Here is a 288,358-nt window from a genome sequence, read left to right as displayed (position 1 = left end):
GGAGGACGTGAAGCAGGGAAGCATTTGTATAGGGCAATAAGGAAGGGGGAAAAAAGAATAAAATAAAATAAATAAAATAAAATAAAATAAAATAAAATAAAATAAAATAAAATAAAATAAAATAAAATAGAAAGAAAAGAGAAAAAGAGAAAAAGAGAAAAAAAAAATACTAACTATAATTAAGTGATTGGTTTTGTAAAAGTATTTGGTCTTGTACTCTGAGGTATAATAAATATTGTCCAAAAGACCAAATGTGCAATCCTGTAAGAGAGACTCAAAACACTACAAACAAATCCTCCAGCCAGCTGAGAACGTTCAGCCTACCATAATTTAGTGTTTGTCACTAATAACTGACATGCTTTACTGACATATTTCTTTTTCAATCATGTATATGAAATTTTAATCAAATTTATCTTAGCACACTAAAAGCATGATCATTTGCTCAAAAGTTTAATTGGGGATGAATGAATATATTGAGAAATTACTATTCTCAATGCTGAAAGACAACTTTAGGCTTTCAGAAATGTATTTTCTCTAACATTTACAGTTTTCCATCATCTTCATGTAGGGCTGTGTCATGGAAACTCTTTTCCTGGCACAAATTTGGGCTATAAATCTAGGTCTCCAATATCACGTTCCAGAGAAAATAAAAAGAAATAAAATTTTTGTTGAGTCAACCTCTTTTTTTTTCTGGTTAGTCAACATTGGATTTTTTATTTAGTGGACTAGTTCCATTGATTGGTGACTGCAAGTCTAGTACAAAGTCAGGAACAGCCACACTGGGTCAGATCAAAAGTTGGCCTAATGCAATATTCACTCTTCAGTTCTGAAATTAATACCTCGGAAAGAGTACAAGAAAAGGGCAGGCTATTTCCAAAATATATTTTTTATTGCCACACTTTGTTGCTCAAAGACCAGCTGAGCCAGAGGTGACAGTCCTTGGCAGGTTATCATTCCTATGAACTGGTCCAGTCTGCTTTTCAGTGGATTTTTTTTCAGCTGCTGCAAATTTCTAGCAGCTACAGCTTCCTGAGGCAAGGACTTGCATGGAATTTACATGTGTGCTCTGTGTCATCCCACATCTTTTTCCTACTTCTGAATGTACCACATGCTGGTTTCATGCAATATGCCCCAGGCTGAAAAGCTCCTCTCTGCATAGTGATGTTTTGCCTGGAAGCTGCTCCATGCTACTGAGTATTCTTGCCACCCCCCCTCTCACTTTATGCAACTTTACCAATTTTTTCACCAATTTTGCCCATTTTTAGGATAGCAAAACCAGAAGATAAGGCTGAAAAATTCTTTTCCTTTCCTAGTAATTTGATTTACTTTCACAAGCCCTGAGCTGACCTGCTCATAGGGCTGACTGTTGTGACTCTGAGATTTCATTTGCACTTGATAATAGTCTACCCAGACTTCCTCACCCTGTGTACAAAGTCATGATTGTTGGCTTTCTCTACATGTCCAGCACTCAATTTATGTCTTCATTTTTACCTGTTATTTTATTGCTTGGTTCTTTAGTCTCAAAGAGTGCACCTGTATTGGTGGTATAGCAGCAGGAGAGTGCTTTTGAAGCAAAGATCCTAGTCCTCTCCACTTATGATACATTAGTACATTCTGAAGATGATCTGAAAACCTACAGACTGAACTCCTTTCAGATACAATTAAACCAAAAGATAAGCTGCAGAGGTACAACTTGAGCTCCCTGTCTGCAGACACTCAGTCTGTAGAAGCAGGCTGGAACTGGTCCAAATTAAATTAAAAAAATAAATAAAAAAGACCCAAACAAATCAGTCCTGAAATGTGGATTATATATGGTCTTCAGCAGCAATCTGTTCCTGTTAATCCTCATTTCTTCCTAGTTTTGTCATGGTTCCAGGTCCTCTTGTAGCTGCCCTTATTTTTGGTATCCAGAGCAATGTAGTGTTATCTACAAGCTTTGTTACCATATTGGTTATGCCCTTCAACTTCATTAATAAAATTGTTCAACATCTGGGATCATCGTTGATGACCTCACTTAATTGTTGAACAATTGGTATACACCTTCTATTTCCTTTCTTGAAATCAAGCTTGAATCCTTTTGAGATGTTTGGATTTTTGGAGATGTGATCCATGTTAGATGTTGCTGAATCCCTGAGTATATGAGCCATATTTACCTTACCTAGATGCATAATTCCTTCAAGTTCTGCAAGTGTAATGCTGATGTATGACATCACCTTTACAGAAACTACATGAACTCTTAATTTTTATCCATCTGCTCACTAAGTCAATTCCTTATCACCATCTTTACCCTTGTGTATCTTTCAGACATAAGGCTCTTTTCCATAGTTTCCAACATCCCTTTCTTACACCCTTTAAAAATACTTTCACAGTTCAGTCCTCTCACACCAGAGTGATCTTTAACAAAGACTTAGATGCTGCAATGAATAGTTACACTACTTTAGCTTTCATTGCCTTTTGAACTCTTGATTGAGTACTACCTTCCAGTTACTGACTTGCTGCCTCTTTACTCCATAATGCCTTTTACTGGCATGTCATTTGGAGACAGATCCTTTGAGTCCTTGAAATTTCCATCATGAGAGCTTTCTGAAATTGCTCCACACTGAGTGTAGATTAATTAAATGTATAATAATAGATGAATAAAATGTATATTACTTTTTCTGCTCTTCTGAACATTCATTTTACACTGTACTTGCCTGCTGGCCTGTCATCAAGCATTAGTTTTATTTTCTAATGTTTCCAGTTCTCTGGCAATTTAGAGTAAGCAATTTTGATTCAGTTATCAAAGCAAATGGCAGAACCCTTTCAGTTGGTAATTTCTGGGAGATGTCTTCAGCTAGTTGGGTATGATCCTCAGCTTCATCCATCCGGCACAGGGAAGCAAAGAATATTTGATAGAAAAGTGTGAATTTGTTCCACATGTCCTATTGCATGGCAGCATTCATCTTCTGCTTCACATTAGACCAGTTTGGAGGTTGTTATAGTTTGTGGTAGACATCAGTGGTCCTCACAAGCCTTTGAAGCAGCTTTAACTACACCATACACAGGGAAATGGGTCTGGTCTTTCCTTTAAGCAGGTCATTAACTTGCAGTAGGAAAGAGGGTTTCAAAGAACAAATCTACTTCTTCTTTATGACAAATATTTTGTAGAGGGGGGTTAAGAAATTAGTCCAGCATCGCTGAGTAGGGCTGCATTTTCATTGTGGTTCTTCAGGTATGTATCATTGCTTATCAGCTCTCTTCTATTACTGTGAGTGATACTTTGAGTCTTCCTCAAAAAATAACAAAAAAAACCCCCAACAACCTTCCAAAACAAAAACACTTTGACTGTTTCCTGTGAATTCTGTGAATTTGAATACATCTGAAGAAGTATGCTTAGTGTCTGCTTTATATTAATCTTTCTCAATGAAAGTGAAGTTGCAAAAAATAAGGAAGGGAAGTTTGGGAGAATGCTATATCCTTGAAAATTGGCATGATCAGTGCCTGATCTTTGACATTTGATTTAGTGGAAAGAAAAACAGGGACTGGTCTTGAATGAATGAAATGTTGAGGAATCATGAACAAGCTGGTTATATAGTTAATATAAATTGTCTCACTAACCTTGTGGTGACAGTAGTGATTACAATATAAACCTTTTTTAACTTGCAGGACTGTCACACTGCTCAGTATTCTGTTTTTCCATTTCAATAGACAAAGTTTTACTCATTGGTGCATTTGATTGGGGATCTGAAGAAACCAATTTTCTGCTCTTTTTGAGAGGGAAACTAATCTTGCTGGACTTCTATTTAAGAACTCTTGACAATGCCTACATTTTATTTTAGGAAATTGTTTTCATTACTTCAGTCTGCTCAACCAAAAACCTCCAAGCTTTTTATTCATATTTATATATCTGTGTGTTCAGAGACACAGGGTGGGATAAATACATAAATTGATGGTGTGCAATGATTTACGATTAACCTTTTTCTGTTTTGGTGTCTAGGTTCATAGAATCATAGAATCATAGAATTGGCTGGGTTGGAAGGGACCTCAGAGATCATCGAGTCCAACCCTTGAACCACCGTTGCGGTTGCTAGACCATGGCACTGAGTGCCACATCCAGTCTTTTTTTAAATATCTCCAGGGACGGAGAATCCACCACTTCCCTGGGCAGCCCATTCCAATGACGGATCACTCTTTCCGTAAAGAAATTCTTTCTAATATCTAACCTAAACTTCCCCTGGCACAACTTAAGTCCATGCCCTCTTGTCTTGTTGAAAGTTGTTTGGTAAAAGAGCCCAACCCCCACCTGGCTACACCCTCCTTTCAGGTAGTTGTAGAGAGCGATGAGGTCTCCCCTGAGCCGCCTCTTCTTTAGGCTGAACAACCCCAGTTCTCTCAGCCTCTCCTCGTAGGGTCTATGCTCGAGTCCCTTCACCAGCCTGGTTGCCCTCCTTTGGACCTGCTCCAGAACCTCGATATCCTTCCTGAACTGGGGGGCCCAGAACTGGACACAGTACTCAAGGTGTGGCCTCACGAGGGCTGAGTACAGGGGCAGAATCACTTCCCTGGACCTGCTGGCAATGCTGTTCCGGATACAGGCCAGGATGCCATTGGCTTTCTTGGCCACCTGGGCACACTGCTGGCTCATGTTCAGCTTCTTGTCGATCCAGACTCCCAGGTCCTTTTCTGCCTGGCTGCTCTCCAGCCACTCTGTCCCCAGCCTGTAGTGCTGCATGGGGTTGTTGTGGCCAAAGTGCAGGACCCGGCACTTGGCCGTGTTAAACCTCATCCCGTTGGAATCAGCCCAACTCTCCAGTCTGTCCAGGTCCCTCTGCAGAGCCCTCCTGCCTTCTAGTTGATCAACACTCCCCCCCAGCTTAGTGTCGTCTGCGAATTTGCTGATGATGGACTCAATCCCCTCATCTAAATCATCAATGAAGATGTTGAACAGAACTGGGCCCAACACTGATCCCTGGGGGACACCACTAGTGACCGGCCGCCAACTGGATGCAGCCCCGTTCAGCACCACTCTCTGGGCCCGGCCCTCCAGCCAGTTCCTAACCCAGCACAGGGTGCTCCTGTCCAAGCTGCGGGCTGACAGTTTTTTCAGGAGGATGCTATGGGAGACGGTGTCAAAGGCTTTGCTGAAGTCTAGGTAGACCACATCCACAGCCCTCCCCTCATCCACCAGTCGGGTCACCTGATCATAAAAGGAGATCAGGTTGGTCAGGCATGACCTGCCCTTCCTAAAACCGTGCTGGCTGGGTCTGATCCCTTGCCCATCCTGCAGGTGCTGTGTGATTGCACTGAGGATGATCTGTTCCATGACCCTGCCAGGCACTGAGGTCAGGCTGACGGGCCTGTAGTTTCCTGGGTCCTCTTTCCGGCCCTTTTTGTGGATTGGCGTGACATTCGCCAATTTCCAATCATCTGGGATGTCCCCAGTGAGCCAGGACTGTTGGTAGATGATAGCGAGAGGCTTGGCGAGCTCTTCTGCCAGCTCCTTCATTACCCTTGGGTGGACACTTAGGATAGAAGTAGCCACAATTAAGGAGTGAAAAAGAAAGGAAAATAAAGTGCCTTAGACATTCTTCTATCATACAGGAGTCTGAAAACTCTTCCCTCTTCCATGAAACTTCTAATCACTCAAAGCCATAACTAACCTCATAAATATATCAGGATCTGAGATGCAGTGCTCCTTGGTGCCTGCTCTGTTAAACTCTTTTAACAAATGTGAAATCCACTTTGAGATTAAAGACAAACGTTCTAATCTAGACAATCCCTCAGGATACTTATAGGAAAATAAACTTAGTATTGTTATTGTATTGAATAACAGCCTCTCCTTTTTTCAAATGACAAACGTGTTTCACAACCGCAATCTTCTTTGCATTTGTTTTTTCTGCAAAGACTAATAAGAAATTGAATCCTTGTTGTCAGGCATATTAATGACACATTTTGCTTCATTCCTGAGCTCCATGGCTTTTTTGTTTAGTACAGTTACAGAATTAACATTCTTCTGTTCCATATTTATAAATCTTAAATATTATTAACTTGGGATCACAGAATTAAGTGCTAAGCCTGACTACTCTGTCGTAGCGAGGATGGAATAAGCATTTATGCATTTAGTTTACAAGATAACATCTGGGATAGCAAGTGCCAAACAGCCAGCCAGTCTGCAATTTGAGTGCCAGAAGATGACTTTTAAACCCAAGTCTGTGCTGCAAAGACAGTGCTGCAATACTTGGACAGAATTCAGAGGCTGTGAGCTGCAGGACCACAGCCATGCACTTAGCAGCCATCAGGCATACTGCCCCTCTCATCTCTCTTGCCATACAAACAGGGTTAGGCACCTCTTATTCTCCATTCTCTTCTTGGAGATATTAATAGAGCAATTGAGATGAACAGGACTCCAATGAGTATCTGACCTCTTCAAGTCACTATCACACTAGGGATGTTGATGAGAGAGACCTTGTCTTGCTTTCCTCTTGCTTGCTCTAGAGGTGGCTCTAGCTCAGAATAGATCAGGGAAACACTCTTTGTGTCTGCTCTTCTCCCCTCTCAGTTCACCACAGGGTGTTCAGGCGTAGACTTTGAGGCAAGATTTGTCCACTGCTTTAGTCATTCCTGGAACAGAAGTCTAAGAGCAGCCTAGAGACAAGCACACTTCAGAATCCATTTGTAGACTGGTGGTTACTTTTCACTGTCAGCATTCACCCTGTACTTGGCACTGGGGAGACCACACATCAAACATTGTGTTCAGTTTTGGCTGTCTCATCAAAAGAAAGACATTGAGGTGCTGAAATATGTCCAATGAAGGGCAACAAAGCTGCTAAAGGGTCTGGAGACCAAGTCCTATGAGAAGCAGCTGAGGAAACTGTGACTGATTACTCTGAAGAAGAGGAGGCTGAGCAAGGACCTTATTGCTCTCCACAGCCACCTGAAAGGAGGTTGTAATGAGGTGGAAGTTGATCTCTTCTTCCAAAGCAAGCAACAGACAAGAGGAAACAGCCTGAAGTTATACCAGGGGAGGTTTAGATCAAATATTAGGAAAAATTTCTCTACTGAAAGGGTTGTCAAGCAGTGGGACAGGCTGCCCATGAAAGTGGTGGAGTCACCATTCCTGGAGGTATTTAAAAGATGTGTAGGTGCTTAGAGACATTGTTTACTGGTGGACTTGGCAGTGCTGGGTTAATGGTTGGACTTGATGATCCTAAAGGTCTTTTCCAACCAAAATGATTCCTTCATTCTATTCAGGACCCCATAGTGCCTTCTCAGCCAGCAGCTATTAAAACACAAGTGCTCTTCACTGGACACTGTCCTGAGATTAAGTATCTGTGGGTTTTTTTCTGTTCCTTTAAGAAGTCTTTGGGAGTGTTACTCAACCTGAAAGCAGCTGATGCTGTTTTTCTCTGGAAATGAGCCTGTAATGACAGAGAGTCTGGCACTGCCCAAAGCATTAAAGCAGAGAAAGGCTAAGAACCAGAAAACTGGTAAAGCATCAGATGTCAAATCAAGATTTTGGAGGTACAAAAGACTCTAAGTAAGTTCATATGTGGGTTTTTTTAGACATTAGCAACCTACCTTTCTCTCCCAGAAAGCTTTATCTTAAGCCCCTGGGTTCCCTTGGCACACCACTTGATGTTTCTGTGTTCAGACTGAGTGTAAATTTTCTATTTTTAGCAACTTTAAAAGCATCTGAATGTGTCCTATCTGACACAGAGCAGCATACATCATTTAAGTATATTTATGTTACTACTAAAAAGGAATGTATATAGTCAAATAACACATCCACATGATCTGCTGATGAGCAGTCTGCTAATGGTTGTGAGTATATCAAGTACTGAAAAGTGGGTAAGAATTGAAGCAACAGTAAATTAAAAGAGAATTTAAAAGTCAGGCAAGGAGCTAGTTAGAAGCCTGCAGAAATAGAGACAATGTAATCCCAGACCCTCCATATGGGACAGTTTCGGCCATATCACAACTCTGTCAATACTAATATAAAACTTATATATTTAAAAAAAAACTGAAAGAATATTTTCTTGCCTCATTTTTTACCTCTCACCTGTTGTATCATTTTTCTCCCTTACCTAGTTAAACTTCATAAAACCACTGCTTTCTGTTTCTTCTGATCATCGGGACCAGAATTCTCGAGTTCATACTGCTCATTCTTCAAGCTCTCTGTTCTGGCAGAGAGTATTAGTGTAGTTCATATAACCACAGTGCTGGGAAATATTTTTGGGAAGTAAAAGAGAAGTTTTAGTTGTATTAAACCATTATAACATTGCCTTCACACTGCATCTCTGGGTAAAAATAATACATTTCTAACAATGCTGCATGGAATTTCAGCTGGAGTGGACAGAATGTACATCCTGTTAGACCTAAATTTTATCTGGCTGTAGTCAACCAAAAGCAGATGCAAGTTTAGCCATATAAGTGGAATATAAATAATACATGCAGCCACTTTGCTGGGACAATCTTTAACAAAAACACTACTTTTCTATTCAGTTTGCAGATTGTTATGTTGTTCTAATGGACTGTTGGCAAATGGTAAGACTCTTTTAATGAGGGTTTCTGATTGACATCAGATTTCATTAGAGGCATTTTTATTGAAGGGAAGGGTTGCAGGTTGGTCATGGTTCATTCTACCTGCCTCTCTCACCCAGCAACAACCAGAAAATGTCCAGTAATTTTCTAGTTTATGCTCCTTTTAACGTTTTAATAGTTCAGATTGGTAAAGTGCAAGTTAATCATGTTTATGCATTAATAAAAGGTACATAAGGCGTTTCAGTTATTCAGTTGAATGAAATGATTTCAGAGATGTGATAATAACCTTAAGTGATGTTTTGAATACACTTCATATAAATTAGATCCATTAAATGGGACAAAAGTGATGTTTTGTGGGCATCCACTACTAATTGGCATGTTTGCTGGTTCCTGCAGCCACTTTGAGCACATGTTGGTAGTTCTTCATTTCCTTTTCCATATCATGTGCCTTGTAAACCCAATAGCACATCCACCCCAATTTTTGCTTCACAGGCCAAAATCTCTATATATTTTTGAAAAATGTGTTTTCAAAAACTTCAGGATCATTCAGCTGCCTTCTGAAGATGGTAGTTTTATTGTGTTGGATTTCCAGCCAGGTGTCCAGAGATGAGGGGTCTTAAGGAGGGCAACTAAGTTGGTGAAGGGACTTAAGCAAATATCCTATGAAGAGAAGCTGAGGGAGCTGGGGGTGTTCAGCCTGGAGAAGAGGAGGCTCAGAGGAGACCTCATCACTCTCTACAACTCCCTGAAAGGAGGGGGTAGGCAGGGGGGGTTGGTCTCTTTTCCCAGGCAACTCTCAGCAAGACAAGAGGGCACGGTCTCAAGTTGTGCCAGGGGAGGTTTAGGTTGGATATTAGAAAGAATTTCCTTATGGAGAGGGTGATCAGACATTGGAATGGGCTGCCCAGGGAAGTAGTGGATTCTCCATCCCTGGAGATATTTAAAAAGAGAGTGGATGTGGCACTCAGTGCCATGGTCTGGGAACCACAGTGGTGGTGGTTCAAGGGTTGGACTTGATGATCTCTGAGGTCCTTTCCAACCTTTCTGTGATTCTATGATTCTATGATTCTTTCATTGCATTTCCTACTTGCTCCATCTCTATGTAGAGCAGTTTTCAGGCTCATCTTAGGTGGTGGGGACAATAAGTCTGAATAGAGGGATTTTCTGCCCTCTTGGCATTCCTCTGCTTGTACAGTAGAGAAAGAATACATTAACCTGTCTTCTGGATCAGAATGACACATGCTGAACAGTGGACCACTCACTCAAGAGCTGTGCCCAGAAATAGGCAGAAGAAAATAGAAAAAGGAAAGGACAATCTCAGAGGAAGAGCTGTTTAATTCTAAGGTGCATTTTGAAAAGTGTCTTTGTGGAAAATTAAGGGCAAGATTAGTTCAAATAATATAAACTGGTCTTTATCTGACATAACAGTCTTCTTCCTCCAAATTCGTGCTAAACCTATACAAAAATAAACCTAAAAAAAACCCCTAAAAATAAACCTAAAAAAATAAATTATAAACTGTGTAACTCTTCTTCATTATCTTCCTTGATAAATTATGATAGCATTAAGTAAATATTTATCCATTAGATGCCATTTGGCTTTTTCCCCTACTTGTGGCTTTGAGGACGCAGCAAAGAGACTCAAAGCTGTGTTTGGTTCTCCCATGTTTTCCACTTTTGTCTATGTAAATATGCAGTTGAAATTTCCTGCTGTGTATTTCTGAACTTGGCAGTGAACAGGCAGTTTAGGATCCAGTCTATGCATCTTACCAGAGGATAAAGGAAATGAGGAACAAGAGCAGCCTATAACTACAGTATAGATGTGGTTACACAGCAGAACAGGATACTGCACTTTGCAAGTCAGATTTTCTGCACTTCTCCCATAAGTAAGCCTGAGGGGAAGGGGAGACATATCTACTGACCAAACATCTTAATATGCTGCAAGTTGAGATGGTCATTAAAGGCTCCACCATCTGTTTTGAGAGGTGAGAAATGCTTTGTCTCCCATTGATTAAGTTCTTTCGTGCAGAACTCCTTGCAGAATTGAACACAGAAAGAAAAACATTCTGTTTGGCATGTACATCATTAGTGTGTTCATTATTGTAGGCAGGAAAAAAAAATGCACTTTCCTGCATTTTATAAGCTTCAGGCATAGAAGGACTAAATATGTACTTGAAAAAAAGCATACAAAAGACCAGAATTCTGGGGTTAAATGTGAAAAAAAATATATTCCCTTTTGTCGACTGAAACAAAGCTTGCATGCATAGTCATTGTTTTCTCTAATTCTAGACTGGCAGCAGCTTTGTACTATTTTAGCCTTCACCCTCAACAATATATATTGTTCTGTAAAAGGTATTTTCTCTCTCTAGTGAGAACTCTTTGTTCCCGAACAAAACCCTGAAAAGGTCACATTGGAAATTTGAGTTCCAGGTAATTCAAACACAAGCCAAAGTTAAAAAATGATGTGTCTGCAGCTTGCCAAGTGCTATTAAAATCGACAGTGTTAGTTTAGATTCAAGTTGAATAGACTGCTATCCATTGGGAAATTATGCTTTCCTGAGAAACATGTATGGATTTTCTTCTTCCTGTATACCTTTCCAATAAATATTATGATAGCAAGGTTCCGTTTCCCATGAATTCTTTATTTAGGTTAAGCATTATGTGTGAACTCTGAATTCATGGTTTAATCCCTATCAAAGTAGTTGGTTTCTTAGTTTATCTGGTAGAGAATTATATTAAAACACACCAGACTTACATGATGGTCCTAATAAATGTGGTTATGTGGTAAGGAATAAAAATGAAAATATCTGAAATTTCAGTGGAAGAAGAATTTGGATTTTACTGGTCAGATCCCTGGTGGTCTCTGGCACTGTGCATATAGACCAACCTCTGAACACAGGAAAAGCTTTCTCTTATTCTGTTTTTCTTATTCACTTCCATTATACATATAATACCTGATACAAACATAAATCGTCAGTAACTTCATCTAAATCAGAAGAGTTTGTAGGTAAAAATAGGGTGGGATTAAAATGTTGGCCCCTCATGCTTCATAGAAGATACCCAGACTAAGAAGCAATGCTCTCTGTTTGCTATGTTACTTACTAATGCCCCAAATCTACTTTATTTTCATCTACCTTTGGGAATACAGAGCTCCCTCCATTTCTAGGTACAGGTGAATTAGCTGAATCTGTTTATCCTTTGCAAGAGTCATCCTCTTGTTCTTTGCTGAGTTTCTGTAGTTTTATAGTTCAGTTTTGTAGTTTAATGAGTGTGATTAATTCAATCCTAAGAGTCTTTGAGCAACACACCTCTCTCTGCTTTTTGGGATATGTGGGTGCATAACATTTTTCAGGCTGTGGTCCATCCTGGTCTTTGGATGCTTGTTGTCCATCCTGCAGTCCTACAGTCATCTGTTTCTGGACAAAGTGTAAGCTAATAGCACTGATAATAATATAAATTCATATAAAGATAAGTCAACTGATGGGGGTTCTTCGGGGTTTGGTCCACGTGGACTGGGAACAAAATGCTGGAGGTGCAGAAGGGTTTCCCGTGCCTCGTGCCATATGTCTGGACAGTTTGGCATTCAGTGCATGAATGAAATTCTTTTTTGTGTGTATTTTGCACTAAATATGAAAGGTAAATGTGAAAATTATTTAAATGAATAGAATAGAATAGAATAGAATAGAATAGAATAGAATAGAATAGAATAGAAAGATGTGTGTTGCTAAGCATCACTTAAAAAGCCATTTTCTGAAAAATGTAGGTAAATACAGGGCTGTTTGACTCAGAAGATCTAATCCCAGAACATATTCAATGTGCTAACTTCAAATAAAAATAAAACTGAAGGGGGGTTTGCCCACCTTGTATTTTATTTGTCTTAGTGCAGCAGAGTCAATATGGCTAAACGTGAGCTCTCAGTTCTGCTTCACCTGTCAATAGAAAAGTTCTGCACGTTCTGTTTACAAAGCCCAAATCACCCATGTTGTATGCCAGTACACTGGCAGGGTGTAGGACAGAGGTAGGGTGAAGGACAGGAAGCTGGAAGGGACAAGAGTGGGCAAATAGGATTCACACAAGTGGTGTTCAGTCTCAGAACCAGACAGAAGTTTATCAGTCAATTCAGAAAACATCATTTTGATGAACTGGAAATATTACACCTGGGATGTGTGTGTTTTGATTGTCTTTAAGAATAAGGGAAGGTGACAATCTCATTCCAAATGAGAATATTAGTTTTGTCTTGGACTGTGGCTTGGGTGCTATGGGCTACAGAAGGATTTCCACATTTCCTGTCCAAGAATTGCATAATCAAGGAACACAGAAATAAAGCATAAATTGCAACTCCATTACAAAGTCATAAAGGAAAATCAAACTTCAGCTTGTTCCAAAGCTTTTGAGCTCAGCCTTGACCATAAGTATAATTTGAAACCAAGAGTATGTTTACAGGAGTAAATATGCATTACCTACTATGAGTATGTCTGGGGAGCAACAATGAAAACCATCCAACAAACAAAGCATTTTAATGGTCCCATTGTCTTGGATTTGTCTGGAAGTTGAATAACAAAGATGCAAACTTTGTATGCTGACTGTGAAGCAACCTGTCCCCTAGAAATGGGAAAGAGAGGAAGGTTTTTTCTGGTATTTCATAAGCTGCTAAACTGTTATATTCAGCTGAAGTCCACACAAAATAATTGTATTAATACTATTTAAATAATGTTTTCTTGCTATCAGGTAAACAAAAGAATATCCAGCATCCATCCCAAGCAACTGAAGATGATTTGCTGGGGCAGGGAAAGAGGGGGGGAGTCCATTTTCAAGATGGAACTGCAGAAGTTCCTGGATTGTCCTGGGATGTTGCCCTAACAAAAATATGGTATATGATACCCCTAGTACCACTAGCATAAAAAGTTTTTAACCCAGCCAGTTAACGGGGGTGAATAAAGGCATTTCTCAAGAGGAAGAAAGATCAATAGAAAAATTAAAGAGACTTCTCAACTGCAGCTCATTGGCAGGAAAAAACAATTGCTCCAGAATCTGCATATAAAAGTATTGAACCAGCCTTAATGGTGAAATATGATTTTATTAATTTAAACTCCCTGTCAAAATCCATTGAAAAATTGCCAGAGTGCTGAGAGAGGGGTTTACATCTCTTGTTGTCAAGGCCACTTTATAGCTAGAACATCCCTGTGGGCATCCTGGAATGCATCAGCACAGCCCCAGGCCTGAGTGACATCCATTGCACCTCCCAGATCCTCTGAAATCCCTAAAGAAGTAAAGTGGCAATTTTTGGCCTTTTGGATTGTTTGGCAAGTGAGTGGCTGAAATGGATCTCAATCACCTCAGCTCAGCCTTCAGGTTTCTTTGGGTATATATATATATATATAGCAGCTCTTTTACAGAGACAATACATGCCATAAGCTCATTGAGGGCAAAAACCTCTCTGTCATTTCTACAGGGCAGCAGACCTCATGTTGCCATCTGTCCCCTGTGGCCTCAAAGCATCAGATTTGACTGCTCATCTAAATGCAAGATGAGCTAAGCTATTTTATATGGATCCCTTTCCCAACCTGTGTTGCCTTTTTTATTCTGTATATCAAGTTTTTCATGAAAATGCACCTGTCATCATGTGTTGGTGCTTCTTACATTTGCCAGGATGTTTTGCAGCACATCCCAAAACTTTTTTAGTTTTAGAATCATAGAAAGGTTGGAAAGGACCTCTGAGATCATCAAGTCCAACCCTTGATCCACTACCACTGTGGTTACCAGCCCATGGCACTGAGTGCCACATCCAGTCTCTTTTTAAATATCTCCAGGGATGGAGAATCCACTACTTCCCTGGGCAGCCCATTCCAATGTCTGATCACCCTCTCAGTAAAGAAATTCTTTCTAATATCCAACCTAAACCTCCCCTGGCACAACTTAAGACCATGCCCTCTTGTCTTGCTGAGAGTTGCCTGGGAAAAGAGAAACCCCCGCCCCTGGCTACCCCCTCCTTTCAGGGAGTTGTAGAGAGTGATGAGGTCTCCCCTGAGCCTCCTCTTTTCCAGGCTGAACAGCCCCAGCTCCCTCAGCCCTTCTTAACAGGACTTGTGCTGGATCGCTTCACAGCCTCGTTGCTCTTCTCTGGACCTGCTCCAGCTCCTCAGTCTCCTTCCTGAACTGAGAGGCCCAGAACTGGACACAGTACTCCAGGTGTGGCCTCACCAGGGCTGAGTACAGGGGAAGAATCCCTTCCCTGGACCTGCTGGCCACACTGTTCCTGATACAGGCCAGGATGCCATTGGCCTTCTTGGCTACCTGGGCACACTGCTGGTTTAAGGCATAAGTAAAGATTGTGACTGAAAACCATGATGCAAAGTGGCTTTCTTCATGATTCAAAGTGTGCTGCAAGCTGGCTGGCAAGATCCCAGCACCAAGAAGTTTGGTAAGGATTCAGGCTGCTTACGTAGCTTCTCCCAGAAATGCTCCTCTCAATAACAAACAGATTGAAGTAGTGAAGTTTTTCCACTTACCTATTACTATGTTACTGCATCAGAGGAAGAAGTGAAGTGGGGCTCCAATGCAGTGCTAACAGCATTTAAGTAGTTTTTTTAGCAAGAATTTACTGTTGGAAAGTGGATGCCCTGTGTATAGGTACAGAGGCAGAAAGAAGAGTGACTCCTTTGCAGAGGAGGAGCAGTTCTTTGCTGGACACAGCTGTGTCCTGTGACCTCTGTGTCCCATCCTGCACTATGCTGGAGCTGGGTCATGTTGGGATTTTGTGTGGACAGGTTAGTTACTTCAGCCTTGTGCTCCACCAGGGTGGAAAGATGAGAGGATGAAGGGCACCAGCAGAGCACTCAGTGCTCATCCCACACTTTGTACTGAGAGCTCCAGCACAGCAACCAAGGGGTTACACCCAATTTCTTTAGGAACTGCAGCCACTGCTCAAGTAACAACCTACCTTTTGCTGTCAGCTGGGCTATGGAAATTCCTTTTCTCACCTTTTAAATCTTGCCTCCGTCCTTTTCAATTACTGTTTTGAAGAACTGGGATCCTCTTCAATTGCTGGAGCCTGACCAGGAATTTATTAGCAAAAGGGCAAATACGGAACACAACGCTCTGATGGATTTTATGTTTTAGCTGTTTTTCAGAAGGAACCTGTAAACCAGATAGATTTAGTCTGCAAACAAAGAAACTGTAAAGCAGTCACAGATGGTTTATTTTAAGCACAGTGTAAATAAGAGTATTCATGAAACTTTTGTAGATTTTGTCTGCTATGTGTCTTTTTTTTCATGCAATGTTGTAGGAAAAAACCCGAATAAAGTCCTTCCATCATCAATCAAAATATAGTATTTTGCCATACTTTCATGGTGGAAGAAAGAAATTCTAAGTGTATCTCTAACATTCCCTATATGTCCATCAATATACAATTCCTGGTAGCCTGTAAAAATTAATGTTGACTTTTACATCACCAGTGATTAGTTAGATTAGTCTCAAAAAACCTGAAGAAACTGTTAAGCAATCACAGATGTTTTATTTTAAGCACAGTGTAAATAAGAATATTTATGAAACTTTTGTGGATTTTGTCTATTTGCTTTTTTTTCTGCAATGCTGTAGAAAAAAACCCAAATAAAGTCCTTTCATCATCAATCAAAATATAGTATTTTGCCATACTTTCATGGTGGAAGAAAGAAATTCTAAGTTTATCTCAAACATTCCCTATATGTCCATCAATATACGATTCCTGGTAGCCTGTAAAAATAAATGTTGACTTTTACATCACCAGTGATTAGTTAGATTAGTCTCAAAAAAAATTAGTCTTGCCCACAGACTCACATCACACGTGTAATGACTGTAGTCACGTTTGCAGGGATAACAAAATATCCTTCTTTTTCTCTTATGAGCATCTTTTATGGAAGTACATAATGATTGCATAGCCATATATTAGCACAACGAAGCTTTATGGTACTCAGTAAGATTTATTTTCTCCCCCAGGGACTACCATTTTGAAGGATTTCAGCTTTTATTACAGATTTTACAGATTCTCACTGAGTCTTTTGTAGTTAAGACACTGACCGTGGTTAGATTAGAAATTTGACATCTGCAAATTTGTAACAATAATTTATCCACGTGTAACAGCATATTAATTCCTTGAAGTTACTGCTTCAAATTCTGCTTGTCCTGCTCAGAAGTACAAGCAGTTTCTAAGTGAATGCAAGTTAAATACTTCTCTCAGAATGAAAAAAATAATAAACTGGAGAAAGCTATTTTCTACAATCTGATGGAGATGTCTTTAGAAAATAGAGACCCTTAGTGCTCCCCACCAGTTGCTGGGAACATAATTGTGTTTAGTACCTGATTCATCTTTTCCAGCTGAACAGCAGTTTAGCTGTGGACTGAAATGATAGATAGCATGTGAAAAAATCTAGACCATCCCCAGCTCACTGGTCTTGTCTGAGCAAGGATTTCTGCCATAAAAAAGAACTTTAAAAAAATATATAGTAAGTATACTGAAGTAAAAGCAAAAGTCAGTCATACCAGCACTTTCCTGATGTGTTCGTGTTGGGGGCAAGTCATACACATTATTCAGGTTGTACTTCATGGCAGCTGATTGCAGAGGAGCTGAAGGAGAAGCCATGAAAGTAGTGCAGAGACTGCACTGTAGCATTGTACAGTGTCCTCTGCAATGATAAGGTTCAGGGAAAAGTACAATGCACTAAATGGTAAATGAAAAAATATGCTTCAGAAGTCTGGCTTCAAGTGGCCCACCTGTAAGTTATCTTAGCAGATAACAGTGACTGAGTGAAAAAACAAAAGTCCTTTAAACACAAGGTGAAGTGAAATACTGAGAATACTTAGACTCTTGAGTGTCCTTGGAAGTTTAATGAAATTGAGATACTGCATAAAAAAAGAAAATAGTATTTATCTGCAAACCTTTGTTTCATCTTTTAACTTTTCTATAATACCCTTGTGTTTTGTTTTACATTTTTCTTTGTTTTTTTTCTTTGGAGGGGGTATAGGCAGCTTAGTTGGCATTGAGTACTGTAAAGACAGTGTTGCTTTAAAGATGTTACATGAGAGCATCTCAAGATCCCCCATCTTTTCTAATACAGTTGTGGTGGCGATCCAATCACTCCATTAGGAAGCTGTGGTGAAAAAAAGAAAGTATTTCTCAACATTTCACTCTCTGGCTTACACAAACCTTTTCATGCTATACAGAAAATAGCAGAAAGTTCAAAAGATTATGTTTAGGAGCAAAAATGAGAAAAAACACAGTAGAAAAAGAAATTATAATTATAAAAATTATAGGTGTATACTAAGAGTAATTGCACTGGAAATTTCTTGGGCATATTCCCATGCTTCATCTCTTATTTTTAGCATTGAGTTAATGCTGGCTTTTTATATTTATATCCCCTTTGTTTCTTCCCTTCTTTCTTCTCCACTGCAGGTCCCCCCCCTAAGAAGCAGAAAAAACTATAAATGCTGTAATGATGCCCTTGTGCTACTAAACCACTTTCAGTGCACCTTTAAAGCTGTTCCTAAACACCTCACCCTTTCTAAATCACTTTAACAGTACATTCTTATCTGTGTATCTGTCAAAGTAGGTAGCCATGGAAGCTTATCTGTGCATGTTCAATATCCTAAATCTGTCTGAGATAAGGACAACAAGGAAAAAGGAGTAGAAAATTGTAAGGTGTATGAAAATGTTAAAAATCCTGAGACAAACTTAATTCTGTGTAAAACCGTTTAATTTTAGTGAATTTGGGCTCTCTTTGAGTGACAGCTGTGTTTCATTTTGCCCACCTTTACACCCCTCCAATGCAGATGTCTGCCATGGAAATCGTAAAATTGGCTGGGTTGGAAGGGACCTCAGATATCATCAAGTCCAACCCTTGATCCACTACCGCTGCAGTTACCAGACCATGGCACTGAGTGCCACATCCAGTCTCTTTTTAAATATCTCCAGGGATGGAGAATCCACTACTTCCCTGGGCAGCCCATTCCAATGCCTGATCACCCTCTCCGTAAAGAAATTCTTTCTAATATCCAACCTAAACCTCCCCTGGCACAACTTGAGACCGTGCCCTCTTGTCTTACTGAGAGTTGCCTCGGAAAAGATTCCAACCCCCCCCTGGCTACCCCCTCCTTTCAAGGAGTTGTAGAGAGTGATGAGGTCTCCTCTGACATGCTTGCCTGAAGTTGTCTGAGTAGCTAGAGGAGAGAAATGGACACATCTGAAATAGGTCAGATGAACTGATTGCCAAAACTCACTTATTTCTCTTTTGTGTCTTGAAAAAAATCCTCAGACAAGTATCTGAAATAAAAGTATCTGCTTTGCAAATGTCCAGTGCTCAGTAACACCATCCACTCTCACACTGTCTCAGAGATATCGATTAGCAAAGCACATTAAGCAATAGGAGAGGTGTTAAGTGTTGTTAAGATACTAATTTCTTCCTTTACAAAAAAAATTTTTTTTTAAAAAATCAGTCTCAGATCAGGCAGGCAGAAAAAGCGTGAAACAAAGGCAAGATTTTATCTGTCTTCTGCAGATGGGAAATAGAGGCATGGTTAACAGAGGTTAAACCAGTTTCAGTCTTCTGGAAATTAACCACCCCTGAGGTTAACAGGAGGGCTGAAATGCTGAAATTCCTGGCATTTGTCTCTCCCAGTTGAGCTTTACCTAATACATTGACCTATTTTTAGTGTCCACTCTGGGATTTTGGTGTTTTTCACAATATATTTTGCTATTTTGGAGTACAGGACATTTTTATAGCATTTAGTATGTTCCAAACACAATGGATTGTCATTTCTAGCTGCAGCTGTGCTCCTGCCATGTCACCCCCAACTCAGAAGGAAGTAATCTGATTTCTGTAGCTCATCCAACACCCCAGAGATAGTTTATAGCAGCCAAATGTAGAAACTGTCTCTCCCCACTGAAATCCCACTGCCTTTACATCCAGTTTTTTGGTTGTAGTTCCACCACCTTTTCCCAAAATACCTTTGGCCTTCTGCAACTAAATAGCTGTGAGAAAATAGTCTTCTCCACTTCCCAGCTTTAACCTGGGCAATAAAATCAACCTGTACTGAACTGCTGAATAAAGCAGACATTAACATATAATCCCATGCATAATCTGAATGGTAATTGTGAAGGATCTAATAAAAAATGCCTACATTAGGGTGTTTCTTACCTCCTGGGATCTTGACTTCGCACTCCTTTCTTGCATCTTCTTTTAAAATAAAAACTAAGAAAAACTATTTAATGCACTGTAATTAATGTAATGTAATGTAATTTAATGCTCACGGGTTAACCATGGGTTGAAATGTCTGAATTCACAGTTCATACCTCTCCCTTTTGAGTTAGTGGAGCAACTGATGGTAATAATAAGCTGTCTGCCCTCTGTGGCCACCAGACACTAAAGGAGGACTAAAACAGTAGTTTTCCTTGTGAATTTCAGGGTTATTTGGTAAAAGCAGAAGAATGTGGGAACTCAAGTTCTTCAGGATCAGTTCCAGGCCCTGAAGAGGGACATGTAACCATTACTTTCAGACTCCTTTGATTTTTGTACCCTCCAACCTGGTGGTTATCCTGCCACTCATTTTTTCATTTGTCTTGTCTGCACCTGGCCTCTTCTGACATCTTCTGTTCACTTTAGTCCTTTTTCCATCTACTATTTACTTCTTTACACACAAGCAGGATGAGTAGGTTTATTGTACCCTGTTTGAGTCATCTGTAGCAAAGACATTGACATTTAAGCCATCCTTTCAGGTTTTCCTCTGTGTCCTCTAAAGAGAAAAACACTTTTCTATGGACAACTCATCCCATCATAAAATACACAACTGAGACCAGATAAATCTAAAATATGCATCTAAGATCAGATAGCCCTCAAGAAGAACCTCTTTTCTTTTTTCCATTAGCTGTAAAGGGTCTGTTCCAACTCTGCATGTCTCCTTTTTTAGGAAGCAGTAACTCAGCCACCAGTCCTGTCTAGAGCTTTCTTCTCTTCTACAGCAACTGGATATTAGTGCAGGGAAAAGAGTGGGCATGAAGTAAAATCTTCCTGTAGAGTTAGAGGTAGTGCCCATGATCAATAGGAGCAGATCTGGTACCAGGGCAGTATAATAAGTGGTGATAAAACTAGAGGACTGGAACTTCATGGACTGGGGCACACTCAGGTATTGACATCATGGAGAATTTGGTGCTGCTAGAAGCCTGAACACATGAATATGTGTGAATTCTTGTCTCGTGGGCTCGTGCCCCACGTTGGGCACCAATAAATCTGTCCCAGTTTAACACTGGCCCGGCAATTAAACCGAATAACAGACGCTCTCTATTAATCTCTCTCTCCTCCTTGATAAAGAAAGGAGAGAGAATAAGGGAGGGAGACTTATGGGTTGGAAACTAAACTACACAACTTTAATGAAACAGTAATGATAAATAGGAAAAAAATTACTAAGTGTATACAAATATACAGGAAAATGGAAACCACATTCTTCCCCCCCCAGTAACTCTCACGTCACCACCGAGGCTGGAGGGCAGCCCTGGGAAAGTCCAGGCTGGACTCCTGGAGTCAGCAGCAGTCGGGAACTGGAGGCAGGAACACACAGATATGGGCTGGCACGGATCAGGACCACAGGCAGACGAACGGACGGAATCCTTCCAGGATGCCAGGTGAAGGAAGTGAAGCAGGAAAGGCAGGAAGGGCAGGCAGCCAGAAGCTGGAAGCAGGAAATCATGGCTTGGCCCTCATGATCCCTCAAATTTATACTAAGTATGACGTATATGGGATGGAATACTCTGTTTGGTCAATTCTGGCATCTATCTTGTCCATTCCTCCCCAAAGGAGGGCTGCAGGTGGGATCTCTTTATCCTCTTGGATGGTAAAATGTTCTCATCAGAGCTGAGCAGTGTCCTTGGCTTTGCATCCCAGTCTCTGGCTGTAACTATAAACATTGAGTGTTATCAATCCTAGAAGCACACACTGTCTGAGAAACTTGCTGTTAATTTCAGCAAGTGCAGCTACTTACAAGAGACTTAGCTAAAAGCAAAAGTACAAGACAGAAAATCACCTTTATCCTGGCCCAAACCAGGACAATTCTTTGCCCAGGCCATGCAAAGAACAATTCACAAACCCCAGATCTATGCAAACAAATCCTTATAGATTCTCATAAACATAGCAGATGCAGCCTTGCTAAACTCTGCTCAAGATACAAGGTTTTTTGGATACAGATCACAAGACTCAAGTTTTTCTGGAGACAGTGGAACATTTTAACAAAATCAAATGTACAGAAAAAATACCTTTGTCAATTTTGCTCTCAGAAACAACTTGGTTGTTTAGATGACACAATGGCACAAGTTGTCTTTAATTTTTGATCTTCTGGGAGCAGGGTGATAGAGTGTAGATGAGGGAGAGCAGACTGAGGCAGACCCCTCAGACAGAAAACTTGAGCTTTTGTAGGTGGAGAAGTTCTGAACTACAATTACAGTTCTACAGAAGTATTCAAACTTCAATGCACATGTCACTAGAGTGGGTTATGTAGAATATTAATATTATGTTTTGCTGAAATTCAAGATGTAAGAAAAAAATCTGTATTTTCCAATGGGATTGCTTTTATCAGCTTAACCAGACCACTGTCATAACTTACTGTCTCAGTTTTCTTTACATCTTGATGTATTGGAACTTGTTTCTAAGGGGAGGCAAGAGGAAATGTCAGACTTTTCAACCAGCTTCCATTTTCAATCCAGCCTTATTTGCTCTTACAATAGCAAACCTTTTGGGAGTCTCTCTGCATGACATGGGCTATAAAAGGTACCAATAACAACAGGAGTTCCTGCTGTGAAAGGGAACTGTAATTGCAATTGCCTAGGATCTGGAGATTCATTATGGAGAAGGTGAATGTTCTGCAGTCTGCTTCTTTTTGGTATATTCTGTCTCAGCCTTAACAATTCACCAATTTTAGAATGAGTTTTCATTTTATATATTTGCTTATTTACTTACTTTAAATAATTGAGTAAAACCAGTGTACCTCCACAAGTAGCAGAATATTAGGAGTGGAAAAAATGCTACTCACAAATAATTGAAGAAATTATAATAATAGAAGAGTAAATGTTCTACATACATCTTCATGTTAGTCTCTGATTTAAAGCCTGATGACCACACACTTGAGCTGCATTCCCAGCAAGTACTGAGGAGACATATTTCTCCTTGTGTACATGAAATAAGTTGTGTTTGTATAGCTGTAAGTCAGTTCTGGCTTTGCAGTGTAGCTTGGTGCTCATAATAGAGGAATAAATATTAGTTTTATGCTAGATAATTTTAACAGCATTTGGGAAATAGTCCATAATAAAACATGAACATATTTAAAAATATAGGCAGGTATTTGCTTTACTTGCAAGTATATATTTCACCTCTGTACACAGTGACAGCTTGCTGAGGAAAAGCATGTTTGCAACATAACTTTCTTGCAATCATTAATTCCTTTCTACTTTTCAAATTACTGCAAAGTAACCTTGCTAGAAAAAATGACTCGGTCTCATTGGTTTTGGCACTGTGCCCTATTAAGATATTTTAAGTTGTTTATTCTCACTTTGCAGTTTGTCTGAATATATGAACACCAAACCTAGCTGCCCAAAGCACTACTCCCTCCCTTTTGCAGATGTTTGACTTCCTTATCTCAATATTGGTGCTAATGAGAGCTGCAAGTAATGAGAACCTCTTTTAAGGTAATGCAACCACATTATCAGCCTACAAATTTAAAACAATTATTCTCACTAATTAATGCATCTGTGAATATCCCCCACCAAATCACACATTAATGATACAAGAACTATGTTAGATGAATTAATTTAAAAAACAAAACAAAACAGAGTAACTAGAAATAATCATAGTCTCAGAAGGCTGTAAAAAGTGCCTGTAAGACTGTTCAGATGTAGACCTCTAATTCCATGCATTGAATGCAATACTTCATATGTTTGTACTACTTGTTGGAATGAAATGAGCCCTTTCTGTTGCAAGGATTAAATAAAGCTCGATACAGCCTAGAGATAAAATGTGACATTTAAATTCTCTCATTTGATAAAATGTGACATTTAAATTCTCTTATTTTCCATACATTCAAAAAGACCTATTCTCAAAGTTGTTTCTCCTAATGCTCGGAAAAATTGTTAGAGAAGTAATTTTTGTGATAACAAAAATCCCAGAAGGCTGTTGGAGCTCCTGAATATCTGGGCATTTTTGTTTATTGCAGTATATCTGTGGTCCAATTTATTCCAGCCTTGATACTGGTTAAAAAACCACTCCCAACAGTCCTGAACACACCACCTAATGCAGTCCAGCCTCACCTGAAAAATTAATCCTTCATGTGACCCTGAAAAGCAGTCAGCCACAGCCATCATCTTTGGAGCTTGGCTTTCCCAAAGGACATGACCACCTGCCCTTCCAATATATTCCTTGGGTACCCTGTTTCAGTATGGAGAGACAGTTCTTACTCTTTAGGGCATCAATTAAATATTCCATTACCATCAGAGAATCCACTTGGAGACACCTTTCATGCAAGGTGTTTTCCTTTAACCACATGTATCTGTCTTTTCAACCACCAGAGCTGTCCCACAATCCCAGAAAACTCTTTTTTATCTGTCTATCCATCTGTCCTTCCATCCATCTGCACTGTAGAGTCAAACAGACAGACAGATATTAAAGACTGCAGGTGTCTGGTGGGGGTTGTGGGTCCTCCAAGCTGCTAGAAGCCTCTCTGGTGTCACAATTTCCTCTTGATGACAACCAGTCTGGCATATGCCCATCCATCTACTTAAATCCAAACACAGCTGCACCTGGATTCTCTCTCCATAGCTGCAGGCTGTCTCCATCACAACAGAATTACTTTTTTTTTTTTTTTTTTAAAGCTATCTTTACAAAAGGCACCAGTGCTGAGGCCCTGCAGACAGATGAGCTCTCACAGGTCTAATCTGCAGCAGTTTAAGGCCTTGCAATATTGAATTATTGCTTGGTAATTCAATAATAATTCTCTTAGATCACCACCAAGACTACCAGAAGAAGGATTATGTGCTGATTTCCCCCAACACAGAGGTTGGTATTTTAGCTTGTACCAACAGAGAAGGTGGTTGTGTGATACTTTGGGTAGGGTGTAAATGCTGTATAGGCACATGGCCCCTCTACAGAGCCAGGCAGGAAAAAAGGACACTTAACAGCAGTAATATATGGAATTGATCTACCTTTTGCATGAAGGGACTGGAGGGTTAGGAATCTATTTGGGATATACATGCCAACTGGTAAAATATCATACCTTATGTCTTTTCCCAGCTTCTGTAGGGTCACATCCACTCCACTTCAGTCTCTACAGTAAGTTCAGGCTTTTAAGTTTTACTAAGTGCAAAGGACAAGTACAACACCAGGAGAGGAAACTTGATTCTCTTTCCTTTCCTGCAATAGCAATTAAGGTATTTGTAACATTTATAAGATTGTCACCTATGCAAGTGTGCTGAAGACAGAAAGTCTTCAAAGCTGTTGAAGAGATTACAGGTTTTGACACCGTCAGGCTAACAGAAATATAAATCACAGAATCACAGAAGGTTAGGGGTTGGAAGGGATCTCAAAAGATCACTGAGTCCAACCCCCTGCCAGAGCAGGATCTCCTGGTACAGGTGACACAGGAAGATGCCCAGGCAGGTTTTGAATATCTCCAAAGGTGATTTCACAACCTCACCGTGCAGCTGTTCCAGGGTTCTGTCACCCACGCAGTGAAAAATATTTTCCTTATGTTTGCATGGAATCTCCTATGCTCCTCTTTGCACCCCTTACCCCTTGTCCTATCACTGGACATCACTGAGCAGAGCCTGGCTCCATCCTCCTGGCACTCCCCCTTTACATATTTATTAACATTCAGGAGGTCACCCCTCAGTCTCCCCTTCTCCAATAGTGGCCTGATTTTGTTTGCCAGTCCTTTGATACGAGTGAGGATAAAGGTAGAGGGATGTTTTACCTCCATCCCATTCTGATTACTCAGAGATGGGAATTAATCCTCTCAGCATTTTTTTTAGTGGTTTTTTTTTTTGCACCTAACATAAGATCATTCATCTAAAGCCACCAGTCAACAGGAGGGATGAGCCTAAACATAGACTTTAAGGTGTGCCTTTCAGAGAACTAAAAATGTCTCAAAACTGAGTTTGTCACAGGAAATCAAGAAATGCATAGACTGAGATGCTGAGGGTCATTTTTTTCTGGTGTCATGACTCCAAAGCAGTTTTACAACCTCTGCATTCCTAAAGGACTGTATGCTAAAAACTGTGCTAAAACATGCTTTAAATGTCTTTTGGATAAGAGGAATTATCCTTTGGAAAGCATGACATATAAAAAGATCTATAAATATTGCTTAAGAAGAAGGTGGCTAGGTCAAACTCTTTGTTTATTTTTAACTGACTTTTCATTCAGAATACCCCAAGTGATTCAACTGTGCAGATCTATGGATTTATCACTTGCCAAGTTTTGTAATTCTAAAAATCAAAGCCCTTTCTTTGAAGACTTCTAACGAGCATAGAAAATGTCCTTTACACTGTTAAGCCATAAAAATGACTCAGATTTAAGTTGTGTTGAAAATACATTTGTGGCAAAAAATACTCCCAGGCTGAAGTTTTCTTGGGCAAATGAAGTCTACAGTGAGAGCAGGGAAAATCCTGGCATCATCTTTGCCTGCCTACATGTTCATGGGTGTTGTAGTGATGTTCAATATTTCACTGTGTTCAGAATTGATGTATTTGCTTTGTAGATTCATCATTTTATGAGAGTTTTAAAAATTCTTCATTATATTCACTTTATGCTTCCCCAAATCCATTTTTTTTTATTGACAGTGCAAATAATATCTAGTCATTGGAAGCAGACAATAAAACTTGCATGCACAGGGCAGTTTACTTACTGTTTATGCTAAGAGAATGTATGATTGTTTATATAGTGGATTTTTCATCTTGCAGTCTTCATGTAGTATTTCACTGAGTGCTTCTTATCTGGACCCTGGGGTACTCTATAATTCTCAAATCTAAGAGTAGAGGCATGTCAAACATAAAATAGGAAATGTGGAAAGTGAGGTTTTGAGGAGTATTTTGGGTGATTTTGAAAAATATATCACAGCTAATAACATGAAATGCTCCTCTAGGGTAAAAAAAAATAAAAAAATTGGGAGTGAAAAGTTAAAATATTCTTTAAAAGAGGTTTTAGCAGGATTGAAGTCAGTAATATGTCTGTGAATAATGAGGGAGTTACATTTGGGGAAAGGATGTTAAGGAAGTTGTGTTTCAGTGGGAATGGATGGAGAGAGATGACAGAATTCAGACTGAATAATGGAAATCAGAATATAAGGTTTGCAGTAGCTGTGTGGGAGAAGAATCTCTTCCTCTCAGTCTTATCCTCTGAGTAAGGATAGAAAGGGAGCAGAGGGTGTGCAGCAGAAAAATGGAAGGGGAGGTTATCAAGTGCACATGCAGAGCTTTTCAATCCCTTACTTGTCATTCAGCTCTGAGTAGGACTTTAGAGCTGTAGGGATGATGGGATGTGAGCTTCAGGATGAATTTTGAGGAACCAAATTTCCCTTTCTATGGTTAGATTTTTATTCATATACTACTTAAGGGAAATGATGTGGCAGTGATATCTGGGAGGTTGTCTCTGTGCAGTTGTGAGAATGTTCTTTTTTTTACAGAGCTTTGAAAAGGAAAAACCTATACTTTAAACTTTGTACTCAATGATTTTGTCAACCTGATACAATTGAAAGACACTAGAAAAGAGTGTCATGAAAGCCAACCAGTCTTTTCTTACTTTATGGTATCTTTTGGGTAGAAGAGACATCAGAGGGCATGTTTTACCTTTGAATATGATCTTTTCATGTTATTCCCTCCATGCCTACCTTCCCTACATCCTCATGCTGAACACTACTGGCCCCAGTATCAAACCCCTGGGGTACTTCAAAAGTGACCAGACACCAGCTGGACTTTCTGCCACTGATCAAAACCCTCTAGGTGCAGACCTTCAGTGGGTTTTCAGTTCACCAAACCCTCCCAAACTCTGTTCTAAGCACCCTTGGAAATGTGGTGCAAAGTTGTTCACAGTGGCTCAAGTTTTCCCCCTCATATGCGATGGTATCCAAAATCACAAAGAAGTTGGTCTGTTTTACCTCAGAAATTGTCCAAGGTCAGGTAAGAAATTCTTGTAGAGCTACAAAACAGAACTAGATTTTCAATATTTTAGATATTAAATTAATATCTATTACCTTAACTGGCCAGAATTATAATGCAGACCTGTATCTGCACAGTCAGAGTTTCTTTTTTCCAACTGTATTTTAAATACGTGTATATTTTTTGCTGTGTTTTTTTGGTTTCTCTGTTTGTTTTTAAATAATCCTTTATATTTTTCCACTGTGGGTAACTGAAAAGGAGAGGAAATGTAATGCATGAGAATATCCTGCCTTTGGACAGCTGCCTCATCACAAGTGTGTTTCCATCCAAACCACCCCTTATAATTGAAACAGAAATAAACAAACGTGAGGAAAATCAGCTTGCCTCTTGCAGATCATTCTTAATGCTTTTGTTAAAAGCCTTGCCTGAGGAGAACTTGGCTGAAACAGCTGGAGCACAACCTGACTAAGAAGAAGTGGTGGGAGATACTTGGTGTAGAAGTGGGCACAGCTCCACGGGTAGTGCAGCTGAACAAGTTCATGCCCAACAAAGGCACAGTGGTTGGTTGCATTTCCCAGCTTCTGCATATATGTATAACTGCACAGTCCTCTGAATACAGGAATGGTCATTTGTATTTTAGATTGCTTTCCAAGTGGTGAATTTTTTCTTCTCTAGACTTGATTGATGCAATCCTTTCCAATAGTGCTAATTTTCTTTCCGATGTAACTCCCAAGTATGTGACATGATTTGACCTTGGAGACACCATGAAAACTCTGCTTGCCTTTGGAGTCAGGATTCTCTAAATAAGATTCAAGAAGTCCCCTTAGATACTGTTTATTATTCTTTGCTTGGGACTCAGTTCTGATATCCCAGAGGACTCAAAGAATTATTGAGGTTTTTTATTAATACATTAAAAAGGAGAGGGAGAACCCTGAAAATTTCACATTGATTTAATATGTGTATGTATATACCTATGTGTGCATATATCTTTAGTGTTTGCTTTTAAGAGAGTTTATTTATCCCCCACCCCCCCTCTCATGCCTAAGAAATGGAGCCTTCTCCCCACCTTGTGCCAATGCAGTAGCTGCAGTCACCCCCTCCATGATGGTGCAGGAGTGAGTGAACTGACCACGTCCCTGATGGATGAGGTTGGAGCACTAAAGAGGAAAGGTACATTTTGAAACAGTATTGCCATAAATGACTTTCCTAAGAGGTCCACTGAGTGCTGCTGTCAGGTATTAGTTGAGCCATTTTACTTTTACAGGTCACCTTAGCATTTTCAGGTGAACAACCTGATGTTGAATGCTTCTGTCATGACTGATGCCCTCTATACTGCAGCTGGCACAGCCAATGGTTACAGTAGGGACAGCAAAGGACCTGTGTTTTCCACATCTCTCAGCTAAAGAAGATTCCAGCTTTTTAAGCAGTGAGTTCTTACAGGTTTCCTAACAGGAGATTCTTGGAAGCGGCAAGCTTTAAAGAAAATAAATGAGAACTATAGTGTTATTCTTTTAGTCTGCAATCGTCTGAAATTGTTGTCAATAGAAATAGTTGCATACATTTGTCTTCATTATTCATTTCAAGGTGTTGCTTTTTGATGCAGCCAGCCCTAGCACTTCACAGGCACTTTAATTTTCCAATTATTGTACCTGTGGCTCAGAACAGATACTGATTAGTTTCACATTTTGCTCTGTGGGCAGCTTAATGTTCTTGTCACCTTACATTGAGTTTTAAATGGGCAGAGTGTAAGAGAATGTCAGATGTGCTCCCAAGTCTTCTGGGTCAGGCTCAGCAAGTTATGATGTTTCCAGGTACTATACTGATAGGTTTCTGAAAGATGGATGAAAGAACAAGGCACAGTTTTAGGAACCTATCACAAAAGTAACGATTCCTCTTGTAAAACTAGTGTGAGTGATTAGTGTTACATCCTTTTTCACACAAATTTTTAGCTAGAGATGAAGATGGTGCTTCTGACTGCTCTAACAGCAGCACAAAAGGAAGTCATAATAGCAGCAAGGGAAGAGCAATGCCTTTCAATATTTGCACACAATTGCAAGCCCTTTTTAAACTGCAGTAGTAAAAGCAAAGGAAAAAATAAATTTTGAAAAGCCCTAAACACAAAGAATAATTTTATAACAAACAGACATGTTGCCTGTCTCATCTTTATCAATTGTGTACCAGCTCTGACTCATCTGTGCATGCTTTTTTCTTTCTGAATATTGCCACGGAAGAAATCCCCTTCAAAACACAAAACCATGCTGAACATCTGCTGTCTAGGTATTCATTAGTTCTGTCTGCTCTGCTTTTTGGCTAATTGCCTGGGGGTGAAGTTGAATCATTTATGGGGACTTAACCTGGTGCCAGTTACAGTAGTAAAGATCGTGTAACATTTTGATAAAGCCCAGGAAATATCAACCATATAGCCTCCAAAACATAAAGTTTATTTACTGGTTTCTCACGCACTTTGTTTGCCTACAATATTGCCTGCACAACTGATAACAGAAAATGTATTTAATAACTACTCAGTGTTAATATGCTGTAGGATGCATGACTGACTAATTTAATTTATCTCTGATTAAGCCTATTATGTTTGAGATCACTTTACAAAAGAGACTTTTTTTTTTTTTCCAGCTGTAAGCTTATTTGAATTGTAATATAAGTTAATAATGTGTGAAATAAGTACTGGTGCCTGCTTCTAAACGTTCATTTTACCAAATGACTTTCTGAGTTAGTACGTAGACAGCTCATCCATTGCAATGTAGTTAGTATGTTGTTTGGATGTTAGATTGAGCAGGGAAAGGGGCAGAGAGATGCCAAGGTGATAAACTGCTGCTGTTTCTGCTGAAAAGGAGTACAAGTATCACCCAGTCAGGCTTGGCACATTCTCTGTATATTGACAGCATCATCTGAGAAGAAACTCTTGTGATGTTCTTCAACTTGAAATATTTGCTTCCTATGAAGTGCAAAGGGGAATATGAATATTCCCTATTCTATCACTAGAGACTGGAAAATATACAGAGGAATAGGTGAAAAAAGAAGTTGTGAGAAAGGCCACCCTGAGTATGTTTAAATGGGAAAATAGCCATTTGGGTGGAATTCTAGATTTTTCTCAGACTGAGGTTGGAGCTCGAAAAGAATTGGGAGAAAATAACCAAAAGAAAACCCAATTAAAACTTGGGAAAGGGGGGAGAGAAGGGAAAGGGAAAGGGAAAGGGAAAGGGAAAGGGAAAGGGAAAGGGAAAGGGAAAGGGAAAGGGAAGGGAAAGGGAAAGGGAAGGGAAAGGGAAAGGAAAAGGGAAGGGAAAGGGAAAAGGAAAGGGAAAGGGAAAGGGAAAGGGAAAGGGAAAAGGAAAAGGGAAGGGAAAGGGAAAAGGAAAGGAAAAGAAAAACGAAAGGGAATGGGAAAAAGGAAGGGAAGGGAAATAATTTAACTTTGTCAAGGGAGGGTAAAGTTTTTTCTCTAGGGGAAAAGGAAGACTTTCATGCCCACTTTTTCCTGTGGTCTAATTGTTAGAATAGTCAGGCCCCTGATGGAGAAGGAAGCAAAGCTTTCTGTGCATAATACAGGGCTGTTGATCACTGGCAAATCAGACTTTACAATGTCTATGTTTTAGCTACTTGTTTCTTTGAAAGGCTGCAAAATGCTATCACTTGTTCCTGTAGAAAAATGGTCTGTGTTTATGTATTGTTGCTTTTATGAAATGATTATACATACTCTTGCTCTAATACATGTTTATTTTGAATCTGCTGAGAAAATCCAGGTGGAGGAATTCTTCCACCAGTAGTCTTCAACCTTTTAATAAACAAGTGTGATAGTCTGGGGTTTTGTCTAGGAGATTATTTATGAGCAAAGACACCTAAATTATGTGTACTTTGCATTTAAATATATGCAACTCCAATCACAATAAAAGGAAGTCAGTACTTATCTCCGCCAGATTAGCTTATCTCTTCAAATTAGAAAACATATAGGATATTGTACTTACTGTGTCAGCCTGAACTGTCAAAACAATGTCAATTGCCTAGTGAGAAAAGTCTGCTCCCCATGATTATTTGAATGTCATTCTGTTCCACCCTCCAAACATTTCTGGCATGTGATAACATGTGGAATGTCAAGCACCGCTGTTCACATTTTGTCATGCTACCTGATACAGATCTGTTATCAGCAAGCTGAGCTGCTCTGATTTCAAGGTCTCTCTTCATAGCATGTCAAATACTAGCTTAGGGGGCAGGACTTTAGTAGGTCCAATGACTGTCAGGATGTATATACAAATGGAAATGAATTAATGATGGCTGTGCTGTTTAGAGAAAGTTAGCAGTGGTATGCAATTGTCAAAAAGTGGTGTTTCTACAAGAAATTCTTATATGGTAGCTTCAGAATTGGTACAGTAGTACTGGTGTCACTATGAATTTTCCTCTTGGAAGTATATGAAAAGGTAGCCTCTCTCCCTGAATAGAATCATAGAATGGTTTGGGTTAGAAGGGACCTTAAAGGTCATCTAGTTCTAACACCCCTTCATGGGCAGGGACACCTCCCACCAAACCAGGTTGCTCCAAGCCCCATCCAACCTGGCCTTGAACACTTCCAGGGATGAGGCATCCACAAGTCCTTTGTGCCAGTGTCTCACCATCCCCACAATAAAGAATTTTTTCATAGTATCCAATCTGAATCCACCCTCTTCAAGTTTTAAACAATTACCCCTTGGCCTGTCACTGTATACCCTCACAAAACATCCCTCCCAGCTCTCTACAACTCCCTGAAAGGAGGTTATAACCAGGTGAGGGTTGGTCTCTTTTGCCAGATGACTTTCAACAAGACAAGAGGGCATGGTCTTAAGTTGCGTCAGGGGAGGTTTAGGTTGGATATGGAATGGGCTGCCCAGGGAAGTAGTGGATTCTCCATCCCTGGAGATATTTAAAAAGAGACTGGATGTGGCACTCAGTGCCATGGCCTGGTAACCACAGCAGTAGTGGATCAAGGGTTGGACTTGATGATCTCTGAGGTCCCTTCCAACCCAGCCAATTCTATGATTCTATGATTCTTGCAGGCTCCTTCAGCTACTGGAAAGCTGCTCTAAGGTCTCCCCAGAGCTTTCTCTTCTCAAGGCTGAACAACCCCAACTCTCAGCCTGTCTTCATAGGAGAGATGTTTGAGCCCTCTGACCATCTTCATGGCCCTTCATGTGCACGCCAGCACGGAATCTAAAACAGCCTTCTAAAACTCTTGCTAGAGGGTTCTAGGTCATGCTATAGCTCATGCCTGGAGAGAAGGTGTTACTGGAGAGGACTTTCTACTTTGAGACTTTCATTTTCACTGGCCTAACAAAGCTCGTGTTTGCCTTGGGTGGGAAGGCCTCCACTATATCCTCTACCTCTTGCCTGAGCATCTCTGGGTAGGGATGCCATTTATCTTATGTTCTTCCACTAGGACCAATAATATAATGTTTTTTCTCAAAATTAAAAAATAACACATTTTTTCTAAAATACGTCATTAAGAGTAGCACTTTGAGCTTCTTCACCTGACAGAGAGACCAACTGTAATACAATTTACAGGCCATCCAATGCTGAAAATTGTTCCTATTTCTATAAATTTTTTGGTGTTAGTGACAGGCAGGTAGGATCTGATGCTTTGTATTTCCTTTCTGCAAGGGGTCGAGTTTTGAAGAATAATTAAAGAAAAAATTGTAAACCATTATATTATAAATAACTTAAATTCTCAGTGACTATGACAGTTATGGGGCAGATGGTTCCAAGTGTATGAATTATGAATATATTCTTCTATTTTCCTCCAGAGTAATTTTTCTGTTCAATTTATTCTCATGCAAGGCTTTTGAACTTCTCCAGAGCCCAGTTCTACACGGAAATCATCGGTGGGTCAGGAAATTGTTGTGCTTTACAGAGGATCAAGAGAAAACTAAGACAGCCTTCTTCCTGTCCTCTTTCATCTCTCCTTTTCCCCCAATACCTAAATTGAGATTGATCATTTAGCAGAAAAAAAATACCTCCAGGAGCAGCCAAGCGGAACTCAATAGACTTGTAAAAGCTGCTTAGCTGCTGTATCTGACTCAACTTACTCTTAAGCAAAGATTAGTGAGGATAACTTAGAGGATAACTTACATACAAGCCTGTAAATCTGCTTAGTGGTCTGTGACTCTTATGGGCAAATAATGCTTCCTAAACACAGGCTCTGAGCATGTCAAGGGTCACCCTTCTGAATGATACTTATAAATAGAAGCCAGATGATTTCAGCTGGGAAAGAAAATAATCTAAAAACTTGGAAGCAAATAGATGATTCAGTTGTGTTATAGTCTGTTTTAATCTAGAGATAGGTTGCAAAAGTTCATTATCATTATGAGTACAACTGCATAAAGTATTTGTTGCTACGAAGCCACCCTTCTTGAAACAGTGATTGTTTCACCTTTTGCTGCAAGAATTCACCAAATAATGACATTATAGACCCAAATATCCCCTTAAAACATTTTGAAAACTCTCACTTTTTGTTTGCTCTTATTACTTTGATGATTTTTGTAGCTTATTACATAAATAAAAGGAATCCATGCGGAAACATGCAAAATATTGATTTTCTCTCCTACACCTTAAAACTCTGGACTTGATGAAGAACCAAGACGGAATAAAATCCAGCATATTTTCTTCCATGCATTTGTTTAAATTTTACTTGTTGATCTGGAAAAAAAAAAAGGCAAACCAAAGGTGTATAAAGATCCAATGCATATAGAATTGTTTTTAAACTAGTGTTCTAGAAGACATCCTAATACATCAAATGGGATTTTTTTTCCATGTTATTATTCAGTTATATTTCTCTGTTGTTTTAGTCTACTTAAATCTAAATTAAAAGGGTACTGTAATGGTGGGGAAGGGGGAAACAAAAAGCAAATAATAAGGATAAGGGGGTGGCTTTAAAATTATTTTAAGACATCTGATGGTTGCGTTCTCCCTTTTTTTTCAAACTGGTCCATGTTCCAGGGTGTTTTGTGCTTTCACCAAATCCATTAGGAATTTTCTGTGGTTATATTCAGGAAATTCCTGTCATCAGTGAAGCTTTTTTGTGCAAGATTACCAATAGCCTTTTGGCATGAAACCTGAAAGCAAGCACTTCGGACTTTCGTTTGGGATTCATTAAGGGCTGATAGGCCTGTCAAGACCTCAGTCATCCTCGTCATCTTTTACAAAAACTGATATAATTTTCATAGAATAGGCTGGAAGCAGCCCCATTCAGCACCACTCTCTGGGCCCGGCCCTCCAGCCAATTCTTAACCCAGTGCAGAGTACGCTTGTCCAAGCTGTGGGCAGCCAGCTTTCTCAGGAGGATGCTGTGGGAGACGGTGTCGAAGGCCTTGCTGAAGTCCAGATAGACCACATCCACAGCCTTCCCCTCATCCACCAGGCGATGCTTCCACTGCTCCAGAATTTCTCTGGTAGTCTAAGAGTAATTAAAAATCAATGTTAATGGTTCAAACCCTCCAAAGACATCTTTTTATTAAAAACTGCTGATGCAGCAGCTGGTTAATAAGCGTCCACGCCACAGACAGCAAAGAAAGTATTTATGATAGGTGAGCATGAAATAAACCATCAAAGATTCTAAGTAAACTACAACCATGTGTAATGGCAGGGGAAGGTTGAGGAGGATGATGATGAAGGGATTTCAGGCAACTCCTAAGAATGCCATGGACCCAGCTTCTCTGTAGAGACATTTCAGGTTCACTTATCAAATGGTAACACAGACTGGGAAAGCTCAGTCTAAGGAAAGACTGTGTAGGACAATGAAAAAGGAAATACAGACCATCAGAACAACACTTGAAAATTGAAATGGACCAGCACAAAACTAGAATAAAGAAGTTTATTTGGCAGAGAGACACATTTGATGTGGAAGGGTAAACTTCAGAGGAGCTTCTTCTCATCCACTAAGGCAAAATCACTCTATTTATTGAGCACTTTTGGCTTTCCTGCATCTTTATTGGCACTTCTATCATTTCTGTCCAGCAAAGACCCAGTGTCATTGCTGACATTCCTCTTCAACTTGGCATGTTTGGAAAGTTGCTACTGCCCTTTGCTCTACATAATATTGATTTTTTTTCCCCTTCTATCTTCTTTGCCCCTAATCATGTAATGTATATTAATTGTGATCCATTTATCTTGATGTAGATCATTTTTATGGCTATCTTTACTTCAGTAATCCAGTGTGATGATTCAGGAAAGCACTAATTTTTTCTGATTGCTAATGGTTTTTTTAGTCTCTGGTAAAATGTTCTTAAGCAGGTCCCAGCTTTCAACTTTCTCCCAAATAAACTGTTTCTCCCAGCTGAATTTCCTCCTAATTGTTCAATGGACTGAAAAATAAACCCTCTTAAGGCAGCAGGTATACTTGCTTTGTGTTACTCTGTAAATAAGAAACAATGAGCAATTGTTGTCATTCATAAAGAAGCAACTGTCTATTTTTAGTTTTGTGGTAATTTTTGTGTAATATTTCAAGATTAGGTACAATATAAAATTCCTGCAAGCTAAATGCAATTCTTTCTAAGTTAAAAAAAAAAAAAAAAGAAAAAAAAAAAGAAAAAAAAAAAAAAAAGTCATTATGTAGAATTTCGGGGTTTTTTTTTATTTCTTTATTTCAAGGCAGAACAAAACCTCCAGTGTATGCTGTTGAAACTGAAGTCCCTGCTGGTAATTCAGATTTCTCTCCTGCACAATATAAACAGATGCTTAAGGAATGCCTTGTCAGCATTTTCTTCAGTGCTTTTGTGGTCTGGAACAGACATCATCCTGTTGATCTTGCACAGCTTTACTTCCAAAATGACCCAGGCTCTTGCATCCTCCCTCTGTCACACGAGGATGGGCTGTGGGAAAACTTGTCTATCTGTGTCCAGCAAACACTTCTCCACCCCAAGGGAAGCTGCAGCTTGGCTTTGTTGCTCAATCAGCCTGGGGAAATCAGATTTCACTGGACTGTGGTTAGTGTGTAAAACTTCTAAATCCAGGTAATAGATACATTTGGTATTTTTCAGTCCATCCTTCCATAAAATGTTAACCTGATAAAGTGCTGGCCTTTACCAAGGGAAAAAAGAAATTGGTATAGAGCTCCATCCCACATTGCAGCTGATCCACTCCCAGTTCAGCTGGAACTGGTCAAACAGGGTTAAAATGACTGCTGATCACTCCTGAAGAGTTGTTTCTTCTCCTTGCATCAATAAAATAAAAGCAAGGCTCCAAGTTACTCAGGCAGGGCTTGCTTTTTGTGAAACCTGGCATTAACATTTCCTGCCTATGGTGAGTTTAAAAATTCTATGATCTGAGTTTATTGCTTTTCACTTGGATTTCACACTAGGCCCAAATGCCTTTTAATGTCATTACAAGACAGTAAAGGACCCTCAGTACAATCCTCCAGATCCCAAAGCAGAGAAAGCTATTAGGTATGTTATTATTTTAATCTGTTCTGATGTTCCTGAAATGCTGTGTCTGTAATGCCTTTTGTATTAATCATAATAAATATTTTATCCTTTCTGGAGAGGGCATGCTGACGTAATGTCTCACTGAAAGAGGCAACTTGTCTCAGCTACTTTATCATACTTGATAGACTTAAAATGACTATCAAGAAGTTCCAGAAGAGATGTTGTGCAGACACAAAGTAGAAAAAAAAATTATAAAACCCCAAATTAAAGCCACATACAGCTATTTGCTTGCTTCTTCTTTTCTAATTTATAGAATACAGCTTGTACCACAGCCATACAAACTCTGCAGGTACAGAATTCCCTATTACAAAGTGGTGGGGCAGGGGTGGAGGAAAAAGCAAGAGACAAAAACTCTGATACAGGTTTCCAAACCAGGCACTTTTTTACTTCATTTTTGTTTCTATACTGCTTTGTAAAGCAACCTTAACAGGTCTAAGCCACTAGCTCCATGCCTCTGCCTGAATAAAAGGCACACACATGCTAGAGAGGTTGAAGCATTGGCCTGAGGAATGTGAACAATTCTGTATCATCTTTTTCACTGTGAGAGTGACAGAGCACTGGAAAGGCTGCCCAGAGTGTGTTCTTGTGTGACCTACACTAGGTGATGCTGCTCTGGCACGGAGGTTGGACTTGATGATCTCTTTAGGTCCCTTCCAAACCCTAACATCCTGTGATTCTCTGTGTGTGATCTGGTGATGAGGGTGATCTTTGAGTTTCCACATGTAACCAAGTGTATTTCAGAAGACTTTATCTCAGGTTTTGTCAATGTGCTCACGTTGCAATGAAGAAAACTACCTCTCAAACTCTGCTATGATGAAGCATCTTTTCAGTAGTAGGCATCCTGTAGGGCAATGCATGACATTTATCTATTACCCTCCCAGATATCCAGATCAAGTTTCCCTGCCTGTGTTCAAAACTTCTCAAAGACTTTAGAGTAGCCTTCAATATTGACAGCTAAGGCTCTTCCAGGCATTACCCTTCTGTAAAATTACTGAGTGCTTCCCATTTAGAGAAGTGCCCAGAATATGTGTCCTGACTCCCCTTTCAGCATCTCCTCAAAGCCAGGCAGACAGACTGGCATGAACACCTCAATAATTAATGGCTGTTTATCCAGGTGCTAACAATGCTGTCTGGTTTGGGCTTTTTGCAGCCTGCAAAGAGTGTTTCTTGGCTTACTTCTTGGCGGAGACTGGAGTGTGGTCAGAACAAGACAGCCAGAGAAGTCCATACTTCAGCTCGCCAAATAGATTAAAACAAAATGGTGCTATTCCTCCTGACAGCCAAAAGCCACTCCCATCCCCAGTGCTTGCTTCTTGTTATTAGCTGGCATTTGAAGGAGAAAAGGAAGAGGGGAGCTAAGCATTTGGGGAGAGATTGCTGAATGCACAACAGACAAACCCTAACAGAGCTCTGGGGTAGGTGGGTGCAGATTTAAAGGGGGGATGCTGGTTGTGAGAGCATTTTGTATGTCTGGATGGGTTTGTGGGCTGGCTCCATTTGTGAAGGGGAGCCTTGGCTGTTATCCTTCCATCTTTCTGTCTTATTTTAGCTTCACATTACTCAATGTCTGATTATGTTGGACAATATTCACTGTTGCTTTTGAGAACACTTTGGACAGCAGTGAAAAAATGCCAAGGACTATGTCCATATCATTCAATCACTGCTTAGGGAACCTGTGTGAGTGAGCCAAGGCAGGCATTGCATGGTTTGCAGAAGAAGAGATGCCAGACTCTAGACAATAAATAAATAAATAAATATATTCACCTCCCTTCTTTAAACTGGAAGAGGGTTGATATATGTTAGATGTTAGGAAGAAATTCTTCACTTTGAGGGTGGTGAGACATTGGCAAAGGTTGCCCAGGGAAGTTGTGGATGCCCCCACCCCTAGAAGTATTCAAGGCCAGGTTGGATGGGGCATTGAGCAACCTGGTCTGGTGGGAGGTGTCCCTGGGGGTTGAAACTAGATGATCTTTAAGGTCTCTTTCAACCCAAACCATTCTATGATTTTTTCCACCCTGGCTGCCTGTCAAACAGATTAACGGAGAATCCTCAAATGACAGCCCTGAGTTTGAAAAATTAAAAAAAAAAAAAGAGAAAAAACCCCCTACTTTGTTGCTATAGTCAGATGGAGGCTACATAAGTGTCAAATTTGCAGACAGCTTAACAAATGTTAAGATAGGTCCCACTAGCAGAGCTCATGTATCACACCTTGACAAGAACTCTTCTGGCTGGTGGTGATGGCTGCAGGGTGGGAATTTTGCAGGTCCTGTGAGTTTTGGCATCATGTGTTGGAGCTGAGAGCATTGCTGGGCATTCTGTTAATCAAAGCAGGATTGCTGTCCATGTTTTCTTTTCAAGTTTATCCAGCCTGTTTTACAGCCATGATAACAGGATTGCAAAATGAATCCTTTTAAGACACCAGGTGTCTTTGTTTTGGTGTTGCTCTGATTGTGAATAAGAAACATAATGAGCAAATGACGTTATTCATAAAGAAACAACTGCCAATTTTTAGGTATAACATCAGTTATTCATGCTTACTATCTGAAATTGTGAGGTGCAGTTTGGAGAAGTATGGCTGGTTGAATTTTTGAGTTGTTTTGTATAGTAAATTAAACTAGACAGAGTATTTGGCAACTAAGGAAATATTTATATTTCATTTCTCTGTGATGTTTTCAGTGGCCCCAAAATTTTGTGAGTATCCCAGATTCATACAGTATCTTCAGTGCTGCATATCATCTTTTTTATTGTAGGCCTATCTCGAAAAAGTATCTGAATTAACAAAAGCAGAGGTGATTCAGGAATACTGATGATTTCACTGAGGTTAATATTAGCTTATAATAAAACCTGTTCTTTAGGGATTCACTTACTTAGGGCGATAGTGCTCACATATAGCAGATGATATTAAACCCTTTAAAAATGTTTTTGTAAGTATCTAAAATTACTGTGGCATTTATGGTATTCCCTTTCCCTAGATAAGGGAATAAAGCAGTTACTTAAATTACCTTCAAAGCAAAGCTATAAAGATTTCCATACAGGATTTACGTTGGGGGAAAAGAAAAAAAAATAATGAAAAAAACAACCAAAAAGCAAACAAAATAAAGAGTCAAAGCAGAAAGTGTCATTTCAGGTAGCATGACTATATTTTAATATCTGCAGTGCCCAGAGCTATGTCACTTGCGAAGTCCTGGAAGCTGAATGTGGGGAACATTCTGCCTTTTCTCCATCTCTTGCCTCTCTGCCCATCTGAAGAAGTGTGCAGGGGACAGGTGTGCCTGTCATGTGCCCAGCACTACGAGGAATCAGGGCAAGGTTTCCTGGTCCTGTAGAATGAGCTCAGTGGTAGCAGGGTGGGCTCCAGATTGGAGAAGGAGGGAGGAGGGGTTTGAGGGGACAGCAGGCTTCCAAGAGATGCCTTAGACTGATGAGAGGTCAGACCCAGGCTGAGAAAGAATGGATGAGGAAAGGAATAAGGAGCTTTGTAGAGACAGTGGGTTTGGGTGGTAAGTGCAGGAGGCTGTGAAAGCTCCTACTGAGCACTTGAGTCTTTCCTTTTCTATTTCTCCTAGAAAAAACCCTTTCCTTCTGCGTACTCCTCTCTTTGGGATATCAGTCTCTGAGCTCATGTCTCCTGGGGCTCACAGACCTGTTTGTCACCATCCTTCATCTTATTTTCAGTCTAGCTCATAAAAGGCAATCAGTCCTCCCCAGTCATCTCCAAGGATGACTCTTCATCTCCTCAGTTGACCCAAGGAGGTATAAGAAAAGATTTAGAAAAAGGAAACACAGAGGGACCTCCTAGAGGAGGATCTTCTTCAGGACTGGGCATGAAGATGTTGGCTACTGAAGGGCAAGAAGAGGTCTGCCCTTCTTCACCAGGTTTACAGCACGAAAGACAAGGATGAGACTGCTCAGGTTTGAGTGGCCCATTCCCATCTTTTCAGGTTTTCTCACTCTTATCAGGCACTGATAAAGCAGGCAGGTACCATCTCTGGCAATATCTAGCTCTCTGCACTTGGAGCTTTTCATTAATGACACTGTGTGGATTGCAGAAATAAGTTTGGTTCACAATACACCCATTGCCTCTATTCTTGGTCTTTCAATCTTTTTTTTTTTTTTTTTTTTTTCTGTTAGCTTCATGGAGTTCTGAGGGGTTTTTTAAAAATGAAAGAAATCAAGCATATCTCTGGTTCTTAACTCAGCAGTTTAACAAAAGTATTGCAAAAGAACCGGAATAGATACTGAGTAGAAATGTGCGTTGTGGTAACTATTCCAAGTAAAGCTACATTTTTGTGACAACTCCTTTGAATTACGTCCATGTATAAGAGAGCTACTCTGACAGCAGCTCTTTTTTAGAGGGAAGCAATTTCCCTCATATATGCCTTGTCAGCTGCTAACTGTGGGTGTGTAAATATAGCTGAAGTTTGGAAATAGTGCCAAACCAGCAGAGGTTTGGGCAGTTATTATTTATGGCTGAATGGATGAGATTTACCAAGCTCAGTTTGATGGTAAACGTTGCAGGGCAGGTACATTACCCAAGGTTGTGTTTGTGGAGCATTTTGGCAGTTTTATATTGATTTCTGTAATGCAGTTGTTCTTGAAACAGCTCTGTAAGTGGTGAATAAAGCATGTAATTAATATAATAACCATAAAAACATTCAGAAACACCTCACTTCAATTCTACTCTGGTCTCACTGGCCCTTTCTCCCCCCTTTGCTTTTTATGGTTGTGTCCTCTCTTTCACATCATTCTTGCATCTCATTTGGGAATTCTCTTCCTCCCACTCCATCTTTCAGCTGAACTCCCACAGGACATGGGCTTCTCCCTCCATACCTCCAGCATGGGTGACCTCATTTGTTTGGAGAGCCTCACTTCTATTCTCTACACTTTTAACTCACACATTTATTTCTTTTTGCTTGTTTTTATCTTATGTCATCCAGTGCTATGGTTCTGTTTCACATTTTCTCTCTGGTCAGTAATCTTCCTGAGCATAGTCCCTGCTTTGACTTGGCATGCTCTTGGTCTTTCAGCTTGTAATTTCTATCTGCACAAAGGGCAGGGGTTCTGCTACAGGCCAGTTCTGAGGCCACCTTTCCCATAAAGCCAGTTGTGTCAAAAAAAGTTCATGGAGCCCTAACTAAGAAAGGTCTTAAGAGCTTTCAAAGGATATGTCTATGGATATGTCTTTCATTGCAAGTCCATCAAGGATGCAGGTACTATAGTTACATTTCTTCCTATTTGACTGGAAGATCTCTTCCTCAGAAATCACATTAAGATTTTTCTTTCTTGCTTCCATGATCTTATCTCCCTTTAGATCTTGACGTTTATGAGGTCTTCTCATCCACATGATCCAGGAAAAAAACCCACAATGCATCTTTTCCATTGTAGTTTCCATGTCTCATGTGCTAGACCCTCTACTTCGTAAAATTCAGATATACCCATTTTTTACCCCTCTTTGTACCTAAATGTATCAAAAACATAGAAGAACCCCCACCTTTTTTGCAGGAGACCCTCAAATCATTAGTTGAATTTTCATTCCATCACAGTATGGATGTTAGAAGGTTTTATAGGTAAAAAGAAAGAAAGAAAAGAAAAAGAAGTAAAAGGAAAGAAAGAAAAGAAAAAGAAGGAAAAGAAAAGAAGGAAGGAAAACAGTAAGAAGGTTTTATAGGAAAAAGACATGGAGAAATCAGCAAAAGGGAACTCCCTGCTTGTTTTAGTCACGTCTAATATGATCTGTAGGGCAGAGGATTGATGTTATTTGTGCTGTGTCTTTGCTGCATACAGCAGCAAGATTATATTGGAGCTTCAAGTTAGTAATTTAGGTTGAGTTGTCTGAAAGCTGGAATCTTGTATGTGCTCACATTTTTTGCAGATGTCTGTCACATAGCAAATATTTCTGGCTGACTGCTCTCAAAACACTGGGGGAAAAAAGAAAAAGAACCTTGGAATAGGGAAATACTAATGACTTAGAGCCACTTCATATCTAATAGCTAGTGAGTGCACTTCTGGCTTCAAGGGAATGGAAACAACAAAACATGGAGTTTGCTTGGTGATGGGAGAAATGAAAGAAGGAATTCTGAAGAAATGCTTGCAAATTCTCTATTTGGTGGTTGAATTTTTAAAAACCAACCAAATCACTATGTGATGATAGCAGAATTGATCTCATTATTCTGACTCAAAGCATATATTGCATTGGACAAAAATAAGAAATTATTCAGAAAATACACTGTAATATTCTCTGCTGGGTTTCAGTGTCTCCAGGGACTTTTATTTTATGACTTGATCAGCTTGTCTTAAAGCCACAGAATATGTGAATCCCAATTTCACCCTCCTATTAGTTCATGCTTCTGTTGGGAAAGTGACTCAATTTCTGGATCTGATGTGTATATATACAGTTTCCTGATTTTCCTCAAGGGAAATCAGGAAATGTCCAAAGAATAAAGGTTCACAGAGATATATATGAATTCCAGTGCTGAAAGGGGAAAGTTAAGATGTATCTAAATCTTCAAGATTTAATAAGAATTCAGTAATCAGTGTTTTGCCAGCAGTGTGGCAGTGTGCACTCTCACACCAACTATTTGTACTCAGTGAACTTTGGTCACTGAGTGTAGTAACCAGGAAAGAACAACAGACTTAAATTAAAGCTGAAGATTTTCCCTCCTGCTGTAGAACAGACAGGTGTAATGTACTTTTTAATTTTAAACCAGATTATGTATCAGGACATTAAGATACTTCTCTCTGAAGTCATCAGTGTATAACTTTTGATATAGTAAAAGCTGAGATGTTTAAGTTCCAGTGATGAATTTTGATGAAAAATCTTTAAATAGAAAACAGATATACCCAAATCAAACAATTCTGTGATATAAATAATCTTTCCCCTCCTTCTGCCTTTCTTATTCATTTAAGTACACATGTAAAATCAGGAATTGATCAAAAGTCCTTTGAAACAGATTATAATCTGTCAGATGGTTTAACTGGGGTTTGGACATCACCAGTATGTTTTGTTTTTATAATAAATACTTTGGAAGTTTCTTGAGTGCTGAGGGAGCACTTGATAAACAAGAAAAAACTTAGCTCAGTCTGTTCAGCCTTAGGGAAATAATTCTGAGGGAAGATCTAAATGTTTTCTTCAGCCATCTAATGGGGACATAAGGAAGAGGAAGCCACACATTTCTTAAAATGGGAGAATGATGGGTAAGGGAATGGACAGAGGTTGCAACATGGGAAACCCCTGCTGGATATTAGGGGGGAAAATTGCATTAATGTGGGGAAGTGTTGCACAAGGAGTCTGTGAACTCTCCATCCTCAGTGGAATTTGAACAGGACAGTCTTGAACAACCAGCTCTAAGCTGGGCCATGTTTAGAGCAAGGGATTGTACCACATTAGTGCCAAAGGTGCCATCCAGTCTGTTGGTGTGTGCTTCTGTAAATTCTGTTCTTTTTATGTAGTTTGTTGTTTTCATCTAACTCTAAGATAAAGTTGAAAGATTCTGTGTGGTTTCAGAAACTACTGGATTTGCTATCATTGGCTTACACAAAGAAAGGAGTCCATGAACAGCAAAATCATGTACTATTCTCTGAAGTGTACACTTTATACATTTGGTTTATAATACTGGGTAGAAAATATATGCTTAGAGCTCATTGCTTTTATGAGCTGAGATATCTGTATCCATGAATAATATATATTTGTGGTGGGTTGTTTTTTTTTAATAGACAAAGCAAATAAAAGCATTCTATAATTGCTTGGGATATTAAAATATGCCTGGTGAAAATAAGCTAATAAATGTTATTATTGCCAGAGATAGATCTGCTTTTCCATACAAATATTAGCATCTCTTCATGGCTGTTCTATTAAACTTTACCTTAGTGGAACTATGTCTTTTTCACAGCATCCTTTTGCAATACCTTAGTCACAGAAGATTTTCTTTGGCAATTTATTAAAATCAAGATTTCCTAACTCTTCTGTCAAAAGCTGAAAATTAAAATTGATGCAGTTTGGAACATAACAATGTTTTAAGCAATTTTCCAGCGATGTATCCCTGATTTGCTTTTGCAAATTAGGAAGTTATGAATTTCTATTTGAAATATATTTAAAAGTTTAGTGAATGTGAAAACTTTTTAAAACATCAGCACATATCTGATGAGCTGAAAGTCTTTCTGCAGTTCAGCAAAATGTTTAATGTTATTGGCCTGATCTAGGTTTGTTAAAGAAACAAGAATTTCTCATAGCACAGGAGAATAATTTCTTACCCCAAACACAATATGTTTTATAGCATGCCACAACAAAGGGTAGAATATAAATATGAAGTAAGCACATATGGAATATGAGCACAAGCTTTCATAAGACAGTTTTATTTTAACTCCAGCCAGCAGCTCAGCCCCACACAGGCGCTCGCTCAATCCCCACCACTGGGACAGGGAAGAGAATCAGAAGGGTAAAAGTGAGAAAACTCATGGGCTGAGTTAAAGACACTTTAAAAGGTAAAGCAAAAGATGTGCACCCAAGCAAAGAAGGAAAAAAAAGAAATAAAAAAAATTAAAGAATTCTTTCAGTGCTTCCCATCAGCAGGCAAGTAGTTATAGAATCATAGAATCAGCTGGGTTGGAAGGGACCTCAGAGATCATCAAGTCCAACCCTTGATCCACTACTTCTGCAGTTACCAGACCATGGCACTGAGTGCCACATCCAGTCTCTTTTTAAATATCTCCAGGGATGGAGAATCCACTACTTCCCTGGGCAGCCCATTCCAATGTCTGATCACCCTCTCCGTAAAGAAATTCTTTCTATTATCCAACCTAAACCTCCCCTGGCACAACTTAAGACCATGCCCTCCTCTCCAGGAAAGCAGAACTCTGTCATGCATAGTGATTACTTGAAAAGACAAAGACCATCACTCCAGACATTCCCCTCCCTTCTCCCAGCTTTATATGCTGAGCATGACATCATACACTCCAGAATATCCCCTTGGTCAGCCAGGGCCAGCTGTCCTGAGTTTGTCCCCTGAGGTCTGAACCCCTTATGCACCTCCAGCCCCCTTGATGCTGTGCAACCACTGCTCAGCAATACATAAAACATCCCTATGTTTTTGACACGTTTTTGAGCACAAATCCAAAGCGTAGCCCCATACAAGCTGCCATGAAGAAAATCAGCTCCATCCCAGAAAAAAAACAGCACAAGGAACTTTGATAGATATGTTCTATGTCTGGAAATAGGACACACACGTCTGATCAAGGGAAAAAAAGAAAAACTGACTTCCTTAATTCTGTAGATTCAAATGCAACCATGAGAGACACTCCAGCAATGCTGCTGTTAGATACAAAATAACATGGAAATTGAATGATGGTCAAGAACATTAAAGTGCAAAAGAAGGTAATTTTTTTTTCAAAGGATAGTTGAATATGAATAAATCTTGTGCTCTCCTCTGGAGAACAGTAGAGAAAGCAGCACAGTACTAGAATAGTTTAACATTAATACCGTATGTGGCTATTTCTGCCTATCACATCACGCTGAGATAATTGTTGGAATGTATGTATTTATAACTACAGTTGGGGTTTTTTTCTACTTGGAACAGGTCTTAGACAGTTCTGCCTTCCTGGGGAGAAGGAAAAAAGAATCCTGTGAACACTGATATTTTTTGTGAGAAACATGTACAGTAAAGGCCAAATGGATTTCATCAGTATTATTTACTTAGCCAGCAGGGCTGTTTATCAGTACCATATACAGATCACTCTGAGCTCATAAAAGATAATTAAATAATTGTGACCAGACTAGCAAAGTTTCACTCTTACTTTCTTTGTGAACACTGGCTTTCTTGGCTACTGAATAAAGCTTTTCATGAATAAAGCTCTGGCTTCAGAAACCAAAATGTTTTCTACAGTTTAACTTTAAGCAGCCAAGAGTGTAATTTTGGAGAGACTGGAACAATTTGTCTTCTTCCATGAAGCCTTTCTGAAGGCTTTTCATTAAAAAAACGTTGATGTTTTACACACACAGTTAACTCTTGGACAAGGACTGCTTTAAATCATATTTCATTTTCAATAGCTTTTCCTCTGCCTCCTTGTTGAGTAAAAATAGGTAGCATTAATTCTGTTGTTTCGAAATGTCTAATATCCATACTCTTTAATCCCTATGTAAACAAAGTTACAATATTCTCAAGATCTTGCAGGTTATGAAAGATGAAGATTGGTCCTAATTCATCATCAGGACATAAGGAATTTCTGAAAGCAGTGGATTTAGGTGCATTTAGAAAGGTTTTCCCCCCATATTATTAAAATAGCAAACTTCAGAAGAGATGCTGTCATACACGCAAGACCTACGTGTGTTTAAATAATGCTTATATAATTATATGCCTTCCAAAAAGGCTAGGATTATCCAAAAGTGGGAAGAATCTTCACGTGTGAAGTACAGATGAAAAAACGTACCTAGGAGACAAAAAAAAAAAGGTCTAAGGTAGCACACAGGATAAGAGAGCACAGGTGCCCCTCAGCCAGCAGTGGAAGTCTTACTGTGTGGCTGGGAAATTGCTGCTGCCCAGGGTTGAGTAAGCAGTGGGCAACACAGAGCTGAGCCTTACAGGAATGGATGAAGTGCATTCAGACACAAAATTAGGATAAATATCTTACTTCTACTCATGGCTTCCTTGCCAGGCTATCCTCCTTTCCCTTTTCTTTCCACTGTTTTACAAGCACTGGCTGCTTTTCAGAGTAAGGAGGGAGGTTCAGCTATAGGTTTTTCCCCCCTTTATTCTATTTGCTTACTCTGTAGATCTGATAATCATCTTCCTATTGTCTGGACATTGTGTTTCTGTACAGTTAAATTGTGTCCACAGCCTGTTTGCTATCTGTCTTGCCAGAGGACAGTGTCCTAAGCACAAGCCTCCACAGCATGATTGTGCTTTGGGAATACCCTTCCACAACTAAATGTATAGAATATATGCCTTCTGTCATATACCATGGGATTCTCTCTGGGATCCAAAGCCATGGCTTTCAGGAGGAACATAGGCAGTGCTTCTTCATTCTGAGGCCACAATTTTACAGGGGCAAGAGGCCACTGTGGCATTAGGAGCCCTTGGAACTCCTTGACTTGTTAAAGATGGATGCTTTGTGATGAGAAATTATGCTGCCAGACAGGAAATTAGTGATTGATGTAAGATGGAGGGTAGTAGATTGTAATCATGCTAGCAAGATACAAGGTGATACTTTGAGTGTAATTTTAACAGTATTTAATTAAGTGGATTAACCACCACTATCCTAACTAAGCACATATAGAGGAATTGCAGAATACAAGCTCTCATTATTGCTAAGCTGCCTGTGCTGTCAGTGACTGACTTGGAGATGGGGGGATTGATTTGGAGTTGGTCTAAAACTGCTTGATTTACAAACTGAATTTTAAATCTTTTCCCATTGTTCCCCTTCAGTACAGGCAGGGGAAGGCAACTCTTCTGTTCAGTGCTGCATGGTTCCCTGTATAAGGAGAAGATGACATGTTTTATCCAATCACTGTGATATCACTGTGTCATTTCTCTCTGTGCGTAACAATTAAAGCAAAGTGAATCATTTACTTGACAAATTCAGTCTCTTGTTGTTCCTATGGAAGTATTATTATCTCTAGTTAAGTTTTTGTTTGAATTACCCTATAGCAGGTTCGTCTCATCACCTCAGTGGCTGACAAGCTGTAATTAGGTATCCTTGTGCATGGTGCTAGCAAAAGAAAGTGCAGAGAGCCAATTCCTTCTCTGGTTTGTTTGATTACCTTTGTGTGCTGGCTCCAAAGGATTTTGGGAGCCCAGCCTCCCTTGCTTTGTAAAGCTGCATAAATCCCGTATCAATTATACCTCCTATTCTGGAAGCAAATCATGGAGTGTACAGGCTTTGAATTTGCTTTGCATGACTATTTGTAGAAAGCAAACATAAAAGGAGCTTGTGTTCAGCCACAATAAATTTATTGTTAATTTGATGTGAATATTTATAACTTTCTTTTTGCTATTTGCCTGACACTACTAGCAATTAATTTGGTATTCAGTTAATTCTGCTCATTCTATGCCTGGTCAGAATTTTCCGTCCCTGTGTTTCCAATACATTTTCTACACACTACTTTGTTCTTAATGCCTTTATAGCTTGTTTATTGGAAACAGGTTTTAAATTATTTTTCAGCGGTGTTGGAGACCTGATTTAATGAGCAATTGTTAGATATACCAGGGAGACACATTCACCTGATTAATGTGATAGTTAACTGAGCAACAAAATTGCCTCGTGAAGAAACAGCTGTACACAGAGTTGAAGCAGTAAGAAAGTTTGAGGGAATGTGAGGAAAATATCTGAAGAACGAAAATTAAAAATTGGGCACTGAGCAAGCTGAAGGTTAAGTATAAATATACAGGGCCAGTGGGTTGGTTGGTCTGTTAGTTATGTGCATGTGCTCACACACAAGTCTGTATTTATTAGCAGACAGTTTATCCAGGCTTGACTGAAAGATACAGCATTGCAGTGACAGGATATTCAAGGACTGTAGAATAAAATTAGGGGGATGGGTGCTTCATGGGGAGATGTAACTGTGTCGCAGCCAGCGCTTCAATTGCATGGAGTGTTGGTGTCCAGCTTCAGTGCTAATATGTGCTTTTGGAAACAGATCCACCCTTTGGGAAACACTCAGAGAGTGGAAGGGAGGAGAGAAGTTTGACACTCTTTACTTGGCAGAGCTCACACTGAGATACTTATTGTATTACTGACTTGCTCCTATCAGCAGCACTTATGTTCTCAGTTTGCAGGCTTGTGGTCAGCTTAAAGCACCAGACTAGCATGATCACCTCAGAATTTTAGCACAAAATACTTGCACTCATTCATTTGGATGGCATCTTCCCTCCTCTTTACAGGCAGTGTTTGCAAAGGGAGATGTCACAGCAGGGAGGGGGCAGAAATTCATGACGAGATCGCTGGGTTTCATTCCTGTAGGGGATTGTGACATCCACAGGGAGAAGAACTAAAACATTAGTGGAGATATGGTGTACTGAGGCCAAAAAGTAGCAAAGCAGCAGACACAGCTAGAAGAGGAGAGATGAAATGTGAATATTAGAGGAAACATAACTCAGCTGGTTTCCCTCATGTAGTTTGCAGCTTTGCTTGTATGATAGATATCTCCTCACAAGACTGAAAATACAGAATGTTTCAAAGTCATAGCGTGGTGTAAACTATCCCAGTTACAAACTTAATGGACCCCTTATACATCAACACAAGCCCCCCGCTTTCAAGTCTTGGCTGGTGAGTTTTTGTGTTTCTGCTCACTTACACATCAATGAGGGCAGGCGCTTTTCTTTCCAAAAGGAAAGGTGAGCCAGGATTTTGTATGGGAAGTTACATTCTTGCTCACATTCTTTTATCCAGATGAAATCTGTACAAAGAACTCAACATGGGAAAGCCAAGTGGCTTTCTGTGCCATGCAATCACTCTGGGAGTAGAAGGGAGAAAACTGATAAGATAATTTGCCAAGATCAAAACTAGGTGCACCTGGGCTACACAAATTACTGTGACTCTAAGAGATTTTGAAGAAAATAGAGAAAAATGAGAAAGCAATTTAATTACACCTATTTGGAAGAGCAAAATGCTCTTGTGGGTGATGAGCACCCTGTACCACCTTCACTGGTTCAGCTCATCCCCATCATGACAAGTGACTTGGACAACTCTTTGCAAAGTGTTTCTAATTCCTTGCCTGGCTAACATGATGGACATACAAATTACTTTAATTATGCTTTGAATGCTTATTTCAAAGCCAGGAGGGATGCTGGTCTGATGGTTAGTGAATCAGACTAGAATTTAGCAGACCTGGAGTAATTTCAAACTCCTGTCATAGCCGTGTTTCAGCAGGTCTTTAGCAGGTAACTTTTTGTGTGTGTGTGTGTCTGCACCTCATTTTCTTGTCTGCAAAAAGGAAATAATGATCTTTATGTTGTACCTGTGCCATTCTGCCTTACAGATACAGCTGGTAGGATTTCTGGGGCTGTATATGTGCCTTGGCTGGAAGGGAAAGTTTCAAATGATGTGTGGGTTTGGGTTTTACTTACCTTTTGTTGTCTTTTGTATAGCACCTTTCTTAGACTTATTTTGTGGAAGACCCGGGGTGCTGGAGTCAGCTGGGTGGTTGTGCAGGACAGCTCTATTTCAGATTGCTTTGTGACAAACCTAAGACAGCCCCCCCTTCAATAGACTGCCCGAGCACATGCTTAATCCCTGCCTATGCAACAAAAGCCTTAGACATAAACATGTTCCAAAGTGTTTTGCTATAGATGGGTGAGCTCCAAAATGTACTGCTTTGCTTGCTAGATAAGGTTTGGTATTTCTCTCTGAAAGAGCTCCTAGGACAGACACACTGGCACTGCCTGCGATTTTAGGTAAGAGACTTGACACTTTACTATCTATGTGGCAGACAAAGTAGATAAAAAGAGAAAATATATTTCTAAATTGCTTCTTGACATGTAAATGCAGTGTTATAATTTGCACATGTATTATAGATTAATTCTATCAAGCTAAATTATCTGATGGCAACCTCTAAGGCTAATCTTGTGTCCTTTATTTTTCAAAACCAGCAACAACCATCTGCTGAATGATATACTGAATTCTTGAGTCCAAGTTTTGTTTTCCTTATATACAATTTTAAAAGCATATCAAGATAAGAGAGCTGAAGTGGTATAAGTTATATGTGCCAATGCAGAGAGTTCTCGTTTTTTTCTAAGAAAACCCTCAAATGATTTAAGAAACTGCTGATGTAAAAAACAGCAAATAATATATTACATTATCATCTTTGAAAACTTTGTGAGTTTGATGTAATTTAACAGCCAACCAACAACTTGCCATAAACCTAAGTGCTGTGCAGCTGATAAGTAGTGACAGAAAAAGTGGGTGATCCAAAGTACAGACAGTCAAAGCATCCCATCCTGCATGTATCAACACCTGTATAAATCACATATAAAACTATCAAGCCTGGGCCTTTTAAAGTGTCTGAGACAGAATAATGTATGAAGCAAACGCAGAAGCCAAAGTCTGCAAAAGAAATTCCTGTATAACAACATGTATATGCACTTGTGTATGTCTATGTATACATACATATATGTACTTAAACACTGTGTGGTATTCAGACCTGATACAGAAGTGTGAATGGCTAAAGTGCCTACACTGACCTTCTGAAAAGATCCTGGCCAGAATTGTGGAGCCCTCTTCCCTCACCTCTCTTCTCAGACTTACCAGTCACGTTTGCAAAACTCAGCCCTTTACTAGCAGCATGCTGAAAGGAAAATTTGGCAGGCTTTCCCTGTAGCTGGGGCCCTTTCCATAATTTACTTGGTACAGATATAGTCCTCAGCAGCTCCTGAAAGAGATTCAAATCCCTCCTTTCCATCTTCAACTCTTGTATTTTTTCCAGGTGAACACTTTGCAACCCCACAAAAGTGGGTAGATATTTGTGAAAAAAAAAAAAATAAAATAAAAAAAAAAAATATATATATATATATATATATATATTTCGCCCCCCCCCCCCCAGGACCTATGTATTACCATTTCTGGTAGCAGACATGTAATAAAAACACAGTTGCCAAATGCATCTGCCTCTTTCTTTTAATATGGGAAAGCATTTTGTTGAGATGGGAAAACCAAATGAATAGAATCCGCCAGTCCCAGACACCTCCTGTCTGCAAGCATCCCCACCCTGGGGATTTGGGCAGTGTTACTGACTCAGGGGAACAGGTTTAGAGGAGCCCTTTGTTGAAATATTGGCAGCACATCACTGGACTTGCTGCTGCCGCAGATGGAGCGCTTTGCCGAGCAGATGGATTCTCAGCTTTCTGAAAGAAAGGGAAGGTACTTGATGTACCATGGTGGGAAAGGAGGGGGGATATTCCAGGCATATGGAAAGGCAGGAAAGAAGGCACGTTCAGCGCTTTTTTGGTGTACTTTTGGAGCCCAGCAATCTATCTCTGGGAAACTTATTGGGAAAGTGTAAGCACAACACTCTGTGAGAGGGTGAAGGGGCTGGAACAGACATGGAGAAAGTAATTTACACAGAAGTAATATAAATGGAGAGTCTAGAAAAGTCTGTTCTCCTGAGCATAGAACTCAGTATCAGGGATGGGGAAGTGCTCCTACCCAGTCTCAGCAGTGCACTCTATTAAGGCACAGGACTAGTGCCTAAACAGCACAACTGAAACAGAGGACTGGTTAATATTTTAAGGTCTGTTGTGTTGTGAAAGAGGCCAGAGATAAGTGTTACCTGTCACTGTGAAGCCAGGAATCCCCATTTTCCCATAGTGTATGCATCGGTTTTGAACTGTGGTGGCACAGTTTGAACAGTAACATTGTTCAGACACTTTATTGCCTCTTTCCTTGAGCTCTTCTTCCTCCCCTCCTTGCTTCACCAGCTTGTTCATACCTCACTTCCATTTTAATTGGTAGAGCAGGATCAGTTCTGTGCAGCAGCCAAAAGCCTGCAATCCTGACTCAGAATGGTGTTATTGACCTTATAGCAACCATCCAATATCTGAAGGAGGCCTAGAAAAAAATTGGGATAGGGCTTTTTACATGGGTGTGTAGTGAGAGGAAAAGGGGAAATGGTTTAAAACTTGAAGAGGGGAGATTTAGATTGGACATGAGGAAGAAATCTTTTCCTGTGAGGGTGGTGAGACACTGGAACAGGTTGCAAAGTGAAGTTTTGGATGCCTCTTCCTTGGAAGTGTTCAAGGCCAGGTTGGATGGGGCCTTGAGAAACCTGGTCTGGTGGAAGGTGTCCCTGCCCATGCAGTGAGGTTGGAACCAGGTGATCTTTAAGGCCCCTTCCGCCCCAAACCATTCTATGATTTTATGATCTGCTCCAGTATTTACTGCTAAAATCTCCCTGCAGTTGCCAAGTGGAGTGTGATAAGGAAGCAGCGTGAACTGAAAGGTGTGATGGTATTTTGATGTGTGTTATCTCACTACAACTTTTCCGTCACTTCACACACACACACACACACACACACACACACACTGGCAGGAGAAATTGTAATTTATTCCAGTACGGTTTAGGATATGATGACATTGAACTTCAAACTTTACTTTTACTTCTTAGCTTAATTGGACAAGTTCAACAGTTCTTGTATGCAGATGTTAAAGCTGTTTAGCAATAGTAAGGATGCCAAAGACCTTGGGAATCTAGATTTTCTGAGAAAGAAGTGAATGTGATAAAGGGCAAAAATGTCAAGGGCAAAAATGAACTTCTTTCAAAGTGTGATTCGATGCTGAAAGCAACTATGCAAAAATATGATTTTCTTAAATCAGCTCTGGTGCTATGGTGCTTGTTCATATTCAGGCTTTTGTCTGCAGCAACAGAAAAATCTTTTTCCTGGAAAGTAAAGCAAACTGGATTATGTGCCCACTTGTGCATTAACTGTGCTCCATTTTGCAGGACCTAATTCTCAGGGAGGCTCTGAGATAAAAGAAACAAGGAATCCCATCATTGAATTTTAGTATGAACATTTTTCAGATCATTGTGCCTGGATCTCTGCCAAGTTTCAGCCCTGTAATAAATTAATTCTAACTCACACAAAAAGAAAAAAAAAACCCAGCCAACAACAACTTCTACAAAACAAAAACACTGGGCAATTTTTATGGGGAAACAAGTGGGCACGAATAATTTATTGGAAAAGTAATTATCTCTAAAAAGAGTGGGCTCTTCTAGTTGGAAGTGATGACAGTTTTTAGCCTTACTACAGACAGTATCGGAGGAACACCAGCATTTTGCTTCACCAACTTAGTTAAGTAGAATATGATGTTGCTTCCTCTTGTTTCTTCTTTCCACTTATGTCATGGTTTAGGCACAGACAGTACCAACCCGGCCACTGCTTGCTCAACCTCAACCCCCACTGTGGGTCAGGGAGGAGAAAATCCACCCAAAGGCTCCTTAATAGAGACAAGAACAGGGAGGATTGCATTCCCCAGTTATAGAGACAGGCAAAAAACAGACAGGTTCAATTTAGGAAGAAAAAACTCATTTAATCTACCAGGAGAAAGAGAAAACATGGGCAGATCTTAATACCTTCCCCCCCACCCCTCCCTTCTCCCCAGTCCCGGGTCGCTTCGCTGCCGCCTCCCCCTCAGGGCACAGGGGAGGGGCAGGGGGGGGTTTAGGGTCAGTTCCCCACACGGTGTTTCTGCCGCTCCTTCCTCCTCAGGGGGAGGACTCCTCACATTCCTCCCCTGCTCCAACGCGGGGTCCCTCTCATGGCAGAGAGTCCTTCAGGAACCCCTCCGCCATGAGTCCCTCCCACAGGTGCAGTCCCTCAGGCACAGACTGCTCCAGCCCGGGCTGCACACAGAGTCACGGCTGCTGCAGGAACAGTCACCTCCTCTGGCACGGGCTCCTACATGGCTGCAGATCTACATGTGACCCTCTCTGCCATCCTGCACAGGCTGCAGCTCCACGTCTGCCCACCTGAGACACTTCAGGGCTGCAAATCAACGTTTATGCCTCCATGGTCCTTCAAGGACTGCCCCACCGTGCTACTCCAATAGCCTGACATCTCACCACAGGCTGTGGGTAACTATATTTTTGCAGTTCCATTTCCCCTTTCTTGAATATGTGACTCACAGAGGCACATCCAGCTTCCCATATCCACTCAGCCTTGGGCAGATGTGGGGCAGTGGGGCAGGGGTTGGAACTGGGGGAGCTTCCACCCCTGTGCCCCCCCCCAACCTTCCAAAACACCCCTTCCCTAACCCAGGACACCCCAGTACTGCAATTGAGCCTAATTCCCTCTCTCCATGTAATGCAAAATGTAATCTGGCTGCCACAGGACCTGTGAAATTCATGGAGGTGATGAGCTAGGGCCTGCTTTCTGCATTGTATGCCTGGCTTTATTGAATCTCTAGTCCCCCTCAGATAATAAATGTTTCATATGTTGGACAGGTGAAAGGTTTCATTCAGTTGCAGATCTGCTTCCAAGGCAACAGATTCCTGTCACTTGAACAATTTAAAAATATTTTAAAACAAAGCTTGTTTTCTGGTTTTCTCCATGATTTTATGTGTAAAGCATTACCTGTCTCCCTCCTGTCCTTTCTACAAGCAGATACAGAAAAGCTGATAGCATTAGCAAGTAATTCTAAACAATTTATAACCTGAATGTATTTTCTTTCCCAGTCGAGATGGGATGAAAAATGCCATTTCATTTTACAAGCATAAAATAAATACCTAGAGATATGAAATTGCCTGGCTTCGCATCTATAAATACTCCCTATGTGGAAAATGTATACAAACACAGTACTACATTATGCTTTACAGTACGTTTCTCTGTTATGGTGAGTTTCCTCAATACCACTGTCCACTTATTCTGTTACAGAGTTGGAGGCGATTCTGTTTAGTTTTGTTTTGGGTTTTTTTGGGGGGGAAGTACAACAGGTCTGTCTTTGAGGAAAATTACCAAGAAGATTATAAATAAAACGTCTTCAGCCATGTCTAATCTCTGCCAATGGCAGTGCTTGTGACAGATCTTCTGGAAAATTTCTGGATTCTTTATATCTTGCAGCTGAACGAGGTCTTCTGAAGTGTAGATTTGCTTGTTCTTCCTCTGCACATTTCCAGTCATAATGGGCAGCTGCTCTCTCTCCTTCTTTCGAGCCCTCCCCACATCTGGACTTTCTGACTGGTGCTGTACTCCATGCCCAGGTCCAGGCCAATGTCTACATCCACAGCTAATGACACCAGCAAGCCCTTCCTTTCCCGCCTGTTGCATCAACTGTGATGAAAGAAGGAATCTTCTGGAGTGGTGGGGAAATTTTAGTAGGTAGACACCAAGTAGAGATTTTCTGCCATCACATATTAGTCTCAGAGACACTTTTACCTGCATCTGACCTTCTGCACCTTGATGCAATTATGGCAGAATAGGGGCTTTTGTCCAGAAGGCACGCTGTTGTTTCAGGAAATTAGGTGGAGAACACATCTTGTGCTGACATTGACTGGTTTTAGATATTCCTATGATCATCTGTGCAATGACGGCTTATCTAATTTCTCAGCCCTTTCTTTCTACTTACTGTACAGGTGCTTTTCTGTGGTGCTCTATTTGGGAACCAGGAGGAAATTCTAGATCAGTTCAGAAAGACTGACATATAACATGCACCACAGCTGTTTTACATTTAAGGGGGAGATCGGATGTGGGTACAGCTTCTGATAGGTGTCTTTGTGCCTGGTAGTTCCAATGCCTAAGCCCCCTACTAGAAAGAAATCAACTGTATCTGACCTTTCAGCCCTCTCAGTTCTGTTTCCAGGCTTATAGATTTTAGCCAGCAGGTCTCTGGTTAACCCCTCCTCGCTGTTGTTTGTTTCCTGCCACTCCACAGACACACCACTGAGCGTTAAGTGTGTGAACTCAAAGACGCTCCCTCTCTCCTGTACAGTCTTAATAGCAAACAGGCACGAGCCAGGCTTCTCCAGGCTGGATTATTTCTACCTAAGAAATACAGGCTTCAGGAATATGCCCTTTTTCTCACCCTGTTCAGGCTGCATTAAAAGCATCCGCTTCAAGGAACTACAACTGTGTTTATTCGAGTGTAGAATTTGGAAGTAGTGCCGGGATCCCTGCCACAGCGCGCCTGAACCGTGAAACCCAGGTCAGTTCCATTTTTTGGTTTTCATGTACTGGCACAGCACTGCAGTGGTTTGAGCTTCCAGGTCTCTGTGGGAGTAATACGTATTTTAACATGCAGAAAACATCATATTTGCTTTCATAACCTTACCCCTTGGTTTTGGGGCGATTTTTTTTTTTTTTATTTTTGTACTACTAAAACAAAATGTCAGGGTGACATGTCAGTAGACACAATGCGTTCAATAGGGATCATGCTGGCAAGCTTGAAAACTAAATGCTGGCTTTTAAACAGGTAAGAACAGCTCTCAGGTTTTCCTTCCTGCCCACCGTGCTATCCCTGGACCTGAGGGGACAGCTGTGCTTGATCTGCCTTTTGGTTCTGTCACTGTGACTGCTAGCACTTGCACTATATAACATTCTCTTGGGCTATGGCAGGATAACAAGTTTCAATCACTGCTCACTGAGGCTGACCTTGTGACTCAAAGACCCCTTAGTTTTGTCAGCGAATCAACCCCTTCTCTGTCTTCCAGACTTCTGTGGTATTAGGGATTTTATGGCTTTGTCATATTGCTTGAGAAAGAGGTGCTGGGTCAGCTATTGCACTGTCTGCAACTGATGGGTGATGTTCTTAGGGTTGCCTGGGGTACCTTCTAAGGAGGCTATATTTGTTAGTAAGTCTACTCTAGATCTCCAGATTTCACCCAAACTGAGTTTGCTTTTTTTGAATTTTCATGTGCATGTTCTTTCACTGCAAGGTGAATTTGCATAGTGACAATCAAAGGCAGCAAGATTGGCTACCTGCAATGTTAGTTACCCAAAAATGTATATTGGATTACTCTATTTGAAGGTGCAGGATTCTTTGCTTATTGGGAAAATAATAAGGCAGCAGTGCTTTGTGCAAAGAAATTTGTCTGTGTTCAACTGTGGTGTGGTTCTGGCTTCCCTTTAATTTCTCTTCCCTGGTTGTATGCTTTGATGTAGTTAGAGTGCTCTTGGAGTAAGTGTGCCTCTCAGTGAAGGTTATGCTGCTGTCATTTTTTCTTTTTATGTTTCCTATGATGGGTGAAGAATAATTTGGAATACACTCAAACATGGTCTTTTTATCACCCAGAAATCTGAAGTTAAAACCTTTTTCCTCTTCAACACCAAATATGAGTCCAGAGAGAAAATACCATCTCGAGCCCCAAGTCCTCTTTCACTCTTCTGTGGTAAATTGAGTTACTCTGCTTCTAAGCACATTTCCCTTCTTTCAGCTTTTCTTTCTTTGTGCATTTTAGGGTAAATCTGCAACAGCTGAACTGAATAGAGTCAGGGTAATGCTCTGTGATCTTCCTGCAGCAGAAAAATTTGCATGAAAAGATAAATACTTTTTTTAGGTATTTATATTTACCAAAGACAATGGGGAGATAAGTTTTGAGTGACTGAAAAGTTCGTAACTGCACCATTAATGTTTAATTACTGTTGGCAGCCAAGAAGTGGCTTTCTGGATTAACCAAGCACTCTGCTTCAGGGTTGTGCATAGGTGGCAGAATGTGATAAAGCTGGTGAAACCTCACCTCTGGGAACATGTAATGGGATCTTTCCTGTGATATGCAAATTACACTGCCAAGTCACTGTATAAACAATTCATGGGAGAAGTGGTGAGAGGTGGTTAAATAGCTGGATCACATAGCAAAGATGAAATCCATCACCAGGATGGAAAAAATGCAGCAAAAGAGTGGTTTTGCCTTTAAATATAAATAAACAATTGGAAAATTTTTGCCCAAAGCATCTACTTGCACTAGAGAATAAATAGCATATGATTTATCACAACTGTTGGTGTTCTGAGTAAATGAGCATTTAGGAAACTGGTGTGCATAGAATCTGTGAAAAACAAGACTTTTTCTAGTACAAGTAGTCTAGCCAATGATGCTATTTTTGTTGTTGTTAATTTTCAGGCAGAAGGCATGCATGCACTGCTTACTTTTCAGTGATAAACCCAATCCTTCCATTTCTATTCTAAGCATGAGCAGTGATCTCAGGCAGCCCAGTAAAAAACATATTTCAGGGTCACATGCAGCCATAGATCAATGAGTGTGAGCAAACCTTATTGACACCAGCAGAAGCTGAGCTTGTGGTTTCAGTCTGGGTTTCCACTTTTTCTGCTTCATACTGTATGAGAAAAGGATTCCAGCTAATAGCACTCCTCCAATAAATCAAAGATTACTCTTTCACAAATGGCATTGAAGCCCTCATTGACATTGTGTCCAACTGCATTTTTTTTTCCACAGAGGTCAGTCCCTGTAGCTCTTGATTTCCCTCAGCCCTTTCCTCTCTCTGCTGCTCATTTTGTATCTACTGTGGCTCAGCTGAAGCCAACTGAGAAGCCCCTGGTCACATTCAGTGGGAGCTGGATCATGCACTAGCATCCTAAGGGGCCAACAGTAAAAAATTCAAGAAGACAGCAGGGAATATTAAAGCATCATGAGGCACAGGAATATTTTTGGCCTGTGACTTTCTTTTCTCTTGCTATGTAATAGGAATGGTACTCTAGAGAGAGTTGTACAGTAATAGTAAACAGATCCTGCATTCAACAAATGTATCAATTTCTGTTCTATGTTTAATCACCCATGAAGCTATGTCAGATGCTTTTCCACCAGGAACAATATCTCCTAATTAACTGTAATTAAGGTATATTATAGAAACAGGATGTGAAACTAGATGGATCTGTCTCTTGATATTTCAAATTTGGATATTTTTTCTGCCAAATCTCTTAATATACTTCAATTAATGATAACAGAGGCCAGGCCATTCTCAGTGATGGATCTGCACACATCTATCTTAGTATGGGGGAGATGAGATGGAATATGAATCTTTCCACTGTTAAAGCCCCCTTAGAAGCATGCATAGACTCAAATTAAGGCGAATTTACTGGCCCAGATGCTGATACCAGGAAGCCAAATGGCAAACCTTGATTGCCTTATGCTGGTAAGTGCAAAAACTGTGCGGGCGATTACACAAAAATCTGGTACCTTATCTGTACGTTCTTCAGAGGATCTGTTGCCAGATCACATGGCATCTCTTTTTGTTCACTGAGAAACCATGCATGCTGTCCATGCAGTATTCAAACAATCAAATTTTTAAGTGGAGTGCCCAATGAAGGGGGTCAGTTATCATCTAGAAAATTGTTGCTTCTTCTCTGAGCTGTGGTGAGCATCAAGGCTTCACCAACTGATAAGCATTTGGAGATCTAATCAATAGTTAAGTTTAAGCTTAAGTATAATCTTTGTATGGGTAGCTTACCAATTAGGACTTTGTAAACTGGTCCTGAATGAAAGGGAATTGCCAACTTAAAAGAGAAAAGTTCTTGGCTCAGGTGTTTCTGACCATGTAATTAAACTGAGTATGCTGCTCCCTTGCCCCTAACCACCATTGTCCTAAACAATATTAACAACATGAAAATTCTACCAAGGCCGAAATCTTGTTTGTAACCCGAAATACAGACTAACACAACCATGTGCTACAACTCCATCTGGTGACTCCTCCCAAACTTGATGATGCTTCACTGGGTGCAAGAGATTCTCTTCACAGTGTCACCAACCCATGGGACTTGGGGAGGAGTTCTCTGTTTCAAAGATGAGAGCAGATGAAGCAGGGTTTCTGCAGTGTTTACTACAGGGTATAGATATTTGCCTGAAGTAATCTATTGCATGTCATAAAGCATATGGAATTAGAAGGTCTTGTGTACAACACTGAGAAAAAAAGATGAAAAGCATATATCCCATACTTTTCCACTGAGCTGCTCTATTATGACCAGAATTTAAGTGATCTACTGCATCTGTGGTTGAACAACATAATCATAATCCTGGGATTTTATCTTTTTCTTTTCTTTCTTTCTTTCTTTCTTTCTTTCTTTCTTTCTTTCTTTCTTTCTTTCTTTCTTTCTTTCTTTCTTTCTTTCTTTCTTTCTTTCTTTCTTTCTCTCTCTCTCTCTCTCTCTCTCTCTCTCTTTCTCTTTCTCTCTTTCTCTCTCTCTTTCTTTCTCTTTCTTTCTCTCTTTCTTTCTTTCTTTCTTTCTTTCTCTCTTTCTTTCTTTCTCTCCTTCTTTCTTTCTCTCTTTCTTTTCTTTCGTTCTTCTTTCTTTCTTTTTTAAATTTTTTTTTGGCTACCTCAGGTCTCTGTAACTTACTAAAGAAAATATTTCATAGATTTGTTTAAATCCTATTCCCAAGCACAATTTTGTTCCCGGGTAAATCAGTTATCTGATTTAGAAACTACGTGATTACAAACTTTCAGTGTTCTTTTAAGATACCAGTAAACAAGTTTTTTAAAGTCTCAAGTTTTGTTTGCATCTTATGTGCCCATACTCGTTTGATCACACATGGGAAATATTTTTTACACTGCTGCTGTGCACGACTAAGAAAGGAGCTGCAGACAGAACAAGATGAGACACAGGCTGTAATTTACACCTGACAGTGTGTGAATTTCATTGTGAGTCCTTCTAAAGGAAATTTCCTATTTTCTCCACATTCAGATAGACAGTGATTCCATCAGAAATTATGATCGTTGACTTTTTTACTTTGTTCTACTCTGCTTTGGTTTTGATTTTTAATAAGAAAAAAAATATTCTCTGACCTAATGCAATTCTGAGTAACCTACAGGTCCAGGTCATGGTTCTGTGATGCTGCACATAACCAATAAGCAAAGAACAGCCTGACTAGACAAAATAATTAAGGTGTGGGATAAAGAACATATTATCATACCATTTCATGGGTGAGGGCTCAAGGCACAGGCAGTGTAAATTATTTGCCCAAGATCTATTGCAGATTTATATGAGGAACAGGAATCTCCTAGATCCCTGTAGAGCTGCTTTTCCATTTCTTGAGAACTTAACAGCCCTTATTTGTTTTAGATGGACTGCAATTTTGAATAGTTTGGAAGACATTTGGAGACAGAGGAGGCCTATTAGTCTTTACTACAGAAAGAAATATTAGCAGGCAATTAAAAGAATAATAAATGGGACCCATTCAAACTACTCCACTTGCTGTTGCTCTGAACTTCAAGTGAGAAGGTACACAGAGGTCATATAATCTGGTCACTTTGTATCACAGGCCACTAGTGTCACCCAGGCACTCCTAAAGTAAACCACATATTTTAAACAAAAAGACATCAATCTCACAATATGCTTTCTATTCAGACTGTAAATTCGAAGGACAGGGCTTTGTTCTCTACATGCATCTGCTTTGCATCTGCAGTGGTATCATCTGAATAAACAAGGGCAGTTCATACTCTTGTCAGTTCAATCATCACAATAATTTTGATTAATTTCATACCTTGAACCTTATAAGAAGAAATAAACCATTAACAGTATGAGCAGAGGTGGTGCCAAAGAGTCATGGACACTGACCCCAGCACCTCGTTCTCCTTCCTGTGTGCCAGAAGAACTTGGTGCTGCTGTAGGGAGGATATCAAGGGACATTGGGGCAAGCTGGACCATAAGAGGTTCCACATAAATATAAGAAAAAGCTTTTCCACCGTGACAGTGACAGAACACTGGAACAGGCTGCTCAGTGAAGTTATGGAGTCTCCTTCTCTGTAGACATTCAAACCCCATCTGGACATGTTCCTGTGAAACCTACCATAGGTGATCCTGCCCTGACAGAGGGGTTGGACTTGGTGATCTTTTGAGATCCCTTCCAATTCCTAACGTTCTGTGAAATTCAGAGGGAAACTGCTCCATCCCAGTGCCCTTTACACAGGCTGTGTCCTCTGCACGTTCAGGAGGTGAAGTCAAGATTTAGTCCCAGGAGAGCATGGTACAGAAATTTGCTGAATGGCAATAAACAAGTCAAAAGCCATCAGTTACCATATTCATAGCTACGGGCCAAATGCTTTATTCATAATGTTGCAGTGAAAGTATTAACATTGCATTTGTTTAAAAAGTAACTAGTAAGCCATTTGTGCCCCTTATAATACACATGTGAAGCTGGTTTACACTGGTTACATTCTGCTTTATATTTTCCAGAAGGCAAATTTGCAAGGATTTTTACTGCAGTACCAACTGCTATTTATGAATATAAGTAACTAATTTACTAAAGTTTCACATATTGACTTCATGGCTTCCACTTCACTGTTAAAGGGTCTGCAAATCTTGACTTTAAGTTGGTTCTGATGGTATCTTGAAGCCTGAAAAATACTGTATTACAGTAAAGTAAATTCAATATTCTTATTATTGCCCTTGGTCTTAGAAAATATTTATATAGTGCAATAAATTTACAGTGTACCATACCAACTCAGATAAAGGCAAGTTCTCTGCCCAGAAAAGCTTTTAATCCAAATTAAGACAAATGAACCTACAATACTTTGGAAGAGGATGGGTGAAAAAATTATTAACTGCATGAAAGGGGTGGGGAGTCTGCATGGGGAGAGAGGGGAATGGTATCATCATCAGTGTTCTTAATTTTACATTACAGTTGCATCTTAAAAGTCTCAAAAGGGAGGAAAGCCTGGATGCAGAAGGCTGGCAGGGGGGTGGCCTTGCTCCTGGATCTCAGAACTTTGCTGCCTCACTGACATCCCTGCCTGGGGGCTTCTGGCTAAAGCCAGCATTAGTCCAATTACAGCCCAGGGAGCATTGGGTCCCTAGTAGGTTTTAGCCCTGCCTGAGGAGAAATAGACATGATTTTCTGCTCTGAAGAATTATAATTGAAACTGGAAAAAGCAAATCCACATACAAGATACCATTCCAGGAAAAGGGGAATGGAGGGGTTGTTGGCTGGGTAAAGGTACAACAGAATGACTTGGAGGGAGGCCTCTTAGCATCATTATATTCACTGTAATCTACAACTCAAGCTTCCTCTACCCTGATCCCTGACAGAGGGAGAATTCTCAAAATAATCCATGTTGCCTGGCCATAGCTGATGCACAGTAGCTGCTGTTCTGATCTGACCTCATGTTAAATATGGGATTCCTTCTCCCTGAACAGAAGAAAGAGAAGGTGCCTAAGTGTCCTGTGAAGAAGACCACACCCACAGTGCATGTTATATTCCTAAATTTTCAACCCTACTGTAACTTGTTAGCGATCCCATATGCAAATGCTCAGAAAATGGACAGCATTCCTGTCTCTTTTTAGCAACTTAATTCAGCCTCTGCTGAAAACTAAATGGGTATGAGGGAGCACAAAGAGCCTGGAAGCTCTTCTCTGTCCTGTGGAAGGTGGGAAATCTTTGTTACTCTCATTTAGTCACAGCAAACAACCTGAAAAAAAAGGGAGAGGACACTCTCTGTAACCATCCTCACCTCCTAATAAAAATAAGACACTGCCCCTAAGCATGACATGAAGGATAAAGAAAGCCAGTGGCAGCCTGAGTAAGGCTGATGGGTGGAAAGAGGAGACTGTAGTAGCTGAGAGATGTGTGTGGTCCACACTGATCTTTTCAAATGGGAGCTGAAAGACCTAGGAAGATAAAGAAGTGGGGCTGAGGAAATACATTTGGAAGTAAGTAGAAAAGGTCCAGGATTAATTCTCTCTCCAGAGAACAGGAAGATGTAGGGCATTGCAGTTGTAGGAAATGTGTTTGAGTGGGCAGCTCCTGTTGTCAGACACTAATAGTCATATGTTGGCATATTCACTGGGGATGGGCAGGAAAAAAAATTTAGAAAGCAAAGCATCTGTCTTGCTAAATATCCCCATGTATCTATATTTGGGGATGTTCTTGTGACTTATTGCAAACCAACTCATGATTTTTGTTCTCCTGAGGTTTGCTGTGCTGGAGTTATCAGGCAGGCAAAGGGCAAGAGTGGGAGCCAAGTCTCTCGGTAATGAGTGGTTTTGGGGGGATTAATCCAGTACGCAGGAAGCTGAGCAGTGCTTGGGCTCCCAAGCTTAGCCCTGCTTATTTCATCCCATGAGTGTCTGACAAATCTGATGTCCATATCCAAAATTACAGTGTAGACTTTGAGCCAGAGCAATGAGCTGTGTGCCTCCAAGGTGTGTTTCACTGCTTAGTGAGCTACGTGTCTGAAGCAGGATGCTGGAAGTAGTTTGTTCCCTCCTTTGGTGATGAGGGCAGCAGAAAAACTCAGGCAGAGATATCTGTATTAGCTGGAGTTAGGTGAGATGAATATCTCCCTCCTCTATAAAGAATCAGGGTATAGCAGACAATACTGTCTTGGCTGTGAAGAGATACTTGGATGAGGAAATGGCCCATGGCAGACTGAAAAATGTGCCTTCATTGTAAGGTGAAGCATGGAGGCAATGGATGGAAGCGAAAACAAAAAAATACGAAGAAAGTCAAGAATGAGCACTGTGGGTTAAATGGAGGAGAACAGGAGGCATACTAAGAGGAATCGAAGGAATACAAGATAAATGAGACCAGAGAGCACACTACCAATTCAAAGCTTGTAGCTGGTGAAAAGATCCTGAGTGTGATGTGCTAGGAGGAGATGGCAGCTTTTGGAGTGAGGACAGATGTAAGTTGATAGGAGAGATACCGAGAATTTAAGCAGAATTTAACACCAGAAAACTTAAATTAAAACAAACAACACAAGCCTAAGCCTCTTTTGCAGAGTTTGACTTAGCAGCCATCACTGAGGGAATACTTGATGGGGCTGCATAAAATTTTGATCAATATGTTTTTAGATAGCTTCACTACTCTGCCAAAAAAATGTTCTGCAGATCGTCCAGGACACTTAACCAAAGTCTATAGCCAAGGACACTTGGAGGTCACCTCTTGTCACAATTGGTCCAATGATAAAACTATATTTTAAAAAAATGGAATTGTTTTGACTGACAATGATTTTTTCCCCCCCATTAATCTCTGTCTGAAAAGACAGGCTGCTTTAATTCCAGGCATTCAATTATACAGGCTTCAGAGGAAAAGAAAAATGATAATGAATGCATTTTAGGAACTTCTAAAAAGTTACTTAAAATAGATGTTCCATACATAGTGTTGCCATGTGAAACTCAGCTCTGTCCTGGTCTTCTGGGGCTGGAAGAGAGCAGGCTGTGTTCATTTGGAAATTCAGTAACAATCCTCCCCTGCCTCTGGTGGGCTGTATGATACTGTCCCTGGAGCTCTGCCACAGACAGGCCTTACCTGCCAAGCTGTTCATTTTCTTCAGGAGGTGACATGGGAGTGGTTTCACTTCAGGTTTGCCAGAAAGCTAAAATGCTCTTTCTGAAATAGTGACCCAGCTTGCTTTGGTCTTTTTTGGTTTGGGGTTTTTCGGCCTGTTTTAAATTCTATGTTTTTCTCTTCTTCCTTAAAAGAACCCAACCAAACAACCTTTTGTACTGCAGCTTCTTGAAGTAGCTCTAGTAAACATGAGGTAAGGACATTGTATAATAGAGTGGAAGGAGGTATGTGATAAGTGTAGATATATATATATTTTTATAGATGTTTCCTCAAGGCCAGATAGATAAGAAGTACCAAGTACAGCTCACTTATAATGACTGGTCCAGGAACTTTAGGTGACTTTAGGGCACCGAGAAGCCATTCCAGCATTTTAGTATTCAGCCTACCAGTGAAGATGCTGAAGTGTGATTGATCAAGATCTGCTTTGGGTGGTTTTTATGTTGTCTGAAATACAATAATGTTGAATATCATGTTTCTTAGAGCAGTGGTTGTCCTTCCGCAGAGAACAGTGTGATACAAGGCCTACTATTAAAATACTGCTGTAAGCAATCAAAAGATTTCAAAATAATTTTATTGTTGTTGAATACAATTCTTACGTATAACAACATAAATTCTTAAAATGTGTAAGTTTGAATAAAGGGTTGGTCTAACTTAGTCAGAAAGCCACTGCCCTTTTAAATGAGAAGCAAGTGATTCAGAGTTGCAAGTTGTCTCGACAGGATGAAAAATGGAGACACAATCATCAATTCACAGCAGCGTTTTGTGTTCAAGGCATAATCAGAGCAGTTTTTATCAAGGCTTTGCTGCATTGCTAGCTTGCACAGTTCTTTTTGTTGTTTGGGTTGTTTTTTTTCCCTCTACCACATGATTTTGGAACAGCATATGCTTTTTCAATCACTAAGCTGGACTTCTATAATGCTTTGCTTAATGTGCCTCCAGATTCTGTTATTTATAGACTTCAGCATATTCAGGCTGCAGCTGCTAAAACACACACAAAAGAAAAAGCATTTGTAACCTGTTAAGGCTTTGCTCTGAGATGTCAGTGAAGTTCAGGATTTAGCATGAAATATTACTGAGAGACCTTTCAAGGAGCATCGCAAGAGAACACCTGTTTATCTTGAAGACCTTTGGTTTTGGTTTGGATTTTGTTCTTTTTTTTCAGTGTTGAAATCTTGCACTGTTCTGCTTTCAGAGAGAAATCTGGCCTTTGAGTGCACCATGTGCTATCTTGAAGAAGTGCTGTGGCAAAGGATTTAAGTAATACAGCATCTCAAATGAGCAGTTCTTCCAGAAAATGTGTTTTGTCCAAATTGGATGTTTTAAATTTAGAAGAAAGCCATAAATATATTATGAGTTTTCATAGAATCATAGAATGGTTTGGGTTGGAAGGGACCTTAAAGATCATATATTTCCAACCCCCCTGCATGAGCAGGGACACCTCCCACTAGATCAAGTTGCTCAAGGCCTTATCCAGCCTGGCCTTGAACACTTACAGGGGATCTAGATCTTCTCTAAGTTGTCTTAGTTCTGTAAGTATGGCCATAATTTACTTGTTAACTTTTTTTTCAGTGAAAGTTGTTGGAAAAGATCCTTTGTAACTTTGTAAAGACATATGTATTCAGTGTACATAGTGAAATCTTAATGCTGTTGCCTATGTTTTTATATGGTGCCAACGTGGTTTTCTATAATGAGCAAAAGTGTTACAATTCATTCATAATGTAAAGTCAGAAGAATTATGTGAGTGAACTCGTGAACAGAGCTCCCATTTGGGCTCTAAGGCTCATGCCCTGTTTGTCTTCACTGGTTTGGTTCTAATGAAGCTCTTAAAGGAAGGGCCAGTTCCTGCAAAGCCAATCTTTGCTTTCAAAAGCCTACTGTAAAAGGGAGATGTGACAGACAAAACCAGGTAAACAGGGTAACTCTCTGGAGACCTTGGAAAACAACTGGTTTCTCTTCAGTAGAGATGTAGGGGAATGAAACATACATTAGATGCCTAAGTTAGGGTCGTATCCCAGAAAATAAGACACTTCTTCAAAAATGCTCTGGTACCTCTTGTACTTTTTAAATTGAATAGGTAAATGTTTGGGGTTTTTTGCAAGCTGCTGTAAGAAATGTCTGTTTTCCTTCAGTTACTTTCGACTTTCAGAATTCAGGTGAGGTTTTGTATGTGTTAACATACCATTAACCATGCAAAAATATGAGACAGTACTTCTTCTCAAAACACTGACCATGCGATATTATTAATAAAAGCCATCTTCTAAGTCACATTGGAGATGTTCTTTTATTTCACGTGCTCCAGGTAGGCTGATATGGCACAAAAATATCATGTTCCAATGAATATGTTCATTGGAATGTTCCTATTCCCAGCTTTTTTCTTCATCCTAAGTAAGATCAGGAAAAAAATGGATCGTGACTGACAGCAGATCCCTGTCTATCTTTTCTTTCTTTTTCTTCCTTCTTTACTGGATGTCCTGTCTGCAGCTGGAGAAATAAAAAAAAGCTGGAAAGAACCAGTCCAAGACACTTGATATATTTGATACTGACAGATGGAGCTGGCCTGGTAAATGACCTGTGCTTTGGCAGGTCAGGTGGAGTGTGACCAACCCAGTGACCGCTGTCCTATGAATCATGGAGAACAGTAACAAACACTTTGCACATGCTGTTCTTGTGAGAATTGGAAAGTTTGTCTTGATGTAACCAATCACAAGATATTACATCTCTCCTGCCCATCTGTGTTGTCTCGAGAACCAGCACCAATAACATTTAATGTCTTTGTGACTAGCAGTCCCAGGTTTCAAAAGGTTGATGGCCTCAGTCTTTTCCTTGAAGGATTTAGTGGTCAGTAAAATTAGACAGAGAGGTGAAAGGCCTGCAGGTCACCCCTCAGGTCAGTTTGACAGCTGGGCAGAGAATGTCCTTCTTCCATCCTGGGGCTGGCTGCTGACCCAGGCACTCCACAGAGCTTCGTTACAGTGGTGCATTTAATCAGCTTCACTCCGCCTTGTAATTCACTGTCTGTGGTGTTATGGATATCTAAAGGGTAGGTTTTTAACTTAGCAATCTGCTCAGTTATCAAATTAGGTTTACATTGTGTTAATTTCTTTTGTCTCGTGGCATTCATTGCCTGTGATAATTGATGCACAATATATAATCAGCTTCTGTATTCATTTGGGTAACTGCATTTAATTGCCTGGTATAAAATACGCGTACTAAGTACAATCTGCTGTGACTGCTATGACTGAGAAGTGCTCATTGGTATGGACTTGAAGGTGCTTTATCTTCCTGACAACCTGTCTGAGGAAAGTCTAAATGTTTCCCACAATCCACTATCCAAGGACTGGTACTTGAAGTGCTTCTATAAGAGGAGAGACCACAAAAAGCATCCTGTGGAATCTCTTTACAAATTGTTGGGCAGTAAAAATTTGTTAATCATAGAATCATAGAATTGGCTGGGTTGGAAGGGACCTCAGAGATCATCGAGTCCAACCCTTGATCCACTACTGCTGCAGTTACCAGACCATGGCACTGAGTGCCACATCCAGTCTCTTTTTAAATATCTCCAGGGATGGAGAATCCACTACTTCCCTGGGCAGCCCATTCCAATGTCTGATCACCCTCTCGGTAAAGAAATTCTTTCTAATATCCAACCTAAACTTCCCCTGGCACAACTTAAGACCATGCCCTCTTGTCTTGTTGAAAGTCGTCTGGGAAAAAAGACCAACCCCCCCCTTGGCTACCCCCTCCTTTCAGGGAGTTGTAGAGAGTGATGAGGTCTCCTCTGAGCCTCCTCTTCTCCAGGCTGAACAGCCCCAGCTCCCTCAGCCTCTCCTCATAGGGTCTGTGCTCGAGTCCCTTCACCATCCTGGTTGCCCTCCTTTGGACCTGCTCCAGGACCTCAATCTCCTTCCTGAACTGAGGGGCCCAGAACTGGACACAGGACTCCAGGTGTGGCCTCACCAGGGCTGAGTACAGGGGAAGAATCCCTTTCTTGGACCTGCTGGCCACACTCTTCCTGATACAGGCCAGGATGCCATTGGCCTTCTTGGCCACCTGGGCACACTGCTGGCTCATGTTCAGCTTCCTGTCAATCCAGACCCTCTCAAAGAAGCTCTCAAATAAGAAAGTTTGTGCTAATATCCCTGCCCCTCCCAAATCTTGAGGACCAGCACCAGACTAGAAGACTTTACACAGGATTTTACACATTTTCTTCTGTAAATCAGGATTAGAGCTTTCTTTGGTTCACAAGTTACTCCCCTGGAGTAAAGCTACTCTCAGGCACAAACACTGATAAACACAGCTTTCTTTTACATCTATCTTCAGGTCATTAGTGCCCAGAGAACTACTAATGAATTAAAAATCAGGAATGTTTTCTAAAGGTGTGATGTCAGGAAAAGCAGTGTTGGTTAATGTCTGCTCAGGATGCACAGAATTCCTGCATAAACTTCCACTTCCTTGCCTGTTTAACCAGTATCACGGTGATTTCTTTTATTTCTAAGAAAGCAAAGATCTTTACTAGTAGATGCATTTCTCATCAGGCACATCACTTTGATTTTTATATGATGTAGTGAGTGGGTTCATGTGCTTCCCCAGCTTGTTTTGTTTCCAGTATAATGAAGGGTACAATAGTGGAGTGTCTGAGCTGTACAAAGAAAGACTGAAATTTGCCCAAAGCGGCTTTTACTTTAAGCATTAATGAAACCTTCTCCCAGCCACATTTTTTAAAATTTTTAAACCAAAGCTAATGGTTGAATTTAAATCAGGTGTGAAATACCTGTGGGATTATTTTAGCCATATGATGTTACTCTGTGTTAATGTAGCTGGTGAGTAGTCAGTACAAGGGATATTTGCAATTAGTATTTTTCTTTTTAAGAGAGCTAGTTTCTGCAGGCTGTGACCTTCAGGATGTAGCATTAGTTCTGCCTACAGCTTGCTGCAAATTATTCAGTGTTCATAGGTGCATTTATGGTTGTTACTCAGCTCTCTTCCACTGAAAAAATACCCTGCAGCAGTTCTTGGTTAGATAGGACTAGTTCTACTTTAGTCTCCTTTGTGTTCTTTTTTTTTTTTGTTGTTTTCCCCCTGGTTCAGCCTTCACTGGTTCTGCTGAGAAAACTGGAGACCTGGTGGCCAGAGAGAAAGCCAAGCTGCCCAGAGCCAGCTTGGGATATGAGATTATTATTTTGGGCAAAGACTTTCACGAGTCACAGAGCTGGTGGCATAGTCTGCTATGGAGCTGCGCTGATTAACCCACTGATTCTGTGTGATTTCATATTCACTGTGTTATGTTCTTCTTCCTCTGCAAGGACCTTCACGAATTTTTCTTCCTTATTCATGAAAGTATAGCAGAATTTTGAAATATGTTGACAACCTGGCAGAATGCAAACAGCAAAGAAGTTTCGCATTAATTCCCAGCTGTCTGAGCTACATTTGTTTAGCCCAGAGTCTCATTCCCCACAGAAAAATCTGGTACAGATGAGTATGGGTTTTGAGGGGGAGAGAGTGCAGATTTCAACAGCAGACCTCATTATATCACCCAGCACACACTTCACAAGGGACTAAAACAGGGGGAGAGGGGCTGGCAAAGAGACTGACACCCATTTTCTGCCCCTTATCCCAGTAATCCAGGCCTTTGCAAGTCATAATCCAAAACTGTTGGGCAGCACCTCCTTCCTTGCCATTAGTCAGGGTGATGCATTATGAACACAAACAATTTTGGCACCCAGCAAGGTATGAAGAGGAATTTCATCAATATCAGCTGTAGATACACCTTCCTATATCAAGGCAACAAAGCTTCTGGTCTTGAATTGAAGCAGTCTCATCTGGGCTATTCAGCATATATTTGTAAATCAGGGAGTGATTCATAAAGAGCAAGAGGGACTGTACTCTGTGAGAAATAACTTGTTGACAAGCCAGCTCTAACCTTGAAACAGACATTTGTCATCAGAAGTTTATAGCCTGAGTGGAAAGAACCAGGCACATGTTTAAGAAACTGGCCAGGAGACACCCTTTTTTAAAGAACTTGTCATAAATATCAGGAGGCTTGCCTGTTGTTTGTCACATTCCCTGCAGGGGACTTTAGTTCAATGTTTTTTTGGTGTTGATAGATGTTATTTAAAAGGTAATTTTATCATAAAACTGTTATGTATAATGAATACATATATGTATATTATATGTATATTATACATATGTATAATGAATAGTGGAGATCAAACAAGGATCAGAATTTCAAACGAGTGGTTATTTGAAAATTTTAACATACTAAAAAATGTACAGGATAGCCTGCATTTTTGTGCAAGATCTTGACTCTTTATTCACTTTTACAGCTATCAAAAGTTATCTGTACAATACCAGGGAAATACTATATAAAACTTTCTAGCATGTACTTTTTGCACATCATATGAAAAAAGAAAAGTGTGGGAGGTACCAAGCTAAAATATAGTGTAATCACATTGTGCCTTTTCTAAAGATGAATTTTTAGGGTTTGCATGTTGGAAACCTCTTAGTAAATGTCTTTCAAGTACTTTTTTTCAGGCAGCACAAATCTCCTGGGGCTGAAGTCACCAACATGCACCTGCACAGTATTAATGACACCCCCAAGCACTTGAAAGCACTTGATCTGTTGTTGGCCACTAGTACCAGAGACTATGGGGTCTGCTGGCCACCCTGAAAAATCACACAGTCCCCCTTTGCCCTTGGTCTTAAAGCCTAAGATGGGCACATATCTGTGCTCATCTTCACGCCAGTGCTTTCTCTCTGTTCTTGGAGCTCACAGCCCTCGGTCACAGTGCTCAGCATCCTTTCCCATCATTGATGCACTGACATGGTCAGCTTCACACATAACAACAGCAAGAAGTTACCCTTATGTAAAATTCACAGTCTGACAGATACCTGATGAAAACAATGTGGTTTAGCTAGAAGCAGATACTCTATCTTTCCTTCTAACTAACCTTTGGGAGTCAAAGGTACAGCATTGGTTAAGGCACAGGCATCATCCTCAGCTTTTTAGGTCTTCTTAGTTTTCCACATCTCTGCAGGCTCCATTCTGTAAGTCATTGCAGAGTATTTTTTTTCTCCCTTTTCATCTCAGAACAGGAGACCTTTTCCCTGCAACTTGCAACATCAGTTAATTGTTAACAGATTAAAAAAAAAAAAAAGGAAAAAAGAAAAAAAAAATCATATTCATCTTTTAATATGTTCTTTGAGCTGGTGCCTTCATGCTGAGGAGGCTGTGTAGCTACTGATAAGACCTAATTTGTGAAGTGCTTTTCAGTGGTCTGACAGGTTCATACGTGGCACTGTTTGTTCAGCAGGCAGGGACAGCATCCCCTGAAACGCCTCCACAGCAGCCACTGAGGCTGGGGCTGGTGATCCAGTGGGAGTGGGCAGGAGCTTCCAGTGTGTTCCCAAAGCACTCTGTTGTTTTGCAAGGATGTTCTGACTGCATCACTTGATAGCTGATTTCATCTTTTCTCTTTCAGAGCCTAATGAGCTGTGTGGGGGCCCTGCATTCGGTGACAGCCCATCTCAAGATGCTGCTAATACAGTAGTTAATTATTCCTAGCTGAAGGAAGTCTAACAGGAGCAAAAGGAACTGGGGAAAAGCAATGGCTGCTGGTAAATGTCTCAGCTCTGCAGAGGTCATAAGAAAATAGCTGGAAAAAGCTGATTTCAGCTTTGACTGGGGAAGCGGGAAGCACAAATGTGTGATGGCATCTTGTGTTTGGAGAATGAGAAATGTACCACCCCTAGCTATCTAAACCAACCTTCCTTCCACAACACAGGGAAATCCATAGCTGGGCTCATCTTATTTTGACATATTTGTGATAATTCTCCTTCATTTTTTAGAATAAAACATTGTGTTTACTATAGCAAACTGATTTGGTTTGACATCTTTTTAGTTAGGGGCTGATTTATTTTTAAATCTTTTACCAAAAAAATTACACCTCGTGGACAAGAAGTCTTTCACTAGAGGGTGTTAGGTTCTCAAGGCTTTCTGACAAGTTATCAGACATATATATAGTTAAATTATATCAGATCATCACAGGACAATTCATTCAGGTAGGAGAGGGCTCAGGAGGTCTCCAATACAACCTCCTGCTCAAAGCAAGGACAGCCACAGGCTCAGATGAGTTCCTCAGGGCTTTATGAAGTGGAGATTTGAAACCTGCCAAGGATGGTGACTCCACAGCCTGGTCCACTGCTTCCCTGTCCTCATAGTGGAAGAATTTTCCATATAACCTGAAACAAGAGCCTGAACCACTCTTGTTTCATTTTATGCCTGTTCAGTGTTTCCAATGTCTGTGTTCTGCTACGGAATACCAGACACTGTTACCAGTGGCCTAAATGTTGAATCATAATTAAGAAAACAAGCAAACCCAGAATAAGCAGTGGTTATGATATCTCATTGTCACTGAAGGTGTTGGTTAAAACTTGTGGCATGCTGACTTTTCTGCTTACTGTGTTTTTCTTTTCTTGCAGCAGCTGATGGTTTAGGAAGTATAGCTATAGATACAACACAACTCAACATGTCAGTCACTGATCCAACAGCTTGGGCTACAGCTATGAATAACCTGGGGATGGTTCCAGTAGGATTGGCTGGACAACAACTTGTGACAGGTAAGATTTTCTTGTTTTTTTAATATCTCTTGTACCATCCATGCACTCTTTAGGTCCTTTTTAAAATATATGGAGTGATTTCTGTGGAAATTATATTTTTATATTCTTAAAACATCACCCATGATTAATATTGCATACTGTTTCTGAGTCTCTTCTTGTAGGAGTTATAAATTCCATATTATATCTTAACCTTGTGGAAAAACAAAGATCTTTGGGGAAATTAATCAACTAAACCATCAATCCTTATGCTGGGCCTAGACCACGAGGCAGGTCATGTAAGAGAAACACTTGTTTCCATTTCTCTGTTCAAGCAGGATGTCTTGAGGTTATTCTAAGAAATACCCTGGGCTGGAACCTCTTGACCAGAGGAGATTTTGAAGTTTTGTTAATTGGGCAGAAAATCGTGAACCCCATTCAATTCATATGGTCAGGAGATATTAGTGAAGTGAAACTTTCCTATCAGGTGTGTACTTATTTACTTTCTGTCTGACTCCATAAATTAAATTTCAAGAGTTTGTTGCTGTCTGATTTTTTTTATTTCACTTCCCAAATGCAGTTTAGGGAGCATTGCAGGGGATCACTTATTCTAATAATAAGAAAAATAGTATTTTGAAATGTTTCATACACAAGCCTGGCCGTTCCAAACGTCACTGTCAACACCAGGGGCCTGATTAGTTGGGATTAATAAAACTTCACTGCTCCTGAGAGGTAGAGAATAATTTTATTTATATGGCTTTGTGCCCCATAGACACAGTCCATGTTCCAGGTGTATGACAGATCCCCTCTGGAAGCCACCTTGCCACTTCGGCTTAAGAAAAGCTGTGCAACACCTGGAGCAGAGCAGCATCCTGCCACGTCTGCTCCTGTCCTTGTAGACATGGATGTGATGAGCCAGGTCATGATGTAAATCACTCTGCCTGCCTCACCAGGGATTCATGATGCTTAATTTTGGCGAAATATGTCCCCTTCTGAGACTGGGAAATGAGTGGAGCTGTGCCAGTTCACAGCTGACAATCTGGCTCTGAATTACCTGTTTTACAGGCGGGTAAACTAAGCTGCAAGAAAGCTGATTTGTAATGAATCAGTCTCAAACAGAGAGTTTAGCTCATGGAGGCTGTGAACTGATACTCAATCCCTGGTTTTAACCCCATGCTTCTGATTAAATGAAACAAGCAAAGCCATCCACTCCTGGGGACCCAGTTCTCTCCAGTGTTTTTATCAATGACCTGGATGCAGGAGTTGATTCCACACTAAGTTTGCTGATGATACTATATTAGGAGAAGCCATTGATTCCATCAAGGGTAGAGAGGCATAGAGTAGAGATCTGGATCAGAACAGAATGGGATAGACTATTTTAGTTGGAAGGGACCCAGTTCTCTCCATTCCTGGGGACCCAGTTCTCTCCAGTGTTTTTATCAATGACCTGGACGCAGGAGTTGATTCCACACTAAATTTGCTGATGATACCAAATTAGCAGAATCCATTGATTCCATCAAGGGTAGAGAGGCATAGAGGAGAGATCTGGATCAGAACAGAATGGGATAGACTATTTTAGTAGGAAGGGACCCATGAAGATCACCTAGTCCAACTGCCTGAGCAATTCAGGGCTGACTGAAACTTAAAGCATTTTAAGGATGTTGTCCAAATGATTCATAAACACTGACAGGCATGGGGCATAGACCACTTCTCTAGGAAGCCTGTTCCACTGTTTGACCATCCTATCAGTAAAGAAATGCTTCCTAATTTCCAGTCTAAATCTTCCCTGGTGAAGCTTTGATTCATTGCCACATGTCTGATTGCTGGATCCCAGGAAGAAAAGCTTAGCAACTCCCTTTTCTCTCACTTTGCCTTCTCAGGAAGCTGTAGAGAACCATGATGTTGCCCTTTTCTTCAAACTAGACAAGGCAAGAGTCCTGAATCTCTCTTTAGAGGACATCCTCTCCAGGCTTTTCACTAGCAGACAGTGCTCAAGGTGAGGCCACACCAGTGCTGAAAACACTGGGACAATCACCTCTTTTGACCAGTTGGTTATACCCTGTTTTACTGACCAGTCGCCAATCAGATGATGTTTAACTAGAACAAATGACAGATTCTGCACATGAGATCCTGGATGTACATGTGGACTGGGTGACAAGAAGCAGAAGTGCAGAGCTACAGAAAGGAATCTAGGGGTTTGTTTTTTTCTGATGGGAAGCTCAGAAGAAGTCAGAAATGAGCCCTGGTTGCCAAAAGGGCCAGCCTGGAGTGCATTAAGCACAATGTGTCTAACTGGTCAAAAGAAGTGATTGTCCTCTTATAGTCAACATCGTTGAGGCCTGACCTGGAGTACTGTGTGTAATTTTGGGCTCCACAATGTAAGAAAGATATAAAGATATTAGAATGTGTCCAAAATGATGCAACACAGATAGTGAAAGGACTAGAGAGAGAAGCTTAAGAGGAGCAGTTGAAAATATTAGGTTGATTCAACTCAGAGGAGATCTCATTGCTGTCTACAACTTCCTCATCAACAGGAGCGGAGAGGGTGATGCTGATCTTCTTGATGTCCAGTGATAGGATGCAAGGGAATGGCTTAAATTTGTGTCAGGGGATATTCAGATTGGTTATTAGGAAAAAGTTCTCCACTGTGAGAGTGGTCAAGCACTGGAATAAGCTCCCTAAGGAAGCAGTCATAGCCCCAGGCCTGCTGGTATTGAAGAAGCATTTGGACAACACTCTTTGATTTATGGTTTAGCTTTTAGGTTTCCCTGTGTGAAGGCAGTAGTTGGACTCGATGATTGTCATGGGTCCCTTCCAACTATATGGATTCTATATGCTGGTGGGAAAACAGCTTTTTCTGTACCCTGGTGAGGCTTTGCCTGAAAGTGCTGCCCTCAGCTTGCACATGGTTACTTCCAAGCTTGAAAATATTCACATGTCAAAACCAGCTTCTGCTGCTTTCATTTATATGCATCTTGGTTGCATATCCCATGGATGTTTGCCCACTTTTTTGTCTTCCCCTGTTCCTCTGTCTCTCCCAGTTTAGGTGTAAATTGTGTCCTCAGATGTGTTATGCACTCCCTACATGACAGCCTCATCTCCTATGCAATGCTCTTCCCCACAAGGGAGGATCTCCAAGACTTTATTTCATTGCCAGCTCCTTAGTGTGATTTCCATAATTATGTGTATCACGTATTGTAGGAGTGTTGTACAGGTCAGTTGGTATTTGTTCAGCATTTTCAATGTATGAAAAGTGCCATACGTAATAAATATTAATTACTGAAGTGCTGCCTGATTTCTCTGTGGGTGCAGAATAACTTCTTTTCTTTCCTTTTGCTTTCCTTTGTTGGAGGCTCCTGTGCATTTTCAAATAGGTGCTTTGACACATCATAATATTTCCTTATGATTTGTTAAGTTTTTGACACATTTTCTTCATGGCAAATCTATAATGGCAAAGGTGTGATTTACCATGGAAAGACTTATAGATGTATTTGCTGTAATACAGTTACTGTACCTGCATTCAGTGAGTTTTCATCACCACGTTCCACCAAATACCTCGCTAGTCCTTAGCTCTTTCAATATTTTTTCCTTTTTTTAGCTATTAATCCTAGTAATGAACTCAGCTCTGTCAGCAGCTTCATACTGCTTTTGGTACTGTCATCTGTGACGTTCTTCTTCTGAGATGAAAATGACACATCCATGTCACAGTGCTCTTTTTGTTTGTCTTTTGTTTGTTTGTGATCTCTCCTGGATATCTCTCCATAACCTGCTATAATCTGAAGGGTACTCATCTGTATCCTGACATGTCCCTTCCTGCTCTGATCATTCCATTCCCATGGAATTTACAAATCCTTTCCCAACTGGTTCCTAATGCCTAAATTGCAGGGCTGTTTTGTTGTTCCCTTAGGTATGAAGCCCATATGGTCTACTAAGTCTTTTTAAAGGTTTTTGATGGGGATTTTTTCCCAACTCTTGTTAACTTTGCTGCTGTGTAACCTGCTGGGATGCCTGTCTCCTAACAGTTATGCTCTCTACTTTGCAATCTGTGAAGCTCTTGCCTGGCCTGAGAGTTTCTTAAAATGACAACTAAAGCTTCTGCAACATCTGGCCAATACTCTTCTCACAGCCAGGGACGTAGGCTGTCTTGTCTTGGTTTCTAATCAATTTTAAGCACTGCTAACCTTTTAATACCAGTTTAGATGATATCTGTGCTCTATTTAATCCCTTATCTCTCAGTACTGTAAAATTGGATTTTTGATCTGGGCAATTGTCAGAGCCTCTTTTGTAAATATGGTTACTTGCTAATAGTTGTATATCTCTGTTTCTACATATATTCTGCATACAGTTAATCAGAAAGCTTACCTTTTTCATAATATTTGGCTACTGCATTACATATACATTAATATATTAATTTCTACGTTATATATATATATACATAATTTATACAATAAACTGTAGTTTAATAATGCATTAGTTAAAGTGTTAAAGATTGATGAAAAGCACTTTCATTTTAAACATTTCCTTTCAGCAGGTTGCAATTTTTTTTCAAAAAAATTGCCTTTTGGGCTGAAATTTCTCTTAGTCCAGAGGAGAAAAGAATCTGGAAAGGCTGGAGAAAATCTTTTAAAAAGCTTTTAAATTATCCAGGCATTAACATTGATGTTTTCTATGCTTTGAGAAAAATGGTCAGGTGAGAGGGGAAAGATAATTTGTACCCCACCTTCCTGAGATTTTGTGCTCTCAGTAACTGAGTCAAGAGCATCTTTCAAGTACATTCAGATCTACTGTTTTGTTGCATTTTAAGACAAGCAGAAAAACTCAGAGATCTCAGGTCAAATGAGGACTTCTTTTATTTTGCTTTTGGGTTGGTACTTTTTAAAGGCAACTTTGGCACTGCTGAACTTAGTGTTCTTATGTATTCATCTGTTTCAGCAAATGGCCTCAGGACACCTGTTTTCTAAAGGAGGATATCCTGCCAGGAAAATTATTTACTTCTCTGGTTCAGTTTGGTTTTCCTTTCACTAATGGACCATTGCCCTGGAAAACATGAAGCAATTTTGAGATGCTTTCCTCCAGAATAATTTAGATGACCTAAACTTTCCTTAGTCAAAAATGGTATATGTCAAAATGTTCCCAGTACAAACGAACAGGAAGAGTGGTACATAAGTGGTAATTCTTTTAGACTTAGTTAAGCTCATGTCCTGTGCCACATATTTGTACTCTGACAAGGAGAAATAACAAACGACAAGGGCAGACACACAAGATAAAGTTATAAAAATTCCTAGAAAGCATGACTATGGCTCAAAACTCTCTTCTACTTATTAGCAAGATAATTATTAAGGTGTGCTTCTCCACCTGATTTCAAACAACATGCCTCATTGAGATATTAAAGTTTTTCATGGCTTCCAGTCTTGTTTTTGCTGAAGTTAGACTTTGACCAACTGTACAAAATCCTACTGAAATCATAAACTAGGAAGCTTTGAAGCCTAAGATCTTGCTTACAAAAAAGTATAAAAAGAACATAAACAATTTTTTTTGGCCTCAGGCATGTACTTTTTAGGCACTGGAGGTTGTGAAATATTAGGCACTTACATCAACCTTTCTGTTTTTCCATTTGTCTTTGCTTTCTACACACACTTATCTTTTGACCTGATTTTGGTGGAACATGGGAGCTGTCAGTTCCAATCAGGTCACCTCACTCAGGATTGTGCCTTTGACAGTGTTCAGTATCAGATACTTCACAGGGAGAAATGCAGAAGGCAAATCAGCACTGAAGTGCTTCTCCCTCTGATGGGCTCTCCTCTTGATCATTAATATAAAGAACAGGGTTCCTCAAACTGGAGGTGATGTTTCCAAATCAATTCACAACTCAGCAAAACTTCACATTTGGAAGCAGCAAGTTCAATAATAAGTCGCAGCAATCCTGAAACTGCAGCCCCAGACTTACTCCTTGATAAGAGAAAAACTTGACAAATTTGGATCTAGAGACTCCTAAATCCCAAGACACGAGGTTGAATATCCCTCCCAGAATTTTATTTGCTCAAGACCTCCAAGTCTTTGGAGATGTAATATGTGTTTCTCTTCAGAATGAAGATCATAACTAAAGACACTCACTATATTCAGATTTCAATTAATCTCAAGCATGATGACTAAGGAATAGCATGATGACTTTTACTTCACCTACTCAATCTAGTGCTTCAAGAGGTCCCTGATTTCTCTGGAAAAAGGACTGGAAAAGTCCTTTAAGCTTCACTGTCTTTCTACCAAGAAATAGATGAGGCATGCTCAGTGAATTAGTGTTGACTGCAGATCCTAATATATTGACTAAATTGTAAACATATCCCTCATTGTTCTGTTTGTCTACTATTTTTGGAACATTAATGAAGAAGAATCAAATAAAGTAGGAAATCAAGGTATATTTGATTATGTTCAGCAGTTCTCCAAAGAAAGACTGTACATTAAGCAGTGTGCACTGCTGTACAGTAAGACTTTAAGAAGTCAGGTAGCCAGGAGACTGCCAACTCTCATATGTATGTTTTTCCTTCTGCTTTTCCTTCATCCCTTAGTGACAACTTGGAGCCACTGATAACCACCTGGCAGTCTCATTTTTTTTTACACATGCCATCCTGTTACCTATTAAAGCTCCTTCTTCCTACACTTCATTGCTTAGCCACTGAACCAATGTGCCAATGAGCATATAACTCAAGTCATCCAAGAGATGCCTAACAAATCACAGCTTCCTTTTCTGCAACTAATACTGAGCTCCTGTGAGTGAGCCCACTGTGCTATGACCTTTTTTATTTTTTTTTTTAAGGAAAAAAAAATGCTTGAGCACCTCTAATTTGTGACTGAAGTTTCACATGCTCCAGGTGTAAGCTTTGAAGCTCACAGGCAGCTGGCAATGATGCTCCATGCACTCTTGTTCCCCTGCCCCTATAAGTTGCAGACCTCAAGTAGTTGCTGGCAGAGACCAGCAGGCTGGTGGCCCAGTAGCATGCAGTGTATTTACCCTTGCTTTGAATGCTCCATTGGCTTAACATCTGGCAGTAAAATAATCTATAAAAGCCTCAATAAAACCTACAGACTTTTCCATAGGTTTTTCAAACCCCCCAAGGTTAGAAGTGATCTTCAGAAGACATCTTATGTTTTCCCAGAGCTTATGTTTTCCCAGCTTGTTATGCATTGGGTTTTGTTAACAAGCCAGCCTGTGAAGAAAGAGAAAAGCAGTAAGGTATACTCTGAAAAAATAATGTAACTTTACTGATTTTAATTCTTGTTCCTTCCTACTTTATTTCTATAGTCTTCACTACAGAAACGTTGCCTTTCAGTCAAGAGAAAAGATTTACCATTTACATTATCTGAATGACCGATCAGAATAATTAAAGAGGTGTGAAACATACTCTAAAGGATTATAGTCGTGCTTGTACCCAGATAAAACTATGTATTCCTATTATTAAGACACTGGAGAGCAGCAAGAGTGAAAGAGAGTAGGTACTGTGGGAATCCCAATATGTAGAGCCACTGGGAAGATCTCTAAGGAACTATTATATATTAGTGTAACAAGTAGATTTTTTTCATTGACCTGAAAAGCTCTTGCAGAGTTAATCACACTTTCTACCATGTGAGTGTTACTCAAGAAGGCTTCACACCAGGGGACATTAAAGTGCTGGGAACAAATGCAGTCAGGTTACAACAAAAAAAGGAGAGAGAGATTCCAGGGCCAGAGGAAATGTGAAAGAAATTCTAAGAGCCTTTGACACACTGTTCAGGGTTAAGTGTCTCTCTCTTTGGTCATTCAAGTGCCTCCTCTATATTAGACCTTAATTGAGGCCAAGGATGAAGATAATCATCAAAATCTGCCCAGTGCTTAAAGATAAATAGTTCTTTCTAACATGATATGAGGGGCTGAATGTCCCAACTGAACACAGTGAGCAGGGGCACATAAAGGGAGTTCCTAAGTACAAAACTTGTGTTGTATGTGGGGTGAGGGCTTTTTTCTGGAATATCACATATCTCTGTTGTTATACTTTTGAATAAGACTGTTAACAGTTTGAGAAAACAGACTTACTGCTATTTGGCAAAATACTTCTTAACTCTCTCAAAATACTGGAATAAAGTTAGAATGCAAGCCATATTGTTTGGATGTTTTGGCATTTTGGTTTGTTTGTTGTTTTTGTTTGGTTGATTTTTTAATGCCTCTCTGTTGGTAACTATACCACCAAAAATCCATGTGCAGTGTTTTTAAGTGAAGTTACAGAGAAGTAATATAAGGAAATTTATTAACTTTGAAAAAGTCTTCTCCACCTTTTATCTCATTTTGGAAAACCTCCATTACCACTATTTTCCATGTGTTTATTTATTCTAGACAAGAAAGCCCATGAGTAATTTTGAGCATCCCACTGCATAAAGCAAGCCAAGAGGCTGTTGGGAACCATGTGCTACTGGCTGTTTGTTGACTGAGCAGTTTATCTGCAGCTCTTTCTGTTAGCACATCACTCCTCATCCAAGGATCTAAGGTTCCTTGGCTGACATGGGGAATGCAGTGTAACCCCTAAGTGCTGTATAGCTTGTTCATGGCAAAATTGAATGAGAACCCAACAGAAAGACCAAACTGACCATTTTGACTAATCAAAAGTAAGGTCTGAATACCAGGTTATTATTTCTGTGGGTCAAAAAAAAAGAAAAGGTTGGTAATGGCAGACTTTTTGAAGGTGAGTTGCTGAGCACATGGTGCCTGGGTGGCAAGGTAAAGGAAATGTTGCCTGAAGCCAAAGCTGTAAGCAGGTTGTGTGGATGGTCTGCAGGAGGTGGACCCAGCAGTCCTGAGAGGACTTTTAACTCTATCTGTGCTGAGTCCTCTCTGGAGAGCTCAGTGATCAGGATGGCACAGATGGCACCATCTGTGGGAGTCTCAGAAAGACTTGTTGGAAGGGGAAGACTTGAATATGAATGAATCCCCAGGCAGCCACCCGAAATGGAGGGCTATAAAGCTTGTGTTCTTCCCTGGTCAAGCTCTCTCTTTGCTAGTTTATTGCTTAGAGCTTGGCCCCTGGAGAGCAAGCAAGTGAAGCTTGCTGTCTATATTTTACTTTGGAAAGAAGGGCTTAAGCATGGCTTTCTTTCCCTTCTGCCACCTGTCCTTCAAATGATCTTTGCTAATGCATGAGAATTAAGTCTTCCAAAGAGCATAAAGACACACGTCCACTTTGCTGCAGGAGTCTGCAAAGCATCAGCAGAGGTGATCAGTGTGGAAACTTGTCTTTTGATGGCCCTCACTAAACAAGAAATTCAGCAAGACCTTCAGCAAGCCTAATCCTTGGTCATGCAAGGGAGTTTGCAACATAATACTTGGAAAATATGGACTTCATTCAGAGGAACAGTGGATTTACCACACCTTCTTCTGCTTTGGTGGTGACAAATGATGTGCATGACATCACCAGCTCTGAGTAATGTCTCTGTAATGGGAAGCAGCTGGTCACTGGAGTACTTCTGTTAGTGGACGTGGAGGTTAAAGATAATTAAACTTAATGCATACAATATGCTCTAATACACTGCAAAATATATTTAGATTGCATTCTGCCCAAGTATTAAAGATAATATGTTAGTGTGGCTTCAGAGATTTAATAGGTCTAGTGGTGCAGCAAGGACAACTTTATCTGCCTTTCCTATATGTGCACACTTCTGATTTTTTTTCTTAAAAATCATTCTCTTCCCTCTAGCTGATTTTTCTTCATAAATAATCTCCTCTTCCTGGCCACAATGCCTACGTTATTTAGTAATTATTAGTTATTTCTATTCAGGAAAGGCTTAGAGATAGAGAGCTTCAGTAAGTTAAACACTGCCTGAGCGCTTAGGAGTCAATCCCAGCCCAAATTGCACATGGGCTGTTTCTTCTCTCTTAGATAAACCAGGTAAGTAAGGGACAGCATGGAAACAATGGGATAATACTGATTGGCATGAAAAGCAGCAGTGATTGCAGAGCTGCCTGCCCATTGTGAAGCCTTTTTAATAGATATCTTGGCACAGCAATAATATGGTGGTAAGTGAAAAAGCAGTTTAACTATTTTCATCTGATATCCTGAGCAGCGAAAAACAGGCAAAGTACAGCAGCTGTTAGAAACAGGCAGACAATTCCTACCTGCTCTTTGACTACATTGCTGTGATTTTTACAGAATTGGCAAAAAAGGGAAGTGAGAGAATAGGAAAGAGCTTTGCTAGCATTTAGAGGAGAGAGCACCATTGAAGGAGGTGCAGATGTGCTTATTGTCCCCTTTTTTGTAAAGATCTGGCAGCAGGAGCTGTATTTCAGAAGAGAGGTGTCTGGATTGCAGTGGATGGAGAGGGCAGGTTATGTGTGTCTCTGACTCTTTTTCTTCTCTCTGATAAAATCTTATTTCAAATGGTCCGTTTCACTAGAAGTAAATGTGGAAAATTATAACCAATTGCAGTATTTGAGGTTCTACCCTTTTTGAGCTGCACCTGTCAAAACTATTTAAACTTTCTATTGGAAACCCTCCGCTTTGGGACTTGATCTGTACTTGGAATTGCATGACTGAGCCCTTTCCAAGAATAATCACTGAAACTTTCTTTTCTGGGGCCTTTTGATAAAAATTTTGGCACTTCAAGCTTGCTTTGTAGAAGAGTTTTTAAGACATTACAGAACGCTCCACAAACTTATCTGCTAGAATAAGCAGTACCATAAATAAATTAAATAATACTTAAAAATAACAACAAATGCTCCAAAATCAAGAGGAGAGGAAACAGAAAAGTGACTAGATTTTATTGTCTTTTAATTCCCTGATATTTAGTGTGTTTATATCCAAACACAGTGCTGCTGTCCTTTAATGTAATGAATGTCATAGAGTGCTTTTTTCTTTACTGATCTTTTAATACTTTTCTAACCCCCTAGGGACTTACAAAAGGATCATGGGTTGTAAGAGGAGGGAGCTCAGATACTGCACCTGGATTTCAGGGCTGTGTGCAGGCAGCAGAGAACAGGACTCTGCAGCTGAGCAGCTCTGAGAGTAGCTGATTTAGTAACTTGCTTATTATAAATGTTGCAGAGTCCCTTTATGTTATTAACCAGAATTCAGCATATGAAAAAAATCTCAAGTGCAAGTTCATTATTGCTATTCACCGGCCTGTGTAAAGTAAAATATCTTTTCCAGTTTTTCCTGCATATGTTGCCTTTTAACTTTGTGTCCTTTTGTTCTGGTCTGCCTAATTACCTCAAGCAGATAACCAAGCTTGAGTTCATAATAAACCACAGCCAGTTCAGGCTTGTCATAACTGATTTATCGACTCCCAAGCAAGACTAAGGACTTGCAGCCTCAAGACTAAGATCATCCCTGGCTGCAATTCCACGTGTTAATTCTGAGCTTTAAAATCAAAATGTGTCTTGGAACATGTGTCCTAAGCTTTGCTTTCAAAAAGAGCAAACAGCCTGCATTTCTGGTGCTTTGGGTTGTTGTTGTCTAAGTGGAATTTAGGATGGATTTAAGGTAAAAAAACCCAAAACATCCATTTCTTGGATGAGATGCATGAGTCTTGCATGTAATCATTGTGACAAAGATTGTCCTCATAGAATCATAGAATTATGGAATTGGCTGGGTTGGAAGGGACCTCAGAGATCATCAAGTCCAACCCTTGATCCACTACCGCTGCAGTTACCAGACCATGGCACTGAGTGCCACATCCAGTCTCTTTTTAAATATCTCCAGGGATGGAGAATCCACTATTTCCCTGGGCAGCCCATTCCAATGTCTGATCACCCTCTCCATAAAGAAATTCTTTCTAATATCCAACCTAAACCTCCCCTGGCACAACTTAAGACCATGCCCTCTTGCCTTGCTGAGAGTTGCCTGGGAAAAGGGACCAACCTCCACCTGGCTACTCCCTCCTTTCAGGGAGTTGTAGAGAGTGATGAGGTCTCCCCTGAGCATCCTCTTCTCCAGGCTGAACACCCCCAGTTCCCTCAGCCTCCCCTCATAGGGTCTGTGCTCGAGTCCCTTCACCAGCCTGGTTGCCCTCCTTTGGACCTGCTCCAGCACCTCAAACTCCTTCCTGAACTGAGGGGCCCAGAACTGGACACAGCAAGGGGGCTATTTTACATGAATGTAAGCTTCTAGTAGTGGGCCTCAAGAGGGAACATTTCCATAAAGGATCCCAGCATATATTTCCCAGTAGCAAACTGCTTCAGCACGGCCTGATGAGGTGGCCTGTGCCTCCTCATGTGCACACACCTCAGAATTATGAAGGTGCAGTGCTAAGAAAACAAATTGATGGGAGCTAATGAGATTCATATGCACCATTTGGTGTCCCATAGGGACTGCATCACTTCCAGTGTTTTACCACAGCAGTTGAGCTCACTGGGGACACAAGAGCTAACCATCCTGCCAGCTATTCATCCAGGGATTTGAGGCTCTGAGTTCTCAGTGGAGAACTTCTTTACCACAGCTCCTTAAGCAGACACTTGTGTTCCTACCTCCCTGCCTCTCCTTTCCCCTCATCTCTGGTTTTCCATCAACAGAGTGTCAGTGTAGATTTGAATGCAATCTCTGTAATGCAACAGATACCTAGTTATGGGCATTTAGGTCTCTCAGCTACCTCAGGCAGTTAACAGAGGGATCCCAGTATTCTAAAGCTCATGTAACATAATCACACATCTGTATCTTCTAGTCACTGTTACTGTACTCTGCAGTTCTCCCTTCTGATTGCTAACTGGCATCAAGTTGTGGATCTAGTGATATTTTCCCCCTTTTCTTCTTAGAATTCAAAGGCAGTTTGGGTTTTTACACATTCCTAGGTCATTCACCACATCCTAGCTTAATTATTTCACATTTTCTGAAGCAGCATGGCATCTGGCCTCTGTGGGCCACATTGCATGAAAACCATATCTCACTAGACTTGATTACATGACCTGTTATTTCTTGTGCTTCCACGGTTTATTTAATTTGTAGCCTTAAAATACTGTATTTAATACTTCATCCACATATATGTACATAGTAAGCATGAGCTAAAGAAGTCCTCTGAGGACTTTTTTATTGTTCACCATGCTTTTATGATAGAAAGACGACAACCTGTCATAGTTTTCTTTTATGGCTGTGTTATAGATTGAAAAAGTCAGGGGAGTCCGTGTTACTTAATGGCTACAAATAAATAGTGTTTACAGGTTTGCAAGTACTGCCTGCTCTGCAAGTTCATTTGGGGATTGAAAGGATAACAAACCTGGTTTTGCTCTGGCATCAGTAAAATCCAGTAGTAAAACGTTGCTGGCCAAATATTGTGGTTGGAGACTCGATTGTCCCCCCTGGAGTTCCAGAGATGTACATAAGAGGAGAGTGATCCCCAGGTCAGGCAGAGAGAGCCCTCCCATCAATCATACAGACCAGAGTGGGACCCAATTTTCCTTTTCCACTTGTACAAGTAAACAGAGCCACCAGGAGCAAGAGGTTGTAATTTTTTTTCCTTGTGTTCAGAAAATAAAGAAAAATGAATACGATCCCAAAAGACCAGGCTTCTTCTGTCTCTTAGATAAGAAAACCCAGAAAACAAACAAAAAAAAGAAGTCTTTTCCATCACATATGATTACCCCCTATCTGATGGCCTGACCTGCTCACTGCCTGTGCTACCCTGACCTAGGGGACTGTGTGCTGGTAACAGATCAAGCTTTGGGAATGCAAAAGGGAGGAGAAGAGTCAGGGTCACAGCAGGTTCCTCCAACATCTGCGTGCTCACAGAGTAAGAAGGCAAGAGACATACAGCAAGGCTGGGTGGCTGTGCACGTGAGGCAAGATTTGTGGGTAAAAGTTACATTGGTTCTTGGACCAACTCCTGTAGCTGGAAAAAATTGCATCAGTCCTCCGACTGTCTGAGGAGTGAAAACTTTAATTATCTTAGACAGTAAAAAAGGTGAATTCAAAGGATTGAGTAGTTTTGCAGTACATTACAATTTTCCTTCCTTTATTATCTCTTCATCTGCCACAGGCTTGCCTATATATTCCTTTACAGAATAACCACCATGTCACCACTTCCCTTTTATTATTCCCCTCTCTTTTGCAGGTACCAACCAGCTTCTTTGTCTACCTGGCTTGAAATCTCTAATTAAACTCAAAGGATGTGCTCCCTACCTGTAGTAATCTTGAAAGTTCACTGCTTCTATCTCTGACCTGAGCATGGGCTTCTCTATTTTTTCTTGTAAACCTTGTCTTGCTTGTGACTTTAGACCATTACAGCTACAGCAATACTATTACAAATGTGTGACATTATTTTTAAAGTAGCCCTTCAGATCCAAACCCACAGGATAATGGTTGCTTTATGATTGTAAGTAAAAGATCTCCCGTGTAAAAGGGGCAGTCTTCTTCTAAGGGCAAAACAACAATTTGAACTATCTTTCATAAACATAAAAGTTTTTTACTTCTTTATTGGTGTTCTGTGCCTCTTAAACATTAATCTCTCCTATGGAAACTTGTAAAATACTATTGGAAATTGAAACAAATATGCTGCTTCCATACTTATTTTTCTTATCATTTATTACCACAGTGTCTTTTAAAAAACCTCCAATTTCTCTTCCTGTGCTCCCTATCTCCTAAATCCCTTTTGCCTCATTTCCAATGGGCTACCATTCCATTTCAGTCTGACACATTTTTTCATCTTATCTTTTTTGCAACAATTTTCTAGTCAATGGCTTTTGTGAAATTTTCATGTGATGAAACTCCTCAATGTTTTAAGCAGGTCTGAACATCCCATCCTTGTCTGTAAATACCTTGGCTCTTGCTTGTACAAATAGCCACTCAGGAATGTAACAGGTTTTTTTCTAATGTGACTTATGCAAAACAAGACTGTTCTAAGTCAATTCACAGGAAGTTTTCCACCAAGGCTGAGTTTGAAATTTAATTCCTTTTTGTTGTTGTTGACTTTATGTGATACTCCAGTGATTTCCCAGTAGTTACTTTAGGGAATTATGCATAAGGTTCTACCTCCCTGTTACTGGATGTGCAGCAGGAGTGTGATGACAGTAGGTTTCTGTCTGGAAAGAGATAGGAATCTCTTTTGGGGGTTGCAGAGATTACTGTGGGTGGGCTGAATAACTCTGTATAATCTTCCACCTTTTCCACGAGGCATATGAGGAGGTGAAAAGGCTCCTGACTGAGGTACCTTGGTTTGATGTTTTGGTGTGGGTGATATGAATCTCTCTGAATCCATAGTGAGGTCCTGGCTTGGTGTTATCTTCATTTCAGCTACAAGTGAATTTCTGCAATAAAGCTGCTGCTTTGTTTCTCAGTGAACAAAGAAATTCCTCACAAAAAACCCTCATCATTCCCTAATATTAAATTAGACCTGGGATGAAAGTAGGCTTTTGCTTCAGAACTAGAATTGAATTACAGAAAGAGGCCTTGGATTGTGTCATCTCAGAGTTGTCATGTTGTTGTAAAACAGGGGAAGAAGGAGAGAAAAATTCAATTTTCCTGTGCTCAGCCTTGCTTTTAGATTGTATCAGCCTTTGAATTAGGAATGTTGGTGTGGCATCCAGTCCTTTACAAGTTGCTGTGCTCATGGGAAAGTGCAGAAACTGCTAAGAAACCAACGGAGGAGGGCAGAGGATGGGTGAATTCCTTTCTTCCAGGAATTTCTACTGGACTTCAGTAACAAAGCCAGAAGGAAAAGGTACCTGGGTGTGGGAGAAAGATCCAGTGAATCCAGTGGCTGCTGAGAAGTTGTCATAGAAGCTCTTGAGCCTGCTTTGAAGGGCTGAGATGCAGCCTTGAGTTTGCTCAGGCAGCTTGTAGGGAAAGCAACTTTTGGGTTCCGAACCCAGCATTTTGTGTATTTTGTTAATTAAGAAGTTGCAAATGATTGCACATTACATGCTGGCAGAGCTGTAAAATGAATGTTCTGTGTGCATGGGTAAGCTGAACGTCACTTCAGACATGCACTCCAATGCCATTTCTCCACTAATTACATTTACAGTTTAGAGCTGTCTGTAGCAGGAAGAGCCTTTCTTGCTTCTGAGGCTCAATGAGCTGCTGGCCTCTCCATGCCTCACACCAGAGTGAGCTTCTTTCTGGGGGTGTGTGTCCCACCTTTATTGGCCCCCTGGTAATAGGGGGCCTGCCCTAACCAGGCACAGGTGGACTCACACCCACTCTTTGGCAACTCGAGGCACCTGGTTTATCTTGTTTCTCTACAGCTGTCTGTAAGTAGAAGAGCACACTATGCTGATATTTACTGGCAGAAAAAACTTTTCAAACCACCTTTCCAGCCAGATGTTCATAAACAAGCATTTGACAGTTGTTCCATAAATCAAGTCAGGCATTTCAGCATTGTTCTCTTAGGTGACTCTTGTGTTTAAGCCTGTTTAGCTAAACACACACATTTGCTTAAGAGGAACTGTAAAAAATAACATCTGGAGATCTTTTCACTGAAAGAAAATGCCAAAGGGTCTTACACAAGGATCAAGTATATTTTATAAACCGTGGCTGAGTTTTTGGAATTCAAGCTGAATAAATGTGCTTTCAGCTTTTGAGAGGATCAGGGGACAGTATTATTTAAATGCTCTTTTTACTTGTGCGGCACTCTGCAGGGAATGTGCTCTCACCCAAGATTTCTTATATTTCTCATTCCATAATGAGTTTCTGTTTTCATCCTTGTCACCTGGGACCGTGGCACAGTCCTGTCAGTAGCAGTGGAGTCACACTGATGTGAAACCGGATAAAAAGCTCAGTCCAAAATATTTATTTTAGAATATTCTACTCTGCAGTAGACTGTGTTCAAAGAAGTATGTCAAAGAAGGAGTTGCTGGTAGTTTTACATTTTAATCTCTGCTTGTATCAGTCTTCTGTCTTTTATCCTTCCTTTTTGCCTTTTCAAGATATGAGATTATTTTTTTCAGTCCTGAAGAGGCATTTTCTTTTTTTGCCCCTACTCTTTTTCTTAGAAAATCATTCTAATAAGCTGTGGTTTGCTCATGTTTAAATTCAGTGTTACCCTGCATTTTAGCTTTGCTGAGTATCAGTTTGGTTGCTTTGCTTTTTCATATTCAGTTCACAACATGAAGGCGAATTCTGATGAAATTGAACAAACCCTCAGGAAAAAGATTCAGACAAGTGCATTCAGATTTATAAAGTGGCAGATAAAGTGGGAAAGGTTTTGCATTTATCCTGCTATGTTGGGTGTTTTTTTGATGAATGGGCTATATCTCATCTGTGATTCAGAATGACATCGATTCGTGTTCTGAGGGGTACCTTGACCATGGCTGTTCATGATAACATAAAACCTATAATCTGAAAATGCTGGAGAAGTTGAGTGCAAAATAATACACATGAAATCCCAGCCTAGGACCATAGTTATTTTCTGATTTAGTTCTCAGGAACACAAGCTGCTTCATAATGTGAGACTGGCATTTAATCTGAGAAACCTGACTGTTTTGACAATTACACAAGGCGGTGTGGAGCTGTTTAATGCTTAAGTAACAACAAAACATAAAGATGCTGGCCATAATTCTATCTGAAGTAGTATACTTTCCTGTGAAGCTTGAACAAGTACATTCTTGATTTAAATATCTGGAACTACAGTACATGGTATGAAACATAAATTCTCTCAGTGCTGGAACCCAGAGACCAAAGGAGCCAGTTGGAGACCTCTTTGAACTGCAAATTTATCATTTGAGTTTAAAGTATGTATGCTAGACTTAAAAAGGACCTTTCCCAACCTGGTCCATGTGTCCCATCTCAGCAGTGCAAAGAAGCAATAAAGCTGCTTAGAATGTGAAAGGCTGAAAATTCACTGGCATGGTAAAAGGAGTTTGGGAGGCAGCATTATGCAGCCCAGGGCAGCAGGGCACCTTAGCTGCCTTCAGTAAGTATTGCAGCCCCACAAAACTCCAAACTGTCCTGAGACCACTTCAGCACAAATCGAAGGACAAAGAAGTCACTGGCAATCCCAGGTGCTAAAAGCCTTTTCTCTAAGCTCCTCTGAATACAGCAGTAGTACAGCTGAGAACATGACCTGCAGAGCTCACCAGTTCAGTTGGTCTATAAAAAAAACAAAAAAGCAAAACAATAAGAAGACCCAAATGCACTGACTCAGGTGAATTCATCCAGCCCAGCTGCATGGGCCTCATCTCAATAATACACCCTGCTAACCTACCTGATGGCACTGTCAGAAACCAGCCCTCCTTCTGTCCTGTCCCACCAGCAGCCTCCCAAGTGCTCTTTCCTGGACCCACCACTGAGAGCTAAGCTGTCCTTGGTGGAGAGAGCAAAGGAGGGGAGGTGATATGATCAGCTCTGACCTTCTCTCTCTTTGACCCTGGGGTACCTGGAAGAAGCTGCCATCAGCTGCCTGTTCCTCACTTACTGCTTGAAAAACTGCTCTCTGCCTGTTTGGTGAAACTGGTGTTGAGCAGTAAGGTAGAAGCTGGTTCAGGGTGGAATGGGTATACCCTGGTCAGGATGTATCCTACTGCAGATTATAGCCTGAAAATTCTGCTTCCCTTCAAAGTTCCTGCAGAGTGGAGATGTTTCTAATGAAAGGGCCAGTGAGCAAAAAGGACCAAAATTTCAGAACTTTGCAAACCTCTCCCTAGGATCAGTGTGAATGATATTTTTTTCCCCTTAAATGAGGAGACAGAGAAGAATAACAAAACTTGTGAAAAAAATTTGATTGCTGGCTCTTGTTGCTCTCCGTGTTCAGTTGCTGAAAGAATCACAGGCAGAACATATGGGACAAGACCCAATTAGCTGCTCCAGACCTGACAGGCTTTTAGAGGAATCAAGCTGCTCAGACAATGTTCTGATTTAACCACTCTGATCTCAGCAAGTGTCACAAGGTTAGATTTGTCCTCGCTGGCTAAGCTGGAAACTTTGCAGACTTGAAGGTAAAAAGAGCACAAAAGTAGAAAGCAACTTTAGGTTTCAGGTTTTCAAAAGATGGAACAAAGTATTTCAAATGTTGACAATAGCTGAGCTCTTTCTGCTTTAACTCTTCCTTGGTTGCAGAGCTGAGGTGCAAACATAACCCAGCACATATGTGGAAGATGTAATCCTTTGTGATTTCAGTTATTAAAGCCAAGAATAGATCTATTTTTCAGCATTTGAGTGAATATAATTTTATCCAAAGGCATAATTTGCCTGAATTTTCAAGTAGTTTAAAGAGAATGGCAAATCCTACTGCTACAATGCAAAGGCTTTTCACCTCCGAAACATTACATCCTTTCTCCAAAGTCTGGAGGGGCTACAACAGACAAGACAAAACAGCATATTTTTTTTAACATGAAATAAAAAAATAATTAAAAAAAAAAAAGTACTTTTCTCTGTATCCATTTGTGCAGCAGTTGAATTGTTCTGACTAAAATTTTCCAGGGTATTTCAGCCTCAGGCAGATTTTTGACGTGTAAAATTTCAGTCCAAACTGTTAATGATTGGCAAAGCTAAAAGCAACTGACAACAGGGTGTTGTAATAGGAAGTGTCAGACAATATTAATAATAGATGACCTTAGCATCCCTGCCTCCTGTTTTGAGCCATGATTTTCCTCTCATTTTGAACACTTCTGTTGTCTAAGGTCTACAATGTACTTCTCTGTGTATTTTTGCCTGCATTTCTTTATTTATATTTTAATTCTGATGTGGTCTTCCTTCACTTAAATTTTACATAACGGAGAGTCCATGGGAATAATTGCTTGTTTCAAGTAAGAAGTGTTCTTCATTTGCAACCTCTTTAGGAATTTGATTCATTTCACTAAATGCTTCCTGGGTTTTCTACCTGTGGAGCAGAGTCCACAGAACCTGTCCACCTACCATCTCTGTAGAATCCATGAGCTTTGTGCACAGCTGCCTCTTCTCCCCAGCAAGCAATCTGAGGCTTTTTCAGAAGTAGTTCCTATCAGCTACTTTATATTACTTTTCTGTAATCATACTTATTTTCCTATATTTGCTGTGCTTTAGTGTTGCTTGGGAAGGATGGGGTGAGTCTCCCCCAGACCACGGGAGAGACTTTCTTATCTAAGAAGCCTGCAATATTTTTCCCATATTTTTTTCTCTTGTGCCTCATCCAGGCTAATCTTTAATTGGCTTCCCTGGCCCCTTTGATGCAGTGCCACACTATCAGATCTTTCCTGCATGAGCCATTCAACCCCTCTTCAGCAAAGAGCCTCATCTGGGATTTGTTAGCACTGACATCCTTGTGCCCAGCTGCCCTCCTTGTGTTTCATTCTTCTAAAACACTTCTTGACATGTATATTTTTTTCCAGGCAAATAATTACATGCCTTTTGTGGGTTTTGCTATATCACTATTCACTCTCTTTTCAATACAATTACCAACATGTAACTTCCAATCACATCACTCATCTGAGATGAAAAGTGCTTGTTTCTTCCTATTCTTGATTTTCCTTTCTCTTTGGCCATCTTCTGATCGGTATCAGTCATGACAAGACTTTGCCTCTCACTTTATGTGTGCTCAACCTCTTGTGAAGGACTTAAGCAAAGACTTTTTCTGCAACAAAAGGGTTTCCAGAAACTGGAACAGGCTGAGTGGGGAAATAAGTGGTGGAGTTACCATCCCTGAAGTTATTTATAAGACCTGTAGATGTGGTGCTTAGGTACATGGCTTAGTGGTGAAATTGGCAGTGCTAGGTTAAAGGTTGGACTTGATGATCTTAAAAATCTTTTCCAATCTAAACAATTCTATGCTTCTACTATTTTCTGAGCATTCATCAGTTATGCTGCATTTCTTGTACATTGAATGCCTGATATCACTGCATTTGGGGGGGAGTGTTGATCAACTGGAAGGCAGGGGGGCTCTGCACAGGGACCTGGACAGACTGGAGAGTTGGGCTGATTCCAATGGGATGAGGTTTAACACGGCCAAGTGCCAGGTCCTGCACTTTGGCCACAACAACCCCATGCAGCGCTACAGGCTGGGGACAGAGTGGCTGGAGAGCAGCCAGGCAGAAAGGGACCTGGGAGTCTGCATCGACAAGAAACTGAACATGAGCCAGCAGTGTGCCCAGGTGGCCAAGAAGGCCAATGGCATCCTGGCCTGTATCAGGAACAGCGTGGCCAGCAGGTCCAAGGAAATGATGCTGCCCCTGTACTCAGCCCTGGTGAGGCCACACCTTGAGTACTGTGTCCAGTTCTGGGCCCCCCAGTTCAGGAAGGATATCGAGGTCCTGGAGCAGGTCCAGAGGAGGGCAACCAGGCTGGTGAAGGGACTCGAGCACAGACCCTATGAGGAGAGGCTGAGAGAGCCGGGGCTGTTCAGCCTGGAGAAGAGGAGGCTCAGGGGAGACCTCATCACTCTCTACAACTCCCTGAAAGGAGGGGGTAGCCAGGGGGGGGTTGGTCTCTTTTCCCAGGCAACTCTCAGCAAGACAAGAGGGCATGGTCTCAAGTTGTGCCAGGGGAAGTTTAGGTTGGACATTAGAAAGAATTTCTTTACCGAGAGGGTGATCAGACATTGGAATGGGCTGCCCAGGGAAGTAGTGGATTCTCCATCCCTGGAGATATTTAAAAAGAGACTGGATGTGGCACTCAGTGCCATGGTCTGGTAACTGCAGCTGTAGTGGATCAAGGGTTGGACTTGATGTTCTCTGAGGTCCCTTCCAACCCAGTCAATTCTATGATTCTATGATTCTATGATTCTATCTTTTCCCTCAATACATTTGAATGCTGCAAGTTTTGTGTCTTATTTTTACGTTGCTCCACTACTGGAGATTGTAGTTTGACATCTTTTAAGAAATACTTGACAAAACCTCTGAAGGAAGTTTAGGTTGAGGTTTCTTTTTCATATTGAAAAAAGATGCTAAAATATATTAAGAAAAATACTATTCCCCATCCTTGAGCTGAGGAGCAACACTGACAATTCTCATCCTGAAACATATTTTTATGGTTGACGTACAAAGCTCTGGAAAAAATTAAAAAAAGTTTATTATAAAACTACTGTTAGAACCCTAGCTTTGTAAAAGTACATGAAGAAGCAAAAAACCAAAAAAATTAATGTGGATAACAGCTCTTAGCACTTAAATAAATGTTAGAGAAATACATTTTCTCTAAAAATGGGATAAAGAATCATCATTATTTGAAATAAAGTCTGTCTACATAATTTTGTTTTATCTTACATTTGAAAAAAAATTGATACTTCCTAAAATAATGAATGTCTCTTCTATTCTTGGTGTGTGTAAACCTGCATTTTTCTTGAGAGTATTGTCAAAGAGAGTCATATATAGAGGGTTCTGATAATAAATTGCAAGTACAAAAAAAGGCTAATTTCATTTCTGAATGGTGGGGTTGGTTTTGTGTGTGTGAAATTGCTATGCCTTTAGTTCACTGCTCTGAAATATTAGCAGATGAACCCTTGGTGCAGGCTGCCAGAAATTAGAGGTGAAATTTTCTATCAGCAAGGATTTTATGTTTTGTTCACAACCACTAATATAACCTAAATTAGAAGTGTTATGCACAGGAGATACAAAGCCTGGAACCTTCCTTTGTTGGGATACAAGTTGAACTAATTTTGTGCATGCAGTGTCTCATTCTGCTCCCTGAAGTATGCTGTTAATTTATAAAAACTCCTGATTTCTTTTCAGAAAAGGCCTTTTCCCTGCTAAACCAGATTATGAAATATGAAACTGTAAGCATGTTGTCAAGATTCCTTCTTTCTAAGGAAAAATATAACGTTCTTTTTTTCATTGCTGGAAGACGGCCAAGAGTAATGCCTGTATTTTAAGCATTTTTGAGGTACAGAGATGCAAACATTCTTGGAGAAATCCCATCTTCCTCCTGTAAGCATTTCTCACCTTTTTAGTCCCTTTTTTTTTTTTTTTTTTTTGGTGAGGTGATGAAAGGTTTGTGTTTGTTAGGAAATAGAAGTTGTGTCACAATAAACTCCTTGAGAAGACACTCATACAAATGTTCTGAGATTTTTTTCCCCCCCGTTGATTTGGAAGTTTCTTTTTTACTCTTTCTTCCTCCCTGGAAGACTTCAGGCACTGCTGTGATGGAGGTAGCTAATGACTGGCCAGAGATCCCCAGCTGTTTCATATTTGGCACGGTGTTCCCCACATGCTCAGCATTGGTTTATTATTAGTTGAGGCATGAATTTCCCCTTGCTGTGAGAGACAGGAGAGATGGAAGGAATCACTGGGGGCCCAAAGCATTAACCCAGTTCTCTGCACTGCCCTGCACAATTCCCAAAGTAACTTAAAAGAACCTCAGGATGATTTTAACCCATCCCAGCTGGCTGCCCCTGGGCTATTTGCCAAAATCAAGGATTATTAGTCTGCACCGTTCCATTGATAATGGCTCTGGTAGTGAGGCCCTGGGGAGGGAGGGTGTCCTGCAGAGCAGCTGCCTACTCTGTCACCTCTAGCTGCTGATGACCTTCCTTGTACTAGAGATATGCCCAGATGGTAGAGATAAGGGATTTCTGCTCTGTGGGAGATGCAAAAGGAATGGAGATGAGCTGAAAAAGCTACTCGTAATGTTATAATTATCATACTTGAGCTGGAAAACTTCATGGTTGTGAGCCAAGGATGCAGAAATGTCTGTCTAAGTTTGCTGGGAGGCTAAAATAACAGCTTTCTGACATATGGACTATCCTTATTTACCTTAGCGGGATGCACACTCTCCTGAAGCTGTATTAATGTCAAGCCTCTTCTAAATTGGTCAGTGGAATAATTAGTGGATGCAAATAGCATGTTGAAGAAGGGGAATTGTTTTACTATGGAGTCAGGGCTATCCCATTTGGGAGTTCTCTATTAGCCATGAAGAGTGCTCCAGTTGCCACTGCTGCTGGCCGTTTGACCACTGAATCTGGCTGCCTAAAGCAGGCACTTCAGAGAGCTGAGAAGGCCCTTGTGCTTGGGTCATCAAGATCTTGTTAGAAACCATCAAATTCATAGATGGAAAGGGAATTTAAAACATTATCCTGAATTGCAGCAGATGCATAAGGAAGTTTTCAAACCCTGTAAAACTTCAAAAGGGGAGAGGTAGTTGAAGGAAATTTTAGCTCATGATGAGATATTTGAAAAACTGTAATTACACAGCTTACCCAAAGTATTGCATTCCTGAACTTCCCAGCTGCAGGTGGAGACAGGGCTGACATGTGGAAGTTTATAGCTTATGTTTATTTAATCTTTTCTTTATTTAATCTGTTTAAGATTGAGAGGTCAAATCACAGTTGATAATGGAAAGGTTAAAAAAAAAAAAATCTCCTGTTTCATAAGCAACTTGCACTGTTTTTCTATATCACATTTTATTACTTTCCCTTCTGGCAAATGTCTGGCCACAAACTGAGTGTCACAGGTTATCCAAAGCTGAAGGAAAGTTGGTTGCCAGAGCCACAGTGCTCAAGCAGATCCTTAATTCCATGGGTTTTTTTGACACTCTCCATCTTGATGTAGAAAGAATCATATATCGGATGGTACTTTCCATTCTCTTAGTTTATGCATCTGTCATCCCATACTCCTTAATGCAAACGCCTGCTCTTTAAATCACTCATGTCTGATTTGACATGCTTTGTCATCTACGTGCAAGCCCTCCAGTCACCAGAGCTCACCACCCTCTGCACCCCTATGTGGCTACAGAGTCCTCAGCCTGTACCTAGCTGAACTTCCCTCCTGAACTTCCAAATCTTTCTCGTTTATATGGAGATATGATTCCCATGGAGTCCTCAGCTTATACCTAGCTGAACTTCCCTTCTGAACTTCCAAATCTGGTTTATATGGAGATATGATTCCTATGGCCTGAGCCTGGTATTAGCTGAGATCTCTGCCTCTGTAAAGCAGCTTAGTGCTTTCTCATGGTCATGAAGAGCTGTATTTGAAAACCACTGTGTATTTGCAATGACTGCTAAGCACATAGGAATATTTTCAGTTTGCCAAGGTGCTAGATGGCATGAAAAGCCAAACTGTAACAAAATAGCTTCGTCATAGTGCATTGGAGTTTAATTAAGACAGCTCTTTTTATTGACACTCAGGAGCATTACTTCCTGCTATCAACTCGTGGCTTCTGCTTTATGTTGCATATTATTTCTCAAGATAGGATTCCTGGTTAATTCTTAACCAATAAACAGTTTATTAATTCACCAAGTACCACTTTATTACTTACTCAACAGTTAGTTAATCAAATTCAATTCCAACTGGTATTCTGCCCATGCACAGAGCATTCAAATATTGTCCTACAACTTTCTACCGTAAACTATATGGAGGTCAAACCATTCAGGTAGAGGATAATACAAAATATGAAGCTTTCTTACTTCATTAATTTATAGCCAGCAAATTGTTACTGCATCTAATAGACTTACCCTCCTTTCAGTACACTTTGGATTAAAGACACAGTGGTTTCTGTAATTTGAACCCTGCTATTTAGGTTATTTAAAATACAATTTAAAAATTATAATAAAAAACAAAACAAAAAACCAAGCCAACCTAAGAAAATAGTACCAGAAACAAACGTCTAACATTGCATTAAGACATTAAGTCTCTCTTCTGCCTGCTTGCTCTCTTTTAAAGGAGAAGCATATATGTAGAATAACTTGGTTAAAAGTCTGAAATACCATCACTAAAGATTTTCCAGCTGCTTTCACAGGACAGCTTTATGTCACCTGCAGTAAGTACACCAAGAGAAACACATCCCATGCAATAAAACTCCTTGGTGTTTTCATCCAAAAATAAACCTGAAGGAGACACAGAATTTCCTCTGTCTTAGGTATCCCCAGAGCTGCAGATTGGGAGACCATTAAATGGAGGTTTTGTTTCAGGATTGCCCTGTTCTGGTACTAAGCAAAATCAGGGATTAGCTGTTAGAGGCAGGTTTCTGGGCTAGAAAAAAATCATTAAGTCTGACAGAGCTCAGCTTTTCTGGTGATTGTGCAAGAACTTGCTTATGCAGGTGATCTGCCTTTCTGGACTGTACAGCTTCTTTCTGGTTTCAGCAAGGCTGCTGTGACTCCTGTGACCCAGGAAAGGCAAGGAGAGTGTTTGTATGCATTCCACAGATTCAAAGATCCACACAATAATGCCAGTTTAATAGCCAGAACCTCTTTCACGAGTCATGAGAAAAACGAGTCTCTTCTAGTTCCATTTGGGAAATATCCACTGGAATGTCAGAATTTCATTTCCCCCCCTCTTTTCTCTGAAGTCACATTAATATCCAGAAGATGGTATTTTACCATTTTTACACATTGGAGGCTTTTTATGTGTCATCTATTACATCTATTTCAGCGTTATCCTAGCTGGGGAATTGACATTTTTCCTATTTCTCCAATTTATTTTCAGTATCCATTTACATCTACTTAAGGGCTTACATTTTCCAATAATATTTTTTTTCTTCTTTTTGTACCATACAGGTGCCTCTCAAATTTCTGGAATATACCACTTTCCTAGACAGCAAGCAAAGATAAATCTATTATCACTTCCTGGGCCCTATGACCATGTTTTATTTATTACTCATCTCTCATAGCTTTGAGGTGAAAGGTGATCTCAATTTCCAGTAACACAGCAAAGTTTTACTTCAGCAAGAGGCTCACTGAGCAAACAGATTGAGCAGCTTCCAGTGGAGGGAGCTGAAAGAAACTTCTGCATGTGGCTAAGGAAGCTTTACTGTACTCAGCGCTGGTGAGACCACACCTGGAGTACTGTGTCCAGTTCTGGGCCCCTCAGTTTAGGAAGGATATCGAGGTCATGGAGCAGGTCCAAAGGAGGGCAACCAGGCTGGTGAAGAGACTCGAGCACAGATCCTATGAGGAGAGGCTGAGGGAGCTGGGGGTGTTCAGCCTGGAGAAGAGGAGGCTCAGGGGAGACCTCATCACTCTCTGCAACTCCCTGAAAGGAGGGGGTAGCCAGGGGGGGGGTTGGTCTCTTTTCCCAGGTAACTCTCAGCAAGACAAGAGGGCACGGTCTTAAGTTGTGCTGGGAGAGGTTTAGGTTGGATATTAGAAAGAATTTCTTTACTGAGAGGGTGATCAGACATTGGAATGGGCTGCCCAGGGAAGTAGTGGATTCTCCATCCCTGGAGATATTTAAAAAGAGACTGGATGTGGCACTCAGTGCCATGGTCTGGTAACTGCAGCGGTAGTGGATCAAGGGTTGGATTTGATGATCTCTGAGGTCCCTTCCAACCCAGCCAGTTCTATGATTTTATGATTCTATGAATACCCCACTGTGATGAGGTCGGATGCCAGAACGGATCACAGAAGTGCAAAACTGGAGAGGGTTATCCCAAGCAGCTTATAGTGAACTCACGGAGACTTTCCAGAGTCAGAACATGCAGCTACACACATTTTATATTTTATAAGCAATGTATTACCCTGCATATTGGCCAGCCCCATATTTTTACCAAGGGGCATTGGTGCTCTTAACTGGGGATCAGGTGGCAGAGCGCAGAATTCACAGCTTTATTATTTTCCTCACACTGAACTTGTGACTAACCCCATAGGAGGAAGTGATTTATTGATGAGGAGATGGAAGAAGCCCATTGTTCCTGCTGCCTGGAGCAGTTCTTTAGGCAGCAGGGGCTTTGGGAAGGTCAGAACTTTGGACATCATAAGGTGCTATAAACTCATGAATCCTTAAAAATGCTGGCACTGGTCAAAACATCCTGTGGATAGAGCATGGACCCATGCCACAGAGGTGCCAGACAACACTGTTTTCTGTTCATCTTTACCTCTTTTTCATCTCCTTTCCTGCATTTCTTTTGATTTTTCTTTACCTTTTCCATTCTTTTTTATTTTTTCTGCTTCACTTTTTTTTTTTCCCTCTTCTCTTTTTACCTCCACAAGTTTCCACTACGATGGCAATGGGGTTTCACACATGGAAGAACAGCTCATTGTGGATGGAGACTTAGATTAGTCAGTTTTTCTGATTCTAGCTTCTTACACATGCAGCTGTCAGCTGTTTGAGAAACTGACAAACCATCACCAGGCTCCCTCAACAGCAAGTTCTGAGATTTCCATCTCATTCTCAGGCATGCCTGTCAGGTGCTTCTTTGCAGAGCTCTACTAAGGGGAAACTAAATAGATTCACTGTGGGCAGGTAGTTTCCAAGACACTTTGGAGGTCAAAATGGCATTGATGGCTATCCATGAGCAGAAAGAGCAATAGGAATAACATTACAGTGACAATGTAGGTTTCTTTACACAATAGCTTTGAAGTTGCACCTTAGGAGGAGAGTGGCACCTGTTTTTGTAACACTTTCTTGTATTATTATTATTATTATTTGCTATTCTCCCCTCTTATTTGCATTGCATTAGAAGATTTAAACATGTCTAGGGTCCTGTTGTGCCAAATGCTGAGGCAATGAAGGATGAACCAGGAGTGACTCACCTCATGATTTGCTTGTAAAGAGAGGAGGTGGTTTTCTTTCATTTAATCTTTGTCATGTATATTGCTCTAAATATAATCTTTACCATATGATTTTTGTGCACAGGGATCAAAAAGAGGCCAGATTTGCTTTTAGTGTTTTCAGCTACAGCACAGCTGGCTCTGAGGAACAGCATCTAAAGTTTTGGGATTGTCTGCTGTAAACTGCTCCTCTGTGCAGACATGGAGCTTTCTTGAAAAAAGCCAAAGAACAACAGCACAGCCCTCAAGCTTTGTCAGTGATATATGTCTCTTAAGAAATTTTCAAGTGGCAAGTGTTTTGATGATGCTACAAGGGCTTTGTTTATGGAGTGGGTTTGGCAGACATTGTAGAGTTCATATAAATTATTTTGTTGATTATTAATGAGAAACATTCATTTAGATTTCGCCTCACCCTGCTTTTTTTTTTCTTTTTTTTTTTTTTTTTTTTTTTTTGGCAAAACACCCTTTGAGATTTGTTTTTTGCTACAGTCCAGGCTCAGTTATACAGAATACACCCCTTGCTAAGTAGTGTTAAGATGATCTCCAGACCAACTGAGAAATCTGGATAACAAGGGAGTGGTTTCCTGCCCTTCCTGCACTCACTCCTTTCCACTCTCCCAAATATACACAAACTCAAATGCACACACACACAAATACATACACATGCATGTATGTACAGTCATCCTGCTCCTATAGGGCTCCTGTGCCCACATGGTGCTTTGACAATTGAGTTCATGCAGAGCTCAGTTAAGGACACCTGCTCATGTCTGCAATATTTAGTTCTTAAAAAATTCTGGGCTAGATGAACACTTAAAAAGACATCTCTGCCCTTGAAGTTACCTTCTCATGATTTTAAAAGGGTCCACAGTCAGGGGTTCCATATCCATATTCCTTTGTAGCAGCTCTGCAGGGATGCCAAAAAGATGGCAAAATCTAAATGCAGAAATAAAATCTGTCATCTTGTGGATAAGGTGAATAAGGAACAGCTATTCACAATTCCTCAGAGTGAAAGCACCAGAAGGTATGCCTGGAACTGCCAAGTACCTTGTTTTGGCAAAGCAAAGGATGCAAGTTTCCCCACTTTGTTACTACCTTAATAGCAGCACACTGATAGATGGAGATATAAACAGGTTCCTAAGGATTCAAAGTATAAAATAGATGCACAGCAAGATTTATTGGAAAATGTATAAATCAAGGCCTGTGGAATAGATGCCTGCTAGAAAGGATTGTTCAGATGTGATCTTTGCCACTGGCAATATGTAAGCACTCGAGATATACGTGCTAAATATACTCAGCTCTTTACCTGCCTGTTCCTTGTTCTGATTCCCTGGATATCAGCTATTGCCCACAGTCAGGTGGTCCTTGCTCTAAGGTAGGATGATTGTAGTTATGCTGGTGAAACAGAAGAGAGATCAGACTTTTTTCCCCTGCCTTTTTTTTTATTGGAATGTATCTGGAAGTTTAGCAGACAATCTATTTTAGAAACAGAGAAGTGTAAAAGTTCAGTGACATCTAAACTGGATAAGGAAATGTACTGGAAGATGCCAGTGTCTGCCCCACTGCTGCATTCCAAGGCCTGGCTCTTTATGGCTGGTGCTCCACAACGGGGTTCCTCCAGCTGGATCAGCACCAAATTAAATAGGTGAATCTCCTTGGGACATCAGTGATCTGGTACCCTAGCACCACTCCCACTTTTTTCTACCCTTTTTCCATGTGAGGAAGGCTTGCTACATTGACAAAGGCCCAATAGTACCGACCAAGTGAGTCACTTCCACCAAAAGCTTCCTGAAGCCCAGAGGATGGTAAGAATTGAATAACCAGGGGCAAGTCATCCAGCTTTGAACTCTAGGTAGTGGCTAAATATCCATGCTTAAATGCTGGTACAGAAAAAATGGAGGCTGACATGGGGATAAATACACTGGCAGGCCGTAGAGTTTTGAGGGAGAATTTTAGATAAAAATAAGTTTTAGAATAACATTTTTTTGTTGTTGTTAATTCTAATAAGATTTTCCATTTCAGAGGAAAAAAAAGTACTCTTTCTTTACTACTGCCAAGTAATACATATGCATATACACATACATATGTATGTATATATATATTTATTTTAAAGGCGGCAGATGCTATATTAGATTTGCCCTTTTTCAGAACTTAAGTCTGAGCTTCTAGAAATCAACTCTATGTTCAGTCTCAAAATACTCATCAATGCTGCTTCTGAAGTACAGAATCAAATTTCTAATCTCTGGAAGCTTTTTTCTCCACAGAAACCAAATTTTAACAAGCATCTTTCTACATTTATTACCAGCTGTTTCCTGGACTGTCCTAATCCTTTCAGTTCATGTTGGCAGGAATCTTCATTGCTGAAACCAGATCTTTTTTTTTTTTTCAGCCCTAGCAAAAAATAGACTGCTTTTCTTACATATAAAATTATCACTCCTGGGCCATGGGGACCCTTTCTAAGATTTTAGTTTGTTTTTCTTAGCCATTTTGCACTCAGATCATTGTTTTCATCACTCACCATCTCTGTGTGTGTGTCCAACCATCACTTCTGAGCACCACAGCCACCAGCAGGCTCCTGGTTGTTCGTGGTGGAAACCTTCAGTGAGTACAAGTAGGGACACCCAAACAAGTCCATGTTTGCACACACGGGTTTTCCTATGTGTCCAACAGAAACACAGTTTGGCAGCTGTCATAAAACACCACAGAAAAAACTGGCAGTTCCAGGCAAAACAAATGACACATCCGAGCGCTAATGCTGAGAATCATATAGGGGATTGTGCTCCTAAAAATGAATACCAAGCAGAAGTTTGTGGTAAGGGCTGTTGGAAATAGGGTGGTAACTTAGTATTGGTGGTGGAGTACAGTTCCCACAGGCAGAGCTGGCAGGAGCATGCAGAGCAATAAAGAGGGCAACCATTGCCAAAGGGGGAAAAGAGGATGATTCTCCAAGATTGTTAGGCTATTTTTATGGATGACAAAGTTGCACTCCCAAAATGCAGACAAATAGAAGCAATTGTATGGCACAGCACTCTGTGCTGTGTTAGAATATTGCTATCTTTAAAGGGGTTTTATTGTTCTTCTATTTTTTCCAGACCCAAAGATTTCTTGTGAAAATTTCCTTTTCATCTTCCTACATGAAAGAAAAAGCTTTAAAAACTACTCCAAGTGTTCAAGAAGTTTTTTCTTCTTGCCTCTCTGACTGACAGTTTAAGATATTTATTCTTCAGAGGTTTACATTGCTCTCCATCATGCCAATTTCTTGTTAGATGAAACACGAATTAACTCATTTTGCCAAACTTAGGCGGAATGTGGACCTGAAAATATTGATGTTCAGTGCTTTTCCTTTCTTGTACACATGTGTGAATATTCAAGCCTTAGGTACAGTATTCCCACTCTGAAAAACGTGCTTTTCCATTCCTTAATTTCCTTATAATCTCTGATTACTTTCCATTGTAATATTTTCATTTAGCATTTATTTAGTAACATTTTTCAAACATAAACTTTCTTATGTCAAAGTGTTTTTTAGAGAATCATAGAATTGTTTAGGTTGGAAAAGACCTTTAAGATCATCAGGTCCAACCATAACTTAGTACTGCCAAGTCCACCAGTAAGCCACGTCCCTAAGCACCACATCTACACATCTTTTATATACCTCCAGGCATGATGACTCCATCACTTCCCTGGGCAGCCCATTCCAGTGTCTGACAACCCTTTCAGGGAAGAAATTTTTCCTCATAGCAGATCTAAACATCACTAGGCACAACTTGAGGCCATTTGCTCTCCTAACACTTGTTACTTGGGAGAAAAGACCAAACCTCACCTTGATACAACCCCCTTTCAGGATGCTGTAGAGAACTACAGGGTCTCCCTTCAGCCTGCTTTTCTCCAGATTAAACAACCCCAGTTCTCTCAGACTTGTGCTTTAGACCCTTCACCAACTTTGTTGCCCTTCTCTGGACTCAGTCCAAGCAGCTCAATGTCCTTGTAGTGAGGGGCCCAGAACTGAACACAGTACTCAAGGTGCACGCTCACCAGGGCTGAGTACAGGGGCACCATCACTTCCCTTCTCCTGCTGGCCACACTGTTCCTGTTACAGGCCAGGATGCTGTTTGCCTTCTTGGCCACCTGGGCACACTGCTGGCTCATGTTCAGCTGGCTGCCAGACAACACCCCCAGGTCCTTTTCTTCTGTGCATCTTTCCAGCCACTCCTCTCCAGGCCTGTAGTGGCTCACGGGTTTGTGATCCAAGTGAAGACTCAGCACTTGGCCTTCTTGAATTTCATACTACTGACCTCAGCCTGTTGATCCTGCCTGTCCAGGTCTCCCTGTAGAGCAGGCAGATCAACACTCCCTCCCAACTTAGCATCATCTGCAGACTTACTGAGGGTGCATTTGATCACCTCATGCAGACCAATGACAAAGATATGCAAGGGAACTGGCCCTGACATTGAGCCTGGAGAGCACTGCTTGTCACTGGTCCCCAGCCAGTTTTTACCTGGAGAAAAATGCACTCATCAGCACCATGAGCAGCCAGGTTCTCCATCACAATGCTGTTGGAAAGGATGTTAAAGGCTTTTTTATAGTATAGGTAGACAACATCTACATCCTTTCCCTCATACGTGAAGTGGATGGAGATACAAGGAGATCAAGTTAGTCAAGCAGTTCCAAGATATCATAAATCCTTACCTAGCTGCATAAATGTATGTATCCTTTAAAAATAATGCTTTGATCATTGAAAGCATAAAGTATTACTCGTTTGACTCTTCAAATATGTAGTTTGTAAATTTAATGTATCTATCTGTGTTTAATGTAGCATGTTCATGTCTACAATACCTTAATAATCCTATATCCAAATGTATCTGTTAAAAATGTACATGGTCAGGGTTGGTTCTCATCACTTTTAATCCTGCATAACTTTGATTCTGAAGACCAGCAAATTCACCAGTAAGCTCAAAGGAAGTTATCTCGAGCTCCAACTCTGATGTCCTGGTCCTGCTCCAAATAGGCATTATGCCAGGATGTGGAGCAGACTGCAGTGGTGGTGATGATGGATGATTGTCTACTGTCTCTAGACAAGAGCTATATATCCAGCTTCTATTATTGCACCACTTGGTAGCACTAATATAGTTAAACTTGGGATTTTTCTGGATCCTATCACAGATGTGGCAAATTTATTGACTTTCCTTTCCAGTGACTTTATCAGTTCCTTTTTCTCTGCACCTCAGAGTCCAGACCTGTATTTCCTATGGACATCCCATCTGGAGACTCTCTTTATTGGCCATAAACAATGTGCAGGAATCAGCTTCTCTGTAGGTGCAAGTACCACCAGGGCTCTGAACAGGATCCCCACTGTTCAGATACCCAGGTGAATTTCCCATCACTGCAATAGTAATAGGTTTTAGTGTTCAGAGAATTATTTTCATTCCTGGGGTGCTCTATAAATGATACTCTTGAATCCTCTCCATGTTCATGTAAAGCATGAAAAAATTTCACTCTCAGTTTCACACTCTGGGAAACTGCAGCAGCTTATTCAAAAGGACAGAGAATGCAAACCAAATCCTAGTTAAAAACCACCCATGCCTTTAGTAATCTTTACACTGAGCTTAGTGGGGTTTGGATTAGTTCCTGCAAGATAGGGAATAAGGGTTCAAGAATTATTGATTCAGTCCTCTTCAATATACCTCAAGTACAGTCACCTTCTAGAGACACAGACCCAGAGCACCTAGAAGGACATTTGGGGAGTGTTGGCCCCAAGGACTCTGATCCTTCTGTTGTTGATTGATTCCAGTTGTAAAAGAAACTGATGACAAAACCATGTACTTATTTAACACAGGCAAAGTTACTTTCAAAGTCACATTTCTGTGAAAGTGAGAGGCGTAAGTGGCAAATAATTTTCTTCCATTTAAATTACAAATCTGCTTTGAATGACATGCAGCCTGAAAGCTCTTCCTCTCAGCTCCCTTTAGGCCATGTTAGCAGCATTTGTAGATGTGAATTTCTTGGTGTTGTCTCCTGTACATTTGTTTTCCTCTGTCCTTTCAACACTACCAAAGGAATATTCAGAAAACTGTACTTTACTGAAACCTGTCTTTCCACTGAGTGAGAGCATGTATCTGTGGTTTGAGCAGTTTGCTGCTCTTGTATAGAAGCTGGAACATATCTAGTAGCTGTCTTAAAGAAAAAACTGCAAAAGTTAAATATAAATTGTGGTAGCAGTCACCAGATGATGATATTTTTCCTTGGCTGTCATCTAGGACCCGAAAGGTGCACACAAAACAGGGAGAACTTGGTGTTCAGTCCATCTTCTTTTATGTTTCCATCTGCTTCATCCTTGCCTCAGAATGTTGTGGGTCTACTACAGATGCTGGATTTAATAATAAAAAAAATATCATACCTGGCTAGGACTGTAGCTGACCCTACAGTTGTCTAGATGTGGATGAGACTTCTCCCTTGGCATCATTCCAGTCCCATTTTTCCCTTTGCATGCTGCAGAGCTCTGCAGGGCCCTTAAGCAGCGAGTAGGAACGATGGACTTCCAATTGCAGCAGGAGATTGCTGCACAGGGTGGCCTGCAGTGGCTGCCAGAAGTCTGATATAAAAATGGGATTTAGCAAATTAGCATAGCTTAAGGACTTCTTCGAATTGTACGTTGCCCTTTTACCTCTGACTTTATCTCCTAGCATTCACTAGCCATGAATATTTTAATACAGCCACCACTGCATCCCTTGGAAGAAACGGCAGACTCTGAGTCTCAAAGCTTCATCTGAAAAACGATGCATAGACATCAATATTGAATAAAAGCTTCAGAGCCAGAGCAAGTCCTTTTTCATAAGCCCACTTATTAAAAAAAATAAAAAGAAAAAGTAATGTAATATAATGAGTTTTCATTAATACTAGTCTTCAATAAGCCTACAGCAAATCCTTAACTTGCTGTGTGCTTGCTACGCTTGTTGAACAGAGCTGCCTGAAGGTGATGAAGGCTCAGAGGCAGAGCATGGAGAGCAGGGAGCATGCAGCAGAGACAGATATGAGCTCTATTGGAGAAGAGGTTCTCCATCCTCATTTGCCTTTCCCAGAGAAGATGGTTATGGATGTTTCAGAGGAATCATAATACTAATTTTCAGCCTCTGCAGAGTGCTTTACACCTGCAAAGGGCTATGAAAACCTGAGCTAATCTTCACTAGTAGGTGGGTGCTCTGGTACCTGTTTTGCAGAGGTGGAAATTAAAATATAGATAGGTTAGTGGGCTGAGCCAGGGTCACATAGCTTCTCAGCAGCAGATTTGGGATGAGGAAACAGGCCTCTGTGGCCACATTCCATTGATCATGCTGTCATGTAGCAACTGTAGCTCAAATTTCCAATATATATATATAATATATGTAGGTAGGTAGGTAGAAAGATTTATAAAAATCTTTCAGAAGTAATTTTCCTCTTTGCTTCTTCCAAACAAACTCCTGAGCTACCAAACCCTGTGTATCATTAAATACAGTTGATAGCCAGAAAATTCAGCAGCAAACCTGTAGAACAGCAAATTCCTCTTCTAATAACTAATGATGCCAAATAGCAGCAGTGTTACAGTGACAAAGAGAATGATCTCTCGAAGTATTTTATTAATTATGCTTCAAGAAACCCACAGCAAACAAACAAAAAGAAACCCAAAGCGAATATCAGGAGTTGGCTCTTGGTTCATCTGAAACATCTCCTTATTACAATTCTTGGTGTGACATGAAATCCTCCAGCTTTAAATAATGTGTATGGAAGTTTTGGCAAAGAGATCAGGAAGGAGAAAGGGTAACATTCACCAAATATGCATTTTACTTCATAGGGCTATAGTGATATATTTTAATAATACATCTGTGGAAGAGAATCTTACTAATCCGATTATATAACAGGGCAAGAAGGAATTAATTCTGAGGTTCAAAACCACCCCCTTCTATGCAGCTGAAATTTTATATTCCAGGGTAAGATGGTTAGAAGTCTTGGTTCACTACACTTCTATAAAACAGCCAAAAATGGATCTTTTCCTGTGGTGTTTGTAAATCAAGGTCACTTATGTGAGAAGGCAATGTTGTGATAAATCTGTCTGACAATTAGATGGAGAGGGCATATCGATGTTAAATTATATTCGTTGTACACTCTGGTCAGAAGGCAATGTAAACACCACAGTAGCATTATGAAACAGAAAATTGCATTCCAGATAATGACAGATATTCATGGTGCATGATTTTACACTTTAATGTGCTTTCTTTTACTCATTCATATTGATATTTTAAATTATGTAACATTCCTTTCTTGATGCAGTTTATTTTTTTCCCTGAAAATGCACCTTCCTCTCCCACTCCTTCTCTTCTCTCTTTTTCTCTGCCTTTTTCCTTTTCTATTTTCCCTTTCCTCTCTCCTTTTTTTAACAGTGATACTGTGATACTTGAAGAAAAAAAAAAAAAAAGCCTAAAGCAAAACCATCTCTGCGAGAAAATAGTTAACAAGTGGTTTCAAGATTTTAAAGTCAGGATTCTATGTGCTATATTTACAGATTCAATCTGTGTACCAGGCTTTGATCCAAGCCTTAGCATGATGACTGGAATCACTCCGATTAACCCAATGATACCAGGCATGGGGCTAGTGCCACCACCACCACCAACAGATGTGCCTGTAGTCAAAGAAATAATTCACTGCAAAAGCTGCACGCTCTTCCCTCCAAACCCAAGTAAGTGGATCTGATGAAAGAGTGTTATTTTCCTGTATATACTGCATGGAAGAAGAAAAAAAAGTTTTTAAATAGAGGGTAGGGAAGTACGGATTTTCTTTCTAAGGTCTACCCTGCATATGAAGTATTGTATGGTATCAGAGCATACTTAAGTTACCTCTGTAAGGTCATGTACTCAATTTTTTTACAAAGCAGAATAATCATTGTTTAAACAAAGCTATTAGAGTCTTAAAATCTACATTTCTCATAGTAGAAATCTGTCTTTAGATCACAAGGTCACAAAATATAACAAAATATTGTGCTGATGATCTCTCTGCTCCCCTTCAAATGCCCACAGATAGATGGGACCAGTCTGGGTTTGTGTCCCTGAACACAGCACCTAGAACCCAAATGTCAACCAGCTCTGGTCCTTACCTGGGGGAGATAGAGGGGAAAGGGGACTATAGCTCCTCTCTTGTCCTTTGGGATGTGTGTGAGGGGAGCAGCATGAGATGTTTCTCCTCGTTGAAAGCTGGGGCCAGAATTCCTTTTGCCACTTCTGGGTCTTTGTGCAAATGGAAAACACTTCCCACTGAGCCACCAGGTCAGGGACAAAGCCTGATTTTGTGCATGTTAGGCCCAGGAGTTTATTTTCAGAGCTATCAGACCAGTGGTTTTCGCTATTATTATGGAGACAAAAGAGAAAATTAAGCAAGTGGTTTGGTTCTCTGCATGTGCTCAGTACCCAGATCATGGTTTAATAAAACTGTCTGTTCATGTGAATATGTATATATATATATATATGTATTTATATTTGTAAATTTCAATATTTTAACCCCATTTACTGTATTAAAGGGACAAAAAATGAAGTTGCATGAATCAGATTCCTTCTTAGATAACTATTTCTAGAAGAATGCTCTGATAATTTATATACAAACAATGTGAGGTGTTATGGCAGGGTATATTTTTCTATGCAGCCTTCAAAAATTTAATAATTTTCATGATTCAAGGGTATATATATTCTATATATACATTAAAAGATAACATTTCTAGCCACTCCACTTCAAGAACACTTGTAAACAGGGAGGTTATCCTTCCCATGTGCTGGCGTCTGCTCCATTATCTGGCAACAAGACAAAACAGATAACTGGTAGAGCATTTTCATCATGCTGTCACTTTATTATGTTTCTCACTTTGTTTTTCTGTGCTCTTGTACTCGGAGGGAGGAATTACATTATGCTAAGACCAGGAGAAGGTGTCCCTCCAGCCCAAGTGCCCAGAGTGTACACAGCGTGGGCTGGCTTCCAGAGGGCCCACACACTTGGGTAGTGTGGCACGTGATGAGTATGCGCCAGATCTGGTGATGTTCAGGCTTTGAATGTACTATACCAGAGTTTGAGATCTTGGTGCTCAGGATCCAATCAGTTGCAGGAGCTCCCCTGCTTTAAAATAGAGTGTTTTCTGTTTTTTATGTGACTGTGCAGTGTAAAGGAAGATCTTTTTAGACCTTACTGTCTGTCCTGGAGAACAGCCTGCAGTGGCAGGAATTTATCTCTGAACCTCCACTTAAAACCTGGAAAGGTTTACATTGAAGTAATCAATTTTGGACAATCTCTGCAACATTCAATTATTTTGCTTCTCTCTCTCTCCTCCCTCCATGCTCTATATAAATGTTGCTGCCCAGAACTGATCAGGGGAATGAACACAGCCAATGGATCAAAAGACAAATCTTGTATTCCAACATCTTTTCTGTTTTGACTTAGATCTTCCACCACCATCAACAAGAGAGAGACCTCCTGGGTGTAAAACAGTGTTTGTTGGAGGATTACCAGAAAATGCAACGGAGGAAATTATTCAGGAAGTCTTTGAGCAGTGTGGAGATATAACAGCAATTCGGAAAAGCAAGAAGAATTTTTGTCACATTCGTTTTGCAGAGGAGTTCATGGTTGATAAAGCCATTTACCTTTCTGGTACTTCACGTTCTTTAATGGATTTTCCTTGCTTCTCATTTGTATTTTGTGATGCTAATGTTTACTTTTTTTTTTTACCTTTTATCTCAGCAAGTCTTCCTTAAGCTTAGTGACTGCAGCCTGGAGTGGCAAGGGGCAATTTTGTATTTATCTGTGTCTGCCAAGACTTGTGCATGGGTTTGTATGTTACTTACCCAGGAGCGATTTCCTGCTATCCCACAACAATGCAGCAGATTCTGAAATTCACTACAGAACAATCCTATTTTCAATTTGTACAGGTTTATATAGTTTAGCTCACAGGTTGTGGAAAGAGGAAGGCACTAGGCCAGGAACACTGCTGTTTTCCAGTGCCAATTTCTCTGATGGGCATGCAGTTTCACTGGCATATTTTTATAGATTTGCAGTGCAGTCTGAGTAAAGTCTGCCTTTATGCATGCATGTATTCAGCTGCTGTATGGGTTTGATTCTCAGCCCCATCTGTACTCTATGTCTGTTTCCTTCTAAGACAACAGCAACCTGGTCTAGTGGGAGATGTCCCTGCCCATGCAGGGGACTTGGAACTAGGTGATCTTTAAGGTCCCTTCCAACCTAAACCACTCTATGATTCTATTATTCTGTGATTCTATGAACTACTGCCCCAGAAACTCAGGTGTAACATTTCAGAATCTCTTATTTTCTAACAAAGGAGCAGTGGGGGAAAAAAAGAGGGAAATAACAAAACAAAACAACCCACACCAACCAAAAAAACCTCTAAGTTACAAGTCCCAGACAAAAAAGAAAAAATGAAAGAAGAAAAAAAAGGAAAAAACGAAGAAAATAAAAAAATAAAGAAAAAAGATGGGAAACAATTCTGTTGTCACATACCAGGCTTCAGTGGCTGTCAGTGCCCTTTTAAGGTCACAGGCTCCTTCATATGAGGATTGGCTTCCTAACTGAGCCCTTCTTCACCTTTCTGAGCTGAACCCCATGCGCTCTGTGTATTTGTCCCCACAGGGTGGTTCATCTCTTTTTCTGGGGAGCCCCACAAACATTGCATTTCCCCACAAGTGTAGGGTTACTCTTCCCAGTCCCTATCTTTCTTCTTTGATAATTTATTCACTTATTACTTCCAGAAAGCTGTGGTTCATTGGGACAGATTACAGACATAACAGTAGGAAGAAGCAGGAGACATTTTCCAGCTTTAAACTTATGTCTAGAGGGCCCCTTCTCCACAAGAGACAGAGCAAGAGGGGAAAATCACATTAAGTAGGACCTGGTGTAACTATATATGATAAAAAAACCAGTGGGGAGAGAGCAAAGAAAAGCTCAGAAGTGTACAGGCTGACACCCTGGGGCAGAGACCCAGAGTCCCTCTAGCTCAGTTTCCTGCTTTTCAGCAGTTGACTGCACCTTTTGCTCCACTCCAAGTCAAGTTTTATTTTAATTTGATGTGCCTTATGTCCCAGAGGACCAGATTTGGTGATTAGAGGCAGAAAATTCCCTGTGCTGCCATGTCCTTGTTTCTAATATACTAAAGCAAGCATTCAGAATAATGGAAACAAGCAGAGATGGAATTGGCAGATTCCCTTCCTCATCCTGAATTTTCTGATGGTTTATTTCCAGGTTTCTGATCCATCCTTCCTTCTTCCATTTCCTTTTGTCACAGTCACACTGCTGCCTACACTTCCTCTTACCTTATGCTCCACAGCCTCCCTCTCTAATCTGCCTTTCCCTCCACACCTTTTCTTCCTTCTAAAGTGTTGTTGTACTTGGTGTCTCTGAGCAGATCAGGAAAAGTGAAGTGGGGGGAAACCAGTGGAGCTGCTAGGAAAGAGGAAGGAAAGGAGGGGGATGCTGCAGCCAAGCTTCCCTTCTTTTTACCACCAGTGCAAACTCATCAGATGAAACAGGGAGCACAGACTTTGCCCCCTGCTTTGGAGCAGGGAGGTCTGACATTAGGCAGGGGCAGGGGGTATTTTGTACTGAAATATTTGGGGGTTTTAATTAGTCTTTATTCCCTTCATTAATATAATGTAGTCTGAAATGGTGGAGATAAAGCATATTGTTAAGGAATTTTCTTTTCTTTGTAAGAGACAAAAGATACTTATATACAAACAAAACTTGTGGTTAATATAGTATTCACATTATATTAGGGGACAGTCATGCCTTTGATATCTGTAATATAATGATAATTTTGTCGAACTAATCAGTTTTATCTGTCTACCCCATCTAATCTCATCAAACTTTGCATGTATCCTGTGCTTATCATCAAAATTCTGCAAGTGATTATAAAATTCATCAAGTAGTTTAATCCCTGATTTATTTTTTTTTCCTTTCTATTCAACTAAATGTGTATGAAAAGGAGTCTGGGAGATGGGTAGAAGACCATGATAAAAAAGTTGACTTGAGGAAGGGTGGTTCTCATTTAGCCCTGAAAGTTACCTTTTGATGTCCCAAGGCAAAGACTTTGTAAAGGCAGAATATGAGCCCATGAGGAAGCTCTTTCTCCAAACTGTATGTACTTCAGTCTTGTGGCTGACAATTCAGTAACTGCAGCAAATATTGGTGGCCCTGGGCTTTAAAATATGGGACAAAGAGATGGTTCTGAGACAGGTCTGCTTATACCCCAAAAGCCTGTGTATGCATTTTTTCTGAGCTGACATTTTCCCCTGTTGGTTTCCATTTAGTCCTGTGTACTGATTTTATTTTATGTTCTCAATTATCATCATCATCAACACTGTGCTCTTGATTCCCAGTTGGAGAGCAGCTATTGGCTGGTCCCCAATATAGCAACACTCAAAGGTAAGTCAAGCCATGGAGTTTTGACTAGACCTGTGATATGGAAATACTGTGTTTGATTTTTATTTAGCACCCTCATTAATTTTTCTTGTTGTTGCTCCTTTAAAGTGAAGATCTTGGCAACTTCCCAAAGTCTTTCCCTCTGCCATTGTGTGGGAAATTGGAATAAAAAATGACAAGCCAGGCATGCATTTAGTGCTAGCTGCAGTCCTGAGAAAAAAGATGGAAGAAAGGGTCTCTGAGGGCAATTCATTGCCCATGCAGGAAGGGGAGGCAATAGTAGGTAGTTCTCTTGTGCATATAAATACTCACAAACATCAAGAAGGAGCTATGGTATTGGAAAAGAGGGAGCCTCCCAGCTGACCTGCAGCTCAGGGCTGCCAACTCAAATAGGTGCATGAGGATCCCATATACAAAGTAGGACCTGCCAGGTATGCACCCCTTGCTACACAGCATCTTGCTGAGTATCAGCCCATCACAGAGTCTGCTCTTCATTAGCTCAGCCATTGGTCCTGTAGAGTTCATAAAGACTGATATATTAGGGTGCAAGGAGACATGACAAAGGTGATTACTTTTATTTGCTATTGGGAAAGATGCCAAGCCTTGAGGAAGCTGATCTGAATTTGAAGTTGCCCCTGCTCTGAGAGTGGGACTGGACTAGATGATATCCAAGGTCCTTCCTGACACAGGATGTTACAGGTTTCTCCACTGGTGAAAACCTCCTGGCTGGATGGCCACCTTCACTCTTAGGAGTTAAACAAGCAGTGAGATTTTTCCAGTGTGATTCATGGGCAATTTCAAACATCTGTGCATTCTGAGGAACTTACCCTGGTTACCTAAAGGGAACCATTTGTCCAGTGCTACACAGAGTACTGGGTTTTGGACTGCAATTTACACTATTCTGTATTTTCTTCCATTATCCCCATTTAAGTCAAAAAATGTGTGCCATTTTAGTAAGACTCAACTTTGCTAGTGCACACACAACATGTAGATACATAGTCCTTTACATTAGCTCTTTATTCAGAATAAATGAACAGGAGGATTGTGTCCTGCAGTGCTGCCTTTCTTGGTCTGTCCATGCCCAGTGTGCTCACCAAGAGGCAAAATTTGGGGCAGAGAAGAAGAGAGACTTTGTCTTCCTGGAAGGTACAGCTGGAAGATCTAATTTTAGGTTGATGAGACCTGGCACCTTGACAGTGTCCCTTCATGTTGCTGATAATGTCATTTTGGCACAGAGCAATCTCTATTAGAGGAATGCAGCTGGTTGAGTCAAACCATGAGGGGTGGGATTAACATTTTTCACAGTTATCAGGGTGGCTGCACCCCTGACCCCCTTTGGCTGTCTCCCTCATGCCTACTCCTCAGTAGATAAAACCACATAGTTACCCCTTCATTATTTCAGGGCCCAGCTCTGAAAGGTCACCCCTACTCTTCTTGTATTACATCTCACTGAGCAGAATCTATCTGTAACTCTTCCCTTCAACACCTTGTGACTAGAGCTACATATACATGACCACAAATAGCCTTCTGTGGGGAAAAATTAGTGTTTACTCCTCTGTGCAAGAAAAAGCAGACCAAAATAGAGGGGCTTTAAAATAAACAGTTCTCTTGTTTGCCTCTCTTGCAATGGGCAGTCCTGCTTCACCCCAACCCTGGAGACCAGATTTAGTAGGTTTCATGGAAGCTTTTTATGCCTTCTGGCTTTGAGGGACCTTGTAATCACTTAGCTTGAGTTTTTATTGTGGGTCTGGATCCTTACTGGAAAATGAAAGTCATAGCTCTTCCTTACTGACAAGCTACTTGGCTGAACTCCACAAGATATTGGAAAAGAAAACATCAAATCAAGACACACCTGAATGTTGATTGGGTTGTTTTTTTTTGTTTTTTTTTTTTTTTGTTTTGTTTTTTTTTTTTTTTTTTGAATGATGACTACATGCATGGATATTTAATGTCTTTGAAACTATTGTCTTAGATAAGCTGTAGTACAGACAGTCCCTTGTGTTCATACAGCAGAATGTTTTTACAGCAGTAAAATAAACAGTGTTCCTAGATATGCTTTTTTGCAAAGATTGTCCTCATCTCCCACATACATCTTAGCTTTGCTCCCCGGAGAGAGTTCAAAACTTGTTTTTAACTGTGGTGGTGAGTGAGGTGCTGAAGCTCTTCAAACCACAGGCAAGCCACAAGACTGCCAGGTATGTTCTCTTGGATTGCTGTTCAGAAGCAACAAACACCATTTTTCTTGCCATTTTGAACAGGACTCTCCTGCCCTGAAGTTATTACACAGTGGATGTAGGAGGATGTGTTTCTGGAAAGCTCTCTATATGCCAGCTCAGCACACAGTTCATCTCTGCAGCATCCCATGATTTGAGAAGTCTCTGCTGGGTTGCTCTGCTTCTGAAGGCAGAGAAATTAAAGCTAGAGCTGTGCAGTTTGGCCACTTCACCTGCATCTGAGGGCTCTGCTTGCAGCTTTTGACATAGTATTTTCTCACACTTTCACTGAACCAGCACTTTAAAAGTTTGAGAAACTGCTCTGTGTCTTTTGGCCTTGGAAATAAAACTTGAAAAAAGCTAGGTGCCCAGCATATGCTCTTCCACACTAGTGCCACAAAAAGTCATTTTTATGGGTTTGGCATAATCTTCTTGTCTTCTGACAGCAGCCATGAGTTTTATTTCAGGGCAGGGTCCTGTTGTACTGTTTTGTAGTACTGTGCTTGCAGTCTGTTAGCTTTGACATATGATACATTGGCCAAATAATGAATATTTAGAACATCACTGAAGATGAGGCACAAACAAGTTGCATTATTTGTTCTGAAAGAGGTCTTGCAAATGTCTATAAATCCATCCACACTTTAAAACACACTAAAGAATCCTGACATTAATTCATTTGTAGGTGGTTTATATTTGTTGACAGAAAAATTCCAACAGGGAATTGGGAAGTAGCATTTTCAATTGTAAAGCCTCTGCCTCAATGCAGCTATGACACCATATAGTTTGTGGCCCAGGAATTCATGTAGCACAATTTTCTCTTTCATCTTTAGTCATGATTTTTATAAAACTCAACTTTTCTCCACACTTTCAATTCCTCTGGCTGACTGGAGAAAAGCACTAAACTGCACATGATCCCAAGAAGATCTGAAGAGGCAGGACTTTGCATTCAGACCAAAGCATTCTTTTTTGAGTAATGTTTTGGTTTGTGCTGTTTTGGTTTTGTTTAGCTGGCCTTTGCACTTATAAAAGGTGGGAGTATCAATTAGAAAAATGACATATTTGAGAGACTCCTAAACAGGAATGTAGATTCTTTACCTTTGGGTCACCTTCTTCAGCTCATCTACCATGTTTTTAGGTGATGCAGAAGGTTGTGAAGGAAAATGAGTGGAGGAATGTTTATAGATTCTGTGTAGCTTGTGGGACTGTTAATGTACATTTTTACTTAAATGCATTTGAGAGGGATTTTTTTTCCCTCTCAAAAGAAAAAAAAAAAAAAAAAAAGAAAGCAAAGAAGTCCTGCAACAGTTAGTTCTGCTTGTTGATTTCAGGTTACCGCATGAGATTAGGATCTAGCACAGACAAAAAGGATTCAGGTCGCCTTCATGTTGATTTTGCTCAGGCAAGAGATGACTTTTATGAATGGGAATGCAAACAAAGGATGCTGGCCCGAGAAGAACGCCACAGACGTAAAATGGAAGAAGACAGACTGAGGCCTCCTTCTCCTCCAGCAATAATGCATTATTCTGAACACGAAGCTGCTTTGCTGGCTGAAAAATTGAAAGGTAAGCAGCATTTGATACTTTTCAGTGTATTATTCCTTAAGAGTGGGAGGCATCCAGAAGTCAGAGCAGGGGAGCACATTTCTCTCCGATGTATTTCATTGCTCGCCCTCTTAGCTTTCCCTCACTCCTCAGCCATTTCTATGCCAATGGTAATGATACTCACCCACCTGCTAGAAATGCAGAAACCTATCCATCTTCTTGTGTTTTGGCAACTAAAACACAAGCTACAGGATACTAGAGTGGGTTTTTTTCTGTTCAGTTGCCCTCATCACCTACCATGGAAATGCTCTCATAATAGACAATCTTCATATTAAAGGCCTGATTCTTAAAATTCCTTTATTCCTTGACTGGTATGTTACTATGCATGCTACTGTCCCAGCTCCTAGCATTTAAATTCCTTTTATCAGCTGCATTTTAACATGCTCTTCAGATGTAGTGGTGCACCTTATTGGTGATACACACCATCCATGCTATCATTGCCTCTTTAGGGTTAGAATGAGAGCATATTGTTATGGTATGCAATTGCTTCCTTGTTTGTTATTTGTTTTTTTCCCAGGGTCACTTACTGAGTTATTATTTTTAAGGGTGCAGTTTGAAGATACTTGTCTTTAGTGGTTAACGTAAAAAGTAAGGAGAAAAGAAATGAAATTATTAATGGTAAAGACATTTTTAAAAAGATCAAGCAAATCACTCTTTATACCCCTTAGAAATGTGTTTGTTTTCATCATATGTTTAGCACTTGTGTTTGGTATTCTTTCCCTGCCTGGTGGCCAATCTTGTTACTTTACTCTGTGCCAGGTCACAAGCAACTGTGATTCTTGCCACTTGTTTTAGAATTAATCAGATTAGACTTAGGCTGTCTGTCAACACAACAGCCTCTGTTCCAACTAGGAAACAGGTCTGGGAAGCCAAAGGACAGTGCAAAGTGTTGCATCCTTGGAGCACAGAGCAGAGATGCACCCTACTGTCTCTCTGAGTCCTGCATTAGTCCCTGGTAGTTGTCACTGTTCTGTGAGTCTGCCTGTTTGGACAACTGATATTCTCACCATAGGCACTTCACTATTAAATAATTCACAAAGTAAATGGGAGACTGGTCAAATAATCCAGGTGGATTGACAGACCAGGAGAAAAGGAGGAAACAGACTCAAAATTAAGAATTTTTAATTCTTACCGAGCTTCCAGTCCAGCTGTAGAGGTTATACAACATGGACTTTTGGATCCATCTGTTCCTAGAATCTGTTTGCAGTAGAATATTTTAGGAGTTAATCTTTCAGAGGGATTTTTTTTTTTTTTTTTTTTTTTTTATGTAGTAGGGCCTAGAGGTTTCCTGAACTAAGCCAGAAGTCTGGACAGTTTCTTCCATCTGGATAGCCATTGCTTGGGGGAACTGAATGTAGGGGGTTTTGCAAGATGTTTAAGATTTCTGTTTTTAGAGGGTTTCTGTACCTAACTGAAATTTATTCCAAGCATTTTGATCTTTGGTTTGTCTAAGGGATGTTTGACCAGAGCTTGGCATATATACACAAGTATAATATGGAAATATTTTGAGCACAATACAGACCAGCATCATGCACATGACTGAATATGTCTCTGGAAATAAACTTTCAGAAACATACAGAATTAAATATAATAAATTCAGAAATATAAATGGTAAGCTTTTGTTTGTTTGTTTGTTTGTTTTTGAAGTCCATCAAGGTAACAAATTGCAGTTTTAAAAACTTTGCTAATGAACTATTACTTTATAACAAGATTAATGGCACCAGACCTGAATCACAGAATTAGAAGGTAGATTTAGGTTAAATATTAGGAAGAAATTCTTTATTGTGAGGATGGTGAGACACTGAGACAGACAACTTCACAGAGAAATTGTGGCTGCCCCCTCCCTGGAAGTGTTCTTCAAGACCAGGCTGGATGGGGCTTTGAGCAACCCATGGCAGGGGGACTGGAACCAAATGATCTTGAAGGTCCCTTCCAACCTAAACCATTCTATGAATCTGTGATAAAACTTGGGGTCAAAATCTCACTCAGAACCCAAAGTCTCTGGATATCACCACATTTTCATTGCTGCAATAGCCTTGACAATTCATCTTAAAGAAAGTAATGATCAAAATATAGATACTACTGGCAAGATTTACCCTGAAAGACTGGGTTTTGAGCAGATGCTTCACAGTTTTTTCTTAAGGAAAGTCATGGCCTCCCTGTGGTACCCACTTCAAAAGACTCCTGAGCTCCTTTGCCAGCTCATGAGACAGAGCTGCAGGTGCCCAACATTCAGGTTTCAGCTCCTGCAGTGCCTCCAGAACTTCACTGAGCAACACTAGCTGAAAAGCCAGCCAAAATATGTGCACATCTGTCATCCCAAGATCCTGCTTTGCAATCACAGATGTGGACAACTTGGTCTGAATCCAAGCAACTTTTGTTGTCAAAATAACCTCGGAATTTCCTGACAGCAAGGAAATCTGATGGTGATCAGAGATGAACCAGGCTCATCAGCCAAGTGCCCTCTTGTGATCTAGATATTTATTGAGTCTGGAACAGAGGTGACAGTATCTTTTTTTCACCTTCTGCAAACTGCAGCATAAAACTTGAAGAAATTATTGGGTTTGTGTACCAGATTTGGCTGGAAAGTCTCTCCCTGATGTTGTCAGCATATTCCTATTCCTCTCATGTGCTGAAGTCATAGAATCATAGAATCATAGAATCATAGAATCATAGAACAGGCTGGGTTGGAAGGGACCTCAGAGATCATCGAGTCCAACCCTTGATCAGCTACCGCCACAGTCACTAGACCATGGCACTGAGTGCCATATCGAGTCGCTTTTTAAATGTCTCCAGGGACGAAGAGTCCACCACCTCCCCAGGCAGCCCGTTCCAATGTCTGATCACCCTTTCCGTGAAAAAATTCTTTCTAATATCCAATCTGAACTTCCCCCAGCACAACTTAAGACCGTGCCCTCTTGTCTTTTTGAGAGTTGCCTGGGAAAAGAGACCAACCCCTGCCTGGCTCCATCCTCCTTTCAGGTAGTTGTAGAGAGCAATGAGGTCTCCCCTGAGCCTCCTCTTCCTCAGGCTGAACAGCCCCAGCTCCCTCAGCCTCTCCTCATAGGATCTGTGTTCGAGTCCCTTCACCAGCTTGGAAAGTCACTGCTGTAACTGCTGTAGAGTGAGTGAGACAGCTGAAAGTAAAAAGTTCATTATAAAATTTCATCCAGGTAGTGCATACTGGTATGGAGACAGGAAAAAAACAAACAACCAACCCAAACCAACAACAAACAAACCAAAGGTAACACCAAAAAAAAAACCACAAAAAACCCCCAAACAAACAAAAAACAAACAAAAAAACCCAACAAAAGACCACACCCCAAAAAACAACCAAACAATAAAACCTCAAACAAACAGAAAAACAACCAAAAAAACCTCACCAAAACCCTGGTATCTCAAATAGCACTGTCTTGAAACTGGGGCTGGGGACTGAGATACCTCCATAAATGATGCTTTCCTGCAAAAGCAAGAAGGTTTATGACTTGCCCTCCATTCCCTGCTCTCTGTGGACTGTGCCAAATCCCTTCATATCTGTAAAGAACTTGGTTTGAACATCTGATTTATGCAGAAATAAGGAAAAGCATCAAACTGTGGCTCAGTGCAATTTTTCAGCACTTTCCATTGCAAACTGTGAATACAGTACTGGTTTATGGGCATCTTTTTTTCCCTTTTCCTTTCTCCTTTTTCCTTTTTTTTTTCCTCTATTAAGGTAGAAAAAAAAATATTCTTTCATTACATTTTCATTGCTGTCATCATGAAAATTTCTTTCTTCACCTTTCATGTTATTAGCCAGGAGTGTATTCACTTTTCTTTTCCCTTAGTTCCTGCAAAATTGTTCCTCTCCCTAGACACTTTTTGTTCTTTGTTAACCCACTTTTCACTATGTGACATTCTGCCAGTATCTTTGGTGTAGGTCTCCTGGATTTGAGCCTGTATCTCTAGAAATATAGGCCTACACTACTAACTTGCATTAGTTAAACATTTTTTTTAGGTTCTCTGCACTGATAATTTGCTAGTGATGTTGTCTGTTGGTCACAGTCAGATCCAAAAGGAGGAGAAACCAAGGATATGATTGTTCATTAAAAAAAAAGGAGATTTCCTGCATTGTCATAAAGTATTTAATTGAATTTTGTTTCATGCACCCTCATGAGTCCAGCACAGTCTTCATAAGTCCAGCACACAGAAGGCAGATGACACCTGAGCCTGGTTTATCAGAATGAAAAGAGCACCATCATTTAAACTATCTGGGTAACACAGAAGAATATAAGTTTCTCCTCAAACAAGGACCATGCTGATAAGTTTTAGGTTTGTACCACACATTTTAGGTTTGCCAACTGGTTGGCAATAAAACCACTATTTAATTTTTAATGAAAATTTATTTTTGTTTGAGGGGTTTTTTGACCTCCCAGACCACTAAAATAGATTTGAAAGGAGTAAGCAACGTAAGAAATGGGTGTCGTTTCTCTAAGTTGGTAAAATACAAATTCACTTTTCCAAAAGGTACTCCTTAAATCTACTTTTTGATTCAAATACTTCTAAGCCTGTCATTACATTGAGAATAGTTTAATCTCACCATTCTCTGAATGCCAGGGAATAAGATAACTGGTTAGTGAAATGTTTGGCCTCCTTTCTGACATCCTGCTGCCTGGAGTACAAATCTCTGTTTCCTTGAGGAAATGTATCAATAAATTGATAGATGTGTGAGTTCTGGGAAACCAAGACCTTTTACAGGAAAGTGTAAATGTGAATGGCTTCCTTAAACAGCCTTTGAGAACAGACCCTGAGTTCTGGTTCTGACAAAACCAGCAGAGTATTTTGTCTTCTGCTATTGCATTACACAAACCTGACCTTCTTGTCTTCTGGATCATTGCAGCATTTTGGTTGGTGTGTGTCTTTGAGGTTTCAATTTGTCAGTATGAAATCAGATGTGTTATTACTGCACAGTGAGTTGTGTCAGTAGATACTTAGGCTCAAATTTGCATACTTTGACATCTGTTTTCCTGGGTGCTTTATAAACGGTTGAGTAATGTGGTGCCCAGAACATCACACAACTGGAGATAGGCTGAACCTTTTATCCTTATGTGGAGCACTGCTCTGTCAGGTGCATTGGAACAAAACATTTTAATCTGTGTGCTTGTGACATTTGCTTTTCAAAGCAGAATTTTGAACATTATGTGATTCTTAATTCAAGCATATCTGTTCCTAATGGTATCATCTTCAGAAATCACTTCTTGCAAATAAGCTGCTTCAAAATGCTACATCTGTCTTATTTCCTGCAGATAGTTAAATAGTTCCCTCATCTAACAAAGACATCTCTTCATATCTGATTATCTGTTTTTTAACTACTTTGAGCAAAGGAGACATAAATATCTGCATGTAATATACAATACCCTAGAATTTACCTCCCTTTTAAACACAGTATTTCTTTATGAGCATGGGAAGGTTATTCATGTGGTTTTCAATTTAAAAGTATATAATTTGAAAAACTGAGAAGCTGCTTTTTTTCCAGACACTGTATTATCCCCTGAAGAGAGAACAGATTGGAAATTTAAATAAATAGATGGCAGCTACAGTAGAATGAACTAACTGGGGATGCATCTTGTGCAAGAGTCAGGTAACATCAAGCCTGACAGTCTCATCCCTTGCACATCATTTGAAATATAAACAACATTTAATTGCTTGGGAAATAGGATATTTCACTGAGAAGAAAACCGCGCTGCTTTCATTATCACTCTGCACTTGAGAGCCAGGATTGTATAGTGCTGCAGAAGTGATGTGGTTATCCAGAGAGGTAAATCTCACACAGAAAGGATCAGATTCAGTACAGGGCGACGTCAGAAGAGGAGAAAAAGCTGAGATCCTCTGGACAAATCCAATGAGTGCCAAGTTTCATTGCTGTTGAAATACTCCAGGCCTTTTTTTAGCACAGCTTTTTTTCTTATTAGTAGCATGTCAGGACAGAGCCCCACCACAGACGTGTTTCTATGCTTTAGCTTCAAATCTGTTCACTTTACCCTTCCCATTTTTAGATCATCATTTTCTTCTTCCTCCTTCCATATGCTGCTGGCATCTGTCATGACACAATACAGCTGGCTCTGAGAGCCTTGCACAGGGGCTATGAGGAGGCACTGTGCAAGGGCACTTTTGTCTATTGGCAGAGGAGTGTAGGATGGGTTCATCTATCAGCAGTCTGGGAACCCCATTCCCTGGACACCTCTGTCCAAAAAGCCTGCAAGAAGTACATTTGCTGTTAAGTGTATTACTAACAGTGTTCTCCTTCACCTAATCCCTACTGTATCAATGCAAATCTTAAGGTTTTAATATAAACCCACTTGATTAAATGTACCTCACAGCAAAATGACTCCAGTTAATTGCAGCTCACTGATATGAAAGTTTGTGGTGTGATTTTGAGAAATAGAGAGGAAACTCAGTGCCCTCATAATTACTTTTTATTGGAAATAATGGCATCAGCAGGATAAGGTAATGGATTTCTGTGTCTCACATGGAACACCCACCTCTGGAAGAATTCTGTGTGATTTAATTTGAAAGAAAGATTCTGATGACAGTGATGGGACAGAGTACCTTTGAAGATATCTTTTAGCAAATGTGTATGAGTATTTTTATCAAATCTAGTTTCAGCTAGATGTTTATTACATAACTGGAAAAGTTTCTTAGTTATAGCATACAGTTAAATCTATTTAAGAAGTAGTAAGGTGGATATTAATCACTCTTAAAAAAACCCCTTTGGCAGTAAGAATTTTTATTGCCTGACTCTCATTTATTATGCAGTGCCATTGGGTTAAAAATGTTATTAATCCCAGCAGTGCCAGACTGATGCGTGTGTTGCATGGCACAATTATATAAGGTATTTTGAGCAGGGAAAAAAAAAAAAAAAAAAAAAAAAAAAAAAAAAAAAAAAAAAGAAGGTGAGGGCAGTAGCTGGAGAGTTGTGTTTCTAGGTCAGAGGCAGGCACTCTGTGCAGAAGAAGCTCTTAAGCCAAAAGAAAAATAGGTCGTCATATCATAGTGGGACCAAAAATGGCATGTGCTGGGCAGCAAATTGTTCCTGATGCACAGGGGAGCTGAGCTGAACCTGCTGATGGGAGAGGTTCATAAACCTTTTCCCTGGCCTGTTCCAGCCACAGCAATCACCTGCTGTGTTCTGGTTTTGTTGTTGTTTTTTTTTCATTGAATTCAGTGTTTGCAGTTTCGAAATCTTAGTTTTAGTCAAATCAATTATTAAATGGGAGGTCAGATTAGCAGTAGCCTTGGCTGTACACCTTCCTCTGGCTGCAGTTACGTGGAGTGAAGAAGTTTGCATCCTAAACTGGCCTCTACCACTTTCCTGTAAGAGCTGATCTGGTCCCAGTTTGACAAACTGGAACTGGGGTGTGATCAGACCAGCAGCTCCAGGCAGACCTGGGGACAGAGTTACCATGAACAAAGGGGTGGTGGTGAGTAGGTGGGGATGAGGCAGGGGACACAACCTCTTTTTCAACAACAACAACTTCTTCAGCTGGTAAAGGACAGGCTGTCGGCCAGAGGCACACAGAAAGGGAACATCCCCAGACTCATTTCCCCCCTCCGTGTGCCCTGCAGCACAGCTGGAGCTCACAAGAATCCTTTCAATGAGTGTTTGTTAACTGGATTAGTACCAGTCAGGACAGGGTGTAATGAAAGGGCACACCTGTCCTTTGCCATCTCACAGGAAAGACAAAGAAAAATGAGATCATTAATGCAACCCAAAATTTAAGCAGCCGGTGCTAGGTGTAGTCATTAGGATAAAGAGCAACAGCTCTGTCTGTTCAGCATCTCCTTGAAAGCCTAGAAGATTGCATTAGAGGAGAAAGATTGGGGATAAAAGACAGCATGTGCTGACTCTGGACAACACCGTGGCCCATAGGACAACACAGAAGGATTACTGTGATTTAGACAGGCTCCAAGTCTTGTGTGGATCGTCTCAAGTACTTTTTAAATATTTGAGAATATCCAGAGCTGAAAAGATACTAAAAAGGCTGAAAAGCTACTGTAGCCCAGTGTTTGATCTTGTCCCAGCTAAATAGCCAGCAAACAATGTCAGTCTTGAAATACAGACATATAAAGTTTGCTGTATTTGTAATATGTCTGTAAGTGTGAAAATGGTAGTAATATGAGTATTTGAATGCCTGGCTTTGGGGTGATGAATTAATCTATGTCCTTTCTAATGGGTAAGGCTAAGGACACCATCACCTATGTTGTGAAAACACCTTATGGAGGGGCTTACCATTGAGAGATGAAGAGTCACAACATTTCAGATTACCCTGAGTTGAATTCTGCCCTGTGTTACACCAGAGAAACTCCATAATCTGAGAGTAAAACTTCTGTTTCTAGCACTTTTTCCCAGTATTCCATTTTGTCAAGTTCTTGACATAGCTTTTTCTATTACAATGTCTATTTCAGTTGGAGTTGCTTAGAGGCTGTCAAACTGTGGACAGAAAAATGCAAAACATTTGTCAATAATTATTCCTTTTTTTTTTTTTCTGTAAAAACATCCCCATTGACAACTTGCCAGACAAGCCTAGGGATGACACGTTTTCTTTCCTTTATATTTCATTTCACCTAAGTTGTGAGCTAGGATTTAAGCACCAGATACCTTCAGTTGATAAAGGAGGAATTTGAAACACCTTATCTCCAGAGGCCTCTGTGATTGACTCTAGCAGCACCTGGAAATCTCTATTGACAAACACCCAGCAAGCTGTCCTCAATAGATGGGCAATACTGAAACGACATCATGTGCATCACAGCCTGCAGAAAACCCAACACAAGCCCACAGATGCTGAGCAGTGTTCTGTAACTGCTGCACTTGTGTCATGGTTGGGATTACCCTGACAAAATGTCTGTTGCAGAGGTGTCCATAGATGAGCAGGCTCAGCCCAGGCTCCCTTTGCAGCTGGAGGAGGGAAGAAGCACTTCTGGGCCACAGCTGACCTCACCTTCAAGCAGACAGATAAAGCAAAAATGAACCAGCCTGTCCAGCAAGTGTCCATCTCTTTCTGCTGACACTACCAGGACCGTGGGGTTACTAAATCAGATGTTGAAATAAAGAAGATGAATCCTAACTTATTTGCTTAAAACGTGTTGGAGAAGGTTAAAGCTTAAAGTGTGAGAAATGATTTGCTGTGTGCTTGTTTTAAAGGAACAATTACATATGGGAGCATGTCTTCTATGAAGGAATTTATTTGAAGTGTATGTTTTTAAACAGTGTATATTTATCTGCATCCGACTGCAAGGGAATCGTTTTAAACAGAATTAGGAGGGTTTTTTTTAATTTATTTTTTAACGAATGGCTGCAATCATAAGGCGGCTGCAATCATAAGGCAGTTCATGCTCTGGTTAAATTAGATTCCAGTGCATTTCTTCTGGTATTTATTTACTAAATAAAAAATAAATGAAAAATCCAATCTAAACCCCTGATTTTCTAAGTGGACCTCTCATTGCTCAGAGAGAGTCACTGCACTGTGGATGAGGAAGATTAATTCACAGTGAGTTACCTTATACCAGTCATGAGTAGTCAGATCAAGAATGTAAGTTAGAAATGAAGGTGAAATAAGGCAATTTTAAAACTGTAGAGAAAAGATTTTATTAACTAATGTGCTGCTGTTGTGCATATATTACCCTCTAGCATTTCTTCATGTCCTCTAATTATGTAATCAATGAAGATGCTGATGTTTACCCATGGAAGTTTTTTTCCTGCTTGCACAGACTCATGAATTGACTGTAGCAGGCCCACAGACCTCTGCAGCTCTTTGGCAATATAGTATGTTAAGGACAGGCTTTCAGCATGTCCTTTTAAACACATTGAATCTGTCTGGCAGAATGATGGTGTGTTTATGAAAATCCCTTACAGACACCAAGTGTGTACAATGAAAAGCAAACAAGTTAAGGTGTTTTTTTTTTTTTAATTTCATAAAAATTCTACAGCAAAACAAATAATACCAGGGAGAGATTAGAGGAAGAAAGCAAGGGAGAATGGTTCTGTGCAACTGATTTTCCTCGTGCATCTTCCTGAAATATATATGCTAAATTCTTCACACTGTTTCTCACAGGTCATGGTGTACCTCTTCAGAGGTGCTTCTGTGTATCATTTCTCCCAGCTTTACTGTTCATGTCTTGACCTAGATTGAACAGGATAATTTAGTCTAAATGGTACATCAGTGTTGGGTGATGATATAGATAATGATGTCTACGAAGGAAAAAAAAGAGGAAGATTCAGCTGTAGTTACTCTCTTCTCAAAATCATCCCCATCCTTGGTGTTAACAGGCGACTGCCATCAGCAGGGTGACCTGACTGTAGAGACTGTTGGAAATTGCATGCTAACATTGCCAGAAGCCATTACAGGTTATTCTTTTTGACTACTGTAATTATAATAAACATTATGTTCCAGGGATGAGTTCTTGGCTGTATTGAATCAGTGACATCCAGCTCCCATGCAACTCAGCAGGCTGAAGATTTTACTCCTGCCTTTTGGAGAGCCTCATCCTAGTGCTTGCTTGCAGTGAAGAGGCTTCTTCACCTTTGGCTTTTCTGAGGCCCAGATTCAGTCAACCTCACTTATCAGAGCCACTTAATACATATCTGCTGCATATGTATCCAGAAAAGCTCAGAAGTGGAGTCTAAACCAAGGGGACAGAATGGAAAGAAGAGATGCCTGACTTCTTCCCCAGAGACAATTATTCATGAATGATGATGAAGATGAATCACATGTTAATGTAAAGTCACTTTACTATGCAAAGGGAGGCTGTTATGATGCTCTTATTTTGCAAATTTTTTTCAGAGGTCTTGAGTGAACGTACCTATCCAGATGTGGAGAGAAAAACCTATTGCTGTGGCTGAAAGCACCTTTCAGTTAGCAAGATACTAAAGATGAGGCATTGTCATTTGTCCTCTCTGTACTTTAGAATCCTTGCCTTTTAGGGATGTGATTACTGATTCAAAATAAAATCCCAAATAATCACTTAAAAATTAGTATTTTATTATTCTTTATACATCAAAAGCAGAGTCTTGCAAACTATGTCCCACAATTCTGTATCCTGTGACACAGTTGGTTAGGTTTAATATTTTTTCAATTTTCATTTTAAATGTCTTTTGGTTATAACTATACTACTTCTCCCCACTGTAACTGTATACCATCTCCTATAGAAAGGTATACCTACCATCTGAAATATATATATAAAGAAATCTAACCAACAAGGACTAGATGAGATGTTTAAAACAATTTGTTGGGAAATTGAAGTTTTATAGAATAAAATCCCGAGCAAAAAAAATTGAGATCAAATTGCACAGAAATGCTTCCACAGGAAGACACTCTGTTGTAATAACATTTTCTTGCAGTTCAGCCTAAATGGGACCTAAAAAATGTGTCCTCTTAATCCTGATGAAACCAGAAGTGTAATGAATGCTGCACTAAGAGTCTTCTGAGGGAGCTGAGAGCGCTGTCACAGGAAAGAAGATTACTTGGGGAAGGAGTGTACAAAATCTAGCCACCAGTTTTGGTGACCTTTCTGCAAAGAAATGTAACTTTAGTTACCTAAATGGTAAATATAAGCCTGCAGTCCAGATGTTTTCCTGGATTCATCTGGACTCCTTTAAAAAAAACCATTTAAACAAAACATAAATGCAAAATACAACCCAAATACAGACACATCATCTGTTCAAAGCAGTTCCTTGTAATTAATCGGTGCTTTGAGGAAGAATCGTTCAGCCTTGTCATTGTTCATTAATTAAGAATGTGATGTTAGTGAAATCTCTTGGCAAAAGTACAGCTGATCCTATGCTCTAAGTCTGAGCTTTTGGCTGAACAGATTAAGGCAGACACATTTCATTGTCCTTAGTGGGTCCAGTAATGCAGAGGTCTCCTCACTTTACTGTAGGGTCACTCCATATCACTGGACGGCTTAAGGGAGATGTTCTGAAAGAAAGAAATCAGGCCACAGGGAAGGGAGGAGTGCTATTAAAATAAGCAGCAGACAAGTCTTGAATGAAGATTTATGTAGCAGAATTGGCTTCCAACACCTGATAGGAGAACAACCCAAAAGTTGCCCAAAATTATATACCACAAGCAGAATTTACGGTGATTTTAGTGTGACACGAAGCAGAAAGCGTGCCCTGGGGCAGGATGTTTATGCCCGTGATTTGAAACCTGTGCTTTGGTTGTTCTAGATGACAGCAAGTTTTCGGAGGCCATCACAGTGCTGCTCACATGGATTGAGAGAGGCGAGGTGAATCGTCGCTCTGCAAACCAGTTCTACTCCATGGTGCAGTCGGCCAACAGCCACGTCCGCCGGCTGATGAACGAGAAGGCTGCTCACGAGCAAGAAATGGAGCAAGCCAAGGAGAGTTTCAAAAATGCCTTAACAGGGATCCTCACTCAATGTAAGTAGCTCCTTTTTGTCCAGTGTTTTTTGTAGTGATGGTGGTGGTGGTGGTGGTAGTGTTTTGGTTTGTTTTTTTTTTTTTATCATTTTGTTTGTTTGCTTGGGGGTAAGTAGTTGCGATGCAGTCATATTCTACTTCATATCCTATTCCATACTCTATGGCAATTTGGAGCAACAAGGACCATTCCTAAGAGCTTATTTCTCAAGGTGAGCAAAGTTTCAGTAGTTTTATTATTAACTGACAAGGACGTGCTCTATTCATACTGTCTACTCCTGAGTAGACATCACGCTTCAGGAACGGACCAGACAGAAGCCTCCCTGCTCTGTGCAAAGATCAGGCTCTTGTGGAGAGTAGTGATATGGAGCCTGTGCATTGCAGTTAGTTAACTAGGCCAATTACAGAATAGAGGACAATTAGGTTATATTTTTAGCCTGGGTTTAGGTAAAAGGAAGCAGTATTCAGCAAATTTTAGGGATATATTCGCAGCACACAGGCCACCCCCACACTAGAAGAAGATGCTGTACTGCTGCTGGCATCGGGACTGCTTGGCTGATACAATGCCAGTATTAATTTGGCTGATAAACTGCCTTAAATATTTAGTGCTGGCAGCTATTTCCTTAGTGCAGAAATATAATCAATGGAGTTACCTTAATGAGGTTCTCTCATAAAACAATAATTGGGCTACTTGCCTAGATGTGTTCTTCAAAGAGAGAGGAGAAAGGATAGAATAGGAGAGGATAGAATAGGAGAGGAGAGAAGAAAGCAAACTAATATAATTGTTGCTGGTTTTTAACATCTACTCATGGCTCCTCAAGCTAGAGGCTTTATGGTACTCAGTAAGGTGAAGTCTGAAACAAGTTCTCATATGCAAACTAAAAGCAAAACTCAAGACAGTTTACCAGATGGAGAATAATATATTTGTTACATTGCAATTTGTGAATTGTATCCCTAATCTTTATATATATATATATATGTATATATGAGCCTTAAATGCTATCTTTCAAAAATTGGGGATTAAGGCAGAAGACTGGATGAAGTTTCCTGGGTTTGGAGAGCAGCCCATGGAAGCTTCCTGCATATGATGGAGCGCTAAGCATCTCAGAAGACTAATTCATCCCAGGGCACATTTCCTTCTAATTTAGGAACTTATATGCCTGGATTTAGGGAGAAAGATTCTGGGCCAAAGGCATTTGATTTCTGAGTAAATTTTAAAGACCAGGTAATTCCCATGGTAGTTTGCCAGGCAGTGTCACCTTCCATCTCAGCATCTAAAAGGCAGTGTGAGGAGCAGAGGCTCAGGCACCATGCATGCCCACACTGTTCAGTTCACACCAGGGCCTTTCTGCTCTTGTGTGCCACAGCCAGCATTTAGAATTGCCTTCTTCAGCTGCATTTAAAAAAAAAAAAAAAAAATCCCCTATTGTCAGCAGGCTGAACTTTAGTTAAATCAGTCTAAATTAGCCTGTTTGTCACCAACTGTTGTAGAGCATCTGTCACTTGGAAATAGAGATCCCTGTAGTTTCAGGTGGAAACTTGCAGGTTTGGCTATCTGGTTTGTTCCTGTAATATGCAGGAAGCTGAAGTTACAAAACCAGAAATAGATCTGGCTTCAAAACATGAGTTTCAGAGTGCTACATTCACAGCAAGGCCTGGAGGATGAGACCTTCTGACAGATCTGACCTAGGAGAATGAGGTCAAAAAAAAAAAAAACAAGCTCAGGGAAAGGTGTTACACTCTGATTTTATAAGAACAAATTTAATGAGTTTTCCAGATGTCCCACATAGGTTACTTTATAAAGATCATAAACATTGACCACTATTAGCGTTAATGTGTCTTATTAAAATTCTCTGCAAACTTGCTCTGAACAGATGGATGATGGTTTTACTTTACATGTCTAAGATTGCTAAACATGAAGACTGTGAAATGAGCTTCCTTTTTCAAGAATTGTCCTGTCTTGGAGTTGATCTAAGGATTGTTTTTTCATGCATCCCTTTCAATTGTTTTCCCACAGTTACAGTTCTGATCAGTTACAATATGTCACTTGCTTTATGAAGAAGAATTTGAAAATACTAGATGTCCAATATAGGTGGTTATGGTCTATTAAATTCTGTGGAGTGTCAAAAAAACCCACTTGTGCTGTTCTGCAGTAAGGATACAGAAGTCTAGTGTAATGCTGCAGCTGTGTGGCCATTTGACGAAAAGATTACAGTATTTTTAAAATACCATGTGGCATTCCTCTGTCACAAACTAGGTCATATGTCCAACTCTGAGCTGACCATTCTGGGCTTTCTTTGCAGTCAGGAGAGAAAAATAAGCATCTCCAGGGAGTGAGTCATCAGACCAACCTCATGGTGCTCTTCTGGTGAGATAAATCATCCCATGGAAATGCCATTTTTTAGTCTGTTGCCTGTAGGGGACTGACAACCCAGGGCTGAGAACCCAGTGTCCAGCTTCTACATGCCTTGTTTAGAGCAGGTTAATCTCACTTACTGTGTGTAGTCCTGCTACAGGAGTCCATAGCATAAGGGATGAACTTGGAGTTAGCTAAAATTGCTAACATTATAGCAGTGAATATTATAGGGAATGAAGAAGAAATACATTAAGAAAATGGGCTTAAAGTGCAGTCGCCTGGAACACACACACAGTCTATGTGGGTCTCAGTATAAAATGGTTTCTTATTAATGAGGATTAGTGTGGCCAGAACATTTCAGCTTATGGACCAGCTACTAAAGAAGTACAGGTATTGAAATCCCTGCTACAAATTTCTGCCTGCAAGTAATTAGAAGATTACCTAAGTGGATTACCCCTAAAAACTTGGGCCAAGTGTTCAACATGTGAATTAATTACCTGACCACAATACTTGTGGCAGGATAATCAGTGAAATAAAGTGTATTATTGTTGTCATACCACCAATTTACAGCCCCTGGTTTAAGTTCTACAAGGAGTCTTAGCCTTGTCATGGTGCTGTTTTAGTTACTTGAAAGATAAAGAGAGAAAAATGTCCTTTTCCTTTTTTTTTTTTTAATTAAAATTGCTTTGTTTTCCTAGATTTGAATCTCTGATTAAAATATGGATTATTTTATGGGATTTTGAATAGTTCTATCTTTCTGGTTTGGTTTCTAAATTCTTTCACTTGCTTCCACAGCACAGTTCCATGTGGCACTGCTACCTGATTTTGCATGCATCTCCATTTCATTTCCTCTCTAACCACCTTTTCAGCCTAAGGCTTACAGATGTTGATCCTCATGTTTAAGAAAAATGGAAGGCCCAAAGGCATCTGCATTGGGCTGGTAGTTTTTTGGACTACACAAAACTCACAGTTTTGTCTTCTGACTTTCTCCTCCATACAGTGTAAACATCATCTCCCTCTTATTGAGGTCCCTCAGTGTCCCACATTTTCGGAAGTACCTATAAATGAGTCAAGATCCAAAATCCCATGTTCAAAAATTAATTTGATTCCTCAAGAGTCAGACACACTGCAGGCTGGGGGTGTAAGCAAGTAGATAGATACTGTAATTAACAGAAAAGCCCCATGGCTGGGATCTGAGCAGCAGGTGACACTCTCTTATTTGGTCATTTTTGTCAGTTTACTAATGGATAAATCTTCAAGGGGCTCAGGCACCAGGTCCTATCAATCAGTATTTTGTGCTCCTGTGGGGGAACACTGGCAGGGTTGTTTTTATCATTATTTCCTTGTTACATGGTGGCCTTGAGTTTTGTTCTCTCCTTGACCTTCAGGGAATTTCAGTACCTAGTGGTAAGGAGGATCTTTTGGAAAGGTGTGTTTAGATACCCTGAATGCCAGTGAAGGAATTGAACCTAAGCCTCCTCCTTTCCAAAAGTGCTCTAAATGGTGAGATGTGGTGCTCTAAAAGGCAATATGGACCTTTCTTAGGGTGTTGGACAGATGGCTTTTAAGCACCTGATCCAGAACGATGCCTGCTATAAGTGGCATGGCACTGAACAGAGAGAACATCATGTCCCCACCCAGGGTATATGCATGCAGAGTCCATCAGCTAGATAAAACATTATCTTATCTATCTGCATTCCCCAGCATGAAGCCCTTCCCTTGTACTTTGTAGAACACCTGAGCCTTAACCCATCACAGGTGATTACAGACAGTAACCAGGGTCTTAGAACTTGAGTGAAAAGTCTGTGTGTCAAAATGTGGGTCTGAAGTTGTAGATAGACAGATGGTTCTTCCAATAGGGTAAGATGGAGTAGAAACATGCAGAGTCATTTATTCCAACGTAATCCTGGTGGACTTGAGGTTGCTGGAAGGGAAGCCTGATCCCTTGGTATCTCCTTATACATTAACTGGCACCGTGGGGAAGATATGTGCTGCATGTTCTTGCTGTACCTTGGCAAGCAGTAATTAGCTCACTGTCTCTCCATAAACAGATTTTGAAAGCAGAATGTAGGCCCCCTTAAATAAATTAGACATGTTTAAAGGGTGCCATCCTGAATTTCATTCACAACAGCTAAGGGAAAGCCTTCTTTCTGGGATTAGGTAAGCCAGTGGCAAGCCAGTGTAGCAATCTCCATCACTCAGTAGTCAGGATTGGTGTATACAAATAGGTGATCCTGGTATTTTCAAGGGACTTCATGGATAAGCTACATCCCAACATGTTTTTTCTGTTTCAACTACTAAATGTCATGCCTCATAATAAGCAGTAAAAGCGAAATTGCTACAAACTTTAACACAACTTATAAGTGACAGAATGCAAACTTCAGTAGTGCTACTGGAGTATTTGTAAACTGTAAAAATGAAAACATGGTATTCTTTTTCTTGGCATGGTTCTAACTGCACTCAGGGATCAAAACCCTGTAAGTTTTGACCAGTTATGAATTCTTAAGATACAAGGATTCAGATATGTGGATAAAAGTGGTATTATTCATTTGTTCTGAGAAGGAAAGGGTCTCATGAGAGCAGAGCAGAGGGGGAGAATCACCTCCCCTGACCTGCTGGCCACACTTTTTTTGATGCAGCCCATGATATGGTTTGCCTTTTGGGCAGCAAGCATACCTTGCTGTCTCATGTTGAGTTTCTCATTAACCAGCATCTCCATGTCCTTTTCCTCAGGACTTCTCACAGTCCATTCTCACAATCCATTCCAAATCACTGTTGTTTTCTTTATGTCACTGGTGTACCTTTGCCACAAAAGGAACTAAATGTGTTTTTTACATGGAAGTAAACCCAAAGATATTCATCATTCAGTTAAAACCCACAGAATTGTGAAATTCTGTCATTAACTTGCTTAGCTTGTCTCTAAGCATCCTTAGCCCTTTTATTCATGACACAGGATACACCTCTGAGCTGATTCAGTAGGGCTGTTAAGAACCAAAGGTTTGGGAAGAAGTCAGGTGATAGGCGAGATGATCATAGGGCTGGAGCAGCTCTCCTATGAGGACAGACTGGAAGAGTTGGGGTTATTCAGTCTGGAGAAGACAAGGCTCTGAGGGGACCTTATTGTAGCCTTCTAGTATCTGAAGAGGGCTACAGAAAAGCTGGTGAGGGACTTTTTAGGGTATCAGGTAGTGACAGGACTGGGGAGAATGGATTCAAACTAGAGGAGGGGAGATTTAGATTGGAAGTTAGGAAGAAGTTCTTCACCATGAGGGTGGTGAGACACTGGCACAGGTTGCCCAGAGAGGTGGTGGAAGCCCCATGCCTGGAAGTTTTTAAGGCCAGGCTGGACAGGACTCTGAGCAACCTGATCTAGTGGGAGGTGTCCCTGCCCATGGCAAGGGGGTTGGAACTGGATGATCTTAAAGGTCTCTTCCAACCCTGAAAATTCTATAATTCTCTGAAGACTATTTCAATTTACCATGGTAAGGTCAGATTTGTCACCTTGAGTTTTTCTTCCCTTCCTACTGAAGAACTTCAGTGGTGTATTGGAGTACTCTGACTTTTTTCTTTTTCCAAATACCTGGTAGGTATCTGATAGAAATTTCCCTCCTCCCTTGTGCCCCCCAAATAAATTGAACTTAAATAATTCTGAAGGGAAATGTATTCTCAACAGACTGAATAAAATTTTCCTGTCTTCTGGTTTGTTCATTTTCATTCTCTGATCTCTGCGGATATGATTTAATCTGTTTTAACATTATCTGTGCCTTCACAGATAGAATCAGAATTTTTAATATGAAAAAAAGGAAAAAAAAATATTGTTAAAACCCTTTTAAGCTTTCTTCAAAAAAAAAGATTGGGGTCAGTTTTGGTTTTCTCATTATAGGTTGACTTCAAAAGTTTCTCCATTACTTTAGAAAAGGTATAATTTATATTGATGTGACAGTGATTACTAAAATCACCACCTTATCTGATTTGCTTTAAATTCCATACCGTGGTCCTTTTTCCCAATAATCCTTCTATTTTTTAATATATTCTCCCAGTACTAAAAATGAAGCCAGTTGCATTACAGATACTGAAAGTATGCTGGTAAAAATTCTTTTAGCACTCAGACTTTTTATATACATTCATGTATTAAATTGCTCTGCATTAATAACAACTTTTTAAAAGGATTTTCCTGCTCTTTAATTGTCCAGTTTTACAGTCTTTCTGTCTTTTGCCAGTGACTAATTAAAAAATATGAGCTTACTTTATGTGCAGTTTTTAGGTCATCATTAAGCTCTTTGTGAGAGATTGAGTCATATAATGTGGCTTTACAGTGCAGCCCAGATCTCAGTTGGTGTCATACAATGCCACTATAATGCAAATAAAAACATTAATCATTCGTGTCATTAGTTGCCACTATTACTTTCCACCTTGATGTATTTCTGAAAGGAAAATAAGTAAATACAAAATAACCTCCACAATCTGCCCAGTCCCTTTTGATTAGCTCATTTAGCTGATGTTCTCTTTGCTTGTTTCTGTGCTAATAATTTGACCACTAAAGCTCAGCTGGGTATCTCTACTCTTCTTTATTTGGCCTCCCATTTTCTGTCTCATGTACCTATGTTCTCAAAAGCCTTTCTGTCTAGGATGCTGTGGCAGTAGCAGAGATGAAAGACTCTTGTTTCTGTTTTACCTTGCTTTCTTATAATTCCTCTCCACTTCCTGGCAGTATAACCCTTTGTGGTTGCAACCTGTAGTGTTTCAGATAGCTGCTTCTTTTGTATTTCAGTTCCTTTGAATTTCTTCATCCTTTCATTGTCTGTAGCCTTTCTTCCACAGAAAGTCAGTAAGAATCTTGCTATTGATTTAAGCATGGCCAGAATTTCAACTGAAGCTCTTCTTCTGTTATTTTTAAGACTTTTTTTTCTTTCTTAATGGAAGCCTTTAAATATGCATGATGTTTTATAGCAAAATAGTAGTGCTGCCTCCCAAGAGATTTCAGTCTAAAGCCCCATTTTGACAGCTCAATCCACTTGCCTCGACCCTGCAATATTTCCTGGATGATGAAGCCAGGTTCAAAGTGAAGAAACATGTGCCAGAATCACATGGAAATCTATGCTTGGGTTTGAGCTGCCTTGATGAGTAGGGATGAAATTAAGGGTGTAGTGTAACAAGGCAACCAGGTGCCCCTAATTGCCAGGGAGTGAGCATGAGCTTGTGTCAAGCCCACCTGTGCCCAATTAGGGCGGGCCCCCACTGCGCATGAGCAGGACCAGGGGGCCAATAAAAGGTGAGTCCTGAGACACAAGCTCAGCTCAGTCCTGAGCACGCTTTGCAGAGAGGTCAGTGCCTCTTGGAGCACTGTATTACCTTCGTTGTGCCACTAGTGCTTATTGCCCTCGGGGTGAGTCTCTGGTGGCGCAGCTGGCTAAGACCCAGTACTGCAATGCTGAGGCCCCGGGTCCGTGACTCCTCAGAGACTTACCCTGAGGGTGATGAGCGCTAGTGGCACAATGAAGGTAATACAGTGCTCCAAGAGGCACTGACCTCTCTGCAAAGCGTGCTCAGGACTGAGCTGAGCTTGTGTCTCAGGACTCACCTTTTATTGGCCTCCTGGTCCTGCTCATGCGCGGTGGGGGCTTGCCCTAATTGGGCACAGGTGGGCTTGGCACAAGCTCATGCTCACTCCCTGGCAATTAGGGGCACCTGGTTGCCTTGTTACACTACAAAGGGCCTTATTTTTCCCAGGGCTGGACTGTAAATGTTGTACAGAAATGAACAATAAGAGATGAGAATAAGGCATTGAAGCAAGGAAAAAAAGAAGGAAAGTTCACCCAAAAGGTTTTCTGGGTTGGCTGGGCACACATGTTGTGTGGTTTGCACATCCAGAACTGTTCAGACTGCTGCTAAGTGAGTGAATAAACCTTGTGAATATGAGCAACCTTATGCAACTGTGGTTGAAATACCTACTCCCTTCAGTAAACACAAGTCTTGCATCCTGTCAAGTCACTGTGTACACCAAATTGCATAATTTGTGGTGATGGCAGAGATGTTATGGGGGCAGGAAAAGAATTTTGTGAAGGCATGGACTATGTAGGCAAGAAAGATGGACAGAGAGAGGTGGGGGGGACAACAATACAGGCGTAAAATGAGACTGGAGGAAGTAAAAAAAGAGAAAAAGGGACAAGTCATGGCAGGCAGGGAAACATAAGATATGAGAACAAATGAAGAAGTAAACATTCCCACATAAGATGTGTGACATGATTGGGTTTTTTCTGATTGCCAGAAGAGGCTAAGGCTTTTCAAGCCTCCTCATCCACTTCTCTAGTCTTTTTCTGCATTAAAAAAACCACAAAAAACACATATTATGTCTGAAACAAGTATATCCCTCTTGATCTCCTTGGAACATTCTAATCTGCAAGATTACTTAGAAAGAGGTGCTTCACTTAATGGGATCTGAACCAGAGCTCTGTCACATTTGTGATGTTCCTTCATCTCAGAGTTCCCTTGGGGTCCTTTTTTTGGAGGCTTACAAAAATAAGTGTTTCTACTTTTGCTAGTTTTAAATCTCAGGACTGAAAAAGGTCTGCCAAACCATAAATAACAATGAGAACAGCTAATTAAATGCAGTGCACTGAGGATGTCTTATAATCCTAACAAGCTGATAAAGCAGCAGTCACTTAAGTCTCTCTATAAGTTACTGCAGTAGGGAGAGACAGGGGAGGAGAGGGGTTTTTTGGGTTTTTTCTTTATTTGTTTGTTTTTGGTTTGGTTTGGTTTTTTAGTTTTGTTTCTGGATGTCAACACAAGGTCCATAAAGTCTATTCTGTAATATAAGATGGTGGCATTAAAAGAACAGGTACTGTACCTGCCCTACTGTGTTGTGCTGTCCTGAAGTCAGGTTCCTGTTTGTTGAGCACTGACATGGAGGTGAAATGGTCTTGTTTAGTCCAAGTGATTTATCACATGGCCCAGTGCCAGCACTTGCTGTTACACCAAGCTGTCAGTTTCTCTGTTGTAAATTAAACCACGTTTCACCACCTAAAAGATTTTCCAAGCTTATTTTGTAGACAGGTTTTCTAGCACAACCTTGCAGGGTAAACTGGGTTCTCTTTAATCAGAGTGTATTTTTTTATTATTTCAAAGCTTAAGAAGGCATGTTCTTCTATTTCTAGAACTATTGATTGTTGACATACATACCTCAGATAAATTATTGTGCAGGTTTCAGTATAAATCCTAAAAAAGGGGAGTTTTCAGTATCTCTGTAGTGCTCCTTCTTCCACTCTTCCCCACTGGGTGTCTTAGCTGAAAGAAAAAAGAAAAACAGCAGCTGCTGAAACTGAGGTTTGATGTATTTACAGGACCAGAGATTCTAGTTTGTGGTGTGGTATTTTTTTATTTTGTCCTTCATCTCTGTGGCAGCATCTGCTTATTGTTTCATGAAAAAAAAAAACGTTTCTTCCTGAGTCACTCAGATGTAGACCATGGATATTCACTCCACCTCTTAGTAACCCACACAAGCAGGCTGGCTGGGACCAGTCTGAATCAGAAGACAGAGGAAAGGAAATCCACTATCAGCCCCAGAAAAACTCCTCCTGGTTTCAAACCCTGCAGGCACAGACAAAGGGAAATGTAGAAATAATACAGTGTTATTTAGAGAGGACACAGATTTGTTTCTCATTCTTTTTCGTATTCACCTAAGTGAGACAGTGTAGGCAGAAGAGGAAAACATCTTTTTCCTTCTGGTAAGCTTTGTAATGGCTCTCTGCAACACTGAGATCCCTGAATCAGAGTGATAGCAGAACAGGGAAGGCTACTAGAAAAAGATGTCCCTACCAACTCTGTCTATAGGAGTAAATTAAGCTGAGTTAGGGCAAGCTTGTCCACACAGTTCAATCATAAAAAAACTGTTGCTCTGGTCCATATAGCATTTTCCCACATAATTTGGGCACAGTTTAGTTTGCAAGTGCCCCAAGTAGTTTCCAAAAAAAGCATCTTTCTGGGAAGAGAGAAGGGTTGTTTCTGCAGGGATACTCAGCATATTTTACCAGTTGTTTCCAGGGAAGTAGAATGGTCCCTGGCTGGTTTTGATTGCTCGTAGAGATGTAGTTGTTGGCAGCAGGGAAAATTATGGAATGGCAGCCTTGCAAGTTGAGAAAATAAATCACTGGAGGCACCCTTCCCTTGGTGTGTCCAAAAACTTGAGGATATAATAGTCCTTTGGTTTTCTCATTTGGCATGTCATGTCTTAGGACTATGTCTTAAGGAATCTACAGTCATACAGACTCAAGCAGTATCCTTCTCTGATAGAGGTGCAGCCATGACTCACCCTATTTTTGATACCAATAGATTTTTTTCTGAGATTTTATTTTGATTTTAAAAAACTAAGCAGACTCAAAATTCCCACAAAAACCAGACACAAACACAAACCCAAGGATGCTGTCAAAATCTATGTCTTCATTATACAAATAAATAATGGCATTTTCTTATGTATACAGCTGATGCTTAGCAATAGGGTTTACTTAAGGACCCATACTTTCCTTTATCTGCATTCTTCTCCAGGGTGTTATCTCCAACTTCTGTGTTTTCTTCCTCTGCCATTCAGTGACAGTCACATCTGTGTCTCCCTTTGTGGCATACAAATTGAGTAACAAGGCAGGGCTGCGGGTTTTCAGCTGTAAACATGTGAAAAGCAAATTCTTATCTGAGCGTAAACAATATCATAACCAAAAGACTGAGGGTTTGTCTCAGATTAGTTAGAAAAAAATATGTTTCTTTCATTACTCTGCAGTCTGTCTCCTGTCTCTTATTAGTGTCACATGCCATCCACCTACGTGCAATTTTAGCATTGGACTTACCACTAAGATCTCTTCAGTACCTCACCAGAAGCCTTTCAGGACCATTGTCAAAAATATTCTCTCTCCTGTCCAAAGCTGACCTGGAGACTCTAAGTCATTCACTTACAGCATCTCACTTTGACTACTGTAATTCTTTGGTTTGCTGGGCTTGGAGCCAAATCGATTGGCAGACTCCAGCTTACTCAGAATGCAGCAACAAGGCTTCTGACCCAAACCACACCAGCTCTATATCCTCCCTCTGCTGTGAATCTATATTTGAAAAGCATGTTACACATTTACTGTAACAGTTTCCTTTACACTGTAATTTTATGGGTGGATTTTTTCCTTTTACCCAGTTCCTGTCAACTGTTCCACTCTTACAGAATTTTTCTGAGCTAAATTGCCAGAAATTCTCCTCTCACACTTACCATAATTTAGTGCAAAGCCCTTTTCATCCTGTAGCCCTAATTGGTGGAATTTTAAGTGAAACTCTACATGAAATCTTATTATTTAATCTGCCAGGGAAGACTTTTGGTTTTATTTTAGCACACTGTAGTTCAGTTTCGATTTTGTTTCTTTTTATCACATAGCATTATAAAACATTCGGTTGCTGACATACTTTATTATTGCATATAGTAAATTAAAAGTGATCATGTATGCGTGGCAGCTAATAACACAGCAAGCAAAGGAAAAAATCATGATTTCTTGTCTCCTGAACCTGAGGAGAAATTTCAGCTTTCACTCGGTCATGTGTTTAAAATAGCCTGCTTGATAAATGTAATGGAGGGTAAAAGTGTTCTCTCTACCTCTTAATCTACAAATGAGACTATACTTTGATTCTCATTTATTTCTGTTCTTCTCTGTTAGTATCATTTTCAAATATCCTGTGTCAAATACTTTCCTGCCCTGGAGATAATTCTGGTTTTCCCTTTAATCTGCTCTTTTCTGCAGCTTCTGCAGGCATAGTTTAAGGGGGTCTTGTCATTATTGTTTCTAGTTTTTCTGTTGTTTTTACAACAATATCCTATCCTGGGAGCTTGTTTTATGATGACAAAAACTGAGGTTTGAACTTTCATTTAATACGTTTGCTATGAGCTGGCACCTCCAATAAGGTGTATTGTAGTTACACTGCATTTATTAAACTAGGATGAAGGGTTAGTTGTTGGGGCCTTATATGTTATTTAGAATTCAGCAGAAAAACAATTAGATAATAATCCTTTACCTGAAACATGCCACATGAACTACCAAGTGCAGAATAAGTGGTTAGCAAAGATGCAATTGTTGCATCCTGTAAGTCATATTGGTAAGAAAAGAAATGACATTATGGACCCTTCCAGAACAATGTGGGGTTTTAAAACCCTAATCTAGTAAGGAAACAGCTTTGCATATGGTCAATGAAAATTTGATGGAGCGTCGAACTTACCAACAGATGTTTGACAATGAATATTTCATGTTACTTAATAATTCCACTTACCAGTTGCAGTTGACAGTAAAGTGCATCCTGGAGTTCAAGGTGCCTTAGAAAGATAGGTATGATCTCATATTTCATTTTGGAAGTTTCTTGCTGGGAGTCAGAAAATAGTCTGAAAGACATGGTCAGTAGTGACACTGGGAGCAAGTGTTTCATGCAGATTTTGCAGATGTCAGCCCAAAATCTGGTGCTCCCCTTTTGCCAAATCTTACCCAGACATAGAAGAGAAATGTGTTAACTGGAGAGTTTCTCACCTGACATAAACTCTCTTGGCTTCTCCTTAAGGATTAATCTATGATCCTTATGGGATGTGTGTGACACTTTGCCCAGTCAAGATTCACCCAGATCAAGGCTGAGGACATTATCTCTCCTTTACCAATTAGCCAAAGTGCCAGAGTTATGCCAGCTTTACACTTCCAGGGTGTCTGTGAGAAAACAAACTCATCTTGGTGCAACTTGGATTAACCTCCAAACAAATATGAGCTTGCAGAATGGGTTTATATTGGATTGCCATCTCATAACATATTATTACAGGATTTTGATGCAGTACAAAATGATGTGAAGTCACTTTCCTGTACTGTCAAACCATGGCTATGGCTACTCTTTAGCTTAGATGTAATGCTTGGAGACCTTTAGATTTGGGAATTACCTGTAGATGTTTGTAACACATCATAGCCTTGATTGTTGTGTATATTGAAATAGCTGTACACACTTTGATGCTTTCTTTGAATACAGAGCAGTGAGACACTGACCTTTGATATGTGTTAATTTAATAGTCTCCTCTACATTTTCTTTTTTTTTTTTTTTTTTTAATCCCAAGCTACCTTTTCCATAAAGTTACCTTAAGTATCATGATTTTCAGCATTTGGTATTCACAGTATCCTACCTCCTGTAGGTTTTTAATGCCTGCAAGTTAGGTAAGTGAAGGAAATCCCTTTTCTGCTCACTTTGTCTACTGCAGTTATGGCAGGAAAACTCTTCGAGGGGAGTTTCTGAAATGATCAGATAATGACTTGATAAATCTTAGCACCTGTTTGCAGGATGGAAATTAAACACTTTAAAGTTCAAATGTTTTTCAAAATTCAGATGATCTTATTAATACTGAGTCATGGAAAGTGATAAACCAGCTCTGCTTCATATCTTTGCGAATCTTTTCTACTTGAATTTCCACTTGCAAACTAAAACCAGATTGTTAATTAAGCAAGATTTTCTGAGCACCTGGGTCACCAACACAACAGTAGTAATTAAATTCTAGCTGCAGTTTCAATACACATAATAATGAAGTGCTTTACCATTTTTATTCTTTTCAAATTAATTGAATAAATATACACGGCATAGATTCCTTTAATGCATCCACCTTTAACTCCAAGAAAGTTGTAATAGGCTGAAATTATCATGTTTGCTGTTAAAACTTGAATAGATCAAAACTGATTGGATTATCACAGTAGTTTTGAGGCTTTAGTATAAACTACATACAAGTAGCTTTCGCATAAGTGACGTATAAGTAATAATTTTCAAAGATGACATTTATTTTCTATTGCTTTAGAAGTTAAATAACCAGCCCCAATGATTGCAAAGAAAAGCTTCTATGCGTGATTGAAAATGTTGTAGTCTTCCTGAGTCTGAAAGAAGTGAATGGGGAAAGAGAGCAGCCTTTGTTCAGCTCTATGAGAGACCAGAACAGAGGGTTTTACAGCACTCCTGCCACCATGTCTCAGAGGAAGAAGGGGGAGGAAGGAGCTGCAAGCTGCAGCTTTGCCAAACAGTGGATATCAAATCAGTCCAGGAATCTAAAGAGATAAATAGCCAAGAACCTTGCAAAGGAGTTGAAGCATTTTTCAGTTTGAGTTCATAGGTCACCACAGCTACTCACTCAGGGTGACAGTCCAGGTTGTTTGTAAAAAATCTGGATTTCTTGGTGGTCCTTTGATTAGCTGTGTGGGGATCCAATCAACTTAATCTTAGCTAAGCCATTCCTAGGCAGGTCACTGTTGTGGAAGGAGGATGTTTCTTGTAACTGATGCAAAGAGAAAGAAAAGAGTATTGGGAGAAAAGGTTCTGATTAGCTAAAAACCTAATTATCCTAGCTAAGTCCCCTAAATATTGATTTCTGGCTTAAAACCAAATTCATTAGAGCTGAATGAGGGAAGCCCATTTCACATCTCTTCTTCGTCTTAGATTCACAAAAATGTGACTGTTCCTATACATAAACACACACAGGCCATGGACAGAGCGACCCACCCCAGGTGAGCCTCTTTGTATGAAATAAAGGATAGGCAGCAGCTTTAGGTATAGAATTCAGGATTGATGTATGGCTCAGTTGCTGACAAACCCCTGCCATCAGGTAGTCACCCTTCACAGCAGAGCCTGCTTGTCTTTCCCCCTTTCATTTGCTCAGCCTGCTCACCTGCACCCAGCTGCTGCAGAGGAGCACGCGTCAGGTTTATGCCTGGAGCATCACTTCAGTACTCACAGACCTGTAGCCACTCTGTCAGGGACACGTGGCTACACAAAGAGTTGTAGCAGATATCACTGGGAGGCAGGTGCATGCCTGGTTTTTTTCTGGTACCTAGTTGTACATTGTGTAGACTAAAAGTTATGGAGGCAGACTTGAAGGGAGACATCTCCAACATTGCTAAAATGTAAGTACAAAAGACACATCATTGGATGGATATTGATGATGTTGTTTCAGTAATGACATCATCCATAGACTCCTAGTGTCTTTGCTTTGCTTCTCTATAGTGATCACAACATAAATTGCTTGTCTTGTTTGACTTCCTTGTTCACCAAAGTTGAGCAGATTGTCGCCGTTTTCAACGCTTCTACCAGACAAAAAGCTTGGGACCATTTCTCGAAAGCCCAGCGAAAGAACATAGACATTTGGCGAAAGCATTCTGAGGTTGGTGATTTTATTATTACTTTCTATCCATCATCTCACAGCTGGATTGACACAGAACGAGTGTGATTGTAGCTGGACATAGTGCACTCAGCAATATTTATGGCTACTGTTTTAGCTGTTAATCAAATGGCCATTACACTGTCTCATCTACAGTATGAATTGCTCCCGTTGCTCTCTTTATGATAATAGTCATTAAATAACACCAAGACAGAGAGCAATGTGTTTTTATTTTTCATGAAAGATTTGGAAAATCATTGGAGGATTATGTTTACTATCTAAAATAATGAACTGAAGTAGTGAAATGAGGAACAATATTTTCAACTAAGGATAGAAATAAGAGTTATTTATGAAAAATATCTTTTTAGGAGCCATAGTGATCTCTTTTTAAAAGAAGCATTCTGCAGCAAAGATTTCTTTTTTCTCGTGCCATCATATGGTCATTCTAAGATGACTTTGCCTGAAAAATAAAATAGAGAATTTCTTTCCTAAGTCATGACATAAGCATATTAAGTCCAGAATTATCACATACTCCTTCGCATTTGTTTTATGTTCATCTTTAAAAATAGTAGATACATAACTTGTATTGATTCCAAGTATTATGCTTGCAAAGAAACCAATATAAATGTGATCATACAGCCCCACAGAGTTAGCAGTGTGGGACCATGCATGTGTGACTGTCATAAGCAAAAGCAGAGGAAATGGAATTCTAATTCCCCTTGCTGCAAGTGGCAGCAAAGGAAGCACTAGACCTCATCCTGTGTTTTGGTCATCCAGCTTTCGTTTTTAATTCAGTAAATACGCTATGAGCCTGTATTTTAAAAAGTAAGTACCACTGTCTTTGTTTTCTTTCTTTGTTCTTTTTTTTTTTTTTTTTTTTTTTAATATGAGCAACTTAAATACACTTGGCTTACTTTCATGTAGTACAGTGCGTTGATTGCTAATATCACAGTCTTCTAAATGATTTTTCTCTGTATCAGAATAAAAACTTTAGAAGGTAAGATGCACTTATTTAATTATTTTGTAGTATACTTGTAAAATAAGTGTTGTACACTTAGTTTGAGAAACACTGAAGTGCTGTGATATAAAACATTTGGATAACATTTTAAGTGCCCATTAACTAATGCTGAATTACAGTTGAATACCGATGGCACTAAATGTAACATCCAGATGAATACCAAATGGATTCTTTAATATCAGTGCTATTATGGTGAATACCAAATGACTTCACAATGTTGGGACACTGAAAATAAAATGTTAGCATAATTTATTGGTACGAACTGTATTTTGCATTTTGTTCACAAATATTTCATATAAGTAGTGAATAAAGCCATTGATCAATGGAAAGTTGGGAAGCTGGGGATTGACATTTGTCTTATCCTTTTAAAAAGTATGAAAATATGATTTACTAGTTGCTTATTTCAATTACATTAAGCCAAATCTTTCTTAAACTGATCTTCTGTAAAGGGATGTGATGTGTCATTCATTTGCTGGCTTCTAAATATTTCATAAATTGAAATGTATAAGAGTTGGACTTTCCAAAAATGCTAATTCACTACTTGTTTTTTCAAATATTATTGTCTTTTGTTTTCCTAAGAGGACAACAAAACCACTCCAAAACCATGCAAAGGCATTTGCTGAACTGATGTATTTTAGAAATGCCTGATTTTTGGATGTGAAATGATCTAAATGTACCAAATGACATCTTTGATTTGTATCGTATTTTCTAGCCATGACATTATCAGCTAATTTGTTTAATTACCAGATCACTTTCCCTTTTTTGATAAGCTTAAGAAAGCCTTGCTTGAAACCCACACCCCAAGCAAACATTCATGCCCATAGACATTCTCTGCAGAAGTTTATTGGCTTTGCTGATAATGTAGGCACTGGTGCATCAAGGACATTTATCCCCTAAAGAGGGAATAAATGCAAGCTGAAGTCTGCTCACATATGTAGTATATTTCCCCAGGAAAAAGTGCAGGTGGCCTTTTCCAAAAAGGAATTAAGAAATAGCTTGCTAGTTTCTTCCAGAGGTGCCTCTGATTGCATGAGGCACAGGTTGACAATTTACCTTTTTAATCACTTTTAAAAATTGAAATAATTATCATATAAAACGCCCACTAATTAGCCTCCTTGCCTTAATGGACACCTATGCATTTATCAGAATATTTCAGATTTGCTGATGAACCAAGGGTACAGCTCAAGGGAAATGCTTTCCCTTTTTCCATCCAGTCCCTCTCTGACAACTTATTATTAATTGCAGGGAGCAGTGATTGGACTCCTTGGTGCCGTCTCCCCCTTCCATGCATCTCTTCCTTGTTTCGAAGATTTCAAACCACCTCTCTGGGAATTAAGCTCTTTGTTGGCAGAAAAATTAGCTGTCTGCAGCCTGAAAAGGCCTACACTAATCACGGTGCAGCATCCCCGTGTTACACCTGACAGGATTATTAGAACAAAATAGAGTCCTCTCAATCTTCCCGGTGCTGCCATTAAAAAGCCAGACGCTCCACCCGCGCCAGCTTTTCTCCCCAGAACAAAGACTGCCCAGACTCCCACAAAGCCCATGTGCCTGCTGATCATTTACCTAGTGACATGTGCACAGGCTCCCTGCCTGCCTGCCTGTCCTTGTGGTGGTCGCCCAGAGGCCCAGCTGTTCACCCTGGCACTCCTTTTGGATCAGGATGCAGAGATTTTTTTCAGGCGGGATCTTTTAGGTCCGAGGCAATCTTGGCATAGGGACAGGGGATGAGATTCTTTTGCCCGGCATCAGGCACCTACAGTATAAAGGCTTCCATCTGCACCAGCTGCCCTTGGCTCCCTTCACCATGCACAGAGAGATTTGGGCACTTTCAGGGTGTAGTTAATATGATTTTGTTTAAGGGAGACACCTGAATTTTGCCAGGTGAATCCTACGCCGAGTGGCAGAGAGAAGCAGGAATTATACATTAAGCAGGCTGACAATCCCTTTATCAGCCTGCTTTATATGAAATTTTAAGCATCATCCCTGCTGTTAAAGCCTTCTGCTATGTTTAGGAGAATTAAAGATCATTCAGTGTAAAGACTGACTTCCTCTCTTGTTTTCCCTGAATGTTAACTTTGATAAACTCCGTTCTTTCACATGAAGAATGCCCTGTGCTACTGTTGTTATAAATATTCATGTAAAAAAAAACATGATTACAATGATAAATGGTGTATAATTAAAATCAGAGCAGTATTAAAGACAGATACTAATTACTACATAATGACTTTATGGAAGTTAATACTGACAAAAGGTTATTTTTGGGTTTTAGGAGCTCCGAAATGCTCACAGTGAACAGCTCATGGGAATTCGCCGGGAAGAGGAGATGGAAATGTCCGATGATGACAGTGGTGACAATCCCAGTAAAAAGCTGAGAGTAGATGATTCAGGTAAAGCCAAATCCCTCTATAATGTCACATATATAACCGTGTTGTATTCTTTTAAAAGCAAACAAAAGCTCACATATAATGAGTGACATATTAGTGGTTGATTATATAAGACAGTGTCTTATTTTAAACCCTCATAAATTAGTTATTTTAATGATGTAAGCTGTCTCTGGAAGGTGTCTGTCACATGCTACAATTTATAATGATGAAAATTCTTTTCCTCTGCTCCTGACTGGAAGCATTAGGTTACTTTAGGGTACTCTCTGCAGTCTTGCATAACAGCCTTTCATTTCATGGTTGTAAAATTGTCTTAATGTGACCAGCTGAAGTTCTCTTTCAGTCCGTATTCTCTAAAACTTGCCTTTCATTTTAACCAATACATAGAAATGTATAAGCTCTCTAACAAATATGCTCTTCTATTTTTACTGTGTGCTCTGTGGAACGAACTTTTAAGGGTAGATATTTTACAATATGGTACTGCCAACTGTATTACTTTGACTCTTGTTAGATGGCTATCATGAAAGAAAGAAAAAGGATGCTTGCACCATGTGGGAAGAATAGCAAATTTTTCAGCTTTCTACAAATACTCTGCTATCCAGAGTGGACACTGCAAAAGGTAGCTCAGAAGCTGCTTGAGTTACTGACTGGTAACATGATCTGGATGGACCCTTTGCTCAATTTCTTGACATCAGCTAATAAAGTTGTGAGCAGCCTATACGGGTTTGCCTGCCCAGACACTCATCTTCTGAAAGCCAATTTACAGAGGCTGAACTCAAAGCATGACTGAGAACTACCAGCCAGCAGTGACCTTTAAGGAAGAGAAAGAACGAGAGAGCAAGATGAAAAGAGACTGGGATTCTGATGATGAGAATAATTTTGATCTAGGCCCTAGCCTACAGGCACTATGTTAAGAAAGGACAGAATTTCACCCATTAGATGATTCCAAGTCCTTGTATGCCTGCACAAAAGTGTGAATTCAAGCCTACTTAGAGAAGAGCTCTTTGGCTCCTCCTGTGACAAGATGCTGTGTGAGGTAAATGGCTCCAGATGTAAAGACTGGAGGGAATTTTTTACTACAGCATCTCTCTTAGGAGGAGATTTAATTTTTTTCCTGGAAGAAAAATGAAACAGTAAAACCTGTAAAGGGCAACCTTAATTTTTGCCTGACTAATTGTGCGGGTTGGAATTTTCTAGACACCAGTAGTTAACATTTAGAATTGAGAATATGGGTCTCTGCAAAAAACCCAAAAAACTAGCAATAGGAGATTTTTTTGTCTGCCTATTCATTTTACCCTGACTATCTCCACTCTTAGAAGGGGAAGCAACCAGAATCAACAAGAGGAAGGTAGAGCCAGAAATACCCAAACCCTGCAGTCCAGAAGGAGTAATGATTCTTGAGCTGTCATACCTAGCATTTATTGTTTTTAAATATGCATGCTCAGGGCAGAGATATGATGCTCATTCTTTTTGTAACATGATAAATAGGAAAGTGACTTTGGTCTTCTTCTGTGAAAAGGGGCATTTCTATCAGGTGTTTTGATATCTGAGATTTCTACAGTGTTCATCCCAAACACCTTCAGTTTATTTGCATTGTTATAATGTGGGGACTTAAGTCTCGTCAGTGATAACAGTAGCAATCCCAGCATTGTGTTGCATTTTGTCTCAAAATTTAGTGATATTAATCCACATGAGTACTTGTTCATCACTGTCAATTGTACCATTCATCATCCTCTTGATCTTAGTGAAGTTCATCCAGTCTGCTGCATATATAATGTCATCCAGTTCTAAAATTAATTTTATAGTCTTCTTCGTCGAACATTGCACTTTCAACTGAAGCAAGTGGATTTTACTCTTCTGTTGTTGATAATAGAGGGAACTTGGAGATATATCAGAAAATATGTCGGTTGTAAAACATTGGTAAATAAAAAGAAAGTGAGAGAATAATTTTTTTTCTTTTTTATGTATGAAGGAGTGATTCTTCTTTTTTATAGCATTTTTTTTTAATTACTATTTATATTGGTCTCTTTCCCTTTATGCTTTTTTTCTTAAGTGTATGTTATTCCAGAACCACCTATTTATATCACTGGAGTGGCTATTTGTATTCACAGTAGCATCTTTTCTACAAAGAATGTCTTTTAAAGAATATTTTACCATAACGAAACAATTCTGTACAGCAGGAAAACAGTGGCACTTTCTTTAATTTTTAAACCCTTTTCTTAATATTTTGTCTAAATGCTTAACCATGGGAAGGGCAAAGCCTGAATAACCCAAAGAAGATACTGTACTGCTCCAATTCAAGGACAGCATGCTCACATAAAGGCTCAGAAGTCTAAATCCAAAAGTGGCTGAAGCAGCAAGACATGATGAATTGGCTCGGGTAGTTCCAGAGTTCTGGATTGCCTGTTCTGCCATTCCAACAATTTTCTTGAGAACATTATTCTTCAACATACCCTACTCGACAGTGGGAACAACACTCCTGGGTAGTTACAGTCCCCAAAGCTACAATAAGTGGTAGATATTCCCCCAGGTTCCAACACCTGTGTCAGGTCTTTTTTTCACTAGTTCACTGAATTAAATCATCCCTAGTACAAGGAGGCTCAATTAATTCTACAGTTTCAAGTCCTGAGACCACTTTCTTGGTCAACTGCAGTTTCAGAAGTCTCCCACCATAATTTCTTCTGTTAACTTAAGCCTTTTTCATTCAGAAATAACTCCACATCTGTGAGCATCTGGATAGTGCAGCACTGAGTTTGTCATATTTCCTTGCAGCTAGACTGGCTAGAAGGAAACTCCCTTCTAGGATATCTGAAGAGAAACCTTTTCATCATCCTCAAAAAAGGAAAAAAAAAAAAAAAAAAAAAGGATGGATTGAACCTACATTTGAAAACACAATGCAACACTTTCAAGTCCTAAGGCAGCACAAAAAGCTTCAATGCCTAAATGCTTACCTGGACTTGGTGGACTTCAGGCTTCAGAGGAATGCTACATTTTGCTGAGGCCCTTGTACAGAATAAGTGCTGGAGATTTGGAGGAGATGGTGAAAAAACTGTTATTCTGAGTGTTTTGCATCTTTTCATCAATTTGTGCAAGATGCCAAGTTATGCAGGAGATCAAAGTGTGTATTAGAAATCTACTACAGACTATTAAGATTTGGATTTGCTACTTGTGATAATGCAGAACAGGTTTGGGGGCATTTGCTGCAAAGTGTGTCCCTCTGTTCTAGGCTTAAATCTTCTTTCACCAAAGGAATTGGTGAAAATTGATCTTCTCATTGTTTATGTACTTCATATACTGATACCAGTGACCTAGTGGCAGAGCTAGAGTGAGAAATGGGACCATTAGTCTCCTGGATCTCTCTGCCAGCCTCAGTCCATGTTGCAGGGATGGGATGCTGTCTCCTATGCAAAAACATTCTGCTCCTCTGGGTGTTTCTGCAGGCTTAGTTAGTACCCTACTTTATCATGTGCAAATTGAATCTTCAAGGAAAAAGAAGGCATCACTCTCTGCTTTTTTTTTTTTGGAAAGCATCCCAGTCTGTTGCAGGATGCCCTCCCTGAAGAGCCCCACAAGGGAAACCAGTAAGTTGGCTGAACTTGGCATACCTGCCTAGTTTATAGGAAATCCTCCTGGTTTCACAGACTAAGGGCCATTTGCATGATGGGGAAAGCTAGCAAAAGGCTGACCTGGGACTGAGTGAACCTCAGCTGTGGGATCAGCTTTTTCTTTAAAATGGTGGCTTATTACAAAATTCAGCCTTTAAAAAGTGATTATTTTTTTTTCCTGCAATGTGGATTTCAGAGTTTGAAAGGGACAAGAGGATTGCTGAAGTAAAGCTGAGAGATTGCTAAGAAAAAAATAATAATGATGATTGGCAACTCAGCTAATACATTTGAAAGTCAACGTGCAGCTACAAGCATTAGCTCAGGGAAGTGGGGGAGAGAAGAGGTTCAGTGCTGGAGTCTAGAGGATATATGAAAATCTTCAGAACTATCAGGATTTATGGATATTTCATCTCCCACCTGCTGACACCAGGAGTGAGGATCCACATGTAAAAGCCTCCAAAGTAATTTTAAGAATTACTGAAGTGAAGCTGCACATTGTAGAAAAGAGCTGAAGATTGGTTTATGCCTAGAAGGCACCTGTAATTTTACTTTAAGGGGAGGTGGGTTAATCTTTTCCTTGTGCACTTCTTGGCAATGTGCCATTAATTCTAGCAACTCGGCTTCAGCAAGAGATCTGTGGCTGGCACTGCAGAAAAGAAAGTTTCATGAGCCATGTGGAGGACTGAGGGAACACCACTCACATGCTTCAGGCTTCTAATTGGGATCCTAGACTTCTGGAACAAATCCCAGCTCTGCTCCATGCCCTCCCCACACACACACCTTGGTTAATCAAGGAATTTATGTTATCTCAGTTCTCTACTATCAAATGGAGGCAGTCATGCTTCCTTTCATTCATCCTCTTCCACTCCTGTCCACATGGGTCAGAAACACCTCAGTACAGGGCTCTCTCTGGCTGAAAGGTCTTGCAATAACCCACTCATTGGGCTCATGGAACACTTCACCACCTTTGATAATCCATGTGGAGGGCTGAGGGAACACCACTCACATGCTTCAGGCTTCTGATTGGGATCCCAGAGCTCTGGGACAAATACCAGCTCTGCTCCATACCCCTCCCCACACACACACACACCTGGATTAATCAAGGAATTTGTTATCTCAGTTCCCTACTATCAAATAGAGGCAGTCATGCTTCCTTTCATTCATCCTCTTCCACTCCTGTCCACGTGGGTCAGAAACACCTCAGTATAGGGCTCTCTCTGGCTGAAAGGTCTTGCAATAACCCACTCACTGGGCTCATGGAACATTTCACCACCTTTGATGAAGTAACAATAACATCTTGAGGACTGCATACAAATAATAAACTGCAAGCTGTGTAGTGCAAGCCCAGTTTGAGCACAAAAAATTGGCACTGCCCTCCACCCTTTGGTGACTAAAGCAGTCACCAAAATTAAACACTGAAGCTCTTTCTGTCTTGAACAGCAGCCTAGATCTTTACGTTCTCCCCTGAACTGACTTGTCCTCTTTGCAGCATCAGCTGAATCCCTTGCCACAGGAGACAGGCTGAAGAGTGGGCAGTCTGTCTCACAGAAGGGTGTAAGTCAGTATTTGAAAAGCAGCACCCTGGTGCAAACAGCACAAAACAGGCTTTTTGGTATTGTTTGTAAGTCTGTCTTGAAAGCTGCAAGCCTGGCAACTCTTAAAAAAAAGCCTGAAAGAACACCAAAGTGATCTGTGCAATGCTTATTCATCTTTTCTTTGCAATGCAATCCTCTTCTTGCTTTCTCTAAGGCGAATGATGATGAGATGCACACATGGAACAGAAGCTGTGTTTTAGAGCTGGATTAAAGTGGTAGGAAAGCTTTATATGGCTTATTACATCTTTCAGTAGGAATTGCTGAGCCCCAGCTGCATGGAGCTGAGCTTTGTTCTTCCTTTTCTTCAACCTGGCCCAGTGTCACAGCAGATCTCGTGTTAGATCTTCCTCTTCTTTCTGGTCCCAGGGATCAGATAATTTTCCCCTCCTTTCTTATAAGTCTTATCTTTTAGGTTTTATGGCAGTTTTTTTTATAAACAAAATTCTTGTTTATTTTGCTCTCCTTACATCTCCTATAGCAGTCATTACCTACCCCATAGTTTTTCAAATCTTTTGAAATGGATCCCGTTATTTAGCAGGACCGTAATTTGACCATTTTCCTTTCAAACATTTGCAGATAAAGACAATGTAAAATAACAAAAATTGTATTTGCCCTAAAAAATTAATGGGCTAGCATTGTTTGTTTCCTCAAATATATCAATACCAACTCAAAGCCATCAGCAGCTGGTGTCCTAATCAGACCTGCAGCAATAAACATATCAAGACGTATGAAGAGGAAAATAACACCTGTTAACAGAAGCTACTAAACAGCTCTCATAAAAACATCTTGAAGAAAAAAACACATTTTAAATACAAAACAGTGAATTGTCACCAGAATGACACAATCTCCTCTCTGGTCGGAGAGGACAGCTGAGTAACCCTTTTGAGCTCTGCAAGTGGGGTAACTTCCCTTTGAATGGAAATGCTCTGGACACAGCAGTCCAGTTTTGCTCCCTGGGACTAACAAGGATGATCACTAGAAAGCAGCACAAGATGATTACTCCCTCCATGGCAGCAAAAGTCTGCTCTAGTGTCTTTCACAGCATGCCAGTTCAGAGCTGTTATTATCAGACAGACTCCAATTTCGTGCCTTAAAATGCATTCCATTTTCCCCACAGCTTTTACAAAAATAGTTTGAAATTCAGGGTCTAATTTTATGCCCCTGCTTTTAAGTCCATTTGGACTTAAATAATGCTTCTTGTGCAGCAGAATTTAGCAGAAATGCCTCGATGAATCAGGGCCAAATGTAGCTGCCAGTTCTTCCCTAAGGAATAAAAACAGCCTCACCCTGTCCCAGGTACTGGTCCAGAGCCTCTGGATCACACGGGACATCTCAGCTTTGGGATGAAGGTGTGTGCTGGTCCTGTGGGCACGGCAGTGAAAGGGTTAACCTGATTTTCAATTTTTAGAGGAAGCAGACACTTCAAAGGCATTTTCCTCATATGGGCTTTAGGAGGACATCCCGTTTACTACAAAACAACTCTGTTGCGCTTTGATGCTTTTCAACTGCCAGAAGTACTATTATCTAGATTACATTTTATCATGTTTTCTGGGTATTTCATACTGATAAGGTTTTATGCAGGATCATTACATATGAGAATAGATCTAATCCTGTTTTTAGGAAGCTTTAAGGACACTGAGGGATTATTTATGTAATAAGATGCAAAGTTGCTATGGAAAATGCTATAGCAACCTAACATCTTCACAAAACCAAGCAGCCACTTGTGACAGCAATCTAAATTTACATTTATTTTAGTGTCATTTTATTGACATTCTTAGTATCTGATTTTGACAGCATGGTAAAATATGTTTTGCACTCATACTGGAACAAAATTAACAGCATATTGTTGGAATGAGGATGATGCTTATAATTTTGGAGATAATTTTAGTGTATTTCATTTTGTGTAAATAGCATTAAAGTAGTAGTGAAAAGAAGTTTGGGTGTATCCCCTCTATTTGTAATAGAGCAAACAATGCCCCTTGAAAGTAATGGTTTACAAGGCAGTAAAAGCTAAACTGTTTTTATTTGCTTTATATCTGACTGAAAATGTTTTAAGAAAAAAATGATTTTGTTAGTAGAATTTATTTCAAATCCTATATCTTTTATTATAACTTTCCCAGTTCAGGATACAGGCTATAATTTTTCATTGGGTTTCATAAAGCAGGGCATCATTTCTGAGTGCATAGACTTGCAGTTTGGTAGGGGAATTGCCCGATTTAAATGGGACATTTCTAAACCAGAATAACAGTACACATTTCTCCTTAGGAGGTTAAATAAAAATGGAAAGAAAAAACAAACATGAAACGACAAAACAGCCTGAACTCTTTCCTGTACTCATTGCTGTTAATAATGAAACTCACATTGACTTCAATGGGAGCAGAAGCAAGCTCTGTATATTGATTTTCTCCATCCCTTTCCATTAAGAATCCTGAAGTGCAGCTGTAACATTGTTGGAGTGGGATGTTGGCAGCAAAATCAATAAAAGACAATATTAGAACATATGCTGTTTCCAGCTTCCTCTCAATCTGATATAGCTGGTATTAACATTCTTCTCCAAATTACGCCTCATGCTTTCCATAAAGTGACCTTCTTTATAGTGCCCACTCCAATTTAAAGCTTTTGTGCTCTTCCTCTCATATTTAGCCTTCAAGAGAATGAGCCCTATGTATAATAACAGCGAAGATGGTTGCTTCTGAACAGAGCATAAAGAACAGGTTCCTTCAAGAGTGCCTTCTGCCTAAACCCTATTTCTGATCTCCTGTGAAAGATCCTTTCTATCACTTTTTAAACTAAGCTCTTGGTTTTAGATTTTCTAAGTTATGCTACCCTTCATGCCCTGATCTATTTTAGGAACCCTTTTTATCCCAGCACATTATAAAAGCTTGCAAATATTGCTTGAGGTGGAGGGAGACTTCAGGTACCTCCTTTCCCACTGTTAAATCCAAGAGAAATCAGCCACTGCTGAAGTGTCAGAGGAGATAATGATCAGAAATCAGTGTCATTTGCTGTGTCAGTACAAGCTTCTAAACTCATAATTGCATGTTTGGGGAACATCCTTATGTCATGAGACATTCATGGCTGGCTGACGTTTCCAAAGCCTTAAAAGCTTCCTTTCCAAAGCATTCATCTTCTTGTTCTTTGCGTATCCAGCTGTCAGTCTGTCGTGTGGTTGCATGCCAGGAGTTAAAACCATTCCCAGCAGACCTCGTGCTTGAAGCTGGATGGCCATAGAAACTCCCCAAACTACTGCTAGTTAATGCTGCTGCTTTACTTTGGGGAATTAATATTAGATTCAGATGAATTTAATGATGTCCTGCTCTTTGGTTTTTGCTGATAGACCAACTCAACAAAATAAGCTTCTTACTAATGACACATATCCATATTATAGTATTTTTGTAACCAATACATTGAAGGACTCAGTTCATAAAGTTGAAAGCCAAGTGGATTAAAAGCTGCCTAGAGGTGAGTCATCTTCTTTTAGTCTTACTTGGGTTTAGATTCATGGCAAAGAGAAGAGAAAACAAAGAACAGTCCACTAGGAAAGAAAATGGGAAGGACTAGAAAACATACCAAAACCATATAATTTTATTCCACTTCTGCAGTAATTCCAGCATGTGACTCCTTAAACACCAGCATACAGAATTGTAAAGGAGGAAAGTTTGGTTCTTCTGTGAGAGAAAGGTAGATTTTGTGTTTTGTTTTGGTTTGGTTTGGTTTGGTTTGTTTTTTTTTAATTAGGAGTTCTAATGGCTCCATGTGTTTGATGCATAGCAAATTTTATCAGGTACAAGAGCTATGCCAGGCATTTATTTACAGAACTTGTATCCAGTGATTGCTGGAGTTGTTTCTACAACTGCCAAGCTGTAGACATGGTTGTTGTTGACATGCTCACACGTCAACCAGGGATCTCTCTGAAGAGATTTGGGTGGTTGCTAGCCCACACCTCCTGTTTCTTCACTGCTGCTTTGTCATGTGTCAGATACAGACTTGTCTTCCCTCTTAAATTTGTCTGAGCTCCGGAGACAAGTAAGTAAACAGTCAAGGAAGAACCTGCTAAAAAGCTACAGCTGTCCCCATGTTGTTTTGTTATCAGATAGTCATCTGTCCCATCATGTTTTGTTGATAGGTTTTGAGATCCCTGTGCTCTTAGACCTGGATCCCACAAGCTACTGCCTGCTGTTCAGAGGGCTTGCACTCACTTTGTGCTCAAGACCCACAGATACAAAGTCCAAAGCAGTGGCTTACCCAGAAAGTCTAGTAAAATGAGTATTTTACAGAGATCTCTTCAAAGTTACACAATTTTTGCAAATTTCAATAAACTGCCTGTTTCTGAGGACTGGAAGACCACTAAGCTCTGTGGAATACAGTCATCTACAAAGTTTGTGACACATTTTGTTTTTCAGAAGCTGGCAAAATACCTACAAAACATGTTGAATTGTGGAGAAGCACACTGGCCTCTATTTGCAGATACTGAATATGCTGAATATAGGATGGATGGGCTAATAGGAGTGTTTGGCTTGCAGGTACAGCTCTTCTGGACAACCTTCCATTCAAATAAGAGATAAATGGCTCAAGAATGTGAGAGCCAAGAAATGACAAGCTTCATATGAACATTTGCTTATGTCTTCTAAAGGTGTAAAAATGTATTCCCATTTTTAAGACTCTTTTTTGCTTAAGGTCAAAGTAATAGTGCAAGTATTTCAGTATTATGCACAATTTTTTAAAAGAAAAATTAACTCAGCCCTCCAATCCAGAGCCAGGTCAGAGAAATAGATGGTTAAATGCTCTCCTGCAGTTTAAGATGGAACAGAATTTTGTACAAAGAGGTGTTTTACCCAGCACTTTATGTTTATTTCATAATTTGCCTATTATAAATCAGGAAAATTCAGGGTCACTTGAAACACTCGGATCAGCCATCGCTCCCCTAATGAATGTGACAAATTGAGGGATTCACGTGCACATTCTCATTTGTTTCCAAGTAGCAATGACAGTTTCCTGATCTTTATAACTCCCACAGTTTATTTTTTTCAAGTTGTCACAGTGATGCTGCCTCTGAGTGCAATCTCTACTATGAATGTCAATGACAGCAATGCAGCCATGCATCTTGGGAAGGGCTGGGGTTCTTTTTGTTTAAGTCTGAATAAAAAATATAGCAATGACTTTTACTCCTGAGAAGTAACCATCATGAAACATCAGTAACCCACCTATACAGAGGTTTATCTATAGGCAGTTATGGGGGCATTGGACTAGATGACTTTTAGAGGTCACTTGCAACTCAAATTGTTCTATAAAACTGTGTCTGAATATCCTAAGTAATCTACGTGTCACATGTACACATGTATATATAAACCATTTATGCAAAACACAGAAGATTATATTAACATATATGCTAAACATTGAGCATTCATCACCATCTTTTGTGCTATGCCAAGTACAAATGTAAGTACCTGAAAAGCACCATGAGTACAAGCAGCATTTTTCCATTGCTGCTAAGGGAGAAGATCATCAATGCCACTTGGTATCTCCCAGTGCTTTTCTTACTAGATGGAACATACTCCTTCCCCCTTGAGACTAAAATCTCTGTTCATTACAGGAGTACAGGTGTTTTTTAGAATCAGTTATTAGAGGAAAAGGTCTCCTTTTTGCTGGCATCATTAAGGCACAGTCTCTATAAGATGTAAAGTTCTCAGTTTTGGGGAAAAAAAAAACAGGAAAGCAAAGCAGAACCTCTAAAAGTGATTCAGTGCTTGATTAATTACATTTAACAGAAGCAGCAGTTATTGGTAAACATAAAGCATAAGTATCTGAAAAATTCACCTCATCACAAACCAAATACTCTAGTAATTGTTGAGAAGCAATGTTTTTTACTGAATTTGGGACATAACTGAGGACTGCTACTATTTTGTTCAAAGTTATACCCTATTTTTTTTCTGACTGCTTGCTTCCTATGCTTCTACATCAAGAGAAGAACCAAGGAGGAAAGGCAATGCAACAACCAACCCATCAGTCAAACATCACAGTCACCTGTGAAGAGCCAACTCCTCCCTCTCCTGTCTCCCCTTCTGTCTATGCCAAGGCATTGGAACACATCATGGGTGGCAGGAGAAGAAATGCAACTAAAAAAACAAAAGGAAAAAAAAGGGGCCCTTTGCTTTAAAGAAGTGACCTGGAGAAACTGATCTCGAGGGGGCAGATTAACAAGGAGCTGTCAAAATATCATTTACGAGCTATGTAGTCTCCTGTTCTCCAAAGATATGCTGTCAAGTAAAACAGACCTAAAATGTGACAGGCTTTGATACTATTGTAACAAAGTGGTCTCTTCCGAATTCTAAATATGCATTTCAGTAATGGGATGTGACATCTTTGCAGGAAAAGTCCAAAACACTTAATGCTGCAATTTACCTGGGACAGAACTAGGTAAGAGGGGACTGGAGGATGTACTGCAAAATAAGTATGAGGGAAGGAAGAGAGAAACATCTGGAAGTCAGGCAGGTGGGAATTACAAATGAACAAGGAGAATGACTCAGGTTTGGACCTGGGTAGAAGAGAGGAATTGATGTAAAGAGGGGTAGAAAGATGGGCTTAAAGTGGGAGATCAACCTTCAGTCCTTTGAGCCCTTTAGGGAATGATGGTTCAAGTGGATTTTCTGCATCTATGAATTCTCAGCTCCAAAATGAGCTCCTGAGCCAATGAACCCTTGTAAAACAGTAGTGTGTAATCTGGGTCTTATTCCTAGGACTGTCTAAAACAGTGAGGTTAAATTGCCTATTTAGTGTTTCTAATTAAAAGTCAGAATTTGTGAGAGCATGGTGAAATTCAAAGAGATGGTGCTGATCCACAGTCTAGAAAGTTTGGAAGCCACTAGTCCAGAAACTTAGAATGGCAGTATTCATTTAATGATCTCTCTAGGGCTTTAAATAAAATTTTGGATAGGATGAGACTCATCATAACACCACAGGAGCTGGCAGCACAACTCTCTGGGGCATTCCTAGTCCATTGCAGAGCCAGAATTTGTGTGCTACAATTTATTTTTTAGCCCAGCTGGACTTTAATCTGCTCTCCCTTTCCCTACACTTTGCTATTTGCAAAGAGATATAGTTCATTACACAAGAAATAATAAGCCTTCATAAATTAATGGTGAGGCAGATGTGTAGTAATCCTTGGAAAGAAGAGTGCTGGTGATGAAGTCTACTAATCAAGAGGAAGTTTTATAAACTGAGAAAATCTCTCTTCAGAGAAATGCTTTGATACATCTGGAAAATTAAGAAAATTACCACTGCCTTTCTTGTGCCACCACCAGGAGTCCTACCACACTTCATTTTCTCTTCCTTCACAGATTGAACTCAGGTCCCAAATCTTCTTTTGTTCCACCTAACCCTTCCTAGAATCTGATCTCTGCCTTTTTTCTGTCAAATTTCATATCCAAACCTTGTGACCTTATGTTTGGCTTCCATTAGTTACTTTTCTTTAGCTCTCACTTGAGCCAGGTAGCACACAACATATCTCCTAAGACCATCTATGCTATAATTCTTCTAAAACCATCTTCCTTACAGATGACAAATGCCATTGTTGCTTAACTTATTGAGTTTTCTGCAGCATCAAAACATAGCTCATGCCCTTCTGGATCCTACAAAAAACTTATTTCCTTGCTGAATTTACCCAGGTTCACAGTTCACCTATTTGAGAAACAAGAAAGCTAGCTAGAGGCCAAAGATAGCATTTATTATTTGTATTTATAGTTGTGAACTTTGTGTCCTTATTTTTCTTGTCTCATATTTGTTCAGTCCCTCAAGCTGAAAACTCTTTGAAGAAGAAGCTGTGTCTTGCAAGATGGCTTTTTCTTTTTTTTTTTTTTTTTTTTTTGACATCATAAATGCTCTGCAATGGGAGTGATGAAAAAAAATTACCATAATAACAGCCATCATTTTGACAAGTTTTGATGTTTTTCTTGTTGATGGTATCAAAAGAAGCATTAGATCATTTAAAATCTTATTTTCAAGGCAAGAAATTAGGATAAAGGCATTAGTAGAACTCTGATGGCAGAAAGTCTTGGGAATGTATTCTTCATCTACTTTCACCCACATCATTCCCTCAATACATTGGCTAAAGTTCTAAAACCCTGAGAAGTTCTGATGAAGAGGCAAAAACCAAAATATCTGAAGACAGACAAATAATCACAGCTGTTGTCAGTTTTATGATCTATTTCTATACAGTTCCAGTAGAATGTATAGGGGAAAAATCAGTAGGAAAAGTTCTCCTTAGGGGACCTACAGGAAGCCCGTGCTCTTGAATTTCCTAAAGGGTTTTCTGTTATTGTTGCCAATGTTTGCTCACTTGTTTTCTAGTTTTATTTCCAGATTGCCTCAGACTCTTGAGATAAGCTACTGCTTGTGCATTTCAACCCAAAATGTCCCCAGGATGCAAAGTAGCATTCTGCCATTAATGTTAACCATGGTGTTATTAGGTCACCACCTCATGAAAAATACACAGCCCAGGTGTTCATTAATAAAAGTAGCAATCTCAGTTTCAAAAAATCTCAATTTCCAACTAACTTTCTCAATAAATAAATACATGGAGTGATGTGGGGTGTTCACTTTATTTCTTGGCCATTATAACATGATGTTAGAGTCACAAAATAGACAATTTACACTGTATCACCTGTAAAGACTTACTCCACCTTAAAGGTAGAAATCAATACCAAGAAAGCACGTTCCTAACTAGCTAAAATAGATGCCCTAGAAAAACATAATTAATTGTTTGCTTCTTCTGAGACACCAATGAGTATATCCTTAGACTTCAGTGAAATTCTGATCAGCAAGTTATTTCTGGTTTTAAAAACAGGGTCTTTTTCATAGAATCATAGAATCATAGAATAGGCTGGGTTGGAAGGGACCTCAGAGATCATCGAGTCCAACCCTTGATCAACTACCGCCACAGTCACTAGACTATGGCACTGAGTGCCATATCGAGTCGCTTTTTAAATGTCTCCAGGGACGAAGAGTCCACCACCTCCCCAGGCAGCCTGTTCCAATGTCTGATCACCCTTTCCATGAAAAAATTCTTTCTAATATCCAACCTAAACCTCCCCCGGCACAACTTAAGACCGTGCCCTCTTGTCTTGCTGAGAGTTGCCTGGGAAAAGAGACCAACCCCCGCCTGGCTCCAACCTCCTTTCAGGGAGTTGTAGAGAGTGATGAGGTCTCCCCTGAGCCTCCTCTTCTTCAGGCTGAACAGCCCCAGCTCCCTCAGCCTCTCCTCTAGCCTGGGTCCACTACCTGGAGCCTCTTTTGCCACTGAAGCTGTTGCCACATTGCATGTAGCACTTCTGCCTCAGCCCAAGGAAATCACACCAACCTCTTAGATGCCCTCCAAAGATCAGTGGGAAAGTTTCCCCCACTTGCCTGGGTCTGGTCTTTCTCCAGCCATTTCTCTGAGACCGGCAGGTATCATTTTGCATCCTCAGTGGAAATGCTGTAAAGCATATATATATATGCTTATATATATGCATATATATATATACATATATATTTGACCAGTGATAGGACAAGGGGTAATGGGTGTAAATTGGAGCATAGGAGGTTCAAGTTGAATATTCGAAAAAATTTTTTTACTGTAAGGGTGACAGAGCCCTGGAACAGGCTGCCCAGGGGGGTCGTGGAGTCTCCTTCACTGGAGACATTCAAAACCCGCCTGGACACGTTCCTGCACGATGTACTCTAGGTGGCCCTGCTCTAGCAGGGGGGGTTGGACTACATGATCTTTCGAGGTCCCTTCCAACCCCAAGGATTCTATGATTCTATGATTCATATATTGAGCTGATTTGTAGCTCTGTTTGTTTAGGGAAGAATATTTAGTTCTGCTTCCAGCACAGGCAGCTATTTGACACTCCTGTCAGAGTTTCCTTTTGATCTGGCTTCTGTGTATATAGTTCTTTTGCAAATGCTTTCAGAATTCTTTGTCTTTTTATCCCAAGGTGCTTTTTTGCATGACTAAGAGAGGAATTCTCTAGATGAGTAACTCCATTCCCAAACTTTGGCATGAGGAGTTGCATTGACATGAGATGACTGAACTTATTTAAAAAAAAAAAAAATGTTCATCAGCTTTATCAGTAAAGTCCCAGCAAGAATTTCTGTAAAACTTAAAAAAATTCTAATGTTTTAAAATTATTATTGCCTGTTCCCAAAAATTGTCTTCTGATTGTATTTCAGTGATGTATTTCTGATTGTATTTCAGATGAATCTAAGTGCCTTTTTAGTATAATGTATAATTACATGTAAGTATTTTAAATTAAACACAAAAATAACTTATAATTAATTTTATACTTGATAGGCATTTTTTTTTGGATACTGAAGAGACATCAGTCTGAATCCAGTTCACTAAAAATATAAAAACTATAAAATGATAGCTATGTTAGGTCAACCTAAAGAACTTTCCTGATTTTGTTTAGAACAGTTACCCAGTGCTGAATGACTTGAAGCCCCTGGGATCGACCAGATGTCTTTCTTTGATGCACTCACCTTTTCTGCTGTCCATTTTGTCCACAGATACTAGGAATCCACTATTTGTAGCTTTGAATTAATTAGCAAAAGAACTAGGTGTATTTAATATCATTTAATATCATTTGTGGACGCTTATCTATCATTAATTAATTTTAAAAGCTTGTGGCAATTCACAACTGTTGCATCTTCCTTTTTTAAGGACATATTTCTCCTACCTTTGATTTTGTCTTTAATATCTTATTTTGAATGGCTGGAAGATCACCAGAGTGTATAATAATGTTGATCATAAATTCTACACAGCTGGGAATCCTTACTAATATCTCAGACTTATCTCTGCTGAATTCTTATTCTCTCACTTTAGGATTTTTCCATTTTGTCTTAAAATAGATTGAAACCTCTTCCAAATGCAGCTTTTCTCTTTCAGTGTCTGCAGTCTAGAACAGGGCACTCGTTCTTCAATGGGACTTCTTGGTAGTACTGTACTGTAATTACTGCTATATTGTCATACAGGATTTAATGTAATATACTAAAAAAAAAACTAAAATAGTAACATAAAATATTGGCATTCAGAGATACAACTCTAAATTTTTTAGCAGGGAAAAAGCTGTGTTCAGTGCAGGACATGGTACTCCAGGTGGCATCTCATAAAAGTGGAATAGAGGGGGAGAATCAGCTCCCTGACCTGCTGCCCACACTTCTTTTGATGCAGCCAAGGATCCAGTTGGCTTTCTGGGCTGCAAGTGTACACTGATGGCTCATGTTGAGCTTCTCATCAACCAACACCACCAAATCCTTCATGGAGTATGCCCCTTATGGTCTCCTTTCATGCTCTCACAGACCAGAGGATAGGCAATTTCTGGCTAGAAATGAGTATAGCATTTAATTTTTTATTTTTTTTTTAATTTGGGAAAGTCTAATTTGTATGAGTAAAAGTGGCAAACTTTTTACCAGGGCCTGAAGGGACAGGACAAGGGGCAATAGTTTGAAATTGAAAGACAGTATATTTAGACAGGACATAAGGAAGAGATTTTTTATGGTGAGGCTGATGAGATGTTGTCAGAGGTTGTCCAGAGAAGTTGTGAATGCCCCATCACTGGAAACATTCAAGATCAGGTTGAACAGGGCCTTGAGCAACCTGGTGTAGTCACAGCTGTCCCTTCTTGTGACACATGGGTTGGGCTATATGCTCTCTAAAGACCCTGTCTAACCAAACCTTTGAACTTTTATTTGAGTTCTTGTTAGGCTCAGGTCTATATTTGCCAGGCTTTTTTTTTCTTTCTTTTTTTTTTTTTTTTTTGGGTTCTTAGAAAAATTAAAAAAAAAAAAAAAAAAAAAAAGCATTTCATCCTCTTATTTGCCCACTGGACTCATCACTGCAATTTCTTTAGGGTAAATTTTGTCATGGAAGGGTGATTACATGCTTTTCAGAACAATTTAATTTGATGTAACAATACTGTAACTGTTGCTAAATCTTCCAGAGAGATTCTGCAGAATATCCACATTAAGTGTAATAACCAATCTATGTCTATATTTGAATAGGAGCTAACTATGCTTGATTTTGCATAATGCAAGTGTACTTTTTCAAAATTAATAAAAATTTTCTTCGAAAGGTTGATTTGTCTTAGCAAAGATAAAACATTTTTATTGGTAATAAAATACTGTGGCATTCTATCTAAGTGCTGGTATAATTTCACAAATGTGTTGAATCATGTTATCATGGGGAGCAGGGGACTCATTATCTGCAGAAGGTCTCGACAAGAGAGGTCTAACATTAAATGAAGTTAATACACAGTGTCCTATAATTTGGAGTTTAACCATATTGCTATTGTAGGTGAGCAAGAAAGAATTCTGTCATACCAAGCCTGAAATCATTTAATCAGGAATGTAAATCAGTGATGTGCTTCAGTTACCAAATGTTGATAGAATTGGCTATGCTGGATTGTTTGGGTTTGGTTTTTGTTTTTTTTTTAATTACAGCTGCACTGTAATATTGTTGTGTTACCAGGTTCCAAGGAGGAAAATAGTATAGTATGGCAGTTTGTGATGCCAAATGACCACAGCTACTGCCAAGTATAAATACTACCAGGAGTAGGTTCTTCTATAGGATGATAACCACATCCCTAAAGTAATGAACGCCACATCTTCCCTACATGTATTTCTGTTTGGATAATTTATTTAAATAATGTTCCCAGTACATGGTTTATAGCCTTCTGCCTTTTGCTACACAAATTTTAGCTTATATTGCAGACTGTGCAAGTCATTTGGCAAATGTAATTTCCATCCCTGCATGCTAATCGATTTCTTCACAAACACCTGCTATCAGTTATGATAATAAAAATGCCATTCTAAATTGAAAAGGGGCCAAATGGAGCTTCCTAAGGAAATGACTTAAGTGTCTTTCAATGCCTTTAATGTACTAATGTTCTTGTAGTGCCAACACTTTTTTTGGAGCATTTGCATTTTATATAATTTTACTCTATTACATCATTTTTTTCTGTCCAAATGGTTCCTCATAACCATTGCTGTGAAGTCATTCAAGGCAAGATGAGAGAAGAATTTCTGTATTTCCACTCTGGTGGGATTAAGTCCAGCAACTTGACGTAGTCAAAATTCCTTAGCACAGATCTGTTTGGAACATCTGGCCACTACACTAGGTGTATAAATACCTTAGAATAAACACTAAAGTGGGTGTTTCAGTTCCTATAGGATCACTGGGAAAATGTTGCAAAGTTGGTGGGTGCTTTGACCTTGAACTGCATGCCAGTTTCTTCCTAAAATACAAGCCTAAATTTAGCAGCCAGATTGCAAGTCACATTTGAATTATCCAGAGTCACTTTATGGCTCCTTCCATCCCAGGAAATAACTTCCCAGCTACAGTCTTTGCCAGAACCTAATAATTTTCAGCTCCACTGGGTCTTGTCTCAGCTGCAAAGTGTCTCGCTGGCTTTCAGCTGTATTGTCATCTCCCCTGACAACGTCCTCTGCATTTTTTTTTTTTTTTGTAAGGAAACAATCCATTTTACTGATTTTTTCACATTTTCATTTTCTCTTAGCTCTGGCCGCCCAAGCGTACGCTCTCAAGGAAGAGAACGATAGTCTGAGGTGGCAGCTGGATGCTTATAGGAACGAAGTGGAGCTCCTGAAACAGGAGAAAGGACAGCTCTTCAGAACAGAAGAAAGCCTTACAAAGGACCAGCAGCTGCAGTTCCTGCAGCAGACAATGCAAGGCATGCAGCAGGTATTGCCATGGAAGAAAAACATGGGTCTTCTTTTTTAGGAAAGTGATACCGTGGGGGCTGCGCTGTGTTAGCCTTGAAGATCCTGATTCTTTTTCAGAGTCAAAATCTTATGGAGTTTAAACGGGGGGAAGCAGGGGAGGAATTTGGGATGTTTTAAGGGATAGTCATTTTGGGAATTCATGAACTGTAAAGCCATTCATTGATCATTCAAGAAAACTCCTTATGCATGTTTATTTATGAAGAAATTACCTTGGTACATCCCCTGTTGCTCTCCTCACTTAATGCAATTCTGCACAAAAGTTCAAAAAGGATCTTTGAGTGTAGCATAGCCAGTGCTCTGTGGTGCCTTCTTTTGCATTCATCTGCATCATTAGATGCATCTCCACTTCTAAGCTTTGCCTTTTTTCTGCTGACTCTTGTTTAAGGATGACTGGGATGTCTCCAGCTTGACCAGACTACCCTCCTGCTAACTTGCAAATAGATAGCAACATCGATGCTGTCTCCTGAGCTTTTATCAATTATGCTGACCCAGGGATGTAATGTTTTTATCCACACAATTTTTAAGTGGCTTAGTTCAGCAATAACAAAACTTTTTCTCAGACATCAGTCAGACAGAAACCTAATGTGTGCCAGTTTCTCTCTCCCATCCTCCCTTATTTGTCAGTGTGCTCCCCATGTTCAGCAGCACATGCTTTATCTGCCATGTCCACTTAAGTGTAAGCACCTCTTGTTTAACATGCATGAGTATAACATCTTTCCTGGCCTGGCATTGACTTTCAGCTGCTACTTAACACAGCAAAAGTGTAGTGGCTCACCATGACACTGGACTGGGGTCCCATCTAGAATGGAGCTTCTCAAGATGTCACTGCAGAGGTTAATTTTGCATCATTCATCTGTACCGTGAAGTAACTGATGCTCTCCTCTGTCAGTCCCAGTTATTAGATTCTGGGAGTTGATGTGTTGTACCTGTTTCCAGATTGTACTAAGCTGCTTTTTAATTACATTCATTAACATATGAGCTGCCTGGTTGGCTTAGGAGTTGCACTCCTATCATCAAATCCACTCATCAAATCCAAGAAATCTGCAGATCCCACCTAGCACCAAATAATAGAGCAGAAGAAAAACCTACACATCTTTATATGATCATAAACCTCTTGAAGCCTCTAGAGTGTTACAAAATTAAGGTGATTTATGGTACAGTGGAATGATTCTGAATGAAATATCTGAAAAATAGAAAATAAGAAATTGAAAATAAGTAATTGAAAATTCAGGAATAAAATCTTTCCTGAATTTAGTAATAAAGTCATTAATCAGAAACACTTGAGGTTGCAGGATACTGTAGGTATGCTTGAGGTCTATTCACAGTCTTATCCTTATAAAAATAGGTACTTAAATATCACTGTCTTCATTAAGTTTAACCGCATATATAAATGTTATGCTAAATTTCAGCCTGGTGCTAATTCTCCATTAAAACTGGTGAAAAGTGGGCACAAAATACTACTAAATCCAAATGCTAGAGCCCTAATGCTCATTTTGCATTATTGCAATTTCCTACCTGGGGTCTGGATGAGGGATAATCAAGTCTGTAGAATACAAATAGATTTCTGTTGTAACTTCAAGCAAATGTTAATAATGCAAGTCAGTAACACAGAGTGATTACTTCTCTCTCTCTCTCTAGCTAGCAATGGACACTGTAGTCTCTGTTCCTCTGAGGGTTTCTATGTTCGTGACAATATTGCTGTGAGGTTCAGAATTTCTCTGGTCTGCAATCTCAGGGTCAGACCTACTAAATCCCAATGGGATATAATTAGAGATGGCCCAAGGAGCTGGAGAAGACATTGCAGATAATCCAGTCTGACAATATGCTGAGGAGGGCAGCAACACAGGAGCATGGGAGGTGGAGTTCAGAATATTCGGAGGGAAATGGCCAGACAATTAGGCAGCTGGATAATGGCTTTGGATCTCAATGATTAGCCATCATTGTGACATCCCATAACCTCGGTGCTTTCCATGCAGTTCATGCATGAATATTTAGGAATAAACCTGTGATTTAGGTAGATTCTGTTTTATCTGAACTTGGTTTTGTAAATGTTGAGAGATGACAACCTCCAGCTGAAATTCATCAGTATAGCAGGAGCTCAGCATCTCTGGAAATCAGTCTCTCTATGAAATATTAAACACGTAGCCAGGACTTGAGCAGTAATAATTTAAGAAGACCTGTATTCCCTTTTATAATTTTGTATATATTAGAATTAATTTCAGATCAGGTAAACTGAATGCCATTGAATTCCCAAGCCTTACATATACATCAGCATTTAAAAAATGTATTTCTCTTCCTTTCCTCTTTTTTGCACCTGCTTTTCCATACACCTCTTCTTCTTCTAACTTTGAAAACTGAAGAGCAAGTGATTTAAGCTCCAGTCTGAAAAGCAGGTTTATAGAAGAAAAAGTGGATGCATTTTCAGAATCAATAAATGTTTTTATGAACATATTTGATGCCAAACAATAGCAAATATCACAATATCAATCTATATTTTTATGGAATTCTACCATCTGGATACTTTTCAGGATTCTTTCCCACATTTGCTGGACTGATGAAATGAATTTTTATTTTCTCTTCCATCATTCCTGTTGATCAAAGTAGCATCAGCAAAATCACACAGATGTTTGCTTATGAAGTGTGCTTTTATGGGCAGTAGCAGCAACCTGCTTATTTAGTGTGTCTAAAAAAGAAAATACTTTGGACTAATGACATTGAACTTATGGGGTTTTTAGTCAACTTCTTCCATAAAACTGTGTCACAGTTTAATTTCATACCCACTGTGAGATCTCAAACAAATGGAAATAATGTCTTGTATCCATGGTAACAAATGAGATACACTTTACCTGATTTTGAGATGGAAATTGAATTAACTTGTCACTGCTGCATAGGTGGTATTGCCTTCAATTTATTTCTATATGAGAACACACATACCAAGTATGTGTCAAATGGCTCTGTTTTTCCAGCAGTGTTTGGTATTTCACAAAGGGTGTGATCACAAGGAAGGATGTTTTAGGTGGGACTATTTTTACAATACTTCACAGCACAGATGTAAGAATTTTTAAAGTCTCGTCTCTCAGTCTGAAATGTTTTACCAGATACAAACCTATAGCTGATGCAGAAAGTATCACCTAGTAGTGTTGCTTAATGCTTGCCATGACAAGACTCAGTTTTCAGTGGGTGTATAATTTCTCAGAATTTGAACCATTTGGGTTTGTGTATTCCAGGTGGAGTAGCAAGCACAATTCTGTTGGAAAAAAAAAAAAATCTCATCAAAATCTTTCAACTATTCCAAAAACAAAGCGTGAAAACTATTATTTTGCTTCTTTGTTGTCCACCAAAGAAAATTATTGAGGAAATGCACTTCCCACCTTCATGCTTTGAAACAAGGATTCAATTTGACAGTGAGTCACTAGTGAATTAATGACTTAGTTTCCATACCCTTTATAAAATCTGCCTGAAACTGACATTACAAGCCTTTGAAAAATGTCTGTTTGCCATATAGGAGATGGCATTCATTAGTGCATATCTAAGCAAATCTTAGATTTTTACTGCCCGTCCAGGGCTGTTCATGAACAAGCTCCATAGCAGAGCAATTGGTGCAATGTTTTACCCCTCAAGCTACAGAGCACATCTCCTTCAGCATGGCTGTCTAATTGAACAAGTAAGTTCCCCCTTTTCATCAGGCTTAATTGGCCAAGGTATGGGGTCATGCTTGCATAGCTGGGCTGATCCCTGCAGTGGTTCATTTGCCAATAGACTGGTAATTCTGGATGGTACTTCATTGCATCATGTAAATGGATGATAATGTTCTTTCGTCTCACAACTCTCTGCATGTGACTGGCTGAATTTAAGCTCCTGCAGGCAAAGGTGTCATCCAGGAATCCTTATTTAAACTATGATTCCACTTTACACCTGGGGGGTTCCAGATTGGATATCAGAAGAATTTTTTTTTCACTTTGAAGATAGTCAGATATTGCAATAATCACCCCAGGGAAGTAAGCGGTGGATTCCCCAACAGTGGACACTTTGAAGACTCAGCTTGACAAGGTGGTGAACCATCTCATCTAAACCACTTTCCTACCTAGAAAGGTTGAATTAGATGATAGTTGAAGTCCCTTCCAACCTGGTATTCTATGTTTTCTGTATTCTATGTTTTCTCCAGGAAATGCAGTGCTACAGGCTGGGCACAGAGTGGCTGGAGAGCATCCAGGCAGAAAGGGACCTGGGAGTCTGGATTGACAGGAAGCTGAACATGAGCCAGCAGTGTGCCCAGGTGGCCAAGAAGGCCAATGGCATCCTGGCCTGTATCAGGAACAGCGTGGCCAGCAGGTCCAGGGAAGGGATTCTTCCCCTGTACTCAGCGCTGGTGAGGCCACACCTGGAGGCCTGTGTCCAGTTCTGGGCCCCTCAGTTTAGGAAGGAGATTGAGGTGCTGGAGCAGGTCCAAAGAAGAGCAAGGAGGCTGTGAAGGGATCCAGCACAAGTCCTGTGAGGAAGGGCTGAGGGAGCTGGGGGTGCTCAGTCTGGAGAAGAGGAGGCTCAGGGGAGACCTCATCACTCTCTACAACTCCCTGAAAGGAGGGGGTAGCCAGGGAGGGGCAGCCAGGCAGCCAGGCAGATGCCAGTAAGACAAGAGGGCATGGACTTAAGCTCTGCCAGGGGAGGTTTAGGTTGGATATTAGGAAGAATTTCTTTACCAAGAGGGTGATCAGACATTGGAAAGGGCTGCCCAGGGAGCTGGTGGATTCTCCGTCCCTGGAGGTTTTTAAGAAGAGACTGGATGTGGCACTCAGTGCCATGGTCTGGTAACCACAGTGGTAGTGGATTAAGGGTTGGACTTGATGATCTCAGAGGTCCTTCCCAACCTGGCTGATTCTGTGACTCTGTGAAAGTGCTTACATTCTGCTATCACAGTTGTTGAGGTGTAACCTGAGACATTTAATGGGCACCTCATTGGCCTGGTCCCCTAAAGGGACCAATTCATTATTTAAACTCAGATTCACAGTCCTATCACATAGTGACAGCCTGGGCTTCTCTTCACTGGCAGTGATGAATCAAAGCCTACCCACGGGGTTATTGCAAGAGCAGAGAACTCATGGGGTGCATCCTAGACTTAGTGCTCAGGGTAGAAAGAAAGAACAATAGAAACAGGTGTGGGTGGTAGGCACTGGTGTGCTGCTGTGAGTGCTGGTTACCTTGGGACATCTCAGCAGGAGACTGAATAAATTCTGGCCCTGTTGATGACCCATGTAGGTGTTACTCTTAGGCAGCAGATGAAAGTCTTCTTTTGTCTTGTCTACTTTTTTTCCCCAAACAATAACAAATTTCACTTGAACAGCAATGTTGATTGGGAAGCTGGGCACTCAGAAGGCAGGAATTGCCAGAACTACTGTGTATTTTGCTTTGTACACCTCAGAGACCCTTCCCTGTTCTCTGCTGCAGACGGAGAGCACACAGTTAATCATTGCCTATTCAATACCTTCCTGTCCTGGCTGTTCAATATGCAACTCGAGGTCTTCCTGCAAAGGCCACATTGCTCCTGACATTTCCTACCTCCTGAGGACCAGCTTTTGCAGTTTACTAATTATTTAAGAAGTAAAATAAACAGCACATGCATCTGAGACTTATTCACCTTTTTTTTAAAGGCCTCTGAGAAATGCCAGGTGACTAGCAATCATTTCAGGCTTTCAATGTTCATCCAAGGAAGGAAAATTTGGTCTGGGTTATACCCCCCTGTTGTGGTTGGGAGGGTGAGAAGAGCTGCTGGAGTGTATCATAGCTCCCATTTTATCCTCACTGCTCTCTCAAAGGAAGATGCTCAGGGTACATGTTGGTGATGTGGGGTGTACACAGGTCCCACAGTACTGGCTGAGAGCCAGATTAAGACCTTTTTGTATAACTGAGGTGGCACTAATGTCATCTCTTAGCTTTTTAAACAAGATCATGTGCCTCTTATGTATTGTAAGCACCCTTGGGTGAAAAAGCCAGAGGTACCTAGTGTTGGCATCACTGTGCTGCCTTTGAATTGAACTGGATTTCTATCATTCCCAGCCACTGAAGCAGAGCCAGTCCATTTTCAGATGTCCTCACTGAGCTAGCAAATTTTTCATTCTACAAGCACAGGTGGCATTGCTTAGGTCTTTCCTTTCCTATCCTGTATGAAAAGTATTTTTTTCTCATATAAATAATGGAAGAACTGACTATTCCCATAGTCCATTTTCTTTCAGTGGGTACAGGGAGGAAAAGCCAACCAGCTATTAGGATAGGGCATCATGAGATTTTTTTTCCACATCAGTCTCCTAACCAATCAACCACCTATTAAATTCCAATAAAACTCAGCTGGCATTTAGGTCTGCAGCTCCCAGCTCCTTTTGCAGAAGTTGTTAACTGTCACATCCATTCCCTTCTCTCACATACAAACTTTCTAAAATGTCAGAAGTCACTGTTTGCTGAAGACTGCCAAATCTTGTGCCTTGTGAGTGCCATGACCATTATAATAACCATTTGCCTTTAATGATACAGGTTCTAGAAGCAGTTTAGCACTGAAATTAACATCATTGTTGAATAGATAGGGCATGTTATGGCTGTATTTATTAATGTAGCCCAAATGCATAGGAGATTTGTAGTCTTTTTTTTAACCACCTACGTTTGCTCACCAAACATCTGTTCAGCACATAACCCACCTAATCTGCATAGGCACAGCTATAAACTGATTTTTTTCTCCAAATTCAGCACTAAAGAGAAGAGTAAATAAAAGAGACATAAAACATTGCCCATCATATTTGCCTTTTATTTGCTGAATAAACAGATCAGAATAGTTACTTTGGACTTTTTTTTTTTTTATTTATTACTACCTTTGAATATGAACTCCAGTTAGACCCTTCTGTTTTCCTATCAAAGTGCTGCTGGCAATATTGATCAGCACTGATAATTTATGGGGAATGGATACAAGAAAAATGAGAAGGATTGGATGCATCATCCAGTTGTCCACTTCTGTGCCTATCTTTTCTTCTTTCACCCTATAGCTGGTATTTGGAAGCTGGGTAAGAAATATTTCTGCTCACAGGATGGAGATAAAAGTTCCCATAAGTATCTTCTCTTTTCCCTTGTGCTTTTCAGTTCTGTCCTCATTCAAACTTCCAGAAAATACTTACTCTTTCTGATTACATTTTTTTAAAAAGAGCAGCTGGCAATTAAGAGCTAATTATTTACCAGATCTCAGACAAGCCAAATGAGTTCTCCTCTGTTTTTAACAACCTTTTCTTATTGAAAGTAGTGTTTAATTTATCACTTCTGCCACCACCACTTCAACAATATTAGGGGAAGTGTAAATAAGGGCCCAGAGATGCTTTAGCACCATATTCTTGATAACTTATCTAGTGGTAAGGTGGTGGAGGGTAGCATCTTTTTTTCATGCTACCACTGGTAAAGCTAAACTAAGATTGGCAGCAAGAATGAACACTTTGGAGAGAAAGAATCAAGTGCACACATTTTATTTAAAATATCAAAAAATCAACTAATATCTTCATTAACATGCCTGAGTAGTCTTGTGGTGTTGAAGGACAGATCTCATAAATTTTACAGTTCAGTTCTTACATGAATTCTTTAAAAGATCCTAAATGCTAACATTGGCTTGCTGATTACATAGTTTCCAAATTAGTTTGACAGTATCAGTACTAGGAATTGTGCTTCCACTACTAGGAATTGTGCTTCCATGGGAATTACAGTAGGCAAATTGATTCTCTTCCCTAACATCATTCTTCTAATTTAAATGTGTCATGTCTTCTGATTTTCCTTCAGAATAAATAAAATAATTTTTCTTGAACATGAAATCCAAATTTTTAAAATCTTATTTGGTTTGTTAAATCCTGCTGTGTCATCCTCATGGGAAAGCATCCCTGCCCACGCAGGGAGTTGGAACTAGGTGATCTTTAAGGTCCCTTTCAACCCAAACCATCCTATCATTTGTATGGTTTGCAGTCCCATGAAAGAAGAGATAGGATCATACAGTTCCAGAGCCATTGGTGAGAAAGTATCCACAATTGTGAAAGATATCACATGGGTGAAAGGTTGGAGCTGATGAGGCTGCTATGAATGGATGACCGTGTCTTCTTTTGACTGTGCATTGTACGCAGTGCCAGAGGGTTGCCTTGGAGGACAGATAAAAAGGGAAAAAGAAACATGATGCTTACCTGGAATCACCCCTCTTCCTTCTTTCAGGATCAGAACAAACTGTAAGCCCATCTGTCTCTTCACCTATCACCAGTACAGCCAGTACAGGGCTATGTGATGTGCAGTCACCTCATTTAGCAAAGGGAGAAGGAAGCTTTAGTGCTGAGGTGCAACAAGCTTTGGTCAGATTTCTGGCCTCCAGAGGCCACAATCAAAATCAAAGACTCTGTAATCTGTTGTGAAAGTTAAATCACAGGGAAGAATCCCTGATGCCAGCACTAAATATCTATCAGTAAACTTCACTTCTGAGAGGAGAGACTGTTTCTGTACGGTTTCTAAGGACTTGGGTCTTTTCCTCATTTGCTGCAGCAGTATATAGATGACCAAAGATAATTTGTCTTTCTTGAGGATTAAGTGATATACTTTAAAAATGACTTGTCAAAGGAATGATGTAGATTGGGTTTTAAGCCATCCATGTCCTCCCTTCATCTGCTGGCTGACCCCTAACACTTCCTCTTGTAGTTTGTGTGTCTAAATTATTATGCCTCACAGAAACAGAAGAAAGCAAGAGTTAATTATCTGATATCTTTTAGATACCCTTTGGAATCATAGAAGAACATAAGGTGCATCTGGAGATCATGTTCACCATTCCTCAGATCAAAGCAAAGGCAACTTTGGAGTTGTCTCACTTTTGCTTTTGACTGTGTCTGTCTCCTCCAAGGATGGAGAGTCCACAGTGTCTCTAAGCCTTTGTTCAAGTGGTTGGTCACCATCACCATGAAATATTTTCTTTTTACATCATGGAAATATTCCTTGTTCAATATGTTTCTACTCGCCCTCAGCCCATATCCAAGAAATGCCTGATGCCATCTTTTCTGTAACCTCCCATTGGGTAGTTTCAGTGCCTGTGTCCATCTATCTATTTCCTCATGTGGCACATTTCTGATATTGAGTCCTCTCTGCTCCTTCTCTGAGAACTGTAAATCTGTAGGACCTCTGCAGTCAATCTAATAGCAGGGGGAGGGGAGCATGGCAAACATCTCCCTAAGGAAGATGCGGAATTTTTTGGTAGTGCCACCACTCACACCCACCCATCAACCCACTCTGATGTGGCTAACCTGCGGAACTAACATGTTCAGGGGGGTCTTTTCCTCTCTCCAGAGTGCCAGTAAGACTTCCTTGGGCAGCAGATGCCCAGCAAGGAGAGACTGGGCTGTTGATCCGCATGCCCTCTTCACCAGGGCAGGTCTTGGACTTTATCATCATTGCAAGCCCTTTCATCCATCCATATAATTCCGTCCCCACAGTTCCTAGGACACAGGTGGTCACACCCTGAGAGGTGGCAGGGATGAGAAACACCATGGCAGTACGCTGTGCTTCTTTTTACTCCCTTAAAAAAAATCCACAATCATATTCTTTATTTTAATAAAGCCTTGTCATACATTATGGTGGCATGTATGTTGCCCTTACTGCTGCAACATGGTTAACTTCCTTGAGGGCTCATTTCTAAAGCTTCTTTGACTTGTCTTTCACATTCTCCTGTTTCCTTGGTGATTTGTCTGGCCTCATCAGCATCTTGTTACTAATGCATATTTGCTCAGCTGGGAAGTCACTTTCTCATTATTCAAGTCTGCCATGTGCTGGCCATTTATGATATGAAATCTTGTCTATCTTACAAAAAGAGAAAAACACTCTTCCAGATGGTCGATGGGACGGTACTGGGAGAGGGGTTTGTATTTTTACTTTGCAATTGGTTGTATACCTGAGATTTCATTTTGCTTCTTTCTTTCTTTTCCATCCACCTAAGGAGGATTCTGAAAATAAATGTTAAACATCCTTTCCCTCTGCATCTGTGAACAGGTTCTAGGTATTCTGAAACACACATTTTCCTCACTGATTTTTTACCTTTTCCATTTGGCAAACTCTCACTTATTTTTCTTTTTATAAAATAAAGTTAGAAAAGAATACAGCAAGGTTTTACTCGTGGGAAGAAAAAAAAAAGAAAAAGATAAAAAGAATAAACCTTCATAAATTAATAGCATTAGTAGCATAAGAGTTTTAATGTTTTAAGTAAAGTCTGCATCCTTTCAATGTCTACTGTTTCATACTTCTTTTTCTCTGACTCTTGTGTAGGTTTAGGGCTGTACACTGGCACAAGGGAGAACTGCCTCCTGGGGTTACTATGCAAGCCTTATTTCATTGGGACTGAAAATATAGGTTTAGTTGGGATATAGCCTGCTTATCTGAGGCACAAAAGTTCTGCCTTCATTGTAGGTACCCAGTGAGTCAGATATCCCCATTCTTGCTGTACAGGGTATATTTCCTATAAGTAGTAAATGGAGAGTAATACACTGAAACTGCCTGCACAACCTGGGATTAAAGTCAATGCTCCCACCCCAGAGGTGTTCTTCTGGCTGCTCTTCTTTACTTCCCTTTCTTTAAGGTCTTTGAAGCCTTTTCATACTTTGTTTCCCCCAGCTGAAGAGAAAACCATAACCAAAACAGCAGGGGCAGGACCATTCAGAAGAGCAACTGCTAAACTTGTGGCAAATGCTGGGTTTCCTTTTTCATTAGTCTGTCAGCCTTACAGTATTCTAAGCACAGCCTCAGGCCCTGTGGTCCCTTCTGATCCCTTTTCTTAGCATGCCAAGTTGATGGTTTCATGCTGGAAACCAGGCTTTCCTTCTAAGACCTTTCTTTGTCCCAGTAGGCTCGGTGTGTGTCCACACTTCTAGATACCTCCATAATTTTTATTTAAATGTACACATGTAAGGCTGCCTTTTGGGGAGAAGTGAAGACCTGTGGGCAGGGAGGAGGAGAGGAAAGAGGAGTATTTCATGGCTGCACAGTGGTACACAACAGCAAGCTATTACTTTCCCTTTAGGGCTTCTCATATATTTTGGAGGCACTGTGTGTCGTTCTGTCGTTAGCATTCGTGGCCACACTGGCACCACATTGTACACAGGCTGAGTAATTCATCTGCCTTCAGTAATGCCATCTATATTTAATGTTTCAGAAGCTGCAAAGAATTGGTTTAAGATGGTAATTTTCTGTCTGCACTTTCAAGATCTATGCAATATGGGCAGTACTGAACTGTCGCTGACAGCGATTCAGCATTGGAGGTGGGAATGTGTGAAAAAAAAAAAAAAAACCACAAGAAAAATAAAACACACACATCCTTCCCTTCCCATCATATAAAGAAATTAGCTACCCGTTTATGTACAGGGAGGATTTGCTCCTCATGAATGAATGAAGCTTAACACTGGGGAGTGATATTTACCATTTCTATACAGAGCAGCTCCAGAATTGCTATGGGAAGCAAGCAATCTGTCTTGCCTTTTTTTTTTATCATTATTTTATTTTTTACATCCAAAATGCATTGGTTAATCTCTGGAAAGGCAACCTATGGTTTAATGCTTTGTCCTTTCCTGTATGCTGCCTAGAAATGCCAGTAAGAGGGTATCAGTGGTGGCTCCCAGTCTGACCTGGACCTACTACATGGGTTCATGTATGAGGGGCAACCTGACAACCATGCTGATAAATGGTTTGGGTTGCCCATAGAGCAGCTGAGCTTCCAGATGGGTGCTGGTGGAATTCTAGACTGTGCAAATGTCTCTCACCAGGATGCTCAGAGCTGAGATTCTGGCCTAGGAAAAAGACCCTTGCCTAACATGCAGGGGGACCCTCAGAGACTCAAAGATTTGTACACTGACCATCACTGGAAGACATCAGAAGAATGAGCAGGATATTTCTTGGCTGTGTAAGCAAGAAGTCACTCCTTTGCCTGAGGAAATCAGGGAACTGATGTCTGAAAGCCATGGCTGTGCCATAAAGTTGAGGACATCAGGGCTGAAAGGAAATGGCCAGAGAGGTGATGCAAGGTTTAAGGAAGGGACACTTTGATTGCTGTGCTGGCAGTAGCTCTGAGACAAGACAGCAGGATATATATAACAGGTGGGAAGTGGGGTAGCAAATGCTGTGTGGGTGGGTGGGCATGGGGGGAGGGGGGAAAGCTCTGGCAGAAATGCTGGATGAGATGGCAAAGTGGGTGGAACAGTATCAGACAGCACAAACATTAAAATCAAGAACAATTTTTTAGTTTGATTGATTGTGATATATACTTTCAAGCAATCTGAAGGGCAGACAAAATATCTATAGGATCAATTTTTAATAAGAACACTTATGTGAAAAAATAAATAATTTTGAGTAACTAAATACCATCACCTTGGCATCATTGGTTACAATTTTATGGAGATGCTGCCTGTTAATAAGCAAGCATGACATCAGTCCCTGTTATGAAACTTGCCTCATTCCTGCCAGCATAAGATCCTCTTCCCATTTGCTTCAAATTTTGCCAAACATCACATGTTTGTGCTGAAATTTTTCAGGCTCTTTGCCTGTCTTAAGCTGATACTTTTTTTTCAGTCAAAGCTGTTTTTTCATTTTTCAAAATGAGACTGGAAGGGGAAAATAGACAGTTTGCCAGGTATAGCTTCCTGCTAAAACTTCCTGGTGGTGGCATCAGCCACTCAGGAGAAAGAAATCTTAATACCTGACCCATGCAAAATGAGTGGGTTCTGCAGCTTTTAGAGATAAATACCAGGGGGGGAAAAAAAAATGTTAAATCTCCAGGGAATGGCTGTAAGGTTTACACAAGTCTGACATCTTTGGGGGTTGGATGGCAAGATGTTTTTGTTCTGTGAACAAAAATCCTTATGTGTGAGTGGCAATATGGTACTTTAGTTACACATCCTCTGTTTTCCACCACTGCTGTGCAAATAGAACTCATTTGTTATCTTTGAAAATATAAGCCCATGCACAAGGTAAGCCTGCAGTAGTTGACAGCTTAACTGATGGAAGATTTTATCTTACACCAAGTGCTTTGCAGCTCATACTGCAACCAGAATGCAAACTCTCTTACCCCAGGCAAACTGAGCATGTTGGATGTTTTTTTCCTGGGATTCCTTTTCCTGGCTGCTCCAGAGCAGAGTACAAAGATGGAAAGCAAGGAGCATTTTTCTCTCTTGAGCTGAGTGTCTTCCACACCACTTCCTGCCAGGCTTGGGCAGTTGGAAAAATTGCCTCAATCATGAAAAGAAAGAAGTCAGGGTCAAAGGAAAAGTGTTATAATTAGACTAAATCACATTGGGATATCACAGTGGGAGATGTGAAAATAAAACAGTGGAATTTGGTGAGCTGGTCTGTGGTATGTTAAAGTTGGCCATGTAAGAGCCATTGGGAGGAAGTGAGCAGGATGAGGAAGGAGATTTCAGTTCTAGCAGAAGTGTAGCAAGTTCAGCCTCTAATTGAAACTTGGATTTGTAACAATTACTCAGTAGAGAAAAGGCTTTTCAGGGGTAGAGATGGACTGAAAACTCACTTGGGATATTCCAGATGGGAGTTTCTACTGTTTAGAAGTATGGACTGTGGGATTTCTCTCGGAAGCTTGGGTAATATCTCTGAATCAGGACGAAGGTGCAATCTGGATGATGGTGATGTTGTGCGTGGATATGCATGACTTTTCCCTTCCTTCAGAGGCTGTGGAGAAAACAAGATGGCTTGTGAGGTCTTTCTCAGTCCCCACAGTACTTGTAGCACAAGTATTGTAGGCAATAGCAATCATCAAGTCTCATTCTTCAAGATTTCAACTGGCTGCCTACAGATGAAAAGAAGGGCTGCCCCTTCATAATTGGCTTGATGCTTTCCTGACTTTGTGTGAGGATCCTTTCATTCACTTTGAATCCTCCCTTTGAATCATCAGAGGGTGGTGAGACAGATGGTCAGAGAAGACCCTGAGATGTCAGAGGGCAAAGACTCCTTTCTCTTAACGATTCCTGCCAAGTTCAGGTGTGTAACATCAGACAGGTTGCATCTGGGAAGGAGAGGACATTTCACCAGCCCCTTTTAGGTGACACATCTGCTTACCAAATCTCAGGTGTCTCATCTAGTGACCCTCAAAAGGGCTTATGCTGTCTCTCTGGTGTCTTATATGTTCTGCTTCTCTTCCAAGGGTTGAGGTCCCTTCTTTCTAAACTGCAGACATCAGCCAAAGCTGTCCTGGGTGAAGCTTAATGGTCTGTAATAACAGGAGATTGATATGACGTTGACCAAATGGTCCCTTCTGGTCTATAAAGTTATGAAATGTCTGGAAAACTGTAACCGTGCTAAGGACTGAATGGGTGTTGGTGTGTGGCATATGAGAGTATACACAAATTCAGTGAATCTTCTGAAATTTTAGGGAGTTGTACCCAATAGACAAGATGAACACAGGCCTAAGGTGGAAACCCACCTCAGGATATGCCAGAGTAGAGCCTCCCACAAAAAAGCTGGTCAGGCAAGAGCCTCAGTGGGACAGACCCTGAAATTTGAAATGCTCTTCTGCTGCAGCAGAATGGGTACACACACCTGAATAGCCCTAGAAGGCTCCCAGAGAGCAGTCCGGGTGGTGAGATCCATCAAAAAGCTAACCCAGCTGAATTGTGTGTGTGAGATATAATCAGACATGTACCTACGTGTATCTTTACTTCAGTGACTGAATTTATCCATCATACTGGTGTTCACTTGCAACAGAAATACACTACCAATAACTCCATCAATCCCAGGAATTCCATCTGTTTCCACGTGGCTCTGAAAACAACACTGCTCCCTCTTTGATGCCTGGGACTTCCAGTCTCATGGAGCAAGGCCAAGGCCTCTTTCTAGGCTTACTGTCTCCAACTTTCCAAGATGCTAAACAACTGCAATGTCAGTTTGACCCAGAGTTACCACAAGCACAAGCATAAACTAAGCTCTAGATGCTCAGCTACATGGTTAGATCAGTAACTCAAGTTAGTAAAGCAAGTCCTCATTCGAGTAGTCCTTACAAAGGAGAATGCTCCCAGGCAATATGTTACCTCTGCAAATGACAATTTCCTTTCTTGATCACTAAGGCAAAGCACCATAAATTCCTTTTTAATCTCCTCTTTCTCTCCTCTTGCTCATCAGCAGTGGAGAATTCCACGATCGATTCATCACTTCCATAGAAAAGTATTATTTCAGAATTAATTAAATCTGCCATTCTGCTCTTGACAGTCACAATAAATCTATGCAGAACCTAAGGCTAGCCAAGACTAGGAGACGTGGGCTTTTAAAGATGTCCTTACATCCCAGAATTCCCTTCAAAAGATAGGTTTTGGTCATCGTTTCTGTCTTCTTTCTGTCTGATATATTGATTGCAGGGTGTCAGTCTTACTGATCTAATAAAATATCCCTGAACAAGGGGGAAAAAAGGAAAGCTTTTGTCTTCTTGGCAACATAAAGTGAAAGCTTTCCAGAATATTGCTTTGCATAGAATGAAAATGGCTGTGGGCCAGTGACTAATTATATTAAAGGACTGAGCTTTTAAATTATTTATGCACCATGGTATTTACCCTAGTGTTATTAAAGCCACCGCATACACTTCTACAAATAAGATTTTGGTTCAGATGAGTGTGACAGTCAGTCTGTGGGTGATATACTGTACCAGCAGCTTCTACTTTAATGTAACAAACAGCTTAAGACACTTAAACAGATGCATTACTCGTGGACCACTGCTGCAGAAGGTGGTACAGATGAAAATAATTTACCTCTGGTCCATTTAGACACAGAAGAGATTACGCAACGATAATAAATGTAGGAGCAGACTGCAAAGTAGTGTTTCAAATGAGGATTTATCAAACTGAAGATTTAGAACTGCTTTGGATCCAGGTGATGCTAACCAGAAACTTCTTTTATTTGGGCAGCAATTGCTGAGCATACAGGAAGAATTAAATAACAAAAAATCTGAGCTGGAGCAAGCCAAGGAAGAGCAAACACATACACAAGCGATGCTTAAAGTCCTGCAGGAACAGGTGAGTGTTTTTTTGTTGGGAGACAAATGATGGTTTAGGCATGCTAAGGGAGCAGAGGGCTCACAGCTTCACCTCCAGAGTCTGTAAGAGTCTGGCCACAGAACATATTGAGAGCAAGACCTAACCTTATGTAGCCTGAGTGTCTGCTCTGATTAGCATTTGTGAACACAGCTGCAGCTAACACAGAGTTTGACAAAACAGTGGGAGGGAACCCTTATTTTATACTATCCAATATTGAATTTTATGCCTTGAGTAAGGTTTCTTCTTGTGTTATTCTACATAGATATCAGTCATGTGTGTTTTCCCTCTGAATTAAAAAAAAATATCAGAAGAGAGTTAAATATACTTGAAAAAAAGACCTTGGCATCTCCTCTGTTATTCACGCAGATATGAATATACAAAAAAATTAATCATAATGGCATTAGAAAGGTAGTTATAAATGCATTTATTTAAGCAGTGGGAAGCAAACCTTTGTAAATCTGATTATCACACAGTGTTCAATGACACTGAGTATGAGAGATTGTTTTATAAGCATGATAAGATGGATGGTTACACAGCAAAAAGAAAACCTGGTGCTAAATGTGAAAATCTGGAGATAAAACAGTGCATTGTGTGCAAGCATGGTGTGCACAAGTACTCATTTTCTGTATAGACCACTTCTTTTGGGCACACTGAAATCCCAAATCCCCACCTGTGCTATACAGGCACAGTCTCTGCTCTGAGACCTTATTTTAATCCTTTCCGTATAAACTTTAAGCTAAAATATTTAGTGGCTTGGTTAAGTAGTTGTAGCTTAAAGACTGTGGGATCTGAATTGCTTAGATGACAGAGATTTAAAATGCTGAAGATTCTGCTGTTCAAGATTTTTCATAATGTATGTGTGAGTATGTCTCCAGACGGATTTATATAGTTGACTTCCATACTGGGAAAAGTAAATTATGCTTATTTCAGAGCTTTTTCATGCTCATTATGAAAGCTGTGACATTGTTGCACACCTAATATTTGCTTTTGAACATGCCTAGTGACAAATATATTCTAGGATATAATAATTTAGATTCTGGAAAAAATAAAGCTATTATGTTCAGGTACGTGTTTTTAGCACAGTTACAAAGATAACTTAAATGAGAGCTGATTGAGAGCTGATGCAAGACTGTGTTATACAAAATGTTATGAGAAAGAATGGATTTAGGACTGACAGAATCTTTATAAATCAAATCCACCAGATCTCTTGAGTCAACTGCATCCCACTTAGATTTTTACATGGCATTCAGGTATGTTATAAAACACTTTTAAAAAGAAAAAAACAACCCCAAAAGTAAATTAAAAAAAAAAAAAACAAGCAAATAAAGAAATTTCATGAAATTCTTTTCTATCTTGGTAGCAATTAAATGCTGCAAAAATGTATAGGAAGATCTTACAGTGCTGGGTCCCAAGAGGGACCACCAGGGCAGAGTTTTGAATCTCTGCAGACTCCTACTAATTGTGAATCCAATGTGTGCTCATGCTAGGCAGAGAATAGCAGGAAGAAAAGCAGGATGGATCTGCTTTTCTCTTGAGAATTAGCTCTGAAACATGCCTAAGGCCAAGATGGTAAGTAGCCAGAATTCCTAAGGAGAGCTGTGCAGCCACTGTGCTTCCGCAGCAACCCTGAACTAGTTCCAAAACTTTCCAGGACAAGAAAAGCCCTTACAGTAATGACCCCCACTTGCCAAGGCTCAAAGCTTTCCTTACAAGCACCACAGCTCATCTGTGTGTTCTATCCGCAGTGGGTACTGAAAATCATCCAGCAGATTCAAGTAAATACGAACATTTCTTTCAAAAATAAATAGCACCAGACTCTTTCCTTGATTATATGACTTGGGTTTTGTGATATGCTTGCTAAAATCTACATTTTCATCTCAAGCTGGCAGAGGGACCCTGCCCCACCATGGGCATGTTTGCAGGGGGAGGTGCAGCTGTGCCTGAGCTCAGCACCATCTCACCCAGTTACACCAACCCAACCACATCCAGGCTGACATGGCATCTCCATCTCCTGATGGGAGAGATCCCATTTTTTTTCTGCACCACATTGCATGACTGTAGACAAAAGGCTCCTGGACCAGATTTGTCCCATGGCCATCCCATGGCTTTGGATGCACACAGCTTTGGAGGTTTTGTGTTTGATCTACCTCACTGCAGCATTAGATGTGCCAGAGATTTCTAAATCCTCAAGCCTTCTTCTCTCCTTTCAGGAAGGCCCTTGGCTATTTGTAGCCCTAGGTCAGCATGTTCATTGCTGGTAACATTTGCCACCAAGGCAAGTCCTGTTTTTCCAATATTTTCCTGTTTTTCCAATATTGTATCTTTTTCTAAGGCACCTATTCCAACATTTCACTCTTTAGGATGTGACAGAAGAATATAATTTAAATTTTAATTTAGAAAAAAAGCCCCCAATATTGGAAATTAAATGGGTTTTTGCCTCTGGGAATGCACTTACACATTCTCTACCCATAAGTTTTCCATGACTGTCTGCACTGTTTGACCTCCACTTCCTACTGGAGTGGTCTTAGTGTAGATGTGGATGCTCAGACATTCTTCCCTGGTGTCTGGCATCCTTTTTAGAGCATGGCAGGCAATAAAAGACACAGAAAAATACCTGTATGTGTTAGAGGATTGACTGGTGGAGCAATACCATGGTGGGAAACCATGGTGAGGTGAAAGCCTGCCAGACCAACAGAGGCAAGAGGCTGAGCCCACTGTCCCATCGTATGCACCCGTGGCTGACAGGGGAGTGGGATGTCACCAGCAGAATGAATACAGAACATTGCCCAAGGAGCTGGGAATTTTCAGCCTGGAAAAGGAAAGGTGGAAAGTAATGAACTGTGCTTCTGGAATGGTCAGGACATGGCACTGCTGTGCAGAGGAGTTTCACATACCTGAGCATGCTCTCCTGACCTCATATTCAGAGGGGTAATTCAGCTGAACTCAAGGAGGGTGCTTACATGAGGTTTATTTCTATACTGAATAATTGGCAGAATCAGGAAATTTGGTCTCACCATCATGCAGAAATAACTAACTTTGGTGCTTGGCTGGAAGGAGCCCTCTCAGCTTTTTCCTCCCAGCCATCCTCAGAGTGAGGTGGTTTCACAGGATGGTTTTTTTCATGTAGCATTGGTTGGAAATGCATCACCCTGCTGTGGATATAAATAGTAGGCTTTTCAAGGGTGTTCGAAAGATGATGAGCACCAGTGAGTTGAACCAGGACACCTGGTGAGTTTGCAGTCACCAGCCACCCTTTGCACTTTAATTAGCTTTATCAGGGATTGCCACCTCCTTCTTTCTCCATGAGGATGGGTTTTGAGCAGCAATTCCACAGCCCTGCGTAACCAGATACACAGAGACCATGGCCCACTTACCCCAGTTGTCAGATTGTAAATGGTGAGAGGCCAGGAATGGAATCACACGTGGTTTATCTGTTAATGCCACATGGAAGAAAGATGATGGAGGTAGCCCAGTCACCGTAGAGTGGTAATCTACCAACATTAAGAGTCAGACACCTAGCTGAAACATAATGGTGTTCCTATTCACCTTGATTTTAGGAGTACTGCCATTTGAGATCACAGCTGTCTCCTCAGCAGTTAAATTATCCCCAGCTTTTCCAGCAAAAACAAGGAATGCAGGAGAAAGTTCTGTTTAATGTGTTCCCCACCTCCCTCCACCTCAGTCCCCCAGCCCAGATATCTACTCTGAATCAAGTTAGAATAAATGCATTAACTCTGCAGAGTTTTACTTAAAGAGTAAATGCTTCTGAGTATTTCGTGTACAAACCTCCATGGCTTACAGGCTCAGGGTACCTGCAGCATCTCCTCCTTTCTGTGTTTGCTCTCATGGAATGAATGACTGCATTTTTCATTGTGGCTCAAGGCATGAGCTAGGACACTCCTTAAATCTCTTGGGAATGATTTTTAGAATTCATTGTTTTTCCTCAGGAAAATCCCTGGATTTCCGCCCGCCCCCCCCCCCCCAAAAAAAAACAAAGAGAAAAAGAAAAAAAGAAAAAGAAAAAAGAAAAGAAAAAAAAAAAAGCTAAATGAAAAAGAAAAAAAAAAAAAAGGTTTGGGGTAAGATCATATATTTGGAATTGGCAGCATCTCTGCCACTGGTTAAATAAAAGAGCAGTTCTTCTCTTCACTTCCTTTTCCGTGATATCCAGGAGCCATGTCAGTTATCTAGATGCTTCCTCAGGAAGGAAAAGTACAGTAGCACTTTGGCATCTTAAACAGTTCAAAATATATCATTCAAAAGTAATAATTAGCAAAACACTATTTAGCTCGTGGCAACTTGCAAATATTGTAAAGTTTAAATTAATAGCAACAAGAAAGGGAAATTAAATCATTTATTATTCTTGAGAGTCAATGCTGTATACTTTTTATGCCTTGAAACTACTTTCTAATCTTATTATTTAAAAAATAATGACCCAAAACCCAGTCTTATTATTTTCCTTTTCTTTTGCCAACCTATCAAGCTTTAAGTATGTTGGTTTCAAAATGGTTCGAGCAAAAACTCATTAGAATTATATGCTCCATCTGTTTTTCTCATTGGAAGCTTTATAAAATGCTCCTTCAAATAAATCAAAGATAACTGTGTGAAATACTCCAGTAATGTGCTTGTTTTGTTCTGTTTTGTTTTTTGTTTACTCTTTGCAGCTAAAAAGCGCCAAGGAATTAGCAGAAATCAATGGGCATGATGAATCTCAGGCAAATGTAGGTACAGCCACCTGTGTGTAGATTAAAGTGTGTATATATATGTATATATGTGTGTGTCTGCATGTGTATGGCTTCAAATTTACTTTTTATTCTTTCAAGCTGATAGAATGGCAGAATGATTTGCTCACCAGGTTTGAAGTGCCTGTTGTTTTTCTTTCTTTTTTTTTTTTTTTTTTTTTTTTTTGGTTCCTGAAGCCAGGGGTTCAAATCCCAGCAAACTTCATTTCGAGGTAGATAAATTGGGTTCCATGCAATTTACTTTGTAGGATTTATTTGGATGAGACTTTAACAACCAATGTCCTTCTTGCTGCATGTGGGTCTTAAAGATACCATGGAAACAACCGCAGGTGTCCTGTCCAGGATTACTCAAGCTACAAAGTTAGACTGCTTGTCTGTGGCTGCTGCTTTGCAGCTGAGCAACTCTATCCCTGTTTCAGTTCTGAGTAAAGTGATTCAAATACAGGTGTATAATTTGGAAACAGAGAATTTACACAAAAGAATGGAATTAATTCCTTGAGTCGCTAATTTGTCCAAGATCATTACAGGACTTGTTGTAGTGAGACAGGACCAGGTGCCCTGAGTTATTGATGAGTGGGTGTGGGTTCACCTGTGTCTGGCCTCCCTCCTGAGCATGTGCAGGAGCAGGGGGCCAATAAGAGAGCAGCTGACACCCACGGAGGGGGCTCTCCCTCTTCAGTGAGGATGGAGAAGCCCACAGCTTGAGGAGCCCCAGGAGCAGGCAAGAAGGGGTAGATCCCGAGGCCTCAGGAACAGCCCTAGGACATCGTCCAGGAATGGGCTAAACCCCGAGGCCTCAGGAGCAGCCCTAGGAGCAAGAATGGCTCCTCCCGCTACAACTTGTTAAGGGCATGTTTTCTAAAAGCTGCTGCCAAAAAAAAAAAAAATACTTCTGTTATTCCCTCAATGATTGCAGTCAGAACAGCAATTTGGGTAAGGGGAGGGAGCAAAAAGGAAAACTTTGCTGTCATGTTTGTCATCCAACCCATGCAGCTTTGTGCTTTGTCATGAACATATGAACATTTTGACTGATCACATACAATATCTTCCTTCCAGCCAGGAGAACGAGCAACAGTCTGAACAGTGACAGATTTTAACATCTGTTTCAGTCAATGTGTTGCCTAATGGCACAGCCAGGAAAGCAGTTTAATTTTAAACCTGAGCAGAAGCCTCATATTTTCCAAGCTGCTTTATGTTAAGGAAATGTTGTCCTCTCTTTTTTAATCTCTTCCTTAATTTCATTCATTGTGGTCTCTTTCTGCAGTGAAGTCGATAGAGCCTCATAGCTCTCAGCATTTGGACAGGAGACATTCAATATTGTCTGATAGCTTCAGCCAATCTGCACTTGCAGTCTGTCTGCACAGCATCATATTGCCCCTTGGAAAGGTTCTAGTTGCAAAATGAAATAAAGACATTAATCCACTGAGGGTCTTGAAAGGCTCATGCTTGCTACCTAAAAAGTTGCCTTTGTGCAAGAGCTGGTTGCAGGTTTTCTAAAGGAACTTAGAAATGTTACACTTAGAAATCTAAAGGAACTTGCTACCTCTCAAAAAAATGTGGACAGAACAATGTTTTGCTGGCTTGGAATGTTTTAAAGGTAAATTATCTAAGTGCTTCAAGTTTTGTCCTTCTGGCTCGTATGTAACTGAAGAGCCTGAAAGTTTGATTTCTATATAATATTACAGGTAAAGTAGCATTAAAATAAAGCATTTCAATCCTCTAAAGAGAGTCTTTCAGTACATTGTTCCCAGATACCTAAAACACAAAATATTTCAGAATCTTTGGTTAGAGGTAAATTTTTTAGTATGCAGTCTTTAGTTCTGGTTTGTAGTTGTAAGGATTGTTCATATACCTGAATTTTCCATAGGGTAGGAACTCTATTTTCTCCCCCTCTTTTCCATGAGCTCTTCCCATGGTGATGTCACAGCAATATTAGGCTCCTAAGAAAGGAAGTCAATACCTAAATTAATGGTGAAGAGGAAAACCAGACAGCTACAATTATTGAGTCACAGTTGCAGCCATGTATTCAACAATTATGCCACCATGAAATCAGAGAAGGCACAGCAGCCCAAAGGGAACTGGAGAAAGAGAGAGGAAGAATGGATGTTTAAGCATTTGCTACAGTAATGAACTTTGTAAAATGGAAGCTGAGGTGCCTCTTAAACCTTTGTCATTGACAGCAGGTGCAGAGTGCTCAGGTGTTGTGCCTTGCAGGTTGTCTCCCTCCATCTATTCTCAGCAGACTTCGTGGTCCTTGCCCTTGGCCAGTCTGCAAATCTGGTATGATCAAAGAGAAAAAGGCTTGGTGGTTCCTATGTGGTTGTTAGCAGACTGTGATGCATATAATGGGATTAGGACATATTTGTTACAGTTGACAGGTTGAATTCAGCAAATGAAATACCTTTACATGCAGAGCAATAGTGGGAGGTGTTGGTAGGGAAAAAATGGCAATGTATGTCTATACACTGAACAGACAATCTCATCTTCACACTATGGCATATTTAGATTACTTAACAGAAAATCAAGCTCCTAGAAAGGACAGTAGGAAACTTTAGGCACACTGCATGCACATCAAGAAAACCCACACTGTACTCTTAAAAAGATTATTTTCTGCAGTCCTCAGGCTTTTTGCTGCTGATACCAGCCTGCACCATATTTTACATTAGAAAACATTGTTTCTTAAGAGTAAAATCTGAAAATATTTTTCTCAGCAAAATTCAGATAGAGATGAAAATATATTTTTAGACCTATCCTGGTGTGTCTTCTGCATTTCCATTATGTGAGAGCATCTTGAAAGAGAAAGAAGGATCTGGACACTCTTGGAAAAAGAAAAACATTTATCCTGAAATGTACCTAATCTGTAAATGGTTAGTGGTTAGATCTTCCTTTTGTTCACTTGTTTTTGCAGAAGAATTGAGCACAGTTTATTAAGAGGCTGGAGCAGTTGCAGTGTTACTGTCCCTGCCATGGCAGTTTACTCAGAAATCTGGGGAGAAAACCCAGAAATTTTAGTGTACTGCTGGTACATCGGTTATTTCAGGAAAGCAAAACCATTTTTGCAAGGCTCCATAAAAAGTCATAAGGGTGTTTTGAGAGTGACTTGCCAGGTACATGCAGTAATATTTGTTTATGGCTGTTGACATTTCCCAGCTACACTCTGTGTCAGAAAAGGCCAAATGTTGGGCTCAAGTGGTAGGGAGAGTCCGAGCTCCTGCTCTGCTGTTAACAGAGACTTCAACACCCAGGGTTGCCAGTGGTGCTGTCACTGAGCATTTGTTCCCTTCAGCCCTGCATTTAGGAAAAGTTTGCTCCTTGCTTCTAATCTGCCCCTGTAGAGAAACAAGATAAACCAGGTGCCTCGAGTTGCCAAAGAGTGGGTGTGAGTCCACCTGTGCCTGGTTAGGGCAGGCCCCCTATTACCAGGGGGCCAATAAAGGTGGGACACACACCCACAGAGCTCAGTTCACTCTGGTGTGAGGCATGGAGAGGCTGGTAGCTCGTTGAGCCTCTGGAGCAAGAAAGGCTCTTCCCGCTACACTTCTACCCTGGAAGCGCTGTGTGGTGGCTGGAGTCCTGGAAGAGACCAGCAGCTCGTCGAGCTTCAGGAGCAAGAACGGCTCCTCCCCCTACATGCCCCCCTTCTAGTTTCCTCTTCATTGCTACATAAATAATATCTAATTCACATCTCTGTCTTAACTGAAGGGAAAATAATGAGCAATGGACAATTATAATTTCTGATATAATCCTCTTCCAGGATGTTCGCAGGCTCTTGGGACCTTATTAGTCCCAACGTGGAAAAAAAAAAATTGCTTTTGGGATGTGTGCTTGACAAGAGAACATTTTCCAAGCTGAAAGTGATAACCACATGTTCTATGGCTAACTCTATAAATTCAATTTATTCTTCCACTGTTTCTCTAAGTTCAGTGGCTTTCTGTGGAGCTTCTTGTATCCAGGTTAATTCTGTGTCTTGATGACAGATCTCCTTTTGCTCAATGCTAAATTTTGTATGCATAGAGCACTGTATGCAAATACAGTGAATATTTATTTATATTTATATGGGGGGGTGGAAGGTTAGTATCCATGGTACCCTTCTATTGGTATTGGGGAAATTGAGACTTTTCAATGCAAGACTCATTTTAGAAGTACTCAGTGATCTTCTCCCAGGAGGGAAGTTGATGCTCTCCATTTCACAATTACCTCCCTTTCTTAAATGGGGGATAGCTCCTGGGGTTAACTTCTACCCTTTGTGAAAGAGCCATAACATGGTACTAAGGAGGATCAGTCCTCCAAGTTCAGAGCAGAGTAAGAGGTGGGTCACAGTCACAGAAAGCCCAGATTGCAATTGCATGGTAAAGCTCTGACTCTACTGAAGTCAATAATTAAATTTCAATCAGAGTAAAAAGCCAGGATTTTGCCAAAAGACTTTTAGGGTTATTTCATTAGCACTGGGGCACAAAAAAAAAATATTCAGAGAGGATCTCTTGTTATTTTGAGAGTATCCTTCTATTGCTGCTGGAGAAAGTGAGATTTTTTTTTTATGTAAGACTTTGTTTACTGTGATCTCAGTGAGTGAATTTGCCACAAGTTTTTTACCAGCTTTTTTTATATGTTTGAGTTTCATTGTTTAAACAAAGTAATGACTTTGACCTCATTTTTCTGTCTCCCTCCACTTAGCATCTCCAGCAGGTTGCACACAATAGTCTGTGGGTTTTTCTACAGACACGAAATCAATAATATTAAAGTAAGGATGCATTTTTCCATTTGAATGCTTGAAGCTATTATCAGAGCATTTCCCAAGTTCAGCCAAGCATCTTACATTTGATGTTGATTCTTCCTTTAATTTTTCCCCTCTGTATCTGTTTTTCAAGCAGTTTCCAGATGATCCCTGACTCTGAGAAGGAGTATGCCCAGGGTAAAATATTTCACCCCTTTTACCAAAATGCTCACTTTATTTTACAATGAAAGGGATATTATTCCTAACTACACCCTAGTCTGCTCTTTTTACATACTATAGTTAGTCACTGATGATGTTTACCGAAGACAAGTAAAGACAGCTCTTAAATGAGGCTCATTTTTGTGACAAACCAAGCAACGATTTAAAAATCTAAACCCCTCTCTAATTGTTGGAGAAGTCTGCAACTCCATCACACTCATCAGAGTTCAGTTCTTGTACAAACCTGTAATGGAAGTTCTTGTACAAACCAGTTCTCTGCAAACCTGTAATGGAAGCACCCAAAGGTACCTGCTGTGAACATCCCATGGCAGTGTGTGTGTGAGTTAGATGGGGCACCTCTGTGCTGTGTGACTGCCTGACATCCAGCCAGGTTAGAAGAAAAGAGCCCTTAGACAAGGCTTGCTTTTCCCAAAACACAGACTTATGAGGAAAAAAAACCTGGTGTGAGTCAGGGGGTATCTAGACTGAGCTCCTCTGGCTTCACAGCAGTCATCTCTGGAGCACACAGGAGTGCTTGGGTGCCCCAAAAAGTGAGGTGCTGATAGTTGGGTGTGTTTGAGGGTAGGGAGAGGGTACTGGCAGCCTTTCTGTGCCTGAGAACTCAAGGGTTAAGCCCCTTGCAGGGCAGGCCAGAGCTTGGGGTTTGCTTCTGTCATCCACCTGAGAAGGCTCAAAGGTACATTTCCTGAGAAGAGCAGAGGCTGCCTGCCCTCTCAAACCACTCTGTTGCACCTGCTTCCCATTGCAAGATTGGACTCAGTCTCCTAATGCATTTAACACCTGCAGTTAATTATTTAAAGAGAACAAGCAAGAGTAATTATGCAGTGCAGGGCTGAGAATAACTCTTGCAGGGGGGAGAGATGTGGGGCTGGATTTCTCATCCTGGGTGTGATATGTTGGTAGCAGAAGGTGCAAGGACCCTGCACTCTGGCTGCAGAGAGGTGTGAAGCCCCCAGGAATTACAGAGACCCATTTTCTGTCTTTGAATCAGAGCCTTCTGTCCCAGGGGGTGAGGAGTGGCCGTGCCTCTTTTTACTCTCTGCCTTTTCCATTCCAGGCATTTATTTGTAGCCCTCCCATCACTCATTTCTTCTCATTTCCTTCAGTTTAAGGCACATGGAGTATGACAAATTCAAACAGCTGTGACTGTCTGCAGATCAGCAGCTTTCCTACTTACCATGGCAGGCATGAGCAATGACCACCTCATGAGTCCAGTACCATGAGGCCTGAAAAATAATAGGAGTTTAACTGGATGGTTAGGACCATGTTATCAAAGAGCCTGCTCAACCTTTGGAAGTTCTTACACACTGATAGATCAAGACCCACTGAGTTCTCCCATTCATTTCCCCAGCCCTGCTTTTCCATATTAGAGGACAGCAATAGTTTCATTAGCATGGTGCACATCTCTCTGCTGGATGAATCCCTGCTCTGCATTTTCAGCCATGATCTAACCATGATGAGAGGCAAGTGGCTACAGAGACTGAGGTATATTCTGACATGTCGTGTACCACCTGATGCAGATCTGGGCTGTGGATCTAAAAAAGACCCCTTTGTGAATGTGCAGTGAGAAATCACCACTTCCTTGTCCCTAATTAAACGTGACAGAGTGGCATCATAACCTGGCTTTTGATTGGACTCAGTTCTTGCCATCTGAGGGAGGAGAAGAGATGCAAGGATAAAACCCATTCAGCCACCCACTCGGCAAATCACAAAAGTTTTTTGTCTTTGGATTTCATATGAGTTCCACAGGGAGACAGTTCTTCAATGCCCAGAGCTACCTGACATTTTAATAATATCTGATCACTCTGTGCAGCCTCTCATCCCGAGGCATTTTCCCCAAGTATTTTATACTGTATAAAGAGTCATCCCATCGTTTCTAGTGAGGAATAACATCCTGCCTTATACATATGCAGCTGTGTGCTTAACCCACACAGTGTGGGAGGCAGATGGCTTTGTCAGAGCACTCAGGCTCCCCCGCAAGCACCTGAAGGATGATGGGCACCTCTGCTCCAGCCACAAGCCTACTAATGCAGTCCTGGGGGGGGTGTACACCACATTCATGCTCCCTCCATGCTGCTGAAGTCCTTCAAAGGAACAGAGAGCAAAAAGGAATAGAAAGGAGAATATAAGGTCAACAATTCCAGGAGACACTCTTCTTGGAAGAGGAGTTTGTTGTCCTAATCAAGAGCCAATCCAAAGGAATGAGAGCTCCAAGATGTCTGTTTCAAGTAATTTTCATGTATTCAGATGTAGAGATGCCTGTGAAAAAAAGGGGTTGGCCCTGTGTTTTCAAATACCTAAAGTAAATATAATAGAAATACAAATACTTGCTCAAAACCATTCACTCTCATAAAACAGTTTAGGTTGGTTTTAACTCCCTATCACTTCCCTTTATTTCAACAAATACATTTTCAAAACATTTCTACACATCCCAGAAGGGAAACACATTGCAGGGGTTTTTTCCCCTTTATTTTAGAAGTGCATCATTCTCAAAGAGATTGTTGGACCAGTATCTCTCCTAAAGACTATTTGAAAGGACTTTCACAAGTTCTCAGTCTCAAGTAAACACAAAGTATCCCCTCCTAGAATGACTGTAGCAGAGCTGGTGGGCAGGTGATGCCTTCGTTTATCCAGGCATTGATTTGCTGCAATTCCCTAACACCAAGTGTCCAAAATGACAATTACCTTTTCCCTTGCAAAACAACCACCTCCACATCACATAAAACATCTGTGTTAAGTCATCAGGAACCTGCACATAAATCCAGCTTTAGAAAATTGAGCAACCTGATGATACTTCTAAAAATAAGAATGAAGTAACTTTCGTGTTAGTCATCTGTATGTTGCACGTGTACAGTCCCATAAAATAGATGTGCTCATATACAATGAGAACAATATAAAGAGATAGTTTTCAGTGAGAAAAACATTTTCAGATTATTGCTAGTTTCCTAAACTCAGCAGGTGAAAGTTATAATAGTAAAAGCTTTGTAATGAAAAAGTTAAAAGCATCTCTCTGGTAAATGGATTGAAAAAGACGTATGTCAAGAGCACCATAATACAATTAATCTTCACTCCTGAAAACACTTCTATCATGTAGGATAAATCAGACAAACTAATCTCAGATACATAGAGGTGTATTTCAAGTCCTTCGTTTGCAAGGTCTTATATTTGCTGTTTTAAATTTTCTTTATTGTTACTATAACTTTAATGCTAGATAATTTTTAACCCATTGTCAGCTGTTTAATTGTTAATACCAGCACACCCCTAAATTTACAGTGACAGTAAATTCTGAATGAATGTACTTTTAAAAAAAATATTTCTATAAAAATATTTCTATATTTTCTATATTACTTTAAAAGCAATTACAGTGTGCTCTGGCTGACAAAACCAACACTGGTTTCTTGCATAGCACAAGGTAAGTTAAGTTTAGGCCTGATCTACATGAAAAGGTGACACCTGGCCTGTGTAATTTGTAATGATAGACCAGTCACATTCACCAGCAGTGTAGCATATGGCAAATATATTCTTCTGCATCACTAGGTAGACAGTGGAAGGAGAAGGATCCTCTGAGATCCTGGGTAAAAAAATAACCAACTGAAAAACAAGGGGGTTTTATACTGAATGTTTAACCTGGTGCTAACTCTAAAATTAGAACAGGCTGCTTGAGAGACCTCTGGTTTGGGGCAGATAGTTGGATGCCTTATTCCTTTTTTTTTTTTTTTTTTACCATGTTGCAACACTGCAATTTGCTGCTTTAAACTGAGTTATCTCAGTGCACTTAGAAAAGCCCAACAAATCTTTCTACCAAGACCACCTAACTTCATGTCAGCCATTTCACTGAAATCAGCTCTTAGACTGTAAGGAACCAGGACTGTGAAAACTATAATATTTCTAGGAAGTAGTTAATTTTGGTAGCACAAGATCAATTCATCTGCAGCAACAAAAGAATTAAATTAATCAAAGATCATGAGCAATTTTCTAGTCATTAGAGTATTTTTAGAGAAGTAGTCAACAGAGAGTCAGGAACAGTCACTGTGAGAGGACGTGCTGATAGCAGAGTTGTGTGACACACGTGATGCTGATGGAGAACTTTGAGTTACTTTCAGAGTTCAGACACTCAACCAAATTTCCACACTACACATCACAAGATAGGAGAACAAGTCCTACCAGGAGAAGCTGAGGGAACTGGGAAAATTTAGTTTGGAGATGAGGAGGCTGAGGGGAGACCTTGTTGCTCTTTACAGCTACCTGAAAGGAGGTTGTAGGGAGGTGGGGGTTGTAAATGATGATAGAACAAGAGACAAAGGCCTGAAGTTGCATCGGGGGGTGTGGGGGTTAGACTACATATCAGGAAGAATTTCTTTTCTGAGGGAGTAATCAGGTGCTAGAACAGGCTGGAGGTGGTGGAGTCACCATTCCTGGAAGTATTTAAAAACTGGGTAGATGAGACACTTCAGAACATGCTCTAGTGGGCATGTTGATACAGATATATGGTTTTTTTTTAATTTAATTTATTTGAAGGTGGGGGTGTTTACAGTTGAATACTGTGATCTTAGAGGTCTTTTCAAACTATGACAATTCTGTGATTCTGTGAACATAACACTGTGCCAGAGCAGCCCATGATGGGGAGGAAGCTCCATTAGAGGAAATACTGAAGCCATTTGGTTCAAACCAAACATGGCTGCTGTCAGGAGCTGCTGAATCCTGCAGCCTGACAGAGGCAAGATGGTCACATCTCCATATGATCAAACTGCAGTGATGCTGAGCACATGTTCCCCACAAGCATGTGCACAAAAACGTGGATCAGATGCATACACACCCACATGGCCAGCCACACAGATCATCACAAACTCAGCATTCATAAACACAAACAGTGCTGGTGGCCTCATCTTGCTCCTCTTTCTGGCTGATCAGGATAAAGATCCATTAGTAGGAAATATATATGCAGACTTACACATACATACATACAATGTGGATCCCTCCCTTCAGCTCTGGTCCCTGCCTCATGCACACACACACACAGAGATCTTTCAGTCATTACCCAGATCTCCCAGTGTCCCCAGTTTCTGGCTTGGATGCCTTGATCCCTGCATGCAGTGTGCAGTCTCTCTGGCCTCTCCTGGATCTATCCCACGCCTCTGGCTACCTCAGTATTTGGCTCCCAGGCACATGATGCTGCTGGGTGCCTGGTCTGGCTTGATGCTTCCCAGTGGTCACAGAGCATCCTGGGCACACACTCTGCTCTCTCTAAGTGCAGCACCCCAGACACACAGCCCTCTAACCCCTGGTGGTCAGAGCCCTGACACAGACCCCTGCACACAGAACAGAGTCCCTCACCCAGGAAATGAGGTAGAAATGGAGCTTAATGAGTGTATTGTACTGATCAGGGCAAGTGTAGTGAACCCCAACCTCTTTACATTCAAACAGTTCCTTTTATCCCCTTCCCAAGCCACCATGATCCCTCCTTTTTCCTGCATTTTGTTTCCCTGCAAAAGATCCTCAACTAAATAATGTACAGTCCCAAGATGCTCTTCCCCTCTAACAAATCCCATCACCCTGGAGGCAGTGCCCCTATCAGTCCATAAGATGATCCAGAGAGCACGTCCACTGACTGGTGTCATACTTGCCCTCTGGGGCTGCCCTGTGACAGCCCTGGGAGGAGCTGGCACAGGGGACTCTTTTTCTAATGGGGCTTTCCCCATCTATGATGGTACCTCAGTCCTTGGTGCTGGTGGAGATTAGACTTTAATCACAAGTATCAGGAGGAAATGGCAAGTGATGCTGTTGGAAAATCCTCTCTGAAGGAGATGGAGGCCTTCATCTGTTGATGACAGATCCCATGGGTTGTTTGATCAGGGCACAGGTCAGGGATGTTGCAGAGAAGCTGCTGAAGCTTATCCATCCCTGGGACTCCTTGTTGCACAGCCATGTGCTCAGACCCCACAGCTTTAACTCGAGGTTGGACTCAAGACCTCCCAAGCTCACCCACAGGATTTTGCCATTCTGTTGGTCACCTGAGTCCCAATCCCTGACTTACACATTGCCACATTCACAAGGAAATTTGATTTAACTTAAATTAAAATAAACTCTTTCCCTGTAATTTAGTTCAACTTGGACTGATTGATTTTGTATTTACTATGGATAAGAACATAGAGAAGGACAGTACCCCATTCTCAGCTGACAACCATGTCAAGCTGTCAGAAGTTGGCCTGTACCTAAACCTTGCATGTCCCTGTGAATTTAAGATGCCTGACTTGCTGTGCATCGAAACCATTGCAAGGCTTCCATTCACTTGATTGGAAATTGAATTAGGCAAGATTAAATTTTCAGCTGTGGGTCTGAAGTCCTTTGAAAGAAAGACAAGTGAAACAAACACAACTATGCCAGACTTTGAGACCCCCAGGTAAATGAAAATAAACTAAAACCTTCAGCCTTCATGTTGAAGGCCAACCTCTACACGTTTTGCAGCAGGATCATTAAACCTGCCTGACCATCAGGAAGCAGTTTGAGCAAGCACATCTGGAGTCTAAGCCCAGATTCTGTGGATTCAGAGCAGATAGACACATGCCTTTCAACAGCTTAAGGACTGCAGATTTGTTATCACATGATTCTTCTGTTAAAATCATAAAATTACCATTTCTTTTCAATCTTACAGCATCTCTCTGGCCTGCTGTTAACAGCCTGCAAGATTTTTGCTTGTGTTCCATATAGAGATTTTTTTTTCTCTTCCTACTCATTTTTTCTCATAAATCCCCTGACTGATGAGTGGTGTATCCCTTACATCTAACAACATTCAGCAATTACTCTATCACATGCCTGCTGTGTCCAACATCCACTCTTTCCTTTTTCTGCTGGTGTTTTAATGCCTCAGACCATTGCCTTCGTATGTGCAGTACAAATGCCATCGTATCCTACAAACTCTTCCAGAGTCTGGTAGGATTTCTCTTTTTAATTGGGTCTTTCAGAAGGCACAATATTATTTTTTACCTCCACACTACACAGTTCTGCAAAAACCCATATAGTACAACAAAGGGAATGAGATCTTTGAGGACAATATGCAAGCAGCCATCATTCCCCTTGGATTTAAAGGTAATTATCAAATATTTGGATTACCCAGATAGCAGAGAGAGTATTTCAGCTCTTTGGATGTTTGTCTTTGCATCTGATACAACTCCATCTGTCTTCAATGTCATATTCATTAAATCCCAAATTCTGCCTTTCAAGCAGAGTCCTGACCAAGAGGTGATGCAGAGCTGCACCTGGCAGGAGTATGTTCCAGGTGGGGCAGCTGCTCTTCAGGTCCTCCCAGTCAGTGCTTATGGGGAATGGCAAGTCCTGACTCCTCCATTTTTAGGGATGCTGGCTAGCATATGTGTTCAGAAGCACAGAACTTTTTAGTCTTAAGAGAAGCATTTCTCCTAAAGAAAGAAGCCCCAGACAACAGGAGACATTTAATATTCTGTCTGCATTTTTTTGCACTGGTGCAAGACTGGTCTGTAGAGGATGACTGATGTCTGGATTGAGAACTTTTTGTTTCATATTACCCTTTCCCACAGGGGGGGAAAGAAACCAACAAAGACCCAAGTCATCCAACCTAAAGACCTGGAGCTTTCTGATCTCCTGGTCCCCTGGAGTAAAGAGCTGGGGCCTTTTGTTCTCTCAGTTCCTGCTCTGTAGAAAGTCACCACATCATTTCTACTCTTCAGGACTTCTGTTTCTCTCTCTCTCTGGCACACGCAGCTCTCAGGAGTCATGTTTTCATTTGCTGTGTCTACAGTGTGGGACCCAGCTTCTCTGTGCTGGGCCATAATAGACAAAGAGACCAAGCACCTTTTGAAGCAATCACTTGCCAAATCACTTGGCTTCCAAAAAAAAGCCAAGGTACATGAGAGAGAGAGAGATAAACACAAGTTCTTTTCCCAGGCAACTCTCAGCAAGACAAGAGGGCACGGTCTTAAGTTGTGCTGGGAGAGGTTTAGGTTGGATATTAGAAAGAATTTCTTTACTGAGAGGGTGATCAGGCATTGGAATGGGCTGCCCAGGGAAGTGGTGGATTCTCCATCCCTGGAGACATTTAAAAAGAGACTGGATGTGGCACTCAGTGCCATGGTCTGGTAACTGCAGCGGTAGTGGATCAAGGGTTGGACTTGATGATCTCTGAGGTCCCTTCCAACCCAGCCAATTCTATGATTCTATGATTCTGTCCCACCTTATGTCCAGGATATGGAAAATGTACGAAAACTGCCTTGTACAACTCTTCACAGCCATCAGCTCCGTGTCAGCCGTAGTGTCAGAGGTTTGCCTGTGGAAATGATCATTGTGAGAAAATTATTGTTTCCCATCCTTTTTTATGCAGCAAATTTCCAGAAAGACTCTGTCTGTTTTTCCCTGGTTCAAAGCAGGGAGCCCCAAATCAAAAGCCTGGTCCAAAGGGGTGTCTGCAGCATCAGAAGGTTTGTCAAGTCCACAAGGAAATTAATGTCTTTTCATCATCTGCTGGTACATGAAAGTGTCATCTGCAGTGAAAAGATCCAATCTGGCAATGGTGAGAGCATCATTCAGAAGGGTTGCATTCATGCTGAGCAGCTTTGGAGCTGTCATCATCAAATCAGGCCTCTGTGTACTCCAGTACCTGACATATTTTTTGAATAATGAATAGGGTGAGGTCCCTAATGATCTCCAGGTGTGATTTAACCTGGATTAAGCCTTCCACATACTGTATTTAGTGCTTGCAAGGTCATGTTGCTTCTAATAAGCACTGGGTTTGCACATGTTCAGCTGTGTTCTTATCTTCTAATGTAGTAAATGACAGATGGTAGCAAAATATTCCTTTTCTAAGGAAACATGCTGAAGACTGCTTAGGGCCTCAGAAAATACAATTTACCAAATAAAGGATGATTTCCAGGAGAGAAAGGAAACACTGTAGTATAATATATATTAACTACTTTTCCTCAGGCACCTGGTGATCAGTAGCTTGTTCTCATGTTTGAGAGGTGACCTGTTTGTTTCCAATTAGTTACTGTCTCAGTCACCTTTGTACTCTTATAAGTCTTGTTTCTGTGGGTTGGAGTAAGCAGTGCATCTAAAAATGTATGAATTAACTGTGTGAGGATTTGTCTTAGAGGCTTCATAGTTACTAGATTTGTATCTGCAGTGTGCAGTCAGATACTTAAGGTTTTCACTTACACTATAATTAGGCTGGTTTCTGGGTGAATTTCACACTCATTTTTAGACACAATTATGCATATTTCTCTCAAATCACTTTTAGTGCCTAGCAGCATTTCTACTGAATCCTTTATGGGACCGTGCACAGCCTGGGTTTTTTTCTGTGGCCTCTGCAAGCTTATTTTGCCAGCTGAATACATCAGAGTTGTCCAATTTATCATATTCTGTGAGGAGGGCAGTTCTGAAGGGCAGAAACCTCCCCTTTTTAAACTTTCAGAAAACTGCAGCCTTCTTCTAAAATCCAGCCATTTGCTGTCTTTGCTTCTCTCAGTTTCCTCAGGATCCCCCATAACCAATTTTTTCCTCTTTTATCCTCTGTACCAACACACAGTTAGGAAGACTTAATGTGACTTCCTTTAGCATCCATTTACACTGTCCTATAAATCATACAGAATGTTCTGCACAGGCTGAAATCTAGGCATTAAATGAGAATCCATCTGTTCATGTCTCCCAATGGGAATATAGTTTCTTTCTCTGCATCACTGCTTGACAAAACTTCTAATCCCATCTGAAACTACTTGTGTGTTGTATTTGGGGTTGGTTTTATCAAATACACGTCTCTCTCTGCTTCCACCTTCTCCTCTCAGGAATTGTTATTTTTAGACTGCTTTTCTATCTCTGATGGAGTCAGAAGTTACATCTTAACCTATACAAGTTCTGGTGGCATATGCTGCTCTGCTCTTCTGCTGTGGCATCATGAAATCTGTCATCCATTTCCATCCTTCTGAGCTGTAACCCCCTCTGTCATTGCTGCCCTTGTGGAGAAATTCATATGAACCCTTCTCTTATTTCTGTTTCCTCTCTGAGTTTTTTTCACTGTTCCTGGATGTCATGGCCAGCAGCAGGTGAGAACTTGCATCAGCCTTTGGCACTGTCAGGAGGGGAATCAACAGTAGTGGACAACGTGGAGCATACTCCTGCTGCTGTCATGTGCCTTGTGCTTTTTGACACTACAGGAGTGTCAGGGATGTAGCTGCCTGAGTGCTCTGCCACACAATTATTTCAAGAGAAATTCACTGCAGCTCTTGAGCTGCAGACTCCTTCCTACCTGTAGGTGTCTAAATCTCTGCCATATCTGTTTTCCTTTGCAGCTAATGAGGAACATAAAATAGGCACCTCTAAAGGTGCCTCTCAAGTCATTGCTACCTGAAGTTAATCACTAAAATACATGACTAAAAAGTTATTTCATTTCTACTGACTAAAAAGGCAGTGAAGGCTGACTAGCTGACATGTACCCAGCTACACAGAGATGCCTGGCCAGGAGTTATGCCTCAGCTGGCCACAAAAACTGCAGCAAACCACAGGTGACTCAAGGCATCTCACTTCTCCTTTACTGTGGTCTGCCAGAGCCCCCTGTAGCTGAGGGCTAAGGATGTAAATATGCATCTGTGTCACTCAAATGCACATGCAGTTTCTTAGCTGATGCACAGCAACTCGTTGCCCTTCACAGTGCAAGGAACATTTGTACCCATGATGCATCAAAGCCATGAGGCAGCTGATCCTTAGAGCCAGCCTAAAAAGAGCACAGAGTACATCACTTTTTGTTTGGTTAGGCTTTATTATTATTTTGTATTTTATTATTATTTTTAATCAAGAACGAGGAAGTGCCTGACTCTTTTTACCCATCTCACAGATTCTGAAACCTTCACTCATCAATAGGGAGGCACACCTGACACCTTTTCAAGTTTTTGCATGGATTATTCACACCTTCAGAAATGCCCTAGAGCAACCCAAAAACAGTGTCTCTCTTTTATTGTCAAAAATAGTTTGCAATATATTTGGAGCAAGGCATCAGCTTGAGTTCATGTTCTAGATGGGACACATCATTGCACCAAATAATACAGGTCTGGTTGCATTTAAGGCTCCCTAGTCCCATGCAACTTCTAGCTGCTTACCTTGACTTTTCCAACCAGAACAGGAGCATCATTCTGCCCAGTTCCACCTCAGACCACCATATCTCCAGCCCCATGCTCTGTGCCTCTGAGGTTTTGAATGGAACTGCTGAGCATTTTGCAGAGCAGATGCAGCAGCTTGGGTCATTGCCTTGCCAAGGAATGGGTTGTGGCATTTCAGTTGCTCCATGGCAACAGCCCCCATGTATATGCTTGTGTATTGTGCAATGTACTTTGAGGCCACTTACATGCCTCTGAAATTATTTGCTTACTTCACATATACCCAGGAGAAGAGCACTCTGTGTTGCACAGCTGCCTGGGTACTTTTCATGGAGCATCTACTTTGATGGCTTGGCTGAGATTTGGATGGTTCAGGCCACCTGGGTGCAGAAAAAAGAAGCTCAAAGCAGGAGCTTTGACCTGTTTGTCCTTAAGGCGTCTCTCAGTACTCAAACCAAGTGCAAGCCACCTCTTAGGAATGGTTCCTGATATATGTTGATCCTCCAGGTGTGCCTGGGAATTGTTTGGGGCAGGGGCTTACACCATGCCAGGCACCAGCTGAAGGGTGTAATGAGTTAGAGGATTGTGCTCTAGTAGCTAGAAACATTGCTAGTGACTGCTGAACTTCCTCATATACCTGTAGCTGAACCTTTCCATCCATGTTCCCTAGAGGCAGTCTTTGTTTACAGCTTTAATAGCTAGAAAATGTGACTTTTCTGACCATCCCCACTCTTTATGGAACATCTTTCAAGCCCTTCTAATAAAGAAGCACTAGCAACAGAGTTATTACTTACTCCACAAGCAAAAATTCTCTTCTTGGCAGCTCTTGGCATAAAGGTACTTCAAAAAAGTGTCTTAATATTCTGCAAACAAATCAATTATTTATCATTGACTTGTCTTTAGATGTGAATTACAGTAATGATCTTTTTTTATAGAGTTGAAATGAAGCAGACAGGTTTAATTGAAGTAAATGAAATCTACATGACCACCTGTTTTGTTCTTTAAACTTTATAGGAAATCAATGTATTGACAGTAGCATTGGTCAACCAAGACAGAGAAAAAAATTCGGAGAAACGAAGCCCCAGTCTAAAATCAGAGAAAGAGGCACTATTAATAGGTAAGATAACACCAGAGGTGATTTTTGAAAATAAAATGCCTTTTAACAAACGTTTGTTTTGTACGTGTGTTTACATGCACCTTTAGGCTAAGAAAAATAAGTAAATAAATATATAAATAAATATTTCTATATTCCTAAGGGCTGTTAGTAAGAGAAATCCTCGAACAGAGGTGAGCTTTTCCTTTCTGAAAAATTCTGCAGAGTGTAAGAAAAGTCTTCAGGTATGAAAAGAACTGCAAGATCTGCATACAGGCTTGTAGTATGAATGCATGAAGATTTTATTTACATCAAGATTGAGCAGACTACAATTGTATAGCTTGTTATCTGATTATTACACACAGTGAGGAAGGAGAAGGGGGTGGAAATAATAATAGCAAACTACCACACAAAAAATATGTTGACTGGATGTATTAGGCAAGCCAGATTTATGCTTTTGACACTAGGTGAGAGAATTAGCAGTATGAATATTTATGAAGAATACCACAAGGACTGTCATGTCCTTTAGCTAGAATAAAATCTTTAAAATAAACTCTTTAAGAGTGCCTAAAAGCCAAAGCTTATAGACAATGGGCCAGCTCACTGTAGCATTTATCCTCACAGGAATGCTGGCTGTGCTCCTGCTACCCTTGGAGGGTACCATGCCCTATTTATATCCATGAATTTTTTGCATTTAGTTTCTGTGGGTTTCATGGAGTCTGAAGGCCCAAAGTCCACAGTGCTCCCTACATGGTTGCCATTCACAGGATTGCTGACCTGAAAGACCTGGTTTCATTTCTTTGGCTCTTTTCTTTGGGTCTTTTCACAAAATCAGCAGCATCCCAGTAGGTGATGGTTCCCAAACTACCTTACCTTGTTTAATTGCAACTCATTTGCATCTGCTAAGTAGCAGGAAGGTTGCAGCCTTATTGCTGGGGCACAGATTCAAACCTTTCAGGTGAGAAAGGTCAGTGAAAAGTGAAGAATGTATTTAAGTGCTTAAAGGGTTTAGCACACAAACTTCCTGTGACTGATGAGATGTGGAACAGTGGCATGTAGAGAGATGTATGAATTGATTAAATTTTGCTTGTTATAATAATATTTGGAAATTTCAGTTGCAATGGACAGTATCTGATATGTTCAAAGACAACATCTGTGAGAAGGGCACCAAGGATAAGATTTGAGGAACAGAATAACAAACTTTTTTTTCTAGGTCACTCATTATTTGACTGTAACAAGAGGTGGCAGTGTCCCAAAGTGGGTCCTGTCCACCAGCTGTCCACTGGCACACTCAGAGAAACAGTGGAGTCTCAGTCCAGATACTGCTGGTCTGATCATAATACCTTCACACCTGGCTTGCTTTAATGTTCAAAGGCAAACGATTGCTCAAGATGGATTTCATGTTATCTTCTTCTGAGACATGTTCAGGTGTGGCAAGGAAAAATTGGGCCTTGCCTCCATCCATTCACCAAGATCGTCGATACCTTACATAATTCAGTGTTTCCTTAGAGGAAAAGAGCATTAAAAAATAAATTAATAAACAGTTATCAGGGAACTCAAGTCAATATCAAATTACTTTTAATTTTTATATTACATGTTAGAGCTAGTTTTGGACATGGGCTCTGAAAAGCCTTGGAAACATATGTAACATATGCAATGCCACTGGTAAAGCATGCTCGGAATATAAATTGGTTTTCCAGTCAACCCATTCAAGTGTGATGGTCTTGGCTTTTGCTTCAAGAGCTCTTGTGTGGGTGCTCACAGTCACGCAGAGCACAAAGGCAGCAACTGCTCCTAGGACTTGTGGTATAAAATTAAATGCACACCCCTCCCTCTGCAGGATCAGAAGTTTGTAAACTTGCAAGAAGCAGGGAGGAGGAAAGGTGTTCTTTGCAAAGCCACTCTAAAAGGAGTTAAATGCTACTTATCGTTCTCAACCACAGACAGTATTTGGGAAAAAATGAAATCCAAGATTATCTTAATTTATTCAGCATCAAGAAAGCAGGATGGCCTGCAGTATACAAGATACAGTGACCCATTTTGGTAGTTTGTAAGCATTTTTAATCCTGGTGTTTATGCTTTAAATATAAGGAACTTCCCCTAGGGTGGTTCAGCTAAGAAGCCCTTCCAAACAGTTGAAAATATTTGCTGTGATACTTAGGGTTCATCTCTGCCCAAACAGTAATCAGCACACATGCCATTTTCTATTTGCACTGTTTGTTTAGAAGAGAAGAAATTGGGTAGTGCTTTTAATAGCACTTCTGATGCCCCAAATCTTGTTTTCTCTGATCATCGTTATTATACTGTCACTTGATTTTCAGTGCAGGAAAAAACATCTCTAGACATAGATCCTGACTCTTCCTAAGCCACTTCTATTTCCACCCATTTTACAATGATCCTTTAAACAAGAATAAAGACAGACAGAACTGGCTCTCTTTTAAGAGGAAGTAAATAAGTAAACATGTCATGAAGGATTTGTGTTTTCTTCAGCAGCAGTTAGGGGTAATATGGATGAAACACTTTTCATAACCAGCATCAGCATAAATGCTAGAAAAATCTGAGGGAGTAAGGTTCCTGACACAATTATATGAAACGTTTTCACAACAGAACTTCCAGTGAAGGGGAAAAAAGCAATAATTTTAACATTACAATATCTACAATTTTATATTGGTAAATCAAGCATAAAATTGGTAGTTGAAATGCTTCCAGCAAGTCTTCGTTTAGAAATTCCTTTATTCATCAGTATATTATCTTGGTCACTTACTTGCTAACTGCTGTCATTCCTGAAGATGAGCTATTGTGTTTACTGTGTTATTATGACTGTATTAAAAATGTGCCATTATGCTATGTTTATTGGGTTGTGTAAGAAAAATAAGAATCATAATTCACACCGAAAAACCTGCAAGAAGAGACTATTTGGAATTGTTTTTCTTATTATAATGCTATTTTGTCTGAGGTAATTTCAATGCTTTGTGTCCATTTGTTTTTAATACAGGTATCATATCCACATTTCTTCACGTGCACCCTTTTGGAGCCAATATAGAATATCTTTGGTCATATATGCAGCAGTTGGACTCTAGGGTAAAAAAATTTAATCAAAATCTGTTCTCTATAGATATATTGTATTATTCTTTACTGCAGGTTAAATTCTTCATGCATTTCCATTAGAAAGATAATGGGATGTGGGGCTTGGGGGTTTGCAGTCTTTGTTCATTCGCAAATTACAGTGCACGTGCTTGTCTCGAGGTCTTTGCCTGATGCAGCTTAGTTATTCTTTGTGGCAAAGAAAAGCTGAGCCTTAGATGGCAGAGACCAGCAGCTGAATTTATGATCATGATCCCGAAATACAGCAGAGGAGAAAGAAAGCAGAACAAGAGGTGTGTGTAGCCATGGCCATTAAACCGTGCAGACTTTTAGGAGAGAAATCCTTATTCTTCTAAAATATGTTAGCCACGGGTCACACTGAACATGAACTTTCATGAGCACGTGAAGCATACCCTTTATCTCCTCATGGAAGTGGAAGGAGCCTCATACAGGAGTTGCCTGACCCTATTACTAAATTCAGAGAAGATAAGGCCAACACAAAACTCCAGTGCACAAAGTGGTTTATAATGCATCAGTTCATACCAGCCATAGTCAACACATACCTCTAGGGTACATTTTTTTCAACTGACTTTTCAAATATCAGCTGTAGAATAAGATGAAATCAATCCCCAAAATTGCCTATTCCTTTCCACTGAATATTAAGGAAGTCAAGGGTGAGAAGTTTGTCTGTGAAATAGCCACCTTAGCCACAGCTCCAATCCACAGTTCCTTGTAGTTCCACTGGACATGGAGATCCTGGTACTTGCCCAGATCCTGTTGCACCATGGAGTCAGAATGCAGATATGGTGGGCACCTGGACTCAGAATGTGAGTGGAACTCCTTCTGTGGGGCTTCTTGATCCTGGTAATATTTTGTTACCAAACACTTCCTCCAGCCATGCCACCCATAGCCTGGATCCCCTTCCAGCTGCTGTGATGGGCTGTTTGGATGGGCTGATTCTTGGTACTGGAGGATCCTTCCTCTCTTTTTATGAAAAAATGTGCAGGTAAAAGCAGAGGAGATTCTGAGGTAGAAGCCCCCTGGAAATAAGACAGGTTGCATGGGGGAGAGAGGAAGCATGATAAAGTTCTTAGGCACTATCTTCAGGCTGTGACAGATGAGGTTTGCTGGTGTTTTACAGTTCATTCTTGGCCACAACTGAAAGTGAATAAGGGATGAGAACAGTAGAAAAAGATGATAAACTGGTGGATTTCAATTATTTTTTTTTTAAATCTGATTTTTATCAAGACCTGATGCATCCAGAGCTTCACACCATCAATAATTCCTCTTCTGCTTCTCTGTTCCCTGATCTACCTCAAGTACACCTCCCTTCATCTTGTCCCCAGTTCTTGCAGCAGCCAGGCTGCCCAGTCTCTTCAGGCAGCTTCCAAGTCCTTCTTTTAAACACACAGAGTCTGGCTGAATTGCAGCTGCCTTTTCCCCCTCATTGACAGCTCCAGCTCCGTGTCCCTTGAATGACAACAACAACCATTTAAAATACCAGCTCCTTGGGCTCCTTCCCTGCTGCTCCTTGCTTCTGCCCACTGATCTCTTCAACTTTCCCCCTCTTCACTGATGCAGTTCCTCTTTGTGTGTGTCTATGGGCTCTGTCCTCGAATTTCTATTCCCATGAGTAACCTGCTGGCTTCTGCAAGGCTGCCAGCAACAAAACCCTTAATTTGCAAACACAGCTTTCATGGCAGGACCACTGTCTCCATCCCTCCCAGGTGCCAATGGACCAACCCCTGCAGCTACCACTTGACCTACCTGCTGCACAATAAACACCAGTCACAAAATTTGACCTCACTGGTTTATTTTGGAAATGACCGCTTGTAGCAACAAATTACTTTTTAATAGCACATTCAGTGATGCAGCCTCTGAGATTAATTTCAATTACTTGCCATGGTTAGCCTGTCATTCCTCACCTCAACAGGAATGATAAGGTCAGCATATCCGTGAAGGCTGAGGGCTCAGTGTAGAGCTCAGATAAGTTGCCCTAAGGTAACCAGCTCTCTCTTACTGCCACCAGAATGGTGAAAGATGGACCTGATTTCTTTGGGGCTTTAGGCTGCCTCCAACATGAATTTTCAGCTCCACCTTTAACAAATAATTTAATCATTCTACATCACTAATCTCTTCTGAAAAATAAGAGGTGATAGATATTTTCTCACCTCCTGTGGATGGAAAGAAGAATAATTAACATATTTTCTGTTCATACACTCCTTTTAAAAATAAAACTTGTCAATATAGAAGGTTCCTACTAATATGAATAAAGAAAAATATAATTTTCACAGAAGCCTATCAAGCCATAGAGATACCTTCGTATAACAGTAGCACCCATAGTTTTTTTTTTACTGTTCCTTTCATGGCCATCACATTAGAAGTCACTACACAACAAAATGGTTCATTTTCCACGACTGTTAATTTCTTGACTTCCCTACTGATTATAAAAGAGATCTTTCTTTTGTGAAAGTGTTTTCAGAAAGGCAGTATCATTCCCATTAGGAAGGCAATCAGTTATTAAGGTTTCAAGACCATAAAACATCCTGAGCAATGCTGAGTGAGAAACTTCACTGCTTAGTTCCCTGGTGCTACTGAACTGGACTGGGGAAGTGATAGCTCCTTAGCTATTCAACCTAAGTAACATGGAAGTAATTAAAAATTAAAACCCCATGTTAGGTTGGTTTTGTTTTTTATTTTTTTGTGGGGTTTTTTGGGGGAGGGGTGTTTTTGGGGTTTTTGTTTTTTTGAAAGAATAAAACTGGTAGAGCTGGAAGGAGAAGGATTCAAGAGTTCATGGGATGAAAAGAAATAATAAAGCAATAATAAAGAAATAATAAAGTCCCATTTGCTTCTTCCTCACATCCATAATTGTAGTTCTTGGATGGACTTCCTACAGCACTGTGGCAGCAGCCCCAACACAGCAGCTGTCATTCTTTTAGATTAATTTGCCACCTACAAAAGCAGAATCATTCCTACAATATAGGAAGATACATTTCTTTTGGAGTCATGTCAGGCTAAGTTTATATGAAATAAAAATAATAACTGTTGGTTGTTGGCATCTGCCCTGGATTTCCACATCCAGCCCACCCTTATTTCTAGTCTCCATATTTCCTCTTTCCACTCTAGAGGTTTCTCACTTTAATTTTACCTTTTTCTCTTTCTCAGATATCTGCAAATGAGATAGAAATGCTTTTGATGAGACTGCCACGAATGTTTAAACAAGAATTCACTGGTGTAGGAGCAACACTGGAAAAGAGATGGAAGTTTTGTGCCTTTGAAGGAATTAAAACTATCTGACTGTGACTAGTAATGAAGCTATGCAGAAGAAGAATTCCTAGAGCATGGCAGGGTTATAAAGTATTAAAGTAAGAAATTTGGGTTTGGGCACATAGTAGTACGTTTTCCAAGTTATCCAAGCCTAATTTTAGTTACATTTGTGACGTTCTCTTGTGAGTGGAAATGTAGTTGTGCACCAGTTCCTAAAATAAAATCAATTTTTATAAAAAGTTTCAAAATGTGACAGACCTGTTTCCTATGAAAACTGAAGAAAGATGCCACAGTCGTAATGATTTCAAAATACTCTATGTCCTACACCTAAGAAAAGCTCATTGAGCAAACAGCTAAGGGGAAAGACTGCCCAGCTATGGTTGCTGAGCTGCAGCAATGTGTATGTAATATGTAGTAGAACTCATTAAGTTTTGTTATTGAAAGTTCTTTCTGTTCAGTCAGAAAATGGAGTAATTTTACAGTGAGAAAAGCATACCAAAAGAAAACTTGAAGATGTGTCTGAAGTTATTGTATTTTGTAAATTAAGTTATATGCTGTACCAGGGATTTTTGCCTTATTGAAAGAGGCCTGAAAATGTGATTGGAGTCCTCAAGAATGCTTTATCAAGAATATTATTTTTCTAATGTAACTATTCTCCATTATAAGTTCTTTTAACATGGATTGCCTACCAATTTTCATAAACATGTAAATAAGGAGGAAACCAGTGTTACTGTATTGTATTTGGTATGTAACATTCAGGTTTATGCATCAAAATAAATATTCAGTTGCATTACTGTTACAGATTTTATAGCAGATATATTAATTTTTATCAATAAATATGACTTCTACCATACTGTTTGCACATTTTTTTCTTTGGGTGCTTTTGAATTTTTATATAACTGGAAAGATTCTCCTGGCCAATTTATCTTTCTTCTAACTGAACTCTTGCAGATAACTTGGTTAAAGAAAAAAGAACTTGCAATATTAGCTTAGTTTAAAATAATTCAAAATATAGGTAGAGGAAATACCAGCATGGACCTTTGTTTATCTGAAAGGGATTCATTTGTTTTTTCAGACAAGCAGAAAGTTAAAAAAAAATTTTAAATTTAAAAAGTTGAAAACCTAATTTTTCATTTTCAGTGTTGTGTTGAGTAGTTGTAAGCATCCAACTTGTTACTCCTTCTAACTCCCATCTAATGCTTCTGGGCTTTGGGCAGCCACAGAAAGGAATAAATCTCTTTTGGTGGTGTCCCTTAAGTAAAGACAGCAATGTAAATGTTCATTTAGGAATGGAGTGAGTCCAGAGATGGGTGATGAAGATAATCAGAGGGCTGGAGCATTTCTCCTGGGAAGATAAGCTGAGAGAGTTGGGCTTGTTCAGCCTGGAGAAGAGAAAGCTCAAGACCGACCTTATAGTGGCCTTCCAGTACCTGAAGGGGTCTATGGGAAAGCTGGGAGGGGACTTTTTACCAGGACATGTAGTGCTAGGATGAGGCTTAAAACAGGAAGAATGTAGATTTAGATTAAATATTAGGAAGAACAGCTTTCCTGTGAGAGTAATGAGACACTGGCATAGGCTGCCCAGAGACATCATGAATGTCCCCTCCCTGGAAATGTTCAAGGCCAGGTTGGATGGGGCTTTGAGCAACTTGCTCCAGTGGGACATCCCTGCCCATCCCAGGGGGGGCTGGGACTAGATGATCTTTAAGGTCCCTTCCAACTCAAATCATTCTACGATTTACTGTCAAAAACAAAGTATTCCAGCACTCCTGAGCTAGTGAAAACTAAAGAAGTGTGTGCATCAACCTGTTGAGAAGAGTATGGAACAAATGGCTTCTCTCAGAGCCTGATTTTAAAGAACTGCATCAGTTATTTAACTGTTATTTAAAGAACTGCATTAGCATAGTGCTGGCTAAGAAACAGCATCCCCCTCCAAGTCACACCTCCATAAAGGCAGAGGAGTCAGCCACAAGAGAGCTGGCCCTATAAAGTGGGGCACCAGCAGCAGGAAATCTGGCAAATTGCAACAGACACAGGGAGTACCCAGATACATGTCAGAGTGATGTTTCACTGAGGTTCTTGAATAAACAGCAATTAGTGTCAAATGCAATTAGTCGTGAAGGAACTCTCCTCCATGGCTGTTAGTGATTACTGCTTTAGGACCTATTTCTCCTTTGGCATCTACCTGGAATATAGAAATATTAAGCAAAACGTTAATTGTGTACAAAAGGGAAAAAGAAAGAGGCTTAGCAGGTCTATTATGGGAGAAAATTACACTTTCATTCAACATGCACAAAAATAATTTTAAAGAGCACACGTCTCTATTGGGGTTGTTACAGAACCTGTGTTAAGGTAAGTTACTTGGGTGAAACCAGTAATTATTTGCCAGTTATGTTAATGAAAATTAACTAGTTTAGTCCAAATAGCAACTCTTTTCTTCTCTTGTGATCATGCAGATTTATGAATAATTCAGGCCCAAAATGTGTTAGGCCTGACAGCTCTTATTGAAGTACTGTAACATAAATGTGTATGGATGGCACTTAGGCTGGGGAAAAGAGATGTGAGAAAACTTTCACCTCACCTTTCTTCATGCCATCCTTATTGACTACATGCTGTCCTCCCTTTTCTCACCTGTCCTTCTTTTTTCCCTTCAGCTCATCTCCTCTCCCACAAAACAACTACCAGCCCAGACTGCCACAAAACATCTTAAAACTGACAGGACATTGCAACCCAATCACCATATTCACTCTGTGTGTTTTTTTCTTTTCCTGGGTTTCTCCTGTCTATCTAGACTGTAAATGTTTTAACAGAGTGGCTTTTTAGTCCTTGTGTAGGTAAAAGAGAACCACATTCACTGGTTTTCAAATGCTACCATAGAAGATACAACCTTTAAGTCCTGTGGGCATCCTGCAATATTGTGACATACCAGCTGAGACCTTTAACCTTGTGGGCATCCTTAGGAGGATCAGGCTGAGCCCCAGAGCTGGCTTTAACATTGAGTGCTCATTGGGTTTGGGAAAAATAGGTTAAATTGCTCAGCTCCATCACTTAGCTGCTGAAATGTCCTTGCAATAACACTTGGACATCCTGAAGTGATCCAACAGGACAAATATCAAGGAAGCTCCTTTGAAAGACATGTCTTGCTGATATACTACTGGTGCATGGAGAAGACAGTGATGGTCTGCAAGCCAACATTAAATTCTTGTAAATCACCCTTTAGCCAGCTTGTCTGAACAGCAGTATCAGTCAATCTGATGCCATCATAGCCCAGAAAGATGTATTCCCTATGAAGCTTGTCACTGGAGGATGATTATTAAGCCCTCAGAGCTATGGCTGTGGGTGATGGAGCTCTTCTTAGCACTGTTGGACATTGCAGCAAAGCAGCTTGTGAAAATGACATGAGCTGATGCCACTTAACTTCAGTACAAGAAAAGAAGACCAGCCTTTCTCTATGTCACTTTATCCTGATGACTGGAACAGAGGCTCGGTCAGCTGCAAGCAGGAGTCAGTGTGCTCTCCTCCTGAAAGAGGAAAGTGTTGAGGGATTTAGTGAAATGAGGCAGTGCAAGACCTACAGTAAGTTTCTCCAGGTTGAAGGAGGCCACACATCTGGCAAAGACTTAAATCCATTTACAGTCAGTAGGAACCTCACAACAGTAGTGGTAGAGAAACTAAGGGATAGACATGTCAAAGAGACAGCACACCATCAGGCTAGCCATGAACTCCAGAGGTGAGACTAAAATAGACTGGCAAGTTATGGTGGGAAGTTCTAGGAGTGTCCACTCTTCTCAAACAGGGATTAATGAAATAGGAGATTGGGTTTCCAGCTGCCCCAATGTGTTGAGAGTATTTTGCAGGGAGATGTAAGTTCAGCTGGCCTGAACTCCTGTTCTCCCAGGAGAGCTTTTTAGCTCATCCTTGGCTTTGAATTGTCTTGGAGTGGTGGCAGGGTTGACTCTTATCAGTCTGAAGAGCTAGGCTCTTAGTGCATTGTAGCTGATTCCCACTTGAAGGCTTGAGAGATCCACTGTGTAAAGCCTCTTGGACTAATGTACATTTCACCCTGCACATTCAAAGATGAGTGTAACCTCTCTGTTAAACTGCATTTTATGTCCATCAGAGATAACAGTATTTGATGAAGACTGCATTATCCCTATTACAAAAAAAGGAAATTTCTAATATCTGTCTGTGCTATTTGCCACCATAGAGCCTACCTGCTTGAGGGCAGGAAGACTCTGCAGAGGGATCTGGATAGGTTGAATTGATGGGATGAGGCCAATTTTATGAGGTTTGAGAAGCGCTGGGTCCTGCACTTTGGTCACAACAACTCCAGGCAGTGCTGCAGTGTTGGGGAGGAGTGTCTAGAAAGCTGCCAGGCAGAAAAAGACCTGGGGGTGCTGGTCAACATCCAGCTAAATATGAGCCAGCAGTGTGCCCAGGTGGCCAAGAAGGCCACCAGCATCCTGGCCTGTACCAGGAATCGTGTGGCCAGCAGGAGAAGGGAAGTGATGGTGCCCCTGTGCTCGGCACTGGTGAGGCTGCACCTTGAGTGCTGTGTTCACTTCTAGGCCCCTCACTACAAGAAAGACATCAAGGTGCTGGAGTGAGTTCAGAAAAAAGCCACCAAACTGGTGAAAGGTCTGGAGAACAAGTCCTGTGGGGATAATGAGGAAATTGGGAATGTTTAGTTTGGAGAAGAGAAGGCTGAGGAGAGATCTTACTGTTCTCTACCATTACCTGAAAGGAGGTTGTGGGGAGGTGGGTGCTGGCCTCTTCTCTCAAGTGAATAATGATAGGACCAGAGGAAATGGCCTGAAGTTGTACCAGGGGAGGTTTAGACCAGATCTGAGGAAGAATTTCTTTACTGAGAGAGTAGTCAGGTGCTGGAACAGGATGCCTATGAAGGTGGTGGTCACCATTCCTGGAAGTATTTTAAAAGCTTCTATATAAGACACATCAAGACATGTTCTAGTGGGCATGGTGATAGGGATATAAATACATTGATATGTTTTTATTTTATTTTATTTTGGGGAGGAGGGATGTTGATGGCTCTATGTAGTAATCTTAGAGGTCTTTTCCAACCATGACAGTTCTGTGATTCTGTTTATTGAAGTGTGCATGTTTCAGGCAAAAGTTGCATGTTCATGACTTCTAGAGCAACACATTTGCTTAAGGATCAGCTATACTGAGATTTAGGGAAAATCCTGCATCAAGCTTTGCTAAGCTTAGCTGCACATCATGTACAGTAAATGGTGTGGAATTTAACACTAGAGAAATTGTTATAAGAGCATTCTGGGTTGTTTGCTTAAGTCAAAATTCTGGTCTAGCCTGCATTGCTCTATTAAAATCAGAATTGCTTTAGTATTTAGTATGATAAAAATGTTCTGTGCTTATGTGAGTTGATTTGGGGAAAGAGGTTTGGGGAGAGGAAGAGGGAAGGGGTCTGTTTGGGACATATATTACTTTTGTGCCCCCATTAGTAGCCATGTCTGACACAGGACAAATATCTACTTTGCATCACATTCTGTCAATATCAACAAAACAGGAGCTTAACAAATATATTTCAGGATTCAACATTTGAAGTGATGTTTTTATAAACTTTTCCCTGTGAAAGGGTACAAGTTTTCCTATCCTTTGACTTGTTACTCTGGGTACGTTGCTATGGTCTGCAGCTTTTTTACCCAATTTTTTCCCTCAAATAGAACACAGAAACAGCAGCAAATTCCTTCAGGTTCTGTAATAAGTCTCCTCTGAAAGCAACTGCTGAGATGCTCTGGAAAAAATAACTCTTCCTACATTTATTTGCATTAAATGCCTGTAAATCAGGGCAAGATCTGAAGGAAGCCATTCCTTCTCCCAGACTCTCTGAGACCACTATCAGTGTGAATGCAAGGACTGCAAACAGTTTCTATTTACTTACTGAGTTAAAACTGCATGTTTCAAAACCAAATAAGTCAACTGAAAAAGCAGACAGATCAGAAAAGTATCCTGACAAGATGCAGATCTTCTGACTACATAAAATAATTCCACTGAATACATGGACACCCTAATTTGCAAACAAAATCAAATGGAGTTCCTTTGATTAAGATGTTGGCTCTCAATGGGTAATAACTTTTGGACCTGTTCAGACTTAACTGGCTCCATTGCCATACTCCCTATTAATAGGGATATCTGGGGGAAAGGAAGAGGAAAAAAATATGTATTCTTTTAAACCTAGCAGAGAGCACCCCAGACATATTATAACCATTTGCTCAAACTTCTGGTTGATAAGTACTTCATGCCAATTTATGTGTTTTAATATGCATAACACTTAAGTCTCAACAGAAAAAGAAAGAAACTTCATCCTCTTGGACTGCTTGTATGTTATCCAAGTCACGGCTGATTCTGTAATGATCCCAATAGCATATGGTGGATTAAAACACATCTCCCATAAAAGGAACCAGCCATAATCAAAGTTTTCAAGTGATAGCAAAGATAGTTTTTATTTGATAATTTATTAGAAGAGCTAAGCATTGTCAAAATGGTGTCCTCACTTCCTAAATTGATTTTTTCTGGCTTCTTCTAGCCAGTTCTGCTTTTCTCTGCAAGATTAAGTAATCCTTTAGTACTGCACATTTTCTCTCCGTGAAGATATTTATATATTGTAGCCTGTTTCTCTGTATTCTTTCTCATAAACTAAGCCAATTGAGATTTTAAGTGTTTCATTATAAAGCATTTCTCTTCTCTTCCTCAAATCATTGCATCCTTTCTTCCCAATATCCTTTCCAGTTTTTCAACACCTGGTTTAAAACGTGTGGGTAGAAGCTGCTGTGTGAATTAACCTGATCAACACTATATACAGAAACAAAGCCACATCTCTGTTCCAACTCAGCTCTCTGCTTTCTATCCCTACCAGACTATTAGCTAATCACAAATGTCAAAGCAGTAGTCCATATAAATCGCTGTTAAATCATCAACTCCATCCTTTTTCTGTAAGGGATTTCCCTGCCTAGATGTGTTTCTGTATGCCTGCCTTTTCCATCCTCACTGAGAGGCTGCTTTGTGAAAGGCCAAAGGTCCTGCCTCATGAGGATATTTTGGGGCTTAAATCCCATGCAAGGCCTTCAGGGCTCATTCTTTGCAACGAGGAAAGTCTGGATAATTCCGTGATGTTTATAGCCTTACTTGATTAAATCGGGGTAATCAGATCTGCTGTCAGGATGTTAGCTGATCCCATCAAGCATTCAGAGGGCAATTGCACAGGCTTTGTCTAGACTGGGGTTTAAATGTGTGTCATTAGCAGATATTAGCTGATACATTTTAAAAAGTCAGATGCAGACAAAGCATAATGCCTTTAATGGGAAGAGCTGGCTGGGTTAGGCCCTTGGGCATTGGTGCTGATGCTGGTTTGTCTATTTCAGAGTTTTAGGTTAAGTTAGCCAAGGGCTTGTCTGCAAAGACCAGTTAATTTGGGAGATGATAGGCTATGAATTTAAAAGGCTACAGTTACTCCAGGTCTTTAAGACCAGAAATAGATTCATGCTCAAGTAGTTGCCCTGAAATAGCTATGTATAATTTTTTACATTATACACTTAGCTTTGCAAGTTTTCTCTTTTTTTATTTGTTTTTTTGTTGGTTGGTTTGTTGTTTTTTTTTTTTTCCCAAACCTTCCCTATGAGAGATGTCACATTTAAAAATTAACCCTCTGATGTATTTGTGTTTTCATCACTGCTCCTTTCTGAACACAGGGATTAGCCTGTTTGACTCTAGGGAGGAGGTTTGAAAACTCGTGCACTCTGCAGATCTGGTTGCTGACATTAAAAGCTGACTTGCATTTCACAGGAGGGGGACATGGTATGCTTGTGAGAGGAATGGGAGTGAAGCAAGAGAAAACCATAAAATAGGATTTAAAAAGGAGACTGGAGGGATTTTGTTAGAACCAGGTGTTCCATAAAAAAAAAATAAAAACAAATCCCAGCACATCCCAGAAGCCTGATATAAACTATGAGGGAGAACAGGGAAGAAACAGATAAAAGGATTTATAATATAAAACGATGGTACTGAGTGAATGAGGTTTTGTGAGTTTCCTTAGCTGGTTCTGCCCATCAGTTCAGCTTGGGCAGGTGTTGTGTCTGAGACTAGGTAAAGTGGAACCTTCCAAAATCACTCTGCAGTTGGCTCTTTACCAGAAATAGGATACTAAAATAATACTAAATAAGATACAAAAATAATACTAACTTTCAATGGCAGAGAAACCCCTGTGCAAGAAGAACATGCAGCTGAAGCTCTACAGTTCACTGGCTGATAAAGAGTGGTGATGTTAGCAAAAAAACTTTTCTTGCCCTTGAAGGCTAGCAAGGACATATATTACTCACAGAAAGCAAATATTTGCCAGGCAGTCAGGATTCATTTCAGCATATCATTTCCACCTCTTCACTCTGACTGGTTGTCACCTTGGTGGAACTTGTCACTTGGTTAAATGGAGCTAAAGCTAAAGCCTCATCAGGGTGGGATCTACGCTTTTGTCTTCAGAAGATGAACAGCCATGGATAAATATGCCACCAGTTTAAGGCTGATGTAATTCTCTAACAAAGAATTACAAGGCAGGAGCTGCTTTGCAGGATGATACTGGAAGCCCATTTCGCTGAATAAAGCATATTGACAGAGAAAAAACCAGATGGTGGCTCAAAATCTGAAGTTTCCTGAAGCACACTTCCTAACCTGGGAGGTTCTTGATTGACAGCTCTGGAAACTGGTGTTATATTTATCCACAGGGCAGGACAGGGAAGGTACCTAATATTGTCCAAGGCAGAGGTGTACAGAAAGCATTAGCCATTTTATTTCCATCCTGGGGAAGACCTTGCCTCACCTGTGCAAACTGCAGAGGAAGGAGAATACTGCAGAATGCACATTTGACCCTGATTTGAAGACGCGGAACTTCTGCTAGTTAAAAATTTAGATTCAGGGCTGGATTTGAATCTGATATATCAGATATCCTACCATCCTAGTAAAAAGTTATCCAATGACTGAGGAGGGAAAGGCACTCTTTCATGAAGTAGAAATGAAGAAGCATGCCCTGGTGACCCCAGTCTTTCCCCTCTACCTTCACCATGAGCAAAAATATTTGGAAGTACATAGCTGGCAGAGATTCATCCTATTAGAAAGACAGAAAACGAGCTCATGTTATGTTCATAAAGAATGCTTTGAGATTATTTTTAAGTCTAAAGGAAGCCTTCTTTAGTTTATAGGCATAAGAGGCTCTTAAAACGGGGGTTAGTATGGAGAAATGGAGCAGCGATGAAAAAACCGTACTTTTATGCACCTATCTTTTATGAGCACTTCACTGCTCTTCCTCTTTGAAGACATTTTAGTGTGGAGGCTGAAATCCCTACTGTTTCAAAGGTTTACAGTCAAGATCAGGACTAACATGGGATTTACAGCCTTTCTTTGATTTTTGAGGTCTGTGCAGTTCAAACATCCAAAGAAAACCATGGAGGTGAGAGTCAGGGTGAAATGGAGCTGCATGGTCATTTATGCAACACAGAACTGTAGCTTTTCTGCAGTGCTGAGCTTTTTATTTATAGCAAGAGAGATAGTCAGAAGTTCTATGATGTACATTGACCATGCAGCCAGCAGGAAATCTGTACATGTTCAGGATTCCTTGCCCAGAACATATGCCAGGAGTACTGTGTCCAGTTCTGGGGCCACAATGAAAGACATGGAGGTGCTGGAGGGAGTCCAGGGTATGATAACGGGACTGGAACACCTTTCCTATGAAGACAGGCTGAGAGAGTTGGGTTTGTTCAGCCTGGAGAAGAGAAGGCTCAAGGGAGACCTTATAGCAGACTTCCAGTGCCTGAAGAAGGTCTACCAGAAAGCTAGAGAGATGTTTTTTACAAAGGCATGCAGTGACAGGACAAGGGGTAATGGTTTCAAGGTGAAAGAGCATAGATTTATGCTAGACAATAGCAAGAAATTGTTTCCTGTGAGAGTGACAGTGGCACAGGTTGCTCAGAGAAGTCTTCCCCCTCCGTGGAAGTGTTCAGGGCCAGGTTGGATGGGGCTTTGAGCAACTTGGTTTAGTGGGAGGTGTCCCTGCCCATTAATGAGACTTGGAACCAGGTGACCTTTAATGTCCTTTCCAACACAAACCTTTCTGTGATTCCATGTTTCCAATTTTTTCTTTGTCTTTGAATAATGAAATTTCTCTTACATGCAGCCTTGAGAAAGACAGTGGATGGTAAACTGGATGGATCTGGGCAAAGATAGCTCATCAGAGGCTAATTAGTGATATGACTCTCATACAATGCAGAGATATGCACAGAGTGAACAGAGTGGTTTGGCCACAGGAGACATCATGGCCATGGGATTTTTTAGTCTCTACCAAGCTCAATACACTTTACTTACTACTTCCAGCTAAAGTGCTATGGTATCATCTGGGCTTTCTTCTTCTGGATTTCTTCTTTCTGCTTGGTTTTGTCTTCTGAAAAGTTTCTTTTGCAGTAGTTCAAGACTTCTTTCAGGCAGTTAACAAGCTGTATTTTCAACCGAAAACTATGAATTATCTGCAGCAAGAGAGGGTGGATCCTAATTGAAAGAAGAATCTGGAGACCATCCAAATTTGTTTTAAGTCTTGAAATTACTTTATTTGCTAATTTTCAAGGCAGATGGAATAGCAAATAGGTTTCCAGAAATAACCAGAATAAGGTTTCAGCTCCCAGAACCATTTGGCTCACACCTGTCCCAAGTTCCCCAATCCAGGCATGCAACAACATTCAGAGGAAAGAAAAAGATGTTCCAGAACGTAAGTTATGTGAGTAATTCAAATATTTGGGAAGTTTGCAAGAAGGTCCCTTGCGGGCAATCCCAAGATCAATGCTACTGCTGCTCTGTGTAACTAATCTAAAATAAGGTTTTCATTAACTCTCTTTATTTGATGCATTGTGAACCAAACCGAATGAGATTGTTTAGACTGGCAAAAACCCCAACACAAAATCCCTGAAGAGCCCAGCTGAACAGCATACATCAAGAGCTGAGGCAACAAAGAAAATAACTCTTGATATCTCAGTTTTTTAGCAGAACAGGAGATGGACAAGTGTAAAGCTATACATGAGTCCCAAGCCTCCTCTCCCAGCAGAGGTGTTGGGAAATTACCACTTTGTGCTGTGTCACAGAAGTATAACTCACTGCTAAAAGGTTCTTGCTAATGACAGATGTATTATGTGACAACACACAGACTCAGGCTAAGCCCCAGCCCCTTCATTTTTTGAACCATTGGATGTCTGAGACCTGTCACCAAACAAATACATAAGCAAAGGATGGAAACTGATATTAAAGCTACTCAACAACACTCCAAAATCCAGTCAGACTGTGAGTGTCTTCTACCAAGAATTCTTTTTCAAAAGCCATCAATATGAGGATTTCAACTGGGATATGGACACAGAGCTAAAGATGTGAAACATTTTAGCCATGCAACCAACTTCACAAAACATCCTCTGATTGGAGGCACTCACCTCTCCATGCTTTAGTCCAAAGAGCAGAGCCCAATTTTACCTTGTCCATTTGTGCACTTTTATCTTTTGCAAAGTTGGAAAAGCAAGATGTTGCAATGCCCCATCTTCCATTACTTTGTGCAAGGTTTTATCCACCCAGCATATTTGAGGATACCTATGAGACTGATTCCCCAGCTGAAATCATAGGTACACACCTCACTGTTCACCACTCTAATGGAACTGAGAGGTTTTCAGATACTCATCAAAAGTCTTTGTTGCATGTCTTTGTGTAGCCATGATTAGAACATGTTTCTCTGAATTCCAAGTCTAAAAGTTACTCATTTGCATTTTGCATGACATAAAGAAGCACATAAAGACATAAACAGAAATCCAAGCCTTAAAATGTAGTACATGGATGGGCAGGAAATTCTCCATGGGCTTTTAAGGAGGTCTTCCTTCAGGTCTTCTTAATCTGGACCTTTATCCTCTCTTATCTTGTCTATAGATGGCATGGGTCTGTGCATGTGCATGAGTGAGGTCTCAAGGCCACACATGAGGACTGTAGCTCCTTATCTCCTCAGCACACCAGACCTCTTAATATGTTCATGTATAATTTTTTTTTACTGGAAGTCATATGGGTAGAGGGGAATTGGGAAGGAAAAATATCTACCAAGACACATAATAAAATATCTATGACAACCTCATACAAAGTGCAAATCTACACGTAAGTGGCAACCCATCTAATTTACAAAGAAGTAAGGAATTGGTGGTTGCATCTGAGAGCCCATAAAGGTTTTTATAATTCTTTAGAATCATAGAATATGCTGAGTTGGGAGGAAACCATCAGGATCATCAACTCCTGTCCCTGTGTAGGGAACCCACAGAATCACACCATGTGCCTGAGAGCATCATCCAAACACTTCTTGAACTCAGGCAGGCTTGGTCTTGTGACCACTTTCCTAGAGAGTTTGTCCCATTACTCAACCACCCTCTGGGTGAAAAACCTTTTCCTAATATCTAACCTAAACCTCTTCTAATTCAGCTTCCTACCATTTCCCCAAGTCCTGTCTTCAGTCACAGGAGTGCCAGCCCCATCTCCTCCCTTTGCAAGGAAGCTGTACCCTGCCATGAGGTCACCCCTCAGCCTCCTCTTCTCCAAACTGAACAACCCAAGTGACCTCAGCTGCTCCTCCTAAGTCATCCCCTCATAAATGCATATTTTAATAAATACAAGTCAATCTTGAAAGCTGAAAGGCTCCCTGCTCAAAAGTTATTTAAATTTTAATTCAAATATGAGAAAAAAGAGACATGGACTTTTATACCCAACAAAGACCATAGATTACCAGTGCATAACTTCAGGCACTGATACTATGACTGCACCTAAATTTAAGAAACCAAGTGAGACTTGGCTCCTGTCATACGACTGGGGAAGCAGCTTCAAAGCCTCCATCTGGCATTTGGCAGGTAGAGACAGAATCTAGCTTTTGCTCAACAGGTCCTGTGTACACAGGGCTGGACCTTGCCTTCACTGCCCAGCCATGCTGGGAAGGAAGCAGCAGCTCCCACCCTGCACTGAGGACATCCTGCTTTTCAGGCATCCTGACAAAATGCATGACGCTGCTGTCAGCTGAAGGGGAACAAGCATGGGGGAAGTGTACAGAGGCTTCACAGCAGACAGCTGGTAGAAAATCAGGGGTTACAATTTCCAAGTGATTATTACCTCGTAGAAAACACAGAGGACTGGAGTGTGTCTCTGGATGTGACTTTCTCTCATTCCAGTTTAGGCTTTCAAGCAGACCGATGGAGTGCTCAGGCCAGCCCAGGATGCTCTCATGTCACCTCGTTAAGGGGGTGCTGGATTTATAAACCCATCTTCAGCTCTGGCTCACTGAAAATGCTAGACCATAGCTTATCAGCCTCACTAGAGCCTCTGATTTAAGTGAAACAAGGGAACAGTTGGTCAGTGTTGTCACTTGAAGCAGGGCTGCCAGTGGTGGGGACTGCAGATACTGTTGTTGCCCAGGGTGCTCCTAAATCTGCAGAACCTCCTCCCCCCCTTGTTGCCACTGCTTCCCTGGGAAAGCAACACAGGCAGGGAAGGCTGCTGATGCTGCTGCTGCTGCTGCTGCTGACACACACAGGCAGTGATTTATTCACACCAACTCCAAGAGAGGCAAGTCACACAGAGGTCGTGGTGCTGCAGACAGAGTAAATAGCTTGCTAGAATGTGTGTGGTGAATAATCATAGAACAGGAGCATGATGGAATGGTTGGAGTTAGGAAGGAACTTTAAGGGTCACCAAGTCTAATGCCCCTGCAGTGATGAGGGACATCTTAAGGGTTGGACTCGATGATCTCTGAGGTCCCTTCCAACCCAGCCAATTCTATGATTCTATGATTCTATGATCTTCAACTAGATCAGGTCACTCAGAGCCCCATCCAACCTGATCCTGAATGTCTCCAGGGATGGGGCATCTATTGGGCACCTCTTTGGGCAACCTATTCCAGTGTTTCACCACCCTCATGGTACAAAATTTCTTCCTGGTATCTAGTCTAAATCCAGTCTCTTTTAGTTTAAAATCTTTCCCCCTTGCTCTGCTTCAACAGGGCCTACTAAGTAATGATGCTGGATGTGACAGAATAAAGAAGGGGAAAATGTGTATTTCCCCTTGATTAAAATTTATTGAATGATCAGAATCAGGGGAAAATAGAGTTGAGAGAGATATCATGGATAGGAGAGGAATTCCCTGATTAACTTTTTTCTCCTTCTCTATCCTAATGTTTTATAGAAAAACGCAACATATGTAATGGATGTATAAATGAGCAAAAGCTGTAGTGCATACCAATTCTGCAATCCAATAATTTGTGCTTGGGTGTTTTAGCAAAAACTGACTGTGACTACAAACATTTCACCGACTAATTTTCAGATTCCTGAGTATTTGCTTGGTTTTCCTACATGTTCTCTGAGCTCTGTGCCAGTAAGATTTCCTTTCTTGCACTGAAACGCAACACTGACATGTGTCAAACTACATCTTTTGTACAGGCTTAAGCATGCTTTCTCTTTCTGATTTTTTGTAGATTCATACATATTAGACACACAGCTTTGGGTTTTAATTATAAAATTAATGTAGACAGCGATCAGAAATAAAGCTGACAAATCTAATTTCCCAAGTAACTCAATATCATGTCAGGATCTCTGAGGAGGAAAAAGAAAATATTTTCAAGGGTTACAAAAATGTTTCTAAAGGGACAGATTAAAAATAAACAAACAATCAGACAAACAAACATAAAAAAAACCAACAACAAAACCAAACCAAAGGATAAAAAAAAAGCCAAAAAAGCTGGTCAAATTAAGAAAGGAGCATTTCCCCATTTCACATTAGGTATTTATTACCATCCAGGAGAATGTGATGGTATTTTAAACATGAAATTTCTTCTTGTATTGCTTCCAAACCCAGACACTTAGGGGTAAAAGCTATATAGGTATACATCATAAATGCATCTTGAAAGAAAAGTTTCTAAACATAGTTGCTTAATGACCCTAGATAGTACTGTGCTAGCTCAAATCATGTAAACTCCCCCCTGTTTCTCAGATTTAATCTAAAATATTTTTCAAAGTGATTGACCTGTCTCAAGTATTGGCAGGAAGAGAGGATTGCTGTAAGGCAAGCAGAGAAAGCTGTCAAGTGACCAGTCACAGCCAGGCAGAGAGCTGCACTGATGTGGAAGGGGCAGAGGTAGCTTTTAGGTCCCACAACAAAATGTCACAGGTGCACAGAGATGTCCTGGACATTCAAAAAATAACAAAATACCCCCACAAGCTTGCACATGAAAGCATAATGTCAGACAGCAGTTGTTTTTTCTGCCATAAAGTGATCAGGAAATACAAAGAAACCCTGAGAAAATCATGCCATTTGTGAAACAGAAGTTTGAATCCAAACTTAGATCTACCTAGTTTGGTTTCTTTTTTAAATCCAGTTGTTACAGTTTCCTAGTCCTGTATCCTCTCAGAAAAGCATAGAAAAAGGATACACACACCCCCACAGTCTAATTCTCAGGATCTGATGGTGATTTATCAGTCACAGCAATAATTTTGAGCCTTGGCATCTATATTTTTTTTGCCCATGACCTTTGGTGACAGATTTCTGGTACTTGAGCCAGGCAAACACTGCTCACCACTCTGCAGCTAAAGCAGAGGCCCCAGGCACAGCCTTCTTGCTTCCAGTAAGGTGACAATCTCTTAGAGTGGCAATCAAATGAAAGCTTCCACAAGATTCTGAGAAGTTTTGCACTTGTGTGGACCATTCCCCATGTGCAAGAGAGACTGAGTGTTTCCTTTCTCAGAATATCAATACACAATCAACTGTAAACCCAGCAGCTCTGTAAGGTTTCAATATACCCACATATGAGGTTCAGACTTTGGTCTCCAGAGAAGTTTACGTCCTTCTACACTGCCCTCAGTAGAGAAGGCAGAATCTCAGTTTACTGAGGAAAACTGGAAGAGTGGAAGAAATGTACAGAGCTCTTCCCAGGGTGACAGAGCAACTCAGAAATATCTTCATGATATGGTGCTCTCTGAAGGCCTCATCTCTCTTTGGGACCTCATCCCTCTACAGCTCCCTGAAAGGAGGGGGTAGCCAGGGGAGGGTTGGTCTCTTTTCCCAGGCAACTCTCAGCAAGACAAGAGGGCATGGTCTCAAGTTGTGCCAGGGGAGGTTTAGGTTGGATATTAGAAAGAATTTCTTTACAGAGAGGGTGATCAGACATTGGAATGGGCTGCCCAGGGAAGTAGTGGATTCTCCATCCCTGGAGATATTTAAAAAGAGCCTGGATGTGGCACTCAGTGCCATGGTCTGGTAACTGCAACGGTAGTGGATCAAGGGTTGGACTTGATGATCTCTGAGGTCCCTTCCAACCCAGCCAATTCTATGATTCTATGATTCTTCTGAAGGATTGAGCTTTTCTACAGACTGCCCAGCAGCCCAGCTCAGCAATGTGCATTGAGCAGCTTCTCCTGCTTACACCAAACTGGAAAATAAACACAGAGTGGCTCAGCAGCCTTGAGACAAAGGCTGGAGGTTGCAGGTTTGTGTCTTCCCTGCTTGTTGGAAAGAGATCTTGGGATCTGGACCTTAATATCCAATGCTCCCTTGGACAGGAGCAGTCAGGCCCTGGGGACAGCATGGCACAGCACCCAGTTTCTGTCTCTCTGTAGAGTCTCTTGGGCGATCTCCAAACCCATCTATGTCTACAAGGACCTGGCTCAGAGAGGTGCAGGCAGGGAGGAAGACAAGGCATTAGTTTACACTCCCAAAGGCACAGGCTGGGGTGTAAGCAGAGAGTCTGTGTTCCATTAGAGGAAGGGAAAAAGCAAGTAACTAACCTGGGCTGGGAGAGTCTGCAGGGCTATTCAGCTACCCAGAGGTAAGGGCAGGGTAAGCACCCCAGTACCCAGCCAGCTAAGGACCTCCTCAGACTCCAGTTGGCAGGAGAATGACAGCAGCTCAGTCATCCTCACTGCATACAACCAGGAGTTCATTTGTGTGGGATTCAGTTCAGACTAATGTGGACCAAGATGGAAACTAAGACCCAGTATTCCCACTTAATTCTCCAGTCTATAAAAACAGTAATTTAATCCATAGCCAAGAAGTGTTTTGAGGTTCTTGTAGCTTTTGGCCTAAAAGCTTTTATGACTTTTCAATCATTTCTTCATCTTATACAGTATCAGTCTGAGTTGCACATGAATATTCTTGGGCTCCAACACACAAAACTTCAGAATCTTGTCAAAGCTTTCACTTGGATGTGGAATTTATGCAAGTGCGTGTTAATGATTTGGCATCTTAAAAGGGGTTATTTCAAGTGCTATCTTTAGCTTCATTATCATTAGATATTCCAAAGAGATGCTGGAAGCTTATGGCCTAGTGCTTTGAAGCAATTTGAAAATTCATATGTTGAGTTCGTGACAGTCCACAGCCAAGGGGACATTTCATCAGTGGGAACAAACGAAGCAGCTTTTGGGAAATCAAGAAGTGTTTGCCTCAGTTACGTGATGTTGATACTTTCTGGCATTTTTTTTTCTGCATAGAGTGAATTGGCAGTCAAAACTTGAACAGGTGGAAATCTACCACAAATATCTAAATAATTTGCTGAAACACAATCCACACAGCTTTATTTTACAAGTAATTACTGCCACATGAACACAATAAATCTGTAAAACTTCTAGAAATCGAGTTCCATTTGAACAGTCAGTCCCTGATGGTTTCCACTCCTAAAGAAGAACCTAATGTAAAAGAGCATCTTAAGAGAAACATTCATCTTCAATAATTGGATGGTCAGCATGAGTTCAGCATGCAGCCAGCCCAGATCTCAAGATTGAATTCCACTTCCCTTATAGAAGTAATACAAATCTACAAAATAATGAATTATGGGTTTTCTTAATCCTTCACATCACCCTAACACTGGCTGTAGGGACTACTTGTGCTGGGAGTTACAAACTGTGGAAAATTTGAGGAATATTCCTATTCCCCACAACCTGCCCTGGTAAATGTTGTTCACCCTTAGCCAATGCTGCACTAAGGGAAAAGGGAATATGGACAACTTAATGGATAGTTAGATGCATCCATAGATTAATGCAGTCACTGAAAAGTCTTTTAACTACTGACCATGAGATCAATGACTTATTATGGTCACTGACAACTGAGATTTGCTTCACTCTATGATGCTTTCAGAAATGTAGTAAGGGAAACATCTTTAAAGATGAAATCCTTGCCTGTGAGGTGTTTTTCTTAGTTAGAAGAAAACTTGGCTTTATAAACATGGTTTGGGGGTGAAGGGAAATGGAAAGGGTAATTCTGATACTTATGTGAATAGTTTATTTTACTGTTCCACACCTCCCAGGGTTTTTCTAAGCACTTTAAAGTTATTGTGGGATAGGGGACAACTGGTATTACCACTATAAAAGCTTCCCCTCAGTTGTCCACAGCATGAACCAGAAGTATAAATTGCTGTGCCTAAGTGGGAGAAGTAAGAAATAGACTGTTCCCACTGGAAAGATAAGTGACTGGAAATGAGCCCAAAAATTTGTGTTTAGGAGTCTCAAAGCTGGAATACTGCTAGAGTGGATTACCAGGGAAACCAGCAATGAGTAGGAACCAGAACCTAAACATCTGACTCTGTTTGCCTGGCATATATTTTGGAGAGATGCAGTGTGCATAAAGACCTTGGCTTTACTTCACTGCACATCTGAATAAAGAGATATTTTCGACTAAATCTCTGTAGAATATAATTTCTCACTGGTTCAACCTTCAATTTCTCAGAAGTAGGGTGCTCTTGTGTACATCCAATGAGCCTGAATTACAGCAGACAACATCTTTTTGCCTACCTGAATGAATTGGTATGATGAAAGAGGGAAAAAGGGATAACTTGTGCCAGTTTAACTCCTCATCCTTACTCTCAGTGGCACAGGACCCTCTTCATGTCTTCCTCTGTCCAGTAATGCAGCTGGAATGCCCACCCACCCTATGTTTCCTCTGTGGAAAAATATTGCCTGTGAGACAGCCTCTTTCCAGCAGCCAAATACAGTAACAGATCCCACTTGCCATTTCTCCATTTTCCTCTCTGAAAACAGTAAGAATCATATATTTTTTTTCCCTAAACCCCTGCTACAAATTCTGAGTTTTGCACCTTCAGCTGGTCATCAGTCCCAACTTCAAGGTTTTTTTCTCTGCTCTCACAAGAAATGGAAGTAGACAAGAGGGCATGGTCTCAAGTTGTGCCAGGGGAGGTTTAGGTTGAATATTAGAAATAATTCCTTTACAGAGAGGGTGGTCAGACATTGGAATGGGCTGCCCAGGGAAGTAGTGGATTCTCCATCCCTGGAGATATTTCAAAAGAGACTGGATGTGGCACTCAGTGCCATGGGCTGGTAACTGCTGCGGTAGTGGATCAAGGGTTGGACTTGATGATCTCTGAGGTCCCTTCCAACCCAGTCGATTCTATGATTCTATATTCCAGAGAAGTGTCTTAAAAAGCACCGAGGACCCCAAGATGGCCATGCCCAAACATGTGTGCATACATACATATATACAGATATATATAAGCAGACATGCACCTTCTCTGCAAAGCCTACTATGAATGCAGAATTTGCCCTAATTCTGAGAAACTCATTTCTAACCCTCCTCTTCACTCACACATACTCTAATGCACTCCCTCTTGTATGAATTCACCTTCTCCCACGCTGACATATATTCTCCCTCTCCTTCATCACTCTCTTTGCCTCTGAGCTAAATTACTCTACTGTGGAAATTGCCATCAGCAATTTTCACCCTTTGCTGCTCTTTCAAGGAGTTTCTGCAGTGGTGCAGTCATGATGTCCAATTATCTACTTGAAATCTTTTGAGATTTTTTCCAACTGTTTGCACCCATGTGCCACAGGGCAGCAATGTTTCTCATGACAACTCCATGGGCTGGGCTGGATGAGGTTGAACTTCTGAGTTGATTACTTCAGGCTCAAATGGGTGTTTTGGGGATTACACAGCTCCCATTATAAGGTCTCTGCCCAGCTACCAAGCACCCACACATTAACTCATCTGTGGTCCATGCTTGCTTTTTATGGGAAGAAAGCTCATTCACAGGCTGAAATTGTCCTGGGAGCTGGAGGTAGTCTCAGATCCCAGTGCTATCACTAAGGGAAACAGATGTCCTTCTGCATTTTATGCTCAAGTGTGTAGCACCACCCAGCTGCTCTTCCCCATCCTCACAGCTCATGATTAGCAATGAGCAGGATGTGTAGAGTCAGCCAGGCTGTCTTAGATCCAGATGTACCCGGTGAGGATGCTGCATTATTCTCAGGTCAGGGATATGAGAGTTTCTGTGACCCATTTTTCTTAAAAGCAAGGTTGAAAGGAAGTGAGAAGGTCCCAGCTGAATCCATGGCTTGAGTTCTTGACCCATTACTGACTTTCCCAGGTGGCCATGAGAAAAGTCTTCTACCTTTCCCACACTTCGGTTTCTCAGTTATAACAAATCAGCACTTTCTACCACATTTGGCAGAAATTTTGAGAATAAACACACTAAAGACTGTGGGCACTATCATGCTAGTAAAATAAGGACACAAGTGCCCAAGAAGTTTTTCAGTTTTCATATGTGAGAATAAAAAAGCAACTAAACCAGGTTGAAATGCTTACATTTGGGATGGATGGGGAAGTGTTACAAGGTTTGTTTATTACTTGTCTGAAGAGCTCTGCAATGCTGCAGAACCAATTGGTGATAGAATTACACCATGATCTGCACAGTTTGATGAGATGAGCAAGTCCTGGCATATGAATTTTTTATTTTTTGAATCAAATCAAATGTAGATTTATTCTTTGTGAATCACAAAATATAAACAAATGCATGTGTATGAGCAGACTTAAGGGAGAAAAAGTGCTGTGGTTTGAAAAAGTAGATGAATCTTTATTTGACACTGAAGTGGTGCATCCTTCATATTGTTCATTCCTGGGCAACAACCTTCCTGGTTACATCTAAGAAGCTGGCCTTAAGCATTCAGTTGCTGAAGAGAACTCATTTCTCACCTAACTGCATGGCAAAGAAGCTTGAATTCTGGGAAACTACAGCTTCTTGAAAGTCTAGATTAATATCTAGTGATCTTCTTGAAAAAGCTTCTACTGACAACGCTTGTTCCTTCCCACCCTCAGTGAAAATCTTGTGCTGCCACAAATTTCTGTTGTGAGAAACGTTGATTTGTAGGAGGTGAAAGGAACCTTCACTCAGCTGTTCTGATCTTTTAAGTAAATATGTATTTATTTTCTGTATGAAGTTATAAAGTTTCTTGGGAATACAGATAATGTAGCAGGAGGAAAAGTAATTACTGTAATTTTGCCTGTGCTTTTGGAAAATAATCCATCTGATAAGCACCCCATTTACATTTTGTGAATTGCAGAGCTCAGCATATGAGCATCTTGACTAGGTGCATGCAGTCCCTATTTATCAAATATTATCAGTCTCACGGCAACAGAAGTTCTTGTCTTGGCCTTTTTGCTTTTCAAAGACCATGTGGTTAATATGTCATGGACATTAGGTGTGCCTTGCATCCATTTCTTGAGGAACTGCATGGTAGCTGCTCAGAGGTGCTCCCTGAGGGTTAGCATTGCTTTGAAACAAGGAACAAGAACCACAGCCCATAAAGGCTGTCAGACACCAGAGAGTTGTCCCTTCTTTTCAGGGCAGCTTGCAGAGATCAAAAGCAGGTCCAAACCCTTCCCCACTCTGGGAAAAGGATGGTGCTAGCATCAAACTAGCTCTCTGCCTTCCTTAAGGTTTATTTTCTAACATAAAGAAATATCTGTTGCACTGATTTTCTGAGGATAAATGGGAAGACTGAAAGAAAACCTCATTAATTCCCTGTGCTACAGATGACATCGAATAAGGTTCTTTAGGAAGTGAAGTGACAGACTGTAGGGGGAGAGGGGAAGGACAGCTGACCTAGCAACCATGCCTGCCAGGTAGCCTGGGGACAGTCAGTTCCCATCAACATGATGAGGACAGAAGGCACTCAGCACCTTGCATGATTAAGCCCAAAATGAAAGGAGACTTTCTCATCAAAATTGCACTGCCTTCCTTCTTCTCAAAAGTCACGTTGATCTGTAAGAATTTGCTATTCTTGGCTGTTGTTTCCAACTGAGCCCTTTTGACCTCCCTTCCCATCATTTGATGGGAGAGCAAGACATGCACGCACACCAACTAAGAGATTCAGGATACATCAAAGGCAGCCCACGGCTGCTTCCATTGCCCACACCACCTTTTTTTCCTGAAGGAAATGCAATTTGTACTATTACAGTACAGAGAAAGGTGAGTACCTTGTGACAGCAATAGGGTAGGTAGGAGGCAGGCTCTTTTCCCTACCCCAGAGTAGTCGTGGTTAACAGGGAGGCCTTGCAGTGGGAGGAAGGAACACAGGAAAAGTATCATCCCACCTTGGCTTAGCATCAGCTTTGTCTGCTTTTCCCAAGCAAAGCCTGGGAAAGGGCCAAGTAGGAGCATCTCCATTACAGCTTGCTGCTTCATTGAAAAGTGGGTTCAGGTTTTTCAGGGATGTGTTGGGTTAGTGCAGTGTTTTGGAAGCTGGGGGGGCTGCACAGGTGGCTCCTGTGAGAAGGTGCTGGAAGCTCTCCTGGTTCCACTGCTGGCCCCTCCTTTGGCCAATGCTGAGCAGATATGGGAAGCTGAATGTGCCTCTGAAAGTAACATATTCAAGAAAGGGGAAATGAACTTCAAAAATATTTTAAAAGAGACTGGAGGAGCAGAGCAGAGGAGGTGAAACAGCAATGCCAGAGAAAAGACACCAAGGTCAGTGAGGAAGGAGGGGGGGAAGATGCCCAAGCAGAGATTTCCCCACAGCCCATCGTGAGATGGCAGCTGTCCTTGAAGGCCCACGGTGAGGTAAATGTGGATTTGTAGCCCCTGAAGTGCCACGGGTGGGCAGACGTGGAGCTGCAGCCTGTGCAGGATGGCAGAGAGGGTCAGATGTGGATCTGCAGCCATGTAGGAGCCCGTGCCAGAGGAGGTGACTGTTCCCGCAGCAGCCGTGACTCTGTGTGCAGCCCGGGCTGGAGCAGTCTGTGCCTGAGGGACTGCACCTGTGGGAGGGACTCATGGCGGAGGGGTTCCTGAAGGACTCTCTGCCATGAGAGGGACGCCGCGTTGGAGCAGGGGAGGAATGTGAGGAGTCCTCCCCCTGAGGAGGAAGGAGCGGCAGAAACACCGTGTGAAGAGCTGACCCTAAACCCCCCCCTGCCCCTCCCCTGTGCCCTGAGGGGGAGGCGGCAGCGAAGCGACCCGGGACTGGGGAGAGGAGAGGGGTGTGGGGAAGGTATTAAGATCTGCCCATGTTTTCGCTTTCTCGTTGCAGAATAAATGAGTTCTTTTTCTTCCCAAGTTGAACCTGTCTGGTTTTTCCCTTGTTACAGTAACTGGGGAATGCAAACTCCCCTGTCCTTGCCTCGATTAAGAAGCCTTTGGGTGGATTTTCTCTTCCCTGTCCCACAGTGGGGGTTGAGGTTGAGCAAACAGAGCCCCGGTTAGTACCGGCTGTGCCTAAACCATGACAAGGGATGTCTGTGTCCCACTCTGTGATTGTGAATGAGAAAGGAAAGATGCCATCTGCTCTGAAGAGTCTTAGGGCTTCTCTCTCCCTCTCTTCTCCCTGTGTCTTTCCTAGCAAGCCTCAGCTTTCATGGCAGCTGAGCTATGGCTTCTCATCTAGGTGGCTAATAGTAGACCTGTTTTTTATGGTTTTTTAATGTTTTCTGCAGAAATCTGTAACTCTCAGTCAGTGCTCACCTTATGTACAGCAATACACTTTTTATTCCCCGCTGAATATTTTCCCCTCAAAACCACTTTCTATCCTCTGCAGAGGAACACACAAAATATTTCTAAGCCATCAGGCTCTTTGCACAGATTTTTTTCTTCACTGTCTATATGTGAAAGCATCTCATAGTGGTAAAAATTATGAGGCTGCATACAGTGAAAAGTAAGGAAAGCTGTTGCAGAGCAACACCGCACAGCGTGGGTGGGAGAGGGGAGGAGTCAGTCATGAGACCAAGAACTGGAACAGAGATAAATTAAGAGTCATAAAACAAACTGCCATTCAAATCCCCCTTTCCACAGCAAGGCCATTACTGTGGTTTCTGACAGCTTAATAAAATGAGGATAATTTGGGAATGGTCCTGAGGATACATTTGTGCTCCTGCCCTAAGTGCCATAGGACATGTCAGGTATATTCCATAACCATGGCCTGCAGTCGAGTGGAGCACTGGAATGGGGCATTCATAAAGATAATGAGAATAGCCATAGACATAGCAAATGGATGAAAAAAGAAAGGGGATATAGTGTTTGGCTTCCAAAACAAAGTCCTTTGCTTACTGGGTCCCCACTGGAAGCTGATTCTGGTGCCTCCTTGCCTGGTAAGTAGCTGTGGGATGTTGGAGAATGGAAAGGGAGGACCACTGATTCATTTTGGTGGGACACCAGCCCTATGAGTTTTCTGAGTATATGAATTTAGGAGCACCTAAGTGGATGTGCAGGTTTCCAAGGATTCTCACCCACTTCGGATCAGGTGTGAAAAAATGGAGCTACAACTGGACAAGTTGTATGGTATGGCACTGAGACAGCAAGGAGCATTTTGAGGATATAAAGAGCATGGTGACTCCACAAGGGACTCTGACTGGCCAGTGAAAATTATAACATGTGGTGGGAAATGCAAATACACCCACAGCTTCTCTGGGCAACCTCTTGTGGCACACTCCCTTGAGGCCACACCTGGAGTCCTGTGTCCAGTTCTGGGCCCCTCAGTTTAGGAAGGAGATTGAGGTGCTGGAGCAGGTCCAAAGGAGGGCAACCAGGCTGGTGAAGGGACTCCAGCACAGATCCTATGAGGAGAGGCTGAGGGAGCTGGGGCTGTTCAGCCTGGAGAAGAGGAGGCTCAGGGGAGACCTCATCACTCTCTACAACTCCCTGAAAGGAGAGGGTAGCCAGGGGGGGGTTGGTCTCTTTTCCCAGGCAGCTCTCAGCAAGACAAGAGGGCACGGTCTCAAGTTGTGCCGGCGGAAGTTTAGGTTGGATATTAGAAAGATTTTCTTTACTGAGAGGGTGATCAGGCATTGGAATGGGCTGCTCCGGGAAGCAGTGGATTCTCCTTCCCTGGAGATATTTAAGAAGAGACTGGATGTGGCACTCAGTGCCATGGGCTGGTAACTGCAGAGGTAGTGGATCAAGGGTTGGACTTGATGATCTCTGAGGTCCCTTCCAAACCAGCCGATTCTATGATTCTATAAGTGCTCATGGCCAGCTCAGATGGAACTTTGAGCAACCTGGTCCAGAAGGAGGTGTCCCTGCCCATGTAGAAGTGTTGGAACTAGATGATCTTTAAGGTGCCTTCCCACCCAAAACCATTCTGTGGTTCTGTGCTTTTTATTGTCTAGTTGCAGATATAGAGGAAAACATAGTTGACTCAGGAACCTCACTTTTAACATCTAGCTGCATTGAAGCATATGAGAAAGCTGCATTCAGAAAATGGCATGTTAACACTGTCCTGGGCTTTCCTCACAAAGAGCTCCCACTTGCTACTGACAACGTTGCAGCACAATATAACTGTGTAAACATTTTTTTGTGTGTGTGATTTTGGTTTTTTGTCTTGATTATAGTTGTATGTAAAGAAACACACACCCAAGGAATACTGATTGCTTTGTGTGAAGGAACTGCAAAATATAAAAGATGTGCCACTGCCCCCTCTGTGGAAGTGTTCAAGGCCAGGTTGGACGGGGCTTGGAGAAACCTGTTCTAGTGAGAGGTGTCCCTGCCCACGCAGGGGGGTCGGAACTGGATGATCTTTAAAGTCCCTTCCAACCCAAACCATTAGTAGATTCTATGACTGTTTTCCAAATAAATGGAGACTGCATTTGTTTAATGACCTCTAACAGCACTAGAGACACTAACTAAACAAAATGCTGCATTTATCTGTCATCAATACTTGCTTCTTTTGTTAAATTTCACAATGAAGCTCTACTCTCATGCTCAGGAAAAAGAAAAACAGCATAAGGAGAACTCTTTGTAACAAAGACTACATAACCGCCTTTCTTCTTTAGAAAATATGTCTTTAAAAAAAGATATTTTTTTTTCTCTCTTGCCTCACACTGCATATTTTACACTGCTCCTCTGCTTCCCACTCACCCTCCCTACCTGTTGCTGGTTTTGTGGACTAGAAATCTTGCTTGGCTTTGTAACAATTACACGTTCTTCCCCAAAATTACTGCGGATGCCAGCTGTGCTATGAAAGTTATACCGTGTTTAATGCCTTATTGGTAGTTTTGACAGATACAACTAGAGTTTGAAAATGAAATGGGCACTGGAGGTGAACACACCAACTACAGCGGCACCCAGGAAAGAATGATGGCTGTTATGAAGTTCCTGTTAGAATCAGTGAATGCAAGGGGGCTGCTTCCCCTTGCAGACAATTAACACACCTCTCCATGCACATGATGTGTTTGAGCAGAGTTCTCATTCCTTACACCAGTTCTGATGCTTGCCTGTGAAACTGCTGCCCTAACTCTGCACAGTGTCAAGGAGAAAGGGAAAAACTAGATCACTCCATGAATCCATAACTGCAGTCTATTTCTGAGCAATCAAGACCCTTCCACAGCCACTGGCTCAGTATCCAGACTCCTACCTGTTCCTCTGACACATTAAAAACATCAAATCACTTGGGTCTTGAAGCAGATAATACACAAATTCAGATGCTGTATCCAGTCTGCTTTGGGAGCTGTGGAAGCTGTCAGCAAGATGGTAATTTACTTGATTTTAAAAGTGCAAAATGTTAGAAGGTGTTTGCTCTTGCCTTGGTGTCAAAGCAGATGGGGCCTCCATTTCACATTACTAGAGTTTGCTATCAGTGGTTAACCAAAGCTAATTTCACAAAATTCTTTACATGTCACCACAATCAAGTACTTCACAGATGCACACTGTGTAGCAGAACCACAACATATGGGAGAACCCAGATCACACGTGGGAGATCAAACAGGACTTCCCAGCAGGTCACTGCAAAGCAGAGAGATGCCAGTGTGCTCTGCAGATAACAAATGCAAACAATGGAGGTAGGTCTTTCCTCAAGTGGTGGAAGCTGAGTTTCCAATTCTTGTTTCAAAGCTCAGTGCTGTCTTTTAAGCACAGTCTCTGGTGAAAAAAAAAAAAAACAAACAAAAAAACAGGACTTTCCATCTCTTTCCACCATATGTGTGCATTTCAAAGACATGCAAGAGCTGGGCTTGAGGCCCTCTGCAAGGGAAAAGAAGCTAAACACAGAAAGACCACGGGGACATTTTGTCTTGAAGGGCACCCACACCTGCCAAAATGTTTTGCACAGCACCCAGTCCTCTGGGTATCCTCAGAGCACAGCTAGCAGTGAAGACCCCTGGCTACCACAAAATGCCAATACATACTCAGAATTTGGCCGTGAACTTACAGCTCTGAAGAAGGATTTTCTAGACCTTTCCCCCTTCCCTCAAAGGGGACAAAGGAGACAGGGGGTCTCAAATCACTTGCAGAGGGGGTGGCATGACAGCGGATGCAAGGTTTACTTGGGGGGAAGAGGGGAAGGTTAGAGGCTGCACACTGTCTTTTGCATTGATGAGCTGGCATTTTACTGTCAATCGCTGGCAGGGTGTAGGTGATTTTAGTTGTGCCTGGATACAGCATCCCCAGCACTGGAGACCAGGAAACCAACCACATGCCACCTCTTCATGGCTGCTGCAGAACAGGGTGGCAGCAGAGCAAAGGATTCTAGGATCTGAGCTTGGATTATCCCAGTGTTGGTCAATGTGTCCATTCTGTAGGTACAGTCATTTGCTCACATTTAGATCAGCAGCAGCCTTGCAGCAATTGCAGTGCACCGAGGGCTTAAATGTCCTTCCTACCCATCATCTTATCTCAGAGGGAAGAGCTCTCCTTTTGAGTGTGATGTAGCCTGATCTTTTCCAACAGCTATTGGTTAAATTTTTGTCTGCCTTCAACCATCCACATGTCAGCGGATGCCTGTGCTCTTTCAAGTAAGCAACGAGGTTCTGTTATAATGATGAGTGACCAGAGAATATTGAAATATTAAATCCTGAATACTGGCAAAAGATAAGTTGCAGTATTTTAGCAGCAAAAGTTTTATGATGCCTATTTCCAGAGAGTAACTGGGTCTCCCACAGTCTTTATCAATACAGTCACACCTATTCCTTATATGCTCAAAGCTCTCCTAACACGTACTCACAGCTCCCCACCTAGGAGTTGCTGAGGGCACAGAACATGAGTGACTTCCTGTCACGGTTTAACACTGGCCCGGCAATTAAACCGAATAATAGACGCTCTCTATTAATGTCTCTCTCCTTGATAAAGAAAGGAGAGAGAATAAGGGAGAGAGACTTAGGGGTTGGAAACTAAACTACACAACTTTAATGAAACAGTAGTGATAAATAGGTAAAATTACTAAATATGTACAAATATACAGGAAAATGGAAACCACATTCCTCCCCCTTTCCCCCAATAACTCTCACGTCACCACCGAGGCTGTAGGGCAGCCCTGGGAAAGTCCAGGCTGGACTCGTGGAGTCAGCAGCAGTCGGGAACTGGAGGCAGGAACACACAGATATGGGCTGGCATGGATCAGGAGCACAGGCAGAGGAACGGACAGGATCCTTCCAGGATGCCGGGTGAAGGAAGGGAAGCGGGAAATCAGGAAATCCGGCTTGGCCCTCGTGATCCCTCAAATTTATACTAAGTGTGACGTATGTGGGATGGAATACTCTGTTTGGTCAATTCTGGCATCTATCTTGTCCATTCCTCCCCAAAGGAGGGCTCAGGTGGGACCTCTTTATCCTCCTGGATGGTAAAATGTTCTCATCAGAGCTGAGCAGTGTCCTTGGCTCTGCACACCAGTCTCTAGCAGTAACTATAAACATCAAGTGTTATCAGTCCTAGAAGCAGACACTGTCTGAGAAACTTGCTGTGAATTTCAGCAAGTGCAACTACTTACAAGAGACTTAGCTAAAAGCAAAAGTACAAGACAGAAAAATCACCTTTATCCTGGCCCAAACCAGGACACTTCCACAGAGATAAAGAAGGTATGTATCTGGCTCATGATAACTCCACTTACCTCAGCTTTCTTTCTTATGTATCAAATCATTATTTTAAGATAGTAGATGTAGAAGCCATGCCACACAAGCTAATTAGAAGATTACAACACAAACTTCAGCCTGGTTCTACTCTAAGACTGTCTATAGTATTCAATCTCTGCCCAGAAAACCCCCCTTTTTTACCTTTGTCTTTACTTTGCCAAATACAGTGAATGTTTGAATTCAGGAAGCCACCTTCTTTCCCACTTCATGCTCTCTCTCCTTGTCTGGATTCCTAAATTTTACAAATGAAATGCTACAGTTTTCTTCACTATGTGAGCAGTTTGGTAGGAAAGGATAAGGAGGCTAAAATCCACAAGATAAGGATTGCATACTTGAAGCCTTGAAAAAGAACTGAAACACAGGGCTTGGGGAGCAGGGGAGAGGAGGCCCTAGAGAATGATATGTCCTAAAGATTCATCTTAGCAGCTGTAATTAGCTCCCTCAATACTCTTTTGGATAAAAGTTATCAGACAAAAGATCAAGAGAGAGAACATGATTTAGTTCTAGCAAGTCTCGATTTACAATCTGTCTTCCCTGATCTGATTTCATTTTGTGCAACTTCTGTGTCATGTTTCTCTCCTGCAGAGATGGAAGAAAAGAGTTTAAGTCAAAATGGATAAGTGTAGAGCCTCCGGAGGGCAAAATGAAACATCTCTTAATGGCATCTTTATGGCACTTCCAGGATATCACTGTATCCTACAGGGCTATTATGAGAGGAATTTCATCTGCTTTACTCAAAAAAGCTTTGGTGACATTTTGGAGAAAATGCATAACACAGCAACTTAAAATGTCTAAAATATTTGCTTAAAGTTTCCTGGATTTCAGCCCCACCTGGGTAAAAAAAGTGTGTGGGAAAGAAGATTCAGAAGGGAAAGGAGAAATTCAGAAATAGTCCCCTCTCTCTTTCTCCTTTTTCTCTTTCCCCATCACTTTCTGATGCTCAAAATCAACCTCGGGATTGAGGGGGAGGATGCTGCTGTTGAAGAGCACTCTCTGCCAGGCTTCTCTGATTTTCATGAGAATGAAGAGGAGACCTCTCCCTGCTCATGTCTCTCAGGCCTGGGTTATTAATGGTTGTATTTCCAGCCCTTTAATTGCTTTGTCTCCTGGTTATGTCTTTTTAAGTCTTCATTTAATACATGCTCAGTACATATTAAGTAATGAAAATGCACAATCAAGGCACACGTGCTTTGGAACTGCTGTTTATGCTCAAGGATTTAAAACTGGTAAGAAGGAAGGCTAATGTTATTCTTAGGAGATAACACTCGTTGCTATGGTGAAGACATCTTCTGTCACTCACTGTTGGGAACAGAGCACCTATGCTATGAATGCTGGATGGGATTTTTGCCTCCAAGATTAGCAATAGTAATTATTGCAAAACAGATACTAACCCATCTTTTTCTGTGCAGGTTCTCATAGAGGTGATTTGTATCCAAACAGGCTCTTCCCTGTCTTTTCGGTGGGCTCAATGTGTCAGTGTTGATAGGGTCTTGGAAAGCCTGAAGAAAGAATGGAAAACAGTAATAGACTGAAGCTAACAATAGTCTTGCAAAAGAAAAAAAAAAAAGATTTAGGCAATTTAATTTTTTGTTGTGTAATGAACTTCACCATTTCCATCAAATTCTGGAGATACTTCAGCTTTTTAAAATATATCAAATTCCATTAGACCTGATTGTCTACTCACAACATCGTGATCTGTACTTTCTACTAAAAGTTCTTCAGGCAATAATCCAAAAGAAATAGGTTGTTTTCAGCAAGTTTATGACTTGTTAGTTAACATTTAACAGAATGGCAGTTTATTTTGGTAACAGCCAATACTGAGAGGTTTATTGCCACTGTAAACCATAATCAACAGTTTGTATCATTACTGGTTTTCAAGATATAAAAACATCCAGCTGCAGTGGAAAACTGTTTAGCAGCTATAAACATTTGCATTGAAGACTTTAGATGGGGTTGTTTCACCCTAAAGGTCAAAAGTGTTCCATTGGCTTCAGTGTAAATTATATAGCAGACTGGTTAAACCCAATCCAGGAAAGGCAGCACTGAAGCAATTCCCAGTAATATTTTCAATTATGGTCATGAAAAAGGAATCTGTAGGAGATGGACAATACAGAAGATTGCACTTTATCACAGCATCAGGTCAGAAACTAAGGTTTGTGACATTTATAGATACTGCAACTGTTCTGCTGAATTTATTGTACTACACTCATAAGTAGCTTAATGATCAAGGATCCCCTTTTATCTCTTAGCATCAGGCAACTGGCCACAGATTTCATAGAATCATAGAATAATTTAGGTCAGAAGGTAAAGTTCATCTAGTCCAACTGACCTGCAGTAAGCAGGGACACCCTCAACTAGATCAGGTTGCTCAGAGCCTCATCAAGCCTCATCTTGAATATTTCCAGGGGTGAGGCCTCAACTACCTCCCTGGACATAGAATCATAGAATCATAGAATTGGCTGGGTTGGAAGGGACCTCAGAGATCATCGAGTCCAACCCTTGAACCACCGTTGCGGTTGCTAGACCATGGCACTGAGTACCACATCCAGTCTTTTTTTAAATATCTCCAGGGACGGAGAATCCACTACTTCCCTGGGCAGCCCATTCCAATGACGGATCACTCTTTCCGTAAAGAAATTCTTTCTAATATCTAACCTAAACTTCCCCTGGCACAACTTAAGTCCATGCCCTCTTGTCTTGTTGAAAGTTGTTTGGTAAAAGAGCCCAACCCCCACCTGGCTACACCCTCCTTTCAGGTAGTTGTAGAGAGCGATGAGGTCTCCCCTGAGCCGCCTCTTCTTTAGGCTGAACAACCCCAGTTCTCTCAGCCTCTCCTCGTAGGGTCTATGCTCGAGTCCCTTCACCAGCCTGGTTGCCCTCCTTTGGACCTGCTCCAGAACCTCGATATCCTTCCTGAACTGGGGGGCCCAGAACTGGACAACCTGTTCCATTTTTCCACTACCCTCAAGATAAAGAATTTTTTGCTAATATCCAATCTAAATCTACTTTTATCCAATTTAAAGCCATTGCCCCATGTCCTACCACTACAGTCCATCCGTCACCAGCAGGTCCAAGGAAGTGATTCTGCCCCTGTACTCAGCCCTGGTGAGGCCACACCTGGAGTCCTGTGTCCAGTTCTGGGCCCCTCAGTTTAGGAAGGAGATTGAGGTGCTGGAGCAGGTCCAAAGGGGGACAACCAGGCTGGTGAAGGGACTCGAGCACAGATCCTATGAGGAGAGGCTGAGGGAGCTGGGGCTGTTCAGCCTGGAGAAGAGGAGGCTCAGGGGAGACCTCATCACTCTCTACAACTCCCTGAAAGGAGGGGGTAGCCAGGGGGGGGTTGGTCTCTTTTCCCAGGCAACTCTCAGCAAGACAAGAGGGCACGGTCTCAAGTTGTGCCAAGGGAGGTTTTGGATATTAGAAAGAATTTCTTTATGGAGAGGGTGATCAGACATTGGAACGGGCTGCCCAGGGAAGTAGTGGATTCTCCATCCCTGGAGATATTTCAAAAGAGACTGGATGTGGCACTCAGTGCCATGGGCTGGTAACTGCAGCGGTGGTTCAAGGGTTGGACTTGATGATCTCTGAGGTCCCTTCCAACCCAGCCAATTCTATGATTCTATGATCTCCAGCCCTTCTGTAGCCCCCCTTCAGATCCTGGAAGGTCACTATTAGGTCTCCCTGGAGTACTCTTTTCTCCAGGCTGAACAACCCCAGCTCCCTCAGCCTGTATTTCATAGCTGACATGTTTAGATAATTCAGTATACTTCCATTTTGATGGGAACAGGTTTCAAATGAGAGCACCCATTTTACATCAGTATTTCAGTTCTTAATTTGAATCCATTCTAGTGGGGCACATCTAAGTAACTCATGGTGAATAATTCAAGTGTACAAACTAGTTTCCATTTTTGGTCTCAGAAATATACCTGCAAGCAGACTGCAATTTCCCTTCTTCTACTTGTTTCACTAATATATTTCTTTTTACTCCACAGTAAATATCAGGATGGTACTGTAAGAATATTCTGGCTGAGTTTAACCACAATAGCTTTTGCATCACCACTGTTGTGGTGGATATACATATTTGCACAGTTCATGGAAATGTTCACTTATTAATAAAAAAATAAAAATAAAATGTTTCCTCTTAACACTTGTGCCTGGCTATAAAGTTCATTTTTCCAAACTGCTGGTAAAACTTCCACTAAGCAAAGCCACTATACAGAGAGGAAAAATGGATGAAAAACTTGCATTTAAACCTTTGAGCAGGTAAGAGGAGGTTTGTTTGTTTGTCTGTTTGTTTTTAATTATGTTTAGTAGCATTCATTCACCTCTTCAACATTGATTGGAATTTCTGGCAGAAAGCTTTAAGTAATTTTTTCCCTCCAGTCTTCAAACATTATGAAGCAAATTAATTCCTACTATAACTCCAGTGAATCTGAAGACATTATAGCAGAGATGGCTCTGTATTTCTTGTTTAAAGTGCTTACCTGTTCATGCACATATTTTATACAGTCAAGAGTGATGGTTGCTGGATTTCATTATTCACATTTGAATTATGTGAGGTGCAGGAGATGCTGGAGATGCCACAGTTTTAATTCTCAGATAATTTTTGTGGATTTTGCCTTCTGTAACTTGGAGCGGGTTATGAGGATTTCCAGATCCATGCAGCTGTTGGCATACTGCTTGGACTCCAGAGTCCCCTGTGTCAATACCCTTGAAGGAAGAAGGGAATTTCTCCCTAAAAAAACCATCACAGAATAACAAACACTTATTTTTCCTCCCTCTCAAGCCTAGGAATAATGTATGATATGAAAGAAACTGAAACAAAGTCCTCAGGAAAACAAAAAAATCCAAGCCCCAATCTACTGCCTTCATTATATTCAGCCTTTCATGCAGTTAAATTCTCTTCAGCCCTGGGCACAGGTAGCAGAATTGCAGCAATGAGGATCAGGCAATCCTGTCTGCCACTCAGAGGCATTATCAGCTCACTGGCTGCAGAAAAACTAAAAAATAAAAACCTAAAAATAAAAGCAGAGTATTTCATATAGCAACAAAAGCAAGACAGCCTTCTCAGGCTGCACAAGTATAACCATAGGCTACCAAGCATCAGAGATGAAGAGCATTTAGCTCCATTCAGTGCTTTTTTTTCACAAATGCAGGCAGAGATACAAAAGCAGGCACCAAGGCAAATGGAAAAAAGCCTGCATTCTTCAGTTAACCTTTACTGACTAAAGCAAAACCAGGTAGCTGCAGTAAGAACCATTACCAACCTCTGCTTGATTGATGCAGTAGAGGAAAAATGTGAATCAGAGGGTGGCTTTTTCAGGTCTGGATGAGTGCCTTTGTCTTTTGTGAAATCATTTTGCTCTCTGTATTTTTATGGAACAGTGAGTCATTCAAAAATTTGAAAACATTTATGCTCACACTTGTTGCTGAATTTCAGGAAAATTGTCAACTAGTGGTGTTGCCTCCTCATCAGCACCACCCTACTCCTCCACTCTTATTAAGTGCTCACTTACTATGGCTTTTTGTGGGTTTTTTTTTTTGTCCTAGAATCACACGGACTACCCATTGGTACCATTAATATTTTTAAAGTCCTTGTGTTTTCAGCTTCTAAACTGGGCTTTAAAAGATTTGCTTCATTACTGGTAACATCAGTTTGTATCAATGAGCTCATTTTCAGGGCTGTAAAAATCATGTGCATACAAGTTTAGCATCTTAATCTTGGGACATCCTCAAACCATAAGTTGACCAGGCAGCAAGGACACCTCAGCACTCCCTGATTTCTCTGTTTCCTTTTCATCCACAGGCAGGCTTCTGAAATAGGACTTTTACTGTATAGAAGGACATTATGTGCTCTCCCCACATCCATTCTCAATCCAACAAAAAAAATGTGATTTTTTTTTTTTTTTCATCTAAGCTACAAGTCAGCCTGAATAAACAGGTCAACTTACCCAAGCACTGGCTGCTCAGCAGCTAATGCTGCAGTAGCATAAGCTAATTTATATTCTGTAGGGTCATTTAAACTCTCAAGTGTTAAGCTAAAGTATCAGCCAGGTCCCAGTGGGGCAAGCTCTCCGAGCACTTTTTCTTAGGAGGCGAGTTTCGTCCCTCATTAGAATTCATTTCGTATTATGGATTCCTTCCTTCCTCCCAGAAGTGGAAAGACTAATTAGGAACAGTTATCACTACTGACATTCGAAGCATTGTTAGAGCTGCAGCCCACTGAAACAAAAAGAGAATTCATATCTATTGTGGGAAATCTTGACAATTCAGGTGCTGTTAGGCTCCAGTGCGGTCACCTTTAACGCTGTCCTCAGCTTCAGCTCCAGCAACTTCATTGCAAACCAGTGAGAATTCAGCTCAAAGCGACTCATTACAAATCAGTGAGACTGAAGTACAAGTGATACTGTCTTCTGGATCTCTGGGCTTTTTTTTTTTTTTTTTTTTTTTTGAGGGGTGGTCTAGGTAGGGGAAGCTGTTTGAATTATTGGAAAGACCTCAGACAAGCTTCTGTGTTTCAGAGCTTAACCCTCTATGCTATCCTCACTTCTGCTGCCCCATTAACCTCTGCAGAGGTCCTTTATTTGTTTTGGTTGTCAGGCTTTTGTAAAGTGCTGCCTCTAGTTTTCCCACTTAAAAATCTCAGCTGAGTATGAGTAGGCAAAGGGTCCATTGCTCTGACGGGGGACTCGAGGCAGGGGAGATGTTATACACCAGCCAAACATGAGGCACAGGGATGATGTCAATTTGTGATTGGCATAAGTAGGTCTAAATTGGACCACTGCCAAAAGCTAGTGCCTTCCATCCAGCACCTGTGTGTGTGCCTCTATTCATTCAGATGAGTGCAAGCCAGAGCCCATATGTGCACTGAAATCACAGCCCCATCACATGCCCTAATGCAAGGGGGAACCACATGGAAACCAAGGGGGCCTTCAATAGCTGCATGCTATTAAACTGGTGCAAGCAAGCCATGCTGCTGCAGTCTGTGTTGGAAGGAGACTCCTAATCTTTTAGGAAGGTGCCTGCCGTTTTCACTCTGAATTTAGCCTCAGATAGAGACAAAGGAATCTAGCTTCACATCTTTTCAGTCATATGCCTTGGGTGGGAAGAGGGTTGTTGCTAAAGGGGGGAAGAAGGAAAACCTTTCCTATAGAATTCTCAGCAGCTGGTAATCAAATCAACTTGCTAGCCAGTTTTACATATGAAGCTGCAGGGCTTAGCAATAGATAAAAGTCACAAGTGTGAAGAAGGGAAAAAAAACACCTACCTACAATAAATCACATTCAGAGATTCCAGTATCAATAGAGAAACAGGGATAAAGCATCCAGAAGCTTAGGAGAAATAAAGAAACTCTCCAAGCGATGCTGAAAAAGATTTGTACTCTACAGAAGTCTTCATTAAACTGCAATCCTTCCTTCCATCCCCCCAAACATTTTTAAGTTATCTTCTCTGTACGTGATTGCCTTTATATTGTCATTGACATTGTGTTGCACTAAGTCAGTCTCTAATATTAGATGCAATTATGATATGTGACATTGAAATTGTGCTTGAAGTAAGATTCTAGTTGAAGGAGTCACCTTAGATCTATGCCTTTGTAAGGCTGTTTATTGCTTTTGTGATTGTGCTATAAAATATTCTTTGTGCGCTAGCACCGAGGTGCTAATGGCCAGATCCAAAATAGATAAAAGGAGACAAACATTTGAGTAACTTCTATTCTGATGTCTGCAGTCAGATTTGTACTGCCTTCCACAGCTGCTTCTTCACTTCAGTTTTGAAATGTACTGCAGCTATGGTTTTGCTTGGTTTAACCTCTAGTTCCCCAAAACCTATATTTTGCCTCTGCAATTGGAAGGATTACATCTATTAATGCTCACTGCCCCATGCCCAAGAGGTATCAGGGAATTAGAAGAGCTGTGGATGCTGTTGGAGCCAAGGTGATTCTGGACCCACCACTGGACATACTGGCAACTACACTGCCAAGCCCAGTGAAAATTAGGAGCTGAAGACATTTCATGGATTTACCTCAGTATTATGAGTTTTTTCCCAGCCTTACAAATCCCAGCCAGAGTCTGATCTTTTCACCTCAAACATCCCGCTCAAAAGGTTTGAAGAGTAGAATGTGCCATGGGTGACACTGACATCTCCCTTCTTTCTTGAATAAATACCCTGTAATGTTGCTTCAGCAGCAGTGACACATGGACACAACATGGAGCTGATGGAGGGAGTCCAGAGGAGAGCCATGAAGATGATCAGTGATCTGGAGCACCTCTCATATGAAGACAGACTGAGAGAGTTGGGGTTGTTCAGCCTGGAGAAGGCTCTGGGGAGACCTTATTGGCCTTCCAGTACCTGAAAAGAGCCTACAGCAAAAGAAGGAGGTGGGTGTTTTATAAAGACATGTAGTGATAGGATGAGGGGGAATAGTTTGAAGCTGAAAGAGAGTAGATTTAGGTTATGTATTAGGACAAAGTTCTTTACTATGTGAGTGGTGAGACACTGGCACAGGTTTCCCAGGGAGGTTGTGGCTGCCTCCTCCCTGGACTTGCTGAAGGCCAGGCTGGATGGGGCTTTGAGCAACCTCATCTGGTGGGAGGTGTCCCTGACTATGGCAGGAACGAGATGATCTTTAAGGTCCTTTCCAACTCAAACCATTCTACAATTCTATGATTTCATGAACTAACTGGTAACTCCACTAGGACTAGGATCCAGCTGCTTCCTGGTTAAAATCATGACAGCAATACAGTTTATTGCAGAAAAAAATTTAGAAAGAGAGGGAAAAAAAATCAACAAAAATAAGATGTGACAAGTGCTTATTTATGTAGTCATTTTTCAAGATTTGAGCTGCACTTCAATACATAAATGCATTGTACCTTTAGTGAAACCTTCCTCCTGAATAGCTAATAAGTTATATTTAAGTGCTTTCACCAATGAACTGACTTGCTTTAGTTACTGTGTAATAATTTTTATTATCCTTCTGTCCAAAAAAGTTGGAGGCAGCTAAAATCATTTAGGTGCACCTCCTGCAAGTTTATGAATTATTGAAGACTGGAGACAGAGTGGCTGTGCTGAGAAAAAGACAAATAGTGAGTGCAATTTCACTGGTACTGAGACGACAGCTTGAAGGGAAGGCAGGAGCCCCAGAAACATCTGCAGGATTGTATTCTTATTAAAAGAGGTGGTGGAAAAGACCGCAGCTGACTCACTGAAGACTGAAATATTTAATTTTGTAGTGTAAGCATATGGAGATGCCAACTGAGCATGTAAGCAAGTTGCAGATGTTGCTCAGTGGCACAGCATCTGGCTTCCAGCTTGCTCTTCCTGGCATTAAGGCCCCTGAAGGAATGGTGTCTCTGCACTATTGAGAGCAATGTTGGCTGGTGGTTAAATAATACACTGAGATAGACAGAAACATAACAAATAGGAGCTTGCAAAATACTTTCCTTTTTCTTAAAGGAGAGCCCCCCCTGCTTCTTGCCCAGCTGCAAGTAAAGGAAACCTAACTGGGAATCTTGTAGCCCTCTACTTAATTCAGAAAACCTGAATTGCTGTCAGAAACATCAGCACTCAGATCTTTAAGCCTCTCTTAGCTGATCAATTTGTCCCCTACAGCAATTCCTACCACAGCAATTCCCACTGACACCAGCAAGGAAAGCACTAAACAGTTATGGGCTGGCTGGCTGCTGAGCCTGATGGCTAAATAGGTGGTCATGATCTGAGGAGGTATTTCTGCCTTTTTAAGCCACTGGCAGTTTTCCAAAGCAGACTGCCTTTGCCCTGGGTCCAGCAGAGCCCAGGCAGCTTCCCATCATCTGAAATTAAGAACAAAGGACTGACCCAACTAGTGACACCAAAACTGGATTCAAAGTCCTTTGGAGCATTGGCTCCAGGACACCATCACGCAGGGGCACCCAAATACCAATATATCATTTTGTGCAGCTCTCCAAACATTCAAGACTACTTTAATTAGGCTTCCAAGTTCAGCTGAGGCCACAAACATTGTGCTTCAGACTTCAGAAAAGATAAACAAGCAAAAACCACCCACAGAAACTATTACAGGGTACTTCCCTGATACAACCACTCTGCCATTACACCTCTCCCACCTGAATTTCCCAGTTGATCTAACTGGTCAGGACAATGCAGCTTGGGAGGGACTTCAGGAGGCCTCGAGCTGAACTTACTAATCAAAGCAGGGCCATTGGTAGGGTCACAGCAGGTTACTCAGGTTACTCAAGACTTTATCCAGCAGGTCTTGAAAAATTCCCAAGGTTGGAGAGTCCACAACCTCTCTGGGCAACCCATGCCACTGCTGGACTGCCTTTGGGGTGAAGAAGTATTATATCCAGTCCACACCTCCCTTTTCAATTTTTGTCCCTTTTTTCTCACCCTCCCACCATGCATGACCATGGAGAGCCTGGACCCAGGCTCTTGTCCCGGTTTAACACTGGCCCAGCAATTAGACCAAGTAACAGATGCTCTTTATTAATTCCCCTCTCCTCCCTGAAAAAGGAAGGAGAGAGAATAAGGGAGACTTACGAGTTGGAAACTAAACTACACAACTTTAATGAAACAGTAATGATAAATAGGAAAAATTACTAAATATATGCAAATATTCAGGAAAATTGATCCCATGTTCCTTCCCCCCTACTCCCTCAGTAACTCTCACGTCACCACCGAGGCTGCAGGGCAGCCCTGGGAAAGTCCAGGCTGGACTCCTGGAGTTGGCAGCAGTCGGGAGCTGGAGGCAGGAACACACAGATTCAGGATGGCACGGATCAGGAGCACAGGCAGAGGAACGGACGGAATCCTTCCAGGATGCTGAAGCAAACAGGGAACAGGCGAAGAAGGGGAAGCAGGAAAGGCAGGAAGGGCAGGAAGGGGTTTGACCCTTGTGATCCCTCAAATTTATACTGAGTATGACATGTATGGGATGGAATACTCTGCTTGGTCAATTTTGGCATCTTATCTCATCCGTTCCTCCCCAAAGGAGGGCTGCAGGTGGGACCTCCTTACTCCTTCTGGAGGGTAAAATGTTCCTCAGAGCTGAGCAGTATCCTTGGCTTTGCATACCAGTCTTTGGCTGTAACTATAAACATCGAGTGTTATCAGTCCTAGAAGCAGACACTGTCTGAGAAACTTGCTGTTAATTCAGCAAGTGCAACTACTTACAAGAGACTTAGCTGAAAGCAAAAACACCAGACAGAAAATCACCTTTATCCAGGCCCAAGCCAGGAGAGCTCTTTATGACACTGCCTGTAGGCTGTCATGTCCCCTGGCAGCCCTCTCTTCTTCAGGCTGACCAAGCTGTGCTCCCTCAGGCTCTCCTCAAAGGGTGAGTGCTCCATCCTCCAACCCCTGTGGTGGCATTTGCTGGACCTCCTGCAGTTGGCCAATGAATTTCTTGTACAGAGGTCTCAAAACTGGATGCAGCAGCTCAGTGTGGCTGGACAAGCAGAGGAGAACAGCTGCTCTTGTTGAGCTACTGATCATGCTCCTCTTCATACACCCTGGGGAGGCTGCTGTCCTTTGCTGCCAGGCACTGGCTCTTGTTCTTCCTCTGCTCCAGGTTCCTTTGAGCTGAGCCACTCCCCATCCTGGCAGTCCCCAGCCTATAGTGCTGCCAGGGGGTCACAGGGCTCTGGAGCTGTCCTTGTTGAATTTCACGAAGGGTTCCTGTCAGCCCGTTCCTGCAGCCTCTCCAGGTCCACTTCAGTGTCAGTCCCGGTTGCTGCTATTCGGTGGCATCTGCAAACTTGATGGTAAATCTCCTTTTCCAGGTCACTGACAAAGATGTTAAACTGCAAGGTCCCAGGACAGACCAGCCTTTGCATAGAGCCACCCAGAAAATGTTTTATCCATGGAGTGTCCTCTACATTTCGGTTTAAGGTTGTTTCACTACATTGTATTCACTGCAGCATTTAGGATCAGCACCGTTCTTTGCCACACGAACTGTTCACTCATCTGCCAGATGTAAGGAATACCCAAATTCCCCACATCTGTTCCAACAACTAGGAGAAAATCACTACATCCAAACCAATGCTCTGGGCAGTGTTTAAATCATGCAACCATTTGGGAGAGAAACCACTTTGGAGAAGAACTTTGTCATTGTTTAAAACTAGAGGGGTTTAGATGCAGTAACTTCTATATTAAAAAAAACCCAACTCATTAACCTTTCCTTTTAAGTTAGTATATAAAGTATACATAAGAAAAGTATATATAAGAATATATATATATAAAGATATATATATATATATATCTAAAGTATATATAAGAAAACTGTAACTGCACAGTAGGAGTGTTTTAATGTCTCATGAAGCTATACAGCAACTATTCTGTGTACCAGAACTAAGTCTCGAAAAATCTTCAGAATATTAATTGCATGATGCCACCATTGTCAAAATTATATTTCTCATTCTAAATATAATTCTTACTACTGAAGAAAGGAGGTGCATTGCTATGTAGGCTGATATTTCAAGTTTTTTTGTGAGAGAAGTTTCTCACTCCATGGTTCATGTATCATCAACAGTCAGTAAGACATCAGGTAATAATTAAAATTCCCTCCCTCCTACTCAATGCCCCAAGCAATTGACTAAACTTACAAAACAGGAGAAAGTAAATTACAAAAGCATATTTTAAATGTAGATGAAATTTTAATCATTTGCAAATAGAAGATTTTATTTCAGCAACATCCAAAAAAGCTCTAGCAATTCTTTTTTTGCTTCCCAATAGGTTTTATAGTCTGCTAATTTAAAAAAGGAACACGGATCTTTAACAAAACTGGCTCATAGAAATACAGGTTTTGTTTTCTTTTGTTTTTGCTAACATATACCACTGCACCACTGAAAGGAATAACTAACCTTAAATGTGCATTAATTGGTAGCTACTTCTTAAAAAAAAAAAAACAACAAAATAAACAAACAAACCAACAAAACCAGGTTACTGCACAGGAATAATGTCCATTATCTTTTAATTTGAAGTTTCTTGTAGTAGAGCACTAGTTAAATGACACAAGTACTTGTATGTCTGTTCCCAGGCAGGTTTTTCCTTGCAGCCTTCTTTTGCTTCATCCAGTCAAGCTGTGCCAGATTTCTTGCCATTCTAATTGTAAATGGAGTCTCTTACCTAAAGTTAATATTTTCTTTCAGGCTCAATAAACTTTTTTTCACCTCTCTTTAATGGAAGTAAGGGAACTGGGACAAAGTGAGAGGAACCCAATAAAAATAAAAACAAAAAAATCATGAATTTTTCCTTAAAGGAAGGAAGACGATAACCTGCTCATCCACCACTGGATGAATAGATGGATAATATAAGGCTGGATGCTTTCATTATTTTACTACTCTTTGCCACTTTCCTCTGGCTAAATAGCCTAGGAGATAGAATATCTAAATATGTCATACTTCAGCGAGTTGCTTGTTGTACTTCAAATGCTAAATGTTTGAATGGATACTAGAAAGTTTTTCAGTCTTGTAATAAATCCACTAGACTGTCTCATCTCATCATCATCCTCTTTGGACAGCTAACTCATCTAGAGCCAAGTGACTGGTAGGAATTTACAGCAGCCAAGTGCTCCAAATTGCATCTACTCTCTGCTGCCAATTAAAACTTGCTCTCTTAAAAATCAGAAACCCAAAGCTTCAGTATTTCCCAAAGCCAGCTGTAGGCTGCTAGGGTGCTGCATAAAGAGGTGTGTATAATACTGTGGGAAACAGAGTATAATGCAGATGTGAGGATTAGTAGAGAACTAACCCTGTAACATCCACCCAGAGCCATAAGCAAAGCAACCTCCATGAGGGGTTCAGTCCTGTTTGCCCCTTGCTCTGTCCTATACCACGCTGAAATGACTGGGCTGACCTAGAGAACCACAACCTATAAAATCCACCCAAACTCTGCTATATGGAGCTGCCTTCATAGAATCATAGAATCGGCTGGGTTGGAAGGGAGATCATCAAGTCCAACCCTTGATCCACTACCGCTGCGGTTACCAGCCCATGGCACTGAGTGCCACATCCAGTCTCTTTTTAAATATCTCCAGGGACGGAGAATCCACTACTTCCCTGGGCAGCCCATTCCAATTCTTGATCACCCTCTCCATAAAGAAATTCTTTCTAATATCCAACCTAAACCTCCCCCGGCACAACTTAAGACCGTGCCCTCTTGTCTTGCTGAGAGTTGCCTGAGAAAAGAGACCAACCCCCCCTGGCTACCCCCTCCTTTCAGGGAGTTGTAGAGAGCGATGAGGTCTCCCCTGAGCCTCCTCTTCTCCAGGCTGAACACCCCCAGCTCCCTCAGCCTCTCCTCATAGGATCTGTGCTCGAGTCTCTTCACCAGCCTGGTTGCCCTCCTTTGGACCTGCTCCGGGACCTCAATATCCTTCCTGAACTGAGGGGCCCTGAACTGGACACAGGACTCGAGGTGTGGCCTCACCACGCTGAGTACAGGGGCAGAATCACTTCCTTGGACCTGCTGGCCACGCTGTTTTACCTTCCTCAGTTCCACTGTCATGAAAACCCCTGCACCACCCCAGCTGCTACAGAGTAAATGTACTCTGTGGCTTGAAATAAAAGCATGTCCAAATAATTATTTAATAATTTCATAGGTCTTTTAATATGCAAAAGAACTAACCAAACCCAAGACTCATCCTTTGCATCTTTAAGCCCCACAGACAAACTGAAAGGAAGCTGGAGTCTGTTGCCCCATTAGTCATTTTGTTCTGAGTAGCATCTCTCAAACTGCACTCATGAGTAAGCCCTGAACTTTTACAAAATTAACAGATTCAAGTATAAGGCAATGCTGAAACCTTGCCATTTGGGGTCTGCCATGCTTCCTGCAACTCAACACACTGTCACAGATTTTCTGGCAATGGTCCAGTCTACATCAGTGAAGAAAAAACCCTATTATTTAAGTATTTTTTTAAAGCTCCAAAAGTTTAATGAAAAAAGTAACTACTGAAGAAAAGCACAGACAGTAGGAGAACATTTTCAAAGCTTGCAATGGATAACAGCTCAATAAAAATAAACTAAAATTGACATAGGGAATTATAGAATATTTTTGAGCTTAAAGGGACCCATAAGGATCAAATCCAACTCTTTGTTCCTCACAGATGTATAACTGTACATAACTTACATGACTGAAAGACTTCAGTTTGCTTTTAAATAATCTTAATTTTTTAATCATGACAAAAATAGAAACAGTCAAAGTTGGGTTAAGAAACTGTGCAGAGCAAGCAGATATGAAAGCTGTTGCACAATGTATCTGCTGAATCTCCTACAACACAAGGCTTCACATTTCAGTTTTTGGCACTGGATTCCAACACGTCTTTTGCTTCATTTATTTTTGTTGCTAAGTAAGGTGATCCACCTGAGAAGAAAAAGGGGAGAGAAATACCATTTACACATGAATGTTAAGTACCAATCTCCTTCACTTATAGCACCCCCTTATTATTCACTTTTATCAGCTCCTCCTTCCAAAATAAATCTTTTTCATACAACTGCTTTGAAATATTACATTGTTTGGAACTAATCGATAGGGAAACACAAGAGAAATTTAATCAAAACTGAAGACACTGAAGAATAATGCTACACAATTTGCTTCAGAGAAGACTGTAATCTGAAATCACTTGAGTTTGATATGATTAAGACTTGCAGTACCATGCTGCTGCAAACGTATGCAAGGTCAGCTGTCTTAACAGCTATAGGCTTAGGACAAATGTTCATTTCCTCTCACAGCAAAAACCAAGAGATAACATTGTATAAATAATTTTGATAAAGAATCACTAAGCATGTGCAGACGCAGACTTTCCCCCCAAGCCTCTCCTGTGCTAGAGGCCCAGAATTACAAGCCAGAAACCATCACATTAAAGCTGTTTAAACATGGTATGCCTTCTAACTTCCAGTCCTGAACACTCTCATTGCTTTACGCTCCATCTAACAATCTGATTACAGTTCAGTGGTCTTTTTGTGTTTGTTTTTTTTAACTCTCCCCTTGAGTGCCAACCATCTGCCTACAGTCACCAAAAGCAACAATACAAAATCTGTATCAGTAACTTACCACTTACTATAATACTCCTATACTTTTTTACATCAAAATATGATTGCAGCAGTACTGTGCACTGAATAGTCTTTTCTGAGGCATCTGTTCAATCCTTTATTCATCATTTCATTCCTTCTTTTCTATTCACCAGAAAAGACAACAACAGAAGAAACATGCAGAACTGGTTCTAGGCACATGTAAATAAAAACAAAAAGGCAAGGCTTCCCTCAAGACTTTAGGAAATTCTTGCAGCAGTCCAAATCATTATAATGTAGTTTCATGGTCTAATAAAACAACTGGAAAAAGTGATGGAGTTCTCTTTTTTCATGATTTGGCTTTGAATGTAGCCCAAATAATTAAGACACACTGGAGGAAAGGGAAGCAGGGCAGAGGAAAAGTTAAATAATTGGCTGCTGGAAAGCTGGCTTATTTTTTTCTTTTTTAAAATTAATTGTCTTTTTAGACAGGAAGAGAATTTACTTCATAAAGCATTGCTTCTTTCTGAGAGTAAACAAGAGGATCAAACAAAGAGTAAAGACTAAAAACTGCAATAAACAATGTATCCTGTATCCCAAGTAATTTCTAAATGTGTGTTGATTTTCTACATGTCTGGAGTGCAGGATCTTAAAGTAAATTCAAATCTGCTGGAAGTGTTTTCACTACATTTACATTCTTAAGTGCCATATTAATTTTCTAGCCTTCCAATGAGAGAAAATTCCATCTCCTGATTGCCTAAGTGTTTGTTTATAATTAGGGCAAGTCCAAAAGGCTTCTATCTTCCTCTTTTTCTGACAGCAAATACTCTTTCATAAAATTAGTAACTGATAAATTAACATACAACGTATCAGTATCAAAACACTTTTAAACTGAACTATGTAAAGGTTAATAAGCAACCATTTTAGTAGCACTTTCTGGGAATGTTATTATGCAGACCTCTTCATATTTCTCATAGCATTTGAGACCTTGGACAACATGCATAACTTTTAAATCTGTAATTATTGTCCTTTCTTCTATCAACTCCATCTGGTAAGATATGATTTTAAAATAGCATTCTAATGTTGAATATTATTTTTAAAAGCACATCTGTGCTACCCACAGACAGAACAAATCAAAATATATACACAACCAAGTTTCTCTGTAATGCCACATGTTCATGATTACTCCAGGCCCTGGCTCTGCAGCTGAAGACATTACACAAGATTTTTTTCTGCAGCCATACCAGAAGAGCTTCAGGGGCAGCACATGGGCACAAATCCCTTCAACTGGCATTCCTACTGAGAAAATGCTCCTTCCTAATAGCACATAGGAGGGCTTACTACATCCATCCAAGCCTACCCTGTGCCCAGCTGCAGGTGCATTACAGCTGTAAGAGTGGGTTGTTAAAATGTTCTCTCTTAATAAAGGGAATTGCCTCTTAACGTCTACTCAACATCCACATGGAGATCCACAGTGCTGGCTCGTGTCTCAAAGTACTGCTACAATAAACTTAGAAGTTTGTTATTAAAAAAAAATTGACCTAAGAGGTACCCCAATGGTTAAGATGCCCCTGATCATCCTAATCTATTAGAAATGCAGAAGAGAATTTCTATATCTGTGCAGCTTATATACTATAAAAAGTGTAAATAACAAAAGCGTGAATTTGAACAAGTGGGGTAACTTTAGAATTAAACTAAAGACATCAAAGAAAAGCACCAATTAAAACCTCTCCCTATGACCAGTGGTCACAGTCATGTTTTCATTTTCTTAAAATGGGGTGCTGGCAGGGAGCCCTGTAATCCTGTCAAAAAGATATAAAACCCCTCCAATTTCCCCTTTTGACTTCCGAAATACAGTGCAACTCTTAACCATCTGTTATTTTAAAGTAGAAACAGCAATGAACATATGGGCTTTCTTTCTCAACCAGCTGTAGTGTAGTTAAAGTTATAATAATAGCCTTTCTCTAAGATAAATTTACATTAAAAACCTGGCCTGTAAAGCAACAGCACCCAGCTATACATTTTTCCCAAGTGAATTCCAGGAAGTCTGAAATCCATCAATGATGCACTTAGTGACTGTAGAACATTTCCCCCCAAAAAGTTACTTTTATACATGTGACTGATCTGTGTCAGCTCAAAACAGGAATGTCACTTTACTGTAAAAATATTACAGCACACTTTTTCTTACTTTCAAGGAAGTTCTTTCCCAGTATGGAAGACTGGTCCCTGAGCTCACAGCTTTAACTGAAGTAGCACAAGTCTACAAATCATCATCAAAGAAAGCTGAGTAAAGCCCAGTTTATCTGAGAGAAGACACACAAAAGCTCAAGTCGATAAATAAACAACATACATTCATTCAGTGTGGTTATTTACACAATCACTAAACTCTAAAGGATCTTTTTTGAGCCTCTTCCTTTCCAGCTCTGGTTAAGGAAAGTAGAAATTATTTACCTTTATCAGGATGATTCAAAATCATGATTCTTCTATGGGCTGTTCTGATTTTGGCCTTGTCAGCAGATGGACTGCAAAAATAAATGGAAGAGCTTACCATAAGATTTGCTCAGGCAATAAATTAACAGTTTATACTGTCTTCAAAAATTATTACAACTTGAGATTTTCACCACCTCGTGGACAAAATATAAAACTGCATCTCTGAGGAAGTAACAATAACAAAGGCCTGTTAAACACACACTGAGAAGGACATTTTAAAAAGCCTGTATATTTGACACATGTAGATATCTTCCAGGGTTTTTAAAAAATGTAATACATCCACTCATTTAAAATAAATAATTCTGGAAAAAAGATGGAAAAAAACCAAAGCTTGTGTCTAGCTCTTATAATTAAATGCAGAAAATATATATTTTTTTCTTCCTGGAAAATAAGTATTTGTATGACCTGTGACAAACCAACAAATATTATTGCATTTTGTTCTACTGTAAATATTTTTTATAGCTGCTATAAATAATTCTTTCTGCTGGGGTCAGGAAAAAAACCCTGTATTTGTTATTTTTGCAAAGCTGCTCAATGCATTACATTCAGGGACATGCTGATTTACAACTGCTACATAGTGTTGTTTCCTTCAATGACAGATACATAAAATATTACTTGGCCTAAATTAAATATGTACCTTACCAGACAAATAACCACTTACAGATGCTGTATGCCAACCCAGTGAAGCTATTGCATGCCAAAGGACAGTCTGAATGGTGTAGATTCTCCTAATCTGTTAAAGTGCAGAAATGAAGCACTGTTTTCCACTTCAGGTGACTTCTTAATCAGTGATGATTCAATTAATTAATCTTTTTTGTAGATACAGTTTGAATGCAAGGTATCAGACTGACTATATTCCCTGAGGTAAACAAACTCTAATTATTCTTCTGTCACAGGGAAATTAGGGTATGTTGCAAAAATACTTCTAGAACTATATAAGAATTCCTTGGTAAAACAGTAAATAACCCAGAATATAAAACTTAAAGAGAGGGTGAAAGGCCTTCAATTATATGAACAGAAAAATAAAGCTATAATCAGAAAGCTAAAAATAGCAATAATTTTTATTTTGATATCTAAAGCTCTTGGTTAGTAATAAAAACGAAAGTTATATACCACAAGTACAAGTTCAGATGGCTAAAGCCCACCCCTGGAAAAGTTCCAGTTGCATATTACAGAAAATCATGAAGTTCTGCTTCAAGAAGCAACTGTGAAAATGGTGTTTTATATTAAACTTGCTTGGTTTATGAGGTATTGCTTATTTCACATTCAGACTGGGCTCCTCCCACAGTCAGACCAGCCTCTAAAAGATCCTTAATCACTATTCTTTATCACTATAACCCCTTTAATGTTAAAAATCACATTTCTGTTGAACTGGTACAGCATTAGAATCTGAGTCACACCAACATCAGGCTGCCTTCTAAAATCACCAACTGGAGGGCAGTGCTGGCACTGAGGTGACCTGAGAGGCTGCAGGAATGGGCTGACAGAAGCCCTTGGTGAAATTCAACAAGGCCACCACAGTGGGTGAGGGCTGGAGCACTCACCCTCACCCTTCGAGGAGAGGTTGAGGGAGGAGGGTTGGTTTAGCCTGAAGAAGAGAGGGCTTCCTGGGAACCCCATGACAGACAGGCCATAAGGAGCTTGGATCCAGGCTCTCCATGGTCATGTATGGTGGGAGGGTGAGAAAAAATGGAGGTGTGGACTGGAAAAATACTTCTCCACCCCAAAGACAGACCAGCAATGGCCCAGGTTGCCCAGAGAGGATATGCATGTTCTGTCCTTGGGAGTTTTTCAAGACCTTCTGGATAAAGTCCTGAGAAACCTGCTCTGAGCCCAGTGGTGACAGAGACCACTTGAGGCCCCTCCCAAACTTCAGTAGACTCATGATCATATGACACACCTATGCAGTAAACCAAGTTTAAAAATAAAATAAGTTAAAACAAAGCAACAGCAACAAAAAAACCCCCACCAAATCCAAAGCCACAATGATTAAACCTTGAACATGTTTGTGCCTCTACTCTTACAAAATGTGTTATGTTTTTTAATGTAATAAGCTAATTTGGTTTGTTGTGCTATTTATGTTCAAAAGTTATGGTTAAACATTTTTAACACATGCATATATAGAGTACATTAGCAAAGAAATATTTGTTATGGAAAGAAAAGGTATGCATTTTTTTTCACAGAAGAAATGCTACAATTCAGGAATTTTTATTCATTTGTAGCTAGAATTTTAGCTTGCAAATTTCAGACCTTTTCTAACTCTAGAAGTTAGCATTAGGGATTTGACAGGTGTAAACCATTACCTTTAGTACAGCTGTATTTTGCTACCATCTGTTTTGTCTAATGCTCAGAAAACACTCCTACAACTTTCACCTTCCATGTCACCTCAGACATTGCCCTGTCTCTCCTATCAGCAGTTCTTTCTACAGAGTACAAAGTTGTCAGTTTTATTATTGCTATGCTTGTTCTGAATTTCAGTCATCAGTGCTTTTTCGTAACAAGTAATGCAAACATTAAACTTGAAATTAGTCAATATTTCCTATACATTACTTCATAGTTTTGGATACCTTTTACATAGTCTAATACAAATGATGCACACACATTTCTACCAAAAGCCCTGCAATCTTAAAAAATTGTTATTAGAGATCAATATTTGGAATGTTTAATGGGACAATATATCTGGAATGTAAAAGCTAGCATTAAATGCTCACCTTTATCATGGCTTGTATTTATTATTTATACTGCCCAAGCATCCTCAACACTTGAAACAATGAAACTTTGCCTCAAAATTTAATATGACTTGTAAGCTATGACACAGAGAACAAGTGTCACAATAAGATCAGGGCCTGGAAAGATTTGTGTGAGTATTTGTGCATACCCTGGCATTTTCTGTAACACTTTTCAAACTTTCTTTTTATTGCTTTGTTTTGTTGGCATTCTTAATATATATAAAATCAGGATAAACAATGAGTTAAAACTGTTCTAGAAAAGTGCATTTAAACAACATGAAAATTTCCTACAAAGATTTCAGCCATGATTCCACACAATTAAAGGCTTTAATCCTTTAGTCGTTAATAACCTTATTCATATCTGATTAGGTCTTGATATTTGCAGTCTTGCAAACAAAACAAGCAGTGTCACTGTTCCCAGTGCAGACTCAAGCTATTAAAATTAAAGGGGACTAATTTCAGATGTGATGAGACTTCAGACATGTACATGAGCAGTGATCAGTGCTGCTGCTGTATACACATTTCAATGAGCTGCCATGTGCTTCTCTGGAGTATCACTGAATTTGCCCTTATAAAGTGAAAATGTTAATATATTATCAAACTTAAAGGCCAAAGGATTTATTTCTGAAGAGCGTTTCTGTAAATCTTTTATTCAGTCTGCAAGCACACAATACTTCAAATAAATTCAATGCTTTATTTTACAGTTTCTTAAAGTAGATGCCAAATCTGCATAATTTCCATTATGCTTGAAGTAAACACAAATAGCACACTGAACAAGATTTTAAAGAACTGATCTAAACTATAAATAAGAAATTTACTATCTAGGGTCAGATCTGCTCCTCATCTGAGAAGCCCTCAAACTCATTCACTGCTTTAGAGAAATCAGTAAGGTGTGTTGCACCATTGCCCATTGTTTTCGAAAAAATTCACTGATACATCCATTGAATACTGAATCTGGAAATTATTTCCCATATCTACTCTAAATTACAATCTTCTCCAGTATTTTTTTTTTGTTTGGAATATGCTGCAATTTTAAAATTCCAAACAAATAAGAGCGGAGAAAGAAAAATACAGTATTACTGACATATGAGGAAAAAATGAAAAAATGTTATTAATTTTGGTCATTTATTAATATAACCTACAATATTACTTATCTCAAAAGGGTTTTTGGAGACCAGGCCATGTGATCACACTAATTAGCACAGTATGTGTTATTCTGATTACTTCTAGAGCACCAATTGTCCACTGCAATATGCTACCATGACTTCAAGCCAAACACAAGTTGCATGTTTTACTGGCATTTTACTGTTTGCTTTTTACTTTAACTAGAATATTAGAATGGTTTGTAAATCATTAGGTCTTCTAAAAAAAGTCAGGATTTTGGCAAGAGTATTCCACATTCTCGCAGCATGGATTTTCTTCATTCAATACCAACCAAAGAAAAACACATTAATGCAACACACCTACCTTACACCTAAAATAAGACCAGCTTCTCTCCTACTCATTTTCTGTTCAAATCCTCCTTTGTAGTATGATGAAAGACTCTAAAAAGCAAAAAGGGAAAACAAGCAATAATTACTTTCACGCACAAGGTGCCAGGATCTAAATCATATTTATATGACCTCATTCAGAGCATTCCATTCATCCATAATTTATTCTGAAGGCATGGAATGACTACAAACCAAGTAACAGGAAAGGACTGCTGAGTGTTAACACATACAAAAATGACTTAAAAGTAACTATCTGTGTTTTTACACTCTTCTAATAACTACAACTATTAAAATCCTGCCTTCAGGCAAAGAAATTCAGAATCAAAGTACATGCCAGCATAGAATGATACAGTGTCTGTGCTGGGGAGTGCAGGGGAAAGAAAGGAGGCTAAAAAACCAATAAAATAAGAACAGATAAAGACAGAAAACTTATGAAGAGTCAGTATGGTTTTTTCCTATGAAGGGATGACAGTTCAAAAAAAAATATCAAGAGTTATCTGAAGGAACTGAAAAATAAACAAAAAGAAACAAAAACCAAAAAGGCTTAACATAAAGCCACAACCTCTGTTTCAGGAAAACAGTGCTGGATCAGATTGAAAAGTAGCAGAGTGCATGGGGAAATCCTAACCAGCAACCCTTTACAACCTTTCCTAGACACCAGTGACTGGTGATGATTTTACAGATGATTTTAGGTTTTTTTAAGTCACTGGCATGTGAAACTTTAGTCACTGTTTTAAGTGGAGAACAACACAAGTAGGAAAAGAACATTAAAAAAAGGACATGGAGATGAAAGTAAATCTTTAAAACAATTAATTGTCATAAGGAATGGGCTGAAAGCATATTTGTCAACCATAAATATATTTTAAATTAAAATAAACAAAAGTTAATGAACCACTACCAGTGGTTAGCAGAGAACTCCTCAATGTAAATGCTTTGATGAGAAGAACTAGGCAGGGATGAGAGGGACTGGCTCATTGCAACACAAATAATAGTCTGAGCTGCACAAGTGTCAGAGACAGCAGATGTAGTTGCAAGACAGCCTGCACTGGAGAACTGGCACACAGAAATCACTCAGAGAGACTGAAGTTTCTTAGTGAAAAAAACCACCCTATCAGCAAGAGAAAAATAGGCTGCTTTTGTTGCTATCAAAGGGAAGCCTGGTCTGAGAGTTGATTATTTTTAAGTTTTTCTTTTACCTCTAGTAAAAATGTGCCTGGCCCATGCTAAAATACTTCTCTTACTAAATATATTTGTTCATATTCAGTGAAAATTTTGGTTTATGTTTGTGGAAACTCTCTTTTACGTAATTTCAGAAGTCTTAAATCATTTAAAGGGCTCTTGTCGATGATATCTAAGCAAAGCCTTTAATTAAGCCATGAAGTAACATTCACCCAAAAGTGTGGTTCAGAAATAGTTCACCAATTGCCACCATGAAGTCACACACAGCCACAGGAAAAATTTCTTTGTTGTGCTGCTGTGATCTGAAACTAATTTTATCTTCCTTCTTTACACCTCAAACCATACATGAAGTAACCACTCCTGTAACACTACAAGCACCAAAGCTGAAGAAGGTTGGGAAGTGTCATGCCTACAACAGATGTGTGGAGGACTCACTGCTACAGCTGCAGATTAACACAAACCAGGTCTGTAATAGTGCACACAGACATTACAGGTTAAGAGTCTATGAACACACAGAGCTTCTCCAGTCCTCTGGGAGGAAAGGAAGGTAATGATTTAATGGCTGCCAGATATCACCCTGGAGGAGGAAGACTGCACAGAAATTTGCAACGATGCTGAACAATTACTGCAGCCAGGAGAGAAAAGCACACATTAATGTCCCCTGAAAGATTTCAAAGAACTTCTCCCAAAGCAGCTTAGGTGCAGATGGATTTCTGAAAAGGTTAATTTTTCCCTGCCCTTCAATGGACACTGGTTCACTATTCATGTAGAGAAAAGCAATATTTGAGTTATCTCTAACACAGCTTGTCTCTGTTCTTGGTAGATTTAATCTAAAATTCTATTTGAAATAAGAGAATAGAGAGGGATGGCAATAGGCTTAAATTCAGAAATACTTTTTCATGGCTTTAAAGCCTGCTTCCTTGACTCTGTTCTAACCTCGGGGAGCCGTGATTTGGTTCGCTTCCAAGAGGACTGAAAATAGAAATTGTGTTGTCTGTGTCCTTTGGCACATAAACAAAAACAGTTTGTTGAATTGGTCATCAAGAAAAAACATTTTCTTCTCAAGAGTGAAGAATGTAGCAAGAACAATCAATGCTTAAACTGACATCTTGATCCTAAATGGAATTTAATGCAAAATGAAAACTGACATCAAAGCCATTTTTCCCATTTGAGTAAGAGGAAGAAACATTTTAGGAAACATTTTGGGGAATTTCTAGTACCCTAATGAAGCAGTTCTTGAATGCTACTAAAATGAAAGCTATTTTTTTTCCTAGCTGTAAATTCTAAGTAATGACTGCAATGAAATGAAACAATACTCAAGATACTTCTCTGTTGTTATGAGAGGTCCCCAATGAGTGGGCAGTTCTAGACACCTGATTATTTATTAACCCCATCTATTACAAATTCCATGCAGGAAAAATCATCAAGAAGAGCTCTCCACTTCTTCATACCATTTGGGGTGAGGGAAGGGACTACCATGCAATTTACTTTATTCCCTTGCATGCTGTTACTGTTTAGCAACTTATGTAAGCAAATTCTGCTTCCTGAACAAATGCTATTAATAGGCTGTGGCGGGGGTGGTGAGGAGGGAGAGGGAACAGAAAATGGAAGGACTTACTCTGCAAATATCTATTCACTCTTGCAAATTTTCACAAGAGCTGTCAGCTAAGAAAATCCAGTCCATTTAGACCAGGAAATCTTCAAGATAACAGAATGGTTTGGGTTGGAAGGGACCTTAAAGATCACCTGGTTCCAACCCCCTTGCATGGGCAGGGACACCTCCCACCAGACCAGGTTTTTCAAGTCCCCATCCAACCTGGCCTTGAACACTTCCAGGCAGGAGGCATCCACAACATCCCTGGGCAGCCTGTGCCAGTGTCTCATCATTCTTACAGTACAGTTTCTTCCTAACATCTAACCTAAATCTGCCCTCTTACATAAAGCCCCCTTCAGGTAGCTGAAGGCTGATGTAAAGCCTCCCCAGAGCTTCCTGTTCTCCAGGATGAACAACCCAAACTCCCTGAGCCTGTCCTCAGAGGAGAGGTGCTTCAGCTCTCTGATCATCTCTCTGGACTTGCTCCATGTCCCTTCTCATGTTGGGGCTCCAGAACTGGACGGAGTACTCCAGGTGAGGTCTGATGAGAAGGGAGTAGAGGAGGAGAATGATCTCCCTTGATACTTCTCCTGGCATAGGACAGGGAAAGCATTAACCACTGTTTCTTTGCTAGACAAGAGATTCAGAAGTCTGTAACTAAGCCCATTAAGTACATTATGTAAAGTACTGAATTGTTCTGAAAACTCTTCACCACCACTACAGTCCTACATTGAAAAGGTAACCAACAATGGAAGGATAAGAAGAAAACCAAATCAATACAAACCAAAGCCCAAACCCTGCAAACTACAATAGCAAATTATTTAGCAAATTATTCCCTTACTCCAGGTAGAAACCCCCCCCCCAAAAAAAATGGATTGCAAATTGCCTTACTCTTTGGAAACTTTGCTTTTAATGAAGAACAAAAAAGATGGTTGCTACCCTTACTTCTCAATTCAGAACTTCACAAGTCCGACCAGAATCAGATCCAATAAGGGAAACACAAGGCAAAAATCTCTAATGAAGTGCTATAGAAGAGATGCTTTTCTACCAAAACAGAGAATTTCCAGGATTGTGGGATTTGAGCATTTTCAAAATTCATTTTGCCTAAAATTTCTGTTTCTGCCTTCAATATCTTCTATTTTTCAACGTTCAACAACATTGATTCAACAAATGAAGGTAATAAATGCTAATGCAATACTTTTCTTAAATTTCACAGTTTTAACATATTTTAACACAATAATTACAGCATTATGATCCGAGGAAGAAAAGCCAAATGACTACTTAGTGCTATGCATCTTCTACAGGCAACAGACTCTGGTCAATATATACAAAAACAAATCAGTCTCACTGGCATTTATGACACCAGTAACAAAACTAGGCTCCAACTAGGACATCCTTTATCTGGAAACAATCATTATAAGTTGTCATAGAGAAGAAAAAACAATGTTTCCTCCTACGCCTTTCCCCACAGAAAAAAAAAAAAAAGATGGTAGAAAATTGCAGGACTAAATTCCAGCAGCTTTCTCCACATTTAAGCATATGTATTTAACTGCCTAGTGTTAAACGAGAGGCAAAAATTCAGAATAAAATTGTAACACTTTTACTTGCCTTTGCTTGCTATTTTTGACTAAAAGATGAATGCAGTTGTTGACTGCACATGCTATTTATTTAGGTAACTAAACAGAAAGTGTCAAATACTCAATATACAGTAAGCTGGCGTTTTAAATAACAGCTGCATAATTGTTCAACTTGTTACTAGTGAGCAGAAAGGAAGGATAAGCAGGATCTGAATTACCTTTTGTGACTGCAACCAACATGAACTGAGATTTCTACTGCAAACCAGGGCAAGGAGAGGAAAATTCCAAATGGGAGGAGTAAGAGTGGGGGCTTACATTGAAACAAGCAAGGTTTTAAACAAGCTTCACAGTCTCTCAAAAGAAGGACGTCATGAGAGACAGGGTTTGATTCTAGAAAGCTGGAGTAACCACTGAAAATGATAGTGACCAAAGTCAGGCCAAATGATAGTGACCAAAGACCACAGGAAACCAGAAAAGTAACACAAAGTCTAGTCACTAAATGTCACAAGATCCTTTCCTCAGTAAGCACAGGCAGAAGTATTAACTGCTTGATTTCCTTTCTCAGTATAGTTTAGAGCACAATATGCTGTAGAGAAATGTGATGGAAGTGTTAATGCACAGATTTTATTCAGCAATTCCTCACACAAACTCACGTGAAGCCACTAAAATAAGAAATAAGACAATAAGAAATTACATTGAATCTTTGTACTTAATGTTTTCCCTATTGTTCTGAAGAAAATTCATAAATAGGAAATGATTTTTCAGGGGAGAAGAAAAAAAAAACTTGGGAAAAAATACAATCCAATAAAGTAGTAGCTGTAGAGTAGTAAAGAAGAAATAATCTTGGCTAAGACTTATACAAGGGCCTTAAATTTGGTTAATGACTGTAGAAGGAAAATAGTATCACTACCCTCACAAATATAAAGCTGACAAATACATACAGTTAATGCAAAAAGGAAGAGAGAGTTTTTAGTGTATTCAGCAGATCCTGTCTTACATTGAAAACCTCTATTTTCAAGTTCAGAAATAGAATAGCAGAAGAGAGGCTCTCTGCTGGAAACAAACAATTCTGGGCTGTAATGCAGGATGTGAAGGCAGACAGAGGCTGCAGCTCCAGAGACTGTAGGAACACTGAATGCAGAAGCTCCTGGGTTGTTCTTTGTGGTTGTTCATGAATTCTGCAGGACTTTGAAAGTCACTCTGGTGAAAATGAGAGGGGCCTGTAATGAGCTTAGCTCAGCCACTATGCCAGTACTGAGGAGTTCAGTTTCCTAGGAACAGACCCATCTCCATGCAGTAGCATGTCATATTTCAATATGTTAAAAAGAGACACTGCCTGCTTTCTTATGTGAATATTTCTGAATTTAGATTCCTTAGCCTACATTTACAAATGGATAGAAGAAGAAATGCTGGAGTAAAACTGCTGGGGAGAGAGAGTGACGAGTGAAGCACTCCCTACTATAAAATCCCATGTCCTACCTCCAGCAAACCTGCAAGACTGTATCCATATCATATGAAAGCTATTTAATTTGCTGTACTCCTCAACTCTCCTCAACTGTTCTGCAAGGCAAACAGGGAATCTCTCAAAAAGCTACTGTGAAAAAGAAAAACATAATTCCTTGCTGTTTGTCTCGCAACAGCAATGCAACAGAGAGCAAAAACTGAACCAGGAGCACCGCTTCTGGCTGATACCACAATTAAGAACAAGTGTGAACCAGCTCCAAAAGGACAGCTCATGTTTCCAGTCTTTCCCCTCCCCAGGCACACATTCAGCACATGGACTCAAAGTAAAGACAGCAAATCAATTTGGACCCCAGTGTCTGCCCAGATACTGTGGACAGGCTCTGTATTGCAACCAACCTTCACATTAATAGGCACAATGTTAATGATCACTTAAAAAAAAACCCCAAAACCTACCTTTACTGTATTTTTCAGGAAATAATAATCTGCAAAAACTACTCCTGCAACATCCCTACTTATCAGCATCAAGAGGGGAATTGTATTCTTTCCACTGTCAGTAAGTGTTTGCACATTATGAACTCTGAAATACATTGCCACAAGCAGATATCTACCCTATTAGGAATTACTTGAGTCAAACAGGAATGGAATATATTTATTTATTTATTTACCAGAGGAAAGTATAGCCACTGAAACAAGAGTAAATGCTCTTGAATATTCCCTACCTATGCCTCTCTCACAACACTCTACCTCTTTTTTTTTACCTCATTATTATAAGGATGTAAGGCAAAGTAAGAACAAAACCTTGGTTAAAAGTTCAAATTAACTGGGGAATTAAAAAAAGACAATACATGTGAACAAGATAAGAAGGTTCCCAACCTGTATGGCAAGCTTTCCTATTAGTTTATCTTCTTGATTTTCAACATTGTATCTGAAAGAAAAATTACTGAATTCCTTCCTTTTTAGCTTTTTGAAATGAAAATTCATGTCATCAGCTTGCAATCTCTAGGAATTCGCTATTTTCTCACTGTGTACTTCAGTAATTTGTCTTACACTTAGTAGCAGAATTCTGAAACACCGAATATCACCAGGAAAATCAGAACTCTTCCTCAGACCCACAAAACTCTTTTGATATAGCTACAGACACAGAGATTTAAAGTACACAAGATAATACGCCAGAACATACACAGTAAGGAGCATCCCTAACATGGAAAAAAACCCATCTAAGAGGCACTTGCCACACTTAACATAAAATGTCTCCTTTCTAAATACTTGAAATTTAAAATAATAAATTAGCATAAAGTAGCTTCTAAACTTACCGAAGTTGAAATCCTCTTTGCTGTCTCTGTAAATGCTTGCTCCAAGGGTTTCCAAAGGTTGAAAGCATAGCGACCTGAAATAGAATTCTGGTGGTTTTTATGTTGTTATTGTTGCTTTTTGGGGGGTTTGGTTTTGTTTTCTTTTTTTTTAAATATCACAACCCTTCCTTGTTTATCTTTCTGTCTAACTTATTTGCTATCCTGGACCACTGCACTTTACTGCTTTTCAAGATATTCCCTCAACAGACATTTTTGATCCTGCCCAGTCAAAGTCTCACAGTGAACCTGCTACGGTTTACATTTTTCAGCCTGTGCTATTAGGGGAGAGAGAAGAAGTTTAGTATACATAATCTAAAAATCTAGGCATGGATGGCAAAGAGCCACTGTGTTTGCTCACAAAATAAATAGATTTAAATGCATTTCAATAAGATAAATGAAGATATCTGCCTTGTGAACTTTGAGAAAAAGGGCAGTAAGAAACATTAGCTTTGGATATACATTATTTATTAAATACTGCTTGGAGGTTATGTTTCCAAAAAGAGATCAATGTACTACACGTTTTTTTGCTGCTATGTTGTATGCTTAATCACACATTTTTTAAGTACTTTAAGTACTGCATTTTTTATTTTTTACAAAGAGGGGGACAGCTGGGATTCAGAGCCATTCAACTCACCACCAGCAGTGAATGTCTATAGCTAGGAAAGGCTGCAGGGAACTCCACTTGACTGCATTCTCTTAAGTACAAAGCAAGTCTACCTACATCAAGAACAAGATTTCTGCCAGGTGACCGGAGAATTTCTCTTCAAGTCCCCTCACCCCAATTTGTTTTGATTAAGTACTCATTAGCAATGCAACTTACTATTACACACAATGTAAAACGTTTTATAAAAATACAGCTGCTTTTCATTCAAATTGCACCTTCCTTTCATTCTTAAAATATGCCATGTGTCCAGAGGTTATTTTAGTCATCCATACACTAAATTTACCTAGTCATCTACAGTTTTAGTCATGTATAAACTATAGCTGGTCTCTAAACTAGAACAATACTGATATGATGGATGGAACACTCACTGGATAAGAAAGTGGCTGGCTGGTCACATCCAAAGAGTTGTGATCAATAAATAGCTCAGTGTTCAAATGGGAAAATGTGACAAGTGGTGTTCCTCAGGGGTTGGTACTCAGACCAGTGCTATGTAACAGCTGTGTGGGTGACACGGACAGTGGAATCAAAGTGGAATCCTCAAAAAGTTTGAGGATGACACCAAACTGTGTGGTGAAGTCAACATGCTGGAGGGAAGAGATGTCATCCAGAGCAACCTTGAGAGGCTTGAGAAGTGGGGTTATGCAAACTGCATGAAGTACAAGGCCAAGTGCAAGCTTCTGCACCTGGGTCAGGGCAATCCCATGCACAAATACAGGTTGGGAGGAGAAAAGATTGATGGCAGCCCTGAGGAGAAGGACTTGGGGTTGTGGTGGACCAGAAGCTTAACATGAGCCATCAGTGTGCACTTGCAGCCCAGAAAGCCAACTGTGACCTGTGCTGCATCAAAAGAAGCACAGACAGCTGGTCAAAGGAGGTGATTCTCCCTCTCTGCTCTTGTGAGACCACACCTGGAGTCCCCACCATGTCCAGTTCTGGAGTCCCCAGCATAAGAAGGACATAGAGCTCCTTAACTGTGGTCAGAGTAGAGCCACAAAAATTATCAGAGTGCTGGAGCACCTCCCCTGTGAAGACAGGCTGAGGAAGTTGGGGTTGTTCAGCCTGGAGAAGAGGCTCTGAGGTGACCTTACAGTGGTTTTCCAATACCTGAAGGGGGCCTACAAGGAAGCTGGGGTAGGGCTTTTTGTGTGGGTGTGTAGCATGAGGACAAGAGACAATGGTTTGAAAATTGAAGAAGGGAGATTTAGGTTAGACATTAGGAAGAAATTCTTTCCTGTGAGGGTGCCCAGGGTTGCCCAGGGACGTTGTGGCTGCCCCCTCCCTGGCAGTGTTCAAGGCCAGGTTGGATGGGGCTTTGAGCAACCTGGTCTGGTGGGAGGTGTCCCTGCCCATGCAGGGGGGTTGGAACTGGATGATCTTTAAGGTCCCTTCCAACCCAAACCACTCTATGATCTAGGTCTGTGTCTCTGTTAATACAGAAGTTAAAACCACTGCTAGAGAATGACCACTGAAATGCTGTGATGTACTAATATATTACCTCACCTTCTTCTTAATGCTTTCTCTTACCTCTTCTTTGCTAGCTGCCATTAATTCTCCAGCTCAACCAGAAATAGACATTCTAAGAGCATTCCTCTTCTGCTTCTATACAAACACAGATAAATCAACTGCATAATGGGTGTGCATCACCAGAGGTCATGTCTTTCCCTAATCAACAACACAGCTGTACCCAGCAAACACCTGCAGGAGTTTGGAACAACTTGTTCATCTATTCTTGGTGTATGCATTTGCACATAGCTGACCATGGCTGTTGCTTTCATATGCCAAAATAACAGAAATCAATTTGTGTCTCTGAGAACCAGAACAGGCCACAGTTATCTTGTCTGAGTATAAAACATGTTAAGCCCGTGCCCTGTGTTCAGACTAGAACCTATTTTTCAGAAGAACCTACAGTCTAGATACAAAGAGCTCAGGTAACAAACAATGTTCAGTATGAGAAATCACCATAGCCATTAAAACCTTCTATTTTTCTCTATTTGAATTTGTCAAGTATCACCTTCACATCACAAGATCCTCTTGCACTCTTCAGCAATAAAGAGCCTCCACCTTGTAATATGTTAGTAAGTAAACAAAGTAAACATTTCACATTACATTTTGCAGACAAAAAGCAACTGCAACCTTTAAGCTGCTGCATGTAAAATTAGTTTCTCCAGCTGAGACTTTTCAAAACAAATTTTAGAAAATACATCAAGGATTTTGAAGGGACAGGAAAAATAACTGGACATAATTCTCCACAGTGCTCTAAAGCAACCTCTCCACTATGTATATTCATAAAATATATATTCATACTCATTAATCCTTTTAGAAATGGCAGCTCACAAGTGACTGTTCCACGTGCAGCTGGTAATTTAGCTTACCTGCAAATGCAACAGTTGCAACACCAAGTCCAACTGCTATCATGGTTCTGGCCTGTAGGGGAAAAACAGGAATCAGAATAGCATGCAAATTCTAATTTGAAATATATGTACCTTTTACTTTAACAGCACATATTTCTGATGTATGGCATGAATGTTACATTATATATACATACATACAGATATATATTCCAGAAGTTAATAGATTTTTATGGTTCAGTCCCCATGCCATAGCATCAGGTTTACCTTGGAACCACTCATTAGCAGATCAGTGAACAAACACTGACAAAGCAACTCACAGTATGGAATATTAAAAACACAGTGCAGACAACTATTCAGGACTACTTGAAATTATTGTGCAGACTAGTTCAACACAGCACATAACAGAAAACAACAGTTTATTTCAAAAACAAAGATATTTTTTTTTCTTTTGCAAAGTCCTTCACTGTGAATCTCCATCAAGACATTGCCTGAAAATGGTATTGGAATGTTAACTTAAATGCTATGGCCACATAAATGTATGTTCATGTCTTCCATCTTTCACTCTTGAACTTAGGGAAGCCCCAGTAAAGACATGAAGCCCAGTAACCTCTTTTCAGTCCTTAGTGTCAATCACTGGCTAGCCTCTTACAGTAGAAACAGGCAGATTTCTGACAGATTTCAAACATTGTTCATCAGCAGCTAAAATACACTTCAGGTCTACATGTGCTCTTGGAAACAAACACACAAAGACAACTTGAATATCCAATTCAGATAACAGGAACTCCTCCTTTTACCAACTCAAACCCCCCAGATTAGGTATATGTATTTTCCTAAACAGTGCTTGAAGAAAGTCAGGCATCTCAAAAAGGATAAGAAGTACTATTTCTATGTTGAACAAGCAGCTTAATGAAAAGTATGTAAGGAACCTTGAGGTAGGGGCTGACCTGTCACCTGTTGGCAGAATTCAAGAGTAATGAGTATTGCAAGTGTTGGGGGCATCTCCCCACTTCTGAAAACCCTACACATGATCTTCGAAACAAATTCATTAGTCATCTGTAGCACTACCTGTCTAATTAAATCACAGTTCAATAATGCCTCAAACTTTCCCCTAAGAAACATGAGAAAACAGATGAGGCCTGTATAGCTTGAAATCAAACCATGATAGTAGTGAAAATGCATTTATCACCAGATTGCCTCTTCTATATATGACTAACTACTGCATTTATCCAGTAACTGGTTCGTATATTCCTACCAACAAGCCTGGCAGCCAGACTCAAAGCCCAAATTTCAATGTGAGGTCCTCTGAGGAAACTTTGAGGAGATCTGCCTTTGCTACGAAGATTCCTGGGGCTAAGAAAATGTGTATTGTACCAAGTCTCATTTCTAGGCAGAGAGGAAGAGTTGGGAAATACCAATTCTAAAGACTTCTAGAGCTGGCTTCATAGGGGCTAGAACACAGGTCGAGGACTCTCCCAGCAAACAGGCAGACAGAAAGATGTAGGCACTGACATCAGGCCCAGAGGCTCCTACAGAAGGCAAGTGGCTGTGACTGGGGCCTGGAGTGCTGAAATCTGTAGAGAAATGGTAGCCTTTTCTGAGCTCATGGAGAAGAAGCTGTGTTTCTCTGTTGGGGAAACAGTTCAGAAATATACAGGTTGTGAGCAATCCTGACTTACTTCAGCTTAGGCTACATTGGGTTAATGGTTATTGAGGCCTAGTTGCAGGTTTCGAAAAATGAGCTAATGGGAAAGAGATAACTAATTGGCAACAGAAGAGGAAAATAATTATGTGAGAAGAGTGTTTCCGTGAGAATGGAATGTGTAATTGGAATACAAAGCCACCTGCATGATATGATGGTGTAAACAAGGCTTCTCTATATAAGTGAGTGCAAATTGTTAATAAAAGATTTCATACAATCATATTGATGTGCACATGGAATCCTTAAGCCTCCACAGACTTTTTTCCCACATTTCTCTCTATCTAACTTCTGGATCCTACACATTTTAAGTAACTACCTACCTCACACCTACCTGGATGGGGCTGTTCTAAATATCTGCATAACTAATACTGCAGTTGCTTAGAGGTTTCTAGTAGAAAACCAAACCAAACCAAATTGAAAGTGGAGCTCCAGAGATAAGAGTCAGAGAGTTCTGGCCTTAAAAATCTGTCTCTCTATGCTATTTTAGTAACATAAGTTCCATTTCAGCACAGTCTTCAGTCTCGATATCACCACTAATTTCTGAATGTTAAAATAATGTAGCAGCTTTATGTCTCTTCCTTTCAGTTCCACAAAATTTCCCCTCATCTCTAGACCATGAAAAAATACGGTACCTCAAATGATAGAACACATAAAATAGCAAAGCACACAGTTTATCTCCTCACTAAACTAAAACTCTTTCGTTTATTCTCACAAATTTTGTTTTCCCACGCTCTCAATATTTAAATCTTCTAAATAATTCCTCTAATTCCTATTTAAACACTAACCAGAATACGTTTCTGAAAATGTCATAATCCTAACGAAATTCTTTGCTATCCTGTGTTTTGTGAGCATGGATTTATATGCAAGACTCCCCTTGACTTGCTCGGAGTGACAGTGAGAATATTTTATTAAGTGGTTTCAGTCAATTAAGAGTTTGACAATGTGTGAAATGGATCACACAAGCACAATATATATCTATTTATTAGCTTGTGTTTGTCCAAATTAAGTCACACTTGCTCTGCTACCAAAAGGTGTTTGAAGTCAGCAGTTTACAACAAGGTATGTTGTAAACATACCTTGCAGGTTGCAACGAGGCATCAGCAGCACACACCTCCTCACAGGTAAGGCCAAGCACAGAGACCAAGCTAATAAATAATAATACCTGGACCCTGTCAGTTCAGTGCAGATTAAGTGGTTTTTGCCTTGTAGTCTGGCAACAAAATGTAGGGACCCCTCAGGGTCTCTGAGGGAGTCAGCTGTGTCCACTGGGATGCATTATTTCAATCTCAGTGAAAGCACCAGAAGTCAGGGGAAAACTAGTGCTGCCTGGAAAACAGCAGGTAAAAAATGAAGCATGGCAGCAGCTCTAGAATAGGAGTAGTACGCAGGATTAATAGGAATACCAACTGAATATCACTCCATGATTCTATGAATATGAAGACAAGCCAGAAAACTAGGGAAGTGATGGAAAGCTCACGCCAGAGAGGCATGAAAGACTGTCCATCATTTTCAAGTGAGGTACAACCACCAGAAAAGCTGAGAAATATCAGTTTACAGTAAGCCACCTTATTTGCATTATGAGCAGGTTAGAGAGGAGTCACTTGGCACATAGCAGCAAAGAAGTGATAACTTGTCATCCCAAAACACCTTGGATGTTATTATGTGTGACTATATCCTAACCATAAATGCAGTAAAAAAACTGAATCAAGGTAAGAAGGATTGCATGGCCTTTTACTGACACAGCCTCTCTCATAAAGTTAGTGGCCATCTGGACTACTGACTAGTAAGCCTTTTAAATAAAGCTTGACTCAGTTTTGCTTTTCCTTGCTCAGTTCAGTCAATTATTAAGAAGAGTAAGGCAAGGTTATTCTGGTGCTTTCAAATGCAGAGTATAAAGAGCAAAGCTTTAATTAAATGCACTCTTTTCACATCAGTGTTAAAAGGGAACAACTCACTATTACTCTTGAAGGGATCAGTTTATTTATGGCATGCTACTAACTACCACCACATCCATTTTTGGCTCCCATTGCTTGAAAATGCATTTTATTTCAGAAAATCCATAAAGATAAAAAAATTACATAAATCTATATATATACACCTACACACTTAAAGACTTTAAATTACGACAGAATTGACCTCTCCCTCTTCCCCTTCCTCCCCCCCCCAAAAAATGCTGTTAAGAAATTTCTAAGGTGTGTATTTTAAATTTAAGCATCCTACTGAGATCCAAGAGGGAAAAATTAAGAAATAAAAGATTAAAAAGTAACATTTGTCCCTTTAGTCAATGAATCAGCTCCCAAAGGTTAGCCATCAGTTATTCTGCTGATAGCAGTATTTAAATTTTACTATGTAGTTTATTTTTCAGTAACATACTCTCTTAGATACAGAAAATAATAAAGTTTTGTTAAATCTGTAAAGTCTAACTTTTTAAAATTTCTTTTCAGGAATGTATAGAAGGAAACACACAAACTAGAAAGCAAAGTGCAACACCTGACTTGCCAAAAAGGGTACTTTCTGCTATAGATTATGGACTTTATCTTCCAACAGTGAGTTAAAAGTAATTTCAGCTAAATGCTGTTCTTCATACTCACCCGAGTCTCATGTCAATTTCTGTCATTTACTTTACAGCCACCTTTTTTATTTTATATATAAAACTATGCCTAAAGTTTCTCACAGTTTTTCATAGGAAATGGTATCTGAGCAACAGATTCACTAATAGAAGTGTTACCAGAAGACATTCAAACCCATCTTCTTGTGTATATATTCATCAACAAAGACCTCTTGTGGGTGGGTATCTTTGAGAACTGACTCCTTATGCTCCTACACCATTCTGTTACTCTGAACTCAAAAAACTTTCATAAAAGAGCTGCAAGAATAAAAAGTGATCCAGATCAATTGACTACAGATAACAGGACATCTCACAACCAAGATTCAAGGTAGGACATGAACAGAGCTCTTTCAGCCCTGAGATGGATGCTGCTGCCATACTTCTACCCTCTTTCCTTCCACTGTGGCCTCATTAACCCTGTATGTCTGAGGAACAGATGCCCAGCACTACAGGTGATTTTGTTACTTCTCTACTGCAAAGTTTTACAATTTGTTTATATTGTAGAAGGACCTCTTTCTGGATTTCCTTAGCTAGGAATCCAATAAGCATGGAGCACTGTCCCTTTTTCTGCTGTCTACATAATACCATCTGACATTAGTCTTCTAAAAACCTACCACAGTCTCTGAACATTAAGAAGAACCTGACCAACAAAAGAAGCCATACTAACCCCAGATGCCATTTTTAACCTATAAGGTAAGAAGATTCAAAGACTCCACGTAATTCACTAGGAATTTCCACACTAGCATTCCATGGAGAGAGTCCATGGACGTGGCAACAGTGAGTGTCAAAAGTCTTCAGACTGTAGTAAAAATGAGTAAGTAACTTTTAGAGATACACGATTTTAAAAACTGTACTAAAAAAATGTAGAGGCAACAACAGGCACACAGTGAAGTGAGGCAAATACATTAAAAAGGACATTCTAGAAATGTGAAAACCATCACCATCCAGTGCTTTAAACAGTAATCCATGCATTTTCCCAAATAATTCCTTTACAGAGTGACCAGGACAGAGGTGTGGGATAGCTCCATCACCCTTCCCTCTTGAGCACTGCTCAACAGGGGTATTTTGGGGGGCATTTTGCCACCACTCCAGACCCATCCGGCCTCTCTCACCCGACACAATACCAGGTGAGAACAACTTACTCTGACACAGAACTCCCCAAAACCAATAACGCTTGAACCTCCGGTGATAAAACTCGCCTAATGCGTGAAAACCTCAAGGTTTTAGTGTTCGCCCGCTCAGGCCTGCGGAACCCACAGCTGCGCAGGGCTCTGGGCAGAGGCCGTAGCTCCGCCCGCCCCACGCAGGGCCTGAGGCAAAGAGGGCAGAAACCTTCCCCACCCACCCCCCTCACTCCCACATCCCTGCCCACCCGCGGGTGGGGGGAGGGCTCCTGCCCCACACTGCTCACAGGCTCTGCCCCGCGGGGGTCCGAGAGCTCTGGGCTGGGGCAGTTCTGGCGGCGGCCTCACGGCCCGGGGCATGAGGGGGGCAATCGCCTGCCAGACACCCTGGGGCGAGAAAGCGGAGGGACCCCGCACCCCGGGAGGGACCCGCGGCTCCGTGGGCAGCGGATGGGGAGGAGGAAGAAGGGCAGCGCTGGGTGCTGTCCCCCTCTCCTTAGCGGCCACTCGCTCTGCCTCCCCTTGCTCTCCCCGCCCCAGCCCCTCTGCGCGCTCACCAGCCCTCGGTCCAGCTCGGCTTGGCCCTTGCCGGTGCCCGTAGGGGCCCTGGTGTACTCGGCATAGCGCAGCCCCTCGGAGGAGGCCGCGGGTCCCTCCATGATGGAGGGGAGGAGGGCGAAGGCGCTACGGGGCGGCCGGAGGGACAAACGAGTTGGAGAAACGGACTCCGAACCTCCTCCTCTTCCTCCTCCTCCTCCCCTCGCCGCTCTTCCCCGCCCCGTAGCCCCGGGAGTGCGTCACAGCCTCGGTGTGCCGGGCGCCGAGGCGGCCCCGGGGGCCTGAAGGCCCGGGAGATGCCATGGGGCGGGCGGGATCTGTCACCGGTGGGGTTCGGCCCTCACCTCTTCTTCCTCCTTTGGTGCAGGGACTCCAGCACAGACCCTGTGAGGAGAGGCTGAGGGAGCTGGGGGTGTTCAGCCTGGAGAAGAGGAGGCTCAGGGGAGACCTCATCACTCTCTACAACTCCCTGAAAGGAGGGGCTAGCCAGGGGGGTTTGGTCTCTTTTCCCAGGCAACTCTCAGCAAGACAAGAGGGCATGGTCTTAAGTTGTGCCAGGGGAGGTTTAGGTTGCATATTAGAAAGAATTTCTTTATGGAGAGGGTGATCAGACATTGGAATGGGCTGCCCAGGGAAGTAGTGGATTCTCCATCCCTGGAGATATTTAAAAAGAGACTGGATGTGGCACTCAGTGCCATGGTCTGGTAACTGCAGCGGTAGTGGATCAAGGGTTGGACTTGATGATCTCTGAGGTCCCTTCCAGCCCAGCCAATTCTACGATTCTATGATTTTATTCCTCCCGCCCCGTGGCCGCCCCTGAGGACAGAGCCCTGACCGCTGAGGGCAGCTCCTCCTCGGGAGCTGAGGAGGGGAGGTTGGGATGGGGGGTTCTTGGCGCCTGGGAGTGGGCAGGGAGCCGGTTCCTGAGGGTGGCCCTCCCAGCCCACTGGAGTAACGCAGGGTTGGAGACCGGGGCTTGGCTTTGCCTTCGTTTTTCTGCTAACTGGTTTGAGGAGAATGAAGGGTGAAGGTGGCAGCTTGTTCTAAATCCCAAGAGGGCCAAGGAAGAAAGGGGCGGGGTAGGGAGGAAGAGATGAAAGATAATGTATGCATAAAAATGGGACAAGAAGACAGAGGAAGGAAGAGACCACACAGAGATGTTTCATGTCCATCTTCAGAAAGAATATGAAACTTCAGGAGGAAGAAAACATGCATAAAGGAAAACTCGATCTGAGAGAAAAAACCCAAAACCATTGAAAAAGAATTTTAATATCTGTATTTTTGCATCTTAGTTTTATGTTTCTGTATACTTTTGATTTCCTGAAAATGCTGACGGGATCATAGTTCACCTTTCTGAAATTCTTCTTCAAGTGGTACCTTATACATAGAAGTTGTCAGTCACCATTAGTCCTGAATCACAAAATATTCAGTGCTCAGTCTCTGCAGCCTAATACCTCTTCTTTTGCCCCTAGGTTGGTTTTCCTTCTCTCCTGCCTGATAATACTGGCAGTGGAACTGAATTAGCAGATTTCTAAGCAGTGGGGCTGAACAAAAAGAATTACTCTTTTTATCTCCTGTTTCAAACAGAAATTATTCTTCTGAGGCACATACCATGGGTTTGTATGTATGTGATTGATACTCATCAATCCTATAATGCTGAAAGACAACTGCTTTAATTCATCTCTAAGTATCTTTTTAAAGTACAGCTGCTATTAACCAGAAAGGTGAGTTGACCAAATATTGGCATTTCCTTAATCTTAGACAGATGTATAAATTTCACTTTCTACAGCACAGAAGTCACTGGAAGTTGTATGATTCCCAGTACTTCCCATTTGGGAAGTAATACATTCCTTTTTACTTCCTCATTGAACATATAACATGCAGTCATGTATGATTAATATTTTAAACCTTCAGTGGAACTGAATTTCTTGTAATCTTAAAACCTATTTTAGAATCAATATAAATGTCCCCAGCTGATAATTTTTTGTTCACTGATTTGCACAAAAGTAATGCAGAATAATGTATCACTTGCTACTATTTTGATTTGCAAATTCAGTTTTAAAAATAATTGATTCAAAGTAGTGGAATGTAGGGGGTTTTCCTTAATTTTCTGACTTACTGCAACTTATTTTAAAAACTCTAGGTCTCTCCTGATGACATGATGCTGTTTGCTACAAGGTAATCAACTATTAGAAGAAATTTTTTTTTTGTTTTGGGGAGAAAAGTGAAATGGCTGGAAATAAAAAAGACAAACAAATAAGCCTGGGAGGAAGTCAGAGGCAAATCTATGAAGTGAAACACTGAATAAAAGAATATGTATTTTTTCCAGCTTATGCAACATGTGCTCATAATGAAAAGTGCCTTCTCATAAAAGTAGCATCTTTGAGTCTGATGGGAAAATAAAGTAAATGTGAGTTATTCATTTGAGCCACTGTTTGTGTTTGTCCAGACAGTTGCAAGAAACACACATTCTTGTCTCTAATCAAAAATAGCTGCATTGGTTTTAAAAACCTCAAAGATTCAGTCAACTAAAATCAGCAGAACATCAACAATAATGAATTTTAACCTTGTTTTGCAGTTCTGGACCACTAAAACCCGGAGTGGATTAGAAAAATTTCTTTACTATCTAGATATACATAGCATAATCTTAAAAATCTATGTGGTATCACATAAAATCCATGTAAAATACAGGAGGGTCAGGAAACCTAAACATTTTGCTGCCTTATGGTACACTTGGTGATTCCACAAGGAATTTCTGCTTCACCACTGTCCCAAGATTGAAGTGCTTTTCCCCAGATCCTTCTTCTTGTACCTCCAGAGAGTGGCTCTGCATTCCTCCTGGATCACCTGCCCCTTGCTCCCATCTCCTGGACACTTTGTCTTATATTTTGGGCAAGAGCAGCTTGTTCATCCATGCAGGCTTCCTGCTCCACTTGATTGACCTCCTGCTTTCAGGATGGATTGTTCTGAAGCTTTTAGGTAGGGGACCTTAAAAATCAAACAACTCTTCTGGACTCCTCTTCAGTACTGTATCCCATGGGATCCTTCCAAGCTGAAACCCTTTTACCCCTAAACAGATCCAAGTCTCTGCTCCTGTGAAGCCCAAAGTCCAGGACTCTGATTCTCATTTGCTCCAGTTTTCTCATGGTCACTGCAGCCAAGTTCTTCCCTGTCTCATATCCAGAAGAGCAAATTCCCTACCAGCTCCTTGACACCCCCTTTGCAAGGAAGTTATCACCAAGGCACTCTAGAAACATTTCATTGAAAGAGAAGCAAAATTGGCCCTACAAGGACATACTGTGGTCCATCCAAAGCCATCTAGGCAAGCTCTGAGATGGAAAACTGCTCTGATTCCTCTGTCATCATCATAATCCCAAACTGTGCTACGAGTACCACTTTCTGAGCATTGAGACTCAGGAAAAAATATAGATTAAGCAGAGCCAACCATATAGTGAATATAACAAAAAGAAATCTTGTGCTGGAAGGGAAAGACCATAGGTTGTTTGCCTTGGAAGCAGGGAGGGGAGGAACAGAAGCAGCTGGGTCTTGTGGTTATGGTTCTCTCACAAGTCTCCTCTCAGCATGGCACAGCTGTGTGCTACACTGTGCACAGGATGATGCTGGGAGAGACAATCTGTCCATTACTATTTTAATTTAATCCTAAACACTGGTATGTTCCAGCAAATTGTCACTATTAATATGTAGCCATCTTGTCTGTATTTGTTATGCCATTTATGTTAATTGTCTGCATACTTTTCCTGTAAATTACTTCCCCCAACAGTCTGTGCTACAGCATTCCATGGTGCAGGCAGGATCAAGGCTGGTGAGAGTCTCTGTCAGGAATGGAGAATCAGAAACAGGTATAAGATTAAAACCTGTGAAATTGTTAACAAGGAGGGAGAACCTTTTGGTTTTACCCTTTACCACTGAGAATTTCCAACAGACCTGTTACGTGTGGCATGTGACCAGTGACATTAGAGTGGCAAGGACTAAAGTTCCATGCCAAAGATTGAAGTTTCTGAGGTCAGGCAGAGAAGAGAGGATAATTGGGAGTTATCAAGGAAATCATAAGGCGTATCGTATAAAATTGGCAGAGTCTGTACTTGAGCCTTGCTGAATTGTCATGTGCATACAAATGAATAAAGAATAAATCTTCCCAGCCACTGCACCAGGATTAGAGGTTGGAAGAGTTCATTGCTCCTAAAACCATTTGTATGTTTCTTTAATTACCACAATACACCATAAAAGCAAAAAGAAGCATGAGCTGTGGACTTTCATTAATTTCTTAAGTAATATATTCTGAAACATTAAACAATAAAGAATGTAATGTTCTTTCTAGATACTGTAATAATTGTCTGTATGACACTTTTGGTTGACTAGTTACCACAGGGAAGTATATTATACAAAATCCTAAACTGGAACTAATCATGGCCTTCAGGAATTACGAGAGTACAATTATCCCTTGAAGAAGATGGTACATACAGCAAGAGGCTCAGGTATCTTTAGTGAATAAGAGTATTAAAATAATATATGTGCAAGTAAATCTTGTCTGCATTAAAAACTGTTAAGAGTAAAGATACATTCAGGAGTTTTACAAATACTATTTTAATATCATACTCAAG

The 288,358-nt window shown here is 40.6% G+C and overlaps 2 protein-coding genes across 2 annotated transcripts; one reads left to right on the top strand and one right to left on the bottom strand.

Annotated features, from left to right (window-relative positions):
* Window positions 1-75,360: 75,360 nt before the first annotated feature.
* On the top strand, window positions 75,361-216,526 carry ENOX1 (ecto-NOX disulfide-thiol exchanger 1). The gene is made up of 13 exons (XM_030456302.1): window positions 75,361-75,466; window positions 112,305-112,478; window positions 114,221-114,427; window positions 120,747-120,980; window positions 133,222-133,434; window positions 148,870-148,976; window positions 152,264-152,381; window positions 171,129-171,313; window positions 187,290-187,397; window positions 192,083-192,139; window positions 209,243-209,345; window positions 212,317-212,402; window positions 215,574-216,526. Exons 1-13 carry the CDS (start codon window positions 75,376-75,378, stop codon window positions 215,703-215,705), a joined length of 1,815 nt encoding a protein of 604 aa, XP_030312162.1. The 5' UTR covers window positions 75,361-75,375; the 3' UTR covers window positions 215,706-216,526.
* A 40,957-nt stretch (window positions 216,527-257,483) lies between these two features.
* DNAJC15 (DnaJ heat shock protein family (Hsp40) member C15) lies at window positions 257,484-283,945 on the bottom strand. The gene is made up of 6 exons (XM_030466907.1): window positions 283,736-283,945; window positions 277,769-277,820; window positions 274,694-274,767; window positions 267,544-267,620; window positions 263,309-263,379; window positions 257,484-260,210 (listed from the first exon to the last, which is right to left on the bottom strand). Exons 1-6 carry the CDS (start codon window positions 283,835-283,837, stop codon window positions 260,140-260,142), a joined length of 447 nt encoding a protein of 148 aa, XP_030322767.1. The 5' UTR covers window positions 283,838-283,945; the 3' UTR covers window positions 257,484-260,139.
* Between the last annotated feature and the right edge of the window lie 4,413 nt (window positions 283,946-288,358).

This window comes from Calypte anna, chromosome 1 (genome assembly GCF_003957555.1).
Source record: "Calypte anna isolate BGI_N300 chromosome 1, bCalAnn1_v1.p, whole genome shotgun sequence".
Classification (NCBI taxonomy): Eukaryota; Metazoa; Chordata; class Aves; order Apodiformes; family Trochilidae; genus Calypte; species Calypte anna.
Note: the sequence above shows the minus strand (reverse complement) of the source record. Positions and strands in the feature narration are given on the sequence as shown.

Bases quoted from the DNA above. Each gene is read 5' to 3' on its own strand.
- ENOX1 (XM_030456302.1), top strand. From the start codon at position 75,376: ATGTCAGTCACTGATCCAACAGCTTGGGCTACAGCTATGAATAACCTG. The intron at 152,382-171,128 runs GTAAAGCCAAAT...ATTTTCTCTTAG, and splicing joins GCTGAGAGTAGATGATTCAG to CTCTGGCCGCCCAAGCGTAC. The intron at 212,403-215,573 runs GTAAAAAAATTT...TCTCTTTCTCAG, and splicing joins TGCAGCAGTTGGACTCTAGG to ATATCTGCAAATGAGATAGA.
- DNAJC15 (XM_030466907.1), bottom strand. From the start codon at position 283,837: ATGGAGGGACCCGCGGCCTCCTCCGAGGGGCTGCGCTATGCCGAGTAC. The intron at 277,821-283,735 runs GTGAGCGCGCAG...TTTCCCCTACAG, and splicing joins CCGAGCTGGACCGAGGGCTG to GCCAGAACCATGATAGCAGT. The intron at 267,621-274,693 runs GTAAGTTTAGAA...TTTGCTTTTTAG, and splicing joins CAAAGAGGATTTCAACTTCG to AGTCTTTCATCATACTACAA.